Raw genomic sequence first — 288,358 nt, 5'->3', positions numbered from 1 at the left:
AAAAATACAGGGTTTACAGATGGTTTAAAATAGAATATTCGATTCCTCTGAAACTGTCTTCTATTTTTATGGTTAAAAGGCTCCGTTGAGCTAAAGAGAGACTTCACAGGAGAAGAAATAAAAATGGCAAAGAAACCTATGAGGAAATGTTCAACGTCCTTGGCAGTAAAGGAAATACAAATAAAAACAACCCTGAGATACCACCTCACTCAAGTGAGAATGGCTTATACTCTGAACTCAGGCAACAAATGCTGAAGGGGATGCAGGGAAAGAGGAACCCTTCTCCACTGTTGGTGGGAGTGCAAACTAGTACAACCACTTTGGAGAACAGTATGGAGGTTCCTCAAAAAGCTCAGCATAGACCTACCCTATGACCCAGCCATACCACTCCTAGGCATCCTGAACAACTGGTCTGCACAATTCACAATAGCCAAAATATGGAAACAACCCAGATGCCCTTCTACAGATGAATGGATCCAAAAAATGTGGTGCCTGTACACAATGGAATACTACATAGCCATTAGAAATGATAAAATATTGGTATTCATAGGGAAATGGTCAGAGCTGGAACAAATAATGTTGAGCGAGACAAGCCTAGAACACAGAGAACAAAGGGCATGGTCTCCTTGACATATGACTGTTGGTGGTGGTGGGGAACAGTAAGAGACCAGATCTGCAAAATAACAAACTTCTTTTCGAATGATATTTCCACAAGTTTCAGTCAGCAGTGTTACATTATGTATCCCAAACCAAACAACTACTAAACAAACATAAAAAGGTCTAGGATAGACCTATCAGAGGATCACAATAGCTCAACAGCTATGTACACATGATTATATAAGATGAGGATAAGCAAAAAGATCTCCTAGAGAAGGACACAGAAGGATTCTATTGTTGTCATTACGTTTACTGTTTTAGGTGAATTGCCTTTGGTGTACCTGGTACACTGGATATTCTATATAAGCTTACCTGAACTAAGGAAGGGAAATAAAAATGAGGGAGGGTATAACAAATATGACAAGAAATGTTCTCACTACCTTATTATGTAACTGTACCCCTCTGCACATCATCCTGTCAATAAAATTTAATTTTAAAAAAGGCTCCGTTGGTCCTTGGGTTCCACAAAACCTCCTTCCCTCAGGTAGAAACACTATCCTGAAAGCAGAGGATGCAAAAGTGCAGCTCCACTTGGAGCCTACAACAGTTGATTTCCGTGAAAGAATAGGAGGCAGATTTCATTGGATTGGCTCCCATTTACTTTAACATAGAAATTATAACAATTAAAAAAAGATTGAAATGTTTGTTGCATTCCCCCCACCCACACCCAAGTATTTATTTTTGCTCCCGGGAGAGGAAGCCTTGAGTCTTGGGACCGGTGGCTCCCTCTCTCTGGAGCTACCCACAGAGCAGGCCAGCTTGCTTTTTGTAGAAGACCTTGTCCTCCAGACCCTTGACTCAGTGATGGATGTTGTCATTAAAAGTCCACAACCGTGCGGAAACCTCCCGGAGGCTGAGTTATTGAGTCTTCCTGCTTGGTGAGATGCTGTGGTTTGGTGGGTCTGGGCGACCCGCTGACCTTCCTTTAGTCCCACAAACAGCTGTGCCCAACATGTACTACCACCAGATGCCAGAAATCTAGTTGCACTATGTAAAATGTTTTCTTCTTTGTCAGCTTCTAGAGGGTTCTAATTTGTGGTTTTTAAAGTAATTTGGTCTCCTAAAACAAGTACCATAGGCAGATCGACTCTCGTGGGTATTTGCTTCTCATAAATCCAGCTCTGCTTAGGTGAGCTTTGACTTGCATGGAAAAGAGGATTTGTTTAGTTATGCTGGGTTGTAGGCACTAAATTGGGCCATATTGTCACTTCTCTCCGGTAACATAAACAAGCCCACAGACTGCTCAGCTCTCACCAATGACTGTAATCGGTCAAGTCTACTCGCTGTGCTATAACTCAGGAAGAAAAAGTCTGATAACTTAGTCTGAGCTTCACCTTTCATGAGCCATCAGTTCATACATCACCCTTGACATAAAAAGGGCTTCATTCCCACAGAGTTAGCCCCAGAAGGTTTGTCCTGGTGTTAAATTCTTAAAAATAGCATCTGGGCTTAGGACATTATTCTCTTCAATTTTACACAAGTGCCAATGATTCTCCTAAATCAGCCTTGCAGGATAATTCCTTGGGGCTCCTTCTGTTTATTTAGGCCAGAGTGAATATTCCGGAAAGTAGTATTTTCTTTTCAGGTTAGTATTTTGCTGCTGGATGGAGGCTCCAGTGTGTGCTCCATCTTGAACACTAGTCAGCAGCCTCTGAGGGTACTGTTCACATATCTGCCATTTAAAAATACTATTCCCTCCATACAGGTTTACTGAGCGTCTATTCAGTGTTAGGTATGACCTGGGGGCTAAAGCTGAGAAAACGGTTGGCTGGGTTGTTGATCTCTGAAGCTTAGATTCATAGGGAGGAAACAGACCAACGAAATGAAGTACTTCTGGAGAGATAACTATGGCTGAGTTGGTTCAAAGAATGAAGAATAACAAAGACAGGAATCTCTGAGGAAGGTATCTCTGAGAACAGATGTTTCAGATGAACCCGGGATAGGAGGGGACCTGCTGTACCGGAGAGACAAATAAGTAGCCCAGGCAAAGGATCTTTCTGATCTTAGCATTACTAGCTGGCGATGTCTTTATTCTCTGGATTGTTAGAAACTCAAATGTTTGTCTTGTTGAAACAGTGCTTCAACACAGTGAGTGGTGCTGTTTTGAGACTCAAAATATGATCTTGAGGAATTGAGCCCTTTTACTTCAGAAGAACTTCCTTCTTTGACCCCCCTCCCCTCACCCCTTTGCTGCAACATGAGGGATGTTTGCTCCCCTGGAATGGTGAACCTTGGTCACCCCCTGCCTGGGAGAACACTGAGAATGAACTTTGACAATCCACAGGGTCCCAGTGGAGAAATTACTTACTGATAGTGAATGAGTCACTGGGGAGACTTGGTTTTCCTAACAGAGATCAGGCGTGCGGTTCAGCGCTGGGATTCCCAATTCAGGAGGACTGGGACGCCCTAGCGTCATTTGTTAGACTTCAGGGTGATCTCATCCTCCACCAGTGTTATGAGGCATATGTGCTTTTTTTAAACATTTCATTGGGTAGAAAATTCATTTCACTTTGAGGGCCATTGTGAAATTGATGAGACCCCTGATACTGTTAAAAAAATTTTTTTAAATACAAAATTATTACTGGGAATTGAGTAATACAATGATCCATTCAGAACCTCCATTGTCACAAAGTTGTTTTTTAAGATGTTTCAGTTGCTCAGGAAGGGAAGCAGTCTACTTACCACAAAAAAAGCAAACTCAGAAAAGAAAATGGAGTGAGAGGCTTGCATTTAAATATCTGTCGGGGTAAAATGATGGGGGATTCACTCTGTTGTGGAGAAGTCTGGTTCTTCAGTTTACCATCAGTAACATGGATGTCCCCCAGAAAGGGTACCCTCTGCTTGTGGCAGAGGTTCCAGCGATGTACCCATTCTGTGAATAGTGAGATGCCAAGACTGTCTCCTTTGCCTCTGTGAAATCTCACCCAGTATTGCATTGGGAGAGGCTTGGTGAAAGTTTCCACTTACTGTAATGTGCTGAGTTGTATCCTACCCCACAAGATGATAAAAGTCCCCAACATATGGGAAAATTACTTATTTGGAAATAGAATTTTTATACACAAAGGTGAGGTGAAGTTATTAGATTGGACCTTAATCTAGTAAGACAGAAAACTCCCTTATGAAAAGGGAGTTTAGAGCTAGACACTGGTGGCTCATGCCTGTAATCTGAGCTACTCAGGAGGCTGAGATCTGAGGATTGTGTATAATTCCCGTCCCCCCACCCCGCCAGCAAATATAGCATGTATTTGGTGCTAAAATAATCTTCTCCATAGACCTTCTTTTAGCTTGGATTCAGAAGGGCCTAGAACTCAGAAGTCTTTGCCATGACCATCATCGTAGACATGGAGATTATTTCTTCATGTCAGGTTGCATATAAATGTTAGGCCCACCTTCGTGTTTATTTCCTAAAAGATAGGTATCAATATTTTCACTTCAATGAGACTAAATTGAGATTGGCCCATTTATGTTCCAACAGTGCACAGGCTTTAATCGCTATGCCAGGAGGTCCGCAAAGGCCTGGGAACCATGAGTGCTACTAAAATACAGCTTCCTTGCGGGTCTAGGAATCTATCCACCCCAGTAAGACTGTGTGTTTGGAAGATGGGTTTTCAGTTTCATGTTACTGATTTACTGGCAAATCTTTGAAACATCCTACATTTGTTGTTGGTGGTATTATTTATTTATTTTTTGGTATTTTTTATTTTTGTGTGTGTGTGCTAAAGGATGTCTGAAGTTTTCAAATATACCTTTGCTCCTAGATAGGTGAAGTCGTGGATTCCTGGGGCTATTTATTACAGTGGCAGGACAGGAACTAAATTGAGGGGAAACTGATCAGTCAGAGGAAGAAAATCTCGACAGTTGACAATCTTGGACAAAAGATCTAGAAGCAATGGAGCCTTATGTTTTAGTACAGGCACTGACTTTTACAAATTGAAGAAAGAAGAAGAGAGAAACAATTTCCTAGACATAAAATGAGCATGCTTTTTGGATAGGCAAGGATGACCCTCTAGTTCTCCCTTCCATCAGCATATATTCACAGTAGGGAATGTTCTCATGATGAATAAATTCACAGAATTTTAAAAATAAAAATACATAAAAAATTTAAGATTACTCAAGAAAAGTATAATCCTAAAGTTGGGGTATATACTAATTAGTTATAAAAAGTTGTTTAATAGATAATCAGGGGGCTGCTTTTCCAGTTTTCTAACTTTCTGGGTCAACATACTTTCTGAGAAACTCTAGCCATCAGATTTTACCTGGATGTACAAGTCAGAGAACTTAAGTCCTGACTTAAAATGGAGGTGAAATTTCCTAATTCAAACATCTAACACAGTCTCCACTCAGTAAAGGTGAATGACCTTAGCACACAACCAGTCTTCTTGATCACGGTCAAAGATATAATGCGAGTTTAAATCTAAGCTTCGTCATTTCCTTTGTGTTATCTTTGGGTCACAGGGGTTCGGAAACTTCCCAATCTCAGTGGATGAGTGGCAAGTTCAAAACAGACCACCAATTCTGTATGCATTTTTAATCACCATAAATATAGTGATTATAGTGGAATGTCTGTAGAGGCGTTTTTAAAATTTGAAAATGTTTTTGGATTTTCTGTAATAGCACAATTAAGGTGACTAAGGGGGAAGGGGTAGCATAGCAGAAACCCTCACCAAAGCAAGGCTCACCACTTACCCGGTGGAATACAATTAGGGATGTATTTCACCCCACACCCACCACATCCCAGTTACCATGGGTCCAAACTGATTTGCATTAAATTTGGGAAAACCCCAATTCTTTGAGATGGAGATCTCCTTGGAACTTGAACTTGACCCTGCTTCAATCACATTGAACACTGTGCCCTGGGGCTTCCTGAAGACACCCACATACCTGTTAGGAGTCTCTCAGTCCCAGCATAGCACAGCATCCTATTGATGGGAAGGATGGGGGAGGGATGGAGCCACACTCGAATATGAAAGGCATCTTTCATACAACTTTTTATCCTTGTTGGCACCTATAGGGATTGCCTCCAGGCTTCAGAGGAGAGCTGCTCCTTCACACAATGTGGTCACAAAGTGGGAATTCATCTGCCTTTTACAGTTCATCTGCTTTGCCCTTCCACTGGGTCTTAGCCTCAGAAACACTTGGGCAGCACTGAGACTTTGGGCACAGCTTGTTCTTATGATTGTTGATAATGTTGGGTGGAGAAGCAAACCAGAGGGACACTGGTGGTGGCTGACAGAAAAGAATTTGAAACTTTAAATTGTCTCTTAAAGGCTATTGTATCTTCAGTTGCTTGGAAGAATGAAACATGGATACAATGTTATCGGAATAACTGTCTAGCATTTCCAAATAAAATATCTGTGATACCGCTGGATGACACTAGACCCTTGTCATGAGTCTGAACACTGCCCCCTTTGATGGGGCTGACTTGGTGCTGCACAATGGTTTGAAAATATTCTGCTGACATATCGCCCTCTTGTGGGCACGCGGCAGCCTTTCCCTCTGAATGAACGTGGTAGGATGGTGCTACCACCCTGTACATTGGGTCCCTCCACATAGGGATGAGGACTAACTTCCGGACTGTGGGTTGAAGGATGGGGTCCAGCCAACAGGCAGATCTTGCTATTGGATGCAGAGAAATGTCTTTCTCAAATAAGATGCTTTTCTTCTTTTTTTTTTAGACTCAGACAACTTGAGCCTGATTCTAGTGGCTCACACCTGTAAGAGAGCCTAGGGATAAAAGTCCCTGAGACTCTTATCTCCATTAATCAGCAAAGTTCTAGAAGTGGAGCTATGGCTCATGAGGTAGAGTCCCAGCCTTGAGTGAAAAAGACAGGGGAGAGTGTGAGGCCCTAAGTTCAAGCCCTAAAACTGACACATACAGACACACACACACACACACACACACACACACACACACACGCACACACAGAATCATACAAGTGTTTAATGAGCCAAATTCTAGAGACTCTATTCCACAATTATTTTGGGGGGGGGCAGGTGGGAAGCTTACTAGATGATGGGAAGTAGTGAGTGATGTGGAGAGCACAGGACTAGGAGTCAGGACACAGTACTGTCTGGGTTCCAGCCCCCTCTCTACTCTCATCCTCTCTCTGAGAGGGTGGTGATATTCCACTGGCACGAATAATGTTTAGTAGGAGAAGTGAGGACTCTGCCTTCCCACATGCACACATCACCCTCTTTCATCCAAGTGGTAGTGCTGAGTCTCTCTCACACTTATACTGCACACAGACAGGTGGTGAGCAGAGGAGAGCAGCTTGGCAGTCACAGTGCTCCATTGCCAGTTCCCCAGGGCATTAGCACACATGAGGCGGCTGTGCTGGGCTCCCTGTCAGCTCATGCAGAGGCCTCTGCCTCTTAGGCTTTAGTTGGACTCTGATCACTGATGAAAGCCTTCTAAGTAGATACCACATCAACTTGGCTCAGTCCGGATTGAGAAGTTTATATATGCTTGGGAAATCTGCTTGGACATATGTATATGTATTCAGAAAAAAGTAACACCGAGGCTGGGAATGTAGCCTACTGGTAGAGTGCTTGCCTTGCACGCATGAAGCCCCGGGTTCGATTCCTCAGCACCACATAAACAGAAAAGGCCAGAAGTGGTGCTGTGGCTCAAGTGGCAGAGTGCTAGCCGTGAGCAAAAAGAATCCAGGGACAGTGCTCAGGCCCTGAGTTCAAGCTCCAGGACTGGCAAAAAATAAATAAAAGTAACACCAATTAAATGCCACCCATCCTCACTCACCCTAAGCACCTGAGTCACCAGTGAAAATGATAACTGTGACAGATTACTTCTAAATTGACTACTGTCCTAAAGTCCAGCAACAATCCCTTCTTATACTGTTTCTTTTTTAATTGAGATTATGAAGGTGATGTATAGAGGGGTTACAGTTACATAAGTCAGGTGAAAAGTACATTTCTTTTTGGACAATGTCACCCCTTCTCTCTCCCGGTTTTTCTCTCCTGTCCCCACAGACAAGTTGTATAGTTCACTTTCAACACAGTGTCTAGTGAGTACCATTGCTGCATTTGTTCACCCTTTGTTCTATCATCTCTGTGCCCACCTCTTCCCTTCCCAAAGACAGATAAAGGAACAATCAAAAGGAAAAGAAAACAAAAACAGCAAGAAAGAAAAAAAAAACTATCTTGTTTCCTTTTCTTAGAGCTCATTTTGATAAATATTATTTTATATGATCAGATCCACATAGCTATTGTACCTTTGCTTACACTGGTTTGCAATCTCCAAAATCTCATCTTTTAAATTTTCAAGTGTGTTGAAGATAAGAAGGACTGTTAGATTTTCCCAGAAATGGTAATCTTCCCTTCAATGGGATCACTCAGATCTCTTCTAGCTGTTCTCCTGTATGCTCTGGCCTATAAATCCTACAGCATTCTGTAGAGGCAGCAATGATGCTTACGCTGGAGGAGTCCAAGCTAGGTTGACTGAGTGAAAAAGAGAAATCAGAAACTATAGAATATATGATGCCTCAGAGGGTAGCACATGCAAAGACCACTGAATCTGGGCACTGGTGGCTCACACCTGAAATCTTAGCTACTCAGGAGGCTGGGATCTGAGGATCACTGTTCAAAGCCAGCTCAAGCAGGAAAGGTTGTGAGACTCTTATCTCCATTTATCCACCAGAAACCCAGAAGTGGTGCTGTGGCTCAAAGTGGTAAAGTGCTAGCCTTGAACAGAAGAGCTCAGGGATAGTGCCCTGAGTTTAAGCCTCATGACCAACAAAACAAACAAACAACAACAACAACAAAACACCAATAGAACAACTTGCTGCAAAGGTTACACACAAAAAAAACACCTCTTTCACAAGGTACAACTTGGTTGTCCCTGTTATTCTTCTTGCTAATCTCACTCCTTGAGTACTCAAACAAAGGACTCAGTGGCAGAATGTGACTGGAGTCACATTTCCCAGCTGAAGCCAGGAGTTGGAGCACTGACTACCACTTATTAGATTGGTGACCAGGAGCCCGTGATTTCTAACAATCTCTGCGAAGTGGAGGAGGGTGTCACACATATCCCAAGGGGGGTATTGTGAGTATCAAAATCAGATGATGGCTGAGAAAGTGCTTGTAAAATGGAAAGCACAAAACAAATGCTACATGCTACTTCTGAGCAACTTGCAAGTGGGAAATGACCCTGCAATTCAGTTCCATTGGCTCTCTTGGTCTCTCCTCTGGGATCACTCACTTCTAGTAGCCATTGCAAAGTATACACAAGCATAGCAATCATCTCACAGTCACCTCCCCTAGAAACAGTGGGAGAGCACCCAGGCACTTAAGAACACAGTTGTCCTGACATTTCTGGGCTTCATGTCAAGTTGAAAACACATGCCCAAGGACTATACTTGACCAGTGTTTTCCTCCTCTTGCCACTACCTAAAAGGGCTCATATAGTCCTAATTAGGCCTAAAGAGGCCTACAAAAAAAATTCAACCCTTGTTTCCAAGAGTTTTGGATTTATGGACTGAAAAGTGTAGGCTACTGTATTTTTATATATTCAGAGAGACAATTAAGAGTACTTTAGTTATGGTTTTGGAAAGCAGTGCGGGCAGCTCTCAACCAAACATATAGCCTTCCACTGTCAAAAACTGAATGAAAAATGACATTTTTGGAATCAACTTGCTCTGCTAAAAGCAACCAACCATCTGAAAACACTCAATGAATTGGAATAAAGTTGTACGAAGTTTTGTGATCCTCAGGAGAGGAACAAAAGTTTGGAAGAAAAGCTAGCTGCCAAACTGCAGAAACCGACTATGAAATTCAGTGCCATACAATGTATTAAAAAAAACTTGTTGGACAAGACAAAATATGTCAGTGAGGTGCTGTTGATAGAGACAAAAATAAATTTCTGAACTCTGTGGCCTCTAGGTTCTGTAAAAATGAGGATGATGTAAATTAGTATCCTCCCTCCCTCCCTCTCTCTCTCTCTCTCTCTCTCTCTCTCTATCAATTTGGTAAAATGTAAAGTGAAACTTCAGCTTTGCAAGTGCCCCTAGGAATCTGTTTTTGGAACTCTGTCATAGATTTAAAAATACAAATGGATAGATTTATTTTTCATCAAGAACATTGGACCAGACTGAAATGTGCCATAATATGGGGGCAGCAAAATGCACTGGGCTATAATAACTCATAAGTATTAAACATATTGTAGAGTTTCAGATTTTATTATTTGGGAATTTACTTAGTGATGTGGATAATGTTCTACAGGTATATGTTAAGGAAGAAGGATCCAACACTGCACACTTTGGAAGCCCACCTTAGAAATCTATGTGCAGAAAAGCGTAAAATCTATATAATCAAATGTGAACAATGTTACAGCTGTGTGGTGAGGGTGTTCAGCAAGCCTATTTCCTTCCTTCCTTCCCTTTCTTCTTTCTTTCCCTTTCTTCCCTCCCTCCCTCCCTCCCTCCCTCCCTCCCTCCCTCCCTTCCTTCGTTCCTTCCTTCGTTCCTTCCTTCGTTCCTTCCTTCCATCCTTCCTTCCTTCTTTCAAGCTGAGGACCAAACTCAGGGCCTTGCACTTGTTGGGCAAATGCTGCTCCACTGAGCTAAATCCCCAACCCTAGGTCTATTTTCTTCTTATAGTTTATGTTTTCCAAATTATATGTACTGGGGCTGGGGATCTGGCTCAGTGGAAGAGCGCCTGCCTGGTGAGCGCAAGGCCCCAAGTTCAGTCCTCAGCTCTGGAGAAAAAAAAAAAAAAACTATAAAAGACCAAATTATACGTACTTAACATGTAAAGTTGCCCTCTTTTCTCCATCATTTTGCTTTCTGCAGTTTCAGCTACCTGAGGTTGACTGCAGTCTAAAAATATCAAATGGAAATTTTCAGAAATAAGTGATTTATGGTTTAAATAACTCTGTGTGTGTGTGTGTGTGTGTGTGTGTGTGTGTGTGTGTGTATGTGTTGGTTCTGGGGCTTGAACTCAGGGCTTGGGCACTGTCCCCGAGCTTCTTTGTGCTCAAGGCTATTGCTCTACCGTGTGAGCCACAGCACCACTTCCAGCTTTTTCTGAGTAGTTTATTCATGGTAAGAGCCTCATGGACTTTCCTGCCTGGGCTGGCTTTGAACCACTATCCTCAGATCTCAACCTCCTGAGTAGCTAGGATTACAGGCAAGAGCCACCAGCACTGGGCTAGAATTTTCTTTATTATTAATTTTAATTACATTGTGCCTGATTTCTAAATTATTTTTCTTATAGGAATGGATGAACAGAGGGTTTAGCACTGTGTGTGATTTCAGGAAGCTTCTGAGGGTCTTGGAATATATCCCTCAGGATAAGAGGAAACACTATTTTAACAAACAACAAAAATGTAACAAAAAAAAATCTGTTTGGTGTCCACTCAAAATGTTTTGATAATGGAGGTACTGTTTGCCCAGCGAGGAGAAGCAAGTAGGTCCAGCCTCTTTTCATTTCTCTGAGAATCCAGACATAACAACTCTTGGGACTTTTAGTTACATCAACCATCAAAATACTCTTGAATAAGTTCAAGAATTTAAAAAAAGAGAGTTAAAAATCATTTTAATATTTTCAGGGTTTTAAAATCAGATTTGAGTTCTCCTGTTCAGCTTTAATTCTGTTAAGTTTTATCTTTACATTCTTCCCAACTGGTAATTTGAAAATGAAGATGAAGAGAGTGAGACATTCAGAATGTTGCCAAGAAAGTGAATTAAAATGGACGGGGCATGGAATCTCTCTCCCTCTCTTTTAATAACTTTAAGATAAAATTGTGAGCTGTATATGGTGGTGCACACCTACAATCCTAGCTTTTAGGAGATTGAGAAGGGGAAGACAGTACATTTGAGGCCAGCCTGAGTAACATAGACCTTGTCTTGAAGAAGAGAAAAGGAAAAAGAGGACGGAGATGAGAAAGGAAGGGAAGGAAAAAGCTGTAGATTTCCAGTACACTTGTACACTTGTGAATCTAGTTTTTTCTAGTTTCTCGTTTAAAAACAGTTCCTTTTCCTTTGGACCAAGTAAAAAATGACTCAGATCTTGTCCATTAGATTAAAAAAATCAAATCAAAACAAACAAACACATCAACCAAAAGGACAGACATCCCAATGTGGAGTAAAGAACAGAAAAGGGAGGGACACCTGTGCTGAACTGAATAGTTTCCATTTGCCTCTCTAGAGACCCTTTGTGTCCCTCCTCCTGCTTCCTGCAAGTGACTAACCTCCATGTCCAACCTCTATGGCTGATGGCCTCTGAGTTCTGGCTGGGTTTAATGGTGGAAGCGCAGGCAGGAAGAGAACTCTGGAAGGATTTCTTCCCTGTGCTCACTTCCTTTTGGGCCCTGTTCCCCAGCAGCTGGCTGTGTGATGTAGGTAGCTTCTTCTACAGCTGCAGCTCTGGAAGATTCCAGTGATTGATTCCCGGCCCTTCTCCTTAAGCTTAGGGAATGGAGGTAGAATTGGCTTTCCACTAGTACTCCTGCTGGGTGCATCCCCATCTTGTTTCCCAATGTAAACCTTCCTGTGTCTTTGAAAATAGTCCATCAAATACTCTTCAGTCTCTGTTTTGAAGTGGTCCTGTCTTTCCTGTTACTACCTAGATTTAGATTTTTTTTAAATTTTTCTTTTCTGGTCCTGGCTCTTGGGCTTGAACTCAGGACCGGGTCACTGTCCCTGAGCTTTTGCTCAAGGTTAGTGCTCTACCACTTTGAGCTACAGCTCTATTTCCAGCATTTTAGTAGTTACTTGGGCTGGCTTTGAACTACAATCATCAGATCTCAGCCTCCCAAATACCTAGGATTACAGGCGTCAGCCACCAACACTCTGCTTAGACTTCAGTTTTAAAACACTGTATGGGGGGCTGGGGATATGGCCTAGTGGCAAGAGTGCCTGCCTCATATACATGAGGCCCTGGGTTCGATTCCCCAGCACCACATATACAGAAAATGGCCAGAAGTGGCGCTGTGGCTCAAGTGGCAGAGTGCTAGCCTTGAGCAAAAAGAAGCCAGGGACAGTGCTCGGGCCCTGAGTTCATGGCCTAGGACTGGCCAAAAAAAAACAAAAAACAAAAAAAAACCACTGTATGGAGCTGGGTGCCAGTGGCTCATGCCTATAATCCTAGCTACTCAGGATGCTGAGATCTGGAGGACTATGGTTCAAAGCCACCCCAGTAAGAAAAGGCTGAGAGATTCCATTTCCAAAATAATCAGCCAAAAAACTGGGAAAGAGGTATGAATCAAATAGTAGAGTGCCAACTGAACAAGCAAGCTAAGCCAACATGAGTTCAAATTCTAGTACTGGCAAAACAAGCAAGTAAATAACATTGTATGGAACAGTGTAGCTTAATTTGGTGTCACAACTCCCCATGAGAACAATTTGCTGGTACACTCAACAGTAGCCACTTTGAGTTCTTGAACATTTCACAGTGAGAAATGCCAGCCTGGAGCTCTCAGGGTATGTATGAGTAGATCATGGCAACTGGCTTTTATAGATCACCGGTGTGCCGAAACAACTATGTGGAAGCCATCTTTCAGTAACAATGAAGGACTGAAATTTAAACATTAAAATAAAGCATGAAATTTAGGTCATGGCTTAAACAATAGAGTACCTGCCTAGCATGTATGAAACCCTGGGTCAATCCCTGGTTCTGCTAAGTAAGTAGATAGATAGATAGATATAGATAGATTGATAGATAGATAGACAGACCAACAGATGGGTTGTTATAACTATGTAGTTTTTTTTTTTTTTTTTTTTTTTTGCCAGTCCTGGGCCTTGGACTCAGGGCCTGAGCACTGTCCCTGGCTTCTTCCCGCTCAAGGCTAGCACTCTGCCACTTGAGCCACAGCGCCGCTTCTGGCCGTTTTCTGTATATGTGGTGCTGGGGAATCGAACCTAGGGCCTCCTGTATCCGAGGCAGGCACTCTTGCCGCTAGGCTATATCCCCAGCCCCAACTATGTAGTTTTTACTCATAGACATTCTAGTATATTTTTGTGGATCATATAACACCTTATTTTTATTTGTTTATTTTTAAATTTTTCTTATTTATTGTCAAAGTGATGTACAGAGAGGTTACAGTTTCATACGTTAGGCCTTGGGTACATTTCTTGTACTGTTTGTTACCTCCTCCCTCATTCCTTCCTCCCCCTCCCCATCCCCTTTTCCTTCTCCCCCCATGAGTTGTTCAGTTGGTTTACACCAAATGGTTTTGCAAGTGTTGCTTTTGGAGTCGTTTGTCTTTTTATCCTTTGTCTCTCAATTTTGATATTCCCTTTCACTTCCCTAGTTCTTCTTTTTTTTTTTTTGCCAGCCCTGGACCTTGGACTCAGGGCCTGAGCACTGTCCCTGGCTTCTTTTTGCTCAAGGCTAGCACTCTGCCACTTGAGCCACAGTGCCACTTCTGGCCATTTTCTATATATGTGGTGCTGGGGAATCGAACCCAGGGCTTAATGTATACAAGACAAGCGCTCTTGCCACTAGGCCATATTCCCAGCCCCTCCCTAGTTCTAATATCAGTATATACAGTATCCAGTGTACTCAGATGAGATAGAGTGATAGTGTGGAAACAACCACAGGAAGGGGATACAAGAGGATCATCAACAATAGAAGCTACGGTTTCACATGGCATGTTGAAAGTAATTACAACAGTGATATAACAATCATCTCCATAATTAGCACAGGTTTAGACTAATCACAGCAGAGAATCACAAGAGCCTAATAGCTATGCCCTTCTGAATGCATAAGATGATGCTAAGTGAAATGAACTCCCTGTTATGGAAACACTTTCTTTTAAAATTCTGTTATCTTTTAGTAGTTGTACAAAGGAACTGCCATTTAGCAAATCAGTTCATGGATAGGATGCATCTTCATCAATGTCCTCTCTTTTCTTTTAAAAAAGTTCCCTTTTATGTAGTCATACACTCAATAAAGTGTATGAATACAGTGAATCTTGATCAATGTCCCTCCTTTCATCAGAATATTCTCCCCCATCTCTCTCAATCCTTATTCTAGTATATTTTCTGGAGAGAGAGGGAAAAGATAGGGAGTTGTCTAGCAAATACAATAGAAATTGCCTGTAATCAGCACAAATGTTGCCAGCCCATAGGAATGACTGTAAATATGTCTCACATGAAACTGGACATAAACTTGAAACTTTGAACCCTTCTGGTATGTAGTGGCAGTGAAAAGGTAGAGAACAGAGAACTGCTATATTTCTGGGTTGCATAGCAATCCATTAAGGAAATTCCTTTTATTCAGGGACTATAGTTGTCATTCAATTTCTCTCATCAGTTTGTGTGGCAATAAAATCACAAATAGTATACTAATATTCACATTTCACTCACTGCTTTATTTATATAATTTAGTATAGTTCTTATAATAGTTCTCATTCTGCCCATTAAGAGTTCATTAATAGGCTATGGTGTATATTCCATAGTCTCACTAGGCAGATCTCTCTCAGAGTAAATGTGAATGGGGTAATGGTCATATCAATTGCCAAGATTATGACTAACAGATTGCAAATGGTGAATCAGGAAAAAAAGTGCAAATCTCTTTCTCACGTCAGTCTAGCTCAGTTCAATTTAAGTGAGTCAGTTAACTTGATAAAATTTAAGAATGCCGAATGAATGAAACACAGATTCCTGCCTTCCAGGAATCTGAACATGAGTTGATAGACAGAAATATAAAGAGATAATGATGACATTGTAGTAAAGCATGCTTACTGTATTAATACGGGCATGCTTAAAATTTAATGGGAAACAGACAAGTGTGCAAGTATTTCTTTAAGAGGCAGAGAGATCTCACAAAAAATCACATACAGAGGTGATGACTAAGCTTTACTTAGAAGAGAGTTTAGGAGTTCAACAATGAAAGTGGCAAAGTGGGCTGTTATAGGCAAAGGACCCAACAGAATTGTTTCTTCTCATTTTTGCCAAATGATTTTAATTGCTTTACCTCTCCAACTGCTTTTATGACATTGCATTTCCTATGACCTGTCTAGATTTCTCACTGGGTTCTCTTAGGATTTAAAGGATTGAAGTGTCACTTGGAGGAGAAGAAACAGCTGGCTGGCCTGGAATAAAATCCAATCAGTGAGTGATCTTGATCTTGGCAGAACTAGGTACTAACCACTTGAGAAAAATCAGAATTTCCACCTGAGCTGAAAATGGATGGAAATGAGCCCTATGGAATGTGTATCACAACTCAACAGGTCTGCCTTGAACCTGGTTTTGCAGGAAGCCTTGGAGACAACTATCTATCAGAGATTCCTGTGTGCACCTGAGTTCGGATCATGAAAGTATTAGGGAAGTATTAGAAAAGGAGAATTTATAGTAGGGATTTATCAATACATTACTCAAAAGTATACTGCACTATATCAGACCCAGCAGAGGAAAAAGGATTTAGAAGACTGTCTAAAACATTGCAAAGATTGATAGAGTTTTCTTGATGGAGAAAAGCAGACCAGTAAGTCCGATTTCAGATTTTTAAAAAATATGTGCATCCTGTAACTTCTTATCTTTGCCCCAGACACATGTGAATTCTTTCTTACTAGGTCCTGAAGATATTATTCACAACTGTCTTATGTCATCTTGTCTTAAACTTGAGACCTGCTACTGTGTCTTGTTCTTCCAGCTCAGTCCATAGAAACTTGACTAAGAGAAAACAAAATGGAGATGGAAACAAAAATCATTATTTTTTTACTTTCAACCTAGATGAGCTTGTCCTTAAAAAGCAACAGGATTTAACAACAAAACAAAAACAAAAATGATACAATATTATAAATAGCTTAATATACTGTATATAGGGGAAATTAAAACTTTAAAACACTTTTGAAAGACATAAAAAAACTTGAAAAAAAGACATCCCTGTTCATGAATGGATAACTCACTATCATACTATAAAATATCAGTTCTTTTTAAGTTAACGTGATCTTGATAAAAAAAAAAATACCAGTAAGCCATTTATTTCTGGGACCATACAAGTTGATACTGAAGTTTAGACAGAAACAAAAGCAGACAAACAAAAATACAAGAATAGTTGAAAAATTAGTAAAGGAAAAATAGCTACTTGCTATATAATGCACTGTAATGCTTCTATAATTAAACAACATCATGCTAACATATGGAGTTTTAATATTGGTGGAATGGAATACAAAGTCTAGGTCTAGACCCAGATGCCTGTGAAAGTCAAATCAGTGATATGGGAAATATAGCAGTGATGATCTCTGGTTTTGTGGGGCAAGAATAGATTTTGTTTTTGAGATATTGTGTTTTAATTTTGTTCAGGCTGTTCTTGAACTTGAGGTCCTCCTGTCTCAGCTTCCCAAGAGCAAGGATGAAAGACAAAACAAAACAAATAAACAACAACAACAAAAAAAACCCTGAACATTTGAATAAATGGTTTGGGAATCACTAGGTGTTCATGAGTAAGAATAAACTCCAGATGAATCAAGAATGAAACCCTACCAATGTCAGGAGAAAAAGTAGGTGACTTTATAACTGGTAGGAGAGATGTTTTCTAAATCCAATATGCTTTCAAAATGCAACAACAGAAGACTGATCATGTGACCTACCGACCAATAAAACACATGTACATGGGAAATGAAAAAGAGTCCTGGCGAAGTCGTCAGGCAATTGAACCCCAGGAGTAAACATTTGCAATACGTATCCTAGTCAAGGGCCGATGCTCCTCACATAAGGTCGGGCTGTGTGGAAAGCGGGACGCCACGCCTGCCTTTTCCTAGCTTATCATTCTGTCTTCGCCCCGAGTTTTCTGTGAGGGTCATTGTAATTAGTTTGCTGTGGGTCTGATTTCAGGTTTCACAGTTAGTTTTTTTCTTCTTTTTTTTTCCTACTAACTTGTACTTTGACTCCCTGGGCCTAGTACTTGATTTATAAGTGTTTTCCTAGTTCCCATTCCGAGCTGGGCTGTGCACCTGGTGTTTTCCCCAGGCCAACATATGACTGGTGAGCTGGGCTCTCATTTCACAGAGGGTTCCCAGAGAGACCTGCCCCTGTGTGGGCGGCAGGAGGCTCCGGGAAGAGCTTGGGTCAAGGGGATCCTTTAGCGGAGATTAATACGCTCCGAAATACGGTTAGTGTTCAGTCTTGGGGATTGCCAGGTGTTATTAGACACGCAAGACGCTTGCTTGATTGGATCCCAACAGGAAAGAGGAGTGGGGGAGTAAAATAAATAAGTCTTAAGTTTAGATATCTAAACAGAATCCTCATTTTCATCTTGGTTATTTGAGGAATCATAGCTGAATGCACACAGACTATTTCATTGTCTTCAAATTCATGAAAGTGTTACAGATGGAGAACAGAAAGATAATGATATTCTGGAAAGAGGGAATATTCTGGAAAATAAAGCCGTGCTACTGAAACTGCCCACCTCCCCATTCCTTCCTTGCTCTGAACCCCAACTCCATCTCATTGGAGAGCCGTTCCTGTTTACACCAGCACAAATGAATGTGTTTGCTGGAAGTTCATTCTTGTAGATCTTTGGTGTGGATTCTGGGCTAGATTCACTCACAATTGACCTGGAAATACTCAAGCAGCACTCTGAATTTTAGTAGATGGCTTTCTACTTTTTTGAAAGCAACACAACATCATTTGCTTTATTTGATCTTCACATGACCTTGAAAAACAGGCAGGAGCAGCTGTATCTGTTCCATTTTGCAGATGAGCTCATAGGCTGAGTGAGGTTAAGGAAGGCATGGAGACAGCCCAAATGGAAGCCTGTTGCACCTGAGGTAGATTCTAATCTAGCCAGTCATCTGAATTGACACCTGAGCCAGTCAGTTCTGTAAAGTTTTCTGAGCCTCCATTCTAGCTTCAATGAAATGAGAAGTTTGCACAAGATGGGCCTTGAGGGGCCTCCCAGTGTTACTGTTAGCGGATTTTACCACTCTGAGACTTCAGCAGGAATTAGTCAGTGCATGAGAAATGCTGAGCAGTAAAATCCTCCCCCTTCCTCTACCCCACACAGAGCAAAAGCAAGGACCCACTTGGGATTGGGGGTGAAGCTTTTCCTACTGCAAGACACAGATGGAAGGAACAAGCTTTCCTCTCTGGTTGCAGGAAATTTCTTAAATTCATTTTTTTGGGGACTTAAAAAATTCTTCCTATGTGTTGCTTCAGAAATACTTCCCAGTTGTATTGAAGTATAACTCACATACCAAAAAATTCACTCATGGTAATCATATATTTCACTGCTTTTAGCAATTTGTAGAGTTGTACAACCACCATTACCATCCAGGTTTCCTTCAGCGCAGAAAGTTCCTTTATGCCAACTCAATTTACATTAGTCTCTGTCTTTGGTCTGTGGGAGTGATGGAATTTTTGTCTTCATGACTTTTCTGGACATTTCATACAGATAGAATTGTGTAACATAGCCTTTCCACCTGGATTGTTTTTTTAAGACTTAGGATAATGTTTTCAACATTCATCCATGTTGGAGTGCGAATTAGCTTTCAGGTCTTTCACAGCCCAACAATATTTCATTGTATGGGTAGGCCACATTGTGTTTACAAGTATATCAGTTGAAGGACAGCTATTAGACTAGGTGCTGGGTATAGTTCATGGATAGATTTGTTGTTTTCCACATTGTAGCTCTTATGAGTATGCTGCTATGCGTGTTTATATACAGTACATGACTCTGAGTAGACATTAAAATTTCCTCCTGGGTACATTCCTAGGAGTGGAAATAGATTTTTGTTAAATTTGTATGAATTTCTTCTTTTAACTTTTACACTTAAATAAGATTCACAGACAATGTGTGGGATAGTGAATGTATAAACTTGATCTTGTACTTCTAGTTCCAAAACATTGAAAAAAACTTGTTTCTGTTGTTGAAGTCATGTTGTTTGTGCTATTTTGCTTTGGCAGCCCTAGCAAACTAATATATGGTTCTGTATTTTTAAGATTGTGTGTGTTTGTGTGTGTGCTGTTCCTAGGGCTTGAACTCAGGGTCTCCTCCTGTCCCTGAACTTCTTTTGCTCGAAACTAGCACTCTACCACCTAATCCACAGCTTCACTTCCAGCTTTTTTGGTGTTAATCAGAGATGAGTCTCTCAGAAGTTGGGCTCTAATGGTTCATGCCTGTAACCCTAGTTACTCTGAGGCTGAGATGTGAGGATTGTAATTCAAAGCCAAGCCTGGGCAGGAAAGTTTGTGAGACTCTTTTCTCCAATTAACCACCAGAAAACCAGAAGTGGAGATGTTGCTCAAAGTGGGAGATTGCTAGCCTTGAGCAAAAGAGCAAAGGGACAGCCCTCAGGTTCTGAATTCAAGCCCCATGACTGACCAAAAATAAATAAATAAATAAATAAAAGGCTCAGGGATTACAGGTAGATGTAAACCACTAGTGCCAGTAGAAATTTTGTTTTTAAATGCTATTGGCAGGCTGCTTGTATTATAAACAGGTGGTATTATCCAGAGAGACTAACAATTCACATGACGTGAACTCTTTCATGGTTTACCTTTATCTGCTACTTGCCTGGGAATGATATCTTCCTCTGGTTCAGGGTCTTATTTTTAACTTCTCCCCACAGGAGTCCAAAGCCATCTCTGTCATGGAGCCTTTTTCCAGCTAAAGGGTTCTCCTAGGTCCTCTCTGATCAAACTACCCCCGAATTTTATTGTACAGCTCTTTCTACCTGCATGCCAACTACTGAGTACAACTTTGCCATCCTGTTATACTAAGAATCCTTGTGGATGGGAGAAGTGGAGATGGTATTTATTTCTCTCCTTACTGTAACTCCTGGCTCAGTGTCTAAAATAAAGTAAGCAGTGCTCTATTTTGTTTTTCTTAAATGAAAACTTAGCCAGGCACTGGTGGCTCATGTCTGCAATCCTAGCAACTCAGGAAGCTGAGATCTGCTAGAAAAGTCTGTGAGAGTCTTTTGTTTTATTGTAAAAGTAATGTTCAGAGGGGTTACAGTAACATAAGTCAGTTAATGAGATTTCTTTTTGAACAGTGTCACCTCTCCCTCATTTTGTCTTAGTTTTTCCCCTCCCCACCCCTTCCCATAAGTTGTATAGTTCATTTACAACAGTGTCTAGTATCACTGATGAATTGGTTCACCCTTTGTTCCACCATTTCTCTCCAATTATCCACCAGAAAAACTGGAAGTGGCATTGTGGTTCAAAGTGGCAGAGCACGAGCTTGAATGAAAAAGCTCAGGGACAGTGCTCAGAACCCGAGTTCAAGCCCGATGATAAAAAAACAACAACAAAACAAAATCTCAAACTACCAATATATTTTACAGAATTTCAGAACTTGGTGAAAACTTAACCTAATACTGGTAGAAAAAAGTATGTGTAGAAAGGCATGGCCCTGGGTGGGCATAGCAGAGAATAGACCTTGGAAAGTCCATGCTAGTGCCTGTCTACCATGCTGCTTCCCAGCTCCAAACAACTCTGCATCCATGCATAAAAGGCCTGGCCCAGCAAAGGACTGTTGCATGCCTTATATTCTCTATACTTGTCTGACCCTTGGGTGATTTCTGCAAGATTCTTCTCTCTCTTTTTTTTTTTTTTTTTTTTTTTTGCCAGTCCTGGGCCTTGGACTCAGGGCCTGAGCACTGTCCCTGGCTTCTTCTTTTGCTCAAGGCTAGCGCTCTGCCACTTGAGCCACAGCGCCACTTCTGGCCATTTTCTATATATGTGGTGCTGGGGAATCGAACCCAGGGCCTCATGTGTATAAGGCAAGCACTCTTGCCACTAGGCCATATTCCCAGCCCATATTCTTCTCTTTTGAAGACATCTGCTAATGCAGTGGCTTGCAGAAGAAGCACAGGTTCAAGTTGTGCTGCAACTCAATTCTAATAAGGCTAGAATAAATTATGAATTTCTATTTTCCCAAGCAGAGTATTAACAGGGATACACACGACAGCTTACAAGGGCCAATCATGCCTGCCAGACCCCCAAATATCACAGAAGGAAAGAAGGTCCAGGAAACTCAAATCACCTTCCTTTTGACAAGGAAGAACTATAAATGTGTACGCGGGAACTATAGAGCATTGTTTTCCATTGAGGTCCCACCAGGAGAATGGTTTGTGTGGGAATGACACCATAAAACAAAACTCTAAATTCCTCAATATGAAGAGGGGGAAGAAAAAGCTTGTGTGTTAAACAGCCCTCAACGGAGCAAGCACTTCAAGAGTGGCCTCTGACTCACTTGGCCCACATTTTCACTTCTCCCTGGAGTTTCTTTAACTTTTCACACTCCCTACCAAACTTAGTCTCCTTTAGACTGACACACAGACAGAAATTGTTTTTTTTTTCCCCTCCGTTCACTCAGCAAAAATGTGAAAACCAACACCTCCCCATCAAAAACAAAAAAACATAAGAGAAAAAAAAGCGAGGGAGCAATGGGTATGGGGAACAGGATAACTTGGGACTGAGCACAATGGGTGTACACATTTGTGACCCCAATTCTGGCAACTCTTGATCCTAGGGTCATAGTGCTACTGGCAAGTTCTTGGACTTCTTTTGGTGACTCCTATGTTCTGTGGTCTGTAATACCATCTCCTCATCTAAGGATCAGCCCCCCTAATTATCTACCTGATTCATCTGTGGCAGAGAAAGATTAGTAATTTGGCTTTTACAAATTCCTTAATCTCCTGGAACCTCTCATCAGATGGTTTCTTGACATCGGATTACAGTTCCAATTGAAGCTTATTCAGGGAGCATCAATAATTAATACTATTAAAGCTACTACCTTTCTGTTTGTTTTTCTACTGTAGTCACATTTAGATGCTCTGGTTCGTAAGTGTTGGTAAGAGTAGATTTCTAGCCTTGATAGTTATAGCAAAACTTGATTTCCTATCTTCCGTACTTTGCTTTCAAGTAGAGATACTGAATCTAACCAGCATCATCTTGGCTATGTGATGGATGATAGGATATTGGACTTAACTGGAAAATCTTGTCTTCGTGATAGAGGCAGAGAAGTCCCACCTCCCACATGATAGCTGTGCCTGAATTCCTAGTCAGGGGCAGGGACTTGGACAATAGATTACTGGACCTTCCAGTCTTGGGTGGTGAACTCTCAAGCTCCCTGTGACCCTGTCTCCTGACCTGACCCAATTAAGGCCTGGGCCAGCTCAAGCACCATTATGCTATACCATATGTTTCCATGTTCTTGTCCTGTGTCCTGTCTCCTGGCACTTCTCCAGTCACCATGGCATCCCACTTCAATTCTCCATTGGCGCTGATCTGGTTTGTTGGTAATGTTTTTCTGCTCTTTCCTCTCTGGCTCTTATGGCTCAGTTTTCCTACAATGTTAAGTGTATTTGTGGGCCTGCAGATCTTTGAGACAGGAGTCCATCTGCAGACGCTGACTTTTTAATAAAGACTCCCAATTTGACTTCTCAAAATGTGGCTTCTCTGTTTTCTTGCCACACAGTAGCTTCTCATTCTTCCTCTTTTTCTAACTGGATCTCTGATTAAATAAAAAAAGCCTGGTGATTTTATTAGTAAAATAACATTATGAAAGTTACAATACATAGATGGCCAATATTAGCAGAAATAGAACCTTTGTATTGCTTAGAAGAAAATGACAATGTTTGTCCAACATTGCTGAGTACATTCTTCTGAAGTGAGGAGGCTGAGTCTCAATAATTTTTCACAGACATCCTGATGCTTCTTGATGGGTAGAGGGAGCTCTCTACCCACTGCTGAAAAGCCTGGAGGTGAGAGAAGCCATTCATTGAATTTCAAATGCCTAGCTCTATGTGAGCTGGAAGAGTCCTACGTCAGAGAAGTGCAGATGTCATAGCCTTAGGAAAACATTGCATAGAAAATGTTCTGATTCTGTCTCCATCACCTCCCTAAATGGCTTGAATCATTCACCTCTGAGTAGCCTCTATATGGAAAGAATGCCTCCGCCCCAAGCATATGGTTTTTGTCTTTAAAAGCTTTATATAAGCTATGTTTGGGGGCTGGTGGGCTTTGAGACAGGAGTCCACCATGCAGTTGCTGGCCTTCTAGAAATTAAGGATTCCCGATTCGATCTTTTGTTTTCTCATGACTGGATTTGTATGTGGAATACTTTATAATAGTTCAAACCAGTAGCTTCAGTATTACTAGCATACCTAATAGAAATGCAAACCCTCAGGAACCTTTCCAGATCTACCGAACCAGAAACTCAGCAGGTATGATAGACTGTAGTTTAAATAAGTTTTCAAGAAGATTGTTAACCAAGCTTACACTGGGTTATACATGTTCCCCTCTTCTTTCATAGTAACTGAAGGCTGATTTTATTCAGGTTCCAGTGGTAGAAATTATCTTCTTGTCTTTCTCCTTCTTTCTATGTACTCTGTCTTAAACTGGAGGTTTATCAGCCATCTTGGACTATAAAGTGACTTTGTAGATTATCCTACTCTCTTCTGTGCTGCTTTAACAGTGCACCTGGGGTTAGATAATTGATAATCAAAAGATGTTTATTTCTTACAGTTTTGGAGGCCAAGAAGTCCAAGGTTGAGGGACTCACATTTGGCATTTCATGAGAGTGGTTAGCACAAAAGCTCTGTATATTGGACACCTGATTCATCTTGAGATCAATGTCAATTCCTTTCATGTAGTAAATTATCCAAAGACTATTTCATCTAGTCTTTCTCAAGTTTTCTTTGAGGCAACTTTCTCTGATCTGACCTTAGAAGTTGCTTTCTTCTTAGCATAATTCAGAACCAAAGCAGAGAAGAGCTTTCTGAGCATCTTGGTGCTCTGGGCACCTCTGTACAGTCCATTCTATTTTTTATTCATTCACTAACCAAATGTTTACTGAATACCCATTATACACTAAGTATTATCTCAGAAGCTATGATCTCAATTGCCAAGACCAGGTTTCTACTCTTATAGTGTACAGTCAGAGCAGGAGGACAGACCAAAAGTGAAAGTAAATTCAAAGATAAGAGGCATGACATTGATCAAGATACATTGTACTCATAAATTGCTATGCTGAACTGAAACTCCCTTGTGTAACTACTTAAGGGTAATAAAATAAGTAAAATTTAAAAAGAAAAGTAAATTCAAGGAAGTAGAAGCAAACAAGACAATAAAAATTTGTGACATGATCCCTGAAGGAAATAAAGGAGATGGAGACAGTAAAACCAAAAGGACTTAGGCTTTCTATAGCTGTTAGGAAGGCCTCTTAGAATAGTAAACACTTGAGTTGAAGCTTCAAGATGGAGAAGGAAGTGGCCAAGAATAGGAGCCAGACTTGTGGGTCCCTGGGGGGAAGAACAGCAAACAGTAGGGAGAGTCTTAGGTAGTGAATGAGAGACTGAAGGAGGGACCCTGGTGAGTTAATGTCTTAAACTGTGGAGGCAATTGACTCATGATAGAAGGGCTTTTAGCCAAGTAGTAACACTGCCTGAGGGCTAGGCATTGGAACCAACTTCTCTTTGTCCTTTCCTTCTTCTTTTTTCCATTGCAGTTTTGCTTGAGATATTCTTTTTTTTTTTTTTTTGCCAGTCCTGGGCCTTGGACTCAGGGCCTGAGCACTGTCCCTGGCTTCTTTTTGCTCAAGGCTAGCACCCTGCCACTTGAGTCACAGCACCACTTCTGGCCATTTTCTGTATATGTTGTGCTGGGGAATCGAACCTAGGGCCTCGTGTATCCGAGGCAGGCACTCTTGCCACTAGGCTATATCCCCAGCCCCTGCTTGAGATATTCTTATGAAAAGCCACCCAACTATATTCTTGGAGATGAGAGATGAAAAGAAAATTGGATATGAGAACTGAAAGCAGGCAAGAATAATTGACTGCAAAGGGGCACACGGCTTCCTTGTCTTGAACAATCCACAAAGCACAATACTTTGGAGGTAGACATGGGAGTTATAAATCATATTTTATTGTTTTACTTTCTTAAAGCTGAATTTGTAAAGTAAGCAAGTAAAATGCTCCAATTAAAAAAACTGAAGTAAATCACAATTATGAGTCAGCTCTTAATTGACTTTGATTGGTTTTTTTCCTCCTCCAAAATGGAGAATTATAATTCATGCCAACTTCTGTGGAAATCTCAGCTGTGAAACTGTCTTCTGTAGAGTGGGAAGCAGGGAGGGGTCTTGTCATGTGATGTCTCCTCAGCTGAAGTTCTGACAAGATTATGAATGGGTCTGTTGCATTAGTCATACAGGCCTAGGGGCTGGGAATGTGGCTTAGTGATAGAGTGCTTGCCTCACATGCATGAAGCCCTGGGTTTGAGTCCTTAGTACCACACAAACAGAAAAGGCCAGAAGTGGCACTGTGGTTCAAATGGTAGCCTTGAGCAAAAGTAGCTCAGGGACAGTGAGCAGGCCTTGAGTTCAGGTCTCAGGACTGGCAAAAAACAAACAAACCAAAAACCAAAACCAAAAACCATACAGACCTAAATTTACAGAGGAATTTTCAAAGTAATTATAACAGTAGGAGAAAAAAAAGATACTATCAGGAAGAAAGGCATCCTTTTATTCCAACAATGATAAGATATGAACTATGATTGTCAGGTTTCTAATCAAACAGCACAAGTCCTTGGTGGAGGTGATAGTGCAGTAGCTATGACTTCCACAAGCACACAGGGGATGCAGGTTTCAGCAGTGATCTGAAAGCAGAGAACAGTGGAACTTCCTTCTTCATTCTAATCTCTGGCTACTCACCAACCAGGTGCACATAGAGCTCTTCCTTTCCACACTCAGTGTGCCCTTGTGGTTGCTAACATTTGATGAATGGGCTCATGAATGAGCAGTCTGAGTCTGACTCCTCACTGGTTCTTTCCAGGCCATCTTCCTATATCTTTAACCATTTATATCTTTTGCTAAGCTGGAGTCAGGCTGGCCATCAGAAGGCCAGTCACCTTCTAAGGCATTTCAAGATCACCTTGATAATTTCCAAATGCCCTTAACCAAGCCCTTCACAAAAACTTCAATTACATTGTATTGTTTTTCTCTCCATTGTCCTAATGAAAGTTTTAAAATTAAATATCTCTTAGCTATTTAAATTAAATCTCTCTGGGAGTCAGATTTAATTTCATTTGCAAAAATGGTGTGAAATTCATATCCACTTCATTAAGTGTGTTTGCCTGTAGATGGTTCATTTTGAAGTCTGTGCAGAAGAGAGCTTTCTCCTGCATTCTGTGAGTTTGCACAGGTTATACAGCTCAGTGTTCTAGCTTCATTGGGGAAAATCATAATAAAAGCCAAAGCAAAAAAAAGAAAGGGAAGAAGAAGGAGGAGGAGAAGCGGGGAATAGAGAAGAGCTAAGAAGATGTAAGGGACTGTAGGGACAGAAGAAAGTGCTACACTCAAGCGAAAAGTTTTATTTTCTCTGATCTTGATTTTCTGTTTAGAGTAAGCATTTCATAGAAAGATGTGAGTCTGCTAAAGGACTAGATTTTTCCAGCCGCCTTGTAAGGTGACACTGGGTTACAACCAGAGTCAACCCAGTGGGAAAGAAGGTCCATAGTCAAGATTCTTCATTGCTTTTTTATACCACTGGTCCCCTTTCAGCTCAGCATCTCAGGTGGGAGGAACCTACTTTTTGCTGGCTGTCTTATAATTCTAGGAAGCTTTCAGAAACTATCAAAGCCACTGAAGACAGTTAGGACAGTGTTGTAATTAGAATGGGAGGTTATGGGGAATAAAATGGTTGAGTAGTGAAATACCAGGGAATGGGGATTGAAAAGTGTTAGACAACAGATAGGCATAGTAAGTTCTAACCAGAAAGAAGTCATGATAAATTGGTGCAAGGAAAATTCACTTTGACAGAAGAATATAGATTTTATGGGTGAGAGAGATCATTAGTCCCTATGTAAAAAGATGAAACTGTATATACTGTATATATACTGTATACTGTATATAAAATTTAACTGTGTATATAATTACTGTATATAAAATTTAACTCTAAGGCTGGGAATATGGCCTAGTGGTAGAGTGCTTGCCTTGCATACATGAAGCCCTGGGTTTGATTCCTCAGCACTGCATATGTAGAACAAGCCAGAAGTGGCGCTGTGGCTCAAGTGGCAGAGTGCTAGCCTTGAGCAAAAAGAAGCCAGGGACAGTACTCAGACCCTAAGTCCAAGCCCCAGGACTGGCAAAAAAAAAAAAATTAACTCTAAGTGGATCATAGACTTAAATGAGAAACTTTTGGAAGAACACATAGAAAACAAAACACCTTTGTGGCTTTTGTTTTGCAGACTTCTTAGCCATGAAACTAAAAACAAAATCTATGAAACATACAGCTGATAAAAATGGATCTTGTCAAAAATTAAAAAAGTCTTCAATGACTCAGGTGAAATACAACAACACCTCTCTGGGAAGGGCAAGGGTAAAAAAAAAATAAAGAGATAGATAAAAAGATGAAACAAAACTTGACAATACCACTACTGGTGAGGATATGGAGCAACAGGAACTCCCATACTTTTTTTTCTTGGTGGGAATATTTTGGAGAACAGTTTTTACCATGTCTATTCTGGAAACAGATATGTAAAGCAGTAAGATCCATTCTACAGCCGGCATCAATGGATGATATTTTGAAATGTTAGTTCAAGGCCAGTTTGGGCAGAAAAAAGTTTGAGAGCTGGATGAAGTGGCAGATGCCTGTTATTGGGGCTACTGGGAAGCTAACACAGGTGGATCATACCCAGAGGCATGTCTGAGCAGAAAGCAAGACCCAATCTCCAAAGTAACAAGCAAAAATTGGGACTGGAGGCATGGTTCAGTGGTGTGAGTGGCTGCTTAGCAAGTACAAGGCAAAGTTAACTTGAGATCTGCCAGAAAGAAAGAAAGAAAGAAAGAAAGAAAGAAAGAAAGAAAGAAAGAAAGAAAGAAAGAAAGAAAGAAAGAAAGAAAGAAAGAAAGAAAGAAAGGAAGGAAGGAAGGAAGGAAGGAAGGAAGGAAGGAAGGAAGGAAGGAAGGAAGGAAGGAAGGAAGGAAAGTAGGAAGAAAAGATGGGCGGAAGGGAGAGAGAAAGAAGAAAAGAAGGAAAGGAAAAGTAAGAAAAGCAAGAAGGAAAGGCAGATATACAGCTGCAAGAATAATGGCTGGATGGCTATGCAGCAAAAAAGTATGATGACATTAAAGCATAGGATTATTGGCTAGCTAGTTATCACTGATAATGGATAATGGGAAGGACCATAGGTTACATTAAATGATTGTTCAGTAAATGTTCTCATTTCCTTTGGAGTAGACATTCTGGTTTGTTTGTTTTTTTTTGCCAGTCCTGGGCTTGGACTCAGGACCTGAGCACTCTCCCTGGCTTCTTTTTGCTCAAGGCTAGCACTCTGCCACTTGAGCACAGCGCCACTTCTGGCCGTTTTCTATATATGTGGTGCTGGGGAATCAAATCTAGGGCTTCATGTATACAAGGCAAGCACTCTTGTCAATAGGCCATATTCCCAGCCCCTGGAGTAGACATTCTTACACCATTAGCCTTTGGGCTTGGCCAGATGACATTCTTGAAATTTCACCCTTAGTTCAAGAAGAATGCTTTATAGAGCAGATCTAAACCCAGCCTGAAATCTAACCTATACTCAGTAAAACATTCATTTAAAATGTACTGGAATAACTAGGAGAATGGAAGGATAATGACAAAGAGGGAAATGGAATTGGAAAAGAGAAGAACAGAGCAAATCCGAGGAACAAGAAGAGCATATTTTTTTTTCATTTTGTCTTGATTTATATATTCTTTTTTGCTGGTCCTGGGGCTTGAACTTCGGGTCTGGGTGCTGTTTCTGAGCCTCTTTGTACTCAAGGCTAGCACTCTACCACTTGAGCCACAGTGCTACTTCCACCTTTTTATGAGTAGTTTATTGGAGATAAGCATCTCATGGACTTCTCTGCTTGGTCTGGCTTCAAACTGAGATCCTCAGTTCTCCGTTTCCTTAGTTGCTAATATTATAGGTGTGAGCCACTGGCACCCAGCTAAGTTACCAATATTTGATAAAGCTTTCCTTAACGTTCTACTGAGCTGTCATCTCTTTGAGAGCAGCAATACTTTATACTGATAATTATTGCATCTTCACGGACTAGTGCAGAACCTGGAGCACCATAGACATGCATTATGGAGAGTCGAAACAAGTGAATGAGTGAAATATGAGAGGATAGCAGGGTATTGGGGAGGAAAATTTTTATTGGCTTTTATTAATTCTACAGTGTGTGATTTTTATTTTTGCACCTTTACACATGTTTACATTATATTCCAACCATTTCAACCCTTCTGTCACACTCCTGTTCCATTCCCTTTATCAGGGAAGGGAATTTTAAAATAGAATTATGAAGCAGAAGCTGGGCACTGGTAGCACACACCTATAATTCTAGCTACTCGGAAGGTTGAGATGTAAAGATCAAGGTTCAAATCCCCCTTATGCAGACAAGTCTTCAAGACTCTTATTTCTAATTAACTTCAAAAAAGGGGAAGTGGAGGTATGGCTCAAGTTGGTGATGTACCAGTCTTGAGCAAAAAAAATCTGAGAGTTTGAGGGCGTGGGTTCAAACTCCACACAGCATACACAAAAATGAGAGGAATATGAATAAGAAATCACATACAAGAAAGGAACTTAGAGATGAGGGAATCAGTCAACCAATCTAGAGGCAGAAGTGGAGGGACAGAAATGCAAAATGCTTAGACAGGCTCTTGAGTGGATGAGAGTGAGATGGAGTTGGGGTTCCAGGATGAGAGGATTAATTGAGTTCTGTTCAGAAGTCAGCCAAAAAGGAAGATTGGAGAGAAAGGAGCAAGGTCATACTTGTCATGGGAGGAGAAGTTTCCAGAAAGAGAGAATGGTCATAACTATCAGTTATACCTGAGAGGGCAAGAAAAAATGGGATCAGAGAGAAGAATTCAGTGGAAAACCTGTATGAGAAAGACTTTCTACTGCTTGTAAATTTCTCTTAACATCAAACAGGAACCAAATAGATGATTGAAATGGGATACAGAAATGAATCAACTATGGAAGCTGGTCTCAGTTGATTTAAGGTACTAATTAACTGAGAGAAAATGTCATATGAAAACTAGATGAGTGAAAATCATTTAGAGACAGAAAAACATTGGCCCTGTCACCACACCATTCTGTATGTTTTCTGTTTTCATTCATTTCCCTTTGTAAACAAAGAAAGTTGATATAGCGAATTCTAGCAGAGAAAAGATGCATTTTCATCTAAGCTAAGTATTTGGCAAGCAGAAGCTATCTAGATTAGGTTAACAGTGCATTAATTTACAACAGCCACAGCCTTTATAAATAATAGATGACTATCAAGAACCTCTGGCATGAAGGAGAACTTAGCTAGGGCCCAAATAAAACTTGTTAGTAAAAATGAACTTGGGGTTCTATTTAAAATGAGGACTGTTTACTTGGCCAAATGGGGTGATTAACCAAAGAGTTATTGTGGAGTTTAAGGAATTCATTTATTTGAATCTTGTGATAGATGCTCAGAAAATGATAAGAATGCCTTGGGTTTGCAAGCCAACAGATACCAAACTGTCCTTGAGAGCTGCTAACTTCAGATATGCAATCAGAAGGCTCTGGGAAAGGACACTACTGAAATAACAGCGAGGGAAATCACACAAAGTAATAAATACTGTAGGGAGAGAAAGGAGTTAGAAATAGTGATAGTTTAAAGTTCAATTATAGTGAAATTATTAGTAATTTAATAGAAATAGGGAAGAAAACAAAACAGTAACTCCCTCAGAAAGGGGCGAACCAGAGATCCCAGAAGAGTCATATAAAATGCCCCTTTTTTTTGGGGGGGGGGGCTCTTGTCATTATAAGTGATGGGCTATCAAAACAGCAGCAAACCCATCCATCAAGACTGTAAACAATTAAAATCTTTTTGTGGATCCGGGAAAGCATCAAAATTATCAAAAACAGTGCCAGAAAGAGGACCATAAATTTCAGCTCGTTCTTTGGATCTGGGAAGTGTTTAGGCTACCCAGCCAAAAAGTCAGAGAGCAAAAAGTCTAAACTAAGCTGATAACGACTGATCATTAATTAGAACTGAAGCCAACTATCTCTGTCTAGAGAAATATCTTGGCTACTCAGCTAAGAGCCAGAAAGCCAAAGGTCCAAGTGGGGTTCATGATAATTAATCATAGGCAAAGCCACTGTCCAGAAGAGCCCCTCTTCGTGAAGGGGTGCCTTTGAGAAGAAGCAGCCCCAGGAGCAGCTGGAGGGACACTTCTAGGCAAAGTGAAAAGAAGATGGAGGGTCCTGTCTACTTTGTCTCGAGGCCTGAACCTAAGGCTGAATTCCTTGGTTTAACTGTGTAGTGAAGGAAAATTCAAACACTAGAAGAAAAATCGTGTCATCTCGTGCCTTGCATTTACTTCAAGGGATCATCTTTTCAAATGAGACTGTGATCTTTGAATGCCATTGAAATAGAAGGAAGATTATATATTATTTAAATAAAATATGTTCAAAGGACATTAGATGTGGAAAGTACCAAAAGCCAGTCACCAAATGGAGTATGGAAAGTAACAGTGGGTGACTGTGGAACATGGCCTCATAGGGATAGTTTCGAGAGGATTTAAGGATGACATTTAAAAATTCATGCATACTGATAGCAAAATTCATTTCTGCATCCATAACATTTTTCCTATCTAGTCAGAAAAGGCATAAGAAATATCTTTTTATGCATTCCTATCCAATCTACTTATGATAATGTCATATCTCATGGATTCTAGATCAAACACTATTTTCACATTTTAATATTTATGAGGTTAAATGTATCTTGAAATCAACAACATGAGTTGGGCTCTGGTAGCTCATTCTTAAGAGGCTGAGATCTGAGCATCATGACTTGAAGCCTGCCCAGGCAAATAAATCTGAGACTCTTACCTTCAATTAAGCAGACAAAAAAATAAAAAGCTGGAACTGGAGGTATGGCTCAAAGTAGAGAGAAATCTATCAGAAAAGTAGAGTAAGAACTCAAGGCCCTGAGTTCAGTCAATGACATGCCATATTGTAATTGGAAGTGTTGATTATTATTGTCATTGCTCTTGCTGTTGTTGTATTTTCCAAATGAAGTCTCACTATGTTGTCCAGTCTGGCCTCAAACCCCTGATTTAACAGATTTTCTTGTTTTGTCTCATGAGTAACTGGGCCTACAGGTATATGCTACCTCATCTAGCAGAATTTTTTTAAATGGTGTTATCTAGAACAGAGACATTTCTGGTAATTGATGCAATTTCAATGTGATATAAGTGGTCACTCAGTTGTTTCTATGTGTTATATTAGGTAGTCAGGCTTTGCAGAAGGACAGATTATAGCACAATACAGTCAAGGTCAAAGGGCATAAATAATATCTAGAGAAAAGACCAGTGCATGCCTGGGCTTGCTGAGATCAGACAGCACACCTATCAGGCTCATCTGCGCACAAGTCCAGTCCATCACAGGGCCCCAGGGTCCTCCATGGCTCTGTAGCCCTGCTCTGTCACTCACTTCATGATGCAAAAGAAGGGGGTAATGCCAAGAGTCAGCGGGAGGACTCTGGAAACATAGAAAGTCTGCATAAGTCCAAGGCAGAGGAAACCTGATGCACTGGCTATGCGCTGAGCTCTGCGCATAAGGTGATTTGTGAGCCTGTGAAACCCAGTGGGTGTGGCAGGCTGGGCCAAGATCCTTTTCCTCACACATACAGATTTTGTGCTAATGACTTGTTAGGTTCATGCCTACAATCCTAGCTACTCAGGAGGCTGAGATCTGAGGATTATGGTTCCAACCCAGCCTGGGCAGGAGAGACGTGAGACTCCTATCTCCAGTTACCCTACCAAAAAGCTGAAAGTGGAGGTGTAGCTCAAGTGTTAAAGTGCCAGCCTTGAGCAAAAATGCAAAGGAAAGACAGTGAGGCCAGTACCAACACACACACACACACACACACACACGCTTTTTTTTTTTTTTCTGGTTTTGGGGCTTCAACTCAGGGCCTGAGCTCTGTCCCTGAGCCTTTCTGTGCTCTAGCACTCTACCACTTTAGCCAGAGCACCACTTCTGCCTTTTTCTGTTTGTGTGGTACTGAGGAATCAAACCTATGGCTCCTCGCATGCTAGGCAAGCACTCTAACACTAAATCACATTCCCAGTCACCCCCCCCCCCCCGCCACCACTTGTAACAGCAAATATGTACTGTATGAGCCTTTGTATCTTACTATAAAAAGGTTGAGACTTTAGCAGCATAAGCTTCCCTTGAGTCCAAGACCATAGCACTTCAGATTTTATACTTTCAACTTAAGAGGATTGCATCCTCCTTTTTCCAAGAAGGCAATCTGCAAAGAAAAAAAAGAGTGTTGGTGATTTGCACAACAGGGTAGGTAAAGAGGACATGGATGGAATGGAGAAAATCAGTTTAAAGTACTTATCGAGGTAAGGAGTAACCTCACCTTTGAAGACTGATACCATTGCTAAATGAGGGGATGAATGAGACTTTGGAAAAGATAAGACTAGCTCCTCTTCCTCCTCCCCTTCCTTCTCTCCCTCCTCCTATGTCCTTTACACAAGCCTCAGGAATCTGGATGAGCAAGATACTCAGCTCCTGGGGTTCAGAGAGTGTATAAGAAATACAGTATCATCTGTGCCAGTAGCAAAAGATACCATGTTTTATTTCAGGAAAGGTTGATAAAAATGCTCAAAGAAGGAGCTACACAAGCACTATATTCACATCTGAACTTTGATTTTCCTGTGAGTAAGTGAGTTGTATGTTTATGTGTCTTTGTGTACTCAGAGAATCATTCCATTTTTAAAGGCATACTACCCTAATTGTGTGGGTAAGCTCAGAACATGTGTGATATTTCACAAATACCACTCTGATGTATCTAGGGCATGTTTACATAGTTTAAGACACATTGGGGTAATTCCCATTGGAAAAATGTGTATTTTCCCTCCAAATTCTATGCAAATGGATATTTCCAACACATATGTACCTTTTTGGTGTAATAGAAGATCATTGTCACTTAATATATTACTGGAGCTATACACAGATGTTGTTTATGTTTGTGTTTTGTGTAAATTACTTTTTGGTGGAAAAGAAATGTATATACAAGGTTTAGACTTGCAATTTTTTACATGTCTAGTTAATGCAGTTTCTTTATATTTCACATAGAGTAAATTTCGAAGGGCAATAGAAATCAATATATCAAACTTTCTGATAATTTTGAATTAAATTCCCTGAATTTGTTAACTTTAAAAAATGCTGGGAAATAATGAGGGAATTTAGAGTGGATCTCCCACTGTATTCCAGATCAATCAGTTTCACAGTAACTGGTGAGTGTGTGTGTGTGTGTGTGTGTGTGTGTGTGTGTGTGTGTGTGTTGGTTCTGGGGCTTGAACTTTGGGCCTGGGTGTTGTCCGTTCAATTTTTCAATCAAGACTAGCACTCTACCACTGGAGCAACAGTTCCACTTCTGGCTTTTTGGTGGTTAATTGTGATAATAGTCTTTTACACTTTCCTGCTAGGGTTGGCCTTGAACTGTGATTCTCATATCTCAACATCTCAACCTCCCAAGTAGTTAGGATTATAGGCATGAGGCACCAGCATCTGACCTTCATGTCACTTTAAATTAAATGTCAGGACTGATATTTCAATTGCTGGGAAACTTTTAGGTATGTTTGGAAAATCATACTGCAAGCATTTTAAAATTGAAATAGAGATCAAGCATTTCTCCTGAAGAGACGAGACAGGCTGTGAATGGAAGGAAACTATAAACATGAAATAGACATTAGAGTTCAAAGACTTAATAATTTAAGTGAATTAAAAAGTATCTCAGGGCTGGGAATATGGCCTGGTGGTAAAGTACTTACCTCGTATACATGAAGCCCTGGGTTCAATTTCTCAGCACCATATATATAGAAAAAGCCAGAAGAGGCACTGTGGCTCAAGTGGTAGAGTGCTAGCCTTGAGCAAGAGGAAGCCAGGGACAGTGCTCAGGCCCTGAGTCCAAGCCTGCCGACTGGCAAAAAAAAAAAGTATCTCAACAACAGTTTTTAATAACGACATCAAATTAAAATAATAGCTCTTTTAATATACAGGATGTATATGTGTGTATATATATGTATATATATATAAATATAATTAAAACTAATTTTACTTGTTTCTTTTTTATGGTGTTTTTCCAAAAACATCCACCAGGAAGCTAAAATTTCTGTATATAGCTTGAATGAGAGCTCATCTACAGCAAGAGGAAGTGCAGGATATAAGGATCATCTGAGGACTGGACCTGTGGGGTCTTCTATTATGTAGAGTTTACAAAGGGGTCTTCAAAGAAGTAGCCTCACAGAGAAGCTACAGGAGAGGGAGCTGTTCTGTAAACCAACTGGAAAATCTCGTATTAAACAGAAGGAACAACTGGACTGGCAGCTGTTGAGAGGTGAGTTCTTGTGTCAGGGGGAAGCTCACATCTGATTTAGCAACACGGAAGCTGTGATGCTGTCATTGTGTGGGTGAAGGTCGAGGTGTGCATGAACACACATGGGTGAGTGCACACACAAGATTAGTTATAGACTATTCTTATAGGAAGTTTTACCTGGCAGAGGAACTGAATAATGGACGTGTCAAAGAATGGAGGTTCAAGAAAAAGATTTAAAAAATAGATTTAGCTATTAAAGCTAATTGTTGTTCTAGCTAGTAGGATGACTGTGATTTTATTTAACCAGAATTAAGGAATGTTAATAAGTATTTCTACCTGGTTGAGCTTACATTATTGTGATAAAATTTTATAAATAATTGTTTTAGGGTAACTAAAGTGACTTAACATAATGGATTAATATATTGAAGTTCCCTAAAATACAGAATGCAACTGATCAAGTCTGTGAAATTCTAGCATTATGGAACAGAACATAAATGTCACTCACTCTTCTTGTAATAAAATTTTGTTTTTCATCTTTTGTTTTATTCTTTCATGGGTCTTGAACTCTGGGCCTGGGCACTGTTCCTGGGCTCTTCAGCTCAAGGCTAGTGTTCTACCACTTGAACCACAGTGCCACTTCCAGTTTTCTGGTTCTTTCCTGCCCAGGTTGGCTTTGAACCATGATCCTCAGATCTTAGCCTCCTGAGTAGGTAGGATTACAGGTGTGAGCCAATGGCTCCTGGCTTGATTTTTCATCTTATTTGTCTTAATAGTATTGGTATAAATTCTTGAAACATAATTGAATGAGGATAATCTCATTTAAAGTGCTAGAGACTAGCAATACCTGAAAACTCACCAACAGATGGCACCATGCCGTTTCCCACACAGCTTTACACGACATTGCTCTGACAATAGGTTTGTAATTTAAGGGCTAATTAGAGATAGACAGGAACCCCGGAGGAATACTTTGCTACTTCAACTTTTATACTTGAATTATTAAAGTATGTGCATATGTATTTGCTTACTACACATATCTAAATTCTTTCTTAGGTCTTTCCATAGGTTTGACCTTGAAAGGAAAGGAGATGAGGTTGATTTAAAGAAAAGTGAAAGAGGGACTGGGAGTATGGCCTAGTGGCAAGAGTGCTTGCCTCGTATACCTGAAGCCCTGGGTTCGATTCCTCAGCACCACATATAAAGAAAACATCCAGAAGTGGCGCTGTGGCTCAAGTGGCAGAGTGCTAGCCTTGAGCAAAAAGAAGCCAGGGACAGTGCTCAGGCCCTGAGTCCAAGGCCCAGGACTGGCAAAAAAAAAAAAAAAAGTTTAAGAAAATGAGACACGGACGGCTCACACCTGTAATCCTAGCTACTTAGGAGGCTGAGATCTATGGATTGAGATTTGAAGTCAGCCTTGGTTGGAAAGTCCATGAGACTCTTACCTCCAAGTAACCATCAAAAACCCAGAAGTGGACCTCAAGTGATTTAGAGTGCCAACCTTGATTTAAAAAATAATTAAGGTAAAGTGTCCAGTCCTTGAGTTCAAGTCCTAATGCACACACACACACACACACACACACACACACACACACACACAGAACTATATCTTTTGAAGCATGATAGTGAACACTTATAATCCAAGACATTCAGTATGTCTTGAAGGAGGGAGGAGCTTGCCTTAGAGATCAACCAGAGCAATGTTAGCTAGACCTTATCTCAAAAACAAAATGCCGACATAAAGGGCAGGGTGTGTGGCTCCAGTGAGTACTTCTGAGCATGCAGAAAATTATCTTCCCTCATCTAGGGCAATACAGTGTCTTTCTAGCTATACATTACCAGATCCCACAGCTCAGAGTCTGCATATTCTCCTACCTATGTAATCACTCTGCTACAGAGGCCAATTAGTTTTTCAACCCATAACATTTAGCAAGAGCTGATCATTACACAAGTGAGAATGAAAGAAGAAATCCCCAAAGTCAATCTTAATATATCATGTAACCAATCTATTACTGAAAAAAAATTTTAATTGCAGAAAAAACTAACCAAGGGTGAATGCTTAATTAAGTTGTGATCCTTGTAGTCCGAGATTTCTAATTTAAAAAGATGAGAGTATGGAACTATGCCCCCTCCTCCATCATGGGTATGACTGTAAGCCAGGTGGAGGTGTGTGTTATGTTTAATGTGGAGGCCTATCTGAGAGGCCTAATTCTTTAGCTTACTATAAATCTCTTAAGAGACTTAAAAACTGTGGGAGGGCTTGACATCTTCAAGTTGAAGTTTATCAATATATTAAATGTGAAATTGTGTTGCACTGAGTAAAAGCAGAAAATTTTACATTGCACAAATAAATGTAATCACTTAAATATTTTCCTGTTTTCATCATTCAGAGGACTTACAGTGAGCAGGCAACTCAAGGGGATATGAGTGTAGAGTTATTTACATTTAGGCATATGCCTTGGGCTTTACATTCTAAGTCTTCTCAGAGGGATGATGTACTGATGAAACAAGGAACACATGATGAACACTATAGCATCTAGAATGCAGTAAGAACTTAAGTGTGATTCAGGAGGAACTTCTACATCAAAGAAAGTGATGGTAAGTCAATGACCATTTTCTGAATTTAATATCAGATGACATATTCTCTCTCTCTCTCTCTCTCTCTCTCTTCCTCTTTGTCACTCTCCAGTCAATGCCTTGTTTTGTAGCCTAGAATTTATAGATTCATAGAATTCATGATCCTCTAGCCTATACCATCCTTCAAAATTCTGAGATAACAGGCATATACTACCAAACCTGGCTAGAATCTCTTTTTTAAAACCTACGAAAACAACCTAACTGGATATAAATTAAACAGTGATCACAAAATTAGTTTTAGTGAATCAAAAGTCCAATGTTGACTAGTTATAACTATTTCATATGAAGTTCTCTGAAAAAGAGCATTTCTTATGTGAATAACTTATTTTTCTTTCTTATAATGAAATCTCTGGGGTCTAACTCTACCATCAAAGTTAGAATATTTTCATTCAATTAGCTTAAATTATGTAATGTGAAAATGAGTGATGGCTAGGAGTCTAATGGCCAGTGTAATTCTGGTGAGAAATTATATTTCACACATTAGTTTATTTAGTTGGAATTTTTGTTGGGTAATAAAAATAGTGTTTTATAGAATTTAGTTGTATCTAACCTCACACACACAGTCATAAATGACTCTTGCAAATCCCGCACTCTGAGTGATGGTGACAAATCTCCCAGAAGTAATTTTATAGCAAAACAGAACTATGCCAGCCCCACTGAGCATGCGTTGTTTTGCATACTCAAAGGTTCCAGATAGCTATTCTAAAATAGCCAAATAGCAAATGCTTTAATTATTTGAACTGGAACATTTCCTGATTGCATCATATACATTTTTCTTAAGCAGATCGTGTATGTCTGATGACCAAACTTTTATGAATGACTCAGTGTATTCCTTTGTGGCCCTGATGCTAACGAATCAGATCTAGATCTCAGAATTTGGATTATGCCTTCCATGCCACTTATGTGTCCACTTTTCTCTTATGGGATTAATAAAAGCATATGGACAATAATTCACAATTATCTTTCTATGGAGCACAGCTCTGTCAAGAATACTGTCCAGGGGCTGGGGATATAGCCTAGTGGCAAGAGTGCCTGCCTCGGATACACGAGGCCCTAGGTTCGATTCCCCAGCACCACATATACAGAAAACGGCCAGAAGCGGCGCTGTGGCTCAAGTGGCAGACTGCTAGCCTTGAGCGGGAAGAAGCCAGGGACAGTGCTCAGGCCCTGAGTCCAAGGCCCAGAACTGGCCAAAAAAAAAACCCAATACTGTCCAGATAATAAAGATGAAGGCTTCACAAGGCCCGTCGAATGTCACCTTCTCCTCTGTTTTTGATCTGGTCTTTATTCAGAGGTTCTCTATGAGCTCACCATTGTCAACCATTGTTGAACAAGGAAAGGAACTCCGAAGCCTGGCTTTGGGATCATGACACAGAGATCGTGGTTCTTGTTCTCAACAGTTACTTGAATGTGTTTTGTAAATCTGAGAGGATATCACTCAAAATGACCACAACTGTCCCTGAGCTCTTCAGCTCAAGGTTAATGCTCTACCAGTTTAGCCACAGCATCACTTCTGCTTTTCTGGTGGCCTATTAGAGAGTCTTACAGGGACTTTCCTGTCCGAGCTGGCTTTGAACTGTGGTCCTCAGATCTGAGCCTCCTGAGTAGCTAGGATTACAGGTGTGAGCCACTGGTGCCTGGCTAAAGACTCAGTATTTATAAGTACTTGAATAAAATACTCAAGTTGAATACAACATGTTTTAACAAAGATGACTATAATTTATCCTTTCAAAAGGATAGTGTTCTTAAAACTTGTCAAAATTTTAAATAATGTATTTCAATTTTTGTCTACTTTTCCCTAGTCAACCAAAGTAATCAGAATTTGCTGAGGCAGGGAGAAAAGGAAAGAATGGCTTAATAGACACATTTTGAATACTGATATAGAATGTTTTAAAAAAAAATAATTGCATTAGCCCATTTTTGTTATTATAATAAAGTCTATGGTTCTGGGTATTTGATAAGTAAAAGAAATTTGAACAAATGAAGAGAAGAAGGGGATAGAATACAGTCCAAAATTCAATGTATACCCTTCAAAATGAAGAAAAGTGGGTGGAAGGGATGCGTGAGAATGGTAAAAGGGGTGATGTTGATCAAGACACATCATATCCATAAACTGCCTTGTTCAATGACAACTCCTTTGTACAACTGCTTTAAGACAATACATAAAACAATAAAAGATTTCTTTTGGCTCATGGCTCAGAGCCATGTTATATTGAGCGTCCTGAACAATAACCTTCTTGCTGGCACAGTCCTGGGGTAGTTCAGATATTCCATATCATATAGGTGAGTGTGAGTGTGTGTATGTGAGTGCATGTGTGTATGTGTGTGCACATGTGCACATGTTCTTGTCTCTCTTTCTCTTCTTATAAAACCACCAGCATTTAATCATGGGGCTCGACACTGATGACTTCATTACTCCCTACAGGCCCAACTTCAAACATCAAACTTAAGTTTCTAGCCTTTCAATTCTTCACAATCTGGAATAGATTTCAACATGTGAGAACTAGGGCTAGAGCCATAGTTCAAGTGATGCAGCATCTGACTAGCAAGCCTGAGACTTTGAGTTCAAACTCTAGTTTTGGGGGGAAAAAACCCAACATGTGTTCTCTTGGAGAATACATTCAAGTATCTCTAAACTGTGATATTCATAGTGAGACAATGGCTTTGGAAACCTGAGTACTTAAACACTTACTTATATTCCCCTTCACGTCTTTAGAATGATGCCTATGTGAGTTTGGGCTCATGATGTTAAAGGAAGTCCTTAGTAAAGAAAGAAGGTAAGGGATGCTCATGACCTTGGAGAAAAGACACATCTTGCTCCTGCCCACCCCAGTAGAGATGAGTAATAGAAGGGGTAGAAATTTGAGAGGCAATGAGAAGAAGTGAGTTAGCATTTTGGAAGCTGTCTGGGTTGGTGGGTGTTGGGGACACTGGTGAGAGGTCCCTCATGCTATGTGGAGGAACATGAAAGACAACTGACTGCGTTGGTGGGCCAAGTCACCATGCTCAGGGTGGTTTACTCAGTAGCAGTGACCAGAAGCCAATGCCCCTTTGCGTACTAAGTCTGAGGCCGAGGTTTTCACAGGATAGAAATAGTCACAGCACAGTGGTAGCTTGGGTGGGCCTAGTTCAGAAGGCTTGTAGTCCCTTCCTACTAAGCATAGCTTAGAAAGTAAAACAAGGGCTTGCAAGGCTTAGGCTTTGTCAGTGGACTCTTCTCGGAAGCTGGGTCAGGCCTTGCAACAAGCAATCTTGAGGAGCTAGGGAGCAGAGGTGCCTTCCAGGTCCCGCCCACTCATGGTGAGGGAAGCTGTAGTCAACTCCTGTACTCTAAGGGATGTCCCAGCAGTCCCCGTCCACCTGTGATAGAGATGAACTTGGAACAAGTAGAATAAATACTTCCAAGGTAGCCAACTTAAACGAACCAGATATATACTTAATCAATTTCTTTAATTCTAAGCATGAGTCCTAGCCACCTTTCCCAGATATGCTACTGAGGTAAAGACAAAATCAGTTACAAAAATAGTCTTCTCTGAGAACATACAAATGGAAATGTGCTAAATTCAATATTTGTTCTCCATTCAAATGTTTTGATACAGTGTCACTGAAACATTTCTATCATGCTGCTCAGTAAGAAAGACATTTCACATACCATGAAGAACAACACATATAATGACGTACATGCCCAGTATAAAGTATTAGGAAATCACTTGGAATATGGCCTAGTGGCAAGAGTGCTCGCCTTGTGTACGTGAAGCCCTGGGTTCGATTCCCCAGCACCACATATATAGAAAATGGCCAGAAGTGGCGCTGTGGATCAAGTGGCAGAGTGTTAGCCTTGAGCAAAAAGAAGCCAAGGACAGTGCTCAGGCCCTGATTTTAAGGCCCAGGACTGGCAAAAATAAAAAATAAAAATGTGTGTGTGTGTGTGTGTGTGTGTGTGTGTGTGTGTGTATTAGGAAATCAAGCAGCCTTTCTGTGTGTGAGGTGCCTTGGAATTGGGTGGGCTGGGGTGGGGCTCTGGCTTCTTTTTAGATTGATTTCTTGACCATTCTAACATGTGATGACTTATAACAGTGAGGTGCTATTATCAAAATGGGTGTTCAGCTCAGACAAGGAGAAAAATGAAGGAAGGTATAAAGATACTAAGTATATAGCAACTAAGTATATAGAGGTCCTGAGGGCTGTGTAATCATTTTCTTATCAATAAAATAAATTTAACGCCAAACATTTTACTTGTCTTTTTTGCCCATCTTGGGGCTTGGTCTCAGGGCCTGAACACTGTTCTGGCTTCATTTTGCTCAAGGCTAGCACTTCACCTCTTGAGCCACAGCGCCACTTCTGTTTTTTTCTGTTTATGTGGTGCTGAGGAATCGAACCCAGGGCTTCATGCATACAAGGCAAGCACTCTACTGCTAAGCCACATTCCCAGTCCATATTTTGCTATTTTTAAAAAGACAAGGGACAGGGGGACTGCGAATATGGCTTAGTGGTAGAGAGCTTGCCTTGAATGCATGAAACCCTGGGTTCAATTCCCCAGTACCACATAAATTGAAAAAGTTGGAAGTGGAGTTATGGCTCAAGAGGTAGAGTGCTAGCCTTGAGCAAAAAGAAGCCAGAGACATTGCTCAGGCCCTGAGTTCAAGCCCCAGGACTGGCAAAAAACAAACAAAATAAACAAAAAGACAAGGGAAGAGTGTAAACTAAAGAACTACTGAATTCTAGTTTTTGCCATACTAAATTAGAATAGTGCTGTAGATAGACAAAACATGGTAGCTCAGTTCAAGTGGAGAAGCCACCAAAGATGTCAAGGGTGACTTTATTTATGAAGTTAATATATTTAAATATAAATAATTTAATTAGTTTAATTATAAATAGTTATGGAGGAGTGTGAAGAAGGAGTGGTTACAGAATGACTGAACAAAATCAAAGGGCAGAGCATGGAAAGCAGAATGAAACTGCAGGACACAAATGAGTGCTAGGTTTCATTACTGGTGGTGCTATTTATGAAGATAGTACTGTTGGCTATTTGCTGACAGAGTCCACAACACTCACTTCCATTTCTGCACTGCCTATTTGATTATATCTGTTACACTTATTATGTTTGCTATGTCCGTTAAATATCTCACAGTAGGTATGTACGAGACAAAGTCAAGTGTACATTCTGCATTGCTGAGACAGAGAAAACTTATTCGACCCACAAGGTGAAATCAAGACTTCTGCCTCACTGGCTGCTTATGTTACACATGGAGTTAAATAAATAGACTGCTGGAAATGGAAAATAAAAGGAAAAAAAGAGATACCTTTATTGACAGCAATTACCTAAGCATTTCCAAAATAATTATATGTGATTTCTAAATTTTAACAGTGACCTGCAAACTTTCAAAATATTCTATCGTGGCTAGTAAAAGTGAGGAGAATAAGAAGGCAGAAGTAAGACAGGAATCCTCTGTGTTTTATTTTTCTTCTAGAAAAGAACACAGGACTTCTGAGCAGCATCTTACCATTTTCCAGCGTCAATTCACTTTTCCTGTGGGTCTAAGTCCTGCTGCAAGCCAGCTCCTTTGGGAGCCCCAGGAATTGGGGCTGGCCTCTATTCAGTCTCAGAGCACTCCGAAGGAAATGCCCCTTGCTGAGAAAGGGGTGGTGTTGGGGGGAGAATCCATCTACTGTCAAGGAAGTTTCAATTAAATATGGATGCCAATTAATTTAATTTATATTTCTTCATGAAAAATGTCATTCTATTATACATTCACTGGCAGGATGCCAGGGGCCCAGGTTAATAAATTACATCTCTACTGACATAATATGGAATCACAGACTAATCAGATACTTATTAAATGCCCACCTGTGCTTGAGGCTCTACTGTAGAGAAATCCAGCTGAAATAAGGTCTATCCAGTAGGGAATGTCCTTATGTTCTGGTCATCTGACCCCCTACTCTTCTCCTCCTCTCTCCTAGCTAGTTCTCTCAGGAGAACAACTCCAAATATGAATAATCAACCTTCAATTGCCTGTGGTTATGAATGGGCCTATTTAATGAATAAGGGAATGAATGATGGGAAACTGTAAATAATCTACTCAAATTAATCAGGGAATAAGACTATTTTGGTCAGCAGGAACCTTGTCATAATCATTCAACTGTAGATTCTAATCAGCTGCTGGTGGGGGGGAGTAATAAAACCTACCAGTTGTGGAACTCTAGTTCTGGGCTGGAGTTTGTGTTTTATGTACCATTCTTACAGCAATCCTTCAAGGCTTCGATGGGCATGTGCCTCTAGCTCTCTTTACTCCTTTCCGTGTGGGTAAAGACAAGGGCAGAGGAGAGCCAGAGGGGCTCAGAGGATGCTCCTTGGCTCAGCATCACTGCACCAACTGGGAGCTTGATAGAAATGCAGAACCTTGGCCTCGAGATAGGTGCTATGAATCAAAACTTGTGATTTAACATGATCCTAAGTGAATCCAATAGATACTAAAGGCTCTATGCCTAATCCCTTCTTTTTATCAATGAAGACAGTGAGGAGAGTCAATGCTTTGGAAAGAGGGGGCTGGTAGCGGGCCAAGTTGCCTGTGTGTGAGAGTTGTATTTCTACACTTCTTGGCACCTGGCACTATTCTCACATGGTGCGAAATAAGTGCTAAAGCAAATTTGAGGGAAGAAAGAGTATCTTTCAGTATCATAATTCAGACTAACATGGGTGTAGAAGAAAAGGTCTATGGTGAGTGACCCAAAGAAGAGAATCCATTAAGTCACTAGAAAGTAATTAAAGTTAGTGATAACAAATTATTCCAGGGAATGACTTAAGAAAGCGTTGAGATTTTTTTTCATGTTGTCTCTGGGTCCAATGCAAATGAGTTGAAACACATTTCCATTCCCAAAGTGAATCATCCTCTTGCCTTTTTAAAGGCATTTTTTTTGGTTTGGCTTTCTCTTCAATTTATCTTACTATTCTTTGGGCCTCCTCGCTTTATGATATATCCATGTTGTCTTTTTTTATTTCCCTGCTGTTTGCTTTTCTCTCATCACTCTGCTCCAAAGAATATAAAACAGAGAAAAGTCAGCAAAACAAATATTTAAAAATATGGTGAAGTACTTACTTCAAGAGGTTATGGTAGTGAGCCCTGTAGATTAAAAAGTAATTATAGAGTTCAAGGTATAGCTCAGTGATGCAACATATATTTAGCATCTGCAAGGCCCTGGGTTCAATCTGCACACTTCCCCTCAAGTACTATAAAATTATCCAAATTTATTCATGCATAAAATGGAATGCATCTCATGATACAAGTTCCTTTTTCCCAGTTACAAGTATCAATATTTTGCCAGTCATTTTGTATTTTTATGTATTCCATCTTCGCATCTCTTTCTCCTCTTCTTTTACCTTCTTACTTGCCTCCTTTCTTTCTCTGTCTCTTCCTCCCCATTTCTCTAGTGTTATTAAAGCAAATCTCAGATTTCATATCATTTAACTCATTTCTTAGTGAATTTCCTAAAGGCAGAGTCACAAGAGTGAGGTGGTTGGACAAATGATCTCTTATGATTGTGTTCTTCATCAAAATATGGAATTCTATTAGTTGAGACATACAAAAAATATGGCATTGCTGTGACTGTGGCTTGGTGGTAGAATGCTTGTCTAGCATGCATGAAGTCCTGGGTTTGATTTTGTACATAAACAGGAAACTGAAAGTGCGCTGTGGCTCAAGTGGTAGAGTGCTAGCCTTGAGCAAAAGGAGCTCAAGGACAGTGCCCAGACCCTGAGTTCAAGCTCCAAGACTGAATGGACACACACACACACACACACACACACACACACACACGACATATGTAAAAACCTCAACATAATACTTCAGATAATAGAGATTTTTATCTTTTAGTTCCATGAACTTTCCCTGGAAGCTAATCTCTGAGGACTTTAAACACTTCTTTTATTATCTAAGCAATAATAAAACAATAGACACTTTGGATGTTCATAAACTTAAAAGACGATATAAATAGTCTTATTCTTGGTAGTTAAAGTTTGCAATGTAAACGTTGAGGAAATTTTCTTTTTCTTTAACAAAAGAAATTAGACACATATTTCCCCTGGGGGGGGCATTATTACAATGGTTATAAATCACTCTGGATTAAGATCTTATAGAAAGTATGATCCCACAATTTGGAATATCAGCTAATTTGGAGGTTTGGTTATTTTCTATTCATAAAGATCATCCAACTAAATAGTGTAAAATGTTCTCCAAATAAGTCAAATAGACAGGGGTTTGAATGAGGAAATTACTTATGGCTGGTGTTCTAAGGATAAAGAACCCCATTGTGGCATGGAGAATGTAATTAATGGAGGTGAGTGCCAGCAAATCACTCCTTAAAATATTAATGCTATCAAAGAACAGCTGGATAATGAGAGAAACCTGACCCCTGGGGGAATAGCAAAGGTAGCTATAGCTGCTGTACAGTATTGTACAGTTGTGCTGTAATGAAATTATTCTAAATAATTAGGAGGTGTGGTTCTGGGAAAGTTATTAGCAGTGAGCATATCTTTGAATTCTACCATCTTATTATGATCATTGTATCTCACCATTTTTTTTTAAACTGCGGTTTTAAAAGACTTTCCCCCTTTATTGCTCAGGATGTATTCATAATCCAAACAATGTTTCTTTTTTTTTAAGCCAACGTGAGAGAGAGAGAGAGAGAGGGAGGGAGAGAGAGAGAGAGAGAGGGAGAGAGAGAGAGAAGAGAGTGCTGGGATTTGAACTCAAGATCTTGGCAGGTCTTTTTAGCTTTTTCACTCAAGACTGGGGCTCTACCATGCCACTTGAGCCACAGTTACAATTCTGGCTTTTACTTGTAGTTGGAGATAAAAGTTTTGTGGACTTTGCTGTCCCATCTTCTAACTGTGAGCCTCAGATCTCAGCCTCTGAAATAGCTATAGGATTACATGCATAAGCCCCCTACCCACTTACCCAAGTGCTTGGCTAACTTTTGTTTTTTAAAGTAACCTTTCAGACTGGTAAGAACATTTTGGTAAATAAAAACACAGTACCCAAGTAATTTCTGCAAAACAAACAAAATTAAAACTTACATATGCTGAAGTTCCTGAACTCAAGAAAACCATCCCATTATTTGTTTGCCCAATCTTACTTTAGTTTTAAATAGCTGATTAGCTTACTATTTTCCCAAGAAGTATATATATTTTAGGACTGCAATGACGTTAAAATTTACACAGTCCTTCTTCATGTGTCTGCCATGTTGGGTTATTTGTTTTTATAGTCATAAGCAAATGGCAATCTCAGTATTTAAGTTGAGGAGTCAGAAGTCATTCTTTACTTAGAATGTAATTTGGATTTTTAAAAAAGGAATCGTTTTATTGTGTGTTAAACAAAAGTTTTTTTCTTTTCTTTTCTTGAAGCAAATGTGACAATCAGGCAGCGGTGGGTGTAACGAATACTCTCCACTGTGCACTTGTGTTGCTGGGGCTCTGTCTGCTTTGTTTCTTTTGTGTCGCTCTACTTGCCAACATCTAAATCAATGACACGGGTATTCAGCGTGTTTGACAAATCGGCAGAGATACGAGGCGCGCGCACATACCGATACACGACGAGAGGAAGTGCAGGCTGCAGTAAAAATAAATTCTCAACTTTCGTCCAGGTTTCACATAACACCAGTTTCACAAGGCCCTTACCCCTCCAAAGCAGCAGTGCTCCCCCTCCCGAAAATAGCACACTGGGGACACATCACTGAAATGAATGTGTTTCGTTGCCCCCACAGAAGTTCAGATCTGCTCAATTGTCATTAATTTTGTTCTTTTATTTCCTTTGCCCGCGCGGAGGGGGTGAGCGGAGGAGTCTCACTCTTTGAGGTTTTTGCAAGCTGACTTTGAGTGGCGGAGGTGACCTACAATTCTTCACCCCATTTACGGATGGGAACGGTGGGGGGGGGGTGCGGCGACAGAGACTGAGCCCTTGTTTACACTTGTGGCAAAGTGAAAATGGGATGGGAAGTTCGGTGCGAATGTTGGCGATCCCCTTAAAAAAATCATGTTATCCAAACCCACTCCTCAGAGTCAGGGTGGGAGGAGTGAATCTCACTCGGTCTGTGCCACATAAAACGGACGACTCAACAAACCTCAGCCTCCGTGCCTGTTTTCTTAAATTAAAATAAAAATCCATAAAAGCAAAGCTGCGTGTCCACTCGCGAGCCAACGCGCGTGGACAGATGCAGGAATCGGAGGGTCCTCTCCTTCCCTCTGCAGAATTTTCAGGGCTCTTCCCGAAGTAGGGTGGAGGGCAGGGGTGGAGGTGATCGCTCAGGTGGGGAGCCACGTGGTGGGGGCGCGAGATGAAGCGGGGGGGGGGGGGCACCCGCACCCTGGCTGCGCTCCGCTGCGCCCTGGAGGGCGGACTCTTTCCTAACCCTCGCTGTCTCCTCCTCCCTCTTCCCTTTTAAAGCCAGCGGCGGGCGCAGAGCTGTCAGCCACCGGCGGTCTCAAGTCCTCGGCCGCTCCCGGGCTGTGTCTTTTGCTCCGATGACAGACAGGGGTGGGAGCTGAGTAGCGGGGGCCCCCACACGTGGGGAGCCAGTTCTTCCATTGGGTTCCACCTGGGACCTGGTGACAGCCCTAAGTGGTCGTTGCGCGGCCCTGGTGGCGGGGGACTCGGGGCTCCCCTGGCGCCTGGAGCGCAATGAGCCGGGCCGAGGGCGGCAGCGGCAGCCCCAGCAGCCCCTCCGCGGGCGCCTCCCGCGCGCCGTCTCCAGGTCGCCCCCGCGCACCATGCTGACCTCGGGTCTCCCCGGCCCCTCTTAACCCACGTGGGAGCCGCTTGCTCCGTGCCTTGGGATCCCGGGTGCCCACGATCCCGGGCTCAGCCCTTGGATCTCCAGCCGTGCGCCCCTCCCTGCCGCCCCGGGCGTCCTAGGGCGATGGGGGCGCTGCTGGCGCTCTGCTTCCTCGTGGGCTGGCTGCGCTGGGACCTCGCGGGCGCGCAGCAGCCCGGGGAGTACTGCCACGGCTGGGTGGACGTGCAGGGAAACTACCACGAGGGTTTCCAGTGCCCGGAGGACTTTGACACGCTGGATGCCACCATCTGCTGCGGCTCCTGTGCGCTCCGCTACTGCTGTGCCGCGGCCGACGCCAGGCTAGAGCAGGGCGGCTGCACCAACGATCGAGGCGAACTGGAGCACCCCGGCATCACAGCGCGTAAGTGCGGGATCCGAGGGGGAAGACCCTCGTGCCCCCGCGGGGGTCTATGCGCAGAGGGGACGCAGCTGGGTAGCGGAATCAGGGGAAGAGTGGGTGGTCGGTCGCATTTCAGGTGAGGGGGACTCCCTCACTCCTTTACGATCTGGCTCCCCACGCGGCACACGCGGTCTCCTGTAGGCAGCCTCAGGAAGGGTTTGCAAAGGATGGCCCGGCTGACGCCTGCCTGTTGGCTCTGGGGAGGACAGCTGAAGCTAAGAGCCACGGGACAGGGGCAGCTTTGGGTTCTTAAGGCTCCCCATGTCCCCATTGCACCCCATGGCGCTTCTTGCTAGAATCTGCCCGGAAAGTGCGGATGGAGGCGGAGGAGAGGGTGCACCTTTGCCAAGAGTTCACCTCTGGCAAAGATGAGCTTTGGGGCTAAGGAACTTCAGCCACTCTTATCTACTTTTCCTTTCGTCTCTTTGGTGGCTTTTCTAAGTGGTGGTCCCACTCTCCTGGCTTCCTTTCATTTCTCTGCAGTGAGTTGCCCTCTCCATCACACCCCATTGTCATGGATTTCAGAAGTACCCAGGTCTGGGAGGGGGGAGATTTAGAAACCAGGGTCGCAGGGGCTTCCTCACCCCCTATTCTCACGTCGGAAAATATGGGTCAAATTTCCGCTCACTTAAGAGCTGAATAAATCAGGACCCTAGCAGAGGAAATTTGCACCTTGGAAAAAAAGTTTTCCACCTGAATCCAAACACCAGGGAAACCTTTTAGCCTTCGAGGTGATGGTTTTATGGCCTGGAAATCGGAGATGCTGGAGAAGTTGCTGGCTCCTGGGTACCCCAGAGCGCAGCACAGGCCTTGTGGAGGACTGCAAAAGATTCAGGGAAAAGACTGGAGAAAGTGGGGCAATGGCTAATGGTGTCCCTGAACCCCCAAATCCAGAGGAAGTGCAGCCTGCCTTTTCTCATTGCACCATTAAATGCTCCTGGATTTAATTGGGGGGGGGGGTCTTGTCAAAGTTTCTTATCTGGAGTAATTTGGGAGGTAGTTTCTGGATTAAAAAAAAAGCTGCCCAGTGGAAAGTAGGGACTTCCAGGCCATCTTGGTCCTGGGAACCCCCCGCTTGTTTGTCTTGGGAAGCTGGTTCCTATCTGGTGGGTATACCACCTTCTCACCCCGGGATTCCCAAGGAAAGGGGCAGCTTGCTCACTCACTCAATTGCAAACAGGCATATTGCTCTCAGAGGAGTTACTGTGTTGCTTAGTTCTGTGTATGAATATCAGCACCCTGCTCGGAGTGCTGCTCGCCTTCACCTTTGCTGGTCTTTTCACTTCAGTTCTACTAGCATGGGAAAGAAGGTCGCTGAACACCTGGCCCTTAGGAGGCCAAGATGATTGATAGTTACCTGTCCCATCATGGCTGCTTCCTTGGGAAAGGAATCACTAAAACAAAACAAAACAAAACAAACAAAACAAAAAAGCTGATAGATTTCCACACCAGGAAAAGAGAGTTGTCTGTCCCACAGAGTCTCCATGAGAATTAAATTGGGTAAAGATAAAAATAAGTCAGGCACACTGTAAGGCCTTGAGCATGTAGGCTTTCCAAATATGACATCCAAGCTGGAGGTTGTATCCTCACATGGCTCTGGAGGGGGTGGAGGGATGGACCTGAACAACTGCTTATGATGACTCTTGGGTGGCAGATTTTATGTCTACCTTGGAGACAGATAAGGAACATGAACTCTCCTCTGGCTGAGAGATGCTGCTAGGAAAAGTCTGGGCCACCAACATCAAGAATTGCATCATTATCAAAACTCCAGCTTGACTTTGCCAGGCTTTGGGTGGGAATGCAGAGACAGAGGTGTGGCAGTTGGAGTGGCATCCCAAATGATTGCTGGAAAGAAACAACTACAGCTGACAAGTTGTGATGCAGTAGGAGATGTGGTAAATTAGGGCCCACTGTGGATTTCTTTATACAGCTCTTTCTAGAGCTCGTAAAATCCTGGGGGTCTCAATAGCCCAGTTCTCTGGTTAGATTGGAGATTCTAGGACAGGAGATGGATTGTCAACTTAAGAGATGGGTCAAAGTCCTAAGCGCCCTACTGTGATAAAACTACTAAAACTTGGATTTAAACCCAGGGTTATAGTGACCCCTGAAACTCACCCTGTTCCTCCAGCTCATGAACAGGAGGAAAGATTCTGTTCTATTCCGACTTCCAGATGTGCAATAAGATGGCTAATTGCTACCAGAGGCTACAGGATCAGTTTGCTTTCTCCCTGCTAGAAGTAGCATGAACATTCAATCATTACAGTTGCATTTTGGAGATTAGCAGTAATGAGCTTTGAAAAGTTGAGTTGACAAGAGTGGTAAAAAGAGCCTTCTACCTTTCACCCCTAAACTACCCAAGCGGAGTCTGGAAATTAGGAAACCCTGATCCAAGCATCTGCGATTGTCTGCTTTTGCCTTTTAGAGCCTGTCTACGTCCCCTTCCTGATCGTCGGCTCCATCTTCATTGCCTTCATCATCCTGGGCTCTTTAGTGGCTATTTATTGTTGCACCTGTTTGAGACCCAAGGAGCCTTCGCAGCAGCCAATCCGATTCTCACTCCGCAGCTATCAGACAGAGACCTTGCCCATGATCTTGACTTCCACGAGCCTCAGAGCACCGTCCAGACAGTCCAGCACAGCCACCAGCTCCAGCTCCACAGGTGGCTCCATCCGCAGATTCTCCTTTGCCAGGGCTGAGCCAGGCTGCCTGGTACCTTCCTCACCCCCACCATATACCACCAGCCACCCAATACACCTGACCCAGCCATCTGGTTTTCTGGTGTCACCCCAGTATTTTGCTTACCCCCTCCAACAGGAGCCCCCACTGCCTGGGAAAAGCTGTCCAGACTTCAGTTCCAGTTGACAGGCCATGGAAACCAATCTGTGAGACAGATGCTGTGGCCGCACTCAATTCTGAGGAAATTTCTGTGCAACAGTATGCTAGATGTCCTGTTCAGTTCTTAAGGTTCCTGGCTCCAACACAAAAAGTCTAGCTTTGCAAACATGATGCCCATTACATTGCAATTTATGCTATTTTTATTCAAAATATGTGGCAATTTGACTTTCTATTTGCAATTGGCTGTCAGAATTGTGGGGACAATTCAGTTTTACTGCCTAGAAAAGGCCTCCAAGTTCCTCTGTTTCCTGTGTTTATTGAGTTATAATACAAGTATATTCAAAAATATGGAAGCAAAATACCTAATAGTAATTGTAAAGGCTCACTTAAAAACTAACTATTAAATAAACTTTTGGGGACAGTGAGCCACCTATTTATAATTCTGAGAGTAGCCTAACCATGAGTAATATTAGTATGATAAGAACATCTACTTTCTAAACTAATAACTGAATTTTGTTTAAGAGTTTCCTCTTTTCAGAATACAATATTTCAGTAGCCACATCAGAACTTTAAAGTTTTAAGACATTCATTGTAACACAGATTCTATATAAAAATCATTTCCCCACACATCTGAGGGAATATTTATTGCAGATTTTTTGTCTTAAAACACTTGATTGTAAAATGAGTAATGTATAAATGTAAAGAATTGTAATTTAATGTATTTACCACGTTGACGGTACTAATTATTTAGTGGTCACACTGTAATTTTTAATGTTAATAACTGTGATGCTTAAAGTTCAGCTATTGGTAGAACCATCTAAGATTATGAATGGCAAGTACCACTGAATTCCATGTCTGATGGCCATGTATTTACACACATTTCCTGGTGGGTTAGAAAAAATAAAGTGCTCTATGTTTTCATGAACTCTCTTGTAGATTTAAAATCAGAATACTTGGTTTTATCCTCTTACTGGTAATTCTTTGCCATCCATTCAATAAAAATAAATGTCTTTACTTAACACACACTTCTTACTCTGAAATTAGAAGGGAATATTTTCTGCATCAGGGCTTGTGAAAGCAGCAAGGCGATAAATTTTTATAGCGATCGCAGACTGTGGCTTGCATACAACCCTTAAAAGTGTCATTTGGCCTGTAGATTTTAAACATCTGGACATTTCTTATAAGAATCAAGACTTCTGGCTTCTTGTAATATACAGAAGACAGCACTGGTCATGAGCCCTTCATGGCAGGGGGATAGAGGGCACCCACCATTTTCCAGCCTCCTGCCTGGTCTTCATCACCTGGCCTATCTCTTTTCAATTTTCTCACCTAGATCCACTAAGGTGGCTTGGAAACCCAGCTTACTGAACTATCTGTCATAGGTTACCCTCAGGAGTTTTACGATAAGGTAGAATTTGGGCCCCCAAAAGCTGATTGGTTTCATGTTTTATCTTCCATCGGGGGAAACCCTTAGAAAGTCATTACACTCTTTCCAGGAAGCCATAGAGGGGTACTGACTTCTAGAGGGCTTTCTCCCATAGCTAACATGGGGCTGCCTTCTAGGTAGCCCAGCTAACTCAAAATAATGAAAGAAACTGAGTGTAAAAGTATAAATGTTTGTGAGCCTGCTCTAGCACATACTCCTGTAATGTCTGGCTGATTTTATTGGTTTAGTCTTTATGCTGTTCCTTCTCTAATTTGAGGTTAACCTCTCTAGAGCTTTTCTATGAGACACACACACCTTTAAGTACCTGCATGTATTATTAACTCACTTAAACCTCTGAGCGACCCTCAATAGGGAGTTATTGTAATTTCTATTTTACAGATTTGGAAACAGAGGCACATAAGAGTGTTCTAACCTACCACAGGAGGCTCGCAGCTACTTATTACTGGAGTTGGTATGCAAACATCATACATCAGGGGAACGCTTGCTGCAGCCTTTCCAGTGCTAAGGTGACAGGCATTTGATAATACGTCAAGTTCAAAATCCACCGGAGATTTCCAAAGCAAGAGTGCTGGTCTTCAAGGTGGTGAATTCCTGTTGGAGGCCATGAACTTTCCTTATTTTGTAACATCCCTTTAATGGCTTAAAACAGAATTCATAGAAAAAGTAATGCAGGATACTCATAATTTTTAAAAGGCAATGTAATGCTCTGATGAACTAGGAGAAAGAAAAGGAAGGTTGCTTTAAACATAGTGTGACAGCTTGGGTGGACTTAATGAAAGACACAGATGCTAACCTGTTATGCAGAATCAGTCAGGTGATGACTCCAGTTCCAGACAGATGCAGGTTTATGAGATGGGAAACTCACACAGTTGCATTGTTGCTGTGAGTAGTAATTTTTCAAAGCTAAGTTTGTTTTTCATTTGATGTTCCCTGTCATTGTACACCTGGAAAATTCAGTGTCAACTAAGACAAGGCAAAAATTACTTTCTCAGTCAAGCAGGAAGCCCACTCCCCCCATTCCTAGGTAGGACACTGTAAAGTCTTGTTGGTGGAGAGCAGGTCTGCTGACAGAGGACTCCATTGCTTAGAAAGATTCTCACAATGAATGTGGGGTGCACACAGGCCTCTATCTCCCAGTCTTTCTAACAACAATTTCCTACCCAGTTCTATAGTGTTCTCCAGAGGGTAAAACTCCCCCTGCTGAGATTCATGCAGGTTGTCAGGTTTCTCTTATGGCTGTACCTTTATTTGCCATTCCTTAAGAGAAGAGCTAGTTGTCCGTTGGACAGACTAATGCTAATGACAGACTAATGATTTCAAGGAGAGCTCATGCCTGCAAATTTTCCTGCTTTAGTAGAATGTTCTCATCAATCAAGTTAACTGGTCATTTATTGCTTGAGATCAGGGAGCTATGTTGTACCTCATTGTAGCCTGGCATTTAATGACACCAAGTCAAATCATATCCCCACATACATGTGTGTCTTTTTTCTGGAAGCTAAGCTAATTTTCAGGTAACATATCCAGATTTCTAGACATTGTCTCAATCAATGAGCCTTAAGAGTCCTGTTCCTTATGTATGGATCAGGTATTTTGTGAGATGTTGAGAGCATCAAGATGAATGAAATGTGGTTCCCAATGGAGAAGCCACTGTCCACTATGGGCACAGGCATGACAACAAATCCTTGAGATGAGTTTTACAGGAACTTTATTAAAAGGCATGTTACCTTTCCTGTTCTCTGAGAGCTTTACAGTCAGGCAAGGGGAAATGAGGCCATAAACCAATACTTAGCATGTACTATGCACTATAGATAATCATGGTGATGACGCGTGCACAGTGGGATGCTGGATACCTGGCAATGTAGATAACAGGTGCTAAGTCAACTTGGTGGGGCTGATTTTGGGCCTGAGTTTTGAGAGATAAGTGGAGTTTGGGTGGAGCAGAGGAGAGAAAGAAGGGGCTTTGGGGGAAAGAAGACTTCTGACAGGAAGTACTGATGACTCTAATAAAAGAACCAGGAATGTTCTGGAATATTCCTCTGGCAATCCAGAAGAAGTAGGGAGGTAGAGAAACACACAGGGGCTGACTGGAGCTCTTTTTTTTTTTTTTTTTTTTTTTTTTGACAGTGCTGGGGCTTGGACTCAGGGCCTGAGCACTGTCCCTGGCTTCTTTGCTCAAGGCTATCGCTCTACCACTTGAGCTACAGCACCACTTCTGGCTTTATTTATTTATTTATATGTGTGGTGCTGAGAATTGAACCCAGGGCTTCATGCATGCAAGGCAAGCACTCTACCACTAGGCCACATTCCCAACCCCTGAGTGGAGCTCTTGAACACCAAAGTTGTCATACATATAAGAAATGCAAGGAATCTTGATGGATTTTATAGGGAACAGTCCCAGAATGATAGCTGCATTTCAGATTAGACAGCAAAGGTCCAATTGGGTCACTTGAAATTCCCAAGCACATGCTCACAACAAACTGCTAAGTACAGTAGAAACTTGTCTGATTGAAGATTTTATTGCTTTCACAAAGAATTTGAGTCTCAACACAATCAAAATATGTTTATTGTGAAGAATAGAATTTTGTTTTGGAAGGTACTTATTCCAGTCCCTGGATAACATTTATTAAGCATCATGAACTGTATCAGTCTTTTTTCAATCTATACTTAGAGGGTTACAACCTCTTTGGTAGACAAAGGAAACAAAGCAAAATGGTTAAACAACAAACCATAACAGTACAGCCCAAATAGAATTCAGTTATTGTTCAGGGGATCTGCTTTGCAGCTCTCTATTCTTTATGACATTAGGCCTAGAAAACCTAATGTTCTCTGGACATATAATCCAATGGACTCAGAAAATCTATGGGGGGAAATGGTTAAACGTTTAACATGATACATAACCTATAGATGCTAGGAGATTGCAGTAGATAAGTAGAGTTTGTGTGGTGTTAGGGAAACATGAAATGAACCATTAGGAGAAACAGTTGATGATAAATGTGTCTCCCTTAACATATGAGAGACACCAGAAGATGATTTAGTATGAATTTTGAGCCATAGTGTTGCAATTCATTTTTAGGCTCTGTCACTAAAAGAGGAATGACTTTGGGACACTTATAACAGTTTGTTTATTTTTCCCATTTGTAAAATAAAGGTTTTTACCAGGTAGATTTAAATCCACAGGGAATTTTTCTCTCTGTAATGAGATAACAAAAAAGAAAGGAATCTGATATATAACATTTGGTTGGGATCAGATGACTTTCACATAGTTTATTTAGCAATGTTCAGGAAAAATAAGAATTTGCATGCATGTAAATTCTTCATAAACTATAAAGGGAAAAAACTGTTAACATATTTTATCTGTACATGGTTACTTAAAAACTATGATTAAACATTCTTTATTAATGAAATTTTTCTGATAGAGGTTTTTTATTCAATTGCGGGTTTCATAGTTTGTACTTGAAAGTAAGCAAGACTGAATGTTACGAAGTACTTCATATTTTCCAACTATTTTTATTAGTCTACTTGTGCAATTATTCAGGTAAGGAAGACCTTTCTTCATTACTGTGAGGTGACTGGATACTGAAATGGAAGTTTGAGGTTACGGATTCCATAAGTGTACAAAAATAAACATTAAATGGGGGTAGTGTATTGAATTTATGGGGATGTATTTCAAGTGGGCTGTTTCCTTATAGTAGTAATAGAAGGTATGTTTTTTTTTTTTTTGCCAGTCCTGGGTCTTGGACTCAGGGCCTGAGCACTGTCCCTGGCTTCTTTGTGCTCAAGGCTAGCACTCTGCCACTTGAGCCACAGCGCCACTTCTGGCCGTTTCCTATATATGTGGTGCTGGGGAATTGAACCCAGGGCTTCATGTATACGAGACAAGCACTCTTGCCACTTGGCCATATTCCCAGCCTCAGAAGGTATCTTAATTAGTGTGTTCATATAAACACAGTGCTGGCTTTAAGAGGAGGGCACTGAGTGTGAAAATTATGGTGTGATTCAAAGTCAACTTCTCTATAATTGTCTTGTTGTGCTTAGTATGGAGACACAATTTGTTGTCCCTGAAAGAGTGGGAGACGCCAAAGGGATGCCAGACAGCTGAACACAAGTGGCCCCATAATAAAATCAGATGCTTCTCACATTGCTCCTTTAGTGCCTGCTTGTAAATGAATCTTCTAGCAATTTACCAAACCACAATTTCATTGATTTCACTTTAACAAAGTACTTTTTTTTGGGTGGCACCGGGTGGCGGGGGGCAGCAGTACCGGGTTTGAACTCAGGCATGCTACTAGTTTGAGCCACATTCTCAGCCTACTGTGCTTATAGATTTGGAGTAGTGTCTTACATTGATGCTCTGTCAAGCCTGCACCTAGACCTTCCTAGTAACACTTTCCATGTAGTTGACAGAGAATAAGACTACACCCAGCTTTTTATTGGTTGAGATAGGGATCTTCTTAACATTTTGTCCAGGTTGGTCTTGAAGTTTGATCTTCCCAAATTCTGCCTCCTGAGTAGGATTCCAAGTGCGAGCCACCCATTCAGTGTGGATACTGACTTTTGATAGAGTGATTCTTCTCATGTAGGGTGCTTGCCTCTACTTTTTGACTATGGGTTTGATTTTATTATTTTATGGTTAATCTTCAAATGTTGTTGGCCACAATGTAGCCATTTACTCATGACTTTAAATAGTGGACCCTAAGAAATTCATCCCATATGAAAGGATGAACACATAAACTAGCTGTGTATACTTGATCATGCTATGGGAAAAAAATCCTGGGAGGATTTTTCTGACCAAAGTGAAATATTGTAATTTTCTTTAAAAAGTTAATTATCAAAATGGCTCTTCTTACCAAACCCAAGTTAATACATTCCATTTCATGTTTCATTTAGGTGGATTAGAATGAAGGGATATTTTGTATATCATTGGAGTTGTAGGTTAAAAGGCTATTCAATGGAAACACCTTCCTACATGTAATTACTACAGATTTGAAATTTAAAAAAAAAATAAGGATAACCAACCTTCTTTCCTTCCTTCTATCCTTTCTTCCTTCCCTCCTTCCCTCCCTCCCTCCCTCCCTCCCTCCCTCCCTCCTCCTCCCTCCTTCCCTCCCTCCCTCCCTTCCTGTCTCTCTCTCTTTCTTGTAAGTACTGTGGATTGAGCTCAGGGACCTATGTTTGTGCTAGGCAGGTACTCTACCACTTGAGACACATCCATCCCTTGCTTTTTTGCTTTAGTTATTTTTCAGGTAGGAGCTCCCTGCTCCTCCCCCAAGGTCAGACTTGGATTGCAATTCCTTTACTTATGCAGACTATGTGGCTGGAGCCATAGTTATATGACATCATTCCTGGCTTGATTAAGACTAAGTTGGGACTGGGTTGTCACACTAACCTTTTACATAGACTGGCCTTTTACATAGACTGTAACAGCCTTGATATCTTGGAACTAAGCTGAGGTTCATTGGTGTTAGCCATCAAGCTTGGTCTTAAAGCAAGATAACTTTTAAAATTAGCAATGAAAACGTCAACCATTTCCTTTATGCAATGGTAAAGTTTATTTCATTTTTAATAACAATTAGAGAACAAAATGTTTAAAATTTGCAATTTAAAACATGCACATTCACAAAAGGCCAATGACATGTAACACTGCATAGAAATGAGTATTCCTTTAGTAACTGTTTATAAAACACAGTGCATGGAACATCAAGAGAAACAAACCTGAGAGAACTACGACAATCACAGACTTAACACTTGCCACTCATGCAGCTTTACAATTTCTACAGCAGCTTCAGCAGGAATGGTTTTTCATGGAGCTGAAAATTCAACTTTATCTTTAATCCAAACTGTAGTTTTCCACAGACACCTTCTAAGGCTGCCTTTTAATTTTTAACCTAATAAACTTGAAAATGTGAAGAATGAAGCTTGAGAAGGTTTAGTAACACAGCATTTACTACATTTATGGCTTCTATTCTAGAACCATGGGACACAAAATATTTTTAAGAAAAATCTGCTCACATCCTGGTAACTTACCTATGAAAAGTTGCTGTTAATTCAAAAGTAAGAAAATATGAAATTTAGCTTTTTTTCTACTTAAGGAAGATTTATTTGCTGAGAAGTTTCATGAACTTTACTAAGAAAAAGTTCTTAGAGACAAGTTAAACAAAGATTCAACTAAATTTTTCAAATTTTGTTAAAATAATCTACTTTTAAAACAAAGGTTGTGTGAAGGATGAATTAGTTTGCCCACTGAATGTTAAATTTCAGATAGGCTATGATAAAACTTTATACGACAAAAATAAACATCAAGATTTATAGCACTAGCCATGCACTGGCCTGAATCACTTTATATATTAATTCATGCAAACCATAAACCTATCAGAAACATAGCTGTTCTCATACAGAAAATAAATCAAGATGAAAAATAAAAAACATTTTATTTCCTTTCCTTCAAAATTTAGCTTACATTCCAGTTAAATAGCTGTTGAAGGTTAATTAAAATGCAGCAAAGTTTAAGTTTCACAAGTGACTTCACTTATTTTAATGTGGGAAAAATCAGTCTAAGGTGTCGTTAAGAGGCATTCTGGAAATGTCATCATTAAAAAGCACTTATTAGGCACTAAATTGCAGGGTGTTACGATAAGTAATTGACAAAAAGAATTCCATAGAACTGGTTATAATGCTGGGTATGGGCTGGGCATTTTCTTAATAAGTTTTGTAGATGATTACTTATAAAATTAAAAATTTCATGAAGCAAAGCTTAAGACCAGGAATTATCAAAGGGCAACTGCACAAAAAGAGACCAATGATTATGTAGCTCTGTAATATTTAAGGATACTGTGATAATAATTATAAAAGTATGAATATGCAATCTATTGTGTTCTGATTGGCATTCACTTTTTGGGGAGAATATTTTAATTGACAGCACATACAATGTAAAAGAAATTATTCCATAACTTTTCTACTGGATATGTAGAGTGGTGAACTGAAAAATTAAGATATAAAACTTAATGATCAGAATAAATGCTGATTAGTTTCTTTAATTCATTTCCCCACCTGGAAATGAAAAGGAATCACTGGTTCTATTTAATGACCATATCACTGATGTGTTGTAAATGTTTAACCTTACTTAGCAGAACACACATTCACCTGCCTCGATGAGGGAGTTTTCCAGTAAATTGGAAATATGGCCAATACTGTCTCAGAAACAACACATACTGGAGGTCGACCATGGAAATACACTTACCATTTTAAATTTACTCTGTTCCTGAGAAACACCAGATAGCATCTTTCTGTGTGCAAGACACCAATAGATTTTTATATGTGTATATAAAATATTTAGAAAGTCCATACAATACTATTATATCATATTTCCAACATTAAAGAAGCAACTCCCAGCTTTTCAATGCTAGAGAAATGATTTCTTTTTCTAGTCTAAGGAGTATTTTTCTGAATTGTAAACATTGTAAAAGCAGGAAAAGTCTTCGAGACTTATCTCCAATTAACTACCCCTGGCCCACCAAAAAGAAAAAAAAAGCCAGAAATGGAGTTGTGGCTCAAAGTGGTAGAGCTTTGATCACAAAAGCTCAGAGACAGTGCCCCATACTGAGTTCAAGCCTCAGGGCTGGAACAAAAAAAAAAAGTCACTCTGACTGGTTGGTTTTTTGAGTGCTGGTAAACATATACCATCCCCTCCCCATCTCCAGTTCGGGATGGTAAAAATCTTGGAACATTTTTCTCTCATTTCTATAAAAGTCACTGCAATTGCTGTGCTACATTTCAAGTTTTTCCAAGTGGTCACTCCCTGATCCCTACACCACATATCCACACCCAAGGAGCAAAGAGATTAACTCAATGTCGATAATTCAGAAATACAGCTCCATGGGATACAATGGTATAAACAATCACATTTCAGATTACGATTAACCACGAATAGTTTCATGTTGAACAGTATCATAAAAAGATTCATGTTTCAAGATGAAAATCTAACTTAACATTTTTATGTTCTAGCCAGAAATTTCAGTTCTATTTGATTTGTAACTTAAAATGTTGGGGAAGTGAGCCCCTGATGAATGGGGGTGACAGAGCAGTTCTTCTTTGAAATGATTGTGAGGCATTCCTCTGGAGGAATGCACTGTATTCTTTCTGAGGTCTGACTTCACCTACTACCCTTGGGAAGCCCAGGACAAGCTTGACTCTGGAGATCTATTTGATAAGATTATAGTCTATGACCATTAGGATTCCGAAGACAATCTTAGATTGCACATCTGCAGTTTTTCTAGATGTTCTGATTCATGATTCTCTTAATCTGCAGCCCTGATGGGAAGAGTCTGAGAAGTGAAGTATTGAACTCTCTCTTCCCTTTCAGTTAGAATTATGCATATGTGTGATAACCTCATTTCTAAAAAAATGTGGCATACTGGCAACTAGCTACAAATATAGAGAAGGGAAAAATATGTATTCTGATTTTAAATTGAGAAGAGAGAGAATAATGTGCAGTGATCAAACTCAGAGGACAATTTGGACTATCGTCTCTCTTCTCAATTCTCTATACTCTTAACTAGAAAGTAATTTATCGGTAATTAAAACTGGACCATGAGGCAAAGAAGGCATACACACAGTCATATTTCAGATCCTGATGTTATATATACTGATGAAGCATGAATAGTCTCATGTTGAAGATCTCTCATTTAACCTATTTTGCTGGTAAGTCCACTTAAAGGCAAACAGGCTTTTGAATAGAAGGCAAAAATGTCTGCTTCAATCTCTGAAGTGTATCTGAAAACTAGAATTCCTTATTTAACTCTTTAAATGAAAGTATTCTTTTAAAAATAGTGTAGAAAACTGGTTGTATTTTTTAAACAGCCCCTTCACCATTTCTTGTTGGTATCAAAATAGGCATTTTTCAGGAGATGTCATGGAAACAATTGAAAAGAACTAAACTGAAGGTACCTTTTTAAACATATGAATAAGCCCTATCCTGGTGAAAAGTGTTCTTTGATTATAAAGTTAAAAGACTTAGTAAAGTAGATATTTTTGAAAGGTGGGGTAAGGGGGAGGGTCCTACTTATTTGTCCCAATATGCAGAATGTAACTAATTATGAGGATTTCTGGAGAAGTGAGCTGTGAATTAACTTCCAGTGTGAAGTACATGGACAGTCACCATACACCAAGTGCACGACATTAGTCCAGGACCCAAATACCTTACAATAGCTGAGCCTATGTACATTACAAAAGCCCATGCATTTATCTGACATGTTATTCCAAACATTGAAACAGAAGCTTTAGGAAATCCCACATAAACATAGAAGCATAATTTTCTTAAAGAGGGAAAACTTGCAGACAAAATGACATCAATCAATCTATAGCAGAAGCTGATTTTTTAGAAAAATCTGACAGATAATGAGAGTTTATCAGAAATGACTGAGACACAAATACAGTTAAAAAAATCAGTGTTATAGTACTAAATCACATTAATACTGTGTCCTCAAACATGAACAAAGAAACAAGACAAATAATAAAGAAGCACTCATAAGGCTTGAAAGGTGCCACATCACAAATTTTAGTAGCAAATGCCTGGAAAGAATTCATTTTTGCAAATCACTCTCACATTTGAAAAGTCAGGCATGCAGATCTTATAGAAGAACTGGAGTCAACCTTCTCTGAAGTTTCTGGGCAAATGACTACTGAATGAGAAATACACTTACTGAACTTCTTTGGCAAACACATAACAAGACAATTTTTGACACAAACATGTATTAATGCCTTGTTTAGAAATGTTCAGTAAAGTGAGTCAGTTCCTTAAGAAAGCTGGTTTGTTTCAGCACGCCCTGAAAGCGAAGTCTGGATATCAAGAATCCCTTTAACTTAACACCATTTTAGGATTTTTTAAAAGGGTGGTTGCCTTGTAGTATCGCCAAGAAATTCAGTTACAGCTCCAGAGCCATGGCTTAAGAACACTGACCCATCCTCAGCAGGAGAAAACATTCAGGCAGAGAACCAAGGTCATTTTCCATTTCTGTTCACACACTTTAGCCAACACTTTAAAGAAATCTGAGAGAGATGGTGTTATAGTAGTCACACAGTGCTTATGTCTATGATGTACACGAATCTGAAGGTCCATCAATGAGATGAGCTCAGATCCACTGTTGCTCGCCGGAGACCAGAGTAGAACTGGTCAGCAGATTGAGGTGATGACCTTAGATTGTGGGAGCTCTCCTTAGAGACCCAGTAGTGTCTGCCTTTCAGCCCTTCCCCCATCACCACTCATCAGGCCTCTGTTTCGTGGTATCATAGGCTCTAATCACCTCAGACTGTGAAACAATTCCATTTTCATCTTGGGAAAAAGCATATCCATCTGTAAGCAAAGGACAAAACAGAAATCAGCATTGGGAATCGGCTGGAAATCACTGTTATTTGTATTCATTGTCTAACTTGGGGAAGTAATGCATCCTGTCACCTTCAAAAGTAGGAGACACTGATTTTTTTTTTTTTTAAACATCTGGAAAAGACACGAACTCAGCAGCAAAATGGAGAGTGGGAAGACATGATTTGTTATAGTCTATGAGGTCTGCTCTCCCAACAGAATAACCAGGTACTCTCAAATCCCACTCAATCTTCTGCTCTGTATCTCAAGTTCACTGTCCTAAGTTTTGCTTCCTCAGTGCTGGAGGATATCAGGGAATCGAGTCAAGTGCATGTCTGTAGTTTTTGATAGGTCAGGTGGATGAGAGAGCTGGAACAATGGTGTACGGGTGAGTAGATGAATAGGTTAGTCTGACGGAACCATTCTATCACGATCCAAACACTGTGCTCCATAAATATTGGCAATTATTTGTCAATTAAAAAATCATAGCTGCTAATGGTGAAAAACTGGTGACATTCACCTTGGCTTCTGGCATCAATAAATAAACTCACTGATGTCCTGTGTGATTGGAGGGGAGAGGGAAATAAAGAATGATCCTCTAAGGGGATCTTTTGAAAGGGCCTCTTGAAGTATAATTAACAAAAGCATTAAACATAAATATATAAAAATATAAATAAATTACATGTAGAAACAACAAGAAACGAAAGATATATTACGAACACAAACAGATTTGATACAGGGCTTTATATATTATATTCTCTTTCAGATCCTGGAAATGTTAAGAGGGCAAGATATCTAATCATTTCTTACAACTCTAAATAGTCATAAATATTTTTGAAGGGAACACTGTATGTTTCCTTGTGCTGTATGAAAGTTGAAAAGGTTCTTGCAAAGTTATTTGAGTAGAAAAGGTCATGATGCAGAGGCAGCTTTAAGAGCGAAGATTTATCTCTCTGGTTCTTTTTAAAATTTAAGGAAGCAAGGAATGTGGAAATATTATTGGCTTTCTTTAAATGAAAAAGCAAGATTTAAAATGCTCTATGAAAAGTGAAATGGTTATGGGTCATGGATTCTCTAACCGTGTATTTGTTGGTTAGATAATACAATGTAGATATTTACTACTTGCTTTTGAAGTTCATTTTAAAATAGCCAAGTAGCCGTCAAGTCAAATTACTGCTGTGATAAAGGCCATGATCCAGTCACGGCAGTGGAATTGTTTAAAAGAAGCTCAAGTACTCACGGAGCAGGTTTTGTTGCAAGGATTCAGAGCGGTACAAGTTCACATGGTTCTTCTTAAAGACGTTCTTGAGCAGCTGTGCCCTCTCGGTGAGGCTGCGGAACAGGTGCAGCAGTGTGAAATGCATGGTCAACTCAGTGTGGCCTGCTTAGGTGCCCTCAGGAGCCCCAAGGAGAATGACACTTAAACAAAAGCCTGCCTGCCCGCTCTGCAGCCTCAGCATTCTTTGCACTCCATTTTCTCAGATGGCAAATGGGATCTCAAGTCCTTAAGACACTTTTGGGCCATTTCCCCTACAACTATCTAAGGAAGAGCTCTGTCTCCAGGAATAATCCAGAAAAAGTAAGATTTCCTCAATCCCTCCTCCTCCCCATGATCTCTATATAGTTAAATGGAAATAGAACCTATACGAAACAATTAATTATTAACTAATTAAAAATGTAAAACTACCTCATAGTATTATCAGCGCCTATGAACTTGGTTAACTATGTGTGTGCTCTGTGTGTGTGAGTGTGTGTGTGTGTGTGTGTAATTACCTTGGCATTTTCAGAGTTAAAATATAGCTATAACCACATCTTTTACACATTTGGCACATATTTTGGTGTAGCTTATTTATTAGTTACATGAAAGAAATCCTGGAGGTTCTAGAAAGAGCACATTAAAAAAACTTATGAAGGCATTGCATTGACACCCTAAGTGGTTTAAAGCATGTCTTCATTTCATTTTAAAATAGAGTGTTTTCTGAAAATAAGCACAACAGGTAAAAGAAGCCAGGAAGAATAGTGATTTTGTTCCCACAATGTTTTTAGGATGATCTTCATAGAGACAAATCCACATAATTAAATATGCAAGTTCTAAAAATACGTGGTGAGAGATCTTCATTCCGCCATCCTTGGCAGGCATAGATTGGTTCAATAGATGAATCTGAGCAATTCTGAAACACACTTATAAACATCTTTAATCTTCTGAGTCGTACCATTTTTGTCTGGCTGGTTTATTAAACTTCAATTTGATTCCAAAGAATGTAATAAGCATAAGGAACAAAACAAGTAATCCACATGCTTTGTAGCAAATGTTTATATGATTTTCTTTTAATAACCCAAACGGACTCAGTTGAATTTCTTTCTCAACTATAAAAGCTTTAGTAAAGTTGCTATAAATGATGCTCCCTCTACATCTTGCCAACATTTTTGCGAAGATTATTCTTGAAAGGAATAATATTTATTATATACAAAAAGGACCCCCCCCCAAAGGAAGCCATCATGTAAATGAACCACACATTGAGGCAAAAACCAAAGGAAAAATATTTAGAAATGCTGACATTTGCACTAATCTTCCACACATATTTCTTGTAAGTCTAGGGATGTTAACTAGTACTTGCTAGATGTATTTAATTGTCACTGGGAATTAGCTGCAGTGAAACAAGAAATCCAATTAATCTAAAACTCCAGTGGTTGAGGAATTAGATGTAAAACGGTGTGGGGACACTGGCATAAACAGATATAAAGATGAAAAAGGACCATTTTCACCAAGTCACTTTTCTCACCCTCCTCTTTAAATGATCTAACATGACAGACCCGGGACCCCCCCAAGGAACACTAAAATGTGTAACTGCTTTGAGGAAGTCAGGCAGTTTCAGCAGCAGGTGGTCTGATTTTCTTAGCAGAGCAGAGAACAGGGTGCCTGGAAGTCTCTGGTGTTTAAAGGCTGAGTAAAGGCTGGAGAATGGCAATGCATCATTATGCCAGCTTTCTCTTCCCAAATACATTTTCCAGGTTTCAGGTTAGCCTTCCTAAAGAAATACTTTATTATTCTAACACTCAAGTGTGAGAAGGCAGAGGAGAAGTATATCTTTCATATTATGGCAACTGAAATGCATAAAAGGATGTATTTTTTTTTTTTAATTTCACAGCAGTAGAAGTCTCTTTCTTGGGAAAACGGTACATTCCAGGGGAAAGCTATGGGCTTTGGAGTTCTACTTTCGTTCAGTGATGAGTATGCTACTTATTATTGGCCACTGTAGGCAAATCTTTTCTCTGTCATCTTCTATATAAGAGGGAGACAATAGGTTACTCTTGGGCTGACTGTGAGGCTTTAGTGACTTGTCAGCTTAGTGATTGACAATTAGGAAGTACTCAACAAATGCTGGGCACTCCCACTCAGTGCCCCGGATCCCAGGGAATCTATTATAAAAAGCAACTAGCACAGATCACCACAAAAGGTACTTTGTAAGGATCATTTCTGAGGCCTTGCTTTTCAACTGTAGCTCAGTGCTGCCATGAGCATAGCTTTTCCAACAGTCTCATTTCACCTCTTTACCAAGAAAAAGACTAGTTTTTGTTTTCTCTTAGTGGCTTTGAGTTTCTTGCTTTAGAAGCAAGTCCTTGTGGGGAATATTCTTTTCCAGAACAAAGAAGCGATGGGGAGCTGTGTTTTGTATTTTCTATCCTTTAGGAAATGACCAACCATTTCAAAGATTATACAATTCTTTGTCATCCATGTTTATGGGGAGAGATGTGACTATTAGTATATAAAATATACTGATAACATTAACCTTAGTACATGTATTAAATGCAGTATGAAGGGGACAAAAGGAAAAAAACTAAGGTACCTTCTCACTCCAACCACATCTATCCACAATTCCCTGCCAATAGTTTTGCTTGTTCTCACATAGTCTTTCATTTACATACCATGTAATGCACATTCCAAGTTTGTTTAATGCAATTACACAGAAACTACCACTTAAGTATTGCTCTTTTATTTCCAAACCCATGGAAATGTTGCAACTTAGGTATTTGGTGGAGGTGAGTTGAAAGATATAATCTTTAAGTGTAATGTTTCATTTAGAAATATGAAGAAAAAGTTAATAAAATCCAATGGGTAGTCACAGAATGTGCTGCATGTATAGTCTTAAGGTAATTCAAGTGATCTTTGAAAGCAGCAGGCTTGAATTTGTTTATATATTGGCCTGGCAAGCTACTCTGGATGACTCATTAAAGCGGATCTCTTGAAATTAAGTCAGCCTTCATTTCTGGATGGTTCACTGCTTAGCATGGAGAGCTTTCCTTTGTTCCATAGCAGGGGTGATGGGAAAATGAATAGTGACCACACCAAGCCAAATTCTGCACTGGAAGAGATAACATTTCACAGTTTGGGGCCTTTTCCTTCCAAATGATGGGAAGGACTATCATCAAAATGATGAGAGTAGTCTGAGGAAAACACTTGATGTTTCACTCTGAGTTCAACAATCATCCAAGTAGACTGGATAGAAAAATCCAGAAAGAAAGTAAAGAAATACAATTTCTGTTAGTTCTGAGGCAATGTTCAAATTGCTTTTCATGACTCTAAAGAATACAGAGAGAGAGAGGGGGAGGGAGGGAGAGAGGGAGGGAGGGAGACACACACACACACACAATACAACACCATTACAACCCACCATATCCGGTTATCTCATACCCCTATATTCCTCTCTCTCTTCTTTTATGCTGAGACTATGTATCCAATAACAGTTACAGACACAGAAAGTAGTGAGGAGGGACCTGAAGAGCTTCCCTCCAATAATGTGCTGGCTAATGTTAATAATAAGAAACAAAAATTTTGAGTCTCAATATCATAGTTGTCTGTCTGTCTATTATAAGATACTCTATTATCACACACACTCCAATGATACCCCAAAACAGTAGTCCTGTCTCCAATGCATTCAAGGGGTTCATCATCTCTTTCTAGTTTTGAATTCCTGTTTTGTGCTTGTTTTATAAATGGTAAGATGTTATATGCAAATGACAGTTGTAATATCTGTGTGAGGTCTGAAGCCCACATTAAAAATATTCTTATGTCTCCTAGAAAATCTTTGCACTGTAGAGAATACTATTAAAGGTCTCTCTCTCTCTCTCTCTCTCTCTCTCTGTGTGTGTGTGTGTGTGTGTGTGTGTGTGTGTGTATGTGACAAATGGTTAAGGTTTTCCCAGAAAATGTTTGCCTCAAACATAGAGAGAACAAAACCTGGAAAGCAGAATTTTGGGAGCTGTCGGCCTTGTGGATGTTTCTGCTCACTGGTGCTAAAGCCTGTCCCCATTATGGTCACACAAAAGTACAAAACTTCATAATGGAGGAGTAATTTGTTTCCACCATAAACAAGAAGCTAAGTTCATAAATCCATCAGGAATAAGATCTGTATTTTATACATAACTCAAGTTAACACTAGTGTTTAGGGAAGAGTTAAAAATGGTGTTCAACTTACAGATTCCTTAACAGTGACATTGTTCTACAACAATGTAGGCAATTTTTGCTTTATGTATGGCCTAATTTAATAAATAAAATTTACACAATTCCATTTTCATGTATCAGATTTTGATTTTACTCCCTACATGCCAATCATTGATTTGTCTGTCATCACTCAATCATCCTTTCACTCACCCAATTATTCTTTAGCTTATTCTCTTCATCACTCATTCATCCACTTAACCAATGTTGATCCAGAGCTGCTATGTTTCCAGAGCTGAGCTATGCATTTGGTTGCAACTTTAAGCCCTTTCTTTCAAGGAGCTCAACCCAAAAGGAGAAACAAATGCACACAGGGTAAGTAAATGTTGCATTATATGGCATCCAATAAACTGAATAGCACAAGATTTAAAAAGGACAGACAGTATGCTGGAAAATAATTAATCTTATCTGTGAAAAGTTGACAAAATTACATTTGAACTGGATTTTGAAAGCCAGGAATGAGAGGATCCAAACTGTAAGAAGGATATTGATGCTAAGAATGAAAGGCATGGTGTTTTGGAACTCAAAGATACAAGAGAGAACTAGACTATACAGAAATCTCAATATCTCTCCCTCCTAAAAAAGTAGATAACACTCATTAACTTTTTTCTCTTTTTTCCCAAGATTCTTAAAATAATTCAGGCAGTCAGATCAGCCTGATAATTCCTTAAGTGCCTTAGAATGTAATTAGTTTAATATGATGACTTAACCGTCATTGCTGTTAATATCTTTCTCCTTTCCCAGATCCTTCCCCTTCATCTTTCTTCCAGCCACCCTCCTGCAGGAACACTATGTTTAGGCTGATTTGCAACCTTCTGGTCACCAGTAGGCAGCAGCCACAACATGAAGTCTGTACTGGATCCAGGGTTCCTGTCTGTGCTATTCAGCTAGCTCATTCCTGAATTCTGGAGAAAAGCTGCATAGCTATTTTAGACAAGGAGCTAGGCATTAGGAAGGAAATCTATCTGATTTATTTTCTAGAGAGAAATTGGTGGGCATTTTTGGTAGAATCTTTTTCTTTCCTTTATAGGTTCACACGGGCTGGGGATATGGCCTAGTGGCAAGAGTGCCTGCCTCGTATACATGAGGCCCTGGGTTCGATTCCCCAGCACCACATATACAGAAAACGGCCAGAAGTGGCGCTGTGGCTCAAGTGGCAGAGTGCTAGCCTTGAGCAAAAAGAAGCCAGGGACAGTGCTCAGGCCCTGAGTCCAAGCACCAGGACTGGCCAAAAAAAAAAAAAAAAAAAAAAAATCCTTTATAGGTTCACAGATTTATTTAGTGGAAGGGGCTATGTACATCATCCTCCCACTGAATCTTTAGAACCTGGTTGCCAACATTTCAACCTGATTACTATGCTCTGTACACACCCAGCGGACTAAACATCATGGCAAGGGACTCCAAGTAAGTTTTTTTTTTTTTTTTTGCCAGTCCTGGGCTTGGACTCAAGGCCTGAGCACTGTCCCTGGCTTCCTTTTTGCTCAAGGCTAGCACTCTGCCACTTGAGCCACAGCGCCACTTCTGGCCATTTTCTTTATATGTGGTGCTGGGGAATTGAACCCAGGGCCTCATGTATACGAGGCAAGCACTCTTGCCACTAGGCCATATCCCCAGCCCTCCAAGTAAGTTTTAATAGTATACTAACAAGGATGAGAAATTTACCTTGAATGGTTAGGAACAGTATTATCAGTCGCTTTTCCCAAATGGTTTGGACTACATGGCTTCAGTCACAGTTTTGTGAGCTAGAACTCTTATCAAACCCTTGTTACTGCTACACACACACACACACACACACACACACACACACACAGAGAGAGAGAGAGAGAGAGAGAGAGAGAGAGAGAGAGAGAGAGAGAGAGAGAGAGAGAGCACAAACAGTAATAGAAGAACTGCTGGTGCCAGACCATAAAGAACAGGTACTTCTGCCAGGTGGGCCCTGTGATGTAGATTTTCAGTTGAAGGGGAGGGTAGAGGGAAGAGAGCACTTGGGCCCTGGGGAGTCAGACTTAAGACTTCTCTACCCATAGGGTCAGTGATGTAGTTGTCAGGTTCTGGGGGGCTGCTCTTGATGTTATCCCACCTTCTTTTTTTTTTTGGCCAGTCCTGGGCCTTGGACTCAGGGCCCGAGCACTGTCCCTGGCTTCTTCCCGCTCAAGGCTAGCACTCTGCCACTTGAGCCACAGCGCCGCTTCTGGCCGTTTTCTGTATATGTGGTGCTGGGGAATCAAACCTAGGGCCTCGTGTATCCGAGGCAGGCACTCTTGCCACTAGGCTATATCCCCAGCCCTTATCCCACCTTCTTGAAAAGTCAGCACAGAGAGGCAAGATTCATGTTTCAGAGCGAGATTCAAGTGTTTAGCTACAACAGTTAGCAGGGCTCAAGGCTGTGCTCACTCACTGGCTTTAGGAACTTAAGTCATCTCTCTAAACTGGGTTTCCTAATTTGGAAAAAAAAATAATGGGGATGATCCACCAACACGGGCTAATTTCACTGATTAATGAGACAGGCTAAGCAGACTGCAGGCAAAAGGAGCTGGCAAGTAGTGAGTGCTCACTAACAGCCAGGCTTCTTTGGCCTAAGTGGAGCACGAGAGCTAGAGGTCCAGGTCTCAGTGTGATGCCTCTTACACTGGGTGACCGGGAATGGTGATGAAGATGCCATATGCCAGGATAAAACATTTCTATGGCTTACACAGCACCTTCGCTCAGCTCAGAAGGATGAGAGGAAAACATAAAGGCACATTACTTGGAATCTCTGTATAACTGTATTTTATTATAGATTGCTTGAAACTAATTTTCATTTTCAATATTTCTTTCTGAATTGAGCTGATTCAATTGGCCTTCTCACCTTGCTCTTTTAAGGGGAAGATAGTGGTGAGGAAGAGAATGTGGAAGGTATGTATACCTTACACATCCAAGTCAGGTTCTAATACCATAATGAGCCATGAGGATAATTACAGTACCATTTGTCCTATGCCAAATTATGAATCTGCGTGCAAATATGGTGGCACATTGTCAAACTGAAAGCTCTTTTTCCCTTTGTATCTTAATGATACAATATTTGTAACTATCATTTCTTTAATGTTCATTAAGCAGTTAGTTCAGGCTTTGCATAGTATTTTATCCCAGTCTCAGAATCATTTTAGGTTGGTTTGATTACTCCCATTTTATTGATGAGAATACTCTGATGAAGGTTTCTGTGAGCAACACCACCAGCTCCATGTTAAACAAGAAATACAAGTTTTTCTTGCTTGCTTACATCCACTAGAAACAGATAAATGTTAAAAGCACATACTATCTTGCCCACTAAGAGCACATGTCTATCTTACCTTTTCCCAAGTACCACTGCTCCAGGGTCTTCAGATTTTGCTTCAAGCTCCTGGACTTCATCTACTAATGTTTTAAAAGCTGTCCTCTTGATGCTGGGGGGCAGAGGAAAGAAAGCATTTGCATGGAAATATTCCTGTGAAGACTTTAAAAAACAAGACATCTTTTTTGTTTAAAAAAATTATAGATGTCTGGGGGGCATGAGGGACAAGGCAACAAACAGTACAAGAAATGTATCCAATGCCCAACGTATGATACTGTATCCTCTCTGTACGTCAGTTTGATAATAAAAATTTGAGAAAAAAAATTATAGATGTCTGGTTTATTGACAAGTATATAGTGTCGATAAGTAAACAGAGTCCAAAGTGATTTTCAAACTCAATTTTAAAGAAGTATAATTTTTGGAAAAATACTCAAACAATTAGAATAATAGTATTTCATCTCAAAGTTATTTATTACAAGTATCATGCAATTAACTTCAATGATGTCTTCTTTGTGGAACGAGATAGCATTTTGAAAGTTAAAGCTCTTGAGGAAAATTTGTGACTTTTTGTTCGTTCATTTCTATATTTTGTATGTTTAAAACCAGGAAAAGCAGAGACTTTCTTTTCACAGATACTAAAAATGCATTTTGAAACAGAAGGTTTTTTCCTTGTACGGAGTTAGGAACTGGTTTGTGAAATGTGCTCATTTTCTCCAATGGGACCAATGGAACCTCTTTCTGATGATAACAGAGCCCATCTGCTTTACTTCTCACTTGATCTTTCAGATGTATTTTCTAGATTCAGAATCATGCATTTTTCCTTTATTTAAAATTAATAACTATGTTTGGTTCCTATCTTGCAAGCTTTACAGGCCTGGTGTGGGTCACCAGGCAAACCTGAAGGCTGAAATACCTCTCTCCATTATTGTGTCCATAACCAAGTGTTACATACTCACACTTTGTAGGCTACATCCAGGAGCAAGGATGCCACAGGGATGAAGAATAAGCCCATCCAGAAGACCCCGGAGCTGAACAACATGGCTGCCTATGCAAATCACCAGAAACGATAGTTTAAAAACTGAGAAAAAAACATGATTCATGTTTTCAACAGAAGAGACTCAATAACCCTAAATTCAAACTTGGAAAAAGGTTGGAAATTCAAAGTCAAGTGTGTAAACACATGTGTTCATGACATTGTTTTTGTCCTCAAGTAGCTAATATAACAAAATTTGTATCATGTACCGAGCTTTTCATGTGTGTGAAATATTATTGTCATGTTCAATGTCTGAAGTAGGAAATCTTGATCTTATATAACTTAGAGTATCATCATCAATGTTTTCTGAGGAAACAAAATACACTCTGGTTTAAATTACAGTAACATGGAATATACAATAAATCCCAGGTAGAAACTGAACTTACTAATTCTAGCAAGTATAAATTAGTTTTATTTTTATGATACTGCAGAAAATTAAGACATCATTTAGGCAAATCGTGACTATGATATAAGCAAACTCAATGCATGAAAACAATTTATTTTCTGGCAGTTGGTTGGGAATAATCTTAATTTTCATTCAATAGCTATAAAATATGAAATAAGATATCTTATATACAAATAAAAATAAAAACATATTAATGAAAACTTTCATAATTCTTTTATAATTAAATCACAAATGGTTATATCAGAACCTTTTGGGTCATGAAATCATGAAAAATAATTTCGTGATTAAAAAGTTGTATTAGCTGTCTGCAATTATAATAAAATATTTGTAATAAAATTAGATCATATAGAACTTAAAAGAATATTGTTGCATAATGAAACAAAAAAACATTCTGTAGGGCGTACTTAAATCCATAAGTATATTATTATAATTTCATTGAAACATAGGCAATTAACACTATACTCTTTGTAATAGATTACACGAGAATTTTAGAAATAAGAATTGAAGGATGAACTCAGGATTTAAACATGATATAGCATTCTTCTAGACAGCTTCATAATTACTAAGAATTACTCCTAAGAAACGAATCCTCACTAAACAGAAAATAACTAGTTTTAAATTACCTTTTTGATTACCTATTCATTTAGACTCACCAGTGAGGACAGGAACGATTTAATTTTTTTCCCCTTGAGCATAGTCTTATTGGTACACAAAGGGATTCTTGTGAGATAGAACTTAATAGCTCTGGACACATTTAAAATAAAAAAAAGTACTAATATAAAAGATTTCAGAAAATAAAAGTTTTCCTCAGGAGGTTTGAAGGAATATCACTCATATCTGAGACATCAACATGATGAAAAACTCACATAAAAGTCACTTTAATTGATAAGCAAAACATGATCTTGGACATGCTTGCTGATGTCCTCAATAGTGAAAACCAACAATAGCTATGTACTAGGAAATGTCTCTCAAGTCAGTGGGTTTTGTTTAGAGTGAAGGACGCATTCTAGTAAGGTAATAGCTGTGAAAAGCCACATTTCATTTCACTTCTAAGAGGAAAGGTAAGATAAGATTTTACGTTTTGCAGCAGAAAATGACATGTTTTCATTGGCTTACTTTTAATATTTTAATGTTGGTAGAAGGGATAAGAGAAGAAAGATTTATTGTGGCCTTCACCACCTTGAGTTAAAATGTAGGCTGGGGGAAAAGGCAAACGGAGAGACTGAAGGCTGCTAATTCTGACCATTGTGATGCTAATGATGATGTTTGGAGGGGCAAGTAGCACCCACCATTCAGTCCACTTGCCTTTGGCTTTACAAATGCACCACATGAATTGAAGGGAGAGAAGTTTTTCGGCTTCATATCTGAAAGCCTGTCAGATTTTTTTTCTTTTGCAGAGTTAATCCAAACCTAAAAGATTTAAAGCCGACATTCGCATTTTAGACAGAGTCTCTTTGTATTTTTTGGATGAAGAGGGGGAAAAATCAAATCCCACAGAGATATTTCCTTCCTTTCTGGAGAAGAAAGGTCCCCTGGCTCTGCAGAAAGATCTCCCCACTCCCAGGCAGGTCAGCTGGGAAAAGACGGGTGTTCTGCAGACAATGGAGGTAACAGGAGCGGCCTGTGTTAGGAGGTAGGCAGAAGCTACCTCCAAGGGGGCTTTGCAAGTTGTCCTGGAGGTGGGAGATCGGTGGGCAATGCCAAGTGCCCCCGCCCCCGCACTGCCCTTGCTCCAGGCCCTGTGAAAACAAATGGAATCTGTCACAAAAGTAACTCCCAGGGTAGAGTTGGGGGTGTGTGCCTTGGAAGGGATGGGGGGTGGGGGTGGGGGTGGGGGGTTGGGGGGGATGGCTGTAAAGTTGGGAAAGTGAAGGGCTTGGGCCCTTCTTGGGGGAAAAAGAGACTACTTGTCTTTATAGAGGACACTGGCTCCAAATCAGACCCAGAGGGCTTCAAAATAAACCAGTGCTAACTGAATATGTAATTATAACAAAGACATTCTGAAATTTCATGGCAAACTTATCGAGAAAGAAGGTTTGGGAAAATATGAGTTTCTTGTGTGCACAACCAAGCCCATGGGTATGACCAGAAAAGAAGGGCCTTGCTTCTGACCCATAGCAAAGTTACCCTTGGCTATGGTACTAATGTTTGGGCACCAGAGAAGAACAGACCTTCACTTTCAGCATGCCCAAGTTCAGTCTTACAGGAAAACAAAGCAACAAGTACCACCTGACCCCTGACCTCGAGCAACACATTTCTTGTCTCCCTCTACTTGGACACTAGAAATGTCAGAACAGTCTACAGTCTCTTCCTTTCAGAGAATGTGCAGATACCGTCTATAATGGGAAGCCCTTTGAGGAACCCTCAGTCTGTACTGGGGACCCCAAATGGAACAGGTCAGGTGATAAACAGTCTTGGAGTGGTTCTGCCTATGTTTATCCCAGCTACCAAAATTCCAGAAACTTTTCAGTCTCAGATTCCTCATCTATAAGTAACTTGTAAGAATAAATCCCAAGAATGTGGCTATAGGAGTTATTAGCACTGATTATTAATGAATATCCCTTTCTTCATTGTCATTTTGATTGCTTTTTGTTCTACATAGTCATCTGTCCCATGAACTTAAGGAAGAAATCTTAAAAAAGAACAAAAACCATAAAGGGCAAACCAATACAACAGCAATACTCACAATATGTTGGAAACTAACTGCACAATTCCGGTGGGTGAGGGAGACTGGGGAGGAGGGAAGGTGGGAGAAAAATGGAGGGGGTAACAAGTTTGACAAGAAATGTACTAACTACCTTATGTATGTAACTGCAACCCCTCTGTACAATACCTTGACAATAAAATTTAAAATATCACATTATCAAATTAAGTTTGAATCAGCTTATAGATTTTTACATGGTAGGTCTTATCATAATCATATCACAATATAGATGCATTTTATTGAATATTTTGAAGGGTGAGGCCAAAATATAAGTCAAAGAAGCCGGTCAATAAGAAAGTACCTTTTCCTCAATTTTCTAGCTTAGGAAATGGAGAGAAGTTATTTTTTCCTATCAACTATGACATATTAACCCGGGAAGGGAAATTATTTAGAAGACAGTGCTACAAAATGAGGCTATTTACTTTTTTTGGAGGAGAGTTCAATAAAGAGAGAGTACCATACATTCTTAACACCTCTCCCCTCTTCCCCTTCCCCCAAGGAGGAGGGCAAGGGTGCAGCTGAGGATCTTCAGGGAGCACTCCCTTAGCTTTCACAAAGCTGTGGGCTGATCTGTAACACTACCACAAAAACAACACACAAAAAACCAAGAAGTGGTTATTTTCCAAGTTCCTAGAAAATGCCTAATAAAATAGCTTTTAAGCTTAAACACAGCAAAAACTGGGAGAAAATAGGGAGGGGTGACAATGTTCAAAAAGAAATGTACTCATCACCTGACCTGTGTAACTGTAACCCCTCTGTACATCACCTTTACAATAAAATTAGACAAACAAAAACAAGAAACAAAACCCCTAAAAACTACAAAACTAAAAATTACCTGATTCAGAAAAATGTAGAGCTTCTACATATATGTCTAAGGAGAACTTAATTTAAAGAAATTAATGACAAACAAAAAAGTTGGAAAATGAATCTTACAAATACATGCAATTCTGTATTAAAATTTTATCATAGAAATAGCTCATTTATGAAACCTAGATCGATAGGCAGGAGACCCAGAGGAATGTTCAGGAAGCAGCAGTAAATAACCAGTTACATTATGACTCTCCATAGTCATAAACTCTCTACCAAAGTAGCTCAGATTTAAAAAAAAAAAATCACTATTGCAGTGTGTATGTGCGTGTGTATAACACATACTTTTCACAATTTATGTTTCCACCACAAATGTATTAGCCTTTGGGAAAGTCTAAAGACACACACATTCATTCCTGCTAATTAGATAACCCTATTTCTGAACTATGTGTTAAAATTTTGGCCACACACTTTTGCTTCCAGGCTACTTTCTCATGTAACTGTTCCATGACTGCTTGTTCTGAAAATACTCTGCTCACCCCAAGGCCTCTGGCCTGAGGCTTAGTAAAGCAGCTGCCGCTTAAACAGTCTCTCTCTCAATCTCTCTCTCTCTCTCTCTCTCTCTCTCTCTCTCTCTCTCTCACACACACACACACACACACACACACACACATTTGTACTTAATTCTGGGCTTCTCAGACACATTGCTTGACTACGAACACCCCTCCTCCCCCCGGGTACTGCTTCCAGGACAAGCTTTGGGGATATGAAAATATTTGTTGTGCACAGCAAACTCTTAACAGTGCACTCTATGGCTGGCTGAGCGAATGCACTGTTCACTTGAGAGAGTATTCACCAAGCTGCTCAAGTTGCAGTCCTGGGTTATTTGGAAGGGTCAGGACTGAAGATTCTGGTGACGTGGCAGGAGCCGGTTACACATATACAGCCCCCTTCTCCAAAAAGATGGATGTTTTCCTGACTGATCTTACTACTGCAAGGTGCCATTGTGTTGGCATTCATCATCCATTTTATTTATGAAAAAATTATTTTCTTTTCTTAGCATCCAGTAATAATACAAGGAGGTCTCATTGTGATGGACCCATGTGTACGTACAGTGTGCAATTTATTCCCGCTCCTGCTCTCTTTTTTCTTGCCTTTGGTCAGTGTTTGGTGTGTTTTGTTACATTGTATATATTTATGCATTGTACTTTGGTCCTCTTCACTCCTTACTATTGTTTCTTTTTCCCTTTCCCTCCTGCTCACGCCTGTTGGATAGTCCCCCTTTTATATTCATCTCACATTATTATTATTATATTACCCATTCTATTGCTCCTGTAATCTGTCAGCCTATAATCTAAAATGTCTGTAAGAGGAAGACATAAATCTTGAGGAATTCTCACAACCCAAGTGCTCAGCCACCAAGCACATGCTCAATACACACAGTTTTTAGATAAACAAGTAATGGCATGCCCAGTGCCGGTGGCTTATGCCTACAATCCTAGCTATTCAGGAGGCTGAGATCTCAGATGGCAGCTCAGGCAGGAAGGTTGGTGAGACTCTTATCTCTGATTAACCACCAAATGGCCAAAAGTAGAGCTATGGCTCAAAGTGGTAGAGCACTAGCTCAGGGATAGTACCCAGGCCTTGAATTCAAGCCCCATGCACACATGCATGTGTGCAAACAGATACACACACACACACACACACAGTAATGATGCTAACATTCTGTGTCACCTAGTCTTTGCTTGTTAGTTGTAGCTCCAACCCATCTTTGTCTGGGCACCACCACACCCTGTCTTTGCTGGGGTGTTCTCTCCATCTAGGGCAGCTTCGTAGACTCAGGCAGGTAACACTGGTTGGTACCTGGTAACTTTTCCAAGCCACAGTCGTAGGTGGAGTGCTCTCTCCTCCATGAGCATCATGCACTTGGTCATATGATGACCCTCTTACATCCTCATTCTTGGTAGGTTGACTTCTCAGAATGCCCCCTTTGAAAACCTCTTGATTCACTGACACCCAGTATAGATTCTGGCACACAGGCTCTCCATAAATCTCAGTGGAGTTGAGCTGAATTGGGCTCTTACATAAGATGAATTATTACTTTCTCCATAAAAATAGACAGAGCATAATACTCAGAAAATAACGAAAGAGAAGGGTGTTTTGGATAAACCCTTGTATGTTTGCAATTATTTCCAGCAGCTCTTGATTACTCAGAGAAAAAGAAAATGCTCAGCGGCTGGGGGTGACTCCACACACACAAAGATCTTAGGAACAATGCAAATTAGATAGCAGCACACAGCATTTTGGTGTGCCTTGCATGTGGCTACTTCTGAGGGTGGACAGGGGCAGGAGAGATGTTATAGCCGCCCCGTGAGACTCAGAACCAATGTGCAAGCTAGCCATGTGATTCAAGAAATCGTCTTAGCATCTCTGTTATGACCAAATGAGCAATGGGGAAGTAAGACACTTAGGAATATATATATATATATATATATATATATAAGGAATTATATATTAGGAATATATATATTAGGAATATATATATATATATTCACAGGGAACATAGCAATTGCTGGCTAGCTAGTATCGATCACTAGTTGAGCCCTCAACCCCTAAGAAAAACTTCACTGTATAATCATGCAAACTGAGGACAACAAGCATAAGAACACACTCTTTCTAAAAAGGCAACATGCATGTACTTGGAAATGTGTGGCTCTGAAGGGTTATTTTCTAGGAATATAGTTCTCTGAAAAGTAAAAATAATTAAAAACAGGATTTGTTGTTTTATTTTAATTTCCTTTATTGTGCTATTTAAAAACTTAAAAGTGCCATTAAAAATGAGGGCGGAGTCACTGACAAAAGTATTTTTGTTACGAGGAGTAGAATATTGAATGTTAGGTTGTGACTGTGTTAAGAAAAGGTGCAAGGCAGAGCATGGGCAGCTCATAGCTCCTCAGGAGGTTGAGATCTGAGGATCACTGGTTCACAGGCAGGCGAGGTAGGAAATTCCGTGACTCTTAGAATAATTAAGCAGAAAAACAACAACAAAACCAAATATAGGGGCTGGGGATATAGCCTAGTGGCAAGAGTGCCTGCCTCGGATACACGAGGCCCTAGGTTTGATTCCCCAGCACCACATATACAGAAAACGGCCAGAAGCGGCGCTGTGGCTCAAGTGGCAGAGTGCTAGCTTTGAGCGGGAAGAAGCCAGGGACAGTGCTTAGGCCCTGAGTCCAAGGCCCAGGACAGGCCAAAAAAAAAAAAAAAAAAAAAAAAAAACCAAATATATATTAAAAAGTCCCCTGAAGTGGAGTTATGGCTCAAGTGGTAGAGTGCTAGCCTTAGAGTGAAAAAAAGCCCAGGGATAATGCCCAGGCCCTGAGTTCAAGCTCAACAATGGGCACACAAAAAAAGTGCATACATGATCACAATGATTGGTATTTTTACTTGATACATTGTTTTCCTCTGGTTTTATACTTTTACTTTTTTATTTTAAAAGAAGTCCCCATAAAGCATCAATTGTTTGCTTGAATATTAGTAATTCAATCTGTAAAACAGTGATCTGTATTTTAGTACTATAGGGAATATTTTAAAAACTGAGAACTGTAGAAGCATTTGGCTGGAGAATGACACTGAGTAAGTGGACACACAGCTAGCTCATGGGGAAATGGCCTGACTTACATGGCTGAGACTTCTAGTCACTCCCCAATCCATCCCTTCCCTCCTCTTTCCTACACACAACCACTTCTGTCCTGGCCCATCATCTGAAAGACATCATTCTTCTGGCTCACTTTCCACAAGTTGTGGTCATGTAATTTACTTCTGGCTAATGAGATTGAGTGGAAGAATACTGGCACTATCTAGATAGAACCATTACGAGAAAAGGCTAATCCTTTGTCCCTCTCTAGCTGGCTGCAGTGCTGGAAACATGGCCAGTACTCAGGCAGCCACTTTAGACTATGATAAAGTACCTGGAAGCTGGCAGTGCAGTAAGAAAGACACCGGGTCTCTGAAGATGGTGCAGAAGTTACACCAGTCCTGGAATGCCTGCCTGCCTGCTTTCCCCCTGAATTATACATGAGAGAAAGAAGCTTCTAATCTTAACCCAGTTACCTTAAAAACTAAAAACAGCCACTATCCCATAAATTAACTTGTTTCAGATGTTGTATATTATGTTATATATTAGAGCAGATAGTTATTCCCTTTACTTTACCACACTGACTATTCCTTTCTGTCCTAGTTTCAAGGTTTCAGCATTACATCAAGGATAATAGATGATGGTTCTTTTTGAGTGAGCATGCCAGGCCTGGGACTAGAACTCAGGGCCTCATGCTTTTGCTTGCTTATGGTTGGCACTCTGCCACTTGATCCGCATTCCAGTGCCTGAGATTTATTTATTTTTTTAATCAGAAAACACTCTTCTTCAGGTGACACTGTCTTCCAAATGACCTTTTCCTTGGGTGCTCGCTGCATCCTGACCCCTTGCATATCACCCTGCTTTCTTCTCATCACTTACTACTTGGTAAACATGATCTTCCTATGGTTCCCTCACTGGGAACTGCAGTGGGCTTGGGTTCATATGCTGTCAAGTAAGTACTCTTTTACTTGATCCACACCTCTTAGCCTTTGTGTTTTCATTATTTTGCAGATAGGATCCTGTGTATTTGGTCTGGGTTGGCTTCACACTGTAATTTCTATGCCTTCCACATTATCTGGCATCACCAGGTACTGGAAGCTATGCTTTCACACTTGGCTTGGCTGTTCTAATGGGGTCATAGTCACTTTGTACTCTGGGTGGGCTTCCAGTCAGCTAGCTTCCTTAGGAACAATCTCACTGTCAGAAGCACAAGGACTGACTAATAGCCTGCATTATGGGACAGTGCTGGCTCAATGACGAACATCTGATAGAGTTTAGGGGAGCTGTTCTCCAGACTTCTTAATACAGTAATCTTGGGTAAAATTCAGCCTTATCAAACCACCACCCAGCCCTATCACCACGTGCTGATCTTATGACCAATAAATTACTAGATGTTATCTAGGTAATTCAAAGCTGAAAGGTGAGTATGAATGCCTTTAACCAGGAAATTCTTCCTAGGAAAGGTGATTTATTATGTTGGATAAAATAGGGAGCAGCATAATTTAGGAAAATCTTTTCGCCACTGCAGTTTATGAATACCTTTCCTACTGGGGTGACACGTGAGGGTCCCACAAAGATTTTTATTGATTTTCAGACGGACTTTACAAACCTCAATCAAGAGATCTGCAATTCTGTAAAACATATGCTCGTTCTTTAACTTCAATTTCCTTTAGTAGTTTTATAGATCCCTTAGGCCAGGGGAGCAAGAACAGATGGTGCTCGAGAGGACTTTACAGTGTGTGCTGGCCCTGCTGTAATAAATTTCCATGTTTTTGTTGATATGGAGCTTCTGGTATTAATTCTGATAGGAAATGATCCTTGATGTAGCTTGTTTGCTTATTTTTTAATCTGGTTTACTAATCATATTGGCTAACAGATTTTCTTTTGTGGAAACTTAAAAAAAAAGTACCTAGTATTATCATTTAGACAAACCAGAAAAAGCAGACCAGCATGTGTTTATATAACATAGCACTTTCCCCCAGGGCCGACTGTGCCCCATAAATTGTTGTGAGTGGGGTGAAAAAATACAAGTCAGGTCCAAAAAAAAGTTCTCCTAAATCACAACCATATTTGTGAGAGGTGAGGAGGACAAACACACATGCCAAGTTACAGTTCAGCCGGGCACCCTGTTTTCCCTTCTCTAAATCTTATCTCCCCCCACTCATTGCCCAACTCCATAATCATTTTCCCTTCACCCCCATGCAATATATAATGCCTTTGTAATTTGTGGTATTGAGTTCTCGGTTCATCATTATCATTGGATTAGTTAGGGCAGAGATGAGGAATCACTGAAATGGAAATGAAATGCAGATTCTGTGAAGGAATGTGTTCCCAATGGGAAGATCCTGGCACCAACACCCAGGCTTGCTCCTATGCCAGAGTGCTTATAGTCCATGCTGCTGCACATGTGGTGAGGTACTTGGGGGTTAGAGTGGGAACTTGCTCTTTGGGCAACTGTAGGCCCTGAGAATGAGCTAAAGTAACAAGAGAAGAAGGTACAGGAGAGAAGGAAAGGAAGCTCCATCAGTGATAAAGGCAGGTAAGGGCAGCTGAAGATGGAAATACTTTTGTGCAGATAACAGACTGGTTGCTTCACCAACTGGATGGAGGAAATAAATACTTTGACCCAGGGCTGCTACCAACCCAGCATTAAACTTTGCATCATGGAGGAGGAAGAGAAGATGAGAGAATAAAAGTAAAGGGAACAGACACCAGTGTCATGGCAAGAGGAGCTTGTAGCTGTTTGACCTTGAGGACGGTATTTAGCCACTCTGGGAGACACACACAAGTGTTGTACAATTCAGTGCTGCAGTGAGGATTAAATGACAGAACACGTGAAAAGTGCTTCTAAAAGTGCTTGGCTCTCAGTACATGGCGCCGTATTGTACCTCAGTGACAGTCATGGATTCTCTGATGAAGTGAGATGACTACTTCATGGATTTTTTTCTTTTTGGGGGTTGAACTCAGAGCCTGGGTGCTAACTCTGAGCTCTTTTGCTCAAGTCTAGTGCTCTACCACATGAGCCACAGCTCCATTTCCAGCTTACTGGTAGTTTACTTGAGACAAGACTCTCAAGGATTTTCCTGACTGGACTGACTTTGAACCTTGATCCTCAGATCCCAGCCTGCTGAGTAGTTAGGATTACCACTGTCAGTGACCAATGCCTGGCTGAAATCTAGTCATGTTTAAAGAGATGGGAACACATTTATATTTGGCTATCTTATGGAACCTGTGCAGGGTCCTAGGAAGCTGAGGAAAGGCAGATGGAATGAATGGTGAAAGATGAAAATCAAGAGTGCTCACCAGGTGGGCTGGGAGTATGGCCTAGTGGCAAGAGTACTTGCCTCCTACACATGAAGCTCTCAGTTCGATTCCCCAGCACCACATATATGGAAAACAGCTAGCCAGAGGGGGCGCTGTGGCTCAAGTGGCAGAGTGCTAGCCTTGAGCAAGAAGAGGCCAGGGACAGTGCTCAGGCCCTGAGTCCAAGGCCCAGGACTGGCCAAGAAAAAAAGAAAGAGTGCTCACCAGGGTACGGAGCAACACAGAGCTCCAGAGAGAAGGAATTGAGTTCTACAGGATGTTATAGGGAAACAATCATATTTGAAGAGAAGGTTCTGTGTTGAATTCCCTGGGCCATTAGCTCTATGGATTCAATTCAAACAAGGCATATTTGCTATCAAGTATGGTGCCTGGAAACACACTGGTACCTACACAGTTGGTTCCCTTCCCTCCCCTCTACATAGGCAAGGATTTTCTCTCAGCCTGTTGTGAGAAATAGCTCCATCTTCAGATACAGGCTGCAAAGCTGAACCAAGAACACAAGTTGGAAATGTTGACTAAAAAAATTCCTGATCTACCTATGAATTTGCATTGAGCTGAATTTGGAGACACATTGAGCTGTACCTGCCATTGCCTGGCTTGTATAATTTGCACCTTGAGATCTTGTTAACTAGAGCAAGAGTCTGATCATTTTAACACTTAAGGGTCTCCAAGGAGAAGCCACAGGAGTGGCAACCCTGAGAATTGGAAGACAAACTTTGTAGTGTGGAAAGGAGGAAGTTCAGCTTCAGTGTGCTCTAGGGAACCAGACGGAAGGTGAGTTGAAGAAGACAGGGGAAAGATGGACTTAGCTGAGCAGAAATCTGCTCCTCTGTAACCTCCACCTGGCTGCTAGTCTGCTTACAACAAAGCAAGCAAGCAACATTTTAACTTAGAAGTCACAGTGCTCACTCCAGGACACCGAGAGCCCAAGCTTGTTAGGTCAGGTCTCAGTGAGTGAGTACAGAAATGAAGAGCTTCAGAATACCACTGTGGCACTGAAAGAAGACCATAGCAATGTCAGTGGGATGGCCTGAGCCCACACAGTTACAGCCAGCTGATTTGTGACAAGGGTGCCAAAAACATATATTGGGGAAAACACAGCTTTTTCAACAAATCCTGCTAGGAAAATGGGACATCTACAAGCAGAAGGCTGAAAGTAGTTCTCTCTCTCATTCTGTACTGAAATAAGGATGGAAGGTGTCCAAGGCCTTCATGTAAGACACTTTGAAATGACTACAGGAAAACCTAGGAAAAAACATTGGAACTTATATGCATAGGCAGTAATTTCCCGAGTATGTGGACATACACATTCCTGTGTTAGATATGTGCAATGGTGTATTATTTAGTCAGAAAGAGGAATAAAATGACATCATTTTCATGGAAATGGAAATCATTATGCTAAGCAAAGTCATCTAGATTCCAAAGGAAAGAGGCTGAGGTTTTGTTATATGCGGCAGATACACCTCAACACAAACATACATCTACACATACAAAAGGTGACTGGAATGGTAGGACTGTCTGAGGAGACAAAGAAGAGAGAAAAGAGATGGAAAGAGAAGGGGGGGGATAATATCTGAATATATTCTATGAGAATGGCAAAAGGAAACTTTCTACAAGCTGTTGAATAATAGGGGAGATAAGAAAAGAGAGAGCACCCAAGGAGGTGAATCTGCCTAGAGTACAATACATGCACTTGTGGAATATCATTGCCAACTCTTTTACATAATTTATATACAATAATGTAAAAAGAAAAGGAAAGAAAGACACATGTGGAAAAGGCAGCACTGTGGGATAAAGGGATGACAGATTTCCTCCTCTGCAAATCTTCCACCTCCCCGTGAGCAGGGAGTGTGTCTCTGCATACTCTAAATTCTCGACCAAATCTAAAGAGCTAGCATCAGAGAAACAGCTCAGTTTCCTTTCTGGCATCAAACTGTGGAGGTGAAATCCCTTCTACCACTTCCTATTAGTGGGAGATCAGGTCTAACTTCTGTGCAAGAAGTTATGGCTGCAAACTATGTAAATGAAAATGCTTTAAGATGGTCAGCCTGGCTAGGCACAATGGCCCAGGACTGGCAAAAAAAAAAAAATAAAAAATAAATAAATAAAATAAAGAGACAGACAGACAGACACACACACACACAGAGTAAAGTGCTTTACAAGCACTAAAATACTACATTAATTTAAAAGTGATATTTTTTTTTACTCTGAGTTCCTTAATGTAACATTACATTTTGGACAAGCTAGAAGAACCTGTAGCTGAATTGACTCATTCTTTATATTTTAGAGGAAGTACCAACTACTTAAACACTTGATTCCAAGCAACAGTAGTATTAAAACAATAAGAAATGGAACCGTTAGCACTCCTCACCATCCATGGAGTGAACAAAAATGTGGCAGGGTACTGACATTCATTTCATAATGAATTAAGAACAGCATCACTGCGTGTCTCAAGAGACGATATTAAGTTCTGCGTTTGGGTAACACTGGGAATTCTGTAGGCAAGGGTAGAATTATATTTGGTTGGCAACAAGCCAGTCTAACTTCACACTTGTTCTAGAAGTAGGTGGTCAAATATTCAACTCTTGTCATCAAATCTAGTGGTCACAGTTGCTTAAACTATAAGGATCTCCAAATCTTTTTGTCACTCACTTAGAAGATAAACATGAGAAATGAGAAAAAAATATGAGGCAAAGACTTATGTCCTGTGGAAAAGATATTAGTTTAGAACCAGCTTTGAGTAGAAGCAGGTTCAGTCAGGGCACATCCAAGTGAAACAGAGACAGAGCTGGATTTCACATGTGGCATCAGCCAAGGCATATACAAACTTATATACAGATGTATGTACATGTAGCAACATTTTTCTTCTTCTTTAGAAAACATGGACTCAGAAATTGAGGCCACGAGGAGATGCAATCACAGCTTTTTCCTTGCTCCCCTCAAAACATGTGTTGTAAAATTTCAAGAGTTTGTAGTATGTGTTTCAAAAGAAACTTTTCCGTGTAGTAGAAGGAAATGCATGACTCTCAGTGCATCTGGTATTGCTGTAATCGTATAGAATGCTTCTCTCTAATAAATGTAACCACAAAAAATTTAAAATGTGTCTGCATTCTGCTAATTTATAAAAGGCAGGATGCTGTCAGATAAAATTTCATGAAAATGATCTATAAACCAGACTGTCAAAAATGAAAGGTACTCAGGCAGTACTTAGGGGCAAGAAATACATGGAAAACCACTGGAAATCATTCACATGATGGCGGTAAAACAATGCACTGCAAAGAGGCTCATGTTACCTTGATTTGCAAGTTACTGTGAGGTCACAGGAAATCCTGAAATGTTTTCCACATTTTCCTTTATACATTTTATGTCAAATTTCCTGCAATTGAAATCATAAACCCTCCTACTGCTGGCCTCTCTTCTGAACGAAAGGAGATCTTTTGACACTGCCCCCACAAACACCTAATAACTCAATCCCTACTGAAAGACAGAATTGAAAATGGACTATGATAAGGCTGAAACGTCTCTTGCCCTAATTCTTTCAAAATGAGTCCCAAACCGATATCATTAAGAGAACTCTGAAAGTGCATTTGACCCAGCGACAGTAGACTTTTCTCTAGAACAAGAGATAACAGAAGAAATGATAGACGGTTCTCAAGGACAGAACCTCACCATTTCCCTAGACTTCTTATCCAAAATATACTTTGTGGATTTATGGTCTGATTTTAAAATGGCATCATCTTCTATATGGGTATTCCTACCATGATTCAAGCTCCTGACAACCATATTTTATTGTTCCAGCTCTGTTGAGGAAGGGGTAAGTCCGATTTAAGTGAAATGTTCAAGTTTTAAAATATTCTTTGGAGATTTATCACTCCCATTGGTGGGATCTAAAAATAGCTTTTAAATGGTCAAATGCTATTTGAATATAAATCAACAGAATGAAATACCATGCTAAGCAACAAAGGCTTGTTAAAGGAGGACCAAAGTTTCAAGATTTTGTTGGATCATGAGTAATTAGCACAGTTACCTCTCCAGACATATCAGGAGCCATGGGAACAGCAGGCCACAGAGATGAGTAGATTCCGAAAAACACCACCCAGAGTGCGATGCTGCCCCATATCGCTATGTGACTGAACTGTGAAGAAGGAAATGCCAGTCACAAGATGACACAAACACTAATGACACCTTCACAAATTCCTTTACAATCACAGAACGAGGAGCCATGGGCATTGCTACATAATTGCATGCATGCACCTGCTATACTGGATCTTTTACTGAGTGCTAATTTCTTCTACAACAGTTAGGATGTCTCAGGATTAGAACTGAGAACTCCCTACTCATTCTATTACCTTCTTTGGTGGATTGTTCCTCTTACGCTTACCTTTTGGAAAAAAAATGTATTACTCTCTTTGAGTCTCCTTTAGATTTGTTGTACATGTTCTCACTCAGAGATAGTAGACATATCAACCTCTATGCCTGTGATGATCACACCCAAATTTCTCATACCAGTCTTATCCCGAGCACCAAGTTTATGTTCATTCTTTTTTACTTGCTTTTCTAAATGGATGTGGCTGTGCTGCAAAGCTAATGCATTACAAATAGAATTTTTTTATCCTGATTTATACATGTATTTATACATGTCTGAGGACAGAGCTTCAGGAACACTAGGGCCTCCAGCATTGTTTTCTCATGGGTTGTCTACAGAACACCAGTCTTGTGGTATCTCAAGGCACATAAGTGCAAGTCTTTCCATAGTCACAATATCTTAAAGGTTCTGTGAAATCTTGTGATAATAAAACTTGTCTTAACTCAGTGTTTCCAAGTGGAATCTCCAGCTCTCTTTTTTCCACCCCCTAATACTTCACAAAATTACCAACCCATGAGCTAGGATAAAGAGAGACACCAAGTTAAAATGGAAAATAACCAAACTGGAGAGAACATGTAGACAGTGGGGACAATTCTTGGATGTCACCAGAGATTCTCTTACCCATGTCCAATACGAAGTTTCCAGTCCAGCTTTCAGGCACACAGTTATCACTACAAACTAAAATAGAAAGGGGAAATGTTATTTGTTTCATATATGTGACAGTTGATAAAACCATCAAGAGTGAGATTTTGAAAGAACAGTTTTGAATTAACCATGGGACTACTAGATTACTACATTATTCCAGGCTTGCTTTTTATGTCCAACAAGAGGAAGAATGGATGAATTAGGCAGGTGGTAAAACAGGACGTGGCTGATCACAGCGGGCACAGAACATCCCTGCTGCTGCCCTTCCTGCCTGCTCATGAGTGCAGTCTCAAAGTCCACATGATAGGCTTCGAGGATGTGTTTGCCTGCATCTGTACAAATAGTGACTGAGAGCCCATGCCTGCGCTAACTTGAATTTTCAGGCTTCCTTTAAGCTAATTTAAGATCACTCTTCAAACAAAGTTTCAACTTCTTGAGTTTTAAAAATAAAATATAAAAAGTAAAACAACAGAATATCGACTGTTCTGTACTTTCTATTGCACTGGTCCTAGAATCAAGCTCTCTGTATCCAAGATAACCTTATCTACCAAACAGCTGCTTTGGTGAATGAACAAGGCAAGTTACCTCATCTACATGTGTTTCAGCTTCTTCATCTCTAACCTGTGACTGGTAAAGCTTACTTACTGTGATGTTTAACCTTGACTGTCAATTGACTACACTGAGAAGCACCTTAGGTATGTCTGTGAGGGCATTTCTAGAGAGGGGATTTCTAGAGAGAGGATTAACTAAGGACCTTGCATAGAATGGACATGGTGATGGGCATTCTAGAGGCTGAAGCTGGAGGATCTTAAAGTATGAGGCCAGTTTGCATTACATAGACGAGTTGATCTCAAAAGACCAAACCAACACACCAAATAACCAAATGAACACAGACAATAAAACCTTATATAATCCAGAAATGCTCCATTTAAATTGACTTTTTTTGAGAGGTTCTAGGATTTGAACTCAGGGCTGTGTACTTGCTAGGCAGGTGAGCTACCATTGGAGCTGTACCCTCAACCCTGATTTTTTTTAGATAGGGTCTTCTCATATCTTTTGCCTGAGATAGTTAATTGGAGATAAGAGTTTCAAAAAATTTCCTGCCCAGGCTGGCTTTGAACTGTGATCCTCAGATCTCAGCCTCCTGAGTAGCTAGGATGACAGGCATGAGCCATCAGTGCCTGGCTAGTATTGCATTTGATCCTTTTACCTACAGCTGCTGAATAGTCAGGCTTATAGGCCTGTACCACCATGGCTACGGTCACATATTTAAATCTGAAAATCACAGATGAAAGATTTGGGTTTTGTATGTGAAAAAACACAAGTTCTGCACTCACAGTGTACACAAAGTTTCCCAGAAGCAGGTAGTCAGAGGTTTTCCCATTTCCAAACACAGTACCTATAAGAAGAGAAGAAAGGTTAGGAAAGGAAAGAGGATCTAGGAAAGATAAATCAAGGAAGAAACTGAACAAAAGAAGAATCATAAGGCATACAGTAGATTCAGAAATGAGGTTCATTAAAAAAAAATAACAAGAAGAACAAATCCAGATTCTCTCCTTAACAAGTCTCATCATAATGTTGTTACAAATGGTTCACAAATTAAAAATAAATTTCCAAGTTCAAGCAGGAGGCAGGAATTCTGTATTGCAGGCCCCAGAGTCCATAAAAGTATGCAAACAAATTAAAAACAAATCAAGTTAACTATTATGGGCATTAAGACCTGAGAAGGCATTCTGAATCTTGACCCTGAACATGATGAGGGTCTGAGGACTTTTCTTGCTATCTATTTGTTATCTCTCAATTCACAGATTCACAGAAAACAACTTGCAGAGGCTTAGGAGCATCAGTCGGATTCTAGACACACAATCCTTTGAAAGGGTTTGACTGAATTTAGGGATATTTAAAAAACAATTTTGTTATTCTGGCAATGACTAACAGCTATAGCTTTAGATGAAGAAAGTGGTAGCCAACAAAGAAAATTAGTACTGGTAAAGAAAATTGAATGAGTATAAAAACATGATCAAATAATGAAATCATTGATGTTACAGAAAGAATTTAAACCTATGGCAATGTGATATGTAATTAAATATGTAATATTATTGGTGTACCTGTTCAGTGAGATTTATTCAAAGCCTAGTAGTCAAGGTCAAAATGGTAAATAATAAAGTAAGACAATTATAAACCCCTTCCATATTAGAATGGTAGAACATAAAGTACACTAGTTTTCCTCATCTATTGAGGAAAATTATCAATTGTCTTCTAGACTTGGCTGCATTTGGTCTTCAAAGGCAGTGCCCTTGTAAAAGGCATGAATGGAAACTGGATGACTTGGGCCATTTCTCAGAAAAATTGCAGGGGGGAACCTAGTATCTGCTCTTCAGAAGAGTAAGTCATCTTTTCAAATACTGTCAATGCTAAGGTGTATTGCTGGCTACATGGTTTGAGCTACTTTCAAGATTACATTTCTTTCTTTCTTTCTTTCTTTCTTTTTTACAATGCTGAAATAGCAATTTAATAGATGGGATATATTTTGTCATTTTTTACCTATATTGATTTTACATTTTGAAAATTAGCTTTACCTGGAGGATATGTCTAAGATTTAGATATACTGAGAATTCATATCATTTAGCCAAACAAAGGAATGGTGTACTGATTCATGCTGCAAAGGACACGAGTCAAGATCACCTATTCAATTCCATTCATATGACATGTTCAGAATAGGTGAATCTACAGAGAGAAAACATAGTGGTTCCCAAGGGACTGCAGGAAAAGGTGCTGAGAAGCAGGGGGTGATCACTGATGGGTGTGGTGGGGTTTCTTTATAGGATGATGAAATATTTTGGCATGCAATGTTGGTGATACTTGGCATAGTTTCATGAATATACCAAAACCCACTGAGTTGTACTTTAAAATTTATAGCATAGAATATCTCAAAAACAAATTAATTCCTACTAATTCCCATGGCCTGGACACCGAGAAGTATTTATGGCTGTAACTTTCTGAGCACTGATAAAGAAAAAAGACTAAAAGTTCTGCAAGCTCTGCATGAATTGCCTTCTCTATAATATTGACAAATGTAGTACACTTCTGCTAATCTAGTCACCATTTTCTGGGGCTTGGTAGAAGCTAGATTCTGTACTAAGTACAGCAAAAACAATTACACTAATTCTCTAATCTTCTGGAACTTTGACTTGAACACAGGAGAAAGATGATACAAAAGAGATCCACACACTGAACACACCTCTGAAGAAATAGTGGTGCATGGTGGTGGGGTCTCTTTTAGCCAGGTAATCAGGCATGGCCTCTCTGAGCACACACTGGGAGGGGATGGGAATGGCCTGCTCACCAATGAGGGGAACTATGGAGGTGAAGGATACTGTTCTAAGTGCAGTAACCTATTTGATTTAGTCTTCAAGCATCACTCGGCTTCCCACGGAGACAGGCCATAGGTGGGGAAGAATAGGCTGTATGCTGCTTTTTTTTTTTTTTTTTTTTTTTTTTCCTGGTCCTATGGCTAAACTTAGTATCTGGGTGCTGTGCTTGAGGCTAGTAGCATTGTACCACTTGAACCACAACACTACTTCCAGCTTTTTCTGAGTAGTTTATTGGAGATAAGAATCTCATAGACTTTTCTGCCTGGGCGGGCTGGCTGGCTTTGAACCGCAATTCTCAGATCTTAGCCTCCTCATTAGCTTGGATTACAGGCATGAGCCACTAGGGTATGTTGTTCTATTGGCAACTGTGAAGTCACAGACAAGAGGTGCCAGAAGTTAGGAAGAACTGACCCCTCCCTGCGTTCAGAATGTACCATCTTTTTACTTTGTATTTCAGTCTGGAGCCCAGACACTGAACGATTGGCCGTCTTCCCCAGCGTTTCAGCACTAGGTTTGCTCTGTGACATAGAAGCGCCAGCCTGAGAGTCACAGGGCTCTTTCCTCCAGGGGTTACTTAATCATTTTTATGCATCTAGGAAGCATACCATGATCCTATCACCAGAACCGGCAGAATAAAAAAAGCTTCTACTTCAAGACCACCATAAAAAACATACTGAAAAAAAACAAAACCGCTCATCCAAAACATCAGTGCAAAACCATCTGAAAAATACTAGCATGTCTGATTAGGTTCAGTATAAAGAGCTTGTTGTAGTCTCATAGGTATACTACATAGACTACATAAAATATTAGCACTTATTGTCTTTAAACTCTACATCAACAGAAAGGGAAAAAAGAGTCCTAAAATTTAACCCTCTGTAAGTTTGGAAACCATGAGAAGTAAAGAAGAAAGGCTTTGCATACATTAAATCACTTTGCTCCCACGGGAATAATAAAAAAAAAATCTTTAAAGTGTGCACAACTACTTTGGATGTGTGCAGATTAAGTTAAGGAAAAGACCATAAAATGAAACACTGCTATAATTTTTAACATATAATGGTAATGAGTTGCTTTACTTAAAAAAAAAGAAAGCAAGAAGTCATCTCATAGCATTCATATCCTTTCTACTTACCATACTGAAGGGCTTTTAGTGGAAACCAAAATAGAATAACTGAGTGGAAGAGGCCATTTAAACAATGAACCCAGAAAACCTGGGGGAAAACAAAAATCCATGAGAACCATTTGCGATAAACTAGCTCTGTGAACTCTGACCTTTCTTTTTATCTATAAGCTAGATGCACAAAATGTGTTTCTGTCAGGCTACCACTGTGAATTAATAGAACTGACAGACACTTTCTGCCTCTTAGACTTTCATGGGTCATTTATTTATTTTTATGTTTCTCAAAATGTTTTTCTCAGCTTCACTTGAACTTTCTTTTCCTACATTCTAAAAGTCAAAATAACAGAAGTTTCAATTTCTGCCTGAAAAAAAGGAAATAAAATTTGCAATAAGTGCAAGATCCTGAAATTTCTGTATGTTGGAATTATTTTCATATTTCCAGAAAAACAGACTTTTGGGGAAATCTCCTTTGTTTCCGGCATAGTACAAGTATGAATTTTACAATGGTAACAAGATTTGGTGCTTTCTTTCCCTCATGCTATAGAAACATACATGGGCATGCATTATTTTAAAAATAGTAAATATAACAGTTAAACTACATAAGGATTAAAGTCTAATGTTGTGCCTAATGCTGAATTTCTCAATACTTTAACATCAACTGGTCAACACCAAATCTTATATCATTGCAACATCATTTAATAATCACTACCTTTTAATGTCAGTTGCATTTTAAGACCAAGAGAGCAAGGATCACTGGAACTTTCTTTGTATTATGGATATGAGAGATTAAGTTATAGGAAACTATTCATAATTCTTAGGCAGGACTGTCAGCACAGTTGTAGTTTTGTTGTGTACATGTACGTCTTGCAGACAAAACTCAGGCTAAATGAAATTGGCACGTATTAATAGTTTTAAGCTGTTCAAACAACAGAAATTAAGTTGCCTGCCTCTCAAAATTTTCCACTGTGATCTCAATCTCTTTTGTTAGTTCATGCAGCCACACTGGATTGTATGATCCAATTTACGCTCCAATACATTACACATTTGAACTTGTGTTACTCATTAACCTTTGTCGCTTCTCCTCGCTATGCCATTTCCCCAAGTTTTTATTTGACAGAAAGCACAGGTGGGTGCAAGAAAAATTAGTTCTACTTTTCCATTTTCCTGACTGATACTTATTGTCACATGCTAATCCTTTAACCTCTGTCATGACCTCAGAACCTCCGACCCTTTTTACCATAACAAACGTAAGCATCATCATTCAAAGATACAATGCTTCTCTGCTTGGGACCCACAGCAACCGCTGTGGATACAGCCATGCATTTTGTAGCCACTTGTCCCTGAATTTTAAAACACTTCTATGGAATACAATCACAGAAGTTACAGTGAAATCATTAGAGAAATCCAAAAACCCTACAAAAATGTCTGGCAACTTGCATTTTATGAGCTCTAAGTATTCAGGTAGAGATGGAAATTGTATAACCTATTTAAATGGATCTTGAGACTTTTCTCCATAAATGCCTGGAGTATATGGATAACAGCATAGGTTTTCAAAAACACATGATACAAGAAGTAATGCTCCCACGCTGAAACTGAATACTACCTGTTCTGCCTTTTCTGGCCACAAAACTGGATCCATGTTGTTATTTACAACAGGCACGAAAGGATTAGAAGCTGCAGGAATATGATTGATTTACATTTATAAGCCAGAGTGACATGGCCCAGTGTGTGGCTGGGACATTAACTCCTGAGATTGCATCACAGAGACTGAACTACATCAAGGGAACCCATGGCTGAGATAGATACAACTGTATAGGCTGGTGAGAATTATTTCTCTCTTTTAAGGTGGCCCAGGCTTTCTTAGCTTCCAGAGCACATTTTTCAGGGAAAACCAGAGCTCACTCTATTTAATTTCCTCAACTACAGTTTTCCATCATTTGAAAATGATTGCCACAGGCAATCAAAAGCATTATAGCAATGTGGTGGGACTCCAAAAAATTTGGGCACCTTAAATAAATTTTATAATTCCTTCCCCCCCCAAACCCCATTACAAATGTATGCTTAGTCACTGATGCTATAAATAGTGACAGCTTAAAAAAGAGTTGTGTTCAGAACCAGTGGTATAAATAAGTTAAAGAACTCTTGAGTGTGCTTATTATTTTAATTATCCTTATGAAGGCACGGAGTTACATTTGTGGGTATAGCTGGGCATTTGTGCACAATGTGTTTATGGAGATTGAGACTCCAAAGAATGAACTCTTAGCTCTCAATTCTTCAGTATCTTTTATCATAGAAGGTCATGAAAACACCTGTTTCACTGGCATTCTAGGTATACTGAGAATCAATGTTATTGGAGAGCTTCATGAATTAATATTGAAATTTCCTACATTAATTGTCCTAAATTCAAGACTTGGAATTAAGATTACATACAATCACCAGAAATATGCTAATAAGCAACCTTACATTAAAGGGAAACAATTCGGTGATGATATAATTTGCTATATGATACTACCTGAATGTTTGTTTCATAATATCATCTACACGGATTCTTAAAAAAATTATTCAAATTTTTCTTTGGATATTCTTAGGAGAGGAACACAAAGGTCTGCATCTGATCATATAAAATAATATTTATAGAGATGAACTCCAGGAAATGGAAATGAGAGTTTTCTTTGTTGCTATTTTTGTTTGTTTTTTTTTCCTTTTGTGTGTTCATATTTCTGTCTTTGGGAGGAGTAGGGTAGGCACAGAAATGGTGGGACAAAGGGTGAATAAACGCAGCAGTGTTACTCACTAGACACTAGGGTGAAAATGAACTATAAACTTGAGGGTGGGGATGGGAGAGAAAAACTGGGAGAGAGACAAGGAAGGGGTGACATTGTCCCAAAAGAAATATACTCTTCCTGATTTATGTAACTGTAGCCCCTCTGAACATCACTTTTATAATAACAATAAAAATACATGAAGAAAAAGAAAACTTTTCCTCTTGATTTGCACTAAATAGAGGCTTGAATTACATCCTCAAATATCAATGGAAACATTTAAGGCTATACACTTGCAAGAAACTAAACTATGCAGAAAATAAGATACTTTTCATCACTGGGCTGAATCAATACATGGATCATCACAGATCATGATACCCTATGACTTATGTAGAGTATAATCCCAGACTTGATTTCAGAGAAAATGTTGGAAATTTTATGTATTTTTAATTTTAAGGCTTGGAAAAACTGAGTACGATGATTATATGGTAAGTTACTTCCCAGAGACTGGAATTTTAATGTCTGACACAATCACTCTAAAATTCTAATGAGGATAAAGTTGTCTGAGGAAATAGGAAACTGGCAAGGAATGATATAATACTTCTCACCCTTTTACACCTGTAAACCAGCCCTTGTCAGTCCCAGGTGACTTGAGCCGGGCTAGAGCTGACTGTTTCCCTGCAACTCTGCAGAAATGGTCAGACACAGGACGAAAGGACAGGGGCTTTTGTCTGCTATCCCAGCTTTCTGCTGCTCAAAAACTCCAGGGGACATAGTTTTCTCTTTAGTTTTATAACATAAACCAACCCAACCCAATGCACAAAACACCTTTCCCTGCCACAGCAGAAAGAACCCTTGGGACCGAGACTCCCCTCAGTGTCTGTTCTGCAGCCTTCCCAGGCTGCTGTCATCTCCTTGGCTTTGGAGATGCCCCAAACAGGAACAGCAATAAATCTACCGGAATAAATCTGTCTGTGCGCAGACACAGTTCCTACCTTGGTGTTGAAGTCCAGAGCATTCTGAGATGTTTTGTATAGTTCAGGATACTTCAGCATATTCTCTTTTCGGCACGATCTCTCAAATATTCCGAGAGTTAAAGGAGGCATAGCCGTAAACATCTAGAATGACAAACTGGTCATTATTCTAAGTAGCCAAATGCCAGGCAAATCTTTATTTCAGAATATTAAATAAAATAGGAATGATCAACTACACTACGCTTACCACGTTATAAAGACCTATACACCATCTTTCAAAGAGGATCTGTCCAGAAAAGCCGTTGACAAAGGCAAACCAGATCTAGGAAGAAAACAACCCACAAAACCAGAATTAAAACACAAAAACATCAATTCATGGCTTAAAATCTCTTGTAAATGCTCCTTAAACAACACAAAACACAAAGCAGCAGCATCAACATATTGTTTTCAGGATATTCCTAAAAAATGTCATTTGTTCACTATTCAAAAATGCCATTTTATGCTTTTATAAGGTATTTTCTGTTTAAGACAAAGTTGGTTCTACCTGTCCAATTATAAAAAGGAACTATACTGAACAAGCAACCATAGATGTAAAAAAATTATGTGCTGTTTTGTTTCTAAAACAATATATCTAAATGCCATTTGATTTTTATAGCTTTAATTCCTTTTGAAAATAGGATTAACTGCTTAAAGATCATTTTCTTTATAGAATTGAAACTTATTTATTTATTTATAATTTCTCATACCAAGAGAGTCACTATTTTCTTCCACACTGGCTGTACCCACAAAGCTGGTTAAGCACAAACAAAATTTTACTTTACTCGGAAATTATAGTATCTATTGTCACATCTGGCTCCTGTCCTTTCACATTACAAAACATGCCTTTGTTATTACATGTCCTTTAAGGTGCTATTGATGGATGCAGATTCTCTACAGTGCAGATGCTTTGTTTTAGATATTTAGCTTGTTTATAGGTTTTCTTTTTGGCTATCAGAATTGATTCTGGACTATGTATGTCTTTTCTTAGGACAAATTCTCAAGGTAGAATTAATGGGTCACTGTATAGTTTTTCTCTTTTTAGCAGTTTTTAGTATATTAATTTTTATATATAGTATATTAGTTTTTATACATTAATTTCAAAAAATCCATTATCTTTAAGTAGTTATACAAAGGAGGTACTGTTTAACAAAGCAGTTTATAAATACAATGCATTTTGATCAGTGTTATTGCCTTCAACATTCTCACCCTCCTTCAACCCACCCCCTTCCCTTACTTTTCTTAGTTAAGTGGTCTATTCAATGAATTCTTGACTGTATCCTTCTTAATAAAATATTTTTAACTTAAGTTTTAAGCTTTGATAAAAATCTAATTCGTAGCTACTAGAGCCTAAGGTTCTCAGATATTTTAAAGTTCTCTTTAAAACAGAAAATAAGTGTGGAAACAAAATTTCTGGGTAATTTAGAGAAGTTTTCTCCAACATGTTTAAAACATACAAAAAATTAAAGTGACTATTAGTAATGCACTGATAGCTTTATTATTATTTTTTTAAAAAATCAAGTTGACCTGAGAGGGAAAAAGGCGAGAGCAGAGATGAGATTACATAAATACAATACAACATAACAACTGCAAAACTGTCTCAACAAAGTGATCTTGAACATGTGGCTCGAGTGAACTAGAGTCAGAGTCAAAGGAATCTGGCTACACTTCATGTTCCATTTAATCTCATTATAGAAGTATGAATTGCTACAAATTCACCATTTATCAATATGTATCCAGGCTGGCCCCGCCACGAACAGTTTCTGTACCCTCACTGATCCTCTTCTCTTTTATAACGGGGAAGAATGGCTGAGTATGTATGAAAATGAATGTCTTCTTGATGAGATGGAAAAGCAAACAAAGTAGTGATAACACATGAAAAAAGAAGTCCAGATTGTGTTAAGGTTGCAACACACTAATGATGGCAACAAAAGCAAAGAGATAGGAGTTAAATCTGAAATCCTTACTTGCTTTGCTAAAGGATTTGCAGAAAAATCTGGGACATTTGCCAGATCATTTATATGTGTAAACGTTAAAAGAACTTAGCATCTTCAGTGAAGTTTGCTCCTTCCTTATAATTACATACAATTAGACAAAACAGACTCCAGGTGACAATCTATATATATACACATATATGTATATACAAACATATGGATATTTCAGATTTCTTGGGTATGATGGAAATACAAAGGGTTTTTAAACCCAGACTTTCGTTGATGTATTTGCTACAAAGCCCAGCCCAGCCCAGCTTGTTGGTCTGCAGAAAGCTGAGGCTTTTTGCACACTTAACTCATCGAATGGATACGGTCTAGCTCAAAGGTTATAGTTCTAAATATATTTGTAGTCATCAATACTATGTATTATAAGAAGGCTATGGTAATGGATTTGTGTATGGCAGGTAAGCATTTGTACATGACATTTGATGCTGATTCAAAGTCTACTCTCAAACTTTTAGACTGTCCTCAAATCAGTGACTACATGCAAAAAGTTTTAAATCCAAAACAACTTGCAAACAAACCAAAAGTATACATTTGCAGTGTATGGCAAACATTTTAAGTGAAGAATTAACATGTTTTTATCATATAATTTTCCTTAGTGGATGAACATTGTGTTTTCAGAAATTTTATTTTCTGTATTATTAGAAATTCACATTCAAATTTTTTTTTTCAAAAGAGGAAGAGATGACTAGATGAGAAGAGAACCTTTGGTACTGCATCTATAGCTTCACACTGATATTCTGTCATCTAGGTTTACCTGTTTTATTTATTATTTGTGTGTTTATGTTAATTTTTAAAAACTGTCTTTAAATAGTTTTAAAAAGAGGTTTCAATTCAACATAACAATTTGTGAACACAATGTATCTTGATCAGTTAGTTTACTTTTCTAAAAAAAAAAAATCTGTATTTTTTTCCCTTTTCTTTTTGGTACTGGAGATGGAACCTAGCACATTGTGCTTGTCAGACAAGTGCTTTGCCCCTGAGCTCCAATCCAGCCTTACTTATTTTAGAGGATACAGAGAAGCTGGCTAATAGAGAAGCAATGCACTAGAAGTTTGTTTTTTATGTACATCTGAGATTTGTAATGAAGGGATAGATTAGGAACATATTTCATGCTCAGTAAAACAACACATGAATTACCATATACATATGAAATCCTTTCTTTGACTCAACCAGCACTGTGGGTGTAGAAGGAAAGTGTCAGGCCCTTGAAGAGGTAGATCCACAGGGAATCCATTTTTCAGTACAACATGCTGAGAAATCACCTTACCGACTTTTAATCAACACTTCTGGAAATTAGAGACACTACACTGCTCTAACGTATCACCAGGGAACTTGTGTACAACTAATCATTTGAAGGAAAAGATCTTATTTTGCTAAGGAGTTACAAGTTTTGGGGTGGGGGGATCTCTTTATTTATTTATTTTATTTTTTTGGCCAGTCCTGGGCCTTGAACTCAGGGCCTGAGCACTGTCCCTGGCTTCTTTTTGCTCAAGGCTAGCACTCTGCCACTTGAGCCACAGCGCCACTTCTGGCCGTTTTCTGTATATGTGGTGCTGAGGAATCGAACCCAGGGCCTTATGTATACAAGGCAAGCACTCGTGCCACTAGGCCATATCCCCAGCCCGGGGGGGGGGGGGGAGGGCATTCTCTTTAGAAGGAGTCAATAATTTAAAAACAAACAAACAAACAAAAAACCCCACCAAACTCCACAGCCAGGCAGCTCCCATAAGTAAGAGCTCCATACCAGCCTATTACTGAATTTGTATCTATTTGTGTGGCTGGGATAATTCACAGCAATTGAGCAGCTAGATGATGATATTCCTGGCACTACAACAATGGCAAAACAGTTTTTGCAGAAAACCTACAAAACCCATAGTGCTCAAGATGGTTCTGTTATTAGCAAGGCAACCCCAGACCTGCTTCTCTGGAATTATTTCTAAATTCTACACCCCTGCAGAGGCGTGGCAGCTAAGGCTCCACAGGCATTTTCCTGATGCAGCATTTCTGCATATTAAACAGCAGCTTACAAATACTCAATGAGTTCTCTGCTCCCACGCCTGACCAGTACAAAAAACTGAAAGGAGAGATTGGAGACTGGCAGTTGTCCTCGCTAGGGACATTCAGCGATGTGTTTTCTGTCTATTCATTCACAGTATTGACATGAGCCATTAACATCTGCAGAACTTGTTTTAGCTGGCAAAAGTTGGGTATTTGGGAACTGATTTAAAAGGTCAATTCGTTTCCAAGACAGTTGAATTATATTCAAAATATGTTTCCATAAAGTGCTAAAAGAAAAATAAAGATGAGATTTCCAGTAAAGTGTAGAACTCACTTCCCTTTCAATGTGTGAAGAATGTGATCAGTGTTAAATATCTCATGAAGAGGCTTTAAATTCAAAGCCAAGTGAAACTTAGGGTTAATCAACCACAAGTTATATAACTCTGGGTTTGAAATAGTGCATGAAGCTTTAGTTTTCATTTGAGTTTAGTGCATATTACTTCCCCCATTTGTCCATAAATTTTGTTCACTTCATTGTTGATTGTCAGTTAATCTCAATTTAAAAAGCAGCTGTCTGTCAATCTAGATTTACAATCCAAACTTAATTCATTTTGTCAAATTAATTTTTTGCAAGCAGATTTATTGCTGGCAGTGGCTTTCAACTCCTTATTTAAAAGTCTTCAAAAGTCTATGTAAATAAACAATATAATACCTTTTGACTGTCAGTGTTTTGACAAAGTTAGATATACAGAAGAGAATGGAAGTAAAAATTCCATCCCGATTATTTTAGAAAAAAATCACAAATTTATATATAAAATGGATTTCTTTAATCTCATAAAGATTTGGACTTGCATTTTGCTTTAAAACACAGATTATTACACATCAAATCTTATCATAATAAGCAATCATCAAGTTCATTAAGTTTCTTCCTTGTGTTTCCAAATATATGGTTGTTAATTAATTTTTGAACTTTTGAGACAGGGTCTCACTATGTAGTCGAGGCTGGCCTCAAACTCACTGTCTTTATGCTTCAGCCCCAATGGTACTGGGATTACAGGTGTGTGGCACTCTATCTGGCTTGTATTTGGTCATTTAAATCTAATGGGTTATAATCTGTGGATATTTTCAAGACACTATTTCAATATGTCAAAATTAAGTTTTAATATTACCAATTTGACTCAAAGAACTATGCTTAGTGGTTAACACTTTAATAAGGAGACAGGAACTCTGTAAGAACAAAAAACGGTAAGCCAAGCATACAGCATCTCTAAGTAACAGGGTAGCTGTGGAAACTGATGATATTGTTTCCCTCTGGTGTAAGGTATGGGATCCATACAGCAAATGGTGAGGTCAAATATCTTCTGATAGATGAGTAGAAATGCTCCACTGAATAAAGGGCAAAGTAACACAGACATCTATAAGGGAGCCCTTGGCAGATTCATGAGCATTGGGAGGGTTTTCTCAAGGTCTTGGGATCCCTTGCTGTGTTCCTTCAGAGCTACAGTGAAACTGATCTCACATGAGTTTTCACTATTATAATACAGTTTCTGATGATTCAAAGGCCAAAAGTGAAAACAAAAGCAAATCATGTATGTATCACTTCCTCAGTAACGACCTACCAGTTATGATCATCATGTAGTTGTCCACTGGGCCATACTGTCCAGTGTGGTAGTTGCTGGCCTCATGGGCTCTAGAGCACTGGAGAGACACCTAAGCTAAACTCAGATGTGCTACAGACGCAAAATACACACAGGATGTTGAACACTTAGTATGGAGAAAGGCAAGTAGGAATAACAATTATTAATATTTTTCCATGTTAAAATGATAATAATTTGAACAGAGTGAAAGTAGGATATTAAAGTCATTGTGGTTTTAGTTTTAGTATTTTGCTAACGTAGCTCCTAGAAGATGAAGAATTACACATGTGGCTACATTGCCCTCCCATTGGCTGGCTCCTGGAAGACAGGGATCTCACTTGACTCACTTCAGAGCTGCTGGACTATGCCTGGTACCTGGCTTGGGAAAGGTGGATCCAAATGTTTGGAAAGTAACAGGCATCTATTTAAGAAGTTATATTGCTGACTTCAATTTTCAAATTTTAAGATGATGCTAAAACTGTTTGTGGAATTCTTTGGCTAGCCAGACAAAGGAATTACTATTCTGTAGATTTTTTTAGACAAATGCTTATTATCTGAACTCTTGTTACTTACCAAATTCAGAAACCAGAGCAGATCTGGATAACAAGGGATGGCTGTATAGAACGAAGGTCTGAGTTTTGAAATAAGAACTACTGACAAAATCAACACTGACGGAACTGTTGCATGTACTCCCTGATTTTACTCATCATCCCTCCCCCCCAAATTAGAACTGTTATCATCAGCTTTGTATTTATTATCCTCTAAGTTTTCTTTTTGATTTTTTTTTCCAGTCCTGGGGCTTGAACTCAAGTCCTGAGCACTGTCCCTGGCTTCTTTTTGCTCAAGACTAGCACTCTACCACTTGAGCCAGAGCACTACTTCTGGCTTTTTCTGTATATGTGGTGCTGAGGAATTGAACCCAGGGCTTCATGTATGGTAGGCAAGCACTCTACCACTAGCTCATATTCCTAGCCTCTAAAATTTTCTTTTTTTGTGTGGTTGGAACCACTCATTTTTCTTTTATTCTTACAGTTTTCCGTATGTACACTATCCTCTACAGTGTACAGTTGCCTTTGATGCATTTTTTAGGTTTATAAAAGGTATGCTTTAGCCAGGCACTGGTGGCTCATGCCTGTAATCCTATCTACTCAGCCAGCCCTGACAGGAAAATTAACCACAAAACGCTGGAGGTGGAGCTGTGGCTTAAATAGGAGAGTACTAGTGTTGTGCAAAAAGCTTACGGACAGTGCCCAGGCTCAGAGTTTAAGGCCCAGGACTGGCCAAAAACAAAACAAAACAAAACAAACAAATAAACAAAAAAACCAAGCCAAAAGATTTCCCTTACAATCTCTTTTGAAAACTGAAATCTTTACCTTACTAACAATGCTAATTTCCATCCAAGTACTATGTTTATTTCTTTTTAGCCAATTGAAATATTATTTATCTTCCATAGCTGACATTTTTATTATTTATTTGAGCATGCTTAGAAGTCATAAAAAGAAAATGAGCAAATGAAATATTAATGAAAACAATGAGAAAATAATGCCTTTATAAGGAACATTACTTTGTGGATATAAGTGGCAAGGACTTTAACCTGCTGTTACCTCAATGATGTAGAGGACTATGTTCTTGTAGAAGCAATACAGGATACACTTAGAGACTCTGTTATAGTTCCAGGCACCATGAACCATCAACAAATTCTTCAAATACTTGAACTGAAAGAAGAGTAGGAAACGTTAGTATTTTTTCCTCCTCACTGAGCTAGGAGATATGGAAGAATGGCAGTGGTTTACAACAGGATGCTTTACCTGGGCTATGGAGTAATCAGAAGAATTTGCTGCCTGTAAGCCTTCATTGCCACTTATTCCCACACCCACATGGGCAGTCTGTATCATGCTGACATCATTGGCGCCATCTCCAATTGCAAGAGTTATCACATTGACTTGCTTCTTAACCATCTCTACCACTTCAGATTTTTGAAGAGGAGAAACCCTTTAATTAAGACAGATAATTAATTACTTTCTGTTTTCTGGGACGGGGAAAGGGGAGGAATTTTGAAATGCCATTGTTTGGAAGAATCAAAGGAGTAAAAACTCAAAATAAATAGTTCTCCAAAGAACCATTTATGGAAAAGTCTGAAGTTTGAAAAGTTTTGTCTCTCTGTTAATCTGGTTGCCATTTTAAGGGGAAACAAGTTCTACAAGGAAAGATCTCATGATAGAAGATGCAATAATGCTGTATAAATTTGTTAAATAACAGCTGAGTCCAAAAATTCCACTGCTTCTCAACAAGTAACATCAGAATATCTAATTATTCACTTTTGAAGCAAGAAGAAAATCATAAGGGCTGTTGAACAGAAGCCCACATACTAAATCCCATGCAGTACCTAGGTAATTAAACTTGTGAGCTATTATAAGCTGGTCTTAGATAATATATTTAGTATGGTTGAAATGACTTAAAACTCTCTTTAATAGTAGGAGGTTGGATCATTTTCTACTTGTTCCTAGACACCACTGTGATTCTCAACCAAATTAAAGATTAAACACTTGATTATTGCTCAAATGCTTCACTTTCTTCCAAAGGCAATGGCAGATGTTTACACAGAATAGAAGACATAAACAACTATTTAAAATTTTTATTTGGTATTAAGTTTAGCTGGAGGCTTGGCTCAAGTGGTAGAGCCCTTGTCTAACAAGCTCAAGACTCTGAGTTCAAACCTCAGTTCCATCAAAATTTTTGGCGGGGCAGTTTTTCACACACTTTAAACAGGAGCCTCTTAAGAAACAAATGACAAGAAAATCGTAGAAGGGTTTGAAGACAGAGAATATCAGTATAATTAGATATATTGTACATATTCTAGTGGGAATTATAGAGCAAGTCAAGAAGACTAAAGCATGACTTGGTCCACTGATTATTAAGACAGTAATAGTTGGAAAAAACTTACTAATTAATTAGTAAGAAACATCATACACAATTTTAATGAACAAGAAAATATCTTAGGGCTAATATGTGTGTGTGTGTGTGTGTGTGTGTGTGTGTGTGTGTGTGTGTGTGTGTGTGCGTGCGCATGCATGCCAGTCCTGGGGCTTGAACTCAGGGCCTGGAGGCTGTCCTTGCATTTTTGCTCAAGGTTTACACCCTACCACTTGAGCCATAGCTCCACTGTTCATTTTCTGGTGCTTAATTAGAGTTGAGAGTCTCATGGACTTTCCTTTCCAGGCTGGCTTTGAACTGCAATCCTCAGATCTCAGCCACCTGAGTAAGTAGGATTATAGGTGTGAGCCACCAGCACTTGTCTCAGGGGGAAATTTTTTTTTTTTTACATCAAGATTAGGTGGCGTAGGTGTCTAATAAATATCTGCTGACAGTTCTGAGAAATCAACTGTTACTTATTTAACATTGAAGATCCACCACCAGTACTGTGAGATCTGAGTTTCACTGTGTGAAGCCAGCCTGGGTAAGAAGGTCTATGAGACTTATCTTCAATTACCTACCAAAAATCTGGAAGTGGAGCTGTGGCTCAAGTGCTAGCCTTGAGTGAAAATAGTAAGGGATAGCACCCAAGCTCTGAGTTCAGCTTCATATTGGCACACACACACACATGCAGTAAACACACACACACACACACACACACACACACACACACACATCCTGGCACTTTCCTTTGCTTATTTCCACAGGAAAAAAATCTCTAGCACTGTATACTTTGCACAAGTATGTGTCTTCACAATGTAATAGAATGGAATGAGCATCACTACATAAGTCTGTGATTTCCTGGAGGAGTATAGGAGTCTTCTCTTTATACTTCCAGTTCCTGATCGAGAATAGGCACTTAATAAACGATTGTTATACGAAAGAACTATTTTAATTTTTCCTTTGGATTTCCATTTAGTGTCTGGCAATAATACAAAATGACACAACTGTGAACTCAGCAAGGGACTGAATATCAGGTCATTAATGGGCCATTTCACTGTTGTTAGCCTCCATTTCTCTTCAGAGCAATTTTCATCTCATTTTCACATTTTATTTAATTTTTCTTAACAGGCTAATGTAAATTGGTAAGCCAACTGGCTCTAGGCCAATGAACTTAAACACAGATTGTAGTTGACATTGAGTGAATGTATAAAAAAAGCTTTAGCAGCCATGCTCTATCTAAAAAGCAAATGGGAAATGGGCAGGAACAGAGAGAAGCACTCAAAAATATTTATCCACTCCTTTTAGTGGGCTTGTGGTATAAATGCTCTATGACTCACACTAAGGGCTCCGTGTAGCCAGGGTATAATCAGACTTTTTTTCATGAACTAATGTTGAGCTAAAATTAGTGATTTAAAGTAGTGTCAGAAAAGGGTCATATTAATTTTTTTCTTCATGATGATTATGGTCAATCACCGTTTTTTTCTACTTGACACTTCAATTTTCAATATCCTTCAAGTAAAATTAGCTGAACATTTTTACCCAAGTCCACAGGGATGGCGAACTCAACTATTCAAGACAGACAGTGGCTTGGTGGCTCATACCTGTCAAGAGGCTGAGATTTGAGGATCACAGTTGACCTGGCTCAGGCTGGAAAGTTCATAACACTCTTATCTCCAATTAGCCACCAAAATAACAACAATAACAACAAAAGCCAGAGTGGGGGAGTGCGGTATAGCTCAAGTATTAGAGCACCAGCCTTGGGCAAAAAAGCTAGGGTATAGACCCCTGGCCCTGAATTCAAGCCCCAGTATCAGCACACACACACACACACACACACACACACACACACACACACACACACACACACACATCCCACACCAAACTAACAACAACATAAAAAAGAGTGGAAATACTCTTATGCACCATAATTATCATTTGCTCTCATTAGCAGGCTGAAATGTGGCTAACTGGCTTCAAAGAATATTTAAGAAACAATGGGAGCTCTCATTTCTGATGTGTTTGAAATAGCAGCTGGTTGCTAAACCTAGATGTTGGATTTAAGTGGGGCTTCATGAAAGGTAAAATTGTGTATTCTTAAACACTGAACTGGGGGTTTGGGGGTAGGGAATTGGGGAGGGTGGAAAGGTGGGAGAAAAATGAGGGAGGAGGTAACAAGTTGGATAAACAATGTACTCACTGCCTTATGTATGAAACTGTAACCTCTCTACACATCACTTTGACAATAAATAAGTCAATTAAAAAAATAAAAAAGTAAAAAACAACATCATTGAACTCAAAATATAAATGGAAAAACTTGTGAGGTAGAACACAGAACTTTACTTTTGCGTGGAAGTCTTTTGGTATAAAGTCTACATTTTTTGTTGCATAACCCTCACTCGTGAGACAGAGCCCACTGTTTCCCTACAGTGGAGAATGGAATGTGATGACTCCTTCCATCCCACCTTACAATTACCCGAGATCTCCCTCAAAGGCACAAATTCCCAGCAACCCAAAATCTTTCTAGACCATTATACCTGGTTTACTAGCAAAACCTTCATTAGATTTTTTTCAATGATTTCATGAAATATTTTATTAATGATGATTTCTCTAAGAACTAAAAGTTAACTCAAGGAAGCAAAAGTACAAGTGTGCACTACAGTGTTCAGGCTCAAGGCAGAGGGTGCTGGGTCATGTGTCAGCAGGTCTCAGGGAAGAAATGAACTGTTTCTTTCCATGTGTCCATACCATGTGCACATGGCCTCACCAGGCGTTTTTGCTCATGGCTGACACTTTGCCTCTTGAGCTACACCTCTAGCTCAGCTTTTTGCTGGTTAATTGGAGTGTCTCACAAAGTTTGCTAATCAGGTTGGCTTCAAATCACAACCCTCAGCTCTCAGTCCCTAGTAGTTATGATCTTAGGTGTGAACCACTGGCACCTAGCAGAAATGAGCTTTAAAGGGATCCAGGTTAGTGAAACTAAAGTTAGTTAAAAAGATCTTCTACAGATTGGGTGTTCCCAACACAAAAATATAAAATGTGTAACGCTCTCCCAAAACTTTTGGGTTTGCTGAAATGATGCTACATGTGGAAAACTTTTGCACCCAACATTATGTGACAAGACACTCCAAAAAGAAATACAGGCACACTTAAAATATTGTATAAAATCACCTTCTGGTGATGTAAATAGGTTTATGTGGAAAATGAACTTCTTGCTTAGACTCTGGTTCCATCTCCATGATATCTCACTATTGATATCCAATCATTCCATGGAGACTGCTCTCAAGGAAGGCATGTGCATGCTTCAATGCACAGAGTTCAGTACCATATGCGATGCTTGATTCCTTTCTCCTGTAATGCCACACAACTTCCTCTAGAGACAACGAATCTCAAATTTTTACTTTCTCACTTCAACTCTATCAACCTTCACAGTGGTGCCTTACTTAGTAGGTACCATTTGTTTTCTTGGAAGCATGCTTCTCCAAATTAAGGGCAGGGAAACACTCAGTGGACAACACAATTTTGAACTCACATGCCCACACCACACAGTTCAGTTTATGTATAAAATTGTGTTTTGAAGTTAATTATTCATTTGACTGTGCTTGGTAAAAACCATATATAATAAATCTAGGAATAGTTGGGCTTGCTCTATTCCAAAATCTGGAGGAGAAAAACAGCAACCCTGAAACACTCCAGTTCTAAGCATTTTGGCTAAGTGCTACTCAGCCTGTACTATTTTCAAAGCATCAATTAAAAGAAATTGTTCTTTGTAGGCATTACAATAAAAGAAAGGTAAATTTGAAATCATATGAATTATATAACATATATGCATATATATGTATGTATATATAATTTTTTCCTACTCCAGAAAAAGTAGCAATGAGTATGGGCTGTAAGAAGCTCCTGGGCAAGGTAGCATTGGCCTTCGCCTTGACAAGGAGTAGAGAGCTCTCTTCTCATAAAGGAATGAGCATGTTAGTTTTCTACACATTTGAAATTCTTCAGAATATACTTCTTCTACTGATGTGTTTTTAACTCTTAGAAGGTTACTACTCAACTCATCAGAATTCACATTTTTTGGCTTTTGTCCACTTGTTTCTATGTATGATTCTTCCCAAAGCCTATCCAAAACCGCTTGACCATGGCTGAGAATATGTAAATCTTAAAACTTTCCCAGCACCAACAACAACTGATTGTGTAATCTGGATGCATCACAAAAGAAGTATTATTTTTTCTTCCCGATGTGTGTGTGTGTGTGTGTGTGTGTGTGTGTGTGTGTGCCTTCAACCCCTGTGTGTCTGAATCAAGATTGAAATTATTTACAGTTTTCTTCCACTGGTGCCTTTTCTTCTTCAAGAGCAGTAATAGACTAGACAGAAAACAATGTAGCCTATAGATCCAGCATGTGTCATGAAAGTCTGTTTTCCTTTTCTGTGACTCCACAAACACAGGGTGGCCCAGTACGATATAGCCTGGGAGAACACTGAGTTCAATGTGCCCTTCAGATACCATTCTAGCTGTGGTTTCTATACCTTATTCACTGTTACTATTTGCTACCCAATAACTTTCACTGCACTATGAACAATAGATCAGAGCACACAGAAATGATTACAATTTAAGGTCAGAAGTAGTCCATCTTATATGAGCTCATTTTATACTCTGTTAATGAGACTAATGCCTTTCTAAATGGAAAATGGATAAAGATTATATACACATGTATGTACACAGACATGTAACAATAACTTGTGAGACTTTCTTTTTATAGGTAGTCAGAAGACAGACACTGCAAATTTAGAAGTAATAGTATTATTAGAATTTTAAATGTATATAAGGGAAAGGTTATTAGTCCAAAAAAATTCAGCAGGATAAACTATGTATTCCTTCAACTACTTAGAGAAAGACAGAACAACTTAAGAAGAAGAATAACTTATTTCTTAGTTATCCTGTGATGTTTGTACAGTAAGCAGGCTCTGTACTTACAAAGCCTGAAGTTGGCTTCTTGTGGTGATTTAGAGGTCAGGCTCTGCTCTATTTTCCTTTGCAACAAAATTCTTTTAAGTTTCTTTTGCAAATATCAGTCAATTCTCCATTGAGCCATATTTTACTGACCAATAGAGAAATTACAAAAAGACCACCCCCCCAATAAAAACCAATGAGGTCTTATCTGAATCTTTTTGAACTAAAATGTGTCAAGTTTATTTATAAAGCTTTAATTTGATAGAACATTGCCAGAAAAACTTTTCTGCTATGTACAGCCATATTCGAATTCTGTTAGGAACTCACCATGAATTTATTACTGGAATGAAAACAGCAGCTTATATAGCAAATCCTAAAGCTGATACTTAGCATATGGTACATAATGAAACAGTCAGCCATTTCTAGGTAGGAGAACCGGGCTATTCAAATGACTGATGACCGAGTGCTCTACTCGCCTCCAAAAACAACATCAGCTCATATCCTGCAGCCACAGGTACCACAGAGACCTTACAATACTAGGGATGGGGTCTGCAGAAATAAAACACAGTCTTTCTACAGAAAATATTAAAAAATAGAGAAGAAGCAACCTCAAAACAGACTTCCTTTCTGCAGTGCATTTTGGAGGCAAAAATTCTTTTGTGAAATTTATGTCATTATAGAAGTAAAATACCATATTGTGTTCAATTTCAGTGGGTAAGAAATATTTTAAATAGGGATCATTCTTACTGGTAGTCTAAGGGTACACATAAAATTTGCATGCACAAAGGTTCCAGACTGTGCACAGCAAATACACTTTACAAGAGGCATGAAGAACACTTATCCTGGCAAAGACATTTACTATAGGGTTTATCCACAATGCTGCTGGTCACTTTGTTGAGGGGACATAATCTATTCATGCTGGTCCTCACACTGGATTGTAGCACAGGGCTTATGTAAAATATGGTAATGAGACTGAATGGAAATTTGTAGGAAATTTTGTGGAAATTCATCTCACGCTACTAACTTTACAACCTTCATTTGTTTTTGACTGCTTGCTGCTAGGAAGCAGATCTGTATAATCAAATCCCTCTAGAGTATAAGAAAACTATGTAAGGGATTTTGCATACCAAGTTTTCTTTCATGGGCAGGAAAGACAGGTAAAAAATTATTAGGTAGGAAGGGAGATATCTACTTCTTCAAGAAAAGTGTGTATTCAGAATCGATCAGCACCAGATGGCAGGGTGGCCTGTGCTTCATGATAAACGTCTCTGAATTCATAGCTAGTTCTAAGGAACAGAATGTGTCAGAAGTTTTTTGAGATAACCAAGAAAATGGTAGAAACAGCATCTGAAAGTATTAATCTGGAAGCTCAAAATATACAAAATATAGTCTGCATATGAATAGAGAAGATATTTAGAGAGGGAAAAGCATCAGGAAAGTTATCCACCCTCACAAAGGAGGTCAGACAAGAGTGGGTGAGCCCAGTGGAAGCCCTGTCCTGTGCTATCTGCAAAGCAGGAGATGAGCTCAAAAGAGCAGTGTCACCCCCTCAGCAACGCTTACCCAAGCATTCAGTCATTCTGTGGTATATGACCCACGTTTTCTGGAAACTCTACAGGGAGAAGAAAGTAAAAGACCTCAAGCCTTCCTCCTGCCCCTAGGCACTATTAATTTAAGCATTTTTATTGAATTACTGTCTCAGAAGGTTGATGTCAAAAATCTGCACCACAGTGGTCTACAGACTCCTTCTCTGAAGAGATGGAAGTGGTAAAGAGATAGGTTTTTCCTATGTGGCTTGAGGCCCAGATACCTCTTCTTGCCTGGGCGTTTTGCCCATTGGACCAGTGTGAAGCACTCCTGATCAAGAAAGCTGATGGCGTTGTCCACATTCTTCTGCCCTTCCACATCCTTGCTCTCAGAGCAGTGGGACTGTGGCCTCCTCCCATTCCTGTTCCTGATAGCTAGCCAGAGCTCTGTCACTTTTTTTTTTCTTTCCTCTTGACTCTGGGTAGGTAAGAGAGGGTTGGCTATCCTTTGGGGAGGCGGGTGGGCAAACTCAGGACCATGAGCTTGCTAAGCAGGTACTCCATGATGGGATATACACTTCCATTTCTTTTGGCTTTCACTGTTTGTCAGATTTGGCCTTGTGTCTATGACTGTCCGGACCATGATCCTCCTATTTGTGCTTTAGGATGACAGGCATGTATCACTGCACCAACTCTTTTCTTATCGGTTGACATGGAGGTCTCACTAGTTTTTACCCTAGGCTGGCTTTGATCTGGATCCTCCAATTCTCCACCTCCCAAGTAGCTGAGTGCAAATCACCACATGTGGCCTGTGGCTTCATTTATTTTACCTCTTGGTGCTACTGGGGTTTGAACTCGATTGGCATGCCCCTACCTCTGAGCCAAGCTGCACTTTCTGCATCCAGCTTCTCTCCCTTGAGATGGAGTTGTGTGGACTTTTGGGTATGGTCTATTCTCCTAGTTTCATTCTCCTGAGTTTAGGATGATGGGTGAATACCACTGTGTCAAGCGATGTGTTGAGAAGGGGTCTCATGAACTTGTCTCCCCACACTATCCTCAAACTGTGATACTTCCCTTTTCAGCACTCCTCCTCCCCATCCCCCCCACCCCCTGCAAGTAGCTTGTAGCTACTTTTTTTTTTTTTTTGAGTGTTAGCAACTCAGTTTGCCTTTCCTCCATCTTCTTCTCCCGCCTTGGGGGAGCCAGTCGTCTTTTAAAAAACATTTTCCCCATGTGGATAAGTTTCTCTCCTCTTAAAAAATATCTAGTGAATAGGGCTGGGCCTGTGGTTACAGTGGTAGAGCATCTGCCTAAGAGCATAGCGTGTCAAGTTCAAACCCTGGTATTGTCTTGCACCACTTGTGTCCAGTTTCGACACAGCAGTCTAATGATAGTATAGATGGATTAAACAGAGATTTAGAAAACAAGACAGGACACATATGAAACAAAGGAAAGTCAGATTAGCAATTTTCATATTAGGTGAAAAAGAATGAAAGACACAAAAGTGGTCAGAAAAAATTTGTTTTTTGTTTTGTTTTGCTTTTTTGTACTGGCTTTTTGAACTTAGGGCATGTGCTATAATATCTGAACCACCCCTCACCATTTTTGCTTAAGTTATTTTTCAGAGAGAGCTCCTGTTATTGCCTGGGGATGGCCTTGGACCACAACCTTCCTATTTGGGTCTTCTGAATATTTGGGATGACACATATGTGCTACCAGGCCTAACTTGTTCTTCAAAGATAGGGCCTCAGTAACAGTTTTTACTGGGGTAGCCTTGAATTATGACCCTCCTTTCTCTGCATCCTAAACATCTAGAATTACAGGAGTATATCACCAGATTGGGCTTGTTCATTAAGGTGGAGTTCTCACTAACTTTTGGCTCTGGCTGGCCTTGAACTGCAATCTTCTCAATCTCTACTACCTGAGTAGCTGGAATTATAAGTCTGAGTCACTGAACCCAGCAGAGAGAAATTTTTTTATGTATGCTAGTATTTTTCTCATTAGACTATATACAGGAAGATCAGATGGCATTTGTAAGAGCAACAAGAAATTTAATAATAATTGCCATGTATTAACTCAGTTATTCCTTGTAACTCTAGGAGAGCAACTAGTTTTATCTTTGTTTTGAAGAGAAAAAGAATAACTCCAGAGAAATTTAAGTAATTTGTCACTCAGCATCTAGGAGACTGATTCTAGATTCTCTGAATTGTGGCCCTCATGCCTGAATATGGCACCACATGGCATTATAAACAGAGGGAAAGAATGCATTGCTTAGTAAATGGTAATGGGAGAATCTGATCACTATGTAGAAATAAATCACACAAGATACTCCTTCTTTGTAGCATATACAATAATAAACTCCATATGAAATAGAGACCTATGCGGAAAGCTGTAAAGTTAACAGAAGACAATGTAGGACGGAATCTTCATGAGTAGAACTCCAAAGCTCACTGGCCATAGGTGGACTTAGGTTGATGTTGCCAACAATTTCTGTTCCAGGAAGGACTTAAGAAGGGAGGCAGGCTGGAGGATATTTGTTGTATTAAAATAAATAAAATATCAGTATCTACATCAAAGAATTCTTGTACATAAGCAAAAGAAAAACATGGGGAACTCAATATCCTTCCTTCCTTCCCTTCCTTCCTTCCTTCCTTCCTTCCTTCCTTCCTTCCTTCCTTCCTTCCTTCCTTCCTTCCTTCCTTCCTTCCTTCCCTCCCTCCCTTCCTCCCTCTCTCCCTCCTCTTTCTTTTCCCTCCCCTCCCCTCGTCTCCTCTCCCCTCCCTCTCTGTTGGTCTCTGTCTGTCTCTGTCTCTCTCCTTCTTGCTTGCTTGCTTGCTTACTCTCCTTTCTCCCAATCCTATGGCTTGAACTCAGGGCCTGGATGCTGTCCCTGAGCTTCTGTACTCAAGGCTAGTGTTTTACCACTTGAGCCATAGATCCATTTCTGGCTTTTTAACTGGTTAACTGGAGACAAGAGTCATGGATTTTCCTGCCTGGGCTGGCTTCAAACCATGATCCTCAGATCTTAGCCTTCTGAGTAGCTAGGATTACAGGCATAAGCCACCTGCATTCGGCCCAACATTTTCTTTATAGCCACATTACCATCAACTTTATATGTCTGTCTGATATTTATCAATTGCTACAGTTCACTCACACATATCAGCGACTGCCTGTGGGATACTGGCATGGTATGTGTTTATTTCAGTGGATACTTGCTAACAGGGAAGGCAGTGATTGTTCCTCCTGTAGTAAACCATACTGTTTCTAGAAACTGGCCCAGAGTGGATGCTCAAAAGATACTTCTTGAATAAATGGAAGAATGGACTTCAAAACCAGAAGGTTAGTGTGGTAAGTACTTCTATTTACTATTAGAGAGATGATTACCAAACCAAAAGGAGCCATCAAATAGGTGAAGTTAGAACTTCCGGAATGTACTCTCTTACCATGGATCTAGGAGTTCACATGAGTGAACTATTGGGCCATTCTGACTGAAATGAAATACAGATATTACAGCCCCTCCCCATACACAGTCAAATATCCACATTCTTATCCCTTTGCAGTGATAGGGCCTAGAAAGGTAATAGAAAAATATAAAAATCAAGGAAGCTCTGGCTCTTTCAAGGCTGTAGTAGGATTACTGCATGAGAAGGTGCTGAATATGCCATCTGTGCTTCCTGATTGTTGGGCTGGCTCCGGCCCTCTAGCACTTTGCTGGCATTTCCCCTGGGGCAGCAGCAGCCAAGGCACTGAATGACAGCAGGGGCAGATTTTTATCAGGGTTCTCATCTTTTCTTTTGCTGCAATAGGCTAATATCTATTGACCCTTCTGACAAATTACTTCTAGAAACACCCATTATTGTAAATTTCCATTGTTATTTTAAATCATACCCATTATTCTTGGGTCCAAAAGCAGAGAAAAGTTTAATAGGGCCACCCCACTGTGTGGCTGGTACTGTGTAAATAATGTAGTCACTTTTGAAGAATTATGGACCAGGGGGATATATATTAGGTAGGGAAAGATGGGCAAATGAATCAATTTCCAAAGTTGGGATGGAGAATACTTTTAGAAATTAGGGCAGTTTAGGAACATTTTATCTTTTTTTTTTTCTCTCTTTTTTTTGCTCAAGGCTAGCACTCTACCACTTGAGCCACAGCGTCATTTCCGACTTTTTTCTATATATGTGGTGCTGAGGAATTGAACCCAGGGCTTCATGTATACGAGGTCAGCACTTTACCACTAGGCCATATTCCTAGCGCATAGGAACATTTTATCTGAAACAACTCCTTCTACATTCATTCATACCAGGTGGCAAGATTAAGGTCCTGAGGCTAAATTCAGGGACCTTATTTATTTATCTATTTATTAACTTACATAATGTCTAGAGCTGCTTTCTTTTTTTTGCTATAAGAACAGTCTGGAATAGTTCTAACACAAACTACATAGCAGTTATTAAGCCTTTTACTATTTGCAGTCTAGCTTTTTTCTTTTTTCTTTTTGTCTACTGTGGGGCTTGAACTCAGGGCCTGGGAGATATTCCTGAGGTTTTGTGCTCACAGCTAGCACTCTGTCACTTTGAGCCACAGCTCCACTTTCAGTTTCCTGGTGGTTTATTGGAGATGAGACTCACAGACTTTCCTGCCCTGGCTGGCTTTGAAAGGTGATCCTCAGATCTTAGCCTCCTGAGTAGCTAGGATTACAGGTATGAGCCACCAGGGCCTGGCTTTCTTGCCTAGCTTTTTATATTAACTGTCTATTCATGCTTACTCTATCAAACACCCCTCCTTTTGGAGAATGTTACCTGTAACCACTCCTTTCTCAGAAGGCTTGACTGAAAGCCCACTGTAAACCCATTTCTTGACTCTCTATCACCTTGGTAACACATTTTCTGCTTCCAAACCATCTTTCTCCTTGAATGCTGTCTTTATTTTTTCTGCTCCTCATGCCACAACTACTGGAAGGAAGGTCCCCTGGTTTGACTCTTGGAATCCTAGCATGGGTCAAAACTCAGCCTTCCTTGAACTTATGCTAAATGGGGATGGCCCAGACACATTTATGAAACTGTAAGTAATCATGGGAACCAGTTGGGCCAAATTAAATTTGCTTCCCTTTTCTACATGGGAGAGTCAACAAACTGACAGGGTAGAGCAATGTTATAGGTTCCATGTACTATGCCCTTAGCAAATCAGAACTGAGGGAATACAGGGAACAATCCACCAGACAGATTTATATCTGACTAAAGAGCATACTGGAGAGCTGGCTTATTGATTTATGCAAAGCTTTAGGCAAGCTTTTAGTGGAAAGCTGCAGAGCTGTGCATTTAAAATTGCTGATAAGCATTACCACAGATTTGAATGTAGGGGTGGGAGATATAGATGCATATTCAGTCAGTAAAACTGCACAGAAAAAGAATAGATTGAATAAGGTACGATTCAAGAAGGATGTGATGAAACTCAAATGACCAGTTACTTTGAAAGGCTAATAAGTACCGGAAGCATGAGGAGGCTTCTGGGAGACTCGTGATGCTGGGATGACGTGCACATGCATGCTTGCTTCATTTATTTTCCAGGAAGAGACTATCTCATCAGAAGGACATAATCTGCTGTTCTGATTGAGGGGCGTGTGAATGTGTGTCTGCATTGGTGATGGTGCTTTTCTATGAAGAGTCACAACTACATCTATATAGTGTTGAATTACAGTGGAATGTTGTGGCACTTAAGTTTTTCATGTACTTTACTTCATTATTGTTATTGTTCTCATCATCAGTATTATTTGGTGGTATTAGGGTACTAGGGTACTTGCTCATGTAAGAGTTCTACCTTTTAAGTTATATTCTCAGCTCTTTTTGACTTATTTATTTTTCAGGTAGAGATTTTCTTTTCTTTTTTTCTTTGTGCTGGTACTGGTGTTCTCATTTGTTTTTGTTTTCATTCACCACTGACACTGTACCACTTGAACCTTACTTTCACTTCTGAATTTTTACTGGTTAATCGGAGAGAAGGGTCTCTCATTTCTGTCTGCCTGGGCTGGCTTAGAACTATGATCCTCAGAGCGCAGACTCTTGGATTATAGGTGAGAATCACCTGTTTAGAGCTGTATTTTATGCTTTTGCATGAAGTCCACCTTAAGATGAGATTCTCCTACCTACATCCTCTGGAGAATCTCAGATCATGGGTATGAATACTTGTGCTTATTTATTGAGATAAAGTCTTGTAAACTTTGATTAAGGCTGTCTTTGAACTACAATCTTCTCTGGCTCCTCAACATCTGGGATTATGGGCATGAATCCCTAAACCAGGAAGATTTCTCATGTTAGACTTTAGATATTTAACTGCCAAATATTATCTGGTGGAGCACACAGAACAGGGTACTTGACTATAATACTGCATGTAGTTACTTTAATACTCCATGATAGAGGAGGAACAGGAAACAAGATAGGCAGGGTTGAGCAGATACTGCTATGTTAAAGTACAATATGGGCATCGAACAAAGCTTTAACGTTTATTCAATGTGTCCTCTTTTAGCCATGTAGGAAAGAAAAATTTCCATATTTCAAATATGTTTCATATGTTTGAAAGAAACATTTCATATTTTTTGGAAGCAAATCTAGGGTTGATGTTCATTATCAGTTTGTCCTTTCAAAGTCAATCATCTGCTTGGCACCCAGTGGTGTTTGGAGAGGTCTTTTCTGTAAAGGAATGTCTGGTGAGCACTGTTAGCTTCACTTGTGCTTGACGGCTACCTTTTAAGTGCAGCACTTACTAAGTGAAATCCTTCAAGCTAAAGCCAAGCCCCACAGATTCAAGAAGGAGATCTATCTTGAGTTTTGTAGAGTGTACTCGCACTATGACAGAAATCACTCCAAGTATCCCTACAGAGCTCTGCTGAGAACCCCTTCATAGAGCAAGGTGAAAGGTTTTGCCTGGAATGTCACTCCCAAGCCCCAGTGTTTACTGAATTCAAGTATTTTTTTCTTCAAATCCCCTATGAGGAAAATAGCCTACAAGGGGGTTAAACTTTGATTAGAGATGTCGCAAGTAGGGAAAAAATGCTTACTTCAATTTAATTTCTGCTTTTCAAAAGACATGAGTACATAAATTATGGAGGAGAATGGTGATTACTAGACAGTCTAAAAGCTGGAGGCTCTATGCCAATTTTCAACCAACTGTCACGGAACATAAGTTTCAAAATATGTTTAAACTAAACTGACAACTGCAAGAAAAAAATGTAAAATTCTTTGAAAGGCTGGGTTATGTGAACTGATGAGGACCTCAGAACCACACACTATTTAACACACAGCAAAACTGCACTGTAACATTCCCACTCTTCCAGAAGAGTAAAAGAGGCTGAGAAGCTGTGTCCCCAGATGCAGTGGGACCCCAGCACAGAGTGGACAACATAGAGATCATCCAAAATCTGCAAGCATGATGAGCTTGTGTGGTTTGTCCAGTTTCTGAGGGGCTGTTATATCACTGCCAGACACTAATATTATCATTTTATGGGCCATGAAACCAATGCCAGACAGATTCCATTAGATATCCAAAGTGCCAGAGTGGCAGAGCTAGAAAAAGCACTTCCTGAATCTCTAGCTAAAAATGTTATCACAATAGTTATGCAAAACTAAGGGCCTTGGGTGATAAAGCTTTGGTAACTGCGATCAGGAATTATGTACCTGGAGCTTCAGGATAGCTCTTGATTTCGACTTTATCCATATATCTCCTGGTGTCTAAGAGCAAGTTCCTTCTAAGGTCTTTTAGGGTATGTGAAATCCATAAATGGTGACTGTTTATGTGCCTATGCATTTTTCTGGAGGAGGTGGGCCAGTGATTTCATTTGTTCTTCAAAAGTATCTGCGATCATTCTGGGTTTCAGTGGCTCAAGCTTGGAGAAGGCTGAGATCTAAAGATCTGTCTAAAAGCCAGCTCAAACAGAAAAGTCTGAGATTACTATCTCCAATTAACCAGCAAAAAGTCAGAAGTGGATATATGGCTCAACTGGTCGAGTGGTAGCCTTGACTGAAAAAGCTGAGAAAGAGTGCCTTGGCTCTGAGTTCAAGCCCCAACAGGGCATGCACACATGTACACACACACACACACACACACACACACACACACACACACACACACACAGAGTACCTGTGATCACAACAAATAAGAATCAGTAAACTTGAGCAGGGGAATAAGAGGAATAAGAGGAAAGTCTAAGTCCATAACCTTAAATCTCGGTGCAAGTGCCCTATTAAATGACTCTGGTCATTCAGGTAAATGCATAGGACAGTAAAAACAAAAGAAATTCAATGTTTAGTCATTCAAGCAACCTCCAAACTGCTTGCCAAAGTGGTAGAGTAAGTTTATATTCCCACCAAGGATCTAGTAGTGTTCCCTTTTGGCCAAATCCTCACCAGCATGTTATTGTTAGTTTTCTTGATATTCTAACTGGAATGAGGTGGAATCTCAATGCCGTTTTGTTTGCATGGCCAGGGTTGTTGAATATCTCTTCATGTGTCTATTGGCCATTGTTACTTTTGTGAAGTCTCTCTTTTAAGTCTTTAGCCCACTTATTAATTGGGTTATTGTTTCTCTGAGGGTCTATTCTGGAGGTTTTAATTTTTGAACTCTATGTATATCTTAGATATGAAGCCCTTGATGCATAGCAGGTAAAAATCTTCTCCCATTCTGTGGATTTTCTATTAATCTTGTTAGCTATATCTTTTGCCAAGCAGAAACTCTTCAGTTTGATGTAATCTCATTTATCCAGTCTTTGATTTGTTGTGATTCTGGATATTAACTTAGGAGGTTTTGACTTGTGTTTAGGGGCCATAGTGTTTTTCCTACCCCTTCCATAATATTTTCATGGTATCTGGCTTTACATTGACGTCTTTGATCAATCTGAGTTGATTTTGGTGCAGGATAAATACAAAAAAGGCCACAGTAAAGCTACCAGCACAACCATATTCATTGCAGCATTGTTTCCCATAGCCAAAATATGGAATCAACCCAGATGATTCTTAGTGGATGAATGTATGGAGAAAATGTGGTACATATACACAATGGAATTACACTCATCCATGAGAAAGAATGATATTGTACCATTTATAAGGAAATGGAAAGACTTGGAAAAATTATATTAAGCAAAGTAAACCATACCCAAAGAAACATAAGTTGTGTGGTTTCCCTCATTTTGGGGAGCTAGAATGTGCCTATAAATCTACAAGTAAACACACAAATGGTGAAAGGGAAAAAACACACTGAAATATGAAAAATTATACAGGTTTCTAGGCATTCAAACAGTGAGACTAAAGGAGGATATTCTGGGGAGAGGACCACAAAGGCACAATAGGTATGTGCATCTATCTGATCATATAAAATTTTTATCAAGGGGCTGGGGACGTGGCCTAGTGGCAAGAGTGCTTGCCTCCCATACATGAAGCCCTGGGTTCAATTCTCCAGCACCGCATATACAGAAAAAAAAAAATGACCAGAAATGGCGCTGTGGCTCAAGTGGTAGAGTGCTAGCCTTGAGCAAAAAGAAGCCAGGGACAATGCTCAGGCCCTGAGCTCAAGCCCCAGGACTGGCAAAAAAAGAGAGAAAAGTTTATCAACATGAACACCAGGAAATGAAAACAAGAGATTTTTCACCTTTGTTGCTGTTATTGTTTTCTTTTCCTTTTGTCTTGTTTTATTTTTTTCATTTAGCTGTCTTTAGGAGGGTAAATGGGGGCATAGAAATACTGGGAAAAAGGGTAAGTAAATGCAGCAGTGGTACTCACTAGACACTATGTTGAAAATGAACTATAAAACTTGTGGGTGGGAGAGATCAAGGGAAGGGTGACACTGTTCAAAAAGCAATGTACTCTTCATCTGACTTACATAACTGTAACCCTTTTGTACATTACCTTTACAATAACAATAAATAAAAAAACCAAAAGAAACAAAAAGTCATATAATATCTGTGAACACACAGAATTTGTTAGACTGATAATAACAGACTACTGTCTCCTTCTTGAGTTCACATCCTTCAAAAAAATATTTGAGGTATAACATGCAACCTATGCTCTGTAAACCAAAACCGGGACTCAAAAGCCCTGGATAATTTTGGGGTGAGAGGATTAGTTCTGTCTCTGAATATTCCCTTCAGAAAACAGTGGTGAGCGAGAAATGTAATGACTACTGACAGAAAACAACTGCTTCTTTCTATTCAGTGGGAGACTCTTGGGGGAAAAGGCTCATCTTTATAAGTATGGCAATTAGACAAATACACACACACACACACACACACACACACACACACACACACACACTGCCTTCTGTCCTGGATGATGATAAAGTCAGGGAAGAAAGTGGCTGATGTAATCCTGAAGACAGAATATGGAAAGCCTCATTATCCATGAAGGAAATGCTTGTCCCCTGGCTTCCACTCTGGCTACAGCTAAACAGAAGCCTATGGAGGAGGGTCTGACCCTGAGTTATCTTCATGTGCACAGACTGACAAGCAATAGATTAGAAAGGAGTTTAAACCTGAGGGAAAATTCCAGAAAGCCAGTAGGAACATGTGCTTGGAAATAATATTCAGTATTTATCTGGAGTATCTATTTTCTAATGAAGTCAAATAAAGAATTTCCTGAAACCGGAAGGCTGCAATCATCTGAGAAATGAGGAGCAACTCTTGGATTTAATCACCAAGAATGATGATAGACAGGTTTGCCCCCATCCCCCTTTTATCTGTGATAGGAGCATTAGCATGCCGATTACACTTTGAGGTCAGTATGCCACATGACAAGAGGATGGTCTGTGCCAGCAGTTTAAATGGTGGAAGGCACCAGGCCAAGGAGGTGCACAGACAACCCCAGCAGTGGCACTGAGCTAATTGTGGGCTTAGAAACAATTCTCAAAACTGGGCCAGAAGCTGAACTACTTTTATTCTCATGGGATAAAAGAGTGAATGAAGTTAATTAGAAGAAAAAAAGTTGAGGAAAAGAGATTTTACTTAGACACAAAACAAACCAACCCCTCAACTCTGCATAGAAACTTGCAATGTCCTCAGACATGAATAAAACAGAACTGACGGGCATATGGGAGGAAGGAAGGGCCACACACATCTTTAGAAGCATAGTTTCGGAGCTGAGCTGCACATGAATAGTAGAGTCCCTTTCTCCCCCCACTGGGTCCCCAGGCCTGGAGGAGGCCCGAGGCCTATGTGACTGGTGAGCATTCACGACAAGCACCTCGGGGACAGAATTTCACAAGCACTGAACATATTTCTTCTCCTTTGACTCTGCTTTCTAGTTTTCCTCTCCCTCTGCTATTGTTTAATCTTGGGGCTCAAGTTTCTGAAGTATGGTGGGAGGTACAATGTTAAGCAATACTCTAAGAATGAGGCTCAGCTGCAGTGACTACAGTATCAAAACTGGCCCCCCACATCTTTCAGACCCACTGTGATTCTGCTTAAAACAAAAGGATGGATATGGGGAAGGAAAACAGGCAGCAAGTCTTCCTTGTTTTCCTAAGTGCAGTGCTTGTGCCAGGCCACAGAAAGTCTAGCCTGTGAACTGCCTGCTTTATCTACACTGCACTGTCTTCTGTCTGGCCTCTGTTCTATTTCTAAATAGGAGTCAACATTCCTAACACTCGTGCTTTGGGGCAATTTTCTGTTGATCTTTATGAACCCATTAAGTGATTGAGAGGCTAGATCTGGCACAAAATTATCCTGATGGAAGAGTGTCAGAGCTGAACATCAGTAAGTCTCTGTCAAAACATTTGCAAGGGAACAAAAAAAGTTACTGCAAAAGCAGATTTTAGAAAGCACATGAGAATACTCAAAGTCACAGTGAGTCAAGATAACTTCCAATTCTTTCTTCATGATTAAGCAAAAAGCCTGGTTAGTTGTTGGCTAACATTATACGTCTGTGTATCTGTACATTATATTGGCCAAGATCATTATGATAGTATTAATTGTTAATATATGACTAACATAATTCAATTCTTGGGAATAATAGGTAACTATGTTATTTATTTACTTCTTATATTGATAGTAGAGTTTGAACTTGGGGCCACAGGCTGGTTTGATACTCCTGAGCCATTGCTCCATCCCTGTTTCCCACCAATTATTTTAAGGATAGGTTTCCATTTACCATGGGAAGTGAAAACCTATCCTTAAAATAACTGGTGAGAAACCCACCTACTCATTGTTGCTAGGTTCCCAGGCACACACTAGCTTGGAACAATGATCCTCTCAATTTTGGCCTTTCATGTAGGTTGTGATGATACCCATAATCAGAAGGGGCCTCTTCAACTTTTCTGTCCAAGCTAACCTCGAATTACAAACCTCCTGATCTCAGTCTCCTCCATGGCTAGGATTACAGGTGTGAGCCACTGGCACCCTGGTAGTAAGGCAACAGTCATAATATGAAAAATTTGTGCATCAAAGTGATACTTATATAGCATATTCAATGAGGATGGTCTAAGTTATATTTCAGGGATTACATTTCACTTATTACAAGGTTTGGGTGTTCAGAGACAATATCACCCCCAGAGTATTTAAAGTAATAAACTCACATTAAAAAGAGGTTAAGGCAGGTGTCAGTGGCTCATGCCTATACTCCTGACTACTCAGGAGGCTTAGATAAAAGAAAGTCTACAAGACTCTGATCTCCAATAAACTAATCAGAAAAAGCCAGAAGTGGTGCTGTGGCTCAAGTGGTACAGCACTAGCCTTGAGCACCAAGAGTCTCAGGGACAGTGCTTAGGCACTGAGTTCAAGGCCCAGGACTGGCCAAAAAAAAAAAAAAAAAAGCAAGGTGGGGGGTTAGAAAGCATGACACTTCTTTAAAAGTAAATAAAACGTTATCAAACACAATACAAGCAAATAGGACTATCTTAAAGATATGAGCACAGATTCAGAGAAGGTTTTCAGAAGTCTTGCTAACGTTTTGACTTCCAGGGAAAGAAACACATGCGGGAAAGTGCCTGCTCCCCTCTGTCTCCAGTGCCCAGTGGGGAAGATTCAGTAAGCTGATGATGAGGAAAGTCCTTGGCTTTCATGGGGAGGAGACTTCGTAAACATACTCTACATTTTACAGTGCCAGTGTTTTAACACTTTAGACAGAGGTGGGGAAGATACCATGACAAGACACTAACTAAGGCAGGACTGGAGCTAAGTAGTTACAATTTTATGGTTTAGGCCTTGATAACTCAAAATGGATTTTTTTTAAACTTAGGATATAAGGAATATTGTGAATTAGTGCACAAAGGACTATAACATCAATACATAGCCCTCAGAAAACCATCTAGTTATTTAGGGAATGACTGTTTACACCTCTTACTGTGCCATCTGTTCCGAATTAATTCTAGTATCAGGTTAAAGATTTAAGTCTAGAAAATAGAATCCTTTCAGAAAGTAACTGAAATGGAGATGTACATAATAATTTTCTTGGAGGGGTACTGGAGACTGAGCACAGAGCCTTGTGCAGGCTGAGCAAGCATTCAACCATGGAACTACAACTCTATGCTTGTAAAAAACATTTTATTTTGAAACAGAGTCTCCCAAAGCTTCCCAGGCTAGCCATGGACTTGTGGTCCTCTGCCTCAATCTCCCAAATACCTGGGATTACAGGCCTGTATCACCATGCCTGGATACCAGTACCATTTTTTCTTTCCAGTCCTGGGGTTTGAACTCAGAGCCTAGGCCCTGTTCCTGAGCTTTTTTATACTCATAGCTGAGGCTCTACCACTTGAGCCACAACTCCACTTGCATCTTTTTGGTGGTTAAATGGAGATAAGAGTCTCATGGACTTTCCTACCTAGGCTAGCTCTGAACTGTGATCCCAAGGTCTCAGCTTCCTGAGTAGCTAGGATTCCAGGCATGAATCACTGATACTTGGCTACCAATAATTGTCCAAAAACCTATGAATTCAAATTATGAACAAAACTTACTAATACATGGGTGAAATTACAAAATGTCTGCTGACAAATTCCATCTCAGTTAGTGAACCTTGGATATTCACTCAAAGAGTTCTGGATAGTATAGAGGACTGTTTAAAACTCAAGAATTTAGGATCAGAGGTTTGAGACTACCCTGGGCAATATGTTCTTGAGACATCATCTCAGCCAATAAAAAGCTAGTCACAGTGGCATGCCCCTGTCATCCCATCTACATAAGAAGGCTAAACAAGGAGGATCAAGGTCCAGGCCCATGTGGGCATAGAAGTGAGACCTATTAAAAATCAATAACTAAAACAAAAATGAAGTGTGATTCTAGTAGTAGAACACTTTAGGATCAAGTTGCTTTTATAGGAATCTGAGAAAGTTAAGGGGAACTTACCTGCAGCAAATGACAGCTTTGCACGACAAAGCTAAGTCTAGGAAATACTGCTGAACCCCGAAGGTTAAGGCATACTTGAGGGTCTTTCCATCAATGATGAGAGCAAAATCATTCTCCTTCCGAAGAGCATCCCCAAGGGTTGTACAGTGCCGGCTCAGAGTTTCCCTCGTTCCCTGAAATATCAAACAAGGACATCAACATTCACTCAATTTGCTCTACTAAAATGCCTGCAAGACGTTTAGTAACTATATAGTTGTTTTGGGTGCTTTTTATCTTTCAAGTTGTGTTCACAAACCTTAATTCATTTGGTTTTGCACAACAGCCTGGTTGAGGGTAACTGGGCAGATGTTATCAGAGAACTGCATGAAGTCGCACACACGTGTGCAAAGCAGAGCTTGCACAGGCCCACGAGCTCCCATTCCCCAGCTGACCACACAGTCTTTGCTTATTATTCTAACCACACAATCACCACACTGTAAAAAGTGATTTCAAGTAAATTATCTTGTTAAAAAATCCCACTGTTTTAATTTATGGACTATTCAAATCGGTTTGCCATGAACAAAGGGGAAAAGTTGGGGAATGTAAATTGAAATAATTTATGGATATTCTTTCAAAAGTACTTACTCGGCACTATTGAAATTTAATTCCCAGGGACCTAGAGGAAGGAGGAAATGCAAGGTTTGTAGTCTCCTGCCACTCCATAAATTGACTTTTATAACTGTAATCATGATTTCATGATGCTGTATTTCAGTGGAGAATGGTGACATGTGTCTTGATCATCTTAATTGATCGAATGAAAGATGCCTTTCCATAGTTTACTCTCAAAGCATGATGAAAACCTTTTGTGTCAAATCGAGCTTTGATCTTACAGGGAGATGTATCTGTCTGTCTCTGTCAAGAATTGTTATCCACGACTGGGAATGTGGCTTATCAGTAGAGTGCTTGCCTAGCATGCATGAATTCCTGGGTTCGATTCCTCAGCACCACATAAACAGAAAAATCCAGAAGTGGGGCTGTGGCTCAAGTAGTGGAATGCTAGCCTTGAGCAAAACGAAGACAAGGATAGTGCTCAGGCCCTGAGTCCAAGCCCCAGGACTGGCCAAAAAAAAAAAAAAAAAAAGGAAATTCAAATAGGTTAGATAGACAAAATAAGTAAATGAGCTCACAAAACAAAACTGTATTTAGCATATGTTGCTTGCCATGCTGTGCTTAGGGCCATGCACATAGATGCAGCTTTGATGTTAACTGGACACCATGGGCACAGGTTTGACTTTAGGTTTGACTTTGACGTCTTGTAGAGGATAAACAAGCTGGATCCAAAGTGGCAAAACCCACCCCAGAGTTAAACCTCGGTCCCAGCTTGTCTTCTCAAGCTTGTTGTCCTCTCAACCCAGCAAAATGAAGCAAACTTGAGCACCATCGGGCACAGGAAGTTCTAGGCAGATACTCATACTATTCTTTCTGTTTTCCCAGAGGCCCCGTCATCTGTTTTGCCTCTCATCTCCATTGCCAAACAGAGTTCTCTTTTTAAAACAGAGTTAAAAACACAAATCATGTCTCTCCTTGCTCTACAATCCTTCCTGGGACCCCTATAGCTGACACGATATAAAGTGCAGACTGCTGAGGTTTTCCACAATTGAAACCTGACTACCTCTCCCACTGCCTCCTTTACAACCCTCACCACTGAATGCCCTTCCTACCTCCCAGAATGCCCATCCCTCCAGAGGAAGCCTACCCACCAGGATCCCACGTGTGCTTCACGCAGCCTGGTGCAGCTCAGCCTGTGCCAGTGAAACTCTCAGCTCCTTGAGGAGAGAGACCACCAATAACCTGTTCCCAGGAAGTAAGCGAATGCCTGCAATTACACATGCTCAGGAAATGCAGTTATTGAATGAAAGCCCTGGTAAGTTCCGATTTCATTCTCTTGGCAGCATTCCATCTCCCTTTTATTATCACTGAGAGAGAGAGAGAGAGACAGAGACAGAGACAGACACAGAGAGACACACAAAGAAAGGAAGGAAGGAAGGAAGGAAGGAAGGAAGGGAGGGAGGGAGGGAGGGAGGGAGGGAGGGAGGGAGAGAGGGAGGGAGGGAGGGAAGGAGGGAGGGAGGACAGAGGAGAGAGGGGTGGGGAGGGAAGAAGGAAGGAAGGAAGGAAAGAAGAAAAACAAGAGGGAATGACCAAAGAGAGAGCAGAGAAAGAGAAGGAGAGAGATGAACAGTATTCTTTCTTTGTTCTAATTTCCTAGGAAACAACCCAAACAATCTAACAGACCAACTGCTCGTAACACTACCTCTGATTTTATTTAAAAAGCTATTGTTCAAGTGATTTCAGGGATGAAAACCCCAAAGGAAAACTGAGAAGGACCCCCAGGAAGATTTCTAAGATCAGTTGTAAAACCAGATAGAAAGTCAGGTTAACCCCAGCAACTGTGGACCTGTAGGAGCAGGATCCCTTCCCCTCCCTCTTCTTTCTCAGGCATCCTCTAACACCTTAAAATCTGTCAAAAACTCTTATTTGTGGCATCAGTACCCCTGGGTTTCCTTGGTGACTATCACAGATCTTCAGCCAAAGGAGAGGTGTCAGGAGATGGAAGAAGGAACATTCTGGGGAGGTGAGTGAAAATCTTCCCACCATGAATTCTTGTCAGCCCACCTAGGGTGCAAGCTAACACCCCCTGAAAAGCTGCAAACATGTTCTTGTTTTAGTTTAATAGTTTTCTGTTAGAAGGAGCTCTGTTGTTGGCTGTGTGGTGTAAGTTACAAGTTTTTTTTTTTTTCTAAATCCTTATTTACTGCTGGGGAGTATTTAAAATTCTTTTATTTATGAAAGTTGCTTGCTTTTCCTTTCGAAGCCTGGAACTGTACTTTATGGCTAGATTGCATTGGAGCCTATCTCCTGGAGCTACAGATAAATTTATTACCATATTAGCGGCTGCTTTGTTTTCTCTTTGGCTACCGAAGGGGGAAATGTTTAAACATTGAAACTTACTGACTTGTGAAAGTGAAAATATATAAATGAGCAGCTAAATCAGAACAAGGATCAAAGACAGTGTTGCTCAACACAATCCAAGCTTTTCTGCTGCTGCTTTTTATTTGTGCACTGCATAAAACAGGGGCATTGAAGACACCTCAAAGCTGGGCAACTGGGGAGCCTGGAGGAGCAGGGAGCAGGAGAAAGATCAAGGTTGTGATGACCTGCCAGGTAGAGGAGGGAGCCTCTGGGAAAGTGGGATTTGTGAGGCCCTATCCCAGCCAGCATCTCCCCTAAGGGCTCTACCATCAAGCATACTCCAAGTCTCACCACAAGCCCTTTACCTCTCCTGCTGAGCTTTCTGCCTCAGCTTTGCCAATTTATGTGTGAGCCACACATCACTTCTGGTTTGAGGTCCTCACAAAAGGAAACAGACCTCTTTCCAGGAGGGCAGCTGATTCCAGCTCTTAGGGTTTCTCAGACCTACTGGATAAGATCTTCACCTAGGCCTGGTAGGTTTTGTTGTTCCTGGAGGCTATTCTAGCCCAAACTGGCCTCTTCACTCAGCAAACATGTACTAGCTTTACTAAGAACTTTTATACATACCAGAAGGAATTTTCCCTTAAAGCCTTGTCCTTGTCCTTGCCCTTAAAGCATCCCTTCCCCTATTCTCCTAATTTTTGAGCTGCTTTTCATGCCTTTCTCCTTTCTCTCTGAATCTTCCCTCTCCCCATTAGTGCTGTTCTGTTCCCTCTTAGAAGCCTACAACAAAAAAATAAACCATATTTTCTCTTGAATATGGCTTATTTGGGAAATGTTCTCTTGCCATGATTTTTCCCAAGTCTTCAAGGTAACAAGAACACTTTTCTTTCTTTTTCTCATGGGATTGGGGCTTGAACTCAGTGCCTTGTGCCTGCTCTCCTTGCTTGCTGAATTGGTGCTTAACCACTTGAGGCACACCTCCAGTCCTGCTTTTTGTGGGTTACTTCTGGAGACAGAATCTCATGGACTTTTCCTCCCAGGCCTGCCTTGAATGTCAATCTTCCAGATCACAGCCTCTTGATTAGCTGGGATTATAGGTGTGAGCCTCCAACACCTGGATTAGAAACTTTCATCTTTTGGATTCTCCACTTTTTCTTCTTTTTTCCTCCTACAACATAGCATGATATATCTCTACCTACATCTCTGTTTATATTTTGTTACTGAATGAGAATAAGGAAAGAATAAAATGACCTGAAAGAATAAATAATTATTAATGATCAGAGAATACCTTGTGGGTAATGAAATGGTTTTATTTGGGGGAATCACCCTGAGGATGGTGTTCTGTCCCTATAAAACTGTTGTATAATCTTGGATACCCTGAGTTGGAATAAAGAAAACATCCATGAGTTTCTCTTAATGTAAAGGAATTAGAGAAAAAAGAAGCAAATATGTTCCAACATTCACTTCTGCTTCACGTAACAGAAACTGCCGAGTGAACCTAACAGAATGAACACCTAATGCTGGATACACAATGGTCAAGCCAGCTTGAGCAACAGTTGACAAAAGGGAATCAAACAGTATTTATTAGATTCAGAAGAAACATTTCTGAAGAAGAAAAGGGGACAGGAGAAGAGGGAAATGAGAAGGGGAGTGGTGTGGTAGGGAAAGAGAAAGAGAAGGAGGAGGAGCTGAGAGGAAGAGACAGAGAGTAAGACATACAGAGAGATAGAGACAGACAGACAGACAGACAGTCAAGGCAAACAATTAAGCTGATCAGAATTGCTCATAGCAATCATGGACAAGAGGCTTTCCTAAAGTCTCACTTGAATTTGGCAAAACAGACAGATAACATGTTCACAAAACCCTCTCAAATACAATAGAGCAATACAATGGCAATCTTAAGAAATTTAAGGATAATTTAAGACATCCGAGACTGGCAGTTTGGGCAATCCTTTCATTATTTTTACATGACCTGTAATGAGAAAGCACTGGAAAAAAACCACAGAGGGCATCTTGGACCATGAAATCTGATGCCGTTTTGTAGTGAAATAAACCGGAAGCCCTGATTTGTTTGGAAAGTATCACAGTATGAAACTTGTCATTTTCATTCTGGCAAGATTTCCCTTGGAGCAGTTTGAAGAACCTCGAGGCTAGATCTGCAGACCATGTCAGACCACCTAAGAATTATGTTTGTGATGGCCCAGAATATAATGCCACAGAGGGTACCTGAATACAAACGGCCCTTTGCAGCTTCTAGCCTTTCTGCTTTCAATGTTTTTTAAAAAAATTCCTTGCAGAGGGTTACAGGAAAAGACAGTTTTACTTAGGAATAAATCCAAGGAACACCCTAGTTGAGAATGTGGGAAGATTCCTAAGGAAAGGGAAGGAACAGCCTGGAAGACAGCAGTTAGCAGAGAGTTCACAGAGTGGAGATGTGGTGGCGATAGGAGATAAATTGTTGACTAGGCAAGCTGAGGGGTACTGAGTCTACACCTTGTCCTGGGACTGCACTGTGACAGGAAATCTTATGTGAACACTCATCACTAGCCCAGAGGGTGTCAATCAGCTAGGCACACTCCAAATAAAAAAATATGAAAAGCAATAAAGCTTATCCATTCTTATTCATCAAAGTATTATTTTGGAGTTTGGGTCCCAATAAAAGTAAGTACCCAGCTTTTATACTTATCCCTAGGCATCTATTAACGTGTGCACATCAAATGGATACAATTATATTAGGAGGAAGACTCTATTCTCAGACAGTAAAATCTCACATATTGAAATTCTGAATAACAGTTTGACTAGCAGACAAAATATTCCACAACACATTCTGTCATTGGATCTAATATCCATGTTCTCCTACCCCCCACCCCAATTCCTATGTCAGTACCCTAACCCCCTAAGGTGAGGGCATCCTAGCAGGTAATCACCACCGGTGATTAGATCATGGGATACAGACTTCATGAAGAGGATTCATGCCTTTATAAACAGATACTGGAAGGGTCCCTTCCCTCCAGCCATATAAACATATACAAGCCATTCAATAAGCCAGGAAGCAGGCACTCAGGATATTTCAAAACGCTTGCCACCTTGATGTGGGAACCTCCAGCTTCCAGAACTTAAGAAACGTCTGTGGTTGAAGCCACCCAGCCTGTGGTATTTTTGTTACAACAGATGAATTGAACTAAAACAACTTTTTTGTTCTTGGATTTGTTCTTTTTCATTATGAATAAAGTAGAGGAGAAGAGAATGGGGACTAATGATGGGTCATTTTTGGAAGAGGTTCAATTTTCATCTTTGTCAGGAGGGCCTGAAGTTTATGAGGATTCTACTTCTTTGTACAGTATCAGCAACACAGGGTTCTTTCCTTAGAAAGGGCGTAAATGCAACCTAATGTTACAATCTCCTGCAAGAATGTTGTTGAATCAAGACACAGACACTGCTAATATAGCCAGAGGCTAGCCACTATGAAAGAACTCTTGACCTTGTTGGTGGATGTGCGCAGATTTCCAATCAGCATGGAGAGAGTTGTCTGTGCAGAACCTACACAAGTGAGATGTGAGAAAATAGAGGCTGTCTTGTGGAGGCTCATGAATTGCTTCTGGGGGTACTGGTAGCATGCAAAAACCAACTAAATTGTGATGCTACATCCTAAGGAACTCAGTTCTAGAACCTGGTCCTAGATCTCAAGGGACTTCTCAACTTCAAGTTGGGAGTAGAGGACACAGCAAAGTTAAGACAGTCAAACATTTTCACTTTTTTGAGAAAAGGAAAAGAATGTTTTGTTTTGAAAAAAAATTCCTTAGTAAAAAAAATTACATAAGAAATAAGGAACAGGTTCAATCACTAGCTTCAGACTCCAAAAACGAAACCCTTTTTGGATAACATTAGGTACCCACACAGGCTCAGAGTCCAAAAGGGACTATATTATATTTATAGGAGAAAAAAAGGATTATGAGAAAGTTCGCGTCCTGACTGATAAACTTTTCTGTCAGCCATATGTATCCCAATCTAATTGCTCCTCAGTTTTCATATCTTTTCCATTACTACCTCAAAATGTTTTCTTTCTCTTTCCTCAGGCATGTTACTGAATCAATTTTTTTCTCATTTGTAAGATGGCTACTATTTCAGAGAGTGAGTAGAGGAGTGAAAGGTGCTGACCCCTTTACTTGAGAATAAAAGGTTCTGCCTACTGTTTGGCACGAGGTTGGTGTACACGTAAGACTGGTTCTTTTTCCTCATGTGGTATTAGGTCCAATAGAGATAACAGTGGAGAGAGAAACAAACTGTGTATTGTCACTCAGTGTACAACATTAGTAAAAATCCTGGTGGTCAATTATTGAGATCACTTTATGTTTTCTTATGAAATCTCCTGATGGCAATTTGACAACTAACATTCAATTCTACAAGCCATTTCTAGTAGGTAAAAAAAATCTAGAAACCAATCCGCCTTTCAATTCTATGAATGAGAGCAATATCTCTTCTTAAATGGTATTGCATCTCTTGGTACATGGTGAGAGGACATTAATTTCTGTCTCCAATTGGTTAAGACTCCGTTTTTTTTTAACTCTAGTTTTTGCATGGCCATATCAGTATGGTTAGTTATAATCATAATAATGGTTTACACAGAGATTTTTTTTTGCCACGATTTTCTTTATCATATCAAGTAAATCCTTTGATACTGATTATTCTTCAAGCAGAGAGAAATGTATTTTATCTGTAGGTTGGGGCATGGTAGACTTCAGTTGGCTACATATTTACTTCAAAAAATCTACTATGAATTTAAAATGTCAAATAAGAGGACATATAGAAGAACCTTATACAAACACGTATTTTATTAGCTGTTTTGGTGGTGACTTCTGGCTCTGTTTCATCATCATTTGAGACATGAAGTTTATGACCAAATAATGTCTCATTCTTTTTCTAGTTTTGCACCCTGTAAATGTTTGCACATTTATGCTATGAATTAACAGAGCATTCCAAGAATATTCTTAATACATTATGATATCATATCACGCATGGGCAGTGTTAGCACATTCTTATAGAGTGAATTACGACTCCCACAATAACAACCTGGGTAAACCACTGGGTATTACTTATTTTCCTACAATGTGTTACTGATTCATTGGAACAGTGGACCTTCCACATACCCCTAACACTATACTTACATCAACTACTCTCCCAGCTACTGCAGGCGGCAGGAAAAGAACATGTAATTGAGAAAAGAGAGAAACTGTATGGACATACAGCTCGTGGATTTAGTATGCATCCCAGCCAGGATTGCTGGCTCTCTCACACAGGTTTTGATCAAAAGCCTTTGGTATTTCTCAATTCCTTATGCTAGAATGCAATGATTTAAAAACATATGTATAGAGACCCAAACCAATATAAATTTTTCCAAAATGGGTACAGGCAGACAGAAGGTGAAGTCATTAAAAAAAATCACATGGTCAGAGAGGTAGGTCCTCTAAGACAGATTAGTGGAAAGTAGCTAAACAAATGCATTTAGTTAATATATAATGCTAAAGATGATAGGAGAGCAAAAAAAAACACTAAAAAAATGAATCTATACTTTGCTGAGACATAGATATGGGTTTTCCAGAATTAGGAGAGTTGTGAGGTACTATAATTGAGGAAGCAGTCCAATCTGCCAGAAAGGTCATGCTATGTGGAGGAGGTCAAAGGTCACAAAATGGAAGCCAATAAGAAAAGGAAGTTGTAGCATTGGGCAAATTGCTCTTGGCCCTTGAATAGAGACTTGGGATTTGAAATTATGATAGGTTCCATCAGGCAAATAATTCCTCTGAAGCATCTAGTCTCACTTAAGAGTACAACACAGAGGAAGTCAGAGACATGTAAAACCCGTGTCCAGTCTTTCTTATAGCATTGGGCTTGCTTTGCTGCAGAGTCCCAAATCCAGGGAAAGGAAGGAAGAATGAGGTAGAGGATCTAATTATATAATTTAAATAGTTTTGTGGATAAAGGTTCTTTTTTTTCCCCCAAACCAAAGCCCTCATGGTAATAATTTTAAACCACCACGGAAAGCCTCCTAAACACTTATTTTGAGCTTGGTATTAAATATTCTCCAGTGGCGGCTGTGATTCAAGTGTGAAAGGAAGCCAGCTTTCTTGGAGAAACTGGGTCGGCCGACATCCAGTCTCTTGGCGTGCCTTCTACTCAGGCAGGAAGAGGTTGCTCACAATATACAACTGGTTTTGTGAAAATAAGCAAATTACCAAATCAACAGTCCCCAGGAAAAAATGTTCTTAATGACTTGAACTAATTAATGTAGGTATACAGAAAAAAAGTATGATTGGGTGGGTTTTCTCCCTGCTGAGGCCAAATGGACTTTATTTCTCTTATTTCACGTGTGCATTCAATAAAATCCATGCATGGTTGTATCCATAAATTCTGTGAATGTCAGACACCCAGAAACACACCTTTCTAGCAGAGTATCTTTCTTTCAGCTGCTGTGATAATCACAAAAGGAAAAAAGGTGAGTTTGTGAAAATAGGATGTTAAATCTGATATAGAAAAGTCGCCCAGCCTCTACTTAGTGCTTCCTAGAATGCTCTTTCTTGAAGCTGACTCATTCTATCACCAAAGAAGTTGTACTTATTTAAAAATAATTGAAACAGCCAGATACAAGCAGAGCTCTGGACCTGGAGCCATAAGATGGGAGTCTAAGATCCTATGGCTCACTCTCTATGTGAACTCAAAGGCTCCATCTGTAACTGGACAAACAGCCCTAGGGGAATGGAGAAGTACACATACACATGCAGGTATGTGCCCAGTAGGTTTTTTTTTAAATAGATAGTCATTTTTATGGCAGTGCTGGGTTTTTACAGTTTGTATCAAAGGTATGAAGCAAGAGAAATGTGTGAAAGAGACAGACGGCAAGGCCTACTTCCCTCAGAAATGTCAACAAGCTTGTAGGGAGAATGGCAGGGGGCAAGACTGGTTAGAAAGCACTTATATGTAATTCTAGGTCTCAGGGAAGTGTTTAGATGTTTAGCTAAAATGAGGTAGAGAATATTTGGGCTTGAAGGAGGAAGAATTTCTTGAAACAGAACCACTATGAATTTGTGAAGAATTTCACTTTGGGCTCTGCCCCCTAGAAGGGCTCACTACACTGTGTTAATGAGAAGCAACACATTTAGGTCTAGGTCTATGAGACCAAATAATGAGTTTGGTCCAACTTCTTTAGCCACATACTTGGACTTTTAGCAGATATTGGCTTAAGCAGTGCAAAGGGAAATAGATGGTTTCTTCAAATGTTATCACATTTGCTAGTGCTTCCTCTTTTAAAAAACAACTTACTTCTTTCTGAGGTAAGAAAATGACCTTCACTGAAGCCTGTGTAGTGCAAGCAATCTTCCTATCATGTGAACATTACTAAAAAGTATCTTTGCTTCTGAGAGAGAAAAACATTAACACTTTAGAAGTTAAACTAAGCTCTTAATATTTCAAGCCCCAAAGCTGCAACAATTTTTTTTTTGGGGGTAATGAGAAGAGAATATCCAATGTTTGAAGCACAAGTACTTCAAGTGGAAAATTCAACTGGTTTAAAACCTGTCTCAACTATTTCTCAAAGCAATACAAAATGTATTGTATTAGACCCAGGGGACAGATCAAAACAGAACCTGAAGTAGCCCACATTTTCTTTCTTTCCTTTCCTTTCGTGGAGTCAAGTCAATGACTTGCTTTTTCTGGATGTCTTTCAGAAGCCATTCAACAGTGGCTGGTTCCCAAAACAGTGAGGTTTGTCTGCATAAAACATATAAGTTGAACTTAAAAGGGTACAGATGACAAGCTCAACATTTATGTCCTGAATGTCTTAAAAGTTATAGTAGAAATTTACATGGTGTTAGAAAGTAAAATTCAGCTAGAATTTTTTTTTAGCAATTCCATAAAGGTTTTTCTTTTACTATGGTGTTGAAAATTATATATTTTAATGCTTGTTAACTCAATGTCCAATGTGGTCAACCCATTCATTTTTTCTGTAAAATACATCACTAAAGGGAAATAATGGTATCCATAATCAAGCGTGTGGCTGGACTAAAGCCATATTCTCAAATGAAATAGAGAAATGCAAGCAGTTTAGGAGCAGGGCTGCTGTTTAAAGTCATCTCTTACAAATACCAGCCATGAGAAACTTTCCTCTCTCAAAAAACAGCAGTACTGAAAGAAACAGTAACTGCTGATGAGCACGCTCACACTTCTCATTTCTCTTGAGTGTTTACTACATGCCAGCCACTATTTCTAGCTCAACAGGTACAGTTTTAATTCTTACATCGTATGCTTGTTTAGCTCATGTGGCAGCTGGGGATCAAGACATCTTCATTACAATGGAATCAAATAATGAGCTACGCATCTCTACTACCCTACCTGTATTCTGTCAAGATACTCTTTTTGGCATAATATTATCTGCTTATTCATATTTTCAGGTGTAAATCTGATTGTTCTTGGTTAGTCCCTAGACAGCACAAAGTAGAAAGCACTTTGTAAATGTAAGCTTCTGATTTTATTAGAACAGCAATGCACAGAACCTAGGCCAAAGGAGTACAGTGCTCTTCTTGTGCACAGTCAGAAAGCTCCATTTTCCTGGGGAGAGACTGGTGCAGTTTCTTGGCTCCTGTTTTGGGATATGTGTAACTCTCCATATAAGAGCATGGCCAGTCTAGAAAAGCGGTTCACATCATCCTGACTCGTTGGGAGTTAAACATGGAACACTGAGAGCCTTTCGCTCAGTAGGGAAAATCTATTCTCTGGATATCACTTCTGTTGATTCAATAAATGTGAATATTTTTCCCTCCCTGCTTTCCCATCTCCTCCCCAAAGCCAGTCAGTAGAAAGAAGGAAGCAGAACAGTAATTAGACCTAAACTGTACCTCCAGGGAGAGATTCCACAATTCCTCTTATAAAAAAGATGCTTAAGGCATGTGCGACTGAGACTGAGAGCATACCATGGGGGACACAGGAAAGATGGTTTTGGCACTTTTAAGACATTTTTAGTCCTTTAAGTCACACAGCTAATTAAGTTAATGCCTTAAAAAATGATAGTCCCTCAAACCTCACTTAATAGATAAAACAGTGGTGAAATCCTGAGCTATCTCAATGCAACATATCTCCAAAACTGTTTCTATCATGCAGATGGTTAGATCAAACCACTCACATGGAGTTGGCTGGAAGTATTTCCAGCGATTCAGAGTTGGAATGCATGAGAGACTTGAATAATTATACAACGGCATTTCTTATATAACATAAGGCTGATCTTTTCCAGTCCATATGATCTTAGGTCATTTTTAAGAGACTTTAATTGGAAATTGGGAGTTATAGACAGGTCATAGTGTGGGATTCCTTAGTTCTTACCTCACAGTTTAAATGCTTCTAGTTTTTTTTTTTTTTTTTTTTTTTTTGGCCAGTCCTGGGCCTTGGACTCAGGGCCTGAGCACTGTCCCTGGCTTCTTTTTTGCTCAAGGCTAGCACTCTGCCACTTGTGCCACAGCGCCACTTCTGGCCGTTTTCTGTATATGTGGTGCTGGGGAATCGAACCCAGGGCCTCATGTATATGAGGCAGGCACTCTTGCCACTAGGCCATATCCCCAGCCCTGCTTCTAGTTTTTAACAGATGGATTTTGAACAAATTAGTTTAGGAAAAACAGAAAGACTGAAATTCTTGCCTCTGCAGACGTGAAAGAAATGTCTCAGATAAAGAGCATTATCAGAATTCCTAATAAAGTGGTTCAAAGTTCTGTGACAAAAATTATACGAACCATTTGGCACTGCTGGTTCACACTTATAATCCTAGGTATTTAGGGGGGGCTGAAATCTTAGGATCATGGTTCAAACCAACCCAGACAAGAAAGTCCATGAGACTCATCTCCAATTTACCACCAAAAGAAGCCAGAAATGGAGCTGTGGCTCAAGTGGTAGAGTGAGAGCCTTGTGTAAAAAAGCTCAGGAACAGCATGCAGGCCCAGATTTCAAGCCCCAGGGCTGGCACACACAGACACACACACAGACAGGCCAGACAGACAGACAGACAAACATACAAATTATACAAGCCATCTAAAACAATTTTTAAATAAAAACCTAGAGGATTTTTAACCAATTTTTAGATGATTCTTTTCCCTCCCTCTCTCCCTCCCCCCCCCCCCATTTTTTTTTTTGTTGTTGTTGCAATTCTGGGCCTTGAATTCAGGGCTTTACATTGCTAGGCAAGGGTTCTTTCACTTCAGCTGTGTCTCCAGCCCATAGATGATTATATATATATATATATATATATATATATTTTACTCATTTTAATTTTTTGTTGGTCATGGGGCTTGAACTCCAGTCCTGAGCACTGTCTTTGAGCTTTTTCACTCAAGTGGCTAGACCACTTGGGCCAGAGTCACTTCCAGTTTTTTAGTAGTTAATTGGAGATAAGAGTCTCACAGAATTCTTGCCTTGGCTGTTCTCAATCTGAGATCCTCAGATGTCAGCCTCCTGAGTAGCAAGGATTTTAGGTGTAAGCCACCAGCGCCTGGCTGGTGGATGATTCTCAATGATATTTTTTTCAGTTGAATTTCTTATTTTCTAATAATGAGACTTTCTGCCTAAAAAATGCTGATTAACACTGATACCATTTTACAGGAGCCTGTTGGGTGAGGACAACCAGCTGGAAGTACCCTGGGAGGAGGCAAAGAATGACTGTGGGAAGAAATGGAGGTAGGAAACCTTCAGTTTCTCACATCATCAAACTCCCATTCAGTTTGTATGTACTTTCAATGGCAGTTGGTTTAATGCATGCATTTAAAGGTTTAAAAATTGCTCAACAGTTATTTGTTTTTTCAAGAAGAATAATCAAATGAGATTCACGATACAATTAGCAAGTCTAGTATTTTTTTCTTTTGGTAATGGATTTATTTTATGGGAGACAAAGATTTCCATTACTAGGATCACTAGGAGGAAATCTCCCCTCCCTTCCTTTCTGATTCCCTCTCCTCCCTCTGAAACAGAATCTTGCTATGCAGCCTAGGATGTCCTCAAACCCATAATCTTGCCTCAGTCTCCTGAGTGCTGAGATTACATGCATGAACTACCACACCTGCCTAGAGAAAGGGTAGATTGGGTGAATTTTTAAGATTTTCAAATATGGTATGAAACTGTAACCTCTCTGTACATCAGTTTGATAATAAAAATTTGAAAAAAAAAGATTTTCAAATATGATACTTTATCAAAGGGTAACATAAGAAAAAGAGACTCATCTTTTAATTTTAACAGTATTAGAAGTAATATTTGGTAAAAAAAAATCGTGCTCTTAATAATAGATACATATTGAATATACAAATATACACATTTTCATATTCACTACATAAAAGGTAATCTATAGAAATTACTTGCCACCTTAGGAAGAAAATGAAAAGATGTAAAATAAATACATGTTCATGACAAAAATGTAAAAATGTTCACCATGCAAAACAAGCTACAAGCTATTGAAATACTACTCTTTCTACAAAATTTAATGACATCTATATATATGGGCCTTGTACTTGTATCATATCAATTCATATTTCACCATATCAAAGGTGGCATACACTTTATAAGCAGTAAAACTTTGGCTTAGAGAGTTGATTTTAATTTGTTGGGGGTCCCACAGTCAGCCTGGGGCTGAACTGTGGTCTTAACCACTATGCTATTTCAGAGAATAATTTCAATGTACTCATTAAAATGGTCACTTAACAAAACATACACCCACCATTTATTTCCTAAGACATAATGTTCCTAAGTTTATTACTTGTGAATTATTCTTTGTTCTCATGCACTATCTACCAGTACAATCTGAACACAGACAGGATGCTTTCGTTTGGCAATGAAGGAAACAAAATAATGATTTACCTACAGGCGCTCTAGCAGTTTTTGTGATTTGCCTGAAACCTCAGCTGTGGATTTTATGACCCAAGATTGGATGGCACAATGCAAAGCGATGTTTCTTCTCCTGCTGAGAAACAGATGAGTGTACCCCAGCAGGTCTAACCCTAAAGAGCTGGATTTGTAAAGTCACCACTTAGCTCCCAGGGTGAAGAAACCTTCCGCAGACAGCTGGGCTCGAAGGCTTGGCAGTTGGGATCTGGACAAATTAGTGTTAAACCACAGAGACACAGTGTGGTGCTTCTTTCCCCCAAACTACTGTTTGAATGTATAAGGAGATTTTTAACCACCTTACTTTAAAAATATCAGGTATGGTGAGTTATCACCAAATATAAAACTGATATATAACTTTTAAAAAGGGAAGCCCTTAATTTAAATTTATATGGTGACTCACTACTGAAATATTTATAGCATATTTACTGTGTCCTAGGCAATTTGAAGTGCCTGGGAAAAGAATGATGAACAAGAGCAGACACACACTGTTCCCCTTTTTAATGAAATTGTGTATTCAGAGGTGGAAGTAAGAGTACCTTTGCGGTGTTTATTAAGTTTGATTTTACTACCTTAGGAACACAAATGAGAATAAATGTCACTGTCAACCACAGTAACACAGCCTGTGGAGTATTATCTTATATTTGACTTTTCAGATTACTATTTACACCAAGATCCTGAAAACATTTAAGAACATATATATCTACGAATTAGTGAGGAAAAAATGGATTGGAATAAAAGAAAGAGAAGCCATGTTGCCATAGTCTGTAGGTGAAGGCCTAAATTGAGGTAAAGAGGTATCCTGTCAAATCACCATGGCTTCACCACCACTGGCCCAACCTCTTATGTCCTTGAAGTGTTAGGAAAGCTGTGTTTCTGATAATAGCATGAAGGCCCCTAGGGTGATAGACTATTTCCATATGGTTTTCACAGTGCAGAGAACAAGTGTAACCTAGTACTGTATCCACTCTCAAGGGGTCATCTGCAATAGGTCTCTGAACTTCTCTCCTACATGCCCACATTTCCTCTTCTGATCCTGGTCCAAGCTTCCCCATCCCTCCAACCTTTCTATGTACAATCATTCTGACACACTGGGCCTCTTATGCACCAATTGTGAGCCTGCTCTTCTTCTGCTGCTGCAGGCACATTCTTAAATGGTCCAGCTTGCTATGGTTGGCTTGGAGTCATCATTCCAGGTTTAACTCTCTGTGCTTTCTTTACAGGTACCTTATCATTATCCTAGTGCAGTTAAAAAGAATCAGGTATTTTCACACATACTAGTAGTACAGAACTTTTGGTAAGATCTGCTGTGCTATCATTTGTTTTTAACAACAAAGGATATGCATATCACATCCCTTAGGTATAGTACCACAGCCAAGAATAAACACAATACTCTGGAACAAATGGCCATCCCTACAGCGGCAAATCAGCGGCCCAGGTACAAAGGTGGGCGATCCACTTTCTACCATACGTAACTTTCCCTCTCGGTAACCTTAAAATTTACAGTAGGTGCTTATATTTATTTAAACACATCTATGCCTTGGATTGACTTGTGAGACGTTCCCATGATTCTCCCTCACTTAGTTTTTCACTTCTATGTACCTTGATCTTACTTTCTTCAACATATTCCTTAAACCTCACAGTTGTCCCAGAATGCATAATCTGCTTTGTTTATATATCAGTTTTGTACTGTTATTTGTAGACATTATCACTTTACTTTTTTTTTTTTTTTTTTTTTGGCCAGTCCTGGGGCTTGGACTCAGGGCCTGAGCACTGTCCCTGGCTTCTTCTTGCTCAAGGCTAGCACTCTGCCACTTGAGCCACAGCGCCCCCTCTGGCCATTTTCTGTATATGTGGTGCTGGGGAATTGAACCCAGGGCCTCATGTATAGGAGGCAAGCACTCTTGCCACTAGGCCATATCCCTAGCCCCCACTTTACTTATGATATGTAAACTTTCAGAAAACTTTTCTGCCTGGGCGGTCTTAGTCATAATTTTAGCTGTAATAGCTGGAGATTCATGCATGTGAGGGTGGAGAATGGAGGCAACTGAATGCTACAATGCCATTTAGTATTTTGCTCTCAGTGCCTGGCGCAGAGCCTGTTGAGTAAACAAGAAGTATGTCTCCATGACTGGTGGAATTTTCTGTTTCCAGCTTGAGTTTTTAGCATTACAGTTTTGATTCACAAAAGTACTTGTTCAATAATTAAAGGCATAAACAATGTTGACAATTGCAAAATCATCTACCATACTTTAAGTTACAAGTTGCTCAATGATTTCCAAGAAAAGGCAGGGGGGAAGTATCAGAAGACTGTTTTGAGGATGAGGTAAGAGATCACCATTATAATGAAAAAAAATCTGAAGTCAAACAATTATTACACATGATTTCCAATCCATATCTAAACATGTTCTTCTTGCCTACCCCTTCTGTTCAGCTGGCTTCTTGGCTCGTCACCCACAGCCCTAATTATCAGGCTCGCTCCACTCTGTGTCACAACGGCTGTTTCAAGCACTTGTATAACCATTACCTCTCCTGTTCTGTCTTCTACCTTCCATCACAAACAGCCACCTTGACTTCAGAGTATTAGGAGGTCATCTGACCTATGCATTCTATTGCTAACTTCTGTTTTATACCTGTATTCCTAGTAAGTCTTCATCCTTTTTCCAAATATGACAGCAAGTGAAATGGCAATGAAAAAGTAATACTAAGAATTCATATTTTTTCTCCAGAAGTTAGAACATTGAAAAAATAAAAAACAAAACAATAGATATTTCTTCTCTGATTTTTTTTTCTTGTGCGGCATTGAACTTTGATCTCAGGGCCTCATACTTGCTATGTGAGATATTAAAGTAATAATACTAGTACCTGAGACACTGTGCCAATCTCCCCCTTTCCCCTTTTTTTTGAAGTACTGGATTTAAAGTCAGGGCCTCATGCTTGCTTAGCTTGATAGTTTGGCTGGTGCTATGCCATGTAAGCCATGCCTCCAGTCTTGATTTTTGCTAGTTGTTTTGAAGATGGAGTCAAGCAAACTTTTCTGCCTGGGCTGGACTCAAACTGTCTTCCAGCTCTCAGCCTCCTGAGTAGCTAGGATTACAGGTATGAGCCACTGGTGCCTAGCTCAGTCCCTTTCTGCATTGGTTACTTTTAAGTAAGGATCTCACTTTTGTTCTTGGGTCAGCCTGAACTGCAGTCCTACTTATACTTCCTTTGTCAAAGGAGTGATAGCTGTATGCCACTGAATCCGGCCATTTGCTTTCGCCATAGGGTAGGATAGATGGTATTAGGTGCATGTTGCCATGCCCAGACATTGACTGGGATGAAGTCTGAAAAACATTTCTACTTGGGCTGGCCTTGAATTATGATCCCCTGATCTCTACCTCCCAAGTAGATAGAATTACATGCTTGAGCCACAGTGCCCAGTTAAGAAGAGTTATTCTGCACTATGCAACAACATTTTTTTTTAAGAGGAGGGAACCTTATGTTTGCTGTTTGCTTGCTCAGTTGGCTCTCTTTTACTTGAGCCATGTTTCCATTCCTTCTTTACGCTGGCTCCTTTTGGAGAGGGAACCTAGCAGACTTCTCCTGCCTGGATCTCAGCTACCAAAGTAGCTAAGATTATAGGAATCAATCACTGGCGTTGATGTTTCCATTTTTTTTTAAAGAAGTGGTACATATAAAGCAGATATAAAATTCTTAATATACAAAACAGAATATCCAGATAGGAAAAAGCCCAGTCAGTCAGCAACTATCTAATGGGGGGGGTGTTGGTCCAACAGGGGGTTTGGTGGAGGTGGGGGGAGTTGTTTCACAGAGGGATTTCTAAAGGAGCTTTTCCATCTTGTAATATTAAGGAAATCTTTGGCCATTTCTTTTAGCCTTCACAGACACAAAGTTTGTATCAAGTTACATCAATGTGCCAAAATGGTGTGACAGGAAAACCATGTATTCTCATATGTACGTGAATATAAAATAAAAATAATACAAGGTAGTTAAGTTGGCACAGATGTTTTTGAGAAACAATGTTACTTACATCAAGGGAGCCTTCATTGATGACGATCATTCCCATGTTCTTCTTCAGCAGTTTGCAGGAGTGTCCTGAGTGAATAGAGGAAATTGAAGATACAATTAATTTTTCTGGGGAAGTGAGATATTAAGGTAATATTACTATCAAAACATTTAAAGAGGGCTGGGGATATAGCCTAGTGGCAAGAGTGCCTGCCTCGGATACACGAGGCCCTAGGTTCGATTCCCCAGCACCACATATACAGAAAACGGCCAGAAGTGGCGCTGTGGCTCAAGTGGCAGAGTGCTAGCCTTGAGCGGGAAGAAGCCAGGGACAGTGCTCAGGCCCTGAGTCCAAGGCCCAGGACTGGCCAAAAAAAAAAAAAAAAAAAAAAAAAAAAAAAAAAAAAAAACATTTAAAGAGTATTTTCCCCCTAGTTTTACACGAAGTTAAAACTGAAATCCTTTCCCGGCACAGGTGGCTCACACCTGCAGTCTTAGCTACTTAGAATGCTGAGATCTGAAGGTTGTAGTTCAAAACCATCCCAGGCAGCAAAGTCCATGAGACTCTTATCTCCAATTAACCACCAAAGGCCAGAAGTGGAGCTGTAGCTCATGTGGTAGAGCATTAGTCTTGAGCAAAAAACAGAAACTCAGGGACAGCATTCAAACTGAGTTCAAGCCTTATTACCAACACACACACACACACACACACACACACACACACACACACACACACACACACACACACAGACAAAAAATAAAACAAAGCCAGCGGTGGGGTTCATGCCTGTAATCCTAGCTACTCAGGAGGCTGGGATCTGAGGATGGAGGTTCAAAGCCAGCTTGGGCAGGAAAGTCCATGAGACTTATCTCCAATTAACCACCAGAAAACTGGAAGTGGTGCTGTGGCTCAAGTGGTAGAGTGCTAGCCTTGAGCTGAAGAGCGCAAGAACAGTTCCCAGGCCCAGAGTTCAAGCCTCATGACTGACAAAACAAACAAAAAACAAAACCCTTAAACAAAACCCTGAAATTCTCTTTATTGCTACAGGGGAGCTAAGATCTGGGAAGTCTTTTTTTGGGGGGGGGGGCTGGGAGGTGGAAGGGAGCTGTGTTTAAAACACTATGGAAGACAGTTTGGTAAGGATTCTCAGTGAATGAAAGGTACCAAATGCATATGGACATCCTTCCTGATGACCAACACAGAGAGCTAAAGAAAGCAGTGGCTTTCCAGATCACAGTGGAGGAGGGGATGATGCCCTTGCATCCAGGATTCCCCACCCCAGCTCCCTGCCACAGACACTGCAGCATTCTCTCCCTGCCTGCCTTCTTCTGCTCTGCTGAACCGACTATACCGCAAACCTTCTCTTTCCTAAATCCATCTCTGCCTGTAATGCCAGCTTGCTACAGAGGAATGTGGTTGGAGAAAAATAGGGAACCCTACCAACTGGTCTCATATTAAATAAAAATTGCATGGTTTGGAATTCTCTGTCTCTGTCTCTCTCTTCCCTGCGGTCTTGTGTTATAGACACCCTTGAAATAGTTTCTTCAAAGTTGAAGTTTTGAGTATAATACATGTGATTACTATCAAGAAATTATTCTGTATAAGGGTTTACAGTGTTTAGGCCACTGAGTGCTAGTGAATTTGGCAAAAAAAAAAAAAAAGAGACTTCTTTTCGTACACGATTGGTACCATAGGCTTGCAAAACTAACTACTAATTTTCTTCTTAGTAAGACCTCTGTTATGGACTGAATTGTGTCTCCCAGCCTCCAATTCACATGTTGAAACCAGAACTCCAATGAGACTATATTTGGATACAGGGCCCATGAGGAGGTAATAAGGGCTATATGGGGTCATAAGGGTGAGACCTCCTATTGTCTAATAGTTATGTTTCTACCAAATTCATATGCTGGGATATAATTACCAATATGATAGTAATGAGAGGTGGGGCCTTTGGGAGGTTATTGGGTCATGAAGGCTGAGCCAATCTTGAAGGAGGCCAGCATCCTTCAGAAGGACAGCAAAGAGACCTCCTGCCCCTTCTACCACATGAGGACATAGTGATACGCACGAACCAGACACTGAATCTGCTGAAGCTTTGACTGTATTTTCTAGAGAACTAGAACTAGAGCTAGGTATTTTTGTTCAGATTTGCAAAGGGCTTAAGGCAGGGTTCTGAAGTAATAGGACTAACATCCTTATAAAAGAAAGCTGGGTGGCTGGGAATGTGTCTTAGTGGTAGAGTGCTTGCCTAGCATGCATGAAGCCCTGGGATGGATTCCTCAGCACCACAGAAACAGAAAAAAACAGAATTGGTGCTGTGGCTAAAGTGGTAGAGCACTAGGCATTAGCAAAAGAAGCTCAGGGACATTGCTCAGGTCCTGAGTTCAAGCCCCAGGACTGGCAAAAATAAAGAAAAAAACAACAAACGGAGAGCTTGGGTGGAAGTGCTAGAGCAAAGGCCAGGTGAAGACATAATGAGAAAATAATTGCTGTAAGCGAGGTCAGGAAGCCTCACTGCAGGAATGTTGGCCTTGGATTTCGTCTCCCAAGCTGTGAGAGATAAATTTCTATTTTTAAAAGCCACCCAGTCTATGATAATCTGTTATAGCTGCTTAAGCTGAATCGCCTGAAGTCCTTTGAAAAACCTGGGAGGTGAGGGAGTAGGAAGAATGCAAACTGACAACCTTCTTACTTCTTAACTCAAAAAAAGTGTTAGTTACACAGCAGTGATAGTGCAGAAGCATTGCGGGAGCTCTAGTCACCATGGGTGGGAGGTGGCTAGGTGGGAATGCAAAGGTGAGAGAATGTCTCTGCTATTGCAAGAGATAGCTCCGATGCAAATGGAAGTGCTTCCATTTTAAACAGGCATCAGAGCCACAATGACATGGATAAACCTAATGACATTACAGATCTGGAATCTTGATAACAAATCTTTCCAAACTCAAAATGTCTCAAATGCATCTCACTAAAATCTTTTTTTTTTTTTTGGCCAGTCCTGGGCCCTCAGGGCCTGAGCACTGTCCCTGGCCTCTTTTTGCTCAAGGCTAGTACTCTGCCATTTGAGCCATAGCGCCACTTCTGGCTATTTTCTGTATATGTGGTGCTGGGGAATCGAACCTAGGGCCTCATGTATAGGAGGCAAGCACTCTTGCCACTAGGCCATATCCCCAGCCCCACTCACTAAAATCTTGGTAAGACCTAAAACTTGAATCAGGTGAATCACCTATATTAATGGCAGTTTCTTGCTTGTCCCCTGTAAGGATCCAGATTTTGATGTCTGCTTTCATTAGTGTTTCTATTGTTTCAGGCACTTGATCTTGTAATTTATCCTCAATGGCTGTAGCTCCAAGTAGCTGAAGATTCTGGAGGAAATGAATGGGAAAAAATGTTAAGAAAACCAGTCAGATTCTGTAAGAACAAAAACCAAAGTATGTATTTGGTTCAAGATTACAGACATAATAATAATTCATGGATTTTGGTATAAATTCCAACTACCTATCCCACTGAGTTTTTGCTCTTCAAGACCCTTGGTTTTCATCCAGTAATTCTGGCATGAGAGTGAGACTCCCAGAAGTTGGCTTACCTTACATCTCTCTAAGGTAAAGAAATTATTACCTCCCCAAACACACACACACACACACACACACACACACACACACACAGATGGAAATAAAAAGTCAGTTGAAAAGGAGCAGACAGCTACTAAGGAAAACAAAACAGTGGAGGATTAACATAATGAAGAAGCAATTTTACTACCTTGTTGAAGAAGTATAAAGATAATATGCAAATATTAACTATTACTTTGATACACAATGTCAGGAAATGTGTCAGGATACAATTAGAAATATGAGGACAACAGAAATAACCAAAGTGTTAGTATTAATCTCTTTAAGTAAAAAAAAAAAAAAAAGGTGGGTGCTGGTGGCTCAAGCCTGCAATCCTAGCTAGTCAGGAGGCTGAGATCTGAGACAGGAAGGCCCATGAGACTCTTATCTCCAATTAACTATCAAAAAGCCAGAAGTGGTGCTGTGGCTCGAGTGGTTGAGCAATAGTTTTCAGAAAAACAAAACAAAACAAAACAAAACAAAAATCTTAGAGACAGAGTTCAAGTCCCAGGACTGGCACCCCTCACCCCCCAAAATGCAGATTTTCACATTGCTGAACAACTGCATGTTAGAAAGCCAGACTATCACAAATCCCTCATTTATTAAATAGGAACTTTCATTTAAGACCAAATACAACCAATACTTCAGAGACACTTTAGAGATACTTCTAGAAATAAAAATAAAGTGAACAGCACAATAAAAGACATCACATCAATTTTTTGGTTTCCCAGCAGATAAAAAACTGGTATTTAGGGCTGGGAATATGGCCTAGTGGTAAAGTGCTTGTCTCATATAAATGAAGCCCAGGGTTCGATTCCTCAGCACCACATATATAGAAAAATCCAGAAGTGGCGCTGTGGCTCAAGAGGTAGAGTGCTAGTCTTGAGCAAAAAGAAGCCAAGGACAGTGCTCAAGCCCTGAAGCCACGCCCCAGGACTGGCAAACAAACAAACAAAAAACTGGTGTTTACACTATAGTGTATTATATATGGTCATAATATACTCTATATAATATACATACAGTATGTATAATAATATATAATGCTAGTAAGTAGTATTATAATGTGTTATGGTATGCATATATATAACATATATATTGTTTGTGCTATACTATAATGTATAGTATGTAATAACATCATACCTGAAAAACCAACATAAGTAAAAAAGTAATTTGTGAGGCCAGGAACAGAAGCATATACTTGTAATCTTAGCTATTCAGGGTGTGGAAAATGTATGATCATGTTTTGGGACCCGTTAGGACAAAAGCAAGCATGAACTTATCTCAAAAACAAGCTGGTGTGGTGGTACCTATAATCCCAGCCACTTGGGAGGTAGAGAGGGGATGGCTGGCCTAGGAGAAAGCATGAAACCTTCAATGTAATAGGACTACAAGTGTGGCTCAAGCATTTGCCCAGCAAGCAACAGGTGCTGAGTGCAATCAAAAAATTAAGCTAATGCTAAGAAATGCTAATTAATAGTTATCTGAGTCTTTAGCAAGTTACAATGTTTCTGCTAGTGAAGGGTCTTACTTTGATGTGAATGACTGTGCTGGTTTTCTAGCACCCAGCAACAATGAAATTTGCCACAGGGATTGATTCTTCTTTTCATGAAACATTTTCTCTGCAAAAGATGGTGCAGTTTGATAGTATTTCATTCTTTTAAAACTGGAGTTGATCATTCCTTCTTGGTATTGTGGATTGAACTCATGCACTCATGCTTATGAAGCAGGTACTCTCCCACTTGAGCTATACCTCTAATCACTTTTTTTTTTTGCTTGCTTATTTTCAAGATAAGGCCTCATTCCATGCCAAGACTTGCCAGGACTGTAATCCTCCTGCTTGTGCTTCCCTCTGTCACTGGGATGACAGTCATGTACCACCGCACCCCATCATTATACTTCCCCCTAGCTGAAAAATAGGCATGTGCCACTGTGCCCAGCCATTGGTTGAGATGGAATAACAGGAACTTCTTTTTGCCTAAGCTGGTCTTGAGCTGGAATCTCTACTTCTGAAGCTAGGATGACAGGCTTGAGACACTATACCCTGCTGGAGAAAATCCTTTCAAAATGTACCATTGCAAGCAGGGTGTCGGTGGCTCATACCTGTAATCCTAGCTACTCAGAAGACTGAGCTCTGAGCATCATGGTTTGAAGCTAGCACAGGCAGGAAAGCCTTTGAGACTCTCTTGTCCAATAAAGTACTGAGAAAAGCCTAGAAGTGGTGCTGTGGCTCAAGTGGTAGAGCGCTAGTCTAGAGCAAAAGCAGCTCAGGGCCCAGAGCCTGAATTCAAGCCCCAGGACTGGCAACAAAACAAAACAAAGCAAAAACCACTGCCTTATGAACTAAGCTTCTGTCATATTCTAAGGCCTTTAAACATTTCAACAATGTTTAGAGCCTCTTTATCAGGAATAGATTGTATTTCAAGAAACCACTTTCTTTGCTCACCCTTAAGAAAGTGCTCCCAGGGCTGGGGATATAGCCTAGTGGCAAGAGTACCTGCCTCGGATACACGAGGCCCTAGGTTCGATTCCCCAGCACCACATATACAGAAAACGGCCAGAAGCGGCGCTGTGGCTCAAGTGGCAGAGTGCTAGCCTTGAGCGGGAAGAAGCCAGGGACAGTGCTCAGGCCCTGAGTCCAAGGCCCAGGACTGGCCAAAAAAAAAAAAAAAGAAAAAAAAGAAAGTGCTCCTGGAGTCTTTAACTCCTATTTCTTGTGTGGAGACCAGGAAATGTTTTTCTCTTTTTCTGCTTCTCCCCACTTTAATGCTGTAGTACTAAAATAAATTCTTGCTAAAACATAAAAAAATAAGAAACAACTCCCCATCCATTGAAGATTTATCAAGAGATTGTAGTAGTTCTCACACTCTTCAGGCTCCAGCACTGATTGCATTTAAAAAAATTTTAATTTAATTTAATTGTGAAGGTGATGTCTGATTCTGGTTCTTTTTTTTTTTTTTTTTTTTTGGCCAGTCCTGGGCCTTGGACTCAGGGCCTGAGCACTGTCCCTGGCTTCTTCCCGCTCAAGGCTAGCACTCTGCCACTTGAGCCACAGCGCCGCTTCTGGCCGTTTTCTGTATATGTGGTGCTGGGGAATCGAACCTAGGGCCTCGTGTATCCGAGGCAGGCACTCTTGCCACTAGGCTATATCCCCAGCCTTGATTCTGGTTCTTTTGATATGTCCATTGTGTTAGCTTTACTTCTTACTCAAAGTCATCTATGAGAGGTGGAATCAACTTCTTTTAAGCTCCTGTTAATATTTTTATCTACTATGAATCACACATGTTAATGCCATCTACAATGGTGGATCCTTTCCAAAATATTTTCAATTGTCTTGCCCAGACTCATGAGAGAATCATACTGCCTATAACATCTAGAGCCTCAAGAAATGTACTTATTAAATAACATCACCTGGAGGTAGAACTCATGCGTTATTCCATGGGCTGCAGAATGGATATTATGCTAGCAGGCATGAAAACATAATTCTTGTTCTTATCTGTCAGAACTTTTGAGTGACCAGGTACACTATAGGTGAACAATAATATTTCAAAAGAAAGCTTTCTTTTCCCCCTTCTGGGCTTTAGGTCTCAGTAATATGCTTCAAATATTCAGTACACCACATTGCAAATAGATATATCACACAGAGCATGGGCAGGACAGAGTAGATTTCATGTAATACTTAAGGACTCTAGGAGTTTCAGAATGGCAAATGAGCACTGGCTTACTTAATGTCACCCCTATGAAGACTCAGTCTGAAATCAGACATTGACTTCTCCTCCCTAGCTGTGAGAGTTCTAGAGGGCATTTTCTTTGGTCTCCAGGAGTATCTATTGCTAACATAACCATATTCACCAGTGATCTCCCCACACCCTACTGACCACCTGCTGTAGGGGGCTACATCTGCACCTGCTGCCTCCCATGCACTTCCATGTGATGGAGATGCCCTCTTTCCTTACGCCCCACAAGCAATAAACAACCTAAGTCAGTTTGGACTTTTCTTCCACAGATCTCTCTGGCCCCTTTCAGTCTTCACAGCACTGAAGAGTGTTCAGGCCTTGCTCTGAATTAGTCTTTGGCTTGAGGGAATGTTATGTCTGGTCTGATCTTCTATCCAGACCACTAAGACTTTTCCATATCAACAATAGGACTGTTTTGCTTTCTTAGCATTCATGTGTTCACTGGATCAGCACTTCTAACTTCCTTAGGTAACTTTTCCTCTGCATTCACAACTTGGCCATGTGGTGCAAGAGACTTGGCTTTAACCTCACTAAAGAATCATCTCTAGCTTTAGATTTTAAATTAGAGACATACAACTTTACCTTTCACTTAAATACACAGAGGTCATACTAGGGTCTAATTGCAATATTGTTGTATCCAAGAGAATAGGAACACAGATTAAAGGGAGAAGAGAGATGGGAAAATATCTAGGTTGTGAGGCAATCTGAACACACACAATTATTAAATTCATTGCTTTATAAGGGTATGGTCATCATAGCCCCAAACCATTATAATAAAGAACATCACTGACCACAGATCACAAATGTAATTTTGGCTCAAAGTTTGAAATACTACAAAAATTATCAAGATGTAACATGAAGCCATGATGTGAGCACCTACCATTAGAAAAATGGCAATACTATAGTTCATCTACATGTGGAGGATTTAGGACTATACCAGTTAAGAATGCTTCTGGATGCAAGTAATAGAAAACACTGACTAACAATGGCTTAAGTGAAGGTTTTTTTTTTTTTTCTTCACCTAAGTAGAACTGACAGACACAGTGCTGGATATTATAAGATTAGAGCTTAAGTGTATCCATATTTATTCTCTTAGTATCTCTGACTGGTTCTGAGTGACTGTACAAACACAATTATAACAGCTATGTGGAAGACAAAAATAAAGAGGGAAGGCCAGATGTGGTGGCTCAAGCCTGTAATTTTAGCTACTTGGGGGAAGAGACTGGGGGACTCTGGTTCAAGGCCAGTACAGACATAAAAATGTTTCCAACTTCATCCAACTTCATTCATGTCTGAGCTAAATGACCCATATCTGTCATCCTTTCAGGGAGACAAATAGGAAGACCACAGCCCAAGCTGGGCTCAAAGTAATAGCTTATCTAAAAAATTACCAACACAAAAAAGGGGCCAGAGGTATAGTCAAAGTGATAGAGTACCTGCCTAGCAAGCATGAGGCCCTGAGTTCAAACCTCAGTACCACCAAAAACAACAACAAAAATCAAAAAGTATCAAGTGTATCTGATTCTGATTTGAAAAACAGAAAATTTCTTAAAACCCTCAAGCCACATATATCTAAATGAAGTCAATTTCCCAGACTGTGTTACAGGCCTACCTCTTACTACTAGTATTTAACTTTTCCAGCCTCCCCAGTAGAGCTGTCAAGGGAGAAGGGGACCAGGATGAGTGTTAGCCAGCCAAAATTCTCGGCAACAAGGATATGCAGATAGGCATGCATCTGCAAAGGGCTTCTATGAAAACTCAGCATGCATGTCAATAGATAGAGCTCCATGTCCTACTATCTTGCCTCGTGAAAGCTGAATCAGCTTCTTTTTGTTCAAGGCCAGCACACTACCACTTGAGCTACAGCTTCATTTCCAGCTTTTTTTTTTTTTTTTCTGTCTGTGATTCACTGGAAATAAGAGTCTTACAGACTTCGCTGCCCATGCTGTCTTCAACCCATGATTCTTAAGACTCAGCCTCCAGAATAGCTAGGATTATAGGTATGAGCCACTGGTGTTGGCTTTTTTTTTTTTTTTTGCCAGTCCTGAGGCTTGAATTCAGGGCCTGAGCACTGTCCCTGGCTTCTTTCTAAAAGCTCAAGGATAGGACTCTACCACTTGAGCCACAGTGCCACTTCTGGCTTCTTCCATGTATGTGGTGCTAAGGAATTGAACCCAGGGCTTCATGTATATGAGGCAAGTACTCTGCCACTAGGCTGTATTTCCAGCCTGTTTTTTTTTTTTTTAATATAGCTTTTCTTCACTTCTTTTTTTGTAAAAATGTAATTTTACTGTTATTATTTAATGTAAGGTAATGTTAAGAAGGGTTTACCATTTCATAAGTCAGGTAATGAGTACATTTATGTTTTGGACAACGTTATCCCTCCCTTTGCTTTCCTTTATTTCTTTTTTTTTTTTTTTTTTTTGGCCAGTCCTGGGCCTTGGACTCCAGGCCTGAGCACTGTCCCTGGCCTCTTCCCGCTCAAGGCCAGCACTCTGCCACCTGAGCCACAGTGCCCCTTCTGGCCGTTTTCCATATATGTGGTGCTGGTGCATCGAACCGAGAGCTTCATGTGTAGGAGGCAAGCACTCTTGCCACTAGGCTATATTCCCAGCCCTTTCCTTTACTTCTTAATATGAGTTGTCCTTTCTGCTGTGCTCAGACAGAATTCCTTACATTGCCTTGTCTTATCAATTGAGAATCTCAAGCTGAAAAATCTGAAATACAAAAATCTCTCAAAATCTGAAACATTTTGAGTTCCAACATGATGCCACAATGAAAATTTCCAAATGTGACCTCATGCTTGGTGGCAGTGAAAACATAAGTGTGATAAAAATATGGATATTTATAATATAAAAGTGCTTTTAGATTTTTGTAAATAAGGTATGGAAGAAAAAAAAAGAAATTTGGGTCCCTTACCCAAGGTATCACCTTATATTCATAAAATACTTGCAAATCTGAAAACTATGTAATTTCAAGCACTTGTGGTTATAAGTCTTTTAGATAATTGTGACTCAAACTGCATTAAGATGAACAATTGAGCTGTGTTTAGAATTAGGGGACCATGTACTCTTTTATATCTCCATAGCATTAACATTGAATATTTTGTATGTTTACTAGGTAAGCTAATGATAAAACAAAATCCAGTGTCCAAGTATTGTACCACATTGCTAAAATTTAGACCATTTTCTTTTCAATGCATATCAAACTGAGTAGGCAAGTTTTTGATATCCTTGTTGCCTGATGTCTTAGTACATAATATATAAAGCAGGAAGGCAATTTCCCTTTCTTTTTTTTTTTTAAAGATCATTATGATCATTTTTTTAAAAGATCATTTATGATCACTTGTAGAAGCAGACTTGAAATCTATCATAACCTGATAAATAATTATTAAGAAGTCCAAAAAAGGAAGACTATCAGCATGGACAATGCCAGAATCATCACAGCTGCTGGATTTCAACATTTTGACAATGACCATTTCAGTTTTTTTTGTTACTTCTTGGTTTTGCAGTGATATAATTCTGGTCTCATGATCAGGATGTGAATGTTAAGTACTCTTTGTGAGAACATGATAAGATTTTTTTAATGTTCACGGGGACAATTCAGTAACAAAAATCTACAAAAAATTGCTAAGCTAAGCCAAGCACTGGTGGCTTATGACTAATCCTAGGTTCTCAGGAGGCTAGGATTTGAGGATCAAGATTCAAAGCCAGTTTGGGCATGAAAGTCTGTGATATACTTATCTCCAATTAATACCAAAAACCCAAAGTGAAGCTGTGGCTCAAGTGATAGAGTGCCAGCCTTGAGTAAAAATGTTAAAGGAGAATAACAAGGCCCTGAGTTCAAGTCCCAGTAGTTGTGTGCATGTGTGTGCACATGTGCACATGCATGTATGCGCACATACATACAGACAGACAAATTGCAAAGCCAGGAAAGAATATTTTTTTTAGTAATACATTTTATAAAACACTAGGGTAAATGGATATCTCAAGATCCAAAATGTGAACATGTTTGTTAGAAATACATAAACATACTTAGAAACTTTCTAGCTTTGCTCTAAGAGGAGAAGTGAATGCAGACACTGCACATATGACCTCGTTATTACCACACACAAACGTATAAGAATAAAATGACTTCACTGGAGAGATCAGGTTGGAATCATATCTAAGAGAAGGGAAGTGTCTGGTTTTTCCCAGGCAAGAGGAAACATTTTCAAGATAAGCAAAGGTACAGGAGCACAGACAGGGCCAACAAGGTATGCTAAGAAACATTACATGTACATTAACATGAAGTATATTGGTGGTTGTGATGACAGGAATTTCACATACTTCAATGTGTATCAAGGAAACAGTGTGTTCAAACATCTTTTCATTTTTCCTTTAATCCTAAAAGGTGCCTGAGAGTAGTCCTTATTCATTTTAGTAGAAGGCTCTGCAGCCTCGTTTGCTTTTACCCTGGAGTCATTTATTGTGAGATTAGCATCTTGAGTGATAGACGGCTCTGCCCATGGAAATTAATATCTTTAGCTACATAGCAATCATTAGAAAAAAAAAAGATGTGAACTTTGCGTGCTTTTCCTGATCATAACACTGGAGTGTTCGAGCTGTAATCCATTTCACCCCATATATGGATTAGCTTACACAGATGGCTGCTAATGGGCATTATGGGAATTACACAGTCAGAATGTGCTGAAACATGATAAAATTCCCATGACATTTCTGGAATTAAAAAAAGAGTCTAAACACTAATTTTACTTTCAAAATGTCACCATGCCGAAAGTTATAAAGGTTTCAAGTTGATGACTCTTTGACATTACATAGACTTGCTATCACAGAAAATCATGAAATAATATTTTTTCACCTACTGAAACCTTCAATCTTATTTTCTCTCTTTCTAAAGAATGTAACTTTTTTATGGTCTTGGGGCTTGAACTCAGGGCCTGGGTTCTGTCTTGAGTTTTTTTCTTTCTTTTTTTTTTTTTTTTTTTCTTTTTTGCTTAAGGCTAACTCTCTACCATGAGCCACAGCTCTGCTTCTGGCTTCTTTATTGGTGGTTAATCAGAGAAAAGAGTCAAGTTTTCCTGGAAGGGCTGGCTTTGAACTGTGATCCTCAGATCTCAACTGCCTGAGCAGCTAGGCTCATAGGTATAAGCCCCCACTTCCCAGTTAAAGAATGTAGCTTTTTTTAAAAAAAGGCCAATAAATGTAAAATTTTATATTTTGGTAAAAACAAAAAGTGCCACACAAAGTATTTCAAAACTTTAGGTAGAGTGTGGTAAAATGTATTGTGACCGATCTAGAATTTTTTTTCCCTCAGTACCTGCATAGTTTACTAAGTACCAGAAACTTAAAGTTGATCTATATTTTCACGTTAGTATTTTTTGTTAGGGCTTAGATGATATCATTTTTAAAAGTTTGCATTGTTTCTAAATGAGAGAATCAAATAACCATCAAACTCATGTCAAATGAAGCTTCAGGTTGCAACGTGAACTAGTTGGTAAAAGCATCTTTAAAGATAATTAAAGGTATAATATTGGTAATATGAAGTTTTACCCCTGAAGTAAATATAGAAAAATACTAGTGATATATAGTAACCCCATCTCAATGGGAAGTAGAACTACATCCTGAAAATGTACAAGCAAAGAGAAGCTACCAGACACTGTGAAGGTTTTACACTTACTCTTTGAGCTAAAAGCCTCAGAGAGGTATAATTTACCTGAGGTCAAATAGTGGTTCAGATGTGCTATAGGAAAAACAAAGCACCCAGACTCAGCAGACCCAAAGGATACAAATAAGAAGGAAAATATTAAATAACAGGGAGAATTGTACTTAAATTATCAGGGTTTTAAACATTTGTCTCTGCCTGGATCTTAACATTATTTTGTTTATATGCATGGGTTTTAGCCTATTCCAGCTATGGGTGTCTTATTTCTATTTCTATAGAAGGGGCCAGTTCTATATATGTTTGGATTAGCTCCTTTACAGATGCATGCCCATACAGGTTGTTCATGTGGTCATTCATTCATTTGTTCATAATCACATGAGCTGGTAGTACTTACCAAGATGCTGGGGATAGCTTAGTGACTTAATTCATTTTGGAGATTATTCTTTAGAGTCTTCTATACCTTCTACTGGCATCTGTTTGCCTCTGATCCCATCAATTCCCAAGTAACTAATCATGGCACTGGGGGCCTTACATATTATACACCTTAGCAGTTACCACAATTCCCAGAGTACTCAGCAAAACACACCACATTTCTCCTTACTAGGTGTCACATGAAGGAGGCCGGGGAATGTGCACTGGATAGGAGGCCACTGGTCTAAAATAGGGTTGACAATTGGACAGATGGTAACTATTATAGGGTCTAGGGGGGTCACAGTTGTCTGCTAGAACTACTCAATGCTGGCACGATAGCAAACCACCAAAAGCAGTATATAAACAAAAGGGTGTATTTGTGCTCCAGTAAAACTTTATTTTATTAAAAAAAATAGGGAGTACATAGATGTGGGCATTGGGCTGGAGTTTCTAGACCTTTATTGTAGATAGACTAGATACAGGTGATCCACCTGTGCACTTGGATCTTTTCCAAATGAGTGCTCTGGATGTCCCATTAACCAAGTGATATCCCTCACTCTCTATCTTGGCTCGAGAGCCTCTGGTTGCAGGTGTCTTTTCCCTCTCTGCAATGCAATCCTTAACTATAACATATGACTTCTAAATGCTCTCAGTCCTCCAGGTAACCACTTTCTTATCTGTTCTATCTTAGCCTTAAAAGGGCTATGCCTAGGGCTGGGAATGTGGCGTAGTGGTTGAGTGCTTTCTTTGCATGAATGAAACCCTGAGTTTGATTCCTCAGTACCACATAAGCAGCAAAAGCAGGAAATGGCACTGTGGCTCCAGTGGTAGAGTGCTAGCCTTGAGCAAAAAGCAGTCAGGGACAGTGCTCAGGCCCTGAGTTCAAGACGCAGGACTGGCAACAACAGCAACAAACAAAAAACAAAAGTGCTATGCCTAGTACTATGTGTTATATACTCTATAAGTATTTTATTTTATGTTGGCACAAGGTTTTACTACATAACTCAGATTGGTTTCAAACTTGTGACCCTTGTGCCTTAGTTTCAAGTGCTGAGATTGCAGGCATGTCCAGATTCCATACTTACTTGTAAGTGAACACAATGATAAAGATAGGGGGGAAAAAATCTCCTTTGTCTGGACAGCTAAAAACAACACTGACACCAACAACACAACCTTAACCAACATGAGTTAACATGAATTTAAATCCTAAACAGTGAATTAAGATTTAGGCAAACAATCAGCAGGGGCAGGGAAGGATATGGGGATGACTGAAGAGATCACATGCAAAGACAGAGGCATGGAAAAGCATAGTGCTTCAGAAGTTGCCATTTCGTCAGTACAAGAATAAGGGAAGCAAGTTAAAGTGGTGTGGAAGATATGGCTGAAGAAGCCAGCAGAGATCAGAGCTGAAGGTTTTCTGGTAGAGAATTTCAGAAAGGGAGACACAGGGTCCAATTTGCATTTCAGAAAGTTCACTAGAGGGGACCTGGGATGGCTCAGGAAGATTGGCTATTATAAGAGCGAGTTAGTAATTGGCTCTTGCTCTTTGGCTTTTGAGGATCTTGGAATTTGGATGTGCTGTGGAATTCTCAGAGCCACGCTACACAGTGTTGTTTCTCAGAGACTGTCAGGCTCCTCTCTGGGCTCCATGCTGCTGGCAGCATTTGCTTCTGTGGTTTTTCATCTCAGCATCTACCAGCACTTGATGCCATCTCATTTACAAGAGAACTCCCTACCTCCTTTCCTTGAAGTTCAAGCTGGGCTACAGTTTAAGTTAGCTAAGATCATTAAGCCACAGGAGTGGCTCATTAGCTGCTTCCTGGAGAAATCACGCAACTGGTTAATTTTTCTAAAGCTAAGAAAGAGGTTTTAACTTGATGATTTTGGAATCCGAGACATCATATTTGAACTCACAAAGCCAAGGCTTAGCATATGAGGCTAGAATTCACACACACAGCTGAAAGGAATCAGGCTCTGAACAGAGACTGGGTGTGGCTTGCAAAAACAACACATCCATCTAATCTGAGTCAGAAGAAAGCTCTATCCAGTATGGAAAATGTAGGAAGTGCTTGTAAGAAGAGGTCTTTCATGCCAGGACAGAGAGATAAGGCGTAAAAGGAAATTTCTAAACAAAATCCAAAGATAAGCTGAGGGGAAATCATGAAAAAATCTCTACCTTATATTTAAGTTATCTTGGGTGCACAGTGTGGAATACATAGGAAGTGCCTCCCGTTTGCGGTGGGGCCCAAATATGCTGATGCCCCCACTTACATACTGACACAATGAGTATACAACCACCTACTTTACTACATTTTACTGTTCAAGTCTCCAATATCTTTTCTGCATTCTTGATTCCTTCTTTTTCTTTTTTTTTTCTTCTTCTTCTTTTTTTTTTTTTTGCCAGTCATGGGCCTGGGCACTGTCCCTGGCTTCTTTTTTGCTCAAGGCTAGCACTCTGCCACTTGAGCCATAGCACCACTTCTGGCCTTTTCTATAAGTGGTGCTGGGGAATTGAAGCCAGGGCTTCATGTATCTGAGGCAAGCACTTGCCCCTAGGCCATATTTCAGGCCCTCTTGATTCCTTCTAAATCAGACAGCCTAAAATATGGTTTATTAACGTGAGACTTGGAATTAAAGATAGAATCAGTTGCTACAACAGCAACTGATCTCAAAAGTAGACTGAGTTTGTAGTAGTGTTTGGGGAATAAAATTAGAACAGTCATCTCAGACTTCTTTTTTTTTTGAGTGGTATATTAGGAAAAAAGATTGAGTATTTTTACCTATGCCACAGCTGTATCTTCACACAGCATGTTTGTTGTTAATATTAATAAATGATGTGCATTACAGAGTTCAGAGAAAGATGGAAACAAAACAGAAATAGAGATTCTAGTAGTCTCTTGCTCATTCCAATAGAATTGGAATGATGATGTCGACTTTGGCAGCTCATGAACTGAAGAGTGAGGAGGGTGGGCTGTATAGCACGGGGATACTGCACTTGCCTGGCATGTGTGAGGGCCTGAATTTGATCCCCAGCACTGAAAAAAATAGCCAGTGTGAAGAGCAGAAGACTAGGAGCTTAGTAAAAGTGGCAGGTCTTAGTAGTAGATGAGCAGACCAACTCATCTGTTCTTAAGCAAACAGGACCACAGGAAATGATGAGAACTGTAAACTATAAAAATCACCAGCACATCATGGAAATTCTCTAGTTTTTTTGTACAAGTGAAAGTGGTAGTTCTATCTGAAAAAGCATTCCATTGTATATAAAAGTTTCTGTGAGCTTGGCAACCAAGCGTGTTCCAGAAGTTATGTTTTCTATTAAGTTTTCTTTTTTCTTTTTTTTTGGCCAGTCCTGGGGCTTGGACTCAGGGCCTGAGCACTGTCCCTGGCTTCTTTTTGCTCAAGGCTAGCACTCTGCCACTTGAGCCACAGCGCTGCTTCTGGCCGTTTTCTGTATATGTGGTGCTGAGGAATCGAACCCAGGGCTCATGTATATGAGGCAAGCACTCTTGCCACTAGGCCATATCCCCAGCCCTTCTATTAAGTTTTCTATTTCTCTAGGAATCCTCTAAGCTGTTAACACTGGCATATGTGCAAAGGACGCTTAACAGTTGTTTTTAGTCACACTGAATACAAGGATTGATCTATATTATACTGCATCAATGCAATCTTTAAACATCACCAAAATATCAACCATTCTAAAAAAAAAAGATCACAAGGTTATTGGACTGTCTAGATGCTTTATCTCAGTGTCAATGACACTGATCTGCCTGGAATTAAGTAAGAGTTTGGGGTTTACTGCTTCTCTATAATTGCTAAGACAAAATCAGAGTTATCCCATTGTTTGCTTCACTTGTTGTGTCCCCAGAGCCTACAACAGTCTGCTACTGAGCTAGGGCTCAGATATTTGTCCTTGAAATCTTTCCTATTGTGTTTGTACATTTTTCTATAAGTAACTGAGAAGACAGGGTTTTGTTTTAATCAAATGATCCTGAACTTCTCAAGAATGCCCTGTGTCAAAATTATTAGCTCCTTTTCTAGTATATGCTAAATTAATCTATAGTGACAACATATTTGATACTAAGGCATTTATCAATGTGTAGAAAGCATGAACCAACCACATTAGGACTAGGGCCTAGACTTTCATTAAGTAAGCACTTACTATGCTCCAGATTCTGAATTACTTATTTTACATGAATAATTCATTAATTCATCAAACATTTATTGAGTGATTAGCACAGACCAGATAGTCACTTTATCACTGGAGAGACGGTGATGAAAATGATAATTACACGCCTTGCTCCATGAAGCTTCAATTCTGTAGAGGATATACATTAATCGCAAGTTACAGAAAGTATGTAAAACACAACACTGTTATCTGAACAAAGGAAAGCCAGATGATGCCAAAATTATCACTGGAAAAGCTCAGAAATAATTCCCTGACCCACACTCTATTAAAAACAAAAAGTTATCAAGCAAATATATATAGTGTAAGTTTTCATTTTTTGAAAGTGTACTTCCCAAACCACATCTCATAATAATGGGAGTAAAACTTTTATCATAAGGGAAGGGCCACTCACTAGGTAATAAGTAGAGTGTTAAAACATATCATTGCATTTTATGTTGAGTCAAATAAATGCAAAAAAATTTCAATGCTCAGTAGGTAATGTATACAGTGTTAGGAGACACAATTGTACTTTATGTTGGATCACATAAATTAAAAAAAGTTCTAACCAACTTTATTTTGCATGAAAGTCCATCTTCTCATTTCAACCAATTATATAAGACAGTAAGATCAGAGCCCTCTTGGCACTGTTAATTTTCAAAGGAATTCAGTATCATAGCACAAATAAGAGGAAAATAATTCATGTGTCTTAGAAACATGTTAGAATGAAATTAAAGTGACAGATCAAAGTAAAAAGGTGAGAAATTTCTGAGAAACTATTGCTTACCAAACTTACCACCTTATAATCACATTGTTTATAATTCTTCTGGAACAAGTACAAATAAATAAGGTTTTTAACTGAAGTTTATTTTCAAAGTAGTCTCTTGAGTTTTCAAAATGTAGACCAATAGTGCAAGTGGAGTCTTAAATTTACCTGATGAGTGCAAATATATATAGCATCTCTCAAAAGAAAGAGGTTAAGGAAGCCAAACAGGTCAGGTTTGTCGTCAAAAGAATGAGACAACTGTAAATTCTCTCAAGCGGTGAAGAAGAGAGACTTGGAGGTGTCACTGTCCCCAGTCCCCAGGGGGAAGCTGCCATCCTCTGCCTCCAAGTGGGTCAAGAGAGCTGCAGCTTGTGACTCTCACTTGTCCCTTTTGCATGCCACCTCTGCCAACATTCTTATTCCTGTTCCATAAGCTCTGCTTTTCTAGTAATAAGTATCATTCTGGCCTTATCTTTAATAACCGGGGGAAGAAGATTCTCCAGTAACTAATTCTTGCAGCATCGAATGCTAGAATTATTTGATGAGCATGCTAAATCTACTTTGTAGAATCAGAATTTCATTTTAAATATTCTGAAAAGTTTACCATATGAATTCAAACATTGGACTGCAAGCAGTGTAGCCTAGTAACAGCGAGGATGATGGTATTTTATAAGTGGGTTTTAAAAATACCCTGACTCCTCTTTCATTAACAAGGATCTTCAGTAGGGACAGCAGTATCCTGAGGACTTTTTCAAACCTCCCACATTCTCATCTTTTCAGTGTAGCTCTGGGTGGGAGAATGGGGGAAAAGTGGCATGTTCTAATGCCCAGATGTGCTGGGAGAAAAGTAACAAGCCACTGTACCCAAGAACACATACCAATACTTTCATCCATGTTTTCTGTCTGTTTGGGTACATTTTTCCTGTTTATGTGAGATTATAATTCCCAAAGGAATAAAGCCTAAATTAAGATTAAAAACAAAATTACATATTTGAACATATATTGGAGTGATAAGAGACAGCAAACAGCATTTAAAAGTAAAACTTTAATTATGCTACTAAGTGTTCACTTATTTTGTAATATATGAAAAAAGACTCCTGTTTTGGGGGGAAATCTGTACAAATCTTCTGAATGTTTTAGATGTAGTTACCACGTTGAGAACATTCTTTTTCATTAACACAAATATGCTTAAAATTATCTTGTATAATCACCATGATGCTCTGGAATTTTGGGAAGCGCACTTTCTAAAAACTCTCCCCCCTACAGGTAATGTTCTATGGCTTCCTAAATAGTTAATGGAGTCCTGCAGTAGTACAAAACGATGTTGGGACCACCATAAGGGCAAGTTGGTCTTACAGTTTAAAAATTTACCATCTTTGATACTAATCCAATATTATGGTCTACATAAAAGCATATTCTGCAGAACTGAAGACCCAGAAAGGAACCCGCAGAATTATCGCTACTTAATCTTTGATAAAGGAGATAAAAAATAGGATGGAAGAAAGCCTCTTCAACAAATGGTGCTGGCAAAATTGGATCAACACCTGTAACAAACTAAAACTAGATCCTTATATATCACCCTGCACCAAAATCAATTCCAAATGGATCAAAGACCTTGAAGTAAAATCAGATGCCCTGAAAAAACTACAAGAAGGAATAGGAAAAACACTTGGGCTCCTTGGCACAGGACGAAACTTCTTTAACAAAGGGCCAGAAATGCAACAAATCAAACAAAGGTTGGATAAATAGGACTGCATCAAACTGCGGAGCTTTTGCGGGGCAAACGACATAGCTTGCAAGATAAACAGAAAGTCTACAGATTGGGAGAAGATGTTTACTGGCCATACAACAGACAAAGGCCTCATATCTAAAATATATGCAGAACTGAAAAAATTAAATTCTTCCAAAACAAATGCTCAAAGAACCAACAGCCACCTCAACAAATGGGCTAAAGACCAAAAAAGAGACTTCTCTGAAGAGGAAATGAGAATGGTCAAGAGACACATGAGGGCTGGGGATATGGCCTAGTGGCAAGAGTGCTTGCCTCGTATACATGAGGCCCTGGGTTCAATTCCCCAGCACCACATATACAGAAAATGGCCAGAAGTGGCACTGTAGCTCAAGTGGCAGAGTGCTAGCCTTGAGCAAAAAGAAGTCAGGGGGCTGGGGATATGGCCTAGTGGCAAGAGTGCCTTCCTCATATACATGAGGCCCTGGGTTCGATTCCCCAGCACCACATATACAGAAAATGGCCAGAAGTGGCGCTGTGGCTCAAGTGGCAGAGTGCTAGCCTTGAGTAAAAAGAAGCCAGGGACAGTGCTCAGGCCCTGAGCCCAAGCCCTAGGACTGGCAAAAAAAAAAAAAAGAAGTCAGGGACAGTGCTCAGGCCCTGAGTCCAAGCCCCAGGACTGGCCAAAAAAAAAAAAAAAAAGAGACACATGAAGAAGTACTTTATATTACTGGCCATAAAAGAAATGCAAATCAAAACAACATTGAGATTCCACCTCACCCCAGTAAGAAGGACCATTATCAGGAAAACTATCAATAAGAAATGCTGGAGGGAATGTGGCCAAAATGGAACCCTACTACATGGTTGGTGGGAAGGCAAACTTGTTCAACCACTCTGGAAAGTGGTATGGAGATTCCTCAGAAGGCTAAACATAGAGCTCTCCTATGACCCAGCAGCCCCACACTTAGGCATTTACCCAAAAGATTACAAGCAAAGATTACACTAAAGCCACCAGCGCAACAATGTTCATCTCAGCACAATTTGTCATAGCTAAAATATCGAACCAACCCAGATGCCCCTCAGTAGACGAGTGGATCCGGAAAATGTGGTACATATACACAATGGAATTTTATGCCTCTATCAAAAGCATGACATTGCCCCATTCATAGGGAAATGGAAGATCTTAGAAAAAATTATGCTAAGTGAAGTGAGCCAGACCCAAAGAAACATGGACTCTATGGTTTCCCTCATAAGGAATAAATAGTACAGGTTTAGGCAAGTCATAGCAGAAGATCACAAGAGCCCAATACCTATGCCCTTATGAACACATAAGATGATGCTAAATGAATAGAACTCCAAGTTATGGAAACAAGTGGTAATATCATTGTTGTAAATATTTTCAACATGCCATTTGAAACAGTACCCTTTCCTTTTTCTTTTTTAATTTTCTCTCATATTCCCTTCCCATGGTTTTACCCCTGCTATCACTGTATCTGATCTTAGTAGCCTGGATACTGTATATATGTGTACTGGAACTAGGGAAGGGAAAGGGTATACCAAAATCAAGAGACAAAGGATAAAAAGACAAACCATTCCAAAAGCAATACTTACAAAACCAACAGTAAATCAACTGTACAACTCATGGGGGGAGGGGAGAGGTAAAAGGGGAGGGGAGAGGCAGGGGAAAATGAGGGAGGAGGTAACAAGTTGGATAAGAAATGTACTCACTGCCTTACCTATGTAACTGTAACCCCTCTGTACTTCACTTTGATAATAAAGAAAAAAAAGCAGGTTCCAAGAACAGAACAAAGAAAACCAGGTTGCATAATCAATATGTCTCCATTAAAGTAGACAAGGAAGAAGCCATGTTGGGTTCACTCTAAGCCTGTGACCGTGAATGCGAAAGCCAGGGTGACACTGGAAGGACTGGTGGTTGAAACTTGCCTCCCTAGGGCTGTTTCAATGGCAGGAACCACAGCTTGTACTGAACACCAACCCCAGCTGATGATAATAACAGAGTTGGAACTCAGACTGGCAGAGTAACCCAGCACTGGCTGTAGACATATGAACAACACTGCTGTCTTCAAAAGACCAGAGCTGGCAGAAGTACTTTTTAGAAAAAAAATAGCTCAGTCACAGAGACCCTTGTGCCATTTTTCTCCTAAATAAAAAGTTTGCTCACATCTTAACGGGTAAAACAATCTTTTGAGGGCCATTTTGAGTCACTCTGTCTCTGAAGGCATCTTTTGAACCAAGTCTGTGGGTCCCTCCTCTGGATTCCCTCTTCAGGTTTCTTCACTTAGGGATTTGTTCAGAATGTGTCATCCAAAGGGCTATGCTCTGCAGCCCTTACATTAGTACATGTTAATTGCTTAATGAGGGTTAATTAAAGGAACAACACAGGCAAGGATACAGAAAACAAACAGGCTGGCTGAGCAAGGGATCCAATCTTTTCAGATTTCAGATTTCTCAAAATTACCGTACATGACTTATCAGAAAAAAAGAATGAGTTAGCTCTAATTTCCCCATTTAACTTGCTAAGGGGAAGTCATAAAGAGGTTTCTGCATTTGCATACTAAAAGAAAGAAAAAATACTTTCAATAGATTTTCTCTGGCGACTTAGATTTCAGTGTAACTCATGATCGCCCTCTCCTGGAAAAAGATTAAACATCTACTTCAGCTAAGAGGAGGTCGTATAAGATTTTAAGTCACAGATAATAAAAACTGTTAAACTAAGAATATCTAATTTCTAAACTCTAGGAAGAAGAATTTTAGTACATTAAACATTTAGCTCTAGGATTTTCTATCCTGTGCTTCAACTGGAATCTACTTAATGTGATTAGAATCTATTATCAAATACATTTGTAGTGTCACATTGCATTTATTCTGTTTTGCTAGCACGGGAGGAGGCTATGTTATATTCAAGCTGTGTAGAAAAAGAGACAGGAAGAGAAGAATCATTTTCAAACAGAGTAATATATTTTTAAAAAAAATTCTCAAAAGGTCAGGGAAAGCAAAAAAACTAAAAATTCAATTTGAGGGCTTTAAGATACATGATTTTGATTGAAGAGATTAAAAGTGATGAGTTCTGCCTCAGGTCATTTTATTTTAGCACATGTAGTTTCAAAGGAATAATCACAACTACATTGGGAAGTAGTAGCAAGAAAAAGGCAGACATACTGCTGCCTACACACATACACACACGTACTCCTGTAATAGAGGCATTGTCACTAAGTCAGTTGATAACAAGCAACTGTCAGAACTATAACTGTCTTCATTTTACAGATAAAACAAGGCAATTCAGCCTGAAAGTAATAGATACAGTATAACTGGTGTTTGTTAACAATAACAAAAACTCTTATTTCATTAATTAGTAATGGCAATACACACATACATGCAACACACACACACACACACACACAAGATTTATATTATTGCTTAGATGAAAGGAGAATCATAGTGTTGTATAGAGAAGCTTTGCCTTTTATTCCCTGGGCCCCTTGAGTAAAGCAGAGGGCAACTCTGTGTATGCCTCTATAATTTAGTATGGGCAGGGGGAAGGTATACACATGCCATTGTACATGTTAGAAACAATCAGGATAAAAACTGATTTCCAGTATTAGGGGGTGATATTTAGATATTTAGATATGTACATACCTATAACTCTCTATACAAATGACCACATTTATATGTACCTGGCTATTTTCCCTTATAAAATACATAAAACAGAAGGGATGCATACCATAAAATATAATGTAAGATGCGAACCACCTTCTCTAAAAGTGTTCTCCACGTACTGAGGTGCATGCATCAAGTGCATATGACAGAAAAAAACAAACCCCACCTGTCCTAGAACATGACCTGACTAATGTTACTTGAAGGAGTGGTCATACAGGAAGTTGATTTTAGTTAAGGATGGTCACACAGGAAGTTGATGTTACACTAAGGGTGGATTGCATGGGAAGTTGGAGGGAAAACAGTCCTGGAGCTCCTGTCCTGTGGTTGCCTCCCAGACAGGATGTAGAAGGAAGTACCAACTCTAATAGTCAAGAAGGAGAAATAAACGCCAGCCTTGACCTACCAGGACAAAGATAGGGTGAACCAGAGCTCAAGGGCTAGATTCTATGTCGCATAAGCAGGAGGATAGTTGAAGGAATTCAGCAAGCAGGTTGTTACTTAATGGAGAATGGAAAGCTAGGGGGAAGGTGCTTGAATGCTTCAAAGCATGAACATGGGAGAAATTGGAATACCCTCTTAGGAGTTGTGCAAGCTCAGTCAAATCACTAAACCTCCCTGTTGCTTTGATTTCTTCATCTGAAAGTAGGGATAATTTTAACAGCTCCAAGGGTCTAGACAGATTAATAGATGAAAGTGCTACAAAATGAACCTTGGACAAAGTAAATAATAAACAAAATGCCTATTATTGTTAATTAAAGAGGCAAGATTTCTCAGTACTGGCATAGCACTTGTTATGGAGAATTCATCACTTTTACGCTTCTTCATCAGCAAGGATATTTACAGATCTGACAGCAATGACAGAGACCCAGGGCCACAACGGAAAAATACTGGCACAGAGGCTACTAGATGAACAAGTCATTATCCCAATCTGGAAAGAGTGAAGACCTCTGCACAGTAATACTAAAGCCCAGGGACATGACAGCAAAATTTGAAACTATATTCATGTGTAGATGAGAATCAACATTGGATGTTGTGTCAAAACAGTTTGTTTTTCACTCTGTTGGTCCCTTACAGAAAGCAAGTTCTAAGAAACCCAACTACCTGTAGGAGGCCAATGTCCCCCACGCACCTTCTCGATGAGCTCGTAGCTCTCCTCCAGCTTCAGCAGCCTGTTCTGCACGGAGGTGGATGCACGGTGGTACACGGCTCGCCATTCCTGGAAGTCACTCTCAGAAATCTCAGCCACAGCAAAGCACAAAGTTCTTAGCCCTGAAAAAGGCAGCACAGACCCCAACACACCAAGGAAGATTTTGTTCACTAGACTCGTATTTCCATTATATAAACAAAGTTTCATTTTGAAAAGATGACTTCAATTCAATGACTGAAGCTGAATTCAGTTATGACAGAAACTGGAGTATCCCCTTTTCATGAATGAAGGGTCATCCACCTTTCAAAGCAGGTAGCTTGCTTTCATTTCCCAGCTCTTTAAATCCATCTACTACAACTAGAGTGACTTCTCTAAAAATTTTAATCCTATTAACCTCCTCCTTTGCCTGAAATCCTTCAATTATTCCCCAGGATAAAGTCTAAACCAGAGTATGACTCACACAAGTTTAATCAGTGCCCCTGGGGCCCCATTCGCTGCCATTCACTTCCTTTGTGTCACAGCCTCTGCCCCATCAGTCACTTGCCCTCCAAACCCACACTCTAACACCATTCTACTGTCTACTTAAGGTTTGTATCTACTTTTAAGACCCAATTTTTAGCCAGAATGCCATATACCTATAACAAATATTAGGCATAGTGGTTGAGCCAAAATGATGGAGTCATAGAGGCTAATTGATTTTTGTTTTGTTTTTGTTGCCAGTCCTGGGCTTGGACTCAGGGCCTAAGCACTGCCCCTGGCTTCTTTATGCTCAAGGCTAGCACTCTACCACTTAAGCCACAGCACCACTTCTGGCTTTTTCTATATATGTGGTGCTGGGGAATTGAACCCAGGGCTTCATGTATACAAGGCAAGCACTCTACCACTAGGCCATATTCCCAGCCCTAGATGCTAATTGAGAGGGAAGAGAGAGTCCATTGGCAGAGAGACCAGATCTATCTTCCTATTACTGGGCTATATGATTATAAGGTCCACCCCAGGGAAGGCTCCATGCAGAGCTGCTGTGCTGCTGCCTCCTCCACCCCCCCCCCACCCGCCCACCACGTTGCCTGTTTAAGTTTGCACCCAGTACCTGCATTACCTAGGTAACTGGCACACCTGGAGGCAGTTATCTCTCGCTTCTCTGAGGTCACATTCAATCCACCTGGCCTTACTTCCCACCTCCTGCCTTTCTCTATGTAGTCTGGCCCAACACGAGTCCTCCCCTCTTTTTCTTTTTCTTTCTCTTTTTCTCTTCTTCCTTCCCCTCTGCCCTCCCTGCACCCCCCCCCCCCCCCCGCAATGCCTCCAACTTGTGCAGGCTGGCCATTTGCTTTCCCTCCAATAAACTCTTTTCTGCCTGAACCATGTGGCGAGTTTCCTTTCTGGAACCTTACAAAGAGTACATTTACCCCTGCTCTCTAGCACAGTAAATGTATGATAACAAGAGTATAGTTGATTTTTTTATTTTTATTTATTTATTTATTTTTTGCCAGTCCTGGGCTTGGACTCAGGACCTGAGCACTGTCCCTGGCTTCTTTTGCTCAAGGCTAGCACTCTGCCACTTGAGCCACAGCACCCCTTCTGGCCATTTTCTACATATATGGTGCTGGGGAATCCAACCCAGGGCTTCATGTATATGAGGCAAGCACTCTTGCCACTAGGCCATATTCCCAGCAAGAGTATAGTTGAGAGACAGAGGCAGCAAAGAGTAATCATGAGACACAGGCTGGGAAAACAATCAAGATTGATGCCTGAAGTAATTGCCCCAGGACTCAATTCTTTTCAGTTTCATAATTTACTTCATCTCAACCAGAAAAAAAGTATCAAGAGAAGCTGAGATCTGCGGTCTCTGTTTGAAGCTAGCTAGGGGGGGCAGGAAAGTCTTGAGTGACTCTTATCTCCAACTAACCACTAGAAAATGGGAAGTGGAGCTATGGCTCAAAGTGTTAGAATGCTAACCTTGAGCAAAAGAACACAGGGACCTTGTGGAGGCTAAGAGTTCAAGCTCCATGACCAACAAAAACAACAAGCAAACAAACAAAAGTAGCTGATGGGGACTGGACACGAGGAGAGACAGAGCATTTGTGAGCCATGTAAGGAAGCCAGTCAAACCCTCAGGCCTAGCCATTCAACTCAGAATGACTAGTATTAGACTCCAGCCCTTGTGACCTTATGTCCAATAAAATATATTTAGGGGAACACATTAGAAACAAGAAGCAAAGAACATGGAGTTACAGAGAACACTACCTTCCCAGCCCTGTTGCTGGGTCAATGAGAGAGGAATTTAATTTGTGAGTCCACATTAGACATGGTTTGCTCTTTTGGAAACTTGGCTGGAAAAGTTATCAAGGGTAGAAGTGTAAGTGTCAAAATTCATCCTCGAGCCACAGAGATTGGGGTGAAGATGAGGCCAAGATAATCCAACTCTGTCAATGAGCCAGTGAGTTGGCACCACTGTGATGAGAGGACAAAGACACCCACTGCGCCCCCTTCCTCAACAAAACACAACCTGTGCCAGTGCTGTGTGTTAGTGGTCTGACCCGGTCACGCCTAGATGAGTGAAGTGACCTCAATGGACACTAGTAACATGCTCTTATTTGTAGAACTAAGAGAAGGTTCCTTGGATTTTTGTTTTCTTCAGAGCCTACTTTTTTTTTCCATTGAGTTTATTTATCTATCTTTTTTTTAAAAACCACATTCTTATCTTTTCTCAGCTTGAATAAGAAGGAAACAGGGAGCTGATTGGAGATCAAATTTGGGGCCATTGGCCACTGTCCTAGCTGAAAGAGGAATGAAAACCAAGACAGGGTATTTAGATCTAGCCCTGGTCTCTGATATCATTTAGTGATAAGTTGCCACATATAGATTCTTGTAGTAACTGATGCTAATGCTGCCCCTCACTGCCTTTCATCTTGTCTATATCATCTCTCTAGACCACATACTGTTTGCCTTATACATGTACCCCATGCGGACAGGGGCAAGGCTATCTTTACTTACCCTGCACTCTCAGGCCTTCCACAGGGAGCCATGTAGCTATTTTGCTCTGAGGTGAAACTAAACGGACTATTTTAATGGTCATTAAGTTTACCTCCTTTCTGTTGTACTCAGATTAGACTATCCCAGTTCTTGGACTCTTGTTTCTTTCCCCTAAGGAATTGCTTGATTTGCAAAGTAAAATATTTCAATTATAAATATATATATAAATATATATGTTTTTAACTCCTACTACCCAAAACAAGGGAGCAAAGTCTCATAACAATTTTGTGTGTATGTGGGTCAGTCCTGGGACCTGAACTCAGATTCTAGGTATCATCCCTGAGCTTCTTTTGCTCAAGCTAGCACTCTACCACTGGAGCCATAGCTCCATTTCCTGTTCTTGGGTAATTGATTGGAGATAAGTAAGAGTCTCATGAATTTTCCTGTCCAGCCTGGCTTTGGATTCGATCCTCAGATCTCAGCCTCCTGAGTAGCTAGGAATGAAGGTGTGAGCCACCACTGCCCAACTCTTAACATTTTAATAAACACATTTTTAGAAAAGTAAAAACTGATGGCAGGAACACACATTAGAAACTCAGTTAACAATAACAACTGATTCTTTTAGAATTTTTAAGTAAAATATTGTGTGATCTGGTATGACACCAAAAGGATGTGATTTCTTTGTGTCATAATCAAGCTTAGCATCCCCCGCCCATATAAGTGCTTACCTTCAGTAGCAAACTGTTCTAAATGCTTTAAGGTGATTTCTTTGTATTTTGAAGTCTCTGCAAGTCGTTCATAAATTACAGTGTCCTGGAAAACAAACATATGCATAACATACTTAAGCATTCTGAGTTTGCAACATTATTAGTAGTAAGTATGTATAAAACAATCCAACACTTGCAGCATTTTTTTAAAGTCAAAATATTTTTGTTGATGAACAGCACTAATTCTGCAACGACATGAAGAAATACAGCTGAAACCTGAATCCTAGTGTTTTCTATCCATGGACAAAGTCAATCATGGACAGAAATTGTAGTTAGGTCTGCAATGCTTGTATCTCTACAAGACTTTCCTTCTTCTTTTCCAGTAACAGCACAATATAACATAACACTTCCCATAGCATTTACAGGGTATTAGCTATTTTGAGTAATCTAGACAGGGTTTAAAGTAAAATGGGGTACATATGAAATGCTAGGCTATTTTATATAGCAAACTTGACTTCCCATGGATTTTAGTGTCTTTGGAGGCCCTAGAAACAATCACTCATGGCTACCAGGGGATTCTGTGGGAAGATTCTCATTTTGTTATCTTCATCTTCTTTCAGAATGTCTAGTTACTTCCACATTCAAAAGCTCATATTCCATCAGTTCCTCACTGACTTCCGACAAACAGGAAGAGGTTTGAGACTCCCAAAGGTTTTGGAAAACTCTATTCATAGGAAGAATGGTCCAGAATTCAAGAAAGTTTGGAAAATGTTGTACTGCACAAAGCCTAAGAGCTGGATGCAAAACTTCACGGGGGGCCTGGGGATATGGCCTAGTGGCAAGAGCGCTTGCCTCGTATACATGAGGCCCTGGGTTCAATTCCCCAGCACCACATATACAGAAAACGGCCAGAAGTGGCACTGTGGCTCAAGTGGCAGAGTGCTAGCCTTGAGCAAAAAGAAGCCAGGGACAGTGCTCAGGCCTTGAGTTCAAGGCCCAGAACTGGCCAAAAAAACAAACAAACAAACAAAACTTCACGGGGTCTCTGAAATGTCCATGTATGTAACAGAACTCTCAGAAGACTACATTATACATGCTCCAACCTCACCTGACCACAGATCTTTTCAGAGGCATAACGCCTCTACTGGATCATGCTCACAGAGGATCAAACTTAGATTAAGGAACAAACTTACATTGAGGAAAAGCTCAGACTAACTGTAAACTCCTGATCTAGCTGAGTATTTTTGGTGGTGCCACTTTCAGATTCAGTTGAATTGATGTGTAAAATAAAAGGACTGGATCATTTGTCCACGTCCCTTTCAGCTTTAGTTTCATGCACCACTTATGTTTCTCTAGTTCTCACTCCTTTATAAATTGCCTATTTGTCCTTAGCTATTCTCTGGCTTTGGTTTAATTTTTTAAAAGAATTTTAGTATTATGCCTTCATGGTTTTACTAGACCAGGAAAAAATAAATCATTTACCTGCAATTGCTTTCTCAGTGGTCTTACCCACTTTGGGGTCTCTAGGCTCAGGGCTGAGATTTGGAAGTTGGATAATGGAGTATGATTTAGGACCCTTGAGGGAAACAGAACGTAGTGACCTCAGCGCATATGGGATTTCCTAGGCCCCAATTATGAATTTCTTTTCATTTCTCAGTGGTGTAATGGGGAAGGGGGTAAAGCAAGAGGAAATGATAATAATTCTCCTCTTGGCCCCTTCCTGGGAAGGGGAGGTATAGCTTATACACTCTTTTTTCCCCCCACAGGCTAATGAAATTTTCAATGACATTAACACAGACAATTTTTAAACTAAGAAAATCTTCTGAAAATTAAAAACATGAACACTGAGGTGATATGGGATAAAGTTAGGGTGATTAACTTCTGCTGTAGTATATCCAAACATCATAGTGGCAGAAATTCATGCTTGGAATATGGAAAACTAACTTTCTACCTTCTTTAGAATAGTAGTGAGGAAAGTAAAGAACCAAATATAGCCTTCTAGAGCACATGGATTCTAGGTTATAAAATAACCACCACTATCAGATGGCCATGCTTATATGGAAAAAAAAATGTACTCAGAGTTACTTTTTGAGCCACAGTAACACTTCTTCTCTAGAGATCTACATCAAACACGTGGTGCATAATTAGGAGCTAAGAAAATAGGGGGAAGAGTTCTAGCCATTAGTGTCTCACACCTATAATCCAAGCTACTCAGGAGGCTGAGATCAAAACCAGTCCAAAAGAACCAGTTCAAAACCAGCTCAGAAGAAAAGCCCAGGAGACTCTTATCTCCAATTAATCACAAGAAAACAAAAAGTGGAGTTGTGGTTCAAAGGGCTAATGCTAGCCATGAGTGAAAAAGCTCAGGGTGGTACCTAGGCCCTGAGTTCAAGCCCCACCACCAACATAAATAAAAGGAGAGAGAGGGGTTCTTTCGATATGAAAACATGTATTAGCAGAGGCTCAGACTCAGAACCTATGGTTATAAAAACTCCTCACTGGATTGAGTTATCTTGTGTCCTGGCCGTCAACAAGATAAAAGTGGAGAGTCACAGTAAATGATGCTCCAAGGGACACACACACAGGTGAACCACAGCCACTGTGTGATATCTCTAGAGCTCTGAGGACAGTGAAACTCACAATTCCAAACCTACAATTGGGATTCCCAATTACTCAGCTCAAGACTTCAGTCCAATGAGCCACTTTGATTTTGGTTTATAAACATATTCAACTTAGCTGGGTGAGGGTGGTTCACTAGCTACTCAGACCGCTGAGATCTGAGGATTGAGTTCCAAAGCCAGCTCAGACAGGAAAGTCCACGAGACTCTTATCTCCAATTAACCACCAGAAAACTGGAAGTGGCTCAAGTGGTAGAGTGCTAGCCATGGGCCAACGAGTTCAGGGACAGTGCCCAGGCCCAGAGTTCAAGCCCTGTGATCACCACCACCACCAACAACAAAAAAAGATATTTATCTTTATTTGTGCCTATTTCTATTTTTGAATTTTCTCTTTATACTAACTATATCCATCATTGTCATGGCTCTAGTGTTATGGGATTCGAGGGAGGGGATTCCCCGCCCCTCCAAGGGTCTACCACTCAGAGATAGTCTCAAGCAAAAAGATGGGTTTATTGGGGAAGCAAAAAGGGAACTGACTGGCCAGGGATGCAGCACAGACTTGGGAGCTGAAACTGCGACCATAAAAAGCAGGCTGACCAGCCAGGGACACAGTGCAGACTCCAGAGCTGACACCGTGACCATGAGAAGTCCTCAAATAGGGGTTTATAAAGGTAAAAGCGTAGCACAGATGTAGGGCTTGATGCAGGGGGTAGAGCAAGCAACAAACAAGTTAAGCAAGATATTTACAGAAGCAGAATTTTGGGGTCAGGTTGACCTAATCTATTCCCCCCAACATTTTCTGCCATGTTTCCCTACTCAAGGTGGAGTCAGCTCTGCTCCCTACAACACTAGAATGGAGAAGATACAGTGATATATAAACATTTATGCTGCCTTGGCTAGAATATTCTCTCTCTCTCTCTCTCTCTCTCTCTCTCTCTCTCTCTCTCTCTGCATTGGGATTTGAACTCAGTGTTATAAAAAAAAGTCATAATGATACCTCTTTCTGTACAATTAATGTAAGGTAAAGTCCCCCAAAGCCATGCTTCTCTATATTTAGTTTTCACTTAGCAATTGGCTAACAGGCTTTTGTTATGACCAAATACAACCTGAACTCCAACCAAATGAGTCCATTTGAATGAATGATGGCACGATGTGTGTTTAGGTGGAAAGATCTCAAAACTTTAAACATGGCCTCCCACTTTGCTGGGATGTCTGGTATCACTTGAGCCACCCTCAATCTCTTTTTGATTCAATTTATTGTACTTTTTGTCTGAGACCAGATTTGGAATATCTGGACCCATCTACCTCTGCCTGTTTTGTGGGTGAGACTGAAAATGTGTACTGCCACAGTCAGCCTGTTGTTAGACATTGTCTTGATAGTTTTTCTTTTTCTTTATTTTTTTCTTTCTTCCTTTTTTATTTTTGCTCAGGCCCAGCTTTCTCCCTGTTGCATAGCTGGAACTACAAGTGAGAACCATCATACTGGAAATATATATATAGATATAGATATAGATATTACATATATTATACACACACATACACACTCATATGTGGGGACTTAGGGCCTTACCCTTGTTCTATTTTCTTGTTCAACTGGTGTTCTACCACTTGAGCCATGCCTCCAGCCTTGCTGGTGCTTTGGGAGATAAGAGTCTCATGGACTTCAAGCCTCAGGTTCCCAAGTAGCTTGGATTACAGGTGTGAATCACTGGCACTTGGCTGGAATGTATTCTTTTTTTTTTTTTTTTGCCAGTCCTGGGCCTTGGACTCAGGGCCTGAGCACTGTCCCTGGCTTCTTTTTGCTCAAGGCTAGCACTCTGCCACTTGAGTCACAGCGCCACTTCTGGCCATTTTCTGTATATGTGGTGCTGGGGAATCGAACCCAGGGCTTCAAGTATACGAGGCAAGCGCTCTTGCCACTAGGCCATATCCCCAGCCACTGGAATGTATTCTTTTTTTTTTTTTGGCCAGTCCTGGGCCTTGGACTCAGGGCCTGAGCACTGTCCCTGGCTTCTTCCCGCTCAAGGCTAGCACTCTGCCACTTGAGCCACAGTGCCGCTTCTGGCCGTTTTCTGTATATGTGGTGCTGGGGAATCGAACCTAGGGCCTCGTGTATCCGAGGCAGGCGCTCTTGCCACTAGGTTATAACCCCAGCCCCTGGAATGTATTCTTAATGAAGTCTTACTACCTAGGTTTTCTGATGGAAAACTGATTATTTATTACATCAATGAATCAATAGGCTCTGTGGATCCTGTTCCAAAATTTAATATGCTTTCCTGATTTCTTCTACTTTGTATTTTTTCTTCCTTTCTAATTTCAGGTAACATTGCTTTCTTCAAGATTACACAACTCCAATCAAGATGCACTATATACATAAACTGCTTTGTTAAATGGCAAAAAAAATCCAATCCATAACCTAAAAATTAAGAAAGTGAGGGAAGGGGTGGGGTGGAAGGGTTGAGTAAGAATGTTGAAAGGGGTGACATTGATCAAGAGGCACTGTATTTATAAAGTGCTTTGCTGAATACCAACTCCTTTGTACACTACTTAAAGATAATGAAAAATATTTTAAAATTCAGATTCCAGCTATACTTGTTAAGTCCTAACACAGTAACTATCCTCCAGGTCTCTCCCTCCCTACCCCTAGCTCCTCTTGCAGAAGTGCAGGCATTTCTGCTTTATAACCCAAATATGGTGCCCAATTCTCTATCATGGAACATGCTCTTAGTCTACTCCCTAAGCTTAGTAAGAAATCTCCTAATGAGCCTAGATAATCCCTCCCTTCAGCACTCAGGGAAGTCAATTACTGAGTCCTAAATCTTCCTCCTCAGTCTTCTTTGCCTTAACTCATCCTTACCACATTTATCCACACATGTCTGGATAGCTATCAATAGCTGAATGGCTGCTGTGCAGGTATCTGTTTTCAGCCTTCAATCATCTTTCTAATGGACATTGAAAAGATGAAGAGAAAAGCTCTTGAGAATTACAAAAAGAAAGACTCAACTCACTCCCTCTTCTGCCTCACGGCCAGTTATTTCCTGCCAAACCACAAAATATATCTCAAATATTCCTCACTGTTTCACTCATGCCCACTTACTACTGAACCATAATTCATAGCCAATATGGGATCAAGTTAATGTATGCAAATGATCTCTATGGTTATCACAAAAGGAAGTCCAAAGTTTTCAGTTTTCTTTATTCAATGCTCTAACTCCCAAAACAAGAGATTTTAGGCCAAGGACTGTTCAACAGTAAAATAAAAAAGAAGAATGTGATTTGGGTGTTGGAAACCAGAGAGATACCTTATCATTTAAAGTGGAGGTTTAAAGGCTCTCTCTTGTCATTAGGTGCTTTGTCATTGGAATGTGGAAGATCTTTATAAAGTACCTCAATACTCTATCCTAATCCCTCTCTCTGTATATAAACACACACACACACACACACACACACACACACACACACACACATATATTTCCCTAGCTAGTCTTAAACTCCTGAGATCTTTCTCATGTATTATCTTCCTATCTCCAAAAATCCAGTTCCACTTCTAGGGATATAAAGTAAATGATAGACATTTGAGTCAATGGGAATAACAAGCCAAAAGAACTCTGTAATAACAAAATTCATTCTACATCGTGAAATAATTTTACTCAAATCTTCTAAAACCAAGGCATTCAAAAATTGCATTTCAATACATGGGAATCAAGGCTTAAGTTTTTTAAGTTCAATTACCTAGTTTCTGTGACATAAGAAAAATTGTTGATTCTATTTAAAACTCTAAAGTTCCCAGGTGGTAAATTTACAAAGGACAAGTCAGAAGGAAAACACTGACCTTAACAATTAAAAAAAATAGGGGAGGGAGGGGGCTGAGTATGGTACCAAGTCTACAATTCTAGCTAGGCAAGACGCTGAGAACTGAGGATCAAGGTTGAAAGCCAGCCAGCAAAGTCTATGACAATCTTATCTTCAATTAACTACCAAAAAAAAAAAAAAAGCCAGAAGTGGAGCTGTGACTCAAGTGGTCAAGTACTAGCCTTAAGCAACCAAGCCAAGAGACAGTGACCTGGCCCAGAGTTCAAGCCCCAGTACCACCACCCCCACCATCAAAGGGGGAAAAAAGTCCCTCGTTGGTTGATTTTTCATTTTTCCAGAGTGTAAATGTATTTTTAACCAGGAAAATTCATGATTATTTTCTGAACATATAACCTGCCAATAAACCAAAGCCAACCAATAATCAGAAATTCTGCTCCAATTAGACTAATGCAAGGCAAACAGCAATTAACTACATGAAGAAATTCTAGCAACAATGTGATCTTACTTTTTCCTTTTTACCACTTTTATGGTCTTTAAGCAATTAGATTAAAACTATAGTGTCTTATTACATTCTAATACAATTTAGAAATGCTTTCTGTATTTAGTCATCAGCTAACATGGTTTACATAACACAACCCTCAAATATTAGATATCAAAAACTGAACTATAAAAATAACCCAGGCCAAATTGTTTCAACACCCCAAGTTTACTCAGAAGGAATTTCACGTTTTGCCAGAAGAGGCTGAAGAGGATTATTATAAAACACCAACAAAAGTGGATGTCAGCAACTCCATGTTAAACATCTGTGTTGCATTTTCACAGCAGAATGCCTAACACGTACATTATAAACCACCATAAATCAAAACAGTGAAAGACAAAAATAAAAACTTACAGCTCCTTTGCAATAGAGTCTTAACTTCCCAGATGGGGTGCGGACAATCACTGACATTCGTTTTCTAGCACTGAAAGAAAGAAGTTTTCCATAATGGGTCATGAGCCTGAAGATGTGTATATATGTTTATCATGCCTCACCTATTTAATACTCAGAGAAAAAATAAATTCCACTGAATTGTGAGTCCCATTCTTCCACATATAGAAACATATCCCCTGTGTGGATACTTTCAAAGTTACATCACTTTTTTTTGTCAGTTATGAGACTTGAACTCAGGGCCTAGGTCCTGTCCCTGAGCTCTTTTACTCAAGGCTAGCACTCTACCACTTTGAGCCACAGCTCCACCTGCAATTTTTTCAGTGGGGAATTGGAAATAAGAGTCTCAAGGGGACTTTTCTGAGGGGATTGGCTTTGAACCACAATTCTCAGATCTCAGCCTCCTGAGTAGCTAGGATTATAGGTGTGAGCCACCAGCACCCAGCTTACATTATGTTTTTAAGGGTATTATCTACTGCCTCTGAGGAGCAATTTACAAAATGGTTCTCTAGAAACCAGCAAGTGTTAATACCCACTGCCATATAGATTTTTAGTAAGGATAAATGGTGATTTTAATATACAGAACACTAGCACTTTAAGAAATAACCTGAGCATTTATCATTTGGTTTCAATGATCATAGCTATCCTATGATGGCAAGGTACTCTTAAAGACCCTGAAGCTGAGAAGGTGGCTGTGCTAAGACTGTACATTGGCTGGGAAACTGCATATCCTTGAAGGCCTGAATGGAGGCTATAACTAAAGACCTCTATTATTTGACCTTAAGAAATAAACAGGCCAGTCACTTTGCTTCCTGTTTTCTCCTCCTGGATGATAACTTATCTTCTGTGGTTTCATTATCCTAAAGACAAATAGATACCGTGAACACACAATCAGAACAGCAACTTGCTATCTGATTCACATTCACTCCATATAAATCCTGGCGCCTTTTGGTATAACGATGTGCCAGATCAGTAGCTGCTATAGTTTAGAACTGAAATGTCCCCTAAGGCCCAGGTGTTACAGTCTTGTTCCCACTAAGGTGCTGGAGTCTTTAAGAGATGGGGGTCTAGTGGAAGGTCTTTTGGTCATTTGGTTTATGCCCTAAAATAGTTTGTGTGACCCTAAACCCCTTCGTGGTTCTCTGCCATGGGGTGAGAAGTTTTGCTCTGCTTTGTGCTTCTGTCATGATGTGCTACCTCACCATAGGTTCAAAGAAACCAGGATAAATGCCCATGGATGAGTATCTCCAAACATGTGCCAAAATAGACCTTTCCCTCTTTATAAGCAAATGAACTCAGGTGTTAGTTCCAGTACTGGAGAGCTGACTAACACACACAAGTCATTCAATTCTTGGTTTTGTGAATCAGATTGAATTGCTTCCAGGATTCATGTGTTTCAATACCCTGAAGAAAGGGGTTTAATTCTTATTTATGGATGTAACTATAAAATGTACTAAATATCTTAACATTAGCAGGGCATATAATCCGAGCAAACCAGGAAGTTAAGATCTGAGGACTCCTGTTTGAAGTTAGCCCTGGGAAGGAAAGTTTGTGAGACTCATCTCTGATTAACCAACAAAAGCTGAAAGTGGCACTTTGGCTCAAGTGGTAGAGCTCTAGCCTTGAGCATGGAAGCTGAGGACAGCGCCCAGGCCAGGAGTTCAAGCTCTAAGATTAGCCTCCATCCCCATACAAAAGAAATCTTAACATTTTGCCTAAGCAAAGCATAAATAAAAACAAAGCACACATTCTAGTCATTTAAGAGGGGAAAAGTAAAATCGATAGGAACTCATTGTGACAAATCAGAGTTAGGTGAGTAGGTGTTTTACCTGGTGAACTCCAGGACATTGAGTAATTCGTATCGTTCTTCCTGCCCTAGCTATGAAGGAATGAAACATAAGGTTATACAGACTTGGAAAAAACTCTAGCTTCTTAGAGATAATCACTGGTCATGCAATTTTATTATAAAAATGTCAACATACACAAAACTCCAGGCTAATAGAAATAGTAAAAAACAGGGCTGGGAATGTGGCCTAGTGGTAGAGTGCTTCACTAGCATGCATGAAGCCCTGGGTTCAATTCCCCGGTGCTACATAAACAGAAAAAGGCAGAAGTGGTACTGTGGCTCAAGTGGTAGAGTGTGAGCTTTGAGCACAAAGAGGCTCAGGGACAGTGCTCAGACCCAGAGTTCAAGCCCCAGGGCTGACAAAAATCCTCAGCACAAAACAAAACAAAAGAAAACAAAAACAAGAAACAGTCAAAAAATAAGAGGCAATCTCTAAATGCTATCACCATTAATCACTTCTGCTTGATGTTAAGCTGCATATATATGAAATTAAAAAGGATGCATTCTTTTGTGTCTGGCTTCTTTTTTTTATCATGTTTTTGAGATTCATTCACACTGCTGAATCAGTAAGACATTCTATTTCATTGTTTAGCTATTCCCTTTGTAGGAATATATCACAATGTGTTTATTCACTCTCCTAGTGATAAGCATTTGGTTTGTTTTCAGTTTTGGGCTACATGCATAAATTTTGGTGGATAGGGACTTCAATTTGTCCCATGTAATTGTGTACAGTTGCAGGGTCAGATGTAAGCTTGGAAGTTATTCAAAACTTTAAAAAAGGCTTTAGGAAAGGGTTGTACCACTTTAACATTTACTATCAATATATGATGGTTTTACTGGCTCCACATTCTCATTAGCATTCGATATTATCAATATTTTTTTACTATAGCCTTCAAGGTGGGCATGTAGAGATTGTCCTGGTGGTTCTGCATTTCCTTTCTGACTAATCATGTTTCATCACAAGCTTCCAGACCTCTCAGATGTCATTTTTTGTGACATATCCATCAGTTCAAGCCTGCTGCTGCTTAAAACAGAACTGGAGGTGAGATAAATGCTTCAGGAAATAGATGAAGGAATAGAGTGTGTCTGTTTGTGAGGACAGATGGGAGGGGCTGCTATTTTATTGGGATCATTATGTTAACAGCCTTCTCTTTGAAGCTATGCACATGTATCAGGAACTTAAGTCATCTGTAACTTACTGAATCGATGATGACCGAGTCAGGTGTTCTTCCAGTGAAGACAAAGTTCAGCTGCTTGGCGGCTCTGACCAGCGCTCCCTCGTCTGTTTCAGGAGAGCAGGTGACAGCAAATAGAGAATGGAAAGAAGTGGCCGATACAGGAGAAACAGAGAAATACACTCATATGAGCATGTAATACAACTTTCATCAAAAGTCTTTCCATTCTGGCACCTGCTAGTAAAACTTTTTAAGCTACACAAATGCCAAAGGAATGAAAGAAGAATCTTTTTTTTTCTTTTGGCAATGCTGGGGGTTGCAATCAGGCCTTGTACATGTTAGGCAAATACTGCAACACTGTCGTACACCCCTAGCCCTCTGAAGAAAACAATCTTCAGTCTCTGAGACACATACAGATCCTGATATCCTGTTTCTGAATGGTAAGCTTCACTGTTAGACATGTAAACCTAGAGAAGACCATTTAAATTGTAAGGACTAACCTGAGAACCTGCGTGACTAAATATAGTAAGTTTTAGTATTAGAATTATAACAGCTTCTAAACCCTGGTGATGACTTCATGCTACAGGGCTGCACCCCCACCCGTGAGACTAGTTTCTTGTAGTTTGACATTTAAAAATATAGGGAGCCCTTGTTCCCCTCTGTATCTAGGTAGCGACCATGGTAAAGGACAGTTAAAAAATGATCATAGTCATAGACTATAGTAGTTATAGGAATGTCATGGTAACTGTCAGGTTGGTTTACTTATGATTGAGTACTGAATTATTTTAGCCCACTCATGCTTGCTTAGTGGCAATAGGTAAACATGGTAGCAACTGTTAAAATAAAGTTGGTACTGGGTCAGCCTGACTGCAAAATTCTGCTTCTGTGACTTGCTCTACCCCCTGCGTTAACCTCCTGCATCAGTGCTATGTGACCACCTGCTGTAGAATGCACAGCTTCTACAAAACGTTCCTGATACCGAGGCCAGTTCCCGGTATCAAAGCCAAAATAGGTAAGGTAGATGGGCAATCAGGAAAACTCACGCTGGAATTTCCCTTGTGTGAACCAATGGTGTTAAAGGGCAGCTGTTGTTGGTAACAGCAGCTTTGCGGTTTTTGGTTTTCTTTGCTTTAAAAGTAGCCTGTGAGATCAGGGAGGGATTGCCCTCCAAGGAGACAGCCCTGACTGGTCAGCTAGTGATCTCCATGCTTGATGTGAAATAAACTTTGTTATACTTTTGCATTGGGTCAGTCTGGTTCCTTTAATCACGGACCTCAAGTAAATGTACCCACTTAAGAGGCGTGGGATTTAGCTCAGTGGAAGGGCTACCAGGTGCAAGACCTTGAGTTTGGTCCTCAACACCTAAAAGAAAAAAAGTACCCCTTAAAAAAGTACCCCTTAGTTCAGAAAATTCTCTAGAAACTTCTCTCCAAATGAATGGCACAAAATTGTCTTAAGTTTTATTTATTTACTTACTTACTAGTCAATAAAGATTTAAGTTAAATTGCTTAAAGTGAATAATTTATTATATATTAACTACTTTCATCACTATGTTAAAGCCTTTTCATTAACAGGAGAGGGTGTGGGAGAAGAAAACACCTAGGAACAAATGCAGAATGCCTGTAATCTTAGCTACTCAGGGGGCTGAGAGGATTACAGTTTGAAGTTAGCCTTAGCAGGAAAGTCCTGACACTCTTATCTCCAATTAACAACCAAAAGAAAAAAGCCAGAAGTGGAGCTGTGACTCAAGAGTGCTATCTCTGAGCTCAGGGACAGCACTCAGGTTATGAATCCAAACCCCATGACTGACACTGAAAAAAAAAAGACCCCCAAAACAAACAAACAAAAAAATCAGAAGACAAACCCTAACCACATAGGTGCTATTCTAACCAGATGAAATGTGAACTTTCCTTGGCAGGAGTTCAATGTTTTCTACAAGTCACAGAAACCAGCTTACATAGTTTAAAGGTAAAGTGTTTTCCTTTCCAATGTGTGCTCTCTCTTCCTTAGTAACCTTTTCAGTTATCAAATTGGTATTTACCTAATCATATTCTGAAAATGAAACCTACATATTAAGTATTGATCGCTCCACTAATAAATATTTTCTTTTTTTTTTTGCCAGTCCTGGTGCTTGTACTCAGGGCTTAAGCACTGTCCCTGGCTTCCTTTTGCTCGAGGCTAGCACTCTACCACTTGAGCCACAGCACTACTTCCAGCTTTTTCTATTTATGTGGTGCTGAAGAATCGAACTCAGGGCTTCATGCATGCCAGGAAAGCACTCTACTACTAAGCCACATTCCCAGTCCCTCCACTAATAAATATTTTATGGAATCCCTGAAGTGTATAAAACCTTACCCAACTAAGTATTATAAAATCATTATTTCTAGGCACACAGCTGTTCCTTTTCCTTTCTGCGTCTGTGCAAAAGGTATTTATAACTAGTACAAAATTATTCTTATTTAAAAAGGAGGAAATCAGGAGTATATATTCATTCACATGAGTTTTATTATTCATCTCCCTATGTAATTCAGGTTGCATACCAAAAAGTACATGTATCATGTTACATACTTTAACATCCAGTTAATCCTGGAAGGCATGATTTTTTTTTCATAAGTAAATGAAAATTTTACTTAAAAAAGAAACTTTGGTTATATAACCTTTTCAAATTAAATATATTTTTGAAATCTACAGAATCTCCATTGCTTAAACTATTTTCCACAGGGAAGTACTTCATGGCTGTCTCATTTATACCTGGAGATGCTGCTTGATATATAATCTTTTCACCCTCTCGTTCTGGAACTGCAGTGTGGCAGACTGCCATCATGGTAAGAAATTCACATATGATAGGTGCTGTTGGCTGTGAGAAAGAAACACAAAATTTTTAATCCTTTTCAGTTAAACATTTTAACACTGATGACAGTTATATTACTTCAGATCTAGCTCTTAAGAATGAAGCTTGGGCTGGGTGCTGGTGCCTCATGCCCTGTAAACCTAGCTACTGAGGAGGCTGAGATCTGAGGATCCTGCCAACCCTGGCAGGAAAGTTTATGAGACCCTTATCTCTAATTAACTACAAAAAGAAAATAGTCAGAGTGCAGCTATGGCTCAGCTGGTAGAGTGCTAGCCTTGAGCACAAAAGCAGGAATAGTGCCCACGCCCTGAGCTCAAGCTCCAGGACACACACACACACACACACACACACACACACACACACACACACACACACACGGTGGTGGGGGAGGGAGAGAAAGAACAGCTTGGGAATATGAGTTTAGTTGTGGGAAGCCAACCTGTATTATGAAGAAAGTATATTTCCATTCCAATTACTATTACTTGTACTTGTTCATTCACCTTCCAGACAAATTGGGGTAGGGCAATACTAGGAGTTGAACTCGGAGTCTCACACTTGCTATGTAGATGCTGTATCTTTTGAACCATACCCACATATGTATATATACGTATGTATATATATATATATATATATATACGTATATATATATACGTATATATATGAGATAGGGTCTCACTTTTTGTGCAGGGTGGCTTGGACTGTGATTCTTCTATTTATGCATAAATAGTTAGTGAGGATGGCAGGCATTTACCATTACATTCAACTTTTGCTTTTTTTTTTTTTTTGCCAGTCCTGGGCCTTGAACTCAGGGCCTGAGCACTGTCCCTGGCTTCTTCTTCTTCTTCTTTTTTTTTTGCTCAAGGCTAGCACTCTGCCACTTGAGCCACAGTGCCACTTCTGGCCATTTTCTGTATATGTGGTGCTGGGGAATCGAACCCAGGGCTTCATGCATATGGGGCAAGCACTCTTGCCACTAAGCCATATTCCCAGCCCCTCAACTTTTGCTTTTGAGATGGGGTCTCATGTACTTTTTCTGCCTTGGCTGTTCTCAAACTGTAATTTTTCTGAACTCTGCCTCTGGAGGAGCTAGGATTACAGGGATGAGCCACAGGCACCTAGCTCACCCACCGTCTGAACATTTATATAAGACAACTTTGTTGTCAAATAGAACTAGTATAGTGGAAAATGATGATGAATCCTAACCCTGGAGGATAGGGAGAAATTCTAAAATAGCCACTTGCCTGGTTATAATTTCAGACAGGAACTAAGTCTCAGGTATCTGATCTTATTTTGAGGGGAGGAATGATGATAATGGGATTTCTTTGCAATACACTGCTCACTTTCCTCTAAAAAAAGGTAACCTTAACCTGATACATGTTTTACTAAAAGAAGAACATGAAAGGCTCCTTGTATAATGAACTCTTATGGCCTGAGAAAAGACTGGAAAAGCAACTCCTTTAAGGAACTAAGAGTTTATAGAAAAAAAGAAGCCAGATATTTAAAATTAAACAGCTTCCGGTCCAAATTTGATGAAAAGGAATGCAATTCAAATTATAGTAAAAAACAACAACAACTAAAAATGGACACAAAACCAACAAACATGTTGAGTAAAAAATAAAAACAACAAAAAAAGTGAATGGGAAGGTCAATCAAACGATTTGTAAACTGTTCCATCTAAGAGATGGTTTCAGCCATGGGAAGCTTAGACTACTGGGGAAACAAGTAAATATACACAAGTGTGATTTATTTACTGAGTATTAAGGACTCTAAAGAGAATGTGCAAATATCACATGAGGTGGCTTGGGGAGTCTGACTATCCTCAAGACAAACACGGATTTATGTGGATGATGTTTTAGCATCACAGAGAATTGAGAGCAGTGATTTCTACCAGGGAGGAATGGCATGCAACTGAAAAGGTTCTGAAGAAGGAGAAATGAAGTGTGTTTGAGAAGATCAAAGAAAGCCAGTGCAGTCTCAGGAAGCAGAGGTGAAAAGGAACTCAGATGGAGAGGGTAGAGACCAGGTTGGAGGCCCAATCACAAAACTCTGAGTCAAGAGGGAGGCCTGAGTGCACAGGCCAGGCATAGGACCGGACTTTCATCGCATCATTCTGTCCACCATTTGCAACAACAACTGGAGAGGAGGAAGGCAAACCAGGAGATTTAGGAGGTTAGGAGGCTGTGGCTCTAACCCACACAGGGGCTGCTGTGGTCTAGACAAAGGGAAATGAGGCTGAGAATGAATTATAGCAGACACATGTCAGTACTGACAAGGGCTTGGTGGCTCATAGAAGATCTGGACAAAGGAGAAAAAGAGAGATTAAAGATAGGCCTTAAATTCTTGGGAAGAGTAATTGGACAGGTGATAGCACACTTTACTGAAATGAGGACACGAGCAAGAAGAGGTGGTCTAGGGTGAGGTTTTGTGGATCCTGAAGCTATATTTTGTTGATGAATCTAAGGGCTATGGCCTTACTGAGGGGCATTAAGTCCATTTGTGGCTGGAGTGAGAACCATTTTGGTGATGATTGTGAAGTCTAAGATTGGAAATACTGAGCTAGAGTGGTATTGAGGAACTGTTTAAATACCAGAACACCTTGAACTTTAATCTCATGAAGTGAAGACTTATCAGTGATTTCTTTTTTTATTTTTATTTTTTTACTTTTTTTTATTGTCAAACTGATATACAGAGCGGTTACAGTTTCATACTTTAGGCAATGGATACATTTCTTGTACTGCTTGTTACCTCCTCCCTCATTCCCCCCTCCCCCTCCCCCTTTCCCTTTCCTCCCATGAGTTGTTCAGTAGATTTACACTAAACAGTTTTGCAAGTATTGCTTTTGTAATGGTTTGTCTTTTTTATCCCATGTCTCTTGATTTTGGTATTCCCTTACAGTTTCCTAGTTCTAATACCTGTATGCACGGTTTCCAGTGTACTCAGATAAGATACAGAGATAGTGAAGGTATGACCACATGAAGGGCATACAAGAGGATCATCAATAATAGAAGCTATGGTTTCACATGGCAAGTTGAAAGTAATTACAACAGTGATATAACAGTCATTTCCATAACATGGAGTTCATTTCACTTAGCATCATCTTTTGTGTTCATAAGGGTATAGCTATTGGACCCTTTTGATCCTCTGCTGTGACTAGCCTAAACCTGTGCTAATTATTCCCTATGAGGGAGACCATATAGTCCATGTTTTCTTTGGGTCTGGCTCACTTCACATAGTATAATTTTTTCCAAGTCCTTCCATTTCCTTACAAATGAGGCAATGTCATTCTTTCTGATAGAGACATAAAATTCCATTGTGTATATGTACCATTCGTCTACTGAGGGGCATCTGGGTTGGTTCCAAGTTCTAGCTATGACAAATTGTGCTGTGATGAACATTGTTGTGCTGGTGGCTTTAGTGTGTTCTTGTTTGTGGTCTTTTGGGCAGATGCCCAAAAGTGGGGCTGCTGAGTCATAGGGGAGCTCTATGTTTAGCCTTCTGAGGATTCTCCATACTGCTTCCCAGAGTGGCTGAACCAGTTTACATTCCCACCAACAATGAAGTAGAGTTCCCTTCTATGCTCAATGTGAACATCTCCTTATGATATCACTGATAAGGGTGGCCAAAAGGGAACCCTTATCAGTGATTTCATAAGGAGATGTTCACATTGAACATAGACATCTTGAGTTCTGGTTACAGATTTTTCACTAGTTTATGATATTGCCCAGTAATTTTCTCTCTCTCTCTCTCTCTCTCTCTCTCTCTCTCTCTCTCTCTCTCTCTCTCTATGTATCTATCTATCTATCTACATATATGTACATATATATGATTTGTTAACAGAGTTGTTTTATAAAAATTGAGTTCTATAATTACTTAGAATTAAACTCTTTTAAAAACAAGAGTACTGATTAATGATAATACTGAAAGTACATTTCCAACTACCACAAATGCATGTTAGCCATGTAAAAAGGATTAACAATAATGGGTTTTGGTAACTATTAAAATGATCCTGAAAAAAATCAATATATAAACACAGAAGATAGCTGAGAAACATTCATTAGTTTTCATCCATTAGTGAAGATAATGGTTTTCTGTCACTTACATGATTATTTTGGAGGTTTTCCAGCAACGACGAATCACTAAATGTCTTTTCATCTGCAGTCTGTGGGCTCTGCCTGCAGGGAAATAAAGCAAACTTGGTTCATTTCTACCATCTCACTAATCTTGTAACTCACGTTTCAAGCAAATCATTATTCCTGCATACCCTTGATGAATCAAATGTCACTTGGCCTGAATTTCTAAGTAAGATATCATAGATTTAATGGCTGTTTTGTAAAACATATTCAAGCATTCTAAAACATGGGTTGTAGTACAATAAAAAACACCACTTTGTAGTTCATGTCAAATATGTAGTAGCTACATGGAAATGTGTGTGTGAGTGTGTGTGTGTGTGTGTGTGTGTGTGTGTGAGAGAGAGAGAGAGAGAGATACTATACTGAACTTGAACTCAAGCCCTCATACTCTCTTTTGGCATTTTTTTTTGTTCACATTTGTTGGATGAGCCACACCTTTAGTTGCAGATTTTTTTGCTGATTAATAGGAAATAAGAGACTTTTAGCTTTCTCTGCCTAGGCTGGCTTCAAACTATGATCTCAGCCTTTTTGAATAGCTAGGATTAGTGTGAGACACAGATGCTGAGTGAATTTTTTTTTAATATAACAAAACTTCTGTAATACCTAGAAGTGAATGTCTTCAGTTTCCAAATATTTTTATTTTTTTCAATTCTATTAATGAAGTTACTATGAAATATTAACCCTTTTGCTTTAGTCTTAATAAAGCATTACTTTTAGTGGTAAACACTTCATTATTATTAAATGACATAAAACATGAATAATAAGCTGTTAACATCTTGTATCAACATCTGCCACTGACAAATATTGGCACAAATATAAGCACATCACATTTCTTCTGTATATGTACAAAAAGCATCATAAAGGTGTTTGGAACTTTTTGTGTTGTTCCTGCCTTCAGATTATTAGATGTATTCTATGTTTTTATATCAAACAAACAAAATTGGCATTTTCTTTACAATCTAGCTGTTATTAGACTCAGGGTGATATACTTGTGAGACTAAAGGGAAAAGGAGGAAAAACATTTAAGTGGGAATGCCAAAACAAAAGATATCATTGAAATGTAGAGTCAAAATACACACTAAAATTTTGTGCTTAGGAAGAAAAAATTTCTGAATTTGCCAAGGAAAAAATAATACCACCAAAAAGAATTACGAGAAGAATTACAGAAAGCTCTTGGGTTATATAGAGTGTTACAAAGACAATGAGTTGACTGGCAAGAACTACACATTTTAAAACCAGAAGTTTGAAAGGAAGAAATAACTGAAGAAAATAGTACCTGAAGTAACAGAACACACACAACCTCTTTAATGAAATATATTTCTCCCCCAAATCAAGGGAGTAAAATTAGAATGTTTACATTAAAATTCATCTTGTTTTATTTTTCATGTAGTAGTTTGGTCTATTAATTCTCAAAATTATCATTAATATTGTTGGTTTAGTTTTAAGAGCAGAAGAGGGACCAAGAACTTTTAAATGACCTATCAACAGGCAGACAGAAAAATTAGCATGCATTTCTCCTAAAATATTATTACTTATTAAAATAGTTTATTTTGGGGCTTTACAAAATTTACTGAGATGTACTGTGGTTCATATTTATAATTTTTTGCTTTACTTTTTAGGAAACTGAAGTGGTAAGGAATATTCATAGTTTTATCTTCCATGACGAAGCCTATTTCCTTTTCAAAGAATCCCAGAATTTAAAATCTGAAGATATGTCTAATTGATCTCACCAATTATTCTTTAATTTTGTAAGTTCCAGATACTACCATTAATGTAACTTTCAAATGAATCTGTAATTCACTTAGATGCCTGTATTTATAATTAACTTATATCCCATTTTCTATTCTCTGATGAAGGCTTTCACTTCGTATTCTAACCCCAGTACCACCCTCCCACCAAGGGTAGCATTTAAAGGTAACTTTTAAGATATCAAAATTCAAGTTCTCTATTGGTCCACATATCTTTAAGTAGTTTTAAACACAAGGCCATTCTCTATTGTGAAATAATGAAAAATCAGTATGTTAGTACAATCTGCTAGGTACTAAAAATCATTTTTCTTGATTTAGTTGAGTATGAGAATAAAAAACAGCCTATTCTTAGCATCAAGCCACATCATTTGTGCTTTCCTTAAATACTTCTCCATACTCATGATAAGTCAAACTTTTTTTCCAGGAAGAGTTGGGCTTCCGGGCCACTCTGGGCAAAGTGGACATGATGGGCAAGGTCAAAGAACAGCCTTTTGGGAAGAACTGTGAGGCCAGCCACTCACCGCAGGGCTCCCACTTTGCTCTGTTCCCCCAGGCTGCTCCTACTCACAGCTGCTCCTCTGACCCCAGAGGCCTTGGTTGCTCATTTCTTTTTTTCTTTTTTTTTTTTTTTGGCCAGTCCTGGGCCTTGGACTCAGGGCCTGAGCACTGTCCCTGGCTTCTTCCCGCTCAAGGCTAGCACTCTGCCACTTGAGCCACAGCGCCGCTTCTGGCCATTTTCTGTATATGTGGTGCTGGGGAATCGAACCTAGGGCCTCGTGTATCCGAGGCAGGCACTCTTGCCACTAGGCTATATCCCCAGCCCCTTGGTTGCTCATTTCTGAATTGAGAATTTACTGTATTTCCAGAATTATGTGCTGCTTGGTGTGTGGTTTCACGAAAAGGATGACGTCTAGCTCTGAGACCCATGTGGCTTTGGGGTTGACTTGAAGTCCTCAGATGCATGGCTTCTTTGCAGGTACTGTTTCAAGTGCAGTCTGCCACTTAGCTCCACAGAGCCTCAACCCCTGTCACGCTTTCCAGGCTACTTTTCACCATGTCTTATCCCCCACCCAGCTTTGACAAGTTATTCACTAGGCTGGTGATCTTAGCTTATTCATGGTCCCCAATTTCCTATTGGCATCCTTCACAAACAGTGAGGAAAGCTTGCTTCTTTTGCCTTCTTCTGAAAATTCTAACATAGGTCAGGCAACAGCCATGATGTGTCTTCTAGACCCTGGGGGCAACCAGGTACCTGTTCCTCTGCTGACTCTGAGAGAGCTGATTTTCTCCTGCCCACTGCCTTATCTGGGTGTGCCAGGTTAATTCTCTGAGTAATAACTGGCAGGAATGTAAAAGCACTTATCTTGAATTTCGCTTTTGAGAAACAGTGATAACTGGACAGAGAGATCTCCAGCTGCTGAGTTTTATACAGACCTATGCAATGCTCTCAGGCTGACCCGTGTAAAAGCCATCTTCCTGAACACGGCCATTCACAGACCCAGTGCTGGTTATACTCACATTGAATGTAAATATGATGAATTGGTGATGTCAGCAACAGAGGTTGGTCTTCTCATCAGTGCCGAGACTCCTCCATGGTGTTTACTAGGGCTTCTTGTCAGCAGGACATGAGCAACTTTATGAATGGGGGGATGAGGTTCCCCAAAGTGAGCGAGCACCTGACCCCAGTCAATACCCTCTATAAACAAGGGACCATATGTTCCCTTCCTCTAACACCTGGGGGAACTCAACTGGTGCAGTGGGGGGTCTCTGGCCCTAGAAGCCCAGCCCTGTTGAGCCCAGGGATAATGGTATTGTTGTTCCAAATCAGAATTTCTGGCTGGGAGACTTAACTTTTTGCCATGAATCTGTCCTTCAGAGTTAATTCAATAATACTCTTTGCTAGACACTGGTTTAGACCAAAGTAATGAGACCTAGTTTTCTATGTGACTCAAATTATTTCTGAAGGCAATTACAACTAAGGTGGTACAAAAACATTCTCTGAAAGGATGCATCACTGGAATAAATAAATAATTACTGGCCAAGGGGAATGCTTTGAAGACAAACGCTAATTTAGATGTGCTAGATCTCATTATTGTGTGGTCACACCTGGAAGAATATTTTAGTGAGCCTAGCTCTTGCCTCAGAGTAAAATATTTTTCCCTTCATATATAATTATAGGCCAGAATGAAACAAGAAAATAAATGACTGGAAAATAGGAAATCATACTATCTGAATAATAAACCATAGTGAAATGACTAAGCATAGAACATATTTAAAGTAATCCCTCTGGAGAACCACCACCATTATCATTTACTTAAAAAATTGCTAGAACATATAATGGGGAAGTATAATAGATAGTTAATCAAACCCTAACTTATGTGGGATATGCTTCAAAATAATCATGGAATAAAGACAGAAGTGGACTGAAATTCGACTTGTGTGCATACTATTCAAGCTATCAATGGCATATTTTTTTCTCTTCATTGTTTATGCTTAAAATTTTCCACAATAAAAGTTAGAAAAAGAGAAAAAATGTTACGGAAACAGTTCTGGAAAAGAAGCATATCTTTGGGCTACATGAAGGCTGAAAGTAAATGTTGGTTTCTCTTCATACCCCAAATATTGATTTTTATTAATGTAGAGAATAACAGACCTTTAATAGAAAGGAATTAATCTGTGAGATTATTTGCTAGCTAATAGTTCTTAGTGATGATAAAAAGAACTATACAATTTTGAAGTAGCAGCTACATGTGAAGTAATTTTTTTTATCTCTGTAAACTATTATAATAATATATTTAACAGAGCAGAAATACAGTCACCATCCGCCTACCTTTAATGTCAACAAAATCTGTATGACAATATACAAGTTTGCCTTCAAAACTGACTAAATGAAACTATGTAATTTATGCATATATAAGTGGTAAATAAATGCTTTTTAACTTGACATTTCATTTATTAAGTTAGTCAGTCACTATGTGAGTATGTCAGTGCTGGGGTTTGAACTCAGAACCTGGGAGCTGTCTCTGAGCTTTTTTTGCTCATAGCTACTAGCACTCTACCACTTGAGACACAGCTCTGGCTTTTTGGTGGTAAATTATGCTGGCTGGCTTCCAACTGCAATCCTTAGATCTCAGTACCCTGAGTAGCTAGGATTATAGGCGTGGGCCATCTTAACTTGACACTTCTATAGTGAATATAATTCAAGTATAACAGTAAACTATATACAGCTCACAGGCCTTACATTTAGAATCCAAGCAGCCTCATACTGAAAGATGAAGCCACGGAACAGCTGGCCTGGAGTCCACGTTCAGAGCTGTAGTTGTGATTTACAGAGTCATCTATTCTGTACTCCTTAAGATCAGGAGCATGAAGATGCAGCTGTATGCCTGTATTTGATCAGAATTACAGCCGAGGACCTTGCTTTCCTTGGTATCAAAGCCAATTGGAGAAGATTGGGAAAATGCCAGATGAATGAATGTGCAAAGCTATGGGGTCCCTCTGCTCACTATATGAACTTTCAAGTTAGTAAAAATTTTACCTCTCTACTTACTTGTTCCTGCTCAATAATACAAGAAATTTACTGAAATATACTTAAGATTGAAGATGCTAAATGAAATCACAAGAAAAAATGAATGACCTCTATAGGTATAAGACTATCTTGTGCTCTAAAAGTGAGTATTCTTAACATTCCAAAATCAATACAGTGTAATACAAGTAGCTTATACTTGATGCCCAGGCTAAACTAAATTTTAACTCTGTCTTCCATGTTTGCAGCTTAAAGTCTCTGTAGGAAAATTACTTACCTGAGTCTCCGCCTAAATTCTATCAACTTTAAAATGACCCTGGCACAAATGGACATGTTAAAATGAAATACTTTTGTACAACTAATTGATGCTCGTAAAAAGTGATATGGTATGAGGAGTGAAATCAACTAGAGGTAGTTCTCTGTGGGCTTACTGTGTCCAAACACTATTCTAGGCATTTTAAAAACAGTACTCATTTAATTTTCAAATTTTTCTGATAATGTAAGTACTACTCTTATCTGTATTCTTCCTGACACGGTCATTTGTGTAGTGAGTTAATAATAGAGGGCCCCTCCAACAATGGGAAGTCAGATTCTGAAATCCACATCCACATGACTCAGGACTGAGTAGGAACTCAAGAAATGTTTGCTCCTTCATCTTTGCAGGTCTACAGGTAATGACTGCACAGAGATGACTGTGGAGAATATAAGTATATAAAGTTAGAGCTGTTGGAAGTGGGGCTATGGCTCAAGGGGTAGAGCACCAACCTTGAGCAAAAAATTTAAGGGATAGCAACCAGGCCCTGAGTTCAACCCCCCAATACTGCCATAACAAAAAGCATAAAAAATGAAAACCAAATGTCAGATGGAAGAATATGCAAAGTTCTTATTATAGAGGCAACAAAGTTTTTTTAAATATTTATTTTTCAATATTTAATATCTAAGTTTATATATAACAGCAAGTAGAAATATATAAACACGTTATGATAATTCTGGCCATCCTTTTTATTTGGCGTTGCCTAGTTTAGAATATCAAAATTTCTAAGAAGGTGTTGTATTTATTTTTAAAAACCTTAATTATTCTAGATAAAATAACAGCCTCTCTTTCTAACAGGGATTAAAGTCATGAAACATCAGGTTGTGTCTACCACCCTGGGAAGGAGACATACATACAGCCTGCAGTGTCTAGCTTAGGAAACAATCTATTCTGTATGAAAGAATGTATCACAGGAACTGAGAGAATGGAAGAAGTGCAGTCTTCATTTTGCAAACACAGGACTCTAGTGAAAGTAGGATACCTTATTGTAATTTTTCTTACATTCTCATCCAATCTTAAGTAAAATACCACTCTTAGGAGTAAAATGGTGATTTCCTTCTTTCTTGGAGAAAATGTATACCAATGACACTATAGAACAGTGCTTAGAATTAATAGAAACATGCTCCTATAGAGAAGGGATAAATAATAAGATATACAAACAGCCCTGAACTTACAAAAGGTGAACTTGAAACTTTACTAGAGCTGGGAATGTGGCTTGGTGGTAAAGTGATTGCCTAGCGTGCTTGACAGCCTGGGTTCAATTCCTCAGCACCACATAAATAGAAAAGGCAGAAGTGGTGCTGTGGCTCAAGAGGTAAAGTGCTAGCCAAGTACTCTACCATTAGGACATATTCCTAGCCCACTTCTGGTCTTTTCTGTTTATGTGGTGCTGAGGAATTGAACCCAGGGCTTCATACATGCAAGGCAAGCATTCTACCGCTAAGCCACATTCCCAGCCCCAAGATGACGTTTTGACAAATGAAAAATTTACTAATAATTACATTCATTTGTAAGATATCCAAATGTATGACACTAGCCATGAACACATGATAACACATCAGTTGTTCCAAGAATCAAACAAGTGCCTCCCTCAGTAATAATCGGAATTATGAGGTTTACTGAAAAAGTTCTGTTAAATGTTTATTTTTGCTTTAACTTATTAAAATACATAAATTTATATTAAACTAATGTTGTATTTCATTAATTTGAATCTATTCAATGGTTACAGGAAATAATCTCACTTAATTTCCTTAAAAATATGTATTTTTTTTTGCCTCTGAAGAGACTTATTTGTATGAGAACTATAAAAGGAAACTTCCCTAGCTCTGCTGTTTCAGCACTGTTCTGTAGTGCTGCAGAGGGTCACAGTGGCAGAAGGGGGCAGTGCTGAGCTACAAAAAAAATGTAATTTATAACTAGAGCTTTATATTTAAGTGGTTAGATAGATTATTCAATATAAAATCAAGGACACCCAACAAATTTCAAACAATAATCTACCTTAGAGCATCATCACCCAATCCGTTAAGCAATGCTTTTTTCAAAAGTAGTGTAGTGTGTCTAATCAAACAGGAAGACACATGAACTGTTTAAAGAGATTGATGGGACAGAAACATCCACGCAGCTTACCAGTCATCAGGAGAGCACCCATAATCCTCAGGTTCAGGGACATGGCTTCAGGAAAGCAAGAGCAAGAAAGAGAGAAACAGAAGAAAAAAGGGGAAAATAATCACAGAAAAGTTGGGAAGAAACAAAAAAAGACCATGAATCAGGGTAGTACTGAAAGGTGGATTTCTGAAAAGGTAAAGAAATGAATTTTTAGTCGAGTCTGAAAGAATGACAGTTAGTACTGTAAGTAGAACATGAGGGATTATGGTAATTAAGGTTTATGATGTTATCCAGTTCAAAACTGGATGACCAATTTGCCTTTCAGTCAGTACAAAATTCACAAATTTTTACTGCTTAGAATTCAAGACTCAATAATAAATAATTAAACTTAGCACTTGAATCTGCTCCAAAGCCAATAGAAATTAATCACATGTACCTTATAACCAGAGTAAAATGTTTTGATGAAAACCAACATACTAATACCTAAGGAATGATCATATTAATAGAACTTGCCAATAAATACATTTTAAGAAAGAACTTTAGCTACCATGAAATAATAATTCCTCAAAAAGATACATAAAAATAAGGGTTAATTGCATGTCTGTGATTAAATAAAGCCACACAATACAAGGTTAACTGGTACTTTAAAATGCTCACTTAAATCTCAACTCACTCATTAATCCATTATTTATCTTAGACAAAAATGTGCTCCTCAACACTTTAAATTTATTCACTACTTCATTTTATATATTTCATTTCACCTAGCCAGCCATTCATGTCAGAGCAGATTTTCTTATGAATCTCTTCATTCACTCATTAGGATCACTCATGATTGTTTTAAAATAACTTATGAGATGTAAGTTGAATTTTTTTTAAAATGCAGTGTTAAGTGCAAATGTGAAGTCATCATTGTGAACAATATACAATAAATTTTGCTTAAAAACTCCTGCAATCCTTCCATTCCCTAAATGTCTGTCCCATTGTTTTCCGCTCTTTTTCATTTTTACATCTTTGTCACTCAACCTGGCCCTGACACAAACCTCACGCCCCAGGTCACCTCCCCTAGATCTGTCATATGAATTACCTCCAGGGCAGTATCCAGTTAAAGGGTCTCTTGAACTCACTATTCTCTCTCCTACCAAAGGGCTTGCATGTGTGCCAAGGAAGAGGGAGAGAGAACCAAGACAACTGAGCTCCCAGAAAAGGGCTTGGCCTTGCTGCAAAGTACCATGGAAATGGGCTGCAGCATCGTGCAGAGTGGCCACTTCTGATCAACTTAGAGCCTTGGATCCTAGGACTGTGGCCGGGGAAGGGAACGGTGAGGGTGAACACTGTGTGAAACATCTTCCAAATTGGGGCCCTAGCTTTTTTTTTTTTTGGCCAGTCCTGGGCCTTGGACTCAGGGCCTGAGCACTGTCCCTGGCTTCTTCCCGCTCAAGGCTAGCACTCTGCCACTTGAGCCACAGCGCCGCTTCTGGCCCGTTTTCTGTATATGTGGTGCTGGGGAATTGAACCTAGGGCCTCGTGTATCCGAGGCAAGCACTCTTGCCACTAGGCTATATCCCCAGCCCCAAGGGGCCCTAGCTTTTGATCTCTTACAAGACTGATGTGTAGAAGTGGGGAGCAGGTGATGTGCAAATCTGTCTTTGATCCTGCCTGCAGCCCTGGTGTCTATGGGCCTTTGAACATGCAAGCTCTGTACTGCATGCTTGGTAAGCTGGTCACTTAAATCAAATTTAGTTTTAAACCTCAACACAAGCATCACTATCTCTGGAAGCATTCCCAGACCTCCCTGATTAGATTAACCTCACATCAGAGATGCACAGGGATCCTAGAACTACATTAGGATTTTGGCTATGTCTGTATGATTACTGACTTAACATCTCTTATCTCTCAGTTAGACTGTGAACTTTATGATACAGTAGGAGCCAGGTAACTTCGGTTAGTTCCTAAATCTCCATCACAGAAGGAGACTGATAGCACTTGTTGAGGTCTGCATGTATTGCGTAAATATTTATTCTACATGATTTACCATAAGCCACCAGTCTTGGTAAGCAGTAAAATCAATGTGTTAGCTACCATATGCCCCTGTGGGTAAGAATTATGATAATCATGAGGTTTCTTCTAGTGCTTATCTTCTCAGTTTTAGAAAAGATGTACATTTACAAACAAAATACTGTCAACATGAAATGATTCATGTAGTGTGCTCATATAGTTTTTTTCTTTAAAAACTTGTTTTTCTAGAAAGGAAAATGTATATAATTTGTTTTAATACCAATTAAATACCTAACCTATGTCTCTCCCTAAAAAAAAAAAAGGAAAATAAAACAGTTTGGTTTGCTTAGAAGATTTTCTTAGCTTCAGAGATCATTAAAATCTTAAGATCATTAAAATCATTAATAATAGTGTAACAAAAATGTCCTAGAATCTTCATAGTACTAAAAGTTTCAGCCACTGAATATTAAATTTCTTATCTATTGGTGAGATGAATGTATCTGTGATAGAACCTACATTTTTACTTGAGGAGATTTGCAGAAGTAACACTTCTAGTTTGTAATATGTTAAATTTACAAATAATATTGTCATTCATTCATTCATACTTCTGTGCAACTATCCCTCAAAAAAAAGTTCTAATCAAATAATACAACAGGGTTAATCATAGGCATGCCTGTCACAAAGTTGAGTCCTATATATTAGATACATATTGAACACTGTTATGGGGCCAATAGAGACCTGTTTAGATTCCTATAATTGTTGAGAACCCATAAAAAAATCCCCACAGAGAGCTAGTTCACAGTATACATTCTCCTTTGTACTTCAATTGTGGAGTCTGGCTACAATTAGGTAACAAACTGTGTTCTCTGATATCTAAGCATGTGGTCAGAGGACAGATATGTTTCCTCCAAAGCCTGCATGTACCAACAACTCTCTAGAATGCTAACAAATTGTCCATCACGATATGGTACAGGAATCTTTGTTAAAAATAGTATCAGGGAAAAAAAATAGTATCAGGGTTAAGCTTGCCTAAAATGAGTACATAAATAATACATGAATATTGGGAATAGCTTAACAACTCATTTAACTGAATATGGCATCCAGAATTCTTGAAAACATGATGCAATACTCCAAAAGGAGACATTTCTGTTACTCAATTAAACTTTGTAAATCAAATGATTTTTTTTCCCTTTGTAAGCATGATAGAACTTTGTATCTGGACAAGGATTGTAAGAGACTGTCTGGTCTCCCTCCTCATTAAATTATAAAGTCAGGAATATCTGTAAAGGAATAGTCTAGGGTCACATGATTAATCTGAGCCACTAGAACTTGTGCTTATGACTGCACCTCATTGTTAAGAAAAGTTATTTTTCCAGAAATATTTTAAGCTACATAATACCAACACTTTGCTCAAAGTCACCTCTCCTAGCTCTTAGTAATGACATCAGAAACACAGCAGAGGAAGAATGCTTCCTAGACCTGCCTAGTGAGGAGTAGCTTTGTATCTGAAAGCCTGATGGAACTAAAAAATGAGGCAAGATTCCATTTTACCAAAAAGAAATGTACTCTTTACCTGACGTATATAACCATAACCCCATTGTATATCACCTTTGTAATAATAATAAAAAGATTTTTTTAAAAAAAGGATCCCGCCTTAGGTTGAAGAACTTTCTCATTGAATTAAAAGCTGGCCAAAGTAAAAGAAGGATATCAATGATTAAACAGTTCATGGAAGAAACGGTATTTAGGAATAGGTTTACAATGTGTGTAAAAACAATTACCATACATTTGTTAACTAAAGTATATTTATTATATGAACAACTCTAGACTCCCAATATGCCTCCTTCCCTTCTCTGGGCTGTAACCCTAGATCTGAGTAACTGGTGGGGGGGAGGGGGGGCGGGGAATAAGGAGGAAAGTTGCCTTTGTGTGGGAATTAGGAAGTCTTCAGAAAAAGAGGAACTGTGCAAAAACAGCATGCAGCCTTGAGACTGTAAGTGTGCTTAAACCAATAGGCTACATTACAATGTGAAAAAGCCATTCAATCAATTGTCTTCCTAACTTCTTTTATACAGTTTGAAGGCTTGTTTAGTCATGCAGTATTCAGCTCCAAAGAGCATCATCAATTTCCTCCATCAATTTCCCCTTGTAGACCATGTACCTAGAAATAGCCATGTACTTTTGGGATCTTCCATGAAAGAGTAGTGTTAGGAAAATGGAGGAAAAGGAAGGAATAGGCTAAACCCTCCATTTGGACAGGTGAGGACTATTTATTGAGGCACAGCAAGGAGCAACAAACCTTCCCCTGCTAAATGGGAGGTTGTAAAAGGAGGTGGGGTTGAAGCTTGGCTTTTATGGGGTCTGAGCAAGGAGACTGAAGCTACTAGAGCTGGAGGAGGTGGAGACTTTCTGTTCGGCCCACAGTGGAATGTTGACAGCCAGGCCCAGGTTGGATTGGCCTGCTTTGCACGTCAAGCACTTCTGTACATACCTGTGGTTTTGCCCAACAACGGAATGTACCTGGGACGATAGGGTGGGGATCAATCCTTCAGGTAACATTTGTTATTTTTCCAAACTTCAAAATTTATTTTTAAACATTTCAAAGTTCTATAGTCTTTATACTGGCTTACTACTTGGGAACTTGAAGTGTGAACTTCAAGTGTGAACTTGAAGACTGGGTACAAAGCACAAAGCCACATAGCTCATGTTTGTATAAAAGGTCAATATTTCCTGGCCTCATTTGATGATAAGGATAGTTGGGAAATCTGATGACAGGCCTAACTCAATCAACCAGAGTATGTCATCTTCTGATCAACATCTTTTTAAAGACATGCCCAATTCAATCCTCTCACACTGCTGTACAAAGTTTTTTCAAGGAGAAGACTTTTGAATGGCTTTGGCAAGCATATCTCAAAATAATAAATATGTGGGTGTGCCTAACAGCAAACACCTAAAAGACATTAACAACCTGAGAGTTAGTACTAATACTCCTCATCTTCCATATTTAAGAGATTCACATCCCTAAGGCTTTCTCCCGCCCCCCCCAAAACATGATCTTTAGTAAAATCTTTTAACTTTTGTATTGATCTTTTAACAATTATTATATTTGAGTAGGTGTACAAAGGAGGTGTTATTTTACAAAGCAGCTTATGAATACAATATATCTTTTTGTTTAGTTATTATGCTGGTCCTGGGGCTTGAATTGTTGGCCTGCGCACTGTCCCTGAGCTTTTGTGCTCCAGGCTAGTGCTCTACCACTTGAGCTACAGCTCCACTGCCAGCTGTTTTTGGAAGTTTTTCATGGATATAAACCTCATGGATTTTCCTGCCCAGGTTGGCTTCTAACTGTAATCATCAGATCTCAGCCTCCTATGTAGCTACAATTACAGGCATGAGCCACCAGTGCCCAGCTTGAATACAATATATTTCCACCAATATCACCCCTTTCTCCATCCTCTTCTACTCTTCCCCTACCAGCCCCTTTCCTCACTCTCCTTAATTTTGTAGGATATACATTGGATTCTTGACTGCATTCTTTTCATTCATCTATTCCTTTCTTCTTAACCCGATACCACTCCCTTTGAGTATTTGCTTCCTGGTGTTTTACTTTGCTGAACTTTAATTTTGTCTTTCTAAGGAAATATACAATTTGAGAGCTCCCTTGAATCTACCATATTTCAGTTAAAACATTTATATATACTTGCATACCACCCCATATATTTACCTCTGAGTTTATAAGATAAATCTAGCTTCCACATACAAACATTCATCCTTTGTCTCACTGGGCCTGGCTTAATTCCCTTAACAATTTTTTTCAGGTCTTTCTCTTTCATCACAATTTTAACTTGATGTGACTGAAAGGAGAAGAATCGGTTTTAAAAAAAATCATTAAAAGGGTAGACACCTGGGAAATGACACCATTTTAACTCCAAAACCAACCAGGATGGGAATGAATTTTCTTCCCACATTGAAGTTGTACTCTGATTCAGTGCCCAGGGAAATGTATTTGTTCCTCAATACTGGGCTGGGCCAGCTGGAGATCTTCCACAAATTTAAACACCAAAAATCCCACTGGGCTGACACCCTCCTTATCTCATGTCATCCCTAGTACAAACACTACCAAACTGTAAAGCATAAAATATACAGAGCAACTGCTTTCTAGATTGAAAAAGAAAAACAGAAACAAACCCTCTTCTAGTAAGAATTCCCAAATGTACCAAGTTATAATTATTAATTAAATGTGTACATCATATGCTAATTAGAAGGGGGAAACAACTCACCCATAAGCAACTCCTGCTATGGTGCATTTCTTAAACTGCATTACGTTGCATGTCAGGGTTCCTGTTTTGTCAGAAAATATGTATTTAACCTAAAATAAGTTAAATTTTTCTCATTAGTATTTTATAAAATTTGCAGAAAGGGAAAAAAATCCTCAAATTATAATTTTATTAAAATATTTTTATTGTTATTATAAAGGTGCTATACAGAGGGTTACAGTTACATAAGTCAGGTAAAGAGTACATTTCTTTTTGGACAATGTTACCCTCTCCCTCACTCTCTTCCAGTTTTTCCCTTCCATCCCCACCCACAAGTTGTGCAGTTGATTTTTAACTTAGTGTCTAGTGAATACTAATGCTACATTTATTTACCCTTTGTCCATCCATTTCTGTGTACCTCCCTTACTCTTCCAAAGATAGATAAACAAACAAGACAAAATAAAAAGAGAACAAAAACAAAAAACAAAACAAAATAAAACTCCATGTCCTGGAGTTTATTTTGATAAGTATTATTTTATATGATCAGAGGCACATAAGTATTGTGCATTGTGTTCCTTCCCTAACTATCAATTAAACTTTTTAATCAATGCTTTTCCATTATTGGAGTACAATGAATATTATCAACTACTTTCTACACATCCACCAAGGAACATATCCACCTTTTTTTTAGTATTGCAGTATTAAAATTATCTTACAGATGAGTATGAATGTCTACTCAGGTATTAGAAAAACCAGTAATAAAGTAATATACCTTAAGATATCTACCCACATTTCTCAGTGTAATAAGCAACTGTAGAATCAGCATGAGCTAATGCAACATCAAACAACATCTGAGTTTGAAGAACCACAGTTGGAAAATGGTAGTGGCACCACAAGAATCTTTTTATCAACTAGCATGTGTGTGTGTGTGTGTGTGTGTGTGTGTGTGTGTGTATTATGCAAATCTTCATAGTCATGTGCTATATAAGACTGTTTTAGTCAATGAAGGACTATATTTATAATGGTGGTTTTACAAGATTATGTTGCCTAGTGAAATCATAGCCATTGGTGTGTTGATATATTCTACCATCTCTAAACAATGATGAGGTCACCTCACAGTGCTCTTCTTAGAATGCATGCCTGTTGGATGAGGAATGACCTTATATAAAATGGTAGCATGAATTACAAATCCAAAATTTTTGTTTGGCTGGACTTTGACATCTTGACATTTTCCTTTGTTTCTAGCAGAAGGCTAAGAACAACTGTGGCTATAATTTAAAAACAGCCTATATTTTATATATTAACCCAGCCATGTACCAAGGAACATGCCTGGGCTAGTGCATGCCTTACCTTCAGGCAAAAAACCTGCTTTATATAGTATGTGAAATCTCCAATTACTAAAAATAAAAATGCTAGTCATGTACTAACACATGCATATATGCCGAATATTCAAATAATGGAAAAACTAAGAGTTGTTAGTTCCTCTGACTTTGCCACATTAAGTTAGAAATTGCACCACATCCAATTTCTGATTCAATAATGAGTAATAAAAGTTTACCTGGCCAAGTTCTTCATTCAGGTTAGACGTTCGAGCCATTGCAGCAGTGTCTGTGGGTTCATAGTGCATGTCAAGATCCTTTAAATAAAGAAAGAAATCATTGAATACATCTAAAAATAAGGGACTAGGTGAAACTGGAAAACAACAATTAGTATCTTCATTCTATATGTAGATTGATATATGTAACCACTACTGGTTCTTACGATATCTCTATCATCTTATTTTATTTCCTTTAATATTGGAAGGGGTGACCTTGACCAAGATATACTTTATCCAAAAACTGCTTTGTTAAATGGCAACTCTTGTGTACAATGATTTGAAGATCACAATAAAAAGAAAGAAAATAACTTAGAGAAAGAACTAAATATAGAATGTATCTCAATTAGGGCAGAACTGCATGCTTGTCTCTGTAATCAGGCAGTCTAGGTTCACTATCATTCCACCATTTTCAACAAAAGTGATCTGCTGTAAGAATTAAGATAACACATGTGAAGTTCTTTCTAGAGTATTTGACACATGATAAGTGATTAATGATGTGAACTGGAAAAGAGTAACTAAACATTAATCAAATAATTAGGTCTTCAAATCCCTGAAAGATTATCTAAGACATTCCATCTGGTTATAGCATCTGGGCCAGGTTTCTTATATTGCATTATTTGAAAGCAAAACAAATGTACCTCTCAAAAGCTAAACCAAAAATGTGTATTTTTGTTCTTATTTATGGTTCATATGATCCAAAAAATCACTATTTTTCTATAATAGAATATTTTATCATACACCTTAAGTCTTTTCCTTCATTCCTAGTTGAAAGTGACAAACATATAGGTAAAAACTAGCTAATATTTTACATATATTTCATAGTAATATGAAATAGCTAGTAATAATAGCTAATATTTTACATATATTTCATAGTAATTATGCCTAGGCTTGTAGACCACCTTACACTGAAAACAAAATCTGCTTTATGAGCATTGAAAAGTCTACTTACAAAAATGAAAATGTTAGTCATGTAACTAGCAACTGCATTTGTGCGGATTCAAGTAACAGAAAATTAGGAGTTGACAAACCATGGCTGTAGTTTACTGGTTTAATGTAACAAATGAAAAGACCAAAAATTGAAATCAAAACTATGTATCTCATATATATAATCTGAACTGGTTAATATCAGCTCTGGAATAGTCTGCTGAGTTTATATGCCATGTTTTTAAGAGAGATCCTATCCAACTGTACTACATTTAGAGAGCAGCAAAGAATAATTACAATGGGAGCTAATCTGGAAACCACATGAAATGAAGACCAACTGAAAATAGGAGTTGTGTCATTCATGAGATAGAAGAACAGAGTGAGGGTATTATTTGGAAACAAGATTAAACATCTTCATCCTAGTCCTTTGGGCAGTACTGGCATCACAGGAAGAAAAATAATTCATCTCATTTCCACACAAGGAAGAAACTCCCCTGTGAGAGGAATTAGAAAAGCTAGTCTTCCATCTGTCAGGGATGTTACAAACCCTGCAGATTAGAAAGGTGGATAAAGAAGTACTGGCTTCATCCAACACTAAACTTATAATTACGTGAATTGAGTATAATTTCTGAAAACCTAAATAAAAATTTTGAATTGGATGAGTTTGTTACATCAGCATGAACCACCTCATCATTTCTGTAAGAACTCTTCTATAAGTTTTGTGTTTGTACACATGACACTATTCTTCAATAGCATAATCCCTGCGTGAAGGAAGGTGTACCTGCAGCATATTCTAGATTTGTAAATTGCACTTTGCTATTTTACCAGAGAATTAAGAGACTGATAGTTTAAGGGATGATTTATCATAAGAAGGGCTACAAAAGTAATATTCATCACATGAATAATTACAAAAGTCACATATACCAATTATTCATATCAGAAGAGTGTAAGATGATTTTTTAAAATTAAAAACATAACTCAGAAGAAAAATTCATGCAGAGCAGAAGTGTGGAAAAGTAAACTAAAAAAGATTTACCAGGAGCAAACACAGCCTTGTATGTATAGTGCTTCATCGTTTACAAAGCTGAATGCTATGTCAAGAGGTTCCTTCTGCTGTACAATCACTGTGAGATGTGTAGATAAAGCATATTTTATCCTCTGCATGTTAGTGTATAAAAATGAGTTTCAAAGAAGTCCAGGTCCATGGAAAGTTTGCTGATGTAGTAAGTTATAATACCAGAACTACAATCTAGGTGTTTTAATTCCAAACTTCCTATATGACCACAATGTATCCCAAAATAGGTTTTCTGAACCAGAAACTCATTTTGCCCAAAATGTCTGGTTTATAAACTTGCAAGATTTTCAGTGGAGGAGCTTTGTTAGAATTCTATTAGGCGACATGCCATTATGTAGTTTTAAAAAAGCAGGAGCAATTAAGGTATTTTTATCCTCTGAGATAGCAAAAGACCCTACTACTAAAAAAAAAGAAAAAACTGTATGCTTATATTATAAACAATAATTTATATTTACCCAATTAATGAAGTATGCCTGAGTAAATTTCACTACTTCTAGCGTAACCAACAAGCTGATTGGAATGAGGTTGTTGAAAAGTATAATGAAAGTCAAGAAATTCAGGCCAAAATTATTAGCGCCACCATCTGTTGGAAGAGGTGAGAAAAAATATATACAGTTTTACATTTTGTTTACATTGATAAAAACTTAGCAAACAAGAATTTTCCATACTACATAGCACATCTTGATCAATTGGAAAGATTCATTCACATACTACTTTGTTGAATGGCAACTTCTTTGTATAACTACTCAAAGCTAATACAAAAGCTTGTTTTTGTTTTTGATTTTTTTAAAGATGCGATTATCAAACACATTCTTCAAGATAGAATTGTATTACAATTGGTCCTCTGTTTCTGGTGGTTCAACACTGGGGGGTTCAACCATAGATTGAAAATATAAAAGAAAATTATGTGCCTATGCTGAACATGTACAGACATTTTTCCTTTTTCTTTTCCCTAAATCATGCTGTGTAAATAAACACGATTTGTGATAGCTTGTACATTGTTGTAAGTTTATTAAGTAATCTAGAGATGATTTAAAATATATGAGAAGATGTGTGTAGGTTATAGGCAAGTTCTATCCCAATTCAAGGAAGGGATTGGTCATCTGTGGGCTTTAATATTCCCAAGGTGTTCTGGAAACAATCACCCAAGGACACAGGAATAAGGATACTGCCATTTAATATGTTGTTAATCTAATTATTAAGAGTTGCATAATAGTACTGACAACTGAAAGAACTACCAAACACCAAGAAGTTCAGAGATATTAGGGATAGGATTGAAGTTGTGCAAATACAAATTTTCAATGGAATAGAATCATATCCATACGAATTCTGAAATGCATTTCTATTAAAGCATGCTTTAAAGATAATCAAATAGCAGCAAAAACAATCCAAATTGTATAAACATTATTCATCCATAGGTAAACTATTCTTTTAGGTAAATTATACTCTTCCTTCCCAATAAGGAAAATAAACTGGACATGCTTGATAAACTATAAGGAATATTAAGAAAGAAAGTGGTGGTAGTAGCAGCACTTTTTATATTGAAATAATATATCAATGACCATAAAATCTTGGAGTCGTACCAACATTAAATAAATGTAATAAAAACAGCTTTAAGGATAAGTTTTTGCTCTAAAATTTTACTATAGCCTTCACACATATGGGAAATTAAGTGTTTATTGGCTAAGTATTCATCAAATGGAAATGTAAACTCATTTCCTATGAATACCCATGGGTAGTGCACTGTCCCAAAGGAAACTATTTAATAGCATTTTCTCTAGAACCAGGTGGGTGTTAACACAGGACTCTACTACAAAGTTCAAATACGAGTATATTCAGTTCAAGCATCTATAAAGCATGTAAGCTACTTTCTGGTACATAGATACATAATACATACACACACACACACACACACACACACACACACACTGCTTTCTTTATCAGCTAATCACGTGTGTTAAAATGTTTTTAAACACTAGCCTTTAAAATGTCTATCATATTAATGGCTTTAGATACTGCATACTTTATATTACTATAAAGGACTTTGAAATTTAGGGATACTAAAATTATACTTAGGAAATCTCATTGAAAATTAAAGACAAAATTGTCCAGTTATCTTAGCAAGTGTCTTTTTTTGTAAAACACCACCACCACCACCAACAGAAAATTCTATGAAACAAATCAAATTCTATGAAATGATCGATTGGGAAACAAAACCACATTTCAATAAAAAGAAAAAGTAAGTACAGTTATCACTTTATTGCTTACAGTTGAGATTAAGATACCAGTCTTTTCCTGAATGCCTCCGATTCCAAATGGCTGAGCCCACAGAACAGACAAGAGACATGGCAATTAAGATACAAAATAAAATCAAAATCTGTACATTTGTGATCCTTTCCACATTGGAGAGCTTAAGAGGTGGACTTGTTGAATTCTGTAAGAAGAAACAAGCAGTAAAAAAAAAAAAGTAGATAAACACCTTAGGAATGTGCATTTAGTCTTTGATGAGGCTGAAGTTATCTAGACACGGGTGTACATATAAATATTGTGCAAAACCAATGAAAAGTGTAACAAGGTGTCTATGTTTGCCCATCTCTGCTTTTCAAGACTACTATATCATCTAAACCTTTTTTTTGTGGGATTTATAATACTATTTAAAAATGAAGAGAAGAAAGTAATCTTTTTACTGACATGATAACAAACAAAATAAGCTTGGTTACTTAAGCAAGGAGGGTTATGTAGAACCACTCAAGTGATTCTACTGGGAGACAGCAGCAAAGATGAAGGCCTGGGCATTCACAACTCCTAGCAATCCTAAAGTTATGAGGCAACACTGAAAGAATTTCAACTTTTCAAACTTTCTGGTAGCACGAAACAGAGCATGTATTTTTACACAGTCTACTTGAAAAGATCACCAATAGTTAAAAGATACTGCCAAAGGACTGACACACACAATCACTCAAAGCACATGCTATGAATGATTTCTGGTGCAAGTTTCTTGTGCTGCTGTTGGCAATGAGTCTTTCAAATTCTGGATAGGGTGGGGCTCAGAAATCATAACAGATGGCCTGTTTGAAACGAGACCTAGAGCTACAAATGATATCCTTACAAAAGTATAAAGGCCCAAGGCATTTGCAGATACAATTCCCACCTGCATCAGCTTGGTGTCATGTCCAGTGTAGACAACTATTCCATGAACCCACTGAGTATTTCTCAGCTGAGCACCTCGAAGAAGAATCTGATCTGCTCCCAAGGGGACGGTGCTGGGGAAGATTATGTTGATGTTAGGCATGACATTTTCGGAAATGCTCAAGAAAGGCACAGACACTGTATAGTTCCAAATTAGCCTGTCTTACAACTTATTGTATTTTTGGAAAGGAAGTAATTTTGTTATTGAAAAGAGTAATTTTCTTAATGAGAAACATCTATAATGTTCTTAATGAGGGACAACTTTTAGGAAGTCGTTAGGTTGGTTCTTGTTCATTTTGTATTTCCATAACTTCATTACATTTGAAGTGTGGGATTGAATTTGCCCCCTCATATATTCATATGTTGAAGCCAATGTGATGGTATTTCAAGATGCTACTTTTTTTTTTTTTTGGCCAGTCCTGGGCCTTGGACTCAGGGCCTGAGCACTGTCCCTGGCTTCTTCCCGCTCAAGGCTAGCACTCTGCCACTTGAGCCACAGCGCCGCTTCTGGCCATTTTCTGTATATGTGGTGCTGGGGAATCGAACCTAGGGCCTCGTGTATCCGAGGCAGGCACTCATGCCACTAGGCTATATCCCCAGCCCTCAAGATGCTACTTTTGAGAGGTGAACAAATATAGACGAGGACATGTGGGTAGGCTCTTCATGATGGGATTAGTGTCCCTATGAGAAGAAACACCAGGGAGATTTATTTTTGTTGTGTGAAGATACATCAAGAAGATACCTTTTGCCAGACAAGGGTAGCCTTCATCAGAACTTCATCATGCTGTTACCCTTATCCCTGATTCCCAGTCTCCAGAATTTTAAGAAAAATCAAATTCTGTTATTAATGTCACCGATTTATATGTGGTATATTGTGATGGAAGCCTGAAAAAACAAATATGCTATATTTGTCCAAAAATGTTTTGTGATTCCAAAGGCTAATTCTCAACCCTATTTGTGATCCTTCCTGAATTAATAATTGATTTTGGTTTCTAAAAAGTTTGCAGTTGTGTAGCTAAGAGATCCCTCACTTCATTCCAATTAGAACAAGCTTTCTGTATTATAGATATTCAAACAAAATACACTAGATAAGAAACACATGGGTTTCAATGTAAGACTTTCATTGTCCTTTTACCTATGACATTCTGTTTTCTAAGAATTACAAATACATTTCCAGGGAATGATAAGCATTTTGAAGCATTTATTATTTTTAGTGGGTTACCTGTCTGGCTTTTATAATAGGTTATCAGAGACATAAGAAGGGCATAATACTCTGACAGATATATTGAGTTGTTTGATAGAAATGTAACACAAAATGTAATGGCCATAAGGATTCTTATTACCAAACCTTGATTTTAATAACAAAAAAGAGCAAATAGTTATATATGAAGAAAAGAGACTTAGAAAAGACTTCTATACTCAGGAGGTTGAGATCCGAGGATCATGGTTCCAAGACAGCATTGGCAGGAAAGTCTGTGACACTCTTATTTCTAGTCACAGAAAAAGCCAGAAGTGGTGCTGTAGTGCTGGCCTTGAGCAAAAGGAGCTTAGGGACAGTGCCTAGGCTTAGGCACAGTTCAAGGCTCGGGATTGGCCAAAAGAATTAAAGACTTCTGGAAAAAAGGAAGAAAACAGTATCTCAAGAAGACTTTATAGAGAACACAGCCTTTGTCAGTGAATGCCAACTGATGCTGAGGCCTTCTTTTCTGGTGGCCTTCTGTGGCTCTCGAGGCTTTAGAAGCCAGTGGCAGCTTGGGGTTTGGATCTTCTTTTAGGAATAACAAAAAAAAAGTTCCACTGGGCTCTGGTGTAAACAATCCAAAAAGGAGGGGATGGTGTTGAATAGCACCCAAGTGTGAGTTAATCCTTTGGCGATAGTGTATTTCAGTTTCCAGAAAGGACACAGCATAACGTTCACTCTTTATGCACAACAGCATGCCTTCAGTACTCTTCTGGATGGGAGTCTATCTTGGGTCTATTTTGTGACTAAAGGAAAATACTTGAGGATGGTTATTTTATAAGGACTTTATATATTTATACTAGGTTTTGACTCAGTGTCAGAGGTTGCAAAGTCCAAGCTCAAGTGGTTCCATGTGGCAAGGGCTTCGTGATATGCTATAATATCTGGATGGTATCACTTTGTGGGAGGGCATGTGACAGTGAGAACAAGAGTGGGTGAGGCCAAATGGGGGAGGTGATCCAGTAACTTTGCAGTAGCAAACCTATTCCTGCTCACTCTAGTAAGACAGGTATTAATCCTTTCTGAAGGTGGTCTGAAAGGAGCCTCAACCCTTAATACCAATACATTGAGGACCTAGCTTCCAGCCTATACCCTTTTAGGAAAAAAAAATCATATTCAAATCCTAGAAAACTTATCTTATATATGTCTTAAGACTTGGGGTACTTTCAGAGTTAGAAGGAGTCTTAAGTGTAAAGTAGTTTTCCACAAAGTTCTTGAGAAGTTGTTGGGCCACTCCTCCTAAGCTATTATAACCAATGGCATTTGTGGATTCAATCAAAATGGTATAAACTTTTCTAAAGTTAAATATGCTACTTTTTAATTACGAGGGCTGAAGAAGTTATTGTTAGTTTGCTTCACAGATGGAATTGCAAAGCTTCTGTCTGGCATTAGACAATGATACTTATCAAAGTATACTCACTCCAAATAGTCTCTAAGAACACTGAGTAATTACTGTCAAAGCCAAATGTGCTACTTCCACCTTTTGTATAAAATAAAGCACCTAACATAAATGATATGTGTATCCTAAATCTTGGCATCACTACGTAAAATTTTTTCTTCACAGCCTGGATATACTTGGCATCAATTTAGGGGGAGCTGGTAAGAAATGGAAGCTGGCCAATTAGGAATGACAGGCTAAAGAAACATTACTTGTATAAATGGTTCGATCTATCATTAGTCTATAACCATATGTTCAGAGAAAGATCACTCTGAGAAAACTTAACAATAATTACTTCAAAGATTATGAGAAAGTGATGGTTGGATTCAGAGTATCCTTCAAATGCCCTTTAGAATTCAAAACTTCTGACAATGCAATCATGAAATAATGAAAGCACACTGGTTGAATTAATGCGCCTATCTAGGTAACATTTAGCTGGCCATTATATATGGCTGGTAGACGGATATATTGTAGCAGATGCAGGCACTGAAGCCGGGAGGAGGAAGAGAGAAACAGACAGGAGGTAGAAAAGACCCTACCCTTTCTCTAGGTTATACCTCATTTTTCTACTCTTCTTTGAAACAAAAATCCTTGAATAAGAATATTCTTGTGCTATTTAACACTTCTTCCAAGATCCCAAATTCACTCTTATCAGGGTCCACCTGTTCTAAGATCCAATCATTAATGTTCAGCTGCACTGTACTTGGCTTTCGGCAATATCTGACTCCAATTTTGTCCCCCATCCGGCATCTTGGTACAGATTTTTTACTTTGTCTTACTTTCTCTCCTACAAACATGGTCTTAGTTTCTTTTTCTAGTCCCCTCTCTTTTCTCAACCACTTAATATTGGAAGCCTTAGGAGAGTCTTTGGGCCTTCTAACTTTTATTGTCTCTATCCTTGCAATCTGAATGGTTTCTTCTAGTTCCATGGATTTACATATCAATGCTAATGATTCCTAACTTTATCTCATCTGAGACTTCTATAGCTATAAATTCAATTGCCTCTTGGACTTGGTAAATTTTTTAGTCTAAAACTAAATTATGACTCTTCTTCCTTATAACCTTCACATGGATCACACTTTTACTCAGGGAGTGCCTTCACAGTGGCCTGCAAGGCCTTAAATGATCTGGCCCACTGTTACCTACTCCTGGCCTCCTATTATTCCCTTTATTGATCACATTATTCCACCACAATCGCTATCATTGCACAGTTACTCTAGGCATTTTCTCAGGTTAGGCTTACTATTTCCTTTGTGAGAAATCCTCTTCTTGCAGACATTCACAAGGTTAAACTCCTCACCTCTTACTCAACATTGCTTAAATGCCATCTTCTCAATGAAGCCTACTTCAACTACCCTAATGGCCTAATATATTCTCTTCCAAGGAGTCCTCATGTTGCTTACTCTATTTTCTTTTCCAAACAATGTCTGGTTTTCTAATATAAGGTTAAATTTTATCATTGATCACTTCGTTGTTTGTCAGTTTGCCCTTCCCTTAGCATAAATAAGCTCACAGGATGTCATGGACTAAATGTTTGTTCCCCACCCCCCTGCATTTATAAATTGAAACCTAGTCCTCAACATAGTGATATTAAGAGGTTAGTTTAGGGGGCGACTAAGTCATGAAAATTCTACCCTTGTGAACGGAATGTATGTCATTATAGAGGAGGACCAAGGCCTCTGCCATGAAAGAATACTAAGAAGACTCCATCTAGGAATATCAGGCTCTCACCAGCATCAAACATACTGGCACCTTGATCTTTGACTTTGCAGCTGCCAATAATATGAGCAATGAATTAAGGCATTCATAAAATCCATAACATTTCCAGTATAGGAAATTTTGTTAAAGCAACCTGAATGAGTAAAGATACAAGAGCAGGAATATTTTTCTGTTTTGTTCATAGCTGTCTCCTTAATATTTATAAATGGTCTGGCCTACTAGGTACATAATAAATGCTGAATGAATGAATGAGGGAAGAGGTAGGGAAATAGTAAAAAAGATGTAAAGAGAGAAAAATGGGAATCAAAAAGAACAAAAGATGACTATAGATGATAACATGGCCTACAAGAGAGCATATAGCATACAAAGCATACAAAGAGAGCATACAAAGGAGACGAGAAATCGTCTAACACAACGAACCCCTCGAGGGTAGACCCTCAACTCACTGAGACATCTGGAAACCATACAAAAGGACCCCAGCCATGGAGATTAGACACTTAAGCATATAAGCAGTATTTTGGTCAAAGAATAAACCACATATTTATTTACAAACTGAACCATTTTCTGTAAGCCTGGCAGGTCCCTAAAAACATCCAATTGACAGATTGGCAGGAACCCTGGGAAGGTCTTCAGTTATGCCACATAAATGGGGGTTATGATTTAGTGTTTTTGCAAGAAGATTTGGGATGGAATATATACATGCTTAAAACAAGGGTTTTAAATGCTCCAACTTGGAGTAGAAGAATATAGTATGCACCCATACTCGCAAGGCATTCGTGACACCGTGAATGTGATTTACATACCCATGTCCGTCAAGTCTTATATTTCCAACGAAATCATACAGATGTCTGTTTGGGCTTTCACATTCAATTCTGCCACAAATTCTCATCAAACTGTCAATGTCTTTGATATCTGAGGTTGCTGGCAAACCCTGTTTCAAATTTTTTAAATAAGCAAAGAGTATATTAGATGTTGGATTGAGGCAGTGGATTCATCCAAGCCTTAGAACCTAAGGGATCTCACTACATTATGAGTAATTTGCTCCCTTTACACAACCACTCTTCATTCAATCACAATTTAGGTTTTTAGCACAGAAAATAGGATAGCATTTGAGAAAGTTCTATGGAAGCTATAAACAAGTTTGCTTCAAAAAACAAAGTTAATATTTGGCATTATTTAGTCTCAGTCTGTTGAATCTGAACAAAAGGCAAAAATATGGGCAAAGGCTGTGTTCACAAGCAGTTTTATCTGCCCTCCCTCCCTCCCTCTCCCCATACCCTTTCCTAAGAAGAAAATCATCACCTAGGAGTGGCTGCCACTGAGCACAATCCCTCTTCCTGAGACATTCCTTCTATGATATTCATCATTCATCCAGAAGCCAAGGGTGTGTATAAAAATTTGTTCATTCATTCATGCTAGTACCATGGCTTGAACTTAGGGTCTCACTCTCTTGTTTGGCTTGTTTATTTGCAAGGCTGGCATTCTACCACCTGAGCTATGTCTCTGGCCTGGATTTTTGCTGGTTTCTTTGGAGAAGAAGTCTCATGGACTTTTCTGCCCAGACTGGTTTGGAATCATAATCCTCTAATCTCAGACTCCTGAGTAGCTATGATGACACTTTGGAACACTGAGGCCTAACTTTAATTCCCCCTTTAAAGTTGAACAATAAAAGCCTTACAGTCTGTTCTGCCAATTACAAAAATCTCAACTAATCTAAATTCTTAAGATTGATGATTTTTAGAATAGCAAAGTATGCTACAGCTTTCTGACATGGCAAAATCAAATAATAACCTAGGCCAGGTGAATAGGAAAAATAAATAAGCTAACAATTGTCAACTCACTTAGAATTACTACTGAATGTACGAATGTCAAAGCACTTAGACTCATCTGGGTGTTGGCTATTACAGGAAATAGTAAAAACTGTAAACAGTATTTGTATGATGGACTATCTTTAACCAGGCAAGTAAATCTGAATTCTATAATATTTAACTGTACCAGTTTATGAGAGCTCCTCACAGTGGTTCTATGATCCAATAAAAGTGCTGATTGCATGCAATAAAACAGCCATTGTTATATGAGCTCATCTGAAACGTACCTGTCTAATTTTCAAGTTGGTTTCACCATCTAAGTTGGACGTCTCAATGTAGCACATGGCCTGAGGCTCACTGTCGTTGAGAATTGAGAGGCAGAGAGATTTAGTGGGGGAAGGACAGCAGGATCATAACACTAACTTATGCAAATGATCACTCACCAAAGCTGAAGCCTTTTGTGCTAAACAAAGCTACAGTCATCTGGTTTCTTGAAGAGTTTCATTCTAATAGCAAGATGCTGTGAGGCACAACCCATGCATGACAAGTCATGGATCAGCTTTCCAGCCAAAAGGACCCAAAGCAATTTCCTGACAATGTTTAGTAATGGTCTTCAAGATCATGAAATGAGTAGATTTGTCACATTATTTTTAAAGTGCTCATCCATATAGACACAACACAGACTGTATTTGAAATGTAAAGCAGTTTTGTGTCCAAATTTATCTTTAGCTCAGAAATCCAAATGAGATTTCCATGCTCCTGGCCCACATGTAAATTGGTTATGAAAGTGGTTGATTAGAAAATTCCAGATGGCTACCGCTACAAACTTGCCTACTCTTCTATCCTCTGCCTATCCTTTTAGTGATGATGAACAGGGCCAGATGGACCCTATAATATTAAAAATTTAAAGCTACTTTGAAAAGCTGCACGGACATATATTACAATGAAACTGGTTATGCAAGTTTCTCCCTCGATTTTGTTCCATTCCTGCTCTCTTCTCTCTTAAAATTGCTTGAGTAATTCTTGAAGCAGGAAAAAATAAAAGTAGCCCAACTGGTCATTTTCTAGGTTGCCCTGAACATAGAAAAACTATTCCATAGATCTCTACCAGAGTGGAGCAGTGAAATTAGGTGTGCAGTTCCATAATGGGTTGGTCTGCTTTTTCCAGTTTATCATCAGCATGACAACCTAGACTGTCTGTTTTACATTCTTTTCCTTCCCATGCTGATTTTTATGTGCCCTACATTTATGGATCAACCATAAGCTTTGATCCTCAGTTCCATGGAAAAGCAATCTGAGGTTAAGCTAGTCTCATTAGTACTTTCATTACATCCTACCTTAAACACTGACAAGTCAGAAACACTAGGAATTTTCTAATCAACTTCCAATTTGTACATGTGCAAAACAGACTAAGGTTTCAGCAATGGGTATTTAGCTTAATTTTGTGGCCCCAAGAGTTGTAAAAATAACTTAAACACATGAACATTAATCAAAGAGTTTAAAGATTAATTCATAGTAACTTTGCAAGCTCTTTCACTTGCTCCACAAGCTTTCTTTTATAAAGGCTGATACTTTACCCTCAACTGGTATCTTCTAATAGTCATAATTTCACCCTTTCAACTATTACTCAGAAACTCTGATCTTTAAGTCACTCTGAAAATGGCAATTTTTGTCGATAACTTATAATTTTCATATGTGTATATGCATAAATACATATATGTACATCTGAAACTGAAGTAGTTTATGAAATTTAAAATACTCCTTTCAGATAACACATAGGCATGATGAAAAGTAAAATGCAAAATGACAACACTAATTTTTTTTTGGCCAGTCCTGGGGCTTGAACTTAGGACCTGAGCATTGTCCCTGGCTTCATTTTGCCCAAGGCTAGCACTCTGCCAACTTGAGCGCCAAAGCACCACTTCTGGCCTTTTCTATATATGTGGTGCTGAGAAATCGAACCTAGGGCTTCATGTATACGAGGCAAGCACTCTTGCCAATAGCCTATATTCCCAGCCCCTAAGTCCATATTTTTGCAGCAAAGTATGTTCTATTTTCTTACTGATCAATCTGCATGTACAAGGCCAGTCTCCTACTTAGAATAACATTCTAATTCTACTTCCTGTTTTGTTTCCCCCATAAAACAACTTGTCTAGATCTTTCAGTGGAGGGACTTCTCTTTGAGGTGAGGCAAATAAAAATGGCATCTAGACTCAGAACATTCTTAATAATCACTGAAGACAGCTGTGACAGAAGCAGTACTTAACAGAGCTGCAAAAAGGTAGCAAGAAGTCAGGAGTCATGCTAGATCATAAATGTTTCAGCAAATTACAATAACATCCAAAACACAAACTTCAGTCGGAGAGGCAAAGCAGGCTTTTTGATTAGTAAGAGGAAAAACAAACCCAATGAAACGAGATGCATACCACAATACAGACACTAGTGGACAGTTTGGAATTTATCACAATAACGTGCACTTGGTCACAAGTTACAAGTGGGATAAGAAGTGATTCCAAAGCATGCGGTACAAAATGTACAATAGTCAGCTTTGTGCAGGGGGTCCTCTATAAACCCTATCCAAGCCCAAATTATAGCCATAATCACAGGAAGGATTCTGCAGAAGGATTCTGCAGATGAGAATAAGAAGACAGGCTTAACACATCATCTGTTTTTGATGACTATTTCACAAAGAAAAAAAACTTAAGCTGTTCAAAATAATACTCTGGAGGTGTATAAAGCCAGTCCTGAAGTATGATGTAAACTATGAATATATATGTTAATGATGTGCGGGAATTACAATTGACCATTACTGGGCATGCCTCTTGGACTCCTACTGGAAACAATAGAAGTTGAAATCTGCCCAGTTGAGGGATAAACTTTATTCATATGGGTCATCTATGAAAGGTCTATCACCAAGTATAAAAAGTGACAGAGACAGGCTTCAAGCATATTTGGGTATAATGGCTCTCTGGTTTAGGGTGAGGACCCACATACACACATCTTGTACAGCTCCGTGATTCTAACCTTGTGGACAGACTGATGAGATCTGCTGGGAGATGTTCCCCATTGGTCACTTTGACTATTTCCCCTACTGCCACCTACATGTCCCAGTGTAAAATAATTAAAATGGGGGAAAAATGAATAACAGAGAGAAAAAAACAAACAAATGGACAAAAGAGACAGAAGGTTTGAAATTATTATAGAAAATATACATGTTAATAAAAATGTCTAATGTCAATTTTTTCAAAACTTATTTTGATCAGGTTGAAATGTTTAAGAAAATACTGAATATTTAAGGACTGCTTATTTTGCTTTTAAAATTGACTTTCAATTTTGAATGAGAACACTTTCCATGTTTATGTGCAATGTTTTAAGAGTCCTACTTTTTCTTACAGATTTCCCTTTTCCTAATTCTTCAACCTGCTATGTGCAGTATGTCCATTATTGCCCCCAAAGTCAAGAAATAACGGCTACAACCAATTTTAGGCACCTGAAAATGAATTATACTACACTAGCTACTCCTGCTTCCCCCAAACCTCCCCCCCCGCAAAAAAAAAATTAAGATACTTAAAAATCTTCTGATTCTAACCGGGCACCAGTGGCTCACTTCTGTAATTCTAGCTACTCAGAAGGCTAAGATCTGAGGATCAGGGTTGGAAGCCAATCAGGGAAGGTAAGTCTGTGACACTCATTTTTTTTTTTTTTTGGAAGTGATGAGGCAAAATTTTATTTAGGTAGAAACATGAATTATCATCACCTCCATTTATGGGACACTGAAAAACATTTCACAATTGGACTTATAAGGAACTCACAAAAAGCAAGTGTGTGACACTCTTATCTCTACTCCACCAGCAAAAAGTCAGAAGTGGAGCTAAGAGACAGTGGCCAAACTGAGGTTAAGCCCCAGTACTAGCGCGCGCACACACACACACACACACACACACACACACACACACACAAACACAAATGTTCTCATTCTAAATCATTTTTCAAAGTTAACTGCATAAGCATCTTATTGACAAAGCCTTAAGAGTTATTTAGTACTTAATAAAAATCCAAGTAATACATTAATGTTAAGACATTAATGTTGCTTTATGTTAATATTTCAGTGTCTTCATAAAAGTCAATAAAACACAGTGACTTCTTTCTAACCATGTTCATGCTCTAATTTCAAGCTACCTTATTGAAGATACATACCAAATAACTAGTAATTGAAAAAAATGGAAATTAAGTATCACAAATATTTTTTTTAAAATTCTTACTGCTAATTCATGTTTGCAGGTGATAACCACAGAGTAATTATCTTGGCAGTAGACTGTGTGGCAAAATGAAAATAATTAGTTTTGGTTTTCCAACCTTGACTTAATCATTAGCTACAGTTTAGTAACTAAATAGAAAACAATGTCAAAATTTCTTTTTCATTTAAGTGATGTTTTAAAAACTAATTTTTAAGATTAATGTAGGTTTCAAAAGAACCAGGTGTTGGTTGGTGGCTCACTACTGCAACCCTAACAACTCAGGAGACTTAAATCTGAGGATCATGTTTTGAAGTCAGCCTAGGTGAAGAAAAGTCTATGAGACTGTTATCTCCAATTAACTACTGGCTGAATGTAGAGACTTGTAGCAGAGAAAGCCAAGTGAGAGCAGGAGGCTCTGAGTTGAAGCTCCAGTATAAAAACATTCATATTCATTTTTCAAATAATTTTTCTGCAAAAATTTTTCTGTATATTGCACAAGTGGTATCAATTATAAATATGGAATATAACCAGTTGTAATTATTTTAATAATCTGTAGTTATTTCTATAAATAACTATCTTCAAAACCAAGTACTGTCAAAATATACGAATGTTTTATTTTCTCATTAAATTTCACATTTTTGTCAAAAATCTTATCCCTTTAGATAATGACCTGATTAAATAAGTTTTGATAAAAGGACACTGTCCATATTTATATGTGGATTTTACAAATAAAACTGTCCAAGGAAATGATGATAAACAACCTCTACAATATTAAAAACATTTCTTTGTAATTTATAGTAGGACTAGTTTTACAGTTTTTAAACCTAAAACCACTTGAAAAATCACATTCTTTAAAGGGTAACTATGCCATATGTTTCTGAATACTAACTCACGACTCTCTTCAATCTGAGCAGAACAAAATTTATCTAAACTCAGTAACAGAAAGCACTGAAAAGTAAGAGCAAAGCAATTTTTTTTTTGGTTGGAAGAATATGGCATTTGAAAAGGTATGATGACAAAAATAAATCACTCATCCATTTTCTTCTACCATTTCACCCCAAGGATCCGGAAATGTTACAGAGATAGACGATTGCATCATAAAATAATTTATGATGGACCGGGACTGAAAGATAAAATTAATAGAACTCTATCCATTGATAGAAACTAAGTGACAGGAGATCTTAGACAATTAGTGGTCCACACACAGAGATCTGGCCACATGGAGAGGAAGAGAAGACTCTCAATTTTGAATTATACCACACCGATTTACTTATTTTATATGGCAATCATGAAAGATCGCATTAAGTCCAATTTTTAAATGCTTGATTTAGAAACAGAGAGGTTTAAATTTCTTCGTTTATTCCTTATTTCCTTGGAGAAATCACAAGATCAATGCAGGGTAGAGAAACTGTCCTCTACACTGTTTGAGCATCAGTAGGTATCTCTACCTTGATGAGAGAAGTACAGTGTCAGCAGGTATATACTCTTTGCCTTTTATTATAACTATATCTCCAACATTTACCTGAAAGAAAACTGGGAATCGATTAATTATCTGCATGTAAAGATTGTTACAAATACACAACCCATTGCATTAAAGCACAGAAGACAGAAAAAATGGCAACTAAGAACCACTTATCTTCGCAAAATGGCATAAAATGGTCTAGGGTGAGGCCAGGAATGGGGAATCATTTCAAAAAATGAATTATGTACCTTCTCATATTCTCTCTCTTTGACATAAAAATAAAAAGGAGGAATTCACCAACTGAGACCTTTACTGGACTTAAGGAAATCTGGATATTACTGGAGACGTTATAAGATAGGTACGTCATCATTGGCCCAGATAAAACAAGTACTGTTATAATTCAGAGAAGGAAAAAGGAAATTTGACGTTCTAAGTTACTTGCTCAGGAACAGTGTAGAAAAGCTTGGACTCAAATCCACATCTTACTATGCAAAGCTTGATTTTCGCATAAGTAAATTTGCTGAACCTATTGCCGTAACTCAAAAAAAAAAGAGAAAAAACACAGGATAATCTCTATTTTATTACCAGTTAGCATTTTTATGAGCATGGCATGAAAGACAAATTAAAGATGCACTCTGACCCTATCAGATTGTGAGAAGTGATTTGTGTGTCAGGTGATATATTTTACTGGTTTTGGCAAACTACACAACTCCAGGTCAGTAATCATCTGACAACTGAGATGTCAGCCACCCCCACTGCCTCTGCCTCAGGAATGTTGCCTTCTCTCATGGCAGACAGATAAGTCTTTTTGTTCTTCACACTCTCTATATTTCCTTGAATTCTAAAACAAAACATTGCTGGGGGAAAGGAGAGAGTATTATTCTTATAGAGAAATCATAATAAGTTTTTGCAGGGGGGGGCTCTGCTCCATTTTACTTTATTATATCCCAGAAACTATAGAGGGGTGTCTTCTAATTCAGGCTATGTAGGGCTGGCTAATCATGGAGACATTGTCAGTACCTTGATTTTTAAAAAAATTATGACATTTGGACTATATGAAACTGACATGTTACATCAAGGACCTTGGAATCAAACAATTCCTACCTCAAAAAAGGGCAAACATGAAGCAAAAAACTGTATAAATGCAAATCAGCCTTTAAAATAATGGACTGCAATAGTACTGATAGCAGTCAAAGACCACAAACTTAGAAAAATATGAAATCTCTGGGATCATGGAACATAGAGGATGCAACCCAAGTTACCATTTAATTGTTCTTTAATTTCCTCCCATGTGTTAATATTCCTTATTCAATTAAACTATATGCTTCATAAAACCAGGCTGAATCTGTTTATATAATCTATTTCATAATGGAAACTTCTTTCATGAAAGCAGCTGTACAGCTGTATACATGTGGATAGCTCACATGCCATGATTCCCCATGAAGCTAGAAAAATGTATTTATTAAAAAAATAAGTGTCGTGGCAACAACTGGAGTAATGGATGATGAACATTTGATAAGTGAAGTCTTTCATTTGTGAAGGACTAGATGGACACTGAGGAATTGGTAGGTCCTCTGAAGGCTGTTAAAAAGCCAGCACTGAGGGCTCACGCCTGTAATCCTAACTACTCAGGAGGCTGAGATCTGCGGATCTTCATTCAAAGCCAGCCCAGGAAGGAAAGTTCATGAGACTCTTATCTCCAGTTAACCACCAGAAAACCAGAGTGGTACTGTGGTTCAAAGTGGTAGAGCAATAGCCTTCAGCTGAAGAGCTCAGGGATAGAGCCCAGGCCCAGAATTCAAGCCCCATGAATGACAGAAAAAAGAAAGAAGGAGAGAGAGAGAGAGAGACAGAGCGAGAGAGACAGAAAGAGACAGAGAGAGACAGAGAGAAAGAAAGAAAGAAAGAAAGAAAAAGAAAGAAAGAAAGAAAGAAAGAAAGAAAGGAAGGAAGGAAGGAAGGAAGGAAGGAAGGAAGGAAGGAAGGAAGGAAGGAAGGAAGGAAGGAAAGAAGGAAGGAAGGAAGGAAGGAAGGAAGGAAGGAAGGGAGAGAAAGGAAGAGAGAGAGAAATCATAACAGCTATGCATATGAATGGCAGAGAAGGCATTCTGAAGTAAACGTCCATTTGCAATAAAGTGCCTCTCATATTGTCATGTCAGGTAGATGGCATTCTAAGTTTTGGTTGGCTGGTTGTGAACATATATATGTATGCATATATCATGTATGTGTGTGTATATATGTATTATACATTACTACACGTAACTGATGTTACTTTTAATTGTATAAAATACATACATTAAGGAAAGGGCTTGCCTTCATAATGCGGCCAAGCCCGCCAAAGACTGATGTGTTTGACCACTCCCTTGATGCAATGTGGCTTCCGCAGCAGACATCTCAAGGTACTTGATCTGTTCTGTTCATCTATGATTCTATTTTATGACACAGGAACCTCTGTAATGTTTAGCTTCCTGCTATGAACTCATTGCTTGGTACATTTATATAAAAATACTTGGGGCTGGGGATATAGCCTAGTGGCAAGAGTGCCTGCCTCGGATACACGAGTGCCTAGGTTCGATTCCCCAGCACCACATATACAGAAAACGGCCAGAAGCGGCGCTGTGGCTCAAGTGGCAGAGTGCTAGCCTTGAGCGGGAAGAAGCCAGGGACGGTGCTCGGGCCCTGAGTCCAAGGCCCAGGACTGGCCAAAAAAAAAAAATAAATAAAAAATAAAAAATAAAAAAAATACTTGTTTAATACAGAGTATAAAGTTTTTCTGTGTTTTCATAGCACATAAAAAAGTTACAATGTCTACTTGCCATAAAATGAGTGCAGAATGCACTAATTTCTTTATAAAATGTCTTCCTCATTGTATATTGTGTACACTAGTACTTAACTATTATAAATAAAGCTAGAATAAACATTTTATGTATGTAAAGATTTTCTTCCACTTCATGATTACTTTCTTTGGATAAATTCCTAGAATTCTCTGATTCTCAATCCACAATGGTATAGGAATAAAATATAAAAATTCTGAAATAGATCAGGAGTCAGAGGCTCACACCTGTAATCCTTGCTACTCAGGAGGCTGAGATCTAGAGGATCAGGTTAGAAGCCAGCCAGGACAGAAGAGTCCCTGAGACTACCTCCAAAATAACCAATACACCAACCTGGGCTAGAAAAGTGGCTCAAGTGGTAGAACATCAGTCAAGCAAGCAAAAGTTTGCATAAATTTTAGAAACAATGTTTTAACCTTTTAGCCAATTATAACTTTTTGGTATAGTCTGTGACTTAGCTGTACACTAAATATTCAAGCATTATTTCTTAAACCTGCTAATGTTTAAGAAGATTAATGTTTTTACCACTTATGGTTGTCTGGTCTATAAAATATTTTAAAGTTTTATTTTCCTTGACATTGTATTCTATTCTGTTTGCTGTCTTAATCTATTTATGATTTTCTATTCATTATTGTCTATTTTAAACTATATTCATACTATTTAAATAGATTTCACATTCGATTTACTGACAGTTAACTCTAGTACATTCTTCATTTTTCCATAGTCTTCTATTTTCTCAACTATTTAATTTTGAAAAAAAATCAGACTAATAATTTAATTGATTCTTGAGGGTTCAAAAAGATAATTCCTGAGAATCGTAATTATATTAATTTGAAAATTGTACATATATATGGATCTTTGACACCACAATTATAGATAACTTCTTTACAAAGGTTGCATGCATATTTTATTTGTATGCATGTCATTACCAATATGATCTTTCTGCCTGTTTCTCAACTTGATATTGCTGACCTAAGAATGCTTTTAATGTTTGAATGTTCAGAATTAGTCATGGAGCCACCTTATTTTCTAGCTAAGTATATGTTTGTAACTATAAATAATAGAATCTTAGCTAGGTGACTTCTGGTACCACTTTAAATACTATCTCTCTGTTTCTCAACATAAAATGCCCATGTAAGGCATGGCTCTCACTCCCAAGATGACCTAAAATACTCTCATTGTAGGTAATCTAAGATGATGATTTGGTATTTTTGCCTGCAAAGCATTTTTTTTAAAGACTTAAAGTAATTCATGGAGATTAGTGTAATACTGAAGAACTAATGGTGTCTGTTAGGGAAATAAGAAACATTTAAAGTTAATTTTAGAGTGATGTAGTAGACAGTTACTTCCTGACTTTATAAATGTTGGGTTCCTGAGCAAGTGGTCTAGGTAACAAGAAGCTAATGTATCAATTTGCTTCAATGTGAGCTTAAACTTACTATACAGGTATTTGTGGTTGTGAAAATATTCCTTTAGATCAAATATGATTATATACTGTCTTCTCTTTAAAATTTTTTAAGTCCATGTTGAAATGTTTTACGTCCACAAGTACCAGAAAAGATCATAAAAATGATTACTTTTAGCTTTTCTGTTATTCTGTTCTTCTGAAAAAGATGACAAACAACAAAGTATTCTCCTCCTTGTTACTCTTATGTCAAAGACAAAGAGAGAAGGTAAACTTTCAACTATCTGGTAGAAAGTAGTTTCCATTCTAGCCATTCATTTAAAATAAATAAAAATAAATTAACTTTTTTTTATTGACAGGGAACATTTATGCCTACAGATATATAAGGTGACTATAAATACCATAAATAATCAGATGAATAGACTTTTAATTGACTGAGCAATAATACAGAACAAATTTGTAGTGACTGTGGGTGACATCTTTATTGGCCTAGGAAGACACTGTACTGTGAAATATAACCTCCAGTGTCTTCAAATCCCAGGAAACAGAATTCCCTTCGTGGGCTGGCCTGGCCACATTACAGAGGCTAGCCACCAACTGTTGCTAAAGATGAACTCTTCCAGAACTGAGTGAGAGCTAATAAGAATGATTTGCCTTTTAAAATTGAGGTCTGAAAAACATGAACATCCAGGGGGACATTCGTGAAATTATGATCTCCGTCACTCACTGCCGTATTCAGGGTTCGGTTGAGTGTGTTAACTTCTGATGATATAGAACTGAGTTTTGTTTCATTTGGAAATGAAATATCTCAGTTGTAAGACTTTTTAAAATAGAAGTCATAGTATGAAAATGGGATCCATCTTACCATATGAATTTGATATAAAACATATAAATGTGAAATCAGGACTCTTAATTTTTACTTTACTTGGACAGTAGATGATTAAAGCAAAACTTACAACACAAAACAGCTCATGGTTAAAGAAAATCCATGAAAACAGTACTCAAAATGCTATGAAAGAAACAAAAAGTTCTAGATACTAGTTTTCAAAATAAGTCTTTCTGGAATACTCAATGGATGTGACTGAAGATGCCATGTATGTTTACAACATTATTACTAAATAACTTTCATATTAGTAGAATTCTTGACATTTGCTTATATTGTGGATACCAAATACATCTCCGAGGCACACCTCTAAGACTTCTTTGTTAACAAAATAAAAATCAGAGCATACCTTTTCCCAGTGAACAATTTCCCAAGCGCCATTTCTCAAAACTGGAAAGAGAACAGGTAATATTTTAAGAATCTGTTTTTACTACTTATGAGAAGGCTATTTCTGTTGAAATGGATCATTTTAAATAAAAAAGTTTCAAATAAAATGGCTAGCAGCCACATCACAGCTTTAAGATGTATTTGTAAATGCAAGGATACATAAAGTTATATAAAGAACTAGAATTTTCCAGTGTTCCTTTCAGCTCCAGGAATGACATGTCACCTGCAAGGGCTGCACTGGGGCAGAAAGTCACAAAAGTGATGGGAAAAGGAGAGGGACAAGGCTGCAGTTATTTCAGATGCCAAAACAAAATACAAAAGAAACACAAACAGTAAAATGATAGCTGTCTAATTAGTAATATTTTAACACATAAAGCTAACATAAAAAACCTGCATCATTAGACTCATCATAGACTTGGGGGAAATAATGAAAGAACAGGCTATTATTATGTTATGGGAGAGTATTTCAGAGTTTCTTTCGTCACTCTGCCCTTTCCTTGCCACTGTGAATCTCTGACATAACACTAGATAAACCCATAGACCCAAAGTAGAAAACAAAACCAAGACAAGGGAATAAAAACTAGGTAATAATACAGCACTTAAAACTTAAAAAAAAAAAAAGACCCATCAATTAACCAGCCAGCCAGAAAATGCCATAAGAGCAAAGTTACTATTTATCATTACGTTCCCTGAAAACAGTACCATATGGCACAGAATAATAAGTATTTACAAAAAAGATAAGTTACAAGTACAAATATGCTATATCATTTATCTTTTTGGTCGTGGGGCTTGAATTCTGGGCCTGGGCACTGTCCCTGAGCTAGTCTTGCTCAAGGCTATTGCTCTACCACTTGAGCCACAGCGCCACTTCTGGTTTTCTGATGGTTAATTAGAGATAAGAGTCTCATGAACTTTGCTGCCCAGGTGGGCTTTGAACTAAGATCCTCAGATCTCAGCCTCCTGAGTAGCTAGGATTACAGATGTGAGCCACTGGCACCAGCTCAATTATCTTTTAATGTTAGGAAAAACAAAGGCTAAACTGGGAAAAGGTTATAATTATAATAATTGTATTAAATGTTAAATAGCAGCTGTTCAATAGCAAATTTGACATAATTACACCCTACCAGGTTTTTTTTTTGCCAGTCCTGGGGCTTGAACTCAGGGCCTTGGCACTGAGCTTCTTTTTGCTCAAGGCTAGTACTCTACCATTTGAACTACAGTGCCATTTCTGGCTTTTACTGTTTATGAGGTACTGGGGAATCGAAACCAGGGCTTCATGCATGCTAGAGAAGCACTCTACCACTGAGACACATTCCCAGCCCCCTAACAGGTCTTGAAACAAATATTACAATATAAATCATTTAAATTTAAATGCAGTATTGTGTTCCAAAAATTTTGTGAACATGGAGGTTGTGTATTATTCCTTTCATCATTTCTAATATCTCGCAGTGTTCCTGGCAATTAGACAGTCAAATACTTACAAAAAATAAACAAATGTATGAATAAATAGCATTTATTAATTGACAGAATCAAGTGGAAGAATCAATTCATTTTGGTAAACCAACTTCCTTAATTTATAAAACAATTTAAAGCAGCTCATGCATATAATTTTGGCTCCTCAGAAGACTGAGATCTGAGGATCATGGTTTGAAGCCAGACCAGGCAGAAAAGTCCCTGTGAGATTCTTATCTCCAATTAACCACTCAAAAACCAAAAGTGGTGCTGTGTCTCAAAGTGGTAGAGTGCTAGCCTTGAGCAAAAGAGCTCAGGGGCAGTGTCCAGGCCCCATAACTGAACAAAAAACTTCCAAGTCGAATGGCTAAAGCTAAATTATATCCAATACTGTATCTTTAGCTATATGAGTAAGTTAAAATTTCACATTTTAACAGGACTCAAATAGACAGGTACCAAGAACCTAAATCAGATGTATACAGCATCTGTCACTATTTAAAATGGTACAATATTTACATATGTCACATGTAGACATCTTCCCAAATACTTTCATTCATCTGTCTGTCTATAGTACCTAACATGCTATAAATACTATGTTCAGAACTATAATACTGTGTTGGTTAGAGAATAAAGACTAATATTTATTCAGCATAGCTTTCTGTTGTTGGGAAATCACTTTGTCTTAAAAGGCAAAAGTAAATGAAGATAACTATGAATATTCCAATGATATGTTCAGCCCATGGAATAAGCTAACTACATCTGTCTTTACCATATCCATCAGTTTGTGATTACATATGACCAAAGGGGAAAAAACAACATGAAGCAAAAACTCATACCAGGATTTGGGGTAGTATTACTATATTCAGGTGATTCATTAAAAAAGAAAAAACCTCACCTTGTTGAAATAAAACAATTCTTGTTATGCAAAGAAGTCTTCCTCACATCCTAACACTTCTCTTCTCAATCCTGTCTTCTTCAAAGCACCATGGCCCTTCCTGCCTGAACCATGCACACTTCTTCATAACCAGAAGTCCTTTCTCCATCCTCACTAAGTTAACTCCTATGTATCTTCCAGAACTTAGTTTCACAGGGGACACTCTACGGATACCTGATCCTTTGCCACTCCCTCTGGGCCAGATTGCTAGAGTAATCTTTAGAGCACAGATCTCAGTTTTACCATCTATTTAGTTGAGAGGATATCATTTAAGGGCCATCTCCTCCACAAGACTCTCAGAGCCATGCTAACAGGAACTTCCCCTATTCTGGTCACTGCTGCATTCCTAGTGTTACGGCAGAGTATTACAAAGTAGGTAAATGCTGGATGGAATGCCAAAGTCACTAATATTCCCTTGTGTTTGGGACCATGTGAGGCCATAGTACTAATTACATAGATTCACTAAGGAGAAAACTCCATTCTCTAGTAGAACTCATGTTTAAAACCACCTATCATAGCATTTAATACACTATTATAGGGGAAAATAAAGCCAGGTTGGTAGCTCCTCAAAGAGTTAATCACAGAATTACAGTATGACATAGAAATTCCACTCTGAAATATTACCAATGAGAATGGAACATTTATCTCATATAGAAGACTTATATATGAATATTCATTGCAGCAATATTCATAATTTCCCCAAAGTAGAAACCTCCCAACTGTCCATCAATTGGTGAAAAGATCAACAAAACTTGGACTGTCCTTTAGTGTAATGGAATGTTCTTCAGCCACAGAAAAGAATTAAGTGCTGATGAAATGACATGACGAAGCCTGAAGATACATACCAAGACCCAAAAGACTACAGCTTGTATGATCTCATGTATCTAAATGTCTATACTAAACAAATAAATAAGACAGAATGAAGACAAGCTGGTTAACAGGGAGAGGGAAGAACAGACACAGCTGTTTATACACATGATGTTTGTTTTTGTAAAACTCTCTGAAATTAGGTAGAAGTGATGGGCACATAGCCTTGTGATTCACTAATGGACCACCAAACTGCATATTTTAAAATGGTAAACCTTATGGTGTATGACTTAAAAATTAAGTAAAAACATAGCTATAAAAAGATGCCAATGAGCTATTTAGACATTTGTTTTAATATAGACTTCTCAGTTTTATATAAAGTTAGTAAAGAGACTCCCATTAGCAGCAGTTAGAGCTGGTTATATAACTGCCAGATGCATGAATACACTCTATTCTGAGGTGAGCTCAGGGCCATCAAAACTAGTCCTCTTGGACAGGCTGCCATTTCACAGTTGTTTGCTAGTTCACATCTAAAAATAATCCTGGCCCACTCTGCTGGTTGCATGCAACATGTTAGAGCAGACTGCTTGGCCCAAGAGACTATGGCAGGAAGTCTTCTCAATCAGGAAAGTGGAAGCCAGTGGTACTCTCCTAGAAGACCACTGGGAGTAGTCCTCTAAGTCTACTTCCATCTCCATCTTGTAACCCTGCTCATTCCCTCTATCCTGTTCTAATTACTTCTCACGGCCCATTCAAACCTGCTCACTTCCTTTCTCTAGCTGACCTTTCTCAAATCTCTGACTCCTCCCTGAACAGTACATTCCACTCTTATACAAATGTTTTTGGTCAAGTCATTACTGACATCGAAAACGTGGCCACCAGCACAAAATTACATATTGAGGAAATTTTAAAATACAAAGTCAGTTGATGACATTTTCTACCAATCCCTCTTCTCCAAAAATAAATCAAATCAATACACATTTCCAATAAGACAGTGTTCTTACCTTGGTCCAGATAAGGACAACTAATTACACCTTTATACTCTTCTATCTAGATACATGTGGGTATATTTGCTTTTTTGTCTTTCTTTTTAAATATTTATCTATCTGCAACTTAGTTTTCCACCTGATATTTTATAAATACTTTCAGAACAAATACAGACAATGCATTTTATTGAAAAATTATTTCATTGTATAGATGTGTCAGTTCCAACAAGTTGAACAATGGAATGGACTCACAAGGCTCCACAGGCCACAATCACAATCAGGTCTAACTAATCAAGGAAATGGATGTGGTATGATGGGAAAATGATGATGTAAAAAGGTATCAGGGGCCTGGGAGACTTGGAGCTACAGCTCCATAGATTGCTTCCCATTCATCTAACACATGGATTTTTTGAACCTCAAAGAAATGACAAGAAATCTTAATTTCATAGAAGTTAAAATTACCAGGAGGATCTTCTACATCTTCTAATCAGTTAATCAAACCAGACTGTAACTGGTTAAGCCAGGTAAGCCTAATTTAATCTAAATACGTTCTTAAATTTAGCAGAGATGTTGTGTTGGGTGCCTCTGTTGTGACTTTAAAACCTTCAAAAGCACATTATAAATCATCAGCTAGTCTATCTTGTCCTCATCTTGGGCTACATTCGCATCACACTGTCGGTCCAGGAGAGACAATGGCAATATTATAATGAATCAGGAGCCCAATTGTTGCATAAGACTATGGTTCCAATGTTGGTACATTGCAAATGATGGTATATCCACACTCACCAGCAACATATGAAGTTTTACTGACTTTTAAAAGCCCAGATACGCATAATTCTCACACTGTGTGACCAGTAGTTGATATTTATTCTGAAATATGCTGTGCCTCAATTAATCAAGGTGAATGCTACCTATGCTAGGCTACAACCCTACCTAAGCTGAGTAGCATTTTCCTGAAAGTGTTGCAGATTAGGACATTTCTATCCCTCCCTTCATTTACTCTGTGTTTGGAATACAAAAACCAAACACATAAATAAAGTCAGTACACAGTTTTTACCAACAAAGCTAGACCACTTTTAGGCTACAGAGAGCAATACACAAGCAATCCTGGTGAAGGGAAAAAAAAATCAGCTACAATATTTTAAAGAAGAGTACAAATCAAGACATGAAGACTTGCCAAGGGTATTATTCATATTATTCATGAGTGTCTTTCTTTTGGAACTGGTTCTCAAGTAGCCCGTCCTTAGAACAATTAAAATAAACACAATTACATTTGGTATGCTGGTGACTAAAACAAGAATCTAGTTATTTTTAATCAGAGAGTTCCTCTGCCCTAGTTCCAACTTTGGAGAAAGGAGGAAATAATGTGGGGTCGGTAGCTAAGATTCTATTTAGTTTTCCTGGGCCAAAAGCAACAGAGCTCCTATTCTGCTTTCCTCAGGGGAGATGATTAATGCTGCCTGGAGCAGCAGAGTGAGAGTGAGGGAGGAGAGAGTGAGAATGGCCCCTGGGTGCCACAGCCTCTCACTCTTCAATGCAAACTCCTCTGCCTCTCCCCAGTTCCATCCAAACACACCTGCTAAAGTTTACACACAGAGTAATTAGGCTGACAGTACGCATTGGAGGGCTCAGACTTTAAAACAAACACCTTCAAGAGGAACCTGTTTTTACTTAGCAGAAGACTAGTCAGCAGCTTTGTTGTAGTAGGTTTCTACACTGCAATGCAAACATTCTGTTAGAGGACCTGGGGCATTCCTCATCAAAGGCCCCCAAGGAGGCTCCTAGGGCTCAATCAAACAGCACAGCTGCAGGTGCTCATTTACATGCTCTGGTGGGAGCATGTAAATATGGCAGCCACCTCTCCAATCAACATGTTCTGTCTCTGGAGACATCACAGAAAGTCACTGGCTTGCCTTTCCTGGGAAATCAGTCCCTTCTTAAGGAGCTAGGAAAAGGCAATTCATCATAAAGTATGCCACAGAAGGCAGAAACACCACAGGAAAGGTTGTATGCTCTAGCTTGCTCCCTGGGAACCTGCAGTGGAGTGGGATTTCCAATTATCCAGAAGGTTAAGAGTGTAGCAGAGTCTATGTTTCTTGCCTGGGTAAGTAAGGAAACCCACTATAGACTTATTAAAATATTTAATTCATTCCTGATGCAAACTCTCACTTCTGAAGGCAGCTCCAAGATAAGAGTCTTATTGTGCTGTAAACAAACATTGCACAAGAGTGAACTAGTGAACTGGTGAACTAGTCCATAAAGGTCAAATTAAATCACTATGCACAAGAGGCCAAATCATTGCCTTCCCATGACACCAAGACAAAGGGAAGTTATTATTTGTGTTCCTGTTGAATTATTTTTATAGTATTACTTTCTATACATTCACTTATAAAACTTTTAACAAGGGTCCCTTCAATACCAGCATCACTAAGAATTTCTTCTACACCAGACCTCCAGAAACAAGAATGACTTCAGACATTTTAAGTGGTCCTCTGGAGGCCCCTGAAGCACAATCAAGTTTGAGGCCCAATGTCTTATTAAAAATGCATACCGCATGAGTGAGATGGTATGGTCAGAGCTCAAGGGTGAGCATTCCCTGCTCCCAACATGTTTTCCATCATCCCTGCTCACTAAGTCATAAATCATACAATTTTCTGTCAGTTAATTAACTTTCTCGAAAGAAAAAAACTAACCCCCCTCTCTGGCCTGACCAAACGATCATTCCATAATTCCCTACAATATGACTTTAGTGTTCATAGTTTTTCAATGTGCCTGTTAAGAAATAGAATCCTACTAAAGAACAATTAAGCATTGTTACTTCTGAAATGCTGGCTTTAGTGAGTATCTCAGTCTGCTCCTCTTTTACGTGGGCACTACTGGTTATTTGATAGGTTTACTCTGTGGCTCCCAGTCTGGTTGAAGCTATCCGTGGCATATTTTCCTTTGCCTTCTATTATTTGCCATCCTGGTCTCACTGCACTGTGCTTCATGATGCCTCTGTTTCCAAAATATACTAGTCACAAGTGGCATTAATTTCACTTTTCTCACCTTGGTTTTCAAATGCCTTCTAAATATGTTCCTAACTTGCCTCTCTATTTTTGTGTGTCCATGCTTTTGACAAAATAGACTATTTATTATTCCCAGCTCATGTCTTCTCACGTCCACTGTAGTGCTCATATCAGTCCTTTGCCCTCAGCGCTGTCTGCCAAAATAATACTCATTCTTCATAAACTTCTCCAGTGACATTTCTGGGTCCCCTATCGAAGTGGGGATGCTCGGTCTAACCGGCACCATCTTGGCCACGTGGTATATAGAGAATTGGGTTTAATTGGGCCATCTTGTCTTCATGGAGGAGGAAGGTGATGTCCTACCTGCCAGGTGATGGGTGTGCCTGAGTTCCTAGAGGCAGGGGTGGGGACTTGGATGATAGGTTATTGGCCCTGTTAGTCCTGTGCCTTAAACTTGGGAGACTGTCAAGTTTCCTGTGATCCTGCTCCCTGAATGGCCCAGACCAGCTCAGGTGCCATCATGTCATGCCTTGTGCTTCTGTCTCTCCTCCAGTCACCATGGCATCCCATTTCAGCTTTCCATTGGAGTTGATCTGGTTAGCTGGTATTGTTTTTCTGCTCTTTCTAACCTCTCTGGCTCTCATGGCTCAGTTTTCTAACAGTGTTAAGTGCATTCACGGGCTACAGATCTTTGTGACAGCTGCCTGGAGATGCTAGCTTACTAATAAAGACTTCCCATTTGACCTTTCAAAATGTGCCGTCTCTGTATCTTGCTGACTGGATTTACCTTACAACACTATATCTCCTTTATGTATCATTTTGCTGCATCTTATCTTTCATTCCATATTATAATTTATTGTATGGCAAGAATGAAGAAGACTTGTTACTTGTTTCTTCCCCGTAAAAGGTTTTATACAAGGATGATGTTCAACAACTGTTCCAAGGTGGGAGAAAACTGGGAGATAATGAGGGAAAGAAATTTCAAAATATTCAAAAAGAAATGTACTCAATTCTTGATTTATGTACATCACCTTTACATTTAAAGAATTCTCTAATTTTGAATCACATCTGTTTTACTCAGGAACTCTAGACATGCAGTTTTATTTGGGTTTGCTAAAAACAGATTGGAGAACACACTCATAGAAGAGGAACATCTTTAAGTGAAAAAACAGAATACAAAGTGTATAAAGTTTGCACATACAGAAAAGGAAGCCAAGAACAAAAGCCAAACTGATATTAGTCCTCTTTCACTTTAACTATACTCCTCAGTTTCTTCCATACTTCTTCCCTCTCTTTGCAATTTTGATTTCTAGCACAAATGAAACACAGTATCACTGTATTTCTCCAAAAATAAATACCTTCTTCCTGTCTAGGGTTATGGTTGATGATTTCTAGCCAGTTCAATTTATATAATCCTAAAATGTACATAATAATCTAAAGACAGAAACTTTCAGATGTCTGCACTTATTTAGACTCCGCATGTAAACTGAAACTCTAGGAAACACTGTTTCCTATAACCACTTGCAGGTCAGCTGATGTCCATGAGGCAGAGTACATGTTCAGGTCCAGTGAGTGGATCACTTGTGGGGGAGACAAAGGAGATGCTGTTTTGATGCCAGGAAAGTGGTGCTATCTTAGGATGCTTAATGTTTAGTGTAACACATATCTTGTATAACACTGACACAGCTGAGCCAGTAAGACTCAAAACTGGCCTTACTTCAGGCTGAATAACCTGGAACATATTTAAGCCACACATTCTGAACATCTTTTTCACAAGACCTTAAAGGTGGAATGGTATTATAGGAGATAATCATGTGCCTAACAGGAAGTCAGGAGCCTTGTTAGTGACTATCAGTCAGTATCAACACTCCAAAAGACGGCCTGTGTGGCTCTAGACAGGAAATTAGAGCTGGAGATGAATACAATTATTTTTAACAATGTGCCTAGTTCACAAGAATGTCACGCTGTTTTTTCTAAAACACTAAATAGCACAACCAAATTGCTTTATTAATGAAGACTTATCTGACACAATACTATCACAATAAAACAGAATGCTACACTAATTGTGGTAATGTGGGCCCTCATTCAAATAGAACATCAAACTAGGTGGTCTAGTTTATCTTCCACATTATCACTTGCAGAATACACACACACACCACACACATACACAAAAACACTCAGGCACGCGTGCGTGCGCGCACACACACACACACAAAAATCCTTTCAGATAATTATTTTAACCTATGATTTGTAAAAGCACTTCTACTCTCACTCTTCAGTTTTGAACTCCATCCTTAACAAAGCCTCTATGTTATGATTTTAGGTAAAACTCCATTTCACTTGAAATACTGGCATGCTCATTAAAACTGAAAGCACAGGTTTCCAATTTAAAAAGAGAACTAGCTCAACCAACACAATGAATTCCTGTGAGGACTGGCTTATAATCACAATTACAAATTTAGAATCTAAAAATGTCTGGAGAAATAAATGTGGCAAAACCCAATTCAAGGAAAACTGTGAGACGTGTGTGTGTGTGTGTGTGTGTGTGTGTTATGTGTGTGTGTGATGTGTATGTGATACATGTGGAGGAGGTATGTTACAAAAACTAAGGTCAAATTCTGAGAAGGAATCTGAGAAAATGCAAGGGAAACCAGGGCACTGTGAGGACGGGAGTGTCCTGGGCTGTGAATAATGAAAGCAGGAAGTGGACACAGGCTACAGCCAGTGGCTCACACCTGTAACCCTAGCTACCCAAGAGTCTGAGAACTGAGAGTCACGGTTTGAAGCCAGCCAAGACTCTTATTGCCAATTAATCTCCAGAAAATCAGAAGTGGCACTGTGGCTCAAAGTGGTAGAGATAGTGTTCAGGCCCAGAGTCCAAGCCCCATGACTGACGAAAAAAAAAACCCACAAAAAGGTGGACACAGTCTTTTGTTCCTGGAGGCAAAGCAAGGATAAGACAACGACTTTGACAGAGAAGGTAAAAGTGGCAAGTATTTCCACAACACTAGTGTTTTCTTAGCGCCTATGAAACAGTATGGGAAACAGAGTTATAAAATTACTGGGGCTTTTTTACCCTGTTCTCACCCTAGGCAATTGATTTCTGAGGTGGCTACACATCTCTGAGAAGTGCTTCATTTGCCACATGTGCCTAGAGCACTTGCTAAGGCAGGACATAGGCTGGGAGCTATCAGAAATGGGAAGATGAACAAAGGTGACTTAAGAGGCTGGCTCTGTCCTTGGAAATGTTCTCACTTTAGGATGTACAATCACATGTCAACAACAATAACAACAAAACAACAGGAGCAAAGCGAAAGAGTCAGCATTCTTTGAGTAGAAGAGACCACAAAGCTCATCTGGGCTCCTTCAAGTTCCTCGACTTCTGTATTACTCTGAAGTGAGATGTTGAAAATAAAAGTCCAATTTTCCACATATATCTCCAAGACAATAAGACAGAAGTATCCCCCATACACACCAAAAACTAAGTTGAAGAATGAGCTCAAATATAAAACCTGTCTGAATTTTGAGTTAAGCCTTAACCCACAATTTTGTTCATTAAAAATGAGGTGCCTGGCAGGCTCCAATCTATGGTTAAAGAGTTGGAGATGGTGGAAATAAATCACAAATTTATATTTCTGTAGTCTCTAAGGAATGCTAGCACAAAAAAGTCTCTAGTGCCTTCTGGCAAAATACAGAGAGAAAAACATTCATTTCTATAAGAAGATAGAAGTGCTAATATTTGAATCTGAGAGAAAAAGCCTCTTTCTGATTATGTAGCCTTGGCAAACATTTAGAAAATAAAATTCTAAGTTTAATTCTTTAAAGCCCTGTCAAAAATACCAATTACCTGTCATAAATATCCCCCTTCCAACTCCACACATCACCCAGTATGGCTTCAGTTCAGGAAAGTAATTGAATTTCATTCTGACCTAATGACAACAGATGGCTATTGGCGTTACTTGACAGCAAGCAGTATCCTCCTATCCAAACAGTTTGATTACCTCCCTTCTATGGCTAACCAAGCACACCAATGCTCAAAGAGGCAAAGATCAAAACAAGGAAGAAATTAATCTCTTAGAAAACCATTACAAGTACCCACCTAAAAGTCATAATTTCTAGAATATGAAATTTCCAAAGTATTTTTCTTGGGAGGGGAAAAAAAGGTTTTTATGGCTGAATCCCAATATTTCACCTTTGAAGTGAGTTTTCCACACCCTTTGCCTAGAAACCTTCCCTCTCACTTGTCTATCCTTCACTTTTAGCCTTAGAAGAAACCTTGTTATTCTACAAAGGGGATGAATGAACTAAGACCAATAGTGGAGAATGATTTTTTTTCTCTGAAGGGAGCACTTGGGGGTGTGGCTCAGTGCCCAGGAAGTTACAGCACCTGTACTGTGGCCTCCAATCATATGATTAGGCTCTCTTGACTTCTTGGGCTGAGACTTGAAAATAAACAACTGCCACTCTCTGAAGATAGGAGCTGCCTATATTATGCATTACACAAATATTGACATGTTTCTGTTTCAAAAGCCGTTACTAAATATTCTGAGCAACATGGCAATAAATGCTATCGCTGTATACTGTCCCAATACTTGAAACATCTGGATTTTTTTCACCCTTTAATTATCACAATTGTCCTGCACATGTAAACTCCTGTGATAGCTTTGTCTCAAAACACTGTCCCCCACTCCTGATTCTTTGCATCTCCATCCTGGACCAAATGTTTGCTCTGTCTCTTTAAATAGTTACTCAGTACATTAAAAAATAGTTGACATTTCCTTGGTTTGGCATTCAGTAAAACCTGACCTCAGTCTACTTTTTAAATCACATATGTGTTTACTTCCCATGCAAATCTCCTTTTTACATGGTATTCTACTGACATGGTATTCTACTGTCAGTAGATCAGAGGGTCTTCATCCTCTCTGATCAAGGTCCCTTCTCCCTTTTTTCTCTCAGCCTCCAAGAAAAATGCTTCCCTCACATCTCTGCAGAACTCAAGAGCTAGGTCGATATGCCATGATTTTCTCTCCTTTCTAATTTCTAATGCATTGGACAGAGGTCACACTATTTATCACAAATGTCATGCTGGGACTAGGTAGCCAAATTCTTCATCTCCCACACAAATCATCTTTTACTTAGTAAGTACCTCATGTGTTGTTACTCCCTGTACCTATCTCAACAAATAAGTATCTAAGATTCCTCCTTATTATTCTGTAGAATATATTCCTACTCTTCTAAGATTTCTAATTATTTTTATTATATCCCATAATAAGTCTCTAAGTAAGTATTCTATAAAAAAATGTAGGGTAATAAATATACTTTCCTCAACTGTGTAAAGAAAAAAAACCTGCACGTTTATGTTTGGTGTAAACCAACTGAACAACTCAGGGGAGGGGAGGGGAAGAGGGAGGGGAAGGGGGAATGAGGCAGGAGGTAACAAACAGTACAAGAAATGTATCCAATGCCTAACGTATAAAACTGTAGCCTCTCCGTACATCACTTTGACAATAAAAAAATAAATTACAAGTTTAAGGCCCTTGGTGAGAAGTATTGAAAAAGAAGCTGATGTCATTTATAGGGACCCATAAAATAATAGTCATGTTAGGCACTGGGGGCTCATACCTGTAATCCTAGCTACTCGGCGGGCTGAGATCTAAGGATTGTGGTTTGAAGCCACTTGGCAGGAAAGTTCATGAGACTCTTATCTGCAACTAACCACCAGGAAAACAACAACAACAACAACAACAACAAAAACAAAACTGTTCCTCGAAGTGGTAGGGTGCTAGCCTTGAGTGAAAAAGCTCAGGGACAGCACCTAGGCCCTGAGCTCAAGCTCCATGATCAACAACAATACCTAGCCATCTAGAAACACTTTTTAATCAGTGGATAATCCTGGCAGTCATTGCTGATCCTCATCACATGAGAGAACTTGTGAGGGAAATGACACTTTCAGAGGGAACAAGCTCAGGGATAGAGTAAGATATCTGCTTTCAAAATTCCTGGGTATTTTTTTTTTTAATCTGAGCATATTATGGTCTTTTTCCTTATGCTAAAGGTCATTTTGGTTTGGGTTGTGTCAAAATGAAACCCACACAAAAAGTGCCATGCCAAAATGCCATGTACTTCCCAGAGGCTGGCCTGGTTTTAGTCTTTTTAAAAATTATTATTATTGCTAGGTTATGTTTCATCTGCATTGATAACTCAGAGTAATCACAATGCAGTGTTTATCCGAGTAATGTCTACTTATTTTCAATAAATCCTTTCAAGAGAAATACCATGGGTCTCAAAACAACAAGAACAACAACAGCAAAGACAGATATTTTACAGCTTTTAACATTGAAGACTCGAAGCACAGTATTCAGAAGTCCATTGCTAGGAGGCACTTAAATATATTAAAACTTGACTTTCAAAAGTGTTATCACTGCATATCACTCCAATGTGATTTTAAGTGTCATGCTAATAAGTGCTACAAAGCAAGAAGCAAGCTACCCTGGAAGAGATACACAGTATTTCCAATCAAAATATACTTAATTAAAGAGATGTATAGGTCTGATTATGAGAGCACATGACAAGTAGAGGAGTAAGATGTAAAATTCCTACCTTGTGTCTGTTTCTTGTTCACAGCATTATCAGCTTTATGGCGTTTCTACAGTTCAAAAAGAAAAAAAATTACAATGAAAAAAATGGATGAGACTAAGAAACTATCCCAGCAATACCCTCACTTAGGCTCCTGGTTCTGTGTCTGCTATAAATGTGCATAGAGAGGGCACTGCAAGGGGAAGGAGAAGAGAGCACTCAAGCCTAAGATCACTGTCCACAGCAGCTTCACATTTCCCTTCTGGAGCACAGGCTGTGTGCCTCTCAAGGAGCATACACCAACACAAAGGTAGATTGAAAAATGTAATGGACTAAAAAAAAAGGCTGTTTTAATCTGGTGCTTCAGTACTTAAAAAAAAAAGACTGCTCAAAATAATTACCTACAATAAGCCACATCTAATAAATGGTACTGAAATATTTTCAGCTTGTTAGGAAATTCCTTATCTAATTAAGATGAGTACTTCCTCTATAATTTAATGCCACGCTGATGTCTGTCAATGACTAGAACCAAATACACCTACCATTTTCATACTTCATACAGCTTCTCTTTTCACTGATCCTCAAAATTCCACCCCCCCCACCACCACTTCAAACACAAGCCACTGAATCATAGGGTCCTATTTCCTTTCTCTTCAAAGTTGTCTACAAAATTGCACAGTGAACAGGTGAGTTTGTCTAAGTCTAGGCAGGTGAGTTTGAAGAGTTACATAAGCCAAGGTTTTCATAGCAGTGAGTAAGAGAATGAAACAAGGGAAGAGGAAAGGTGAGAATTTGAGTGGCCAAGTGAAACTCTCTTGTATAGTTCATCTGGCGGTTATTCACGGTTTCTGTCTAAACTTACAGTATTGAGTATAACACATCAGACTCCATTAACGTTTCATAAAAGTAACTAATAACCCTTTCTCAAAGATTCTGTCAAATCCAAGGTCAAACTTAGTTGTGTGTATCTAACTATAATATAAGTTAGGACAAATATAAAACAAAGGTTTTCATTGAGAAAAGAAACGGGGTTTAGAAGCTTGGTGCATTTCTAGAAGAAATGTGCAGAGTAGTATATGAGTACTTCCTCTGAGTCACAATGCACTACCAAAGAGGGGATGGAGTAAAAATAATTTCTGACAGTGTAAACTCGGTCGTCCATCCAAACTGTAAACCACTCAACGGCATCAAAAGCAAATGGAGCATTCATTAAACCTTTGGGAGTATTGTTGACAATGGTTCTTACAATAACCACCCAGGAACACCCTATCATTTTTCCTTCATATGAAACACGCATTACTTACATATACTAATGTAGACATTTCATATGCCTGTGTTTTTTGTTTCTAAAATAAAGTGTGCCTTTCCAGAAAAATGTGTAGAGAATATAATTATAAAATTCAAAAGGTACTATTTTTTTTGCTCTTGTTGTTTCTTTGGTAACAAAGATCATGAGAAAAGTGAGAAGTAATTCAAGATTTGGCCCCAAATTAATATTCCAAGGTAAATGTAGATATCAAAGGAGATGCAAATGTCTCCAAAATAAGGCACCTCTATGACAGGTGATGTGTAGACTTTCAACTGAAGGGGACAAATAAAAGCTTATTGGTGGAACATTTCACTTGAAACAAGAAACTTAAGCTGGGTGAAACTTAAGGCGGTCTTGGATGTTACTTTCCATCTGCAGAGAATTCTTACACCGAAAGCATCTCTCCTTAACTCCCTCTTCGTCCCTGGAATAAATTAATTGTCAGAAACCCATGTGCTGGCTATACAACAAGATCTAGACTGAAATCTACAGCTACAGAGAGATAACATCTAATTTTGTCTCATAAAGGCATCATTCCTCCCAAAACTAATAGTTTAGAAAAAAAGTAGTTATTCTATGAGTGTATCTCCACTATCCTGTAATCAAAATTCATTCAATATCACTGACAGCTAGTGAATAATTTAATATGATCAAGGAGAGCTAGTGAATTTTTTAATATTATGGAAGTTCAATTGAGAGTGTAGCAATAAACTGCAATGTATAAAAAGCACCATAAACTTCAGGATACGTTAGTATGAGATGCTGATTTTCAGAAATTTAATTTTCCCAATAACTTCTAGAGTTTCATTTAAAGGAAAGGATGCTAAAGTTTACAGAGATCATGTAACTTGTCCAACAAAGTGAGAAAATAAAAATTCCTTTTTCTGGAAGCCCTTTTCTCCTTGGGCATTTCTTATCAGAAATGTCCAGCTTTTCCACCTGTACTTTGGGCCTCTCATCTCCTCTCTCCACTGTGGTGCCATGATGAGATTCATCACGGCTTAGTCCCTGGCCTTCCTCACTTCTGACTCTACGTCATCTTTAACTGTTTCATACCAATATACAAAAATTGGTGTTCAGATCAAGAGGTTCTTCTGAGTTTCCTAGCTATATATCTAAGTTCTTTGACCTTTCTCTTAGATACACTCAAAAGCATCTCAAACCATGTCAAAATTTCTCCGCTAGTGAATCCCATGAAGTACATCATTTCCAAGCAGGAGGACCTGTTTATACATTATACAGTCATAGACTAACCATCAGAGCTACTCTTAGCCACTAGCATGTTTTTGAGACTGCTGATCTAAACACTGAATGACCCTTCCTAATGCGCCTTGTAATGTGGCGGCTTGACGCACACCCTCTTTGTTAGTAATGTTTATGAAATAATAGTAATGTTCATGAAATTTTAAATCAGAGCTTCCTAAACACTTCATCAGCCTTTGCTCACAACTCACCACCTTATTATGGTTTGATAGAAGATCACTTTGGATTTATAAAGAAGTATTTTATTGTATTGCAAGTCCTGGGGCTTGGGACTCAGGGCCTGAGCACTGTCCCTGGCTTATTTTTGCTCAAGGCTAGCACTCTACCTCTTGAGCCACAGCACCACTTCTGGCTTTTTCTGTTTATGTGGTACTGAGGAGTTGAACCCAGGGCTTCATACATGCTAGGCAAGCACTCTACTGCTAAGATACATTTCCATCCCCAAAGAAGTATTTTAAAACAATATTCAAAAACAACAACAACACATTGTTGGCTCCCGCAAGTAAGACAGTTAAAACAGAGGGGAAAAAACAGAGGGGGAAAAAAAGTCCCATTTTATTTTGGGGAATTTATCTTATAAAGGGGAAACTGACTTCCCCTTTCTCTACTAATCGAGAACATTAAAAATAACACTTTCTTTTTACTAAAATAAGTGGAAAGGAAACTCAGAACTACTAAAATAACATAAGAAGAAATTGAAGGCCTTTCATAAAGTGAAAAGTCATGGTACTTAAGTTTATAAATGACCGGGTAACTTGAGGAGGTGGCTGGAATTGGACAAATGGGGAGGAAAACAATGGAAGAGGTGACACTGATCAAGATGCATTGCACATGCTGAATTCAAACCCCTTTGTTTAACTACCTGAATATTTTTTAAATAACAAAAATAGTTTCAAATGAAGAATGCAAAAAACTTCACGGAACAAATCATTTCCTTGAAAATAATGTTCAAATGTAGTTCTCTCTTCAAGCAAATTATTATTTCAACTAACCATTTTCCCTGCCTGTTCTAGAATTTGAACTCAGGGCCTGGGCACTGTCTCTGAACTTTTGTGCTCATGGCTAGTACTCTATAACTTTAGCCACAGCTCTAAATCCAGCATTTGGATGGTGCATTGAAGAGTCTCATGAACTTTCCAGCTTGGGGTAGCTTTGAACTTTAATCCTCAGATCTCAGCCTCCTGAGTAGCTAGGATTATAGATGTGAGCCATTGGTGTTGGGTTCCACATTCCAATCAACTTCTATTCTCAAACTACAAATACAAGAGAACACTGCCCCTTAATGTCAATGTAATCTACTAGGAATTAACTTTGGTGGTAGGACCATATTCTCTATATGTTTAAAATGAATAGGAAGTTTTAACAGCCTGTACTATGAATGAACTAACTTTAGAAAAAAAAGATTATTTTCATATGTATAGGAATCAATTATACTAATGAAAACTTTCAATACTTACAATATCTTCTATTATCTCTTTGACAGCTGCCACAGCTAAAATAAATAAGAGAGGAACCAGTGTTGTATAACGACCTGTTGGTGACACATCAGGTATTTGCTATTTGAAGAAGAAAAAAAAAACAAGAGAAATTCGATGAGAAACAGAGTATTTATAATAAATCTAAAACCAACAAAATCCTAATGCCTTCTAAAGTAGGGGATTAAATAAATAATTTAAAAATAAATATTATTAGCCATATAGTAAAACAAATAACTAAAATATCTTAGAAACACAATGAATAGCTAGGAAAATGTCTCCTGATTATTATAGGGACAATGTAGATAATAAAATAATACATGCTATACAATCCTTTTTGTTATCTATGATAATCCATAAAGAGTGGTAGCCAGGGTGAAAGCAAGACTACAGGGATCTATATTCAAATGCTGTTATCTTTGATGGTAGAAGAAAAAATTTACTTTTTTCTTTATGCTTAGCTGTTTTGTAGCTTTTTCTTTTTCTTTTTGTAAATGAATACAGGCTATATTTTAATAAAATATTTTTTCCGAAACATTTGTTATAATGAATTCATTTTTATTTTGGTAGTACCGAGGATTAGAACCAGGGCTTTACTCTTACATTAAAAGAAAAAACACAAACTCATCCGACAATCCCAAAGGCTTGAATTGGCAATAGAATGTCTCCATTGCTTGCAGTAGTCACAGAAAAACTATGGGCCAAAACCAGCTCGGTTTTCCACAGGGAAGGGTCATGGGCTTAACAAAAACCTTTCCTAGTATTTGACTTTGAATGAACGTTTTAAGATATGACTTTACCTGAAGCAGTGCAATAAAGAGAAAAAATGAATTGGCAGCTCTTCTGAACTGTGAGTAGAGAAATCTTGGAAGGAATGTGATTATGTTGTACTTTGCAGTGCTAGAAAACAAAAAGTACCATAAAACTTAATTACTCAGCAATGAGCACCCACACTTAGAAAGTTCTGTTAGACACTACATTAAAAAAATAGTAGATAATGACTCTTTGTGCACTATGTCAAATTTGGAGAATATTGCAAGGAATCATTAACTTAAATGAAGAAGTGGAAAGAAATGGCAAAATAAAGGCTAGCAAATAAATCCCTCTGGTTTTATTGTTTGTACAAGATCATAATCCTCTGGCCAATTACTCTGCTTAACAATAGTAGAAGTAGAGGCATAAAATTCCATTGTGTATATGTACCACATTTTCGTGATACATTCATCTACTGAGGGGCATCTGGGTTGGTTCCATATTTTAGCTATGACAAATTGTGCTGCGATGAACATTGTTGTGCAGGTGAATTTAGTGTGTTCTTGTTTGTGGTCTTTTGGGTAGATGCCCAAAAGTGGGGCTGCTGGGTTATATGGGAGCTCTATATTTAGCCTTCTGAGGAATCTCCATACCGCTTTCCAGAAGGGCTGAACCAGTTTACATTCTCACCAGCAATGAAGTAGGCCTCATCAGAAAGAATGACACTGCCCCATTAGTAAGGAAATGGAAGGACTTGGAAAAAATTATACTAAGTGAAGCGAGCCAGACCCAAAGAAACATGGACTCTATGGTCTCCCTCATAGGGAATAACTAGCACAGGTTTAGGCTAGTCACAGCAGAGGATCACAAGAGCCTAATAGCTATGCCCTTATGAATGCATAAGATGACGCTAAGTGAAATGAACTCTATGTTATGGAAACGACCGTTATATCACTGCTGTAATTACTTTCAACATGCCATGTGAAACTGTAGCTTCTATTGTTGATGATCCTCTTGTATCCCCATTCCTGTAGTTGTACCCGCACTATCACTGTATCTTATTTGAGTACACAGGAAACTGTATATACTGGTATTAGAACTAGGGAAGTGAAAGGGAATATCAAAATCAAGAGACAAAGGATAAAAAGACAAAGGACTCCCAAAGCAATACTTGCAAAACCATTTGGTGTAAACCAACTGAACAACTCATGGAGGGAGAGGGAGAGTGGGAGTGCGGAGGGGGGAATGAGGGAAGAGGTAACACACATTACAAGAAATGTACCTAAGGCCTAACGTATGAAACTGTAACCTCTCTGTACATCACTTTGACAATAAATAAGAAAAAAAAAACAAACAATACTAGCAGTAGCTTTCAAGTAAGGGCAGCTTTAGGTAAGAAGTTACTAATATATTAAGAGATACCACATTAAGACAAAAAAAATGCCAGCAATTTGAACAGACAGAGCATATCTTCCTGGGCAACTTCAGATGAATGAAATTTCCCAGGGTTCAGCTTCTGTCTTCAAGGCTACTTTAGCTAGGAATGCAGCAAAGACTACATACCACAAACAGTCAGGAAGACATGGCCACTTTGATAGTTGAAACAGACAGCTCTTCCTCTCAGTTGTGAAATAGAAGAGAGATTAAAGGATACACTACTTCATACCTCATACTTTCTAAACTAGTCTTACCCAAGAATTCCAAGTTGTAAATATTAATTTGAAATGGCACCCATAAATCTAGAAATGATGAACTGGAGAAATTATGACGTTTCTGTCCACTTTAGTGACTAGTGCTTACATAGGCACGTTTTATACTATTGTTAGGAAACAACAAAAAAAATACAGTGCACAATAAGTCTCACAGCTTTCTATTCCTAAATTTCACAACTACCAAGAAAAAAATACTTAAAGGCTATTTAGTCAAAAATAAATAAAGCAAAAAGTTCTTGGTATAGGATTCAAAGATGTTTCTAAAATGTTAAAACTTGTTAACCAAAACCAACACGCTGTTCTGTCAACAGCTTTAGAAAAATCACATTTACCTGTGAATAGATTTAGTTATTTGGTCTCTTTACACAGTACTGGTAGAATTTGGATGTACCTTCCTTATTAATATTCATTACTGGACAAAAGATTTAGAAACAGCAGAACTTGTACTGTCATCAAATACTACTGAACTGAAATCTCCTTATTAGCATTTTCATTCTGCTCGTCCAGCTCTGGGTGGATGGTGTTCCTATGGCACTCTTTGGCACTTCTTACCTGACATGGTTATTGCAGAACTTTGTCAGCTGGGGCTGGTTGATGAATATAGTCCTGACTTCCTCCTGATCAGCCAATGAGGTCTTCTCTGAAACATCATCCGTCTTCTCATAACCTTCAAAAGAGACAGTCTTTTTATTTGGTGAGAAATGCTTCATTCTATTACCCAGAACAAACACCCATTTCATATCTATTCTGCAATGTAAAATCCGATTTTAAAAACCACATACTTTCCTTTTTTTGTTGTTGGTGTTGGTCATGGGGCTTGAACTCTAGACCTGGGCACTGTCCCTGACCTCTTCAGCTCAAGGCTAGTGCTCTACCACTTGAGCCACAGCACCACTTCCAACACACGCTGTCCTTTGTCTTGTTCATTTTCTAACAATATTTCAATTAGGTTTAAACTGTACCACTGAAGTCACATAAAAATGGACTCATTTAAAAAAATAACATCTCTTATAAGTATCTCTAAAGCTCTAAAATTATAACATAACTTCTCATATGTAGTTAATAGATAACAATAAATTTTAAAATAATAATCTTAACTAATAAAAAAGCTTAAAAATAAATAACTTGAGACCGACTTACATGAGACCTTAGATTAAACTAATATAAAAATGTAATTCTACACAGGGAACATTCTTCTGTTTTTTGGAGGGGGATGAAAACAGAAAAGAGAACAATATTAAAGTTTAAATACGTAACTGTCACCATAGTCTATCTTACTGTGGTTGTCTAATCATTCTGGCAATTAGGATTTATGTTCCTAAAGGACTATTATGTTTCTTAAGATCATTTCAAGACATTTCTTTGGAACAGTGCAATAGATTCAATGCAATCATTGGAACAATGAAATAGATTCAATCGAGTGCTTTACTGCAATATTCTCAACTGTTCTTTAAGTGACCTAAAAATTCTTCAAGAACTGATAATGAACTGAAAGCAGTTCAAACTGCTTATTGTACTTCCTAGTGAAGCTTAAATGAGGATGGATTAAGTCAATCTCTGACTCTTTTGCTAGAAGGGATGCTGACACTATCTGAAAAGTCCACTTTTTCTTGTCTTTTCCTCTTCAACAACTCCCATAAGATCTGCTGACATGCGGTCTCCTCTCTAGCTCCATAATGTCAGTTAGTGAAGCCCTTCAGAGTCCCAAAGCCCTCTGGACTTCCTTTTCCTCCAGCAAAAGACTCACCGGGTTTTGTTGCTGCCTGTTTATGAGTCAGTCTCCCCCTGCTAGAATAGGAATTCCGTGGGGCTGTGGGTGATGTGTTGTTCATCTTCCTAACACCAGCCAACAAATAGTGGGTATTCAACAAATGTCTGCTCAAGAAATACATGCCAAATGACCAAGTCTTAGTTCATTGGCCGTTATTTTGAGGGCAGGCAAAAGCTTTGCCACCCACTGATAAAGACACCAGACAGACAAGAGCTAGTAAGAGATGGTAAAAGAAAAGATGTCTGTGGGATACAGATACCATTTGAAGCCAGAGAATCACTGAGATGTTCTATGAAGTTAAAGGCCAGAGCAGAGCCGGGGGGATGAAAAGCACGAATGCTGATTACTGTTTTCCCTGTGTTATTGAAGCACAGTGATGGGGGAGAACTCTGAAGCCCATTCTCTAATAGCAAACCACTGAGAGCTTTTCAGGGTGAGAGTTGTATTTCACTCACAGCATCTGGAAAATCACATGAATCCAAATTAGATCCTCCCACCCCCATCTTATAGTTTTTTTTATTTTTTTTATTTTTTTATTTTTTTGGCCAGTCCTGGGCCTTTGGACTCAGGGCCTGAGCACTGTCCCTGGCTTCTTCCCGCTCAAGGCTAGCACTCTGCCACCTGAGCCACAGCGCCGCTTCTGGCCGTTTTCTGTATATGTGGTGCTGGGGAATCGAACCTAGGGCCTCGTGTATCCGAGGCAGGCACTCTTGCCACTAGGCTATATCCCCAGCCCCTATAGTTTTTAGATACATTCAGTTTTTACCAATAATCACATGGGTAGTGATGGTCTATCGCCACATAAAAGCTTTTGTCCTCTTGGTTTGTGCCTTCAAAATTTCATAAATGGATTTTCCAAAGAGGCATAGAAACTTAACCAAATTTTTTAAATATCATTTATTAGATCAATCTCCATGATAACACCAGACCAGCATATAGTGTTTGTGATCAATTGTTTAGACAAGAGAGCTTCAAGAAAACCAGCTCTGATCTGATCTCTACTCCGTTGAGTGATGTCCTTGGGTGGCCTAGCCTTCAGATGACCTCAGCTGAGGCATGAAGGATCAGGGCTCAGGAAACATCACTAGCCCTCTGTTCATCTTAGCTAAGAAGTTAGAGATTAGGCCTCACCAGACAATCCACTTACATTGGGTCAATTGCAGAGAGCTGAATATCTCATCTCCCCCTCACCTCAATTCATACTAATGAATGTCTACTCCCAGGACAAGGGAACTTGAATCAACCCTTTCCCTTATAGGGGGAAAAATTGAAACAATCTTAATGGATTAGCAAGGTCCCAATGAATGTCAGATAGCAAGGGACTTCTAAAGACAATACCAGGCTGGGGATATGGTCTAGTGGCAAGAGTGCTTGCCTCATATACATGAAGCCCTGGGTTCGATTCCCCAGCACCACATATACAGAAGGCAGCCAGAAGTGGCGCTGTGGCTCAAGTGGCAGAGTGCTAGCCTTGAGCAAAAAGAAGCCAGGGACAGCACTCAGGCCCTGAGTCCAAGACCCAGAACTGGGAAATAAATAAATAAATAAATAAATAAATAAACTAAATAAATAAATAAAAGACAATACCAAAAAGAGAGGGTAGGCCTAGACTGGGAATCTGTTCACCTAAGTAGGAATATTAAAAACCTAGATGTTTCTAGGCTCAGGATACTGCAGCTGCTGAAAGCTTCCTTCACATAGGCACTATGGAAAAGCCTGGGAAAATGGTGTTGAAGCTGAAATTATGGAGAATTCTTACAGTCTGGTATGTCCTGACCAGATGTATATTATGAGAGGGAGCTATGTACCAAAAGCAAGCAGTGAGAGCTTTAGCCAATGAGAGATGACAGGCATCTTTCTCTGACTTCTCAAGCATATTAGGGCTTCTAGGAACTTGCAGCGACATGGAGACCTGACAGGGACCTGCAGCCACGCTCCGCTAAGGATGTCTGGAGACCAGAGTTGGCAAGTATTACCATGCTCACTGCAGCTGATTTCCTGATGAATCCTAGCTCCAGCAGTGAGCAATCTAATCACTCCTCGTGGGTATTCTCATGAAGAAAGCTCGGGGAAAGACCTGCATTTTTGCTAAGCTGGAAAGTAAGAGTTAATGACTATTATACTTTGAACAACTAATCTTACTAATCTAATTGTAGAAAGAAGCAAGTTACTCCTGTAAATTCCATGGAAAAACAAGGTCCTTTTATGCAAGTGAGTGAAGTCATATTTGGGAGCAGTGACTAGCAATCTTTCGAGTAGTGACTAACAATTTAGATCACAACTTCTTCACTTAGACATGAAAACATATTCCCTACCTGCAAATTATTACCTACTCAACATGCACCGCACAAACTTTTTAAGTTTCTATTTTTCTGTATTACTATTTTTTTTTGTAATTCACCATCTTCATCAGCCATGATGGCCACATGAAGAGCTTTGACTTCATTAGTTACTGGTACATAATGATGGTACAATGGGGAGAATCCTCAGAGAAGGCAAAATTAAGACGGCACCAGTATTATTTCTTCCCACTTACATGGTTCTGTTTTTGCTTTCAGGCAGGAAATGATATTCCTTAAGATTATTTTTTCTGAATTCATAGAAAATGTTTAAATAAGTCATTGATCAACCAGTCCTGACTCCTAAGGACCACTGAGAACTGAGTTGCTTTTTCCAAACAGCAGAGGAGGGATGAGCAAAGCCCTGGCTCTAGTCTTCCAGGCTAGGCTCCATCAGAAGTCTTCTATGTCCTAAAGCCATGTTCAAGGTGAAGCCTGCTAAGAGGAAGAAATTTATCATGATCCCAATTATCACTCTGAAGTATTCCTCTTCCCTGAACAGTGCAGGTCACTAGATCTGCATGCCGGCTGTGAGAGGACCAAGTGCTACTACTGATGTCATCCCACACAGACCACTCCATCCCCTGAGTGTTAGGTCATTTCCTTGTAAGAGAAGGAAGTGAGGCTGATAACAGATGTGTGCTTTAACTCTACAGTCCTGTAAAATTGGTATCCACTAGGCACTTGGCAGGAGAAAGTCAAGAGCCTATTTGTTCAGAAGAGCAAGGAAATTTAAAAATAAAAAAAAAAATTCCCCAACTTGAATCTTTATCAAGATGTTCCACAACACTTGCCCTCATCTGCAACCAATGCTCAACCTCAGTGGTCAAATGCAGCTTTCTGACTGTGGCTAAATATCCATATGTGAAGAGCTTAATAGTGGTTATTAGCTACCGCCAGCAGTCACCTGACAGTCTCTGCCCAGATTCAGCACATGCTTGTATGCACACAGTACAATGTACCAGAGAAGAAAAATGCTCAGTGTCTTAAGTGGAAAGCTTATGGTTCTGTTCAGACAATGACAGAAGTATCATCTCTTAAGGTTTTCCATTTCTCATCACACATATAATCCAATTAGTAAGATCTCATTAGTTCAATCATTTGCTCATTCATTCATACTTTAGTGCCTACTGTGTGTAGGCACTTTAAGAATGAGGGAAAGGGAGAAAAAACCAGTGTCTGGCAGGTTGCCATCATTGCTGCTGTGGATGCTGTTCTGCTGGCTGATGATGATTTATACAAGTGATTAGAAAAGGCTTCCTTGAATTCAGTCCTTGATGATACAACATAGACTCAATATAGAGAAAGGCAGGAACAAGGCCCTTAGCTTGGATTTCCAGGAGAATAAGGACCAGTAATAATAAATAAAGTGAACCTAAAACCAAAAGAAGCAGGGTCAGATTGGGAGGAATAGCAAGTAACTGGCGATTCTTTATGACATAGGAATAATAGCAGGAAGATCATTTTAGACCACATGCTAATGCAGGTAAAAGATGGTTAGGGATGAGCAAGATTGTGGCAAAAGATATGAAAAGAAGTAATATACATGCAGTATTTCAGGGATGGAAGGTATAGCACGACCCTTTCCACCAAGCCTGGCTTATTGGTTGAGACAGAGTCTCACCAACTTTTTGTCTGGGCTATCAATAAATTGTAATTCTCCCAGCCATCTTCAGATTACAGATGTGAGCCACTGTTCCTAGCTTCTCATGATCATTTCATCATTGTATTGTGCCACATACTCCTACACCAGAGTTGTAGGCCAGAGACCCAGATTCTAGTGGTTTTGCATATCAGGTGGCCACGTCTCTTGAACATATAAGTGTTGGAATAAACAATGAAAAGCAGGGGAAAGAGATTTATTATGTGGTACTGGCATGCTGCAGAAGAGATGAAATGAACACCATCCAGTCTTCTAATTAAAAACATGAACTTTAAGTTTAAATAGGAAAAGAATTTGGGCAGGAATACATGATTATTCTGAACTCCTGGCTTTAGTATGGCCTGTGCTGTTAATGAGTTATTGCTATCATCACTTCGAGGGAACAAAGTGGTCAGGATAAAGAAATTCATTGTTGCCAGTGGGTGGCCTACCCCACAGAGGCTCTGTCATTGATTTCCTTGGGGGAAGTTTCCTCCGTTACTTGCTGTAAAGATGCTGTTGACCAGTCCTGTCCTCCTGGAATCCCAGGTGATCACAAAGTGACTGTAGTGCAGCATGGCCCAGAGAAAAGGACATAGAGCCAAAATGGAGAAGGAGACTGACAAGTTTTTTCCTGCTTTTCACCAATTCATGGGCCCAGGTAAGGAGTCAGAATTCTTCAGCAAAATGAAAAGTTCTTCTCGGCAACAGTGGTTGCCTCACACCTGTTATCCTAGCTATGTGAATCTGAGATCTAAGGATGCAGTTTGAAGCCAGCCTAGGCTGGCAAGTGTAGAGACTCTTAACTCCAATTAACCACCAAAGATAAAAAGCAGAAGTAGAGCTGTGGCTCAAGTGGTAGAGTGCTAGCCTTGAGCAAAAAAAATTCAGGGACAATGCCCAGGCCTTGAGTTCAAACCCCTGGACAGAAAAGGAAGGAGGGGGAGAAGAAAAATAAGGAGGAGGAAGGAACAAGTGAAGGAAGGCAAAGAAAGAAGAGGAAATAGAAAAATGTGACCACACTATGGGCTTTACTTCAAGTAAAAGGCCCAATATAGGTATGTAAGACTTTAAAAAATATTGTTTTGATTACATGTTAAATGTATATTTTAGATTGAAATGTACTATTCACACTACTTTTATCCATTACTTTTTAAAAATTAAATTTTATTGAGAAGGTGATGTACAGAGAGGGTACAGTTACATAATAAGATAGTGAGTACATTTCTTGTCATATTTGTTACACCCTCCTTCATTGTTCTTTCCCTTCTCTAGTTCAGATAAGCATATATACAATATCCAGTGTACCAGAATCATATACAGGGACCACAGGGGGTACGTCAAAGGAAATTCACCTAGTACATTAAGCATAATGACAACAGTAAATCCTCCTGTTTCCATCTCCTGGAGTTCATTTTGCTTAGCCTCATCTTATATAATCATATGTATGTAGCTACTGAGCTACTGTGCTCCTGGCAAGTCTATCCTAGACCTTTTTATGTTTATTTAGTAAGTGTTTGGTTTTAGAGACATGATGTAAAGTCGCTGACCAAAACATGTAGAAATACTATTTGAAAAGAAGTTTGTTATTTTACAGACATGATCTCTACTGTTCTCCCCTCCCTCTCCAACAACCACATATCAGGGAGACCATGCGCCTTTGTCCTCTGTGCTCTAGGCTTGTCTCGCTCAACATTATTCATTCAAGATCTGATCATTTCCCTGTGAATGCCATTATTTTATCATTTCTAATTGCTGTGTAGTATTCCACTGTGTACAGGTACCACATTTTTTGGATCCATTCATGTATAGTGGGGCATCTGGGTTGTTTCCATATTTTGGCTATTGTGAATTGTGCAGCGATAAACATGGATGTACAGGTGTCTTTGTGGTATCCTGGATCCTGTTATTATGGATCGATGCCTACGAGTGGTATGACTGGGTATGTCTATGCTGAGTTTTTTGAGGAACCTCTCCATACTGTTCTCCAGAGCGGTTGTACTATTTTACACTCCCACCATCAGTGGAGTAGGGTTCTTTTTCTCTCCGCATCCCCTCCAGCATTTGTTGTTGCCTGAGTTCAGAGTATAGGCCATTCTAACTGGAGTGAAGTGTTGTTTTTATTTGCACTTCTTTTACTGCCAGGGATGTTGAACATTTCCTCATATCTTTCTTTGCCATTTTTATTTCTTCTCCTGTGAAGTCTTTCTTTAGCTCCCTTGCCCATTTAATAATTGGTTACCCATTACTTTTAATGCCAGACTTTCAATACAGCAAGTAATTGAATACTTAATGAACACACTTCTCTTTATAACCAAACAAGTCCATCTTAGCTACCAGGCATCTTTTTCTCACTATAACATGGTAATCAATAATATTCTACATATTGAAGGACAGCATTATAAGGATCTAAGAGTGAGAGGTCAGTCAGTTAAGACTTATGATTACTTGAAACCTTCTTACAAACTTTGTGGAGATTACATATCAAACTATATACTTCAGACAGTGCCTGGCTCCTGAGACATATGAAAATACCACCTACTATTTTCCACCATACAATAAAAAAGCACACCATGGAGGAATATTCTGCTTATGACACTTCTATAAAATACTAGGCAAATGAATTATCACCTGAGCTTTAGCTTTCTCACCCATAAGAATCATTAATGTGATGATGACATAGTAATTGTCACTCAAACTGTTTCTGTCATCCTAGCTTCTCCAGAGAAGATAAAATTAATCTCGATTTCAAAATACTGGATACAGAAAAAAATAAAAAATATTGAAGTCAAAAGTCTTAGACAGGCATTTGGGATCATTTTTAAGTAAGACAATGACCAGTATGAAACAACACATATAGAAAATTAATGAATTTTTCCCTATAGTGTTGTAAGTAATATTCAACAAGTACATGTTTTTCTCCCCCAAATCATGATCACTGTAGTTATGTAACAGAAATACAGGGGTGGGTAGGTAGGAGGCAGAAGAGAACATGACATAAATCACTCTGTTGCCTGGTAATATGCTTATAGAACCATTATTTTTTGTAGACTCAACAAAAGTAAAGCTGTGATTGGAATCAGAATATCTATTATATTATCATCTCAACATATTCAGCAGAGTCAAATTACCTTTTACTTAATAGTTTCCAGTATTAAGCATTAAAGAGAACATAGTATATTAACTCAAGTTTCTTGGTTTAGACTGAAGTCATTAAATAAATAATCATGGTTGCAAGAGTTGTAATCAAATAATAGGATCTTAACTGGAAGACTACTAGGAGACTTTAGAAGCATAATTTAGATGTGATTGAAGTTACAGATGAACATTATCCACCTCAAAGACAATATTTTTTGTTCTTTGGGGAAAAAAGAATTAAAATTCCCCATCATACATTAGTATATATGTACATACATATATTATAGCAATATGTATGGGTATATATATATATATGGGTATATATATGTATTTGTATATATGTGTGTTTTATATATACATATTTTTCTCTCTCCTCACTTCAGCCAAGCTTCTTTCACCAAAACAACCATTTGTGGAATAATTTAGATGCTTGTATTTTATTTCTAATGGTATCTTAAGAGACATATGGATAGGTAGTTAGAAATGCAGAGGCAGTCACTACAGCTACAGAGATTTTTCAATCCTGTGTTCTGCATAGCCAGAGCAGAACAGTCATCTCAAGTAATGGATTGTAAGCCTGACAGCTGCTAGTGAGAGACACAGAGCACAAAAGGAAGTGCCACGATCCTAGAACAATGAATTGGATGCTTTGAAAGTTGAGGCTTACACACTGCATTTCAAACATGGCACCAAAAAAATGAAACACCATTAAAAATGCATGGAAATTAAGCAGAAATGGTTCAGCCATAACTCTCACTGTTCTAAACCATAGATGCAGCAGCCAGGGAAAATGAGATTTTCAACTGCATTAATGTATCATTCTTACAGCCAGTGTTGCTTTGGGCTCTTTGCAATGGACATCTGTGCTTTTTCCAGTTCAGTGCATGCTTCTCCTGGAAATGGTCCTTGGCTTTCCTTTGGCATGCCCCCTCCCCTGAACCTGGGGGCTGCTCTCATTAAGTTCCTATGTTTTTGTTTTTACTTGAAGGTGCGTGTAGGTACTTACACTTAGGCAGTCTGAGCCAATTAGTCATCTAGGCAGATGAAAGAGCAGAGCACCAATAGGACTGATTATGTGCTGTCTTGCCTTGGTCAGATTTCCTTAGATCTTCCTTGGCTCTTCTGTATATCTTTTCATCTGAATCTAGGAATGACTCCACCTGCTCAAAGTATATGCTTAGCTTCTAGATTATGGACTCTTAGCAAAGACACTTCAGTCCTCTTCTGGAAACAGAGTCTAGTCCCAATGCTCATGTAGTAAATGGACATGAACTCCTGACTTGGAGCTTCCTGGTCTGTTTCACAATGCAGAGAATGTGCTTCTTGTATCTCAACCACCACTGGCTTTTCTTCTCAGCATGGAAGGAAGATCTGGAACGAGAGTCCAACTTCCCATGCTCAAAACACCCCCAGAATGCCTGAAACCTTCCTTAGCAGGCCCGGCTTGTCTGATTAGGTCTCCTCTCATGTTATAGCTAGCTGATCTGATGACACTCCCAGGCTACCATGTTCTGGACCAACTGTGGGGTGTTACCCTAAGGAGTTTGCACAACAGCCAAGACTCTCCACATCACTAGTTTCCTTCAATTACCCCCTTGTTCATGCAACTGTGATCCTCGCTCATTACCCTCAAGCCCATCGGAGCTACAACAGAATGCTGTAACAGAGAAAATTACCCCAATAATATAAAACATGGCTGTCTGCCTGAAAACCAGGGGGAGGGGTGTTTGTTTTCCATTATACAAGCCGAATTGCTTTTTAAAAGAGTTATTCTTAAATTGATGAAGATAAAGAAACCTTGCTTATCTCGTGGTCAGAAATCCAGTAAGCAACAGAGTCAGGTCACTATTAGAAAATAAAGACCACCTCATCTCTAAACCTCTAATTAGATAGACAAATAAACAGACAGACAGACACATGGATGGACAGATGGATAGATAGACACATTCATCCATTTGTTCATTCATTCAACAATTGATCTTGACCTCATTTCTCCCTTAATGTTTATTCCTCCTCTCCCAGTTCTATTGTACCTCAACAGTTTTCCGATTAATAGCTTTCCCTATACCTCAGGCTTTATAGACTTCACTAAACACCAAATCTTGTTTCTTGAGCATTTTCTGAATATATACCACTGGTAGTATCTCTCATATTACTCTTCTGAGCAATATCTACATGTATCTATACTGCAGGTACATCACAATGGAGAATAAGAGATGTTACAGAGGAACATAACTGGGGTACTCAAAATAGATCAGGCATAAAGACCTATTAGGTATATTACTCTAAGACAGAGAAGTGCAATACATAATATTACAGGAAAGTCTTTCACATGAAATTCAAGTTTATAATCTTGCCCCTATTCTGCTACCTACTAATATATTTTCCTATGGCATCTGTCACTTACCATATATGGTGAATAGTATTTTTCTTTAAGTGCCTTTGTAGAAACTGATCTAAAAATAAACAAGTGCAAAAACACATCAACGGCATTTCTTGTCTAAAACAGGAAAGGAAATAATGGCTTAACACTTCCTGCAGTCAGGCTGAATTGCAGCAAGCTCCAGAAGTAGTACTACAAATTCTAAGTGGATGTCTGTAATAAAATTATTCCAGACATTCAGAAGAAAGGCTAAGCTTAAGCAATATTCCATGGAATCCTATGGTATGCCTAGTGCTGGCCCTTGATCTTCTTGCAAGTAGTATTGGATATTAACCTAGAAAAATAATTGTCTTGGGCATGCTGAGGTTCTTGGAAATAGCAAAAAAGTATTTACTAATACTAAATCATGCTTAACTGGAAAAGCAAAAAGTATAACAAGAGAGAGGAATATTTTGGCATACCCTTGGAGACTGCCATAGATCACTTGGACTGATAGAGGAATGAAACCCTCTGATCCTAATGTACATTTCACAACCATGGCAACAGCAAACTGCACTAGCAGTGAGGGGTTTCCCCTACCAAATATCCATCACACAACTGCCAGAAGTCTCAAACAACTGAAAACATTGCTGACTTGCCTTCATAGCAGGTCATCTCTGAGAAGTTCCAGAGAACAAGATGAGAACCTATTCCCATAGAATGAATTTTCATCAATGCACAAATCTAAAGTAGTAAGGATATACATGCCTCTATCCAAGAGCTTTGACAGCCAATGAGGAGAATGACAGGCCAAGACACACATGCATCCCACACTCCTGGATGATGCATTTCAAGTTATCATCAAAACCATAAAAAGGGCAGAAGCCCAGATGGCCAGGGGAGACAATAGGCTCACTGTGAAAGACCTTGACCAGGGGAGAGACAGAGCATTCAGAGAACACTGCTATCCCACAGAAAGTCCTTGAATTAGTAAAAAGGAGATGTTTTTAAGCCATGGGAAAGACAGGAAACAGGCTTGCAGGTTTAACAGCAAATAATAGCAAGTGAACAGACATCTGAGAATGGAGCAAAGGTATTTTTTAAAAACTCTTTTCATCTGGAATGCAAAGAATTGATGAGATGGGCTAGTTGTGGAAATAGGTGAATGAACATTAACAAATAATTAAAAAAAACAACAACTTTCTACTTTTTACTTGATTTCACCACCTACTCAGCAGCAGCTCCTCAGAACCAGAAAAGCTAGCACAAATATTAGTTGGGAAAATTAAAGCAAAATGGAATGCAGGAGATTTTTTTTCTCAAGGAAAACCCAAAAGCTAGCACCTAGCTTCTCTGAAAGAATTCATCTTACAGTAACACACACACGAGCACACACACACACATGCATGCATATGCATGCACACCTACAATCTACAAAACTCTGAGTACCTATAGGACAACTAAGTATTCTGTCATAAGCCATAAAATCACAGCTAATGAAAGAGGCTAGAAAGGATGAAGAAGATACCATCTAAGGGTCATAGAAGAACACATCTTGTGTATTATAAACCACTTCATATTAAGATAGAAGTCTACAGACATAATTTCCAAGTTCATAGATTTATATAATGGGGCATACTGCGTCTAAAGGACTTAAGGGGAAGTTATGAAAATAATTAACTTGAACTTGAGGTTAGAAAGCTACTTCTTTTCCACACTGAAAATTCAGTTAATATGGAGTAAGGATTTAATTATTTTGAAAGTTATGTTTCCATATATACAGACTAAAGGATACATTTTTAGAGATTAAAAGGTAAAAGGTATTCCTCTTTTAAAAGGGCTCTTTACATTTCCTAACTCCAAACACTACCATTATTGCCCAACAAGGGCGAAGTTAATGCGAGTCAAAAGTCATGTGTAGGGGCTGGGGATATGGCCTAGTGGCAAGAGTGCTTGCCTCATATACATGAGGCCCTGGGTTTGATTCCCCAGCACCACATATACAGAAAATGGCCAGAAGTGGCGCTGTGGCTCAAGTGGCAGAGTGCTAGCCTTGAGCAAGAAGAAGCCAGGGATAGTGCTCAGGCCCTGAGTCCAAGCCCCAGGACTGGCCAAAAAAAAAAGTCATGTGTAGAAGATTAAGAGGATTGTTTAAAGAGAAGTGGTTACCACTAGACCAACATGCTTCCACAGACTAAATTTCTTCCTTCTTTTTGAAACACTAGCATCCAGGGGCTGGGGCTGTAGCTCAGTGGTAGAGCATGCCTATCAAGCATGAGGCTAAGGTTTTACCTCCATCATGGAGGAAAAGAAGGAGGGGAGAAGAGGGTAAAGAAGGAGAGGATGCAGGAGAAGAGAATGAGAGTAAGAACACTAACATCTGGACTTTGAGTATACTTTTGGCTAGGCCCTTTCCTAAAACAAACAGGTAACTCCATAATAGGCAATGGGCAAATATGTGTGTGGGAAGCTCATATCAGTGCTATAGCTTGGTTCTTTTAACCTTCATCTTACCAGGCAGGACAATCAGATGCTCCTGGGAATGTGGCCTTGCAATCCAAGGTCCAGCACTGTGCATGTACCACCATTCAGGCTGGAGTGTATCAGGGCACCTGAAGCCTTATGCATGCTGGTGTGGTTGGATAGGGCTTGATTATGTTCTCCAAGTGGTCATGTGTTGAAATTTAATGTCCATTATGAGGCAGGTAGAAAAAGAAAATTTAAATTGACCATGGAGTTTAAGGTGAGGCCTATGGAAGGAGTAGGATCAGATAATCAAGATGGAGTACACTCATGGTTGAATACTGGCTTAAAAAAAGAGGAAGGGAGATCCAACACACACACACACACACACACACACACACTCACACACACACACACACACGTTTCCTGTCTCATGCCACATGATGCCCTATCCTGACATGGAACTAACTGACTGAGGGGGCCATCATGAGAGGTAGTCACTTGACAGGGACCTCAAGATCTATGAACCAAAATACAAATTCTTATTTATAAGGTTACCCAGCTTCAACTGTTTCATTATGGTAATGAAAGCGGGCTAATACATATGTAAAAGGCATGAAGTAGAGAACACAGTGGAAACATATATTAAACATAGGGTAAAACTGGACACAGTGAGAAATCCTAAAGACCCAAATTCAGAAGCCTTAGCTTTGGTTCAAGAGGGTCCCTTAGAAGGAATTGGTGTGACTCTGGAGCCAGACTCCTGAGTTTCTATCACAAGATAAGGACACATATGATGAACAAATGTGCAGATGACATGAAAGACTCAGAATTCAAGATTTTGAAAGGGTGAATTGAAAGGGTGAAAGGTATGAAGGTCCTCTATTTAGGCCTGAGTTTCCTGAGCAAATAAGGGGACATTTGGCATAACAAGATGTGTAGAAAATAAATGTGTTGCTTTCTTAGCAGGAAAGGACTTGCTAAGAATTAGAGCTGACTGAGAATGAAATGAGCTGTCTGTGTTACAAGGTGTGATCCCTTCATCCATAGGATTTCAAGCAGGAAAGTGATAATCAGTTGCTGGAAGTCTGTATCAGGTGCTGCATTGCAAGACATGACTTCTAAGTTCCATTCTACCTCTAGAATTTCATGATCTTAACCTTTCAAAAAGGTACTGCGGGTGGTGGTGGTATATGTGTGTGGGAGGGTGTAGAGGTGTGCATGCCTGCATTGGAGCTTGAACTCAGGGCCTGATGCTAGTTCTTGCTTGGCTTTGGTTTTTACCCAAGGCTGATACTCTACCATAGCTCTAGCTACTTCTGGCATTTTGCTGTTCAGTTGGAGACAGGAATATAAAAGGCTTATTTTTTGCCCATGATCCTCAGATCTCAGCCTCCTGATAAACCAGAACTATAGGTATGAGCTATTGGTAGCTAATTTCAAAAAGTTATTTTTTAAACTTTTTTTTTTTTTTTTGCCAGTCCTAGGGCTTGAACTCAGGGCCTGAGCACTTGACTTCTTTTTGCTCAGGGCTAGCACTCTGCCACTTGAGTCACCGCGCCACTTCTGGCCTTTTCTATATATGTGGTGCTGAGGAATTGAACCTAGGGCTTCATGTATATGAGCCAAGCACTCTTGCCACTAGGCCATATTCCTAGCCTTAAAGTTATCTTTAAGTAGTTATACAGAGGTGTTTAAATTTGTTTGTGAGTACAATGCATCTTGATCAATGTTGCCTCTTTCATCATTCTCCCTCCCAACCCACCAAAAATATTTTTAAATGGTCATCAGGTAACCACTCCTAAAATGGCAATGGAGGTGGCAAGTTTTTATCATTTCACACACAGAAAAACAATACCAAGTGAAGTGCTGTCAAAGCTTGCAGCCAAGAAGCAACATGTTCACAGGAAGTCACAAGTGAACTGTAATTATGAATGAGCTAGCCCTTCAAAACTCCCAAAAAAATTATTAACAAACCACCATGAAAGCTAGTAGTTATTTTTACAACCTTCTTTTTTTTTAGACCTACTGATGCATTTTATAACAAACAGGCAGACACATGATTGGTTCCAACAAACTAGTCCTCATTTTTAGTGAAAGCAGCAAAAATATCCAAATTAACATCACTGGGATGCCATATTATTATCTGCATGAGTCAGAGGAGTTTGACTGGCACCTGCTTCTACTTCCATTGTGACCTTGTGTGAAAGAGAAATAAAATGTACCTTTATTTTTTAACAACTTCAACGATCCAAACAGCTGACAAAGAACTAAAGCCTACCTGCCAATTATGACTTTGGTAAGGGAACCACATAGCACAGCCCACATAGCACAATAAACTCTATGCATACCGGAGCAGTGGCTTTTTGCCTAATAGACACCACCCAGGATCAGGAGAGGTGTGGCACAACATTGGCCCATTTATGACAAGCATTCCTGCAGCCAAGAAGGAGAAGCATCCAACAAGTCAACTAAACAAGGTTAAAAAAAGTAGAGAAGTCACCATCACCTGTGGGAGAGCTCCATCACACCCTATGTGAACCTGAGAAAGGGGATGGTGCTGGGATGGCTTGTTTGCACAAGCAGATTTTAATCTTGCCACGTGGGCAAGATTAAAGAACCCACCAAGACTGGTTAGACGAGACAGGACAGGCTGAAAGATCTAAGAGTCCTATGCATACAAGCAAGTAAAGAATGGCCAGCATCCTTTAGTTTATCTAGAAGTGACTAGACAAAAAAAAAAAAAAAGACAGCAAGTGATGAATGACAGCTGGTGGGCTGAAAAACTCCAAAGACTCAGCCCCAGTGCTCAGTGACATTAAAGCCAGATTGCTGCACATGTGTAAGATTGCCACAGTGCCAAATCACAGATAGAATGAGAGATAGGGATAGATGGAACAAAGGCTTTGAGAACTTTCAAGTGCCATAATAATAAAGGTTACCTAGGGCAGAAAGAACCTCCTAAGGCAATAATCACAAGTCCACCAATTAGAATGAGATGAGCCTCCTAGGTCTGCTGGCACACTCATGGCCATTGTTTAGTAATGTGACATGGGCCTTTTGTGTGGGAGACTAAGGAAACACCAGCCTTTCAAAACCTCAGCTTCTAAAATCTGAACAGCTTGATTATATCTCAATCATTCAGGACATGAAGATTTAGACCTCATTTGGTAGCAAGTGCTTTCATTTGCCATCTCCACTCTGGAGAATGTCCTATGGTTCGAAGCATCTAAACAGTCAAAATAATAGAGTGAAAACATAAAATAACACTGATAAACTCTGATTACAGAGCCAAGAGTCCTGGGGAGAGAATTCTCTAGCCCAAACAATTCTGTACAAATCCTACAGCCTGACATCCACAGCAGGGGAACAGAAAAAAAAAAGACACTAATTAAATGATGTTTACTGGAGTTCTAAAGAATATTCAGAGAAAAGATGGGAGAAGGAGAGGATGGAATTCTGAAATCTGGATTAATGCAATAAAGAATAAATATCTGAAATCATATGTATGTTATCAAATGAGGACACTCTTTCTCATTTTTTCTAAGATGTGAGCAGGGATTCAGTCCTTTATTACAATCTATGTGAGTTCTTTCCTCCCACTTCCTCCCATTCTCTCTTTTCTCCCATTTTTATGTAGCCCATAGTGTCCTCAGAATTTATAATAATCCTGCCTTGGCCTCTTGAGTGGTGATTTCAGGTATGTACCATACTTGGCCAGCTCAGTGTTTTCTTAAAATATAATTTTATTGTTATTATTAACGTGTTGTACTGAGTGGTTAGCATTTCATCTGAGTGTTTTCTATGTCAGGAAATACTGGCTATCATTTGACATCAGGGCTCCCAACTTTAGCTATTCTTCTTTGACCCCTACCTCCCTTTCTATTGTACTGGTATTAGGGCTTGGGCTCAGGGCCTTGTGTTCTTGCTTTTCCACTCAAGGCTGGCACTCTATCACTTGAGCCACACCTCCATTTCTAGACTTCTTCCTCTTTAACATTCCACATTCTCCCCATCAACAAGTCTCTCAAGCCCTCCTTCAGATTTTCCTGAGGGACCACCACCACTGGTACATACCATTTCCTTTGTTTCAACTCTCTTATTCCAACAATGGAATCCTTGGTATGGGACTCAGTGGTCAATGTGTTTCAGGTTCTTTAGGAGATTCTAGCACATGCCAGACTTTGCTGCTGGCTCTCCAACAGACAAAAGTGTCACTGATACATTATGACCATTTCACCAAAGAAATGGGATTTTCAGAGAGGTTAAATAATTTCCAAGGCTACACAGCTTGAAAAGATCAGAACTCATTATCACTACAGAATTTTGAGTGCCTCATTTAACTTTCCTTCAAGTTAGTTGTTTATAAGGAATTAGCTTAAGTGCTGAGGAGAGAGAGGGCAGCCCTGCCTGAGCAATGGCCTCAAGTATCATGTCACAAAACAAAGCACTCTACTTGCTAGGTGGCTGCCAGGACCAGTTTTCTGAACCCAGACTGGCCAAAAGCCTACCAGGCAAAAACAGTAAAGAATGATTCAATTAGCTTGCTTCAGTGGAAAATAAAACCAAACCAAACCTGCAAGGACAATTCCAGTTAAACATACGGAAGAAGATCTGACACCATACAAAGAAAATGATGAAGGTTTGACTAAATCTACCCTATTGAAACTTAGGGAAAATAAATAAACATGTAAGAGAGTGTTTCAGGAACAACAAGGATGAATTCCATGGGGACAATCACTTAATAAGATCAGGGGAAACTCAACTAGGCATCTGGGGAAATTAGGATGGTTTTCTTTTTTTTCTTTTTAAAAAATTCTTTTACTAATTATATTCACTTAGAAGTTAACAAAAAGCCAACTTCCTTCTGCTGAGCTTTGAAGAAAAGAAAAGTAACCATTTGAGGTTGAACTGAACCAATAACACAACTTTTCCTCCTTACTAGGTCAAACTTCGGTTTGTACGAAAAAAAAAAAAAACAGAAATGCACAAGTCATGTTATTGTCTAGCCAAGAAAAGTCTAGAGGCAGAAATAAATGAAGATGGATGAAATGAGAGTTATTTTTATAAAATGTCACACGGGGTTTGGACATGATGCATTCTACATAATGACTGTGTGGTGTTCATTTTCCCCTCAGAGCATCAGGCATTCTTCACCACCAGCCACAGTCATCACCTACATCCTAAAGCCAGGGTCACCACCTGGCCACATGGCCACAGAGAAGCGATAGTCTCCACATTAAGAGCCTTACACAACTAAGAGTCTCAAAATGTGGCTTCACCTTAGTAACCAGGGAAGTAAGGTGATTTGGGATTTGTGGTAAGTTCTCACAATTTCCACAATAGCCTATGTGGAGTATGTTATACCATGGTAGCATTAATCAGCAACTGTAGAAACACTGAAGAAAACATGGGAAATAGAAAATTGCAAAGAAGTTTCAAAGACTTGTACCGAGTTGTTAAGGTATCCTCCCCCCACCTCCAGCTACAAAAGACTCAATCTGTGGGCTACAAAATGCACGATGAATAAAAGTACTAATCACTACAACATCCCCAAATAAGCAAGCTAGCGAAAACCAAGTACCAAGACTACAGGAAAGCTCATATTGAACACACTTCGCATTAAAGATGGCAAGCAGTCATCTTTACATCATTTCCCTAACACTGACCCCAAACAGGAAAACTAAACCATGTTGGGAAAATTGAATGCGTCTGAGAATATTTATCACTACTATTCTGGCATAGATAGGAGACTGAACCAAAAGGATGCTTGAAAAATAGAGTAGGACATCAACTCTGGATGAAATTTATACAGAAAGACCCATTTTATGTGTTTGGTTAGAGAAAGGCCCAAAGGTCCTGGGATAGGAAAAATAAATGAATAAAATAGAGTAAAACAGACTAGAAAGGAAACCGAAAGGATCTACTCGTCAGCCATTAGGATGACAATATAGCAGACGAGTGATCCAGGACATGTGGTCATGAGGATAGATGTTCTCAGAACCAAAGGGCTCCTGCATAGGGTAACAAAGCTGGTTGAGATGAGCTGCTCAAGAGCAACAATGAAAATAATGTGAGCTAATACTCTTCAGAAAAAGTCGCTGAACTGATGATTCAGCATTAGAACGTCTCATAAAAGCAAGGCCCAGGAGTCAATGCCAGGGTCAGGATTCAGCATCTTTTCTCTGATTAAGGCAAGGGCCCCAGTCCTGGAGAGCTATGAATTGTCTTTACAAGTACAAACAGTGGCAGGGGTCTCGTGCCATGTCCTTTGAGTGCTAAGTCATAGCTCATTATACATCCCCTAAAACAAAAATTTTCAGGACTTGGACAGTGCTACATCTACATGGGGATGAGGCTGTGGAAGGGGGGAAATATCTTGCAGAAGTTGAAAGGAAACTTTTTTTTTAATGCCAAATTAGCTTATTCTTGGAATAAATTACCAGAGGGTCCTAAGCCAGTAACAGAAGCTCCGCTATTCCAGACTGATGTCTGAACAAACTACCTCCTAATTCTCCTAATACTGTATGCCATTATTCATTTGCTTCATTCACAAAAGCCAATCCTATACTCTTTGTAAGGCCCACGAACATGGTTTCCTGAGTCAGAACTAGGCTGCCTGAACTCTCACCTGATTAACTTGAAGCTATTAAGTAGAGCTCCAGATGGATCCAGATCAGTCATGTCCTTCAGAGAAATCTCACACAATATAATGAACAGAGGCCGAATTTAAAACCAACACCTCCCTTTGCCAAGTCAATTAGAGGCATAAATAATCCATGAAGCTCAGATCTAAAGTCCATTTAGTCCACAGAAGTTATGGGGATACTGTACATGAAAATACACTATTGGAAGTTCTATTCCTTGTTGATGTTCACATTTGAATGAAAATGGATACACCACCAGGCAGAGTTTCTTTTTTCTTATTGAAAAGAAGTTTTTTGAGAAAAGAAAAATAGAAACAGAAAAGGCCTCAAAAGAAGTTTCATGTACTCTCATCAAAGCCCTAAATTGTCGTGTGGGCTATGTCAAAAATCTGTGTTCTCTAGGCACTAATGTCATGTGTGAGGTTTTATGAGGACACATGGGGCTGCCGTCTGTTGTAAAATGAAGCTGAAGGCTTCAGTTGCTACTTGAGAGAAGTGTATCTATGCATGTATTTTTCAAGAGCTTACTTGGGATTTCCATTGTAAAATTTTATAGACTAAAACATTCCATCAATTGCTACCATATTAACACATGCTGTAGGTATAACCACAGCTGTGCTAAGGCAGCCACAGGTTCTGTGTGGTTACTGAGCACATGCAGGGGCTCTGTAAACACAGCACTCCCACCAAACTCACCAAACAGTACAAATAACAAATGGGAACTACTGCATTTTCAATTTTTGTACCAACTTAAAAATGGAATACTTTGGATACATAGGGTTAGAGATAACATATTACATGCTTGTCATGCATTAACATTCATTCAGATAGTACATGTTAAACATATTTAAATCACATTATGACTTAAATTGGTATTTAATATTTGATTTATATTAAGAAGGATTATTACATTCATTCCGTCCTAGTCCCTTTTATATTTTTTAAATGTGGCCACTAGATTATTTTAACCAACATGCATCTAGCATTTGTGGGTCACATTTTATTTCTCTTAGTGCTGATTTGAGATACAAATGCCAATCTGACATAAGTAGATTTCACGAGACCATTAGTTAAATGCTAGCTGGTCAAAATTCTGACTTTATTCCAAAGGAAAAGGATGATAAATAGTAATATCTCAGTTCTGACATAGGGGCCACTATGTGAAAGTTTGCAGGACAAGAGTCCACAACATTTCAGCGATAAAAATGAACAAAAATTGTTGAATTGAATATCTATATTGTTAAGAGGAACCAATTGAAAATGTTTTAAAACAATTTATGATACAGAATACAGTTTGAAATTTTATGGAGATGAATGTTAACTGAAAAGCTACTTGACATGATCTGAAAGAATTCAGACCAATAGTTGGCTTCAAACCAATAGCTTTACTTTACAAGTGCTAACAGTCACAAGCAAGAACAAAAACAATGCTAACAAGATCCCACACACAGTGTTTTCATACAATATAAATCATCCAGGAAGAAGTCATTAAATCAGTAAGATTTATTTGAAGAAAACATCTCTACCATATGAAAGAAAATTAAAATAAATGGAAAGAACGACTAAGCATACATAACTTACTTAGAAATATGTTCATTCTCTTAAGTATACATTTAATATAATACCAATATCCCAACACATCTTTGGCTTGACTGATGATGCCTTCATAAATTCAAATGAAAAAATATATGTGAGAAAAGTCAGAAAAATTTAAAAACACAGTAGTGAGGACAATCATGAGAACTTAAGAAAAATTCAATTACAATAAAGAGATTAGTATTAAAGGGCCAAAGAGACAAACCAAATAGAGAAAAAATGGGTAGAAGGGGAGTAGGAGAGACTTTTAAAAACTCAAGTATTTATGTAAAATAATTAATTCAAATTAGTATGTGAAAATGAATTATTAGATACTTGGATATTACATAGATAATATGCTTAAATATTAATGAAAAAACTTCAAGAAAAAAGAGTCACATCTCATGAAAATAAATTTGAATACATTCAGAAATACTGTGAAGTTAGTAGACAAACTACAATCAAATCTTCAACACATAAGAAGCTCTAAAATTCATATATATAAGCTAGGCACTGTTAGTTCACATCTATAATCCTAGCTACTCAGAAGGCTGAGATCTGAGGATTAGGGTTCAAAGTCAGCCTGGGCAGGAAAGTTCATGAGACTCTTATCTCCAATTAACCATCAGAAAAAGGGAAGTGGTGCTGTGGTAAAGTGCTAGCTCAGGGACAGCACCCAGGGCCCTGAGTTTAAACCCTACAACCAACCAAAAGAAAAAAAAGCCTGTATCTATACTTTCTCTTACATATGAAATCTAGAAGAACAGATGTGAAATGAGGACCACTGGCAATGACAGACAGAATCAGGAAAGGAATAAAAGGAAATTGGGTGTATATGATTACAGCACACTATATATTTATATGAAAATGTCATAATGGGGCTAGGAAAGTAATGCAAGTGGTAGAGTTCTACTTGGAACAAATATCAAAATAAAATTCATACACTAACAGAAAACATTCAATATAAAGGAAACTTTGTATAGAACATGAACAAACAATTCAGACACAATCACTAAACTCAACCAGATGTATATAACCTAGTAAAGACAGCTAATATAAAGATTTCACTTTCTGTGCTATATATCATTAGGATAAAAACAAACAAAAGAACACAACCCAGTGCCCAATGCTGAGAAGTAACAGTTGAACAGGGAGTCTTGTTCAATTTTGTAAAACTGTAAAGCCATATATAATCATTCCAACCATTCTGAAAGAGGTACCAAAATTCACACAGTAACATGTTTGACCCAGAAATTCCATCTCTCAGGACTTTGCACAGAAAAATAATCTGAAAAGTACTGAAAGATATCTGAAGCTTCTTCTTCAAGATTTCCTTGTTTTAAAAGTCAAAAATAAAAAACAAGAGGGGGGAGGGACAAGGAAAGAGAAACAGATTAAGAGAATTACTAATACTTGTGTAACAACTGGGCTGCAAGAGGCTGAATATGGTAGAAGTACATTGTTTGCAATTATGCAAATAGAACAGTGAAAATTGTTGAAATTTTTGAGATGATGTTGGGGGAGGAACAAGTGATAGTGGATGGGTGATTGATTGGAATGCGTTGTCAATATGTGTAACAATGAAATCCTTCCCCCACAGCATGTATCTAACATAAGCTTAAAAAATCATAATATTAAAAAACTACAATGGCCTATGACCATAGGAAATTCCTTAGTAAACTGTATGCTAATATAAAAATGTTCAGCTGTCATAAAATTAATAGTACCAAACAATTCATTCAACAAATATCGAGTCCTTGATATGTACTGTTTACTGCTCTGGGCAATGAGAATACAGGTAGGGAAAGTAGGCAAAAATCATGGCCTACAAGGAAGGACTTATATTGTATAGCATGGTACTGTTTTTCATCTCTTCTGGAAAAACAGAAAGAATATGCTAAAATGATTATTTTATAACTATGATCTGAAGATATTTGGATGGCCACTTGGGGGAGTGATTTTATTGTCCCTTTGAAATCTTTTTGTGGTGTGAGTTTTCTCAATAAGTATTACTTGTACAATAAAAAATAAATAAATAAAAGCCCAAAGTTGAACTCTTCCATTAAGAAGAAAGCCTACATTTATTTCATCAACCAACATGGAGTGGTGACCATGTGACAGGCAAAACAGGTGTTGAAGGTACAGCAATGAACACACAAAAACACCTTTTATGTGGGTGCTCAGGTTTCAGCAAGAAGGTACTTATCATGTCTGCATTTAGCTCAGCATTGAGTATTCTGTAATCTGGGATCATAGATTCATCTGCTCATTCACCCAGTATCTGTGCTCCAGGAAGTGTCAATGTCCTCCAGGGGAGGAACACTATCAATGAGCAAAACAGACACAATCACTTGTAATCACAGCTACTTAAGAGGCTGACATTTGAGGATCACAGTTCCCTAGTACTCTTATCTACAATTAATCATCAAAAATCCGGAACTGGAGCTGTGGCACAAGTGGTGGAACGATAGCTTTGTGCAAAAAAAAAAAAAAAAAAAAGCTCAGGGACAGTGCCCAGACCCTGAGGTTAAGCCTGAGGATCAGCTCATGCTGTGTGCGCACACGCATGCACGCACACACGCACACACCAGACAAATCCATTTCTGAAGCTTACTATGCAGATGGTAAGACCATGGAAAGGTTTGGGTTCTGGTATAAAGAGTGAATTTAGTCCTAATGCACTTAATAACTCCAGCATCACCCAAGTAAAATGACATTTAGAGATTTTCAAACATTGCTGATGTGAGGGACCACTACACTCATTCTCATTCAGTTATAAACCATGAATTTACCTTCAGTGGCAGCAATGGGGTCTCCCTCATCCCCCAACCTTTGTTCACCCCTAGTTAGCTGGCCACAGCAGGTACAGAGTACATGCTTATCAAATGAAAGTTCTTAATCATCTTTGGCCTGGGCAACTGAAATTGCCTCCTCATTTCTGTTTTCCTTTGACAAGAAATTACTTTCCTTGCTTCTTTTATTCTCTTTTAGGTAAATGAAACATAGTATTCCATATACTTGTAAACATTTTTAAGCTGGCAATTGGTTAGCTATAATAACTTCTAAATTTATCAGTTAACATGTTTCAAATAACCATGAATATTGATACATTCTAGCATTAGAATAGTCAGTGGGGGAAAATACAAATCATGGTGGATTTTTTTAGAGGTGCATTTTAGTTTTGAACAATTTAATGCTTACTATTTTATGAAGAACAAGCTTTCAAATAGTTCCTATTTTAGTCCAGCTAGAGCTTTTTGGAAATATGAGTACCTGGTTATGATTGGGCCTGTTGTTTACCCATTAATTGTTTCCCTTTCTTCAGTATGCACATTAAGTAATGTGCTCAGCTGGAAAATTCCATTTCCCAGCTTCTCTCCCAGATAGGAGTCTATACTGCTTTGCGTGGGACTTCCAGGAAAAATTCTCTTTCAACCTTCCATGTTTTTTTCTTGCCTGGAAATCTGATAGGTAGCTGGCATCTATCAACCTTGTTGTAACTTTATGGGTAATCCACTCAGGATAGTAAAGCAAAAGGGCAATAATGGGCCATCAGCCCCAATGACTTTGTATAGCAGTCGTAGCTGACAGCTGATACTAGTGTAGAAGTGGGAAAAACAATTCTGTGTAAGCCACCATTTTTTTCCAGTCCCTCCTTCAACATTATTAACATTGTATTCAGATACCTACTTAATTTAGGTTTTTTTTTTTTTTGGCCAGTCCTGGGCCTTGGACTCAGGGCCTGAGCACTGTCCCTGACTTCTTTTTGCTCAAGGCTAGCACTCTGCCACTTGAGTCACAGCACCACTTCTGGCCATTTTCTGTATAAGTGGTGCTGGGGAATCGAACCCAGGGCTTCAAGTATTCGAGGCAAGCGCTCTTGCCACTAGGCCATATCCCCAGCCCTTGATTTAGAGTTTTAAAAAATGTCTTAGTAGTATTGTTTGATCACAGGGCTTTATAATTGCTAGGTAGGCACTACACCATTTGAGCCATGTCCCAAGCTGAAGTCTTATATTACCTATATTAGCTCTCAGGCAAATTTATCTATAAGGGTTTCAACTATTATCACTGACTTTAAGATTCTCAGTTCAGATTTCTCACATATGTGAGACAACTTCTTTCTTATCTTTTTTCTCTTTTCTTTTCCCTTCTTTTCTTCTTTCCTCTCTCCCTTCCGCCCATCTTTTCTTCCTATTTTCCTTCCTTCCTTACTTCCTTCCTCCTTCCTTCTTTCTTTCTTTCTTTCTTTCCTTCCTTCCTTCCTTCCTTCCTCCCTTCCTTCCTCCCTTGCTTCCTCCCTTCCTTCCTTCCTTCCTGTCTGTCTTTCTTTTTTGGGGGGAGGGGGCTGTTTTTCAGGGCCTAGGTCCTGTCCCTGAGCATTTTTGCCCAAAGCTAGTGTGCTACCCCTTGAGCTGTGACTCCATTTCTGGCTTTATGGTGGTTAATTGGAGATAAGAGTCTCATGGACTTTTCTACCTGGACTGGCTTCGAACCGATCCTCAGATCTCAGATGTCAGTCTTCTGGGTAGCTGAGGATTATAGGCATGAGCCACTGGTGCCCACTAACAATGACAATTTTTAAGTACTGCTGGAGTGTGTTCATTTGGATGTCCTACAATTACTTCACAATTTAAATGATCATCTCTTATTGTAATGGCCCTCCTCAACTTCTTCCTGTAATAGTAGACTTCCTCAGCCAGATCTGCTCAAGACTATAAAAGAAGTTCTCAAAATGTGCCTCATCAGCACCAGGATTCTAGGACTCCTGCCTGCCCATTCTCACTCTCTCCTTTACTCATAACCATCTGTGGTACCTGCTCCTCTACACCGTTCCACACACTTCTTGAATTAATCTGAGTTCTTTTCAGTGGTTCCTTCTTTACAATGGCTCCAAACCCTGCCCTGTCACTTCTGATGTATTGATGTGAAACTCAAACAAGAAATTAGATGAACTCTAAGATCTTGTTCAAATATTCAATTCTATATCCAAATGACTCATCTTGACATCCAAAAAGGCTCTGTAATCTAGCAATCCCTACCTGCCCAAACTGATATTCTTCGCCTTTTAGGTTCCCCCTCTGCTTCTAGCCAACTTGCTTAAGAACTCTGATGTAATCCAGGTTCATAGTCACTATTTTTCCATGAAAACACCTCCGAAACTACTGAAATAGATGAGAATATCCTTCAGCATCTGTTATCACCAGACTAGCATTATCCAGCATTGTCTGTCAGCTCATAAGAAATGATCTGCCTTATTCGAGGTCTACTGAATGAGCATCTTCACTAACAAGATTCTCAGGTAGTTCCTATGGACCTTAAAGTTTGAAAAATCACTGCTAGAGGACTCATCAACAAATACCCTATTATGTGGGCAAGTTCTGGTCTCCCACAGAACCTCTGTCATCCACAGTAAGCACAATGTTTAATTAACAATAACAAGATTATTTTATTTCTAATTTCATGTAAGTCCTTTCTCTCCAATTTGGTGGTAAATAATTTACAACCAAGACAGTCATGCATCTAACCAATCTGGATTTAAGGAGCAGGAACCCATTTGAGTCACTTCAAGGAGGAAAAAAAAAGATTATTTTAAAGCTTTCTTTGGAACAGAAGTCAGAAAACCCAGGCCTGACCACCACTCTCTGAGGTCAGCATCTGTTTCTGTCCATCCCTTTTATTCACTTCAATATCTTCCTACTCAGTTTCTGCTTGCTTACATTGACAGTATTTGAATGACCTACAGCAGCCATTCATTCTCAATATATTATCAGCCCATTCACCTCTGCCCCTTTTTGTGTTTCAATTTTCATCCTGTCTCTAAGCTTAATGTTTCCCAAGAGAGATATAATAGCAGAGAGAATCTTTTTTTTTTCCTTTGCCAAACCACAAGGTTACATGGGTCTCCTATGGACTGTACTTGGGTCAGGAACCCACTCTAATCCAACCATCTGAAGCCTAGGAGACTGTGGTTCAAAGTAAGGCCTTCAAGGAAGTAGGCACTGTCAAAGGAGAAGATTGCTTAGGAAAGAAACAAGTGGGAAGCACAGGCAATGAGCCACATCACCAGCCCACAGAGTTATTACTTATTTTGTTTTCATCACAGCCCCAAGCACAATGCTGAGCACATCATAAACTGAAATCAAGCAATATAGGAAGGAAAGGTCATTTGCCATGCCAACAACACTCAGCTGGATACACGGGCAACAAATTAAGTAAGGAGCAACCCTGGTTTTCCCAGAGCTCTTCCTCCAAACAGGTCACTTGACCTTGGGTGAGTTACTGAACCATCAAAAACCACAGTTTCTCAACTATCAGATGTTACTCCACCATCTTCACCTACTTCCAAGAGTCATGTGAGATCCCACAAGGTAACCTTTGTAAACATGCTTTGAAAAAAATACATATTCTGTCAAAAATGAGACTACAGCCTTCTAATACTTTACATCCTCTCATATAATACATGCAAACTGATTCTAGATTATTTTTTCTCTTGTCCCTACTCCCCACAACATATGATCCATTAATCACCATTTCTTGAAAACACTAAGTAACAGCATCCTATTACAATAATATTTTCTACTCCACCAACTATTGATTTTCATTGCTCGAATGGTGATGGTCAAAATCCATTCATCTCACTCAGAATGTAAGAAAAAGTCTTATTTTGCTGTGCAAAATATTTTAATGTTATCCTTTCAATTGTATATTCAAAATTCCTGTAATGTGTTGTGTAATTTTTATTTTTTTAGTATTTTTACAATGACATAAATATGTGCTAAATTTTAATACGGGTCAGTTTGACTCTTGTGTATAGCCTTTTCCCCCAAACAGTCTAACATTTCATATTTCAAGTAGAAAATCCTAGATGTCAGAATTCTGAGACAGGAGGATAATACAGAGGAAAACTAAAATGGCCTGTCTTAATACAGTCATTATCTTATTTTCTTAACTTCTATGTATTTTCAAAAAAATTAAAAATAAACCACTTTGGTACCTATCTCCCATTTAAGGGTGGGGTGGGGATGGGATGGCAGAGAATCACTGATGAAAAGACAGACTACTTATCAAAAAAACCTGTTATCCTATCCGTTCAAGGACAGGATTTATGGGATCGCAAAACCAAAAATGAAAACAGAGGTCTATACTCTTGGCTTTGGCCATGAACAAATATCGACATATATCCATTGAAGGTCTTCCACACATCAGACGACATCAGACGGTTGCCCAGGGCTCCTGGGCCAGGATGAAGTGTTCAGCCCTCCCAAAGCTCCCTTATCTACACCTTCGGGCATCTGTTGCTCAGTGCCTACAAGTGTACTCAGTCATTCAACAGCTGGCCCTGGGTGGAGCAAAGAAAACAGCTTCATGTAAGCTCGGCTCAGCATAGTGTAGGTTCCTGGCGAAAGGAAACCCGAAACGAAACCAGACAAGCTCCTGGAAAGGCTGCACTCACTGCGGGAGGCAGCACTGCGCACCCAAGCCCAATTAAGTCTCCTGGCGCCCAGAGAGTCTAGGGACTGTGGATCAAAGGATCTTGCGGTCTGGGAAAGGCAAACCTGCTTCTCTCCGGGCTGGGATTGTGGGGGGCTGCGAAAAGACTAGCAGCGCTGGAGGCAGGGAGGGGCGAGGGAGTGGGCTGGGATGTGTTCAATGAGGCTGGGGAAGCTGAGTGGAGACCGGTGTGCGAGCTGGTGGGCAGGGAGAGAGAGAGAGAGATCGGGGCTATGAATCGAATTGCTCACGCTGCAGTGTATTGCTCCCAGGACACGGATTTAGGGGTTCTGGAGCCCGAAAAGGCTTTGCGAGTTGTAGAGATGGCAGTGCAAGGGAAGAGGGTCTGGTAGAGACCCGGTAGTCAGGGTGCTAAGAAGGAGGAGGAGGGAAGAGGTGCCCCTTCCCGGATAAACACAGCACTGCCATAAACATGGACACACGCAGACACACCGCCCCCCCCCCCGGCTGGGTCAGCTTCGCCCCCCGCGCGCGCTCCCAGCCCCCCGATCCCCCACGGGCAGCTGCTCACCTTCCGCACGGGAGCGGATCTCCGACACGGTCCTCCGCATGGTGGGCATCGCGGCGCCGGCCGCTGGGGGCTCTCAGCGGGGACTCTGCACCTGTCACGCCGCCGCCGCCGCGCCGCGCGGGCTGGGGGACCTGGCGACGCCCCGCACCAAGGGCTCAGCCGCCGCCCGGGCCCCGCCCGCCGCCCACCCGGGGTAGCAGCGTCGCCACCGGGAACAGCCCAGGCACCCGAGCAGGAAGAGGAGGAAGAGGAGGAAAAGGAGGAGGAGGAGGAGGCTGGGGCGAAAGTGGCAGCGACCGCAGCGCAGGGCCAGCTTCAGCCCGCAGCCTCCGAGGGGGCGGCCTGGAGGGGCGGGGCCGGGCGCGGGCGCGGGGGCGGGGGCTGCGGGGCGCGCGCTCACTCGTTCCTGGGGCCGCGAGGGGCGTGGCCGGAGGCAGAGGGGCGGGGAGTGACCGCGGAGAGGCTCCTCGCCCCGCCCCGTTTCGGACTGTACCACTCATTGTGGAGAGGTGGGTGGAGACATCGCGTCCACTTTCAAGGGCCCTTGGGTACCCTAGCTCTCTGACCCTCAGGTAGCCTTATCTCCTACCTCTTCTTGCCTACAAAGACCCTGCGAGTGTTGAGCAGAGGGAATGAGGTGCTTTGGCTATGGTATGCTCATATATTCCTTCGCACTGCCCCTGGCCTTTGCAATGGAGATGTCCGTCTTCTGTGAAGGGGTGTTGGGTGTGAGTGGGAAGGTGGTAGCGCCTGGGTCTGGAAGGCTTAGGGTTAGGTCTTAGGTGGAGTAAGGGAGGGGGATTGGAGGTTCGCCGTGGGCGTGCAATTCTACTCTTAGAACGCCCGGGTTTGACTCAAACCCAGAGCAAGCACTTGTCCCCCCTGGTTTCACCTAGCAGCAACAGGCGGGAAGATGGAAGTCTCCAGAGCTGATGATGCCCTTCCCTTCCAGGGGGACTTACATGCCTCAGGGCCTGCCTGTGTAGGGCGGGTGCACTCTGCTTGTGCAACCTCTGCAGCTGGTTGAAGCTCTGACATTGCGATAAAATTCTCGAATGGTTGGGCCAAGTGATTCTCAAAAGGATTTCTGTTTGGTGCAGTTGCTTTATCTTTAAGATAGAGACGGGTTTTGGTATAAAATCCATAAAGATGGTAAATTCAGTGTGCCATGTCCCATGGATGATTACACCCTGGCTCCCTTTTGTTATGTATAACTAGATCGCTGCTAACAAGTTGTAGACAGCATACTTAAAGTATTTTTGTCGTAACTCACTTTCACATTTGAGATGGGATATGAGGTTTTGTGTAGTTTCTGGTGAGCTGCTGAACTGCTGAGAAAGGAAAAAAGAAATTAGAAGACATTAGCTTCTCCCTTCAGGAGGATGGCTTTCATGGAGACCTTTTACTTCTTTCAGATCCTGAAGAGAAAGATGTTGGAGAGGTTTGATCTGAGAGAGTTGATTATAAGTCAAGCCTCAGGAAAAAGATGAAATAAAATCTGCTAATAGCATCTTGTCTCCATTTATGCTATTTCCTCTGCTTCCTGCAGGTAGCATTTGGTAATCAGAACACTGCCCTACATTAATACCCACTTAGGCAGTCAATACATATTTATAAGGAGCCCACTATACTTGGCTTTCATTCAGAGACTGGGATTAGAACAAAGAAAATGTATTCCTAATGCTCATGGGATATCTCAGGTTAGAGCAGTACTCAAAGATGGTCGTCAGTGATGATCACGATTTAAAAGCATGGCCAAGTAAAAAATGAATTTATCAGACTATCATTAATGGCTCATTTAATTCCTTCCAACACCCAAGTTCTCCTAGTATGAAACAAGCTTCCTAAGGCTTTATGAACATGCGTCTAAAACCAGTTCAATGGCTAAGTATAGCAAATAATTTTTTAAAGCTTTAGAGGTAATAACAAACATTTCTAGGTACAGGCAGTTCATACCTGTAATCCTAGCTACTCAGGGAGCAGAGACATGGAATGTTACAGTTCCTAGACAGCCTGTGCAGAAAAGTTCATAAAATTTGTGGAGAAATTAAAGAGAAAATGTCCTAATTATGAAAGTGGGCATATTGAGATTTTTAACACCATTTGTGGAGAGGCTTCTTAGGAGGAAAAGAAAATATTTCTTGATATTTCAGACCCAAATCTAATACCTTTAGTCTCCATGTACCTATTCTCAATGGGATGCTTTACTATGATCAAATCAGTCTTTCAGTTTCTCCAAATATGCACTTCGATGGCTCCAGTCTCCTCAAATATTCTTTAACTATTTCTTGTTATTTAGGCATCTATTATGTGATAAGAATTCTTACCTTGTTCATTTCTATAGACTTAACACCTGCTCAAAATCTACTTCAACAGTGTTGGACTTCCTAGACTTTTGGATGATTCTGTCTCTAAATGCCTGAATCTGTTGCTGGCCATCTTGTAGCACTGCTGGCTAGCTTCTAGTTGGTGCTTTTGTAAAACAATACTCTGTCCCCACACTTCACACTTGCAAGGCATGCAGTCTGTATTTTGTGGATAGTGATTTTTTTTTTAAGTAGTTCTTGGAGAAGCTGTCCTTGAATAACCCTCTTCTTTGTAAACTTATCAGTTGGGTTGTCATAGGAGCTGCACCAAACAATTTTAAAGGATCTCACTGACAACTGACTTATACTGCAGATTCCATGGCAGGGTCACATTGCTACAGTGCTCTGCCAGGGGCTGGCAGTGTGCTTCTCATACAATGGAAAATGAGAAGACCTGAAGGCTCTGAAATCAAGCAGGTGCAGACTACTGCAATATTTAACTTCAGTCGGGCTTCTGAAACAATAAAAAATGGGTGTGATTTCTAGAAGTAAGGAAGGAGTGGATTTTCAGAAGCCAGAGACATAGTGATAGTATAACTCGGGGAAAAGCATGTGGCTATATCATTTGGTCTTTTCTGCATGAAAAAAAGATTTCATTTCCCATATAAGTGACCTGTGTATCAATGTTGCTGATACATTATAGACAGGGTCATGTATAAACATGCTGTCCTGTAAAACCTGGCCATCTCTAGAACTTTCTTCAGATAACTATTATTTGTAAGTAACCCAAATTGAGCTTTATTTGAGGGCTTATTAGGAATTATAAAGATGATTACTTATAAATCAAATACTGTCATGCTCTGATAGTGATTAAAAAGTAGGTCTAACTTTGTAAAAACATTACACCTGAAGTGTTAATCGGTAAAAACTACATTTTCTCTAGTTTTTGTTTATTATTGTTGTGTGCATGTGTGGATAATAGGACTTGAACACAGGGCCTCTTCTCTCACTCCCTGCTCTTATTCATGGAGGGTGCTGTACAATTTGAGAAACACTCTCTCTAGATTTTTCTCATTCATTGGAGATAGTTTGTGCTGTTGAATAAATGGAGAGAATAAAAGTGACATAAACATTCATTTTGTTCTACTATTACAGCAGCATGTGAACATCTATAAAACTTGATTGGTCCAAAGTCCTAGGTTTAAATTTCAGAAACGTAAGGTACCAAAAGTCAGGTGTGGGTTGGGAATATGGCCTAGTGGCAAGAGTGCTTGCCTTGTATACATGAAGCCCTGGGTTCGATTCCTCAGCACCATATATATAGAAAATGTCCAGAAGTGGCGCTGTGGCTCAAGTGGCAGAGTGCTAGCCTTGAGCAAAATGAAGCCAGGGACAGTGCTCAGGCCCTGAGTTCATGGCCTGTCAGGTGAATGATAGTTTGCTCTGGTTGGAATATGTTCCCTAAAGTTCATGTGATGCTGGATACATAATTCCTAATTTAGCAGTGTGGGGAAGTAGAGTTAAGTGAGATGGGGGACGAGAAAGAGAGCTCTGACCTCCTCAGTGCATCGATGCCATGATGATAAATTAGAGTAGCCTCGATAAAAAACCTGAGATCAGCTCCTGCTTACACTATTCTTTCATGTGCTTTTGCCCTTCAGCTATGAATGACACAGCAAGAAGGTCTTCACCAGAAGCTGGGAATGTGGTTTAGCAGTAGAGCGCTTGCCTCATATACAAGACACCGTGGGTTCGATTCCTTAACACCACATAAATAGGAAAAGCCAGAAGTGGCTGTGGCTCAAGTGGCAGAGTGCTAGCCTTGAGCCAAAAGAAGCCAGGGACAGTGCTCAGGTCCTGAGTTCAAGCCCCAGGACTGGCAAAAAAAAAAAAGTCTTCATCTGATGCCAGAGCTTTGATACTGTATCCTCCAGCCTTGAGACACATTCTTGTCAATTATCCAAAAAGTGAATTGTGCTAACATAACAAGGGGAAACATACAGCAGAAGAAACAAACTATGGGAGGTAAGCAGTTTGGAAATTAGCTTTCCATACTTAGAGAATTAGCTGGGAGGAAGAAAAAGTCTTTACAATAAAAGATACAATGAACTAGGCTCTTGCCTTTTATAATATACCAAAGCCAGCATAAAATGCATCCAAGATTGAAATGTAAAAGTTCCATTAACTACAAATTTTTAGCAGTAAAATAGAAGTACCTCTTTGTGAACTTACTTAATAGTTTTTACATACAACACCAGAAGCACAAACAACAAAATAAAACACAGATATGCTGGACATCACCTAAGTTTAAAAGTTTAGTGTTTCAAACACTAACCATCAAAACAGAAAAGAGAAAAACCCCAAATCCTCAAAACAAAACAATAATAACAAAAAAGAAACTGAAAAACCCAGGGAATAATTTTTGTAAGTCATATATTTGATAAAGAAACTTGCACCCAAATATATAAAGCTTTTCATGATTCAAAAGTAAAAAGATGTCCCCTGGAGCCAGTGACTCATTTCTGTAATCCTAGTTGCTCAGGAGTATAAGTTCTGAGGATTGTGATTTAAAGCTAGCCTGGACAGACAAATCCAAGAGACTCTTATTTCCAGTTTGCCAGCAAAAAGACAGAAGTAAGGTGTGTGTCAATGGTAGAGCACCAACCTTATGTGAAAAAGCCAAGTAAGAGTGTTGCAAGCCACTCTCTTGAACTCAGAGAAAGCTCTATGTTCAAGCCCCAGTATGTCACAAAAGTAGAAAACAACTAAGAAGACAAATAATACTAAAAACTAACAAAAGATGTGAATAGACATTTTTCTAAAGATATGCGAATGGTTAATAAGCTCATGGAAACATATTCAACATTTTTATCCATCAGGAAAATAAAAATCTTGAGATTTATCCCCAATGGCTACAGAGAGGCAGTAACATGTATTGTAGAAAATGTGGAGAAGTTGAAATACTCGTGTATTTCACATATGAATTTAAATGATATTTACCAGTATCAAAGCGTCTTCTTTAGATATGGTCTAACCATCACATAAGCGTTTAAAATGGACTTACCCCGTGGTCTTGCAATTACATTCTTATATATGTACCTGAAAGAAATCAAATCTGAGGTCCATACAGAAATTAGAACAACAATATTCTCATTTGGCAGAGATAAAAGCAACTCAAATTATTCATTAACTGATTGATAGATAAATAAAATATGAGATATATCCGTATGATGGAATATTATTCGGCAGTTAAAATAAATGAGGCATCAGTATGGTCCTATAACATGAATGACCTTGACAAGCATTATGCTTATTGAAAGAAATCAGCCCTAAAGGATCACATATTATATGATCCTATTTACATAACATGCCCCAAACAGGCAATGCTACAGAAATAGAAAAAACTTGTAAGACAAAAAATGGTGTTGAATAAGCAATACAAATTTAAATACAATGTGATTTCAACCCAAAGCTCTAAATCTGCTGTCACTGAATAATTCAGCCACTTAGTCATAATAATAAAAATCTCCTCTCATTTCTATGAGTCATTTCTCATGCCAGTACTATAATTTTCTTCTTGAACATTAGTAAAGTTTTAACTCAGTCTAAAAACTTGGAACATTATTATCTTTTTCATCTACTAGGAATTTCCAAGAAAAAAATGAATAGGTTTAAATGAATAGGTTTAAATTAAAAACACTCTGTTCTTGTTTAAATGAAGCTAATTTTAAAACGTAGGTTTTTATTATGTGAAAGAACTCTTTCTAAGAATATTGAAGGAATAAGTACCCCCAGGATATTTCAGGTAGTATTCAATTCACACATCATTGTTTAGGAGAAAAACATTGGTTGTGAATTTTATTTAAAAGCAAATACACATTCAAGGAAAAGTAATTTACTCTATCATAGTATCTAATTTCAAGGTCTCAAATTCATTTCATATGCATTCATTTCATTTCGTAGCATCATTTCAAATTGATGATAAAACTGACTGGGGGGAGGAGGGATAGACTTTATAAGTGTCCTATGTGTAGAGTCAAGAAGTGAAAAATGGATACTTAACCTAAAGTTTTGCTTTTTTTCCTTAAAAGTTAACAAGAAACATTCCACTTCTATTGGCTTCTCTGCAAAACATTATTGTGGATAATTCAATTCACATAGTATTGGCCTGAGTATTAACATCTTTTTTTTTTTTTTGGCCAGTCCTGGGCCTTGGACTCAGGGCCTGAGCACTGTCCCTGGCTTCTTCCCGCTCAAGGCTAGCACTCTGCCACTTGAGCCACAGCGCCGCTTCTGGCCGTTTTCTGTATATGTGGTGCTGGGGAATCGAACCTAGGGCCTCGTGTATCCGAGGCAGGCACTCTTGCCACTAGGCTATATCCCCAGCCCCTGAGTATTAACATCTTAAAAAAATAGCTTTAGTGAGATATGATTGACATACAATTGTCATATATTTAAAGTGGAGAATTTTAAAGTTTTCATATGTAGTACCCTTAGCCATTGTCACATACCCATCTCTTCCAAAAATTTCCTCTCACTCCACAGTATGGTTCTTACATGTCTCTCGCACCTAGCATCTTCTCAGGACTGAGCTGTAATGATTGAGTGGTCAGCTAAGGCAGACAGGATCCAGAGTTACAGGATCCCTAGAGTTACATAAGTCAACACAAAAACACAGCTACATATTACAAGCTATACGAAAGATACTTTATAGCTGTAAACATCAGTTTTATTTCCAAAATATTTCTGAGCTTTCTTATTTTTATCTGGAATATTTCGTAGTTGTTTATACAGGAGTGATGGGTAATCCTGATAGTCACCTTACCTGGGTCTGAGATAAGAGATTGCCCAAGCACACTACTGGGTGTGTTTCTAGAGAATTTCTAGAGAGTTTCTAGAGAATGTTGGCTTGTGGGAGAAGAACTCAGGGGTGATGGTAACAAGACTTAACTCCAAATGCAACAGTTGCCCTATCCTATAGTCTGGAGCTAGGGAAAGCTTGAATGGAATAAAAAAGGAAGAAGAAGGAAGCCAGCCAGGGTGTAAACATCAAACTCCCACTTGCTGTGTTATACAAT

The 288,358-nt window shown here is 39.3% G+C and overlaps 2 protein-coding genes across 5 annotated transcripts; one reads left to right on the top strand and one right to left on the bottom strand.

Moving 5' to 3' along the window:
- Positions 1 to 49,069: 49,069 nt before the first annotated feature.
- On the top strand, positions 49,070 to 53,564 carry Shisa3 (shisa family member 3). Its single transcript, XM_048364224.1, has 2 exons — positions 49,070 to 49,765; positions 52,227 to 53,564. Exons 1-2 carry the CDS (start codon positions 49,489 to 49,491, stop codon positions 52,664 to 52,666), a joined length of 717 nt encoding a protein of 238 aa, XP_048220181.1. The 5' UTR covers positions 49,070 to 49,488; the 3' UTR covers positions 52,667 to 53,564.
- Positions 53,565 to 61,403: 7,839 nt separating this feature from the next.
- Atp8a1 (ATPase phospholipid transporting 8A1) lies at positions 61,404 to 281,201 on the bottom strand. Of its 4 annotated transcripts, none has more exons than XM_048364487.1 (36): positions 280,975 to 281,201; positions 251,564 to 251,678; positions 249,347 to 249,446; positions 248,529 to 248,627; positions 244,524 to 244,569; positions 230,699 to 230,739; positions 225,214 to 225,287; positions 219,815 to 219,884; positions 218,523 to 218,650; positions 213,285 to 213,396; positions 212,402 to 212,567; positions 210,589 to 210,716; positions 208,096 to 208,173; positions 206,562 to 206,650; positions 192,563 to 192,635; positions 188,364 to 188,469; positions 185,637 to 185,719; positions 184,421 to 184,470; positions 182,556 to 182,625; positions 175,254 to 175,338; positions 171,532 to 171,671; positions 149,877 to 150,015; positions 146,678 to 146,742; positions 127,786 to 127,958; positions 105,882 to 106,065; positions 105,678 to 105,788; positions 98,650 to 98,724; positions 98,424 to 98,546; positions 94,679 to 94,757; positions 91,513 to 91,574; positions 90,152 to 90,208; positions 89,192 to 89,299; positions 74,210 to 74,298; positions 73,273 to 73,365; positions 65,684 to 65,775; positions 61,404 to 64,434 (listed from the first exon to the last, which is right to left on the bottom strand). In XM_048364487.1, the coding sequence occupies exons 1-36, from the start codon at positions 281,021 to 281,023 to the stop codon at positions 64,337 to 64,339; spliced, it is 3,450 nt and encodes a 1,149-aa protein (XP_048220444.1). In that variant the 5' UTR covers positions 281,024 to 281,201; the 3' UTR covers positions 61,404 to 64,336. The 4 variants fall into 4 exon arrangements, with proteins under 4 accessions (XP_048220444.1, XP_048220443.1, XP_048220442.1 ...); XM_048364486.1 differs by lacking the exons at positions 225,214 to 225,287; positions 280,975 to 281,201 and adding exons at positions 222,552 to 222,625; positions 252,759 to 253,291; XM_048364485.1 differs by lacking the exon at positions 280,975 to 281,201 and adding an exon at positions 252,759 to 253,290.
- Between the last annotated feature and the right edge of the window lie 7,157 nt (positions 281,202 to 288,358).

This window comes from Perognathus longimembris, chromosome 16 (genome assembly GCF_023159225.1).
Source record: "Perognathus longimembris pacificus isolate PPM17 chromosome 16, ASM2315922v1, whole genome shotgun sequence".
NCBI lineage: Eukaryota > Metazoa > Chordata > Mammalia > Rodentia > Heteromyidae > Perognathus > Perognathus longimembris.
This window is presented reverse-complemented; position numbering and strand designations above follow the sequence as displayed.

What these genes read in the sequence shown, in the direction of transcription:
- Shisa3 (XM_048364224.1), top strand. Translation starts at nt 49,489, where the DNA reads ATGGGGGCGCTGCTGGCGCTCTGCTTCCTCGTGGGCTGGCTGCGCTGG. An exon ending in GCACCCCGGCATCACAGCGC is followed by an intron (nt 49,766 to 52,226) that starts GTAAGTGCGGGA and finishes TTTGCCTTTTAG; the next exon opens with AGCCTGTCTACGTCCCCTTC.
- Atp8a1 (XM_048364486.1), bottom strand. Translation starts at nt 252,903, where the DNA reads ATGTATTTCTTGAGCAGACATTTGTTGAATACCCACTATTTGTTGGCT. An exon ending in AAAACCTCCAAAATAATCAT is followed by an intron (nt 188,470 to 192,562) that starts GTAAGTGACAGA and finishes TCTTTCTCACAG; the next exon opens with CCAACAGCACCTATCATATG. An exon ending in TCAATGAAGGCTCCCTTGAT is followed by an intron (nt 127,959 to 146,677) that starts GTAAGTAACATT and finishes TTGATATTTCAG; the next exon opens with GGAACGAGGGAAACTCTGAG.